A 288,358-nucleotide genomic window follows, 5' to 3' on the forward strand; every position below is an offset into this window, starting at 1 on the left:
CAGGACCATACCACGTGCAGCAAAATTTTTCCCGGATCCAGCAGCAGGAACGTCCGTCTGGTGCAGCGCCCGGGGCGACAATGATAGAAGGCTGCGGGAGCGGCTAACTCCAGGTAAGAGTATCCCCCGGGTCCGACGAGGTGGAGTGACATCAGCATCACCGCGTCACAAGGGGCAGAGCCACGTCCAAGGGGGCGTGTCTGGCGTCAGGAGGCCGCCAAATTCAAGATTTAAAGCAAAATTTTCTCCTGCTGCTGTCTCCTGGATTCTATATGCAGGATGTCAGCCAGGGAAGATACTGAGGCCTGTTTACTGGTAAATAAACCTCTATTGCGGGCTTTCTGTTTAAAGTTTTGCTGAATGTTGCTGGAATCCTGCCTATCTCTGTGTTTTATAGGACAGAGATACGCAGAAAAACCGAGATGCTAAAAAACGGGTTCGCAAAGGTCCTGTTTGTATGCGGCGGCTTGAGGATGGTCCTACAAAGCCGCTTTGCGTGGATTGTACGGCCAAGGTAGTCAGAGAGGAAGGCTTCTCCGCCATGGCGGACATTCGTGCGGTAATCCGTAAAGAAATAGAGGCATCTCTCTCCAGTCTTCCCCTTCCACCTCCAGCTAAAAGGGCAAGGCGGGTCCTTATGGAAGATTCAGATTTAGAGTAAGGGACTCCTGGAAGACTCCCCCTCAGAATCGGCGCCAGCGACGGAAGATGCTAAAAAGTATTTCTTCTCGTCGGCAGACATGGGCCAACTACTGAACGCAGTTAGGCGCACTACGCAAGTGGAGGAAGAAGCTCCACAACAGTTCTCGCTCCAGGACAGCCCATTCTGAGGTCTTCAACCACAGCCCAAACCGACGTTTCCACTGAACGACATCATGAAACAGCTGATCCTTTCAGAGTGGAGGCAAGCGAAATATAAATTCTCCCTTCCACTAGAGTTTAGGGACTGCCTGATATTTTCTGCAGTCAACGTCAACTTCTTCGAAACTACCCCCAAGGTAGGCATAGCGGTGGCCAAGGGTATCCAAGAAAGCGGCTCTACCCTTTGTAGACGTCTTGCAGTTGCGGGATCCGCTGGACTCCAACGTGGATTCCGCAATGAGGAAAGCATGGCAAGTTGCTGCCCTGGCTATGAAGGCAAATATCACAGCCATATCACCACAGACATTGCCAGTTGCTTGCCTTTACTCCAGCTGGCAACAGGATTCCTAGCAGATGCCTCCATGGAGTCCGTAAGGTTTGGAGCCCACTCGGCAGTACTCTCCAACACTGCTAGGAGAGCTGTTTGGGTCAAAGCCTGGACAGGGGACAGTACCTCAAAAAATTGGCTCTGCGGTTCAGGGGCCACAGAATTTTCAGGCCTTCCCTGGATTCGTTGTTGGAGAAGGCCTCGGACAAGAGCCATGGGCTCCCTACGGAGAGAACCTTCAAGCACCATTCCTCCTCCTACCCTCCATCATTTGTTCCCTCTAGGTCGTACACAGGGAGAGGGAAGACCGGATGCTGGTCCTACGCCAAGGGCGGAAAGGGTGAGACATCACCCCCGGGGTCACCTACGACAGAGACCCTACCGGTCGGGGGTAGACTGATTCGGTTTGCCTCTAGCTGGGAGGAAGTGACGTCCAGTCCTTGGGCCCTGCGCCTTATTAAAGAAGGTTACAGGATTAAATTTCCTCCTCCCCTCCACGTAGGTTCGTGGTCACCCCCTTCCAGTCAACCTCGCTCTCTCAGGCTCTTCAGCAAGGAGTGCAGGAATTGCTATCCCTAGGGGGGCTATTATTCAGGTTCCTGTGGAGGAGCGGTTTAGGGGTTGCTACTCCCCCCTGTTCCTTGTCAAGAAGCCCAACGGTTCTTATAGAACAATCATAAACTTAAAATTCCTGAACAAATTTATTTCTTACAGGAGATTTAAAATGGAGTCAGTAAGATCAGCGATTCCTTTAATCACGTCTGGTAGCGTCATGGCCACCATTGACCTAAAGGACGCCTATTACCACGTCCCCATTCATCCAGATTCACAGCAATTTCTACGGTTTGCTCTGGTCATTGACGGGTCGTTTTTACATTTCCAGTTTGTTTGCTTACCATTTGGGATCTCTTCGGCACCTCGGGTGTTTTCCAAGGTAGTGTTGGAAATGATAGCTTTCCTGAGGGCCAATAATGTAATAATTATCCTTTATTTGGACAACTTCCTGATGGTAGCAGGGTCGGTTCCAGAGCTCCAGGCTCATATTGATTTCACTCTTCACTTATTTAAATCACTGGGTTGGATTGTCAACTATGATAAATTTAGTCTCCTTCCGGAACACCAAAAGAAGTTTTTAGGGGTTATCTTGGATTCTCTCCTCCAGCGTTCATCCCTTCCTCCAGAGAGACGGAAGGTGGTGTTAGATGAATGTCGGACACTGTTTCTCTCCGTTAAAATTTCCATCAGGAAAGGTATGAGGGTCCTCGGCCTCATGACATCATGCATCGGAGTAGTCCCATGGGCCCAGCTTCACTGCAGGATCCTACAGGAGTTTATCCTCAGTAAGTGAGATAGATCACATTCTTCCCTAGATCGGTAAGTTTCCCTTTCTCCCAGGATCAAAAAATCCTTAGTGGTGGTTGTCATCAACCAACCTTGCTAGATCCACAGTCTGGTACCCTGCATCCCCAATCTTTATCTTCACCGATGCAAGTGTGACTGGCTGGGGGGCCCAATCGGGTTATTACATCCAGGGAGGCTCGAACCAGAAGGAGGCGGCTCAGTCTTCTAATTATAAAGAACTGTGTGCCATTTGGAAAGCGGTTCATGGCTTCGAGGCGGAAATCAGAGATAGACACATAAAAATCCTTTCAGACAATATGACAACTGTATCTCTCATTCGTCACCAGGGGTCTACCCGGAATCCACGACTCCGAGGCCTAGCGGTGAACCTCCTTGGCTGGACAGAACAACGGACACTCTCCGTCACAGCCTTCCACGTAAGGAGTCCAAAGAACCTTACAGCAGATCTTCTCAGCCGCAGACAGATAGATCCGGGGGAGTGGACACTTCACCCCCATGCATTCTGTCTAATCACAGAAGAGTGGGGGACACCACAGGTGGACTTATTCGCCTCTCAGGAGAACACCAAATGCCCCCGTTTCTTCTCCAGGGGAGCAGACAGGCAGTCACTGGGAGTAGACACTCTTTCTCAGACCTGGGACTGGGTTCTCGCCTATGCCTTCCCACCCATACCTCTAATCCCGCTGGTCTTGAGGAAGATCCGGGGGTCTCCAGGCTCTGCTATCCTAGTTGCTCCCTTCTGGCCCAAAGGATCCTGGTTTCCGCTCCTGGCCCCTCTCTCGACCCAGGACTCTCTCCATCTCCCTCAGAGAGACTACCTCCTGCAACAAGGTCCTCTGTTATGTCCAGAGGTCCGAAGGTTCAGACTGGTGGCCTGGAAACTAAACGGGTAAAATATCTGAACCAAGGTCGGCCAGGTAGAGTAGTATCTACCTTATGTGAGAGCCTTAAGAAATCTACTAGGAAGATTTATGTCAGGATTTGGGATACCTTTTCTAGGTGGCTGGGTCATAACATCCACAATCTCTGGCAGCCAAACATCAGCCAAATCTTAGATTTTCTGCAAGATGGCCTGGATATGGGACTAAGTCCTAATACCCTCAAGGTTCAGGTAGCCGCCTTGGGAGCCTTTTTTGACTCCCCCTTAAGTGACCATAGGCTGATCAAGAAATATCTCAAAGGGGCGGCTAGACTTCACCCCTTTGTTAGGAAAACATTGCCCCCCTGGGACTTTAATTTAGTTTTGCGGGCACTCTGTGAACATCCGTTTGAGCCCCAGGAGGATATGGCCTTTCGGCGTAAAGTACTACATGTGGTAGCCCCCCCCCTAAAAAAGCCCTTATGTTGTTGGCATTCTCCTGGTGTATGCTGTCAGGATGACGAGGGGAAGATAGTAATTAGGTTTACCTGTTAATTCCCTTTCTTGATGTCAACCTGACAGCATAGGGGCTTTTCCCTCCTCTTTTCTTCTGTCTTATGTTCACGTGAAGTAACGTACTGTAAATTATGATTTTCGCATTAAAGAAACATTTGTTGAGCAAGCCGGGTCACTGTAGTCTCTTGGTACACACTGGTGAGCTGGTGATGGGAGTTGCCTTTTGTATTTTCCGCTTTCTGTCCCAACAGGTGTCCAGCAGGCAACCTCCAGGTGTATGCTGTCAGGATGACATCAAGAAAGGGAATTAACAGGAAAACCTAATTCCTGTCTTCTGGGAAACTAAATTGCTGGATTTGATAAGAATTATTTTCAGCAAATTTCAAGTAATTTTAAGGGAACCTATCATGGTCTTTGAACCCCATAAACTACGTTGTGGGGCTCAAAGGTCAGGTAATTGGGTGTCCAGTGATTTTTTTTTAAGATCACCGGGTGCCCCGTTCCTGTGCTGCAACCCTACAAAGTTTGTGTGCCCGGGCAGCGTGACTCCTGCACGCACATCTCCCATTCATCTCTTTGGGAGATGTGCACACAGAAGAGCCACACTGTTGGACTTCGGAGGGACACACTGCAGTATAAAATAATACTCTCTGGACACCCCATTTCCTTACCTTTGAGCCCCACAATGTAGTTTATAGGGCTCAAAAATCATGACCGGTTCCCTTTCATATAAGAATTGAGATAGATCTGTTCAAGCTACAAAAATAAACCAATGTTATGGTAAGTGAAATGTTTACATTTGAATATTATTTTCTTTATTTAAAGTGGTTTTTCCCACAAAGAATATTTGAATGCAGACCATAATTATACGTATTCTTTGTATATAAATGTATTTAAAACATTTTTTTTCCATCCGTATATATTCCAAAACTAATTTTATAATAGCGCCACCTGCTGTTTCTACTGAATAGCTTTTCTGTGCATCTCAATAAATGTGCCACGGTGGTCTTGCTTTGTCTTACTCCTTTTTCTGCTCCACTGTGTATTCAGAGGGATCTGTGGCGTGGTGAGTCAACTGTTTCTAGAGCTCCAGCATCTTCTCTGCTTGTCAGAAGAGATGCTGAGCAAATGCTAAGTGAGTGAAACAGTGTTCGTGTGATTGCTGCGCATCTCTTTTGACAAGCAGAGATGAAAATGAAGCTTCAGAAGCAGCCTCTCCACATACCAGGGATCCCTCCACATACACAGTGGAAGAGAACAAGAAACAAAACTGCACAAGTGACTACTTAAAGGGGTTGTCCCGCGAAAGCAAGTGGGGTTCAGCACTTCTGTATGACCATATAAATGCACTTTGTAATGTACATCGTGCATTAAATATGAGCCATACAGAAGTTATTCACTTACCTGTTCCGTTGCTAGCGTCCCCGTCGCCATGGTGCCGTCTAATTTCAGCGTCTAATCGCCCGATTAGACGCGCTTGCGCAGTCCGGTCTTCTCCCTGGTGAATGGGGCCGCTCGTGCCGGAGAGCTGGTCCTCGTAGCTCCGCCCCGTCACGTGTGGCGATTCCAGCCAATCAGGAGGCTGGAATCGGCAATGGACCACACAGAGCCCACGGTGCACCATGGGAGAAGACCCGCGGTGCATCGTGGGTGAAGATCCCGGCGGCCATCTTAGTAAGGTAAGGAAGAAGTCGCCGCAGCGCGGGGATTCGGGTAAGTACTAAACTTTTTTTTTTTTAACACATGCATTGGGTTTGTCTCGCGCCGAACGGGGGGCCTATTGAAAGAAAAAAAAAAACGTTTTGGCGCGGGACAACCCCTTTAAGAACATTTTCTAAAGTAGACACAGAATATAAGTAGCAGGCATCACTATTCTAACATTATTATTTGAATATCTGGGGATATAACTATTTGTTTAATAAGTGTAAATACAAAAAACTGTTTAATTATTGGCTGCATTTAACTCTAAACAATAAATAGGTATACTAAGTGCTTATTAAATTCTAAGTACTTTGAAACATCTTTGAGACGACCATTCAAAGTTACACAAAAATTGTCTTTTGTGAGGGTGGTCCTCTTAAAGAAAAAAAGGTATGCAGAATGCTGGTTAAAGTGTTAGACGTGGTCAGTAAACATGCACAGTACACAAAGAAACAGACCAATTGATAACTATTCACTGGGGAATTTGCCTACTTCCCTCTGTGTCAGTCCAATACTGTCTGATACTGAAGTAAGTACAATAAGTCATACACTTATGGAGTTTTAGCACATTTGTCACCAAATTAGAGAGGTAATTTTTTAACTCTCCTAAACATATGAATTTTACACTAATGAACAGAGACCCTAAGGATTTTTACAATTAAGTATTGTAGCACTCTACCTTGTACTGTGCCTCTTCAGTTTAGAGACTTCCAAGCTATGTTAATGCCATAGACTTGGAATGAAACTAAGGCACATCCTCATGCTGGACCCTCACTATTGGAGCCGAATTTATAATATTGGGATTATGGATGTAGGTGCAAGTATTAAAAAAAAACGTTAATAAGCAACAAGTCAGTTCACTGCTTTACACACTGTTTAGTAATGTAATGTTCACTATTAGAGATGAGCGAACGTATTCGTCCGAGCTTGATATTCGTGCAAATATTAGGGTGTTCGGGATGTTCGTTATTCGTAACGAACACCATGCGGTGTTCCGGTTACTTTCACTTCCTTCCCTGAGACGTTAGCGCGCTTTTCTGGCCAATTGAAAGACAGGGAAGGCATTACAACTTCCCCCTGTGACGTTCAAGCCCTATACCACCCCCCTGCTGTGAGTGGCTGGGAAGATCAGATGTCACCCGAATATAAAAGTCGGCCCCTCCCGCGGCTCGCCTCAGATGCCTTGTGAGTTAGATGAGGGACAGTGCTGCTGGTACCGGAGCTGCTGTAGGGAGAGAAATAGCAGTTAGTGTAGGCTTCAAGAACCCCAAAGGTCCTTATTAGGGCCAGTAATACCTGTGTGTTGGCTGCTGTTAGCAGTGCCTTTTTTTTTTCTTTCTCAAAATCGCCTCTGCAGAGCGTTGCACCCGGCATTAGGGACAGAAGTGTTGGATAGGCAGGGAGAGTGTTAGGAGTGAGTGTAGCCTTCAAGAACCTCAACGGTCCTTTCTAGGGCCATATTTAACCGTGTGCAGTACTGTGCTGGCTGCTGTTAGCTGTGCTGCATATTTTTTTTTTCTCTCAAAATCGCCTCTGCAGAGCATTGCACCCTCCATTGATACTACAGGGAAAGAATTGTGTAGGCAGGGCCACAACACAGTTATTATTCATTGAATATACGCAGTGGGTCCTTTTGGTGTAAAAAAAGGGAAACGAAATCTATTTGTCCTGCCTCTGTCCGTCCTAAGGGCTGTGGACACGTGTGAGCTGCGTGTACAACGTTAAAAAATCAGACGCACCCAGCTACGGTTTACTGCTGGCTTCGCCATTTGCTTTCCTTAATTGGGAAAAAAATACCTGCTCTGCCAGAGTTAATAACTCTGCTACCCTCAAGTTCTGTGACACATTAGCAGGGACACAGCACAGTTATTAAACTTAGATTATTCATTCAATAGAGGCAGTGGGTCCTTTTGGTGTAAAAAAAGGGAAACGAAATCTATTTGTCCTGCCTCTGTCCGTCCTAAGGGCTGTGGACACGTGTGAGCTGCATGTACAACGTTAAAAAATCAGACGCACCCAGCTACGGTTTACTGCTGGCTTCGCCATTTGCTTTCCTTAATTGGGAAAAAAATACCTGCTCTGCCAGAGTTAATAACTCTGCTACCCTCAAGTTCTGTGACACATTAGCAGGGACACAGCACAGTTATTAAACTTAGATTATTCATTGAATATACGCAGTGGGTCCTTTTGGTGTAAAAAAAGGGAAACGAAATCTATTTGTCCTGCCTCTGTCCGTCCTAAGGGCTGTGGACACGTGTGAGCTGCGTGTACAACGTTAAAAAATCAGACGCACCCAGCTACGGTTTACTGCTGGCTTCGCCATTTGCTTTCCTTAATTGGGAAAAAAATACCTGCTCTGCCAGAGTTAATAACTCTGCTACCCTCAAGTTCTGTGACATTAGCAGGGACACAGCACAGTTATTAAACTTAGATTATTCATTCAATAGAGGCAGTGGGGCCTTTCGTTTTCAAAAAAGGGAAAAAATTATATTTGGCCTGCAGTCTTGCGCCAATTTATTTCCTGCCTGTGAAATCAAATCACTGGTAATACAGCATGCTGAGGGGTAGGGGTAGGCCTAGAGGACGTGGACGCGGCCGAGGACGCGGAGGGCCAAGTCAGGGTGTGGGCACAGGCCGAGCTCCTGATCCAGGTGTGTCGCAGCCGACTGCTGCGCGATTAGGAGAGAGGCACGTTTCTGGCGTCCCCACATTCATCGCCCAATTAATGGGTCCACGCGGGAGACGGTTATTAGAAAATGAGCAGTGTGAGCAGGTCCTGTCCTGGATGGCAGAAAGTGCTTCGAGCAACCTATCGTCCACCCGCAGTTCTGCGCCGTCCACTGCAGCAAATCAGAATCCTCTGTCTGCTGCTCCTCCTTCCTCCCAGCCTCCTCACTCCACTACAATGACACCTGCTCAGGAGCGGGAACACTCCCAGGAACTGTTCTCGGGCCCCTGCTTAGATTGGGCAGGAGTGGTTCCTCTCCCACCAGAGGAGTTTATCGTCACTGATGCCCAACCATTCGAAAGTTCCCGGGGTCCGGGGGAAGAGGCTGGGGACTTCCGCCAACTGTCTCAAGAACTTTCTGTGTGTGAGGAGGACGATGACGATGAGACACAGTTGTCTTGCAGTGAGGTAGTAGTAAGGGCAGTAAGTCCAAGGGAGCAGCGCACAGAGGATTCGGAGGAAGAGCAGCAGGGCGATGAGGTGACTGACCCCACCTGGTGTGCAACGCCTACACAGGACAGGTCTTCAGAGGGGGAGGCACGGGCAGCAGCAGGGCAGGTTGCAAGAGGCAGTGCGGTGGCCAGGGGTAGAGGCAGGGCCAGACCGAATAATCCACCAACTGTTTCCCAAAGCGCACCCTCGCGCCATGCCACCCTGCAGAGGCCGAGGTGCTCTAAGGTCTGGCAGTTTTTCACAGAAACGCCTGACGACCGACGAACAGTGGTGTGCAACCTTTGTCGCGCAAAGCTCAGCCGGGGAGCCAACACCAACAGCCTCACCACCACCACCATGCGCAGACATATGATGGCCAAGCACCCCACAAGGTGGGACGAAGGCCGTTCACCGCCTCCGGTTTGCACCCCTGCCTCTCCCCCTGTTCCCCAACCTGCCACTGAGATGCAACCCCCCTCTCAGGACATGGGCACTACCGCCTCATGGCCTGCACCCACACCCTCACCTCCGCTGTCCTCGGCCCCATCCACCAGTGTAGTTCAGCGCACCGTCCAGCCGTCGCTTGCGCAAGTACGCCGCCACGCACCCGCACGCTCAGACGTTAACCGTCCGCATAGCAAAATTCATCAGCCTTGAGATGCTGCCGTATAGGGTTGTGGAAACGGAGTCCTTCAAAAGTATCATGGAGGCGGCGGCCCCGCGCTACTCAGTTCCCAGTCGCCACTACTTTTCCCGATGTGCCGTCCCAGCCCTGCACGACCACGTCTCCCGAAACATTGCACGCGCCCTCACCAACGCGGTTACTGCCACGGTCCACTTAACAACGGACACGTGGACAAGCACAGGCGGGCAGGGCCACTACATCTCCCTGACGGCACATTGGGTGAATTTAGTGGAGGCTGGGACAGAGTCAGAGCCTGGGACCGCTCACGTCCTACCCACCCCCAGAATTGCGGGCCCCAGCTCGGTGGTGGTATCTGCGGAGGTGTATGCTTCCTCCACTAAAGCACCCTCCTCCTCCTCCTCCGCAACCTCTGTCTCGCAATCAAGATGTGTTAGCAGCAGCATGTCGCCAGCAGTCGGTGTCGCGCGGTGTGGCAGCACAGCGGTGGGCAAGCATCAGCAGGCCGTGCTGAAACTACTCAGCTTAGGAGATAAGAGGCACACGGCCCACGAACTGCTGCAGGGTCTGACACAGCAGACCGACCGCTGGCTTGCGCCGCTGAGCCTCCAACCGGGCATGGTCGTGTGTGACAACGGCCGTAACCTGGTGGCGGCTCTGCAGCTCAGCAGCCTCACGCACGTGCCATGCCAGGCCCACGTCTTTAATTTGGTGGTTCAGCGCTTTCTGAAAAGCTACCCACGCTTGTCAGACCTGCTCGTAAAGGCGCGCCGACTCTGCGCACATTTCCGCAAGTCCCACATGGACGCTGCCACCCTGCGCACCCTGCAACATTGCTTTAAGCTGCCAGTGCACCGACTGCTGTGCGACGTGCCCACACGGTGGAACTCTACGCTCCACATGTTGGCCAGGCTCTATGAACAGCGTAGAGCTATAGTCGAATTCCAACTCCAACATGGGCGGCGCAGTGGGAGTCAGCCTCCTCAATTCTTTTCAGAAGAGTGGGCCTGGTTGGCAGACATCTGCCATGTCCTTGGTAATTTTGAGGAGTCTACCCAGGTGGTGAGCGGCGATGCTGCAATCATTAGCGTCACCATTCCTCTGCTATGCATCTTGAGAAATTCCCTGCAAAGCATAAAGGCAGCTGCTTTGCGCTCTGAAACGGGGGCGGTGGAAGACAGTATGTCGCTGGATAGTCAGAGCACCCTCCTGTCTATTTCTCAGCGCGTACAGGAGGAGGAGGAGGAGCATGAGGAGGATGAGGAGGAGGGGGAAGAGACAGCTTGGCCCGCTGCTGACGGTACACCGGCTGATTGCCTGTCATCCTTTCAGCGTGTATGGCCTGAGGAGGAGGAGGAGGAGGAGGAGGATCCTGAAAGTGATCTTCCTAGTGAAGACAGCCATGTGTTGCGTACAGGTACCCTGGCACACATGGCTGACTTCATGTTAGGATGCCTTTCTCGTGACCCTCGCGTTGCACGCATTCTGGCCACAACGGATTACTGGGTGTACACACTGCTCGACCCACGCTATAAGGAGAACCTGCCCACTCTCATTCCCGAAGAGGAAAGGGGTTCGAGAGTGTTGCTATACCACAGGACCCTTGCGGACAAGCTGATGGTAAAATTCCCAGCCGACAGCGCTAGTGGCAGAAGGCGCAGTACCGAGGGCAAGGTAGCAGGGGAGGTGCGGAGATCGAGCAGCATGTACATCCCAGGCAGTGCAACAGTCTTTAAGGGCCTGGACAGCTTTATGGCTCCCCACCAAGACTGTGTCACCGCTCCCCAGTCAAGGCTGAGTCGGCGGGAGCACTGTAAAAGGATGGTGAGGGAGTACGTAGCCGATCGCACGACCGTCCTCCGTGACGCCTCTGCCACCTACAACTACTGGGTGTCGAAGCTGGACACGTGGCCTGAACTCGCGCTGTATGCCCTGGAGGTGCTTGCTTGTCCTGCGGCTAGCGTCTTGTCGGAGAGGGTGTTTAGTGCGGCTGGGGGAATCATCACAGATAAGCGTAGCCGCTTGTCAACCGACAGTGCCGACAGGCTAACACTCATCAAGATGAACAAAGCCTGGATTTCGCCAGACTTCTCTTCTCCACCAGCGGACAGCAAGGATACGTAAGCAATACGTAGGCTGCACCCGCGGATGGAAGCTACGTTCTCTCTCACCATCCAAAACGGGGACATTTCTGCTTCATCAATCTGTGTCTAATATTCCTCCTCCTCCTCCTGCTCCTCCTCCTGAAACCTCACGTAATCACGCTGAACGGGCAATTTTTCTTAGGGCCACAAGGCTCACTCAAATAATTTTTCTGAACAATTTTTAAAAGTTTCAATGCGCTGAAAAGCGTTGGAACTTTAACTTGAACCAATTTTTCGTTACACTGGGCTGCCTCCAGGCCTAGTTACCACTTAAGCCACATTAACCAAAGCGATTAATGGGTTTCACCTGCCCTCTTGGCTGGCCATGGCCAATTTTTTGGATGTACATTAGTACTGTTGATACAGCAATTTTTGTGGGCCCTCGCCTACAGTGTAATCAAATGAATTTTTAGCCCACCTGCATTACAGCTGACATTACCTCAGCTGTGTTGGGCAATGCAATGGGATATTTCTATGTACCGCCGGTGGCTTCCTGGCACCCACCCATGCTGTAGGTGCACACGGAGTTTTTACTACATCTGTACACTTGAAAAGAACCCCAGTCTGACTGGGGCATGCAGTGTGGGCCGAAGCCCACCTGCATTAAGCACGACATTACTACCTCAGCTGTGTTGGGCAATGCAATGGGATATTTTTGTGTACCGCCGGTGGGTTCCAGGGAGCCACCCATGCTGTAGGTGCACACGGAGTTTTTACTACATCTGTACACTTGAAAAGAACCCCAGTCTGACTGGGGCATGCAGTGTGGGCCGAAGCCCACCTGCATTAAGCACGACATTACTACCTCAGCTGTGTTGGGCAATGCAATGGGATATTTTTGTGTACCGCCGGTGGGTTCCAGGGAGCCACCCATGCTGTAGGTGCACACGGAGTTTTTACTACATCTGTACACTTGAAAAGAACCCCAGTCTGACTGGGGCATGCAGTGTGGGCCGAAGCCCACCTGCATTAAGCACGACATTACTACCTCAGCTGTGTTGGGCAATGCAATGGGATATTTTTGTGTACCGCCGGTGGGTTCCAGGGAGCCACCCATGCTGTGGGTCCACAGGGACTTCACAATAGGGAGTTGTACCTGCCTGTGTCTATGAATTAAAAACCGCGGTCTGACTGGGGCATGCAGACACCTTGACAGAATGAATAGTGTGTGGCACATAGGTTCCCCATTGCTATGCCCACGTGTGCAGCTCCTGATGGCGGTGGCACAGGATTCTATTTCTCATTGCTTCTGTACAGCATTGTGGGCTATCGCTCCGCCACTTTTAAAGAGGGTCGCTGCCTAGCCGTGCCAACCTCTGCAGTGTGTGCCTGCGGTCCCTCGTCATGGCAGACGCAATTCTAAATAGACATGAGCGTGGTGTGGCATGAGGGCAGCTGAAGGCTGCGCAGGGACACTTTGGTGTGCGCTGTGGGGGGGAGGGGGGGCGGTTGGGCAGCATGTAACCCAGGAGAAGTGTCAGTGGAGTGTCATGCAGGCAGTGATTGTGCTTTGTTGGAGGTAGTGTGGTGCTTAGCAAAGGTATGCCATGCTAATGAGGGCTTTTCAGAAGTAAAAGTTGTTGGGAGGGGGGGGGCCACTCTTGCCGGTATTGTGGCTTAATAGTGGGACCTGTGAACTTGAGATGCAGCCCAACATGTAGCCCCTCGCCTGCCCTATCCGTTGCTGTGTCGTTCCCATCACTTTCTTGAATTGCCCAGATTTTCACACATGAAAACCTTAGCGAGCATCGGCGAAATACAAAAATGCTCCGGTCGCCCATTGACTTCAATGGGGTTCGTTATTCGAAACGAACCCTCGAACATCGCGGGAAGTTCGTTTCGAATAACGAACACCCGAGCATTTTGGTGTTCGCTCATCTCTATTCACTATATCTTAAACTGAAGAAACGTGAAATGTCAGTAGATAATGTATGGCCAGGGCTCTACTTTTTTCTTGGAAAGGAACGGGCTGATATTTGCTCTTTTCTTTAGTAATAGTTGGCAATGGCAGTTCAGAAAGAACATTTAACTGCTTTAGATATGCTGGCTTTTTTAAGAACAAGGATATGGACACATTACTCTCATTTGTCTTTTTAGGAAACTTATTCAGTCTTACTCCATAAATAATTGATGTTGGACAAATACTCACACAAGCTTGGTGAACTCTAGGGTAGTTTTCATTATACATCTTTTCAGGATCTTTGGACCATAGTAAGAATTATCAGCCATATAGCTCTTTCTTTGATAAAGATTCTTAACTTTTTGATGTTTGCAAGTGAGAAACCAAGTCGCATTCTCTGATTTGTGGTTTTGAGTAAGTCGAATAAGTGAATGGTATTCAGATACAACTACCGTATAGCTTCCTACATCCATGAGATGTTTGTGGAGAGTCACCATAGAGATAAATCAGTGCTTCAGAGTCCAAGTGCTTAGACTTAATTGTCACATTTCCATTTTGCAGGGGCTATTGTTTTATCAACTTCTTAATGTGAAAGACTTAAGGATCCGTCTACACCAAGTGATTTATTGTTTGAATGAGCGAACAATATGAGAGTCTACAGGCAGAGACTACATTGATTCAGTCAAATGGGAAATCGTTCAGTCGTTCACATTCCTTGTATAAGTAAATAAAAGTGACTGAACAATCAGTATTTAAACCAAATGATAAGTGAACAAGCAAACGATAATTTTTATGCTTGCATATAATAAATGTTGAATTAAGCGCTGCGGAATAAGTTGGCGCGATACAAATAAAGATCATTATTATGAATGAAAAGCAGACAATTTATCATTCATTGTGCGAACATTGGCTGCATTTACACTGAACTATTTCATTTTTGATTGTTTGAACCATTTTTTTTTAACAATAATCGTTCCGTGTAAAAGGGCTGTAAGTGTTGCATTTCTGACATGCCTTAATTCGTTTCTGACATGGGTAGGGAGCATAGTTGGGAGCAATGGTAGCACTGTAACTCTTGGATCTGAATTTGTATTTACTGTGGTTTTTTAAACCATGCTTTTATGGAGCTGCGACATCTAGATGTTCTATAAATGTAATTTAAACTTTGCGTTTGAAAACAGTTCATGTTTTAAGGCTTGCTCTATTGTTTACAATTTTTTAGGTTGGAAGCTGGCACCACAGTAAGTAGCAGAAAAATAACTGTTAGGTAGCTGCAACTCTTTAAGAAATTATTCTGGGGAAGCGCTAGTCTACATTACTGTCAAAAACCAGGTGGAAAAGGAAAGGGCATAAAATATGGACAATGCATGCTGTATAAACTTTTACAAATATTCAATCAAAAATTTCTATGAAATATTGCTACATGAAAACCTTTGTTCTTGAGATATGTTGAATGTTTCATTTCCTATATGGTAATTACTGGTGACAAATGTTGTAGTGTTTCACCTGTATTTACCATGCAAACAAAAAATGTATTTAACATTGGTATTTTGGGGTAGGAAATGCACAGTTTTATAATAAAATGTTTGTACGTGGAGCACATTACTAGTTCTTGCCAACACTTTAAAATACACCTTCATACCTCACGTAAATTCAGTTCATTACCGATTTCCTTCCAAGATTATAGATTTCTCTTGTGTAAATGTGGAACTGCTTACACAGTTGATATATGGTCAATAAACTGTATGTATCTAAAGTCTAAGAATCTAACTTCCCAAGTGCCTTAAAATGAAATAGGGAGTGAAATATGCATCATATATTGCATCTGGTCTTTACAAATGATAATGACAAATATAGATTATAAAAGAAAATTGACTATTGAAGTGTTAAACAAATGTAGTAAAACATGAATAGCTGTAAAAATGTAACTATAACTAAAAGCTTCAAAATTCTAACTCTAAATTCCTGGTGACATTTTAAAAATTAAATACTTGTTGATTTGCTGGTTGTCTTGGCCAAATATATTGTGGAAAAAGAAAGTGAATTTACCAAGTATCCTACAATGGTATATTTTGGGAAATGGGGATCTTATATAAACAACTACAGCTAGCATCGGTCTGCTGTATTGTTTGCAGAAACAATGCAGGCCAAAGTACTGGAAAAAATAGTGCAAAAAATGCTGCATATTCCCTTAAAATCACTAGATGCTTACAGTATACAAACTATTTATCATTTCGTTTACAAATAAATATTAAAAGAATATATTGTTGATTGTAGTTATATATACTTCATGTTAACCCGTTTAGGACCAGCCTCTGTAAATTTACAGCGGCTGGTCCTGGGCTTAAAGCACCGCCGATAGTAAAATTATGGCGGTGCTTTAAGTCTTCTGCTCTGCAATCAATCAGAGGCAGGAACGGGTTATCAGCTGTTAGTGACAGCTGATAACCCGTAGCAGAAGGCAAGGGGGGGGGGGGGTTTAACCCTTTCTGCCTTCTGCTTCCCTGATACAGGAAAGTGAAAGTGGGGGTCAGAAACGCTACCTTTTCTCCTTAGGGCGAGCAACTATACTGTAAACTAAGTGAGGAGACTCAAATGGCCACGCACGCTCCTCTGGGTAATATGCAAATAAGGGAGATGGAATAAATCCTCCACAGTGCCACCTATTGAAAGGCAGCATTCCTTCAAGCCAAAGTCAGACTTTTTATACAAGCCTTGTTACAATGGCTGGGAATTAAAAGCAAAGCCAGACTCCATGTACATACAGCTGTTTCAGGGTTTTTGCCCTTCATCAGTGTACAGTAGGAGTCTGGCTTTGCTAGTGAGAGGCCTGGGACGTAGGTCAGAAACGCTATCTTTTCTCCTTAGGGAAAGTGAAAGTAAAATGCACTTTCACTATGGGAGCTGGAGGGGGGGGGGGGGGGGGGTGTTATGTGACCTCCCTGGATTCCCTGCTACTGCAGAGCTGGAGGGTCAAAATCGACCCTGGCAGCTCTGCAAGTGACTAATGTCACTACAGGGGTTGCTTTCCCCTGTAACTGGGGCTCCTATGGATGCCCCAGCTACAGTGGGAAAGTGTCAAATAAAGAAAACAAAATGTGAATGTCCCCCAAAGGTCTTACATGATGTCATGGGGGACATAGATAGATAGTAAAAAACACAATTTCATAAATAAGTAAAATTAAATTCCTGAATAAAACAATAATATATGCATGAGAAATAAAATAACCCAAAACTGACACCAACCAATAACATTGCTATAAGCACCCTGTAAACCAAAACCATACATATTATATATCAAAACGTCCGAAATAAATAGAGGAACCCATTTCCATACTTTATTTTAGTGTAAATAAAAAAATAATTTTTAAAAAAACTATAAATGTTTAAAAAATCATTTTTTGTTAGCTTTTTACCCCCAATAAAACTAAAAAACGGGGGGGGGGGGGGGGGGGGGAAGGCAGTGAAAAAGATATTAAAAAATAGTCCTATATGTCACGGAAAAAAATAACGCAGCAAAAATAACTTTGATAGCTAAAGGAAAAAAAATAGAGCAGTACAACTGCCACATGGGTAAAATCCCTAAAAAGTGTTTGGCCCTTAAGGTACAAAACAACCTGGTCCTTAAGAGGTTTAAGGGGTTGTCCGGCAACATATTGACATTTTAAAATTAAACGGCCACTGCACTGAAATTTTCTTTTCATTATGTACATGTGAACTAGTGTTACGTTGGTTAGTTTTTTTTTCTATCTGAAATTCCTGGCCACCTCTTCAGATGGTCATGTGATAGTATTCTTACCAGCTCAGATTTTATGTGTTCAGTTTCTAGTCAATTTCTCAGTCTGTGTGATGTATTTAAATGCACCCTATGTCAGGAATCGAACCGGGAACCTTCTGTACTCCAATTAGTAGCTCTCACTGCTGAGCTATCCAGCTTGCTGGACAAAATTCTCCTGCGGAACCTAGGCTTGTTCCATGATCCTGTGAATTCTAGTTCCTGCCTCCCTGTCCTGGCCCCATCATGCTTCAAATTGGGCTCACTGTAAAAGCCTGACCCTAACACTCGTCTAGTGCGTGATTATTCTGCTCCACAGCATTGATCAGCTCCACTTCTGCCTGCTCCTCTGCTATTGTGACAAGACCTCCTGATACCACCTTTTGGCTTTCCATCTGACTACGTTTCCCATAGCATCCCTCTGTACTGCAAACCAAGACTTCTCGTTAATGAGTGGCTATCCTGACTACTCTCTAGTGACCTGCATGGCTACTACACCCGTGGCTCCTATCCAGCACTGGTAAGATGCTACACCCTACCAGAGAAGCTGCCTAGAGGTGGATGAAGACACTTATCACAGTAACTGATGATGTGTCACATCCATGCAGGATTAAACAATGATGCCCACAAAACAAAGACGGACTAAAAAGACACCAGACTGTGAATTCTTTTCCTAACCAAACCAAGACTTGGTGAGTCTCTGTCTGAAAGCAGGGCGGTCGTTCTGACATGTGACACCCTCTTCTCTCCATTCAGGCCCAGCACTCATCACTTCCAGCTGCCTCCTGGGAGCGCTGCGACATCACCGACTCAGACCTCTCCACAATGGCTTTACGGAGCCCTGCTCTTCTCCTGCACCCTACACCGCACACCTTGGATCTAGGAGAGTTCTGCATGTTTGGTCAGCAAACACTGTCCCCTCACCACGGGTGCAGGTTGGACACATTGCTATGGACTCCAGCTGCGTCCGTGTCTGTGGCCCTTCCACCACCACTCAACTGGAGGTCTTGCAGCCTCCTAGACTGAGTCTATGTGGGTGGTTGCTCCTTCTATTTCTCCAACAAAGGACCCCCAGCTGATGCTACATGTCCTGATCTACCACAGTTGCAAGCTACCATCTCTTATCAAAATGCGCACTGCAAGACCTGAGGTGCCACAAAGAAGAACTTGACAACAGGGGCCACTGCAATAATGTGAGGGTTCATGGCCTTCCAGAGACTGGTGCAGAGGACTTAAAAGCCATCCAATAATCTTCAATGGAATACTAGGGGAAACCCCCACACAGTACATTCAGTTTCATAGAGCCCTCCATCCTAAGAGAACTTCCAACCAGCCTCGGAATGTAGCTTGTTGCATTCATGACTACAGTGGTAAAGAAGTGTTTATGACTGAAGCCAGGAAATTTTTCACCTTTTGACTATGAAGGAACCACAATACAGCTCTACCCTGGTCTATCCTGGCTCACCTTACAAAAGAGGCAACATCCACGTCCTTTATTGGGATACACTATGGGATAAAGCTATAAGCAGTCGCAGGGCTTTTCTCTTTACGCTTGGGGCTACAAAAACAACGATGACCTCATCTATTGCAGGGCTTCCTGGGTTAAACCCTCCTGGACACAGCACCAGCTTCGACAATTTAACTAACCTTGTATTTTACTGTACTGTGTTGTTGATTTGTATTACTTGCTATTTCTTGCTCACAATACATGAATACAATACATAGCTATGCTCACTGTATTTCACCCAGTTCATAATATGGCTACTTAAGGCTGCCTGTCCATGGGCGTAGTGATACCCCGTGCAGATCTCCGCCATGGGAGCCACCTCCGGGGATTAGCTGACGGTTCTCTGCACTGAGCCTATCTGACAAATAAGCTCACCGCAGGGAATCGCGGCAAATCGCAGCATTCTGCGATTTGAATCCCGCGAGTGGAATATCGCTATGATTCTCTGCTTGTGGACGCCGCGGCTGCTATGGAAAGCTTCAGATAGCATTCGCCAGCGATTTATCGCTGGCAGAATCACGCCCGTGGACATGCAGCCTAATATAGGTGGTGGGATCAAACCTGTAGGGCCTTTTCTTTTTGTAGTGCTGGAGCACCCCCCAATACCGATGGTTTATTTCATACCTCCGCCCTCCCCTTGTAAGAAGTAGAACATGCCACCCCCTTTCTAGATCATTCTGCCCTAGACATTCTTATAGTAAACATTCTTGCTATTTTCTTGGTACGCTGTTTTTTTTCTTTCCTCATCTGATTTCCTTTCACATTGTTTCTCTTAGGCAGTGCACCTTTCTATGACTATCTTCCTGTGAGCGGTCTGGTAGCCTCCAGTCATCCACACATCGATATATTAGCTGATACATCTTCCCTTGATTTCACTCACGTTTAAGTGTCTCTACGTAAATGTCAAGGGCCTTACTACAAAAAGATGCTTTACACTTAACTAGTCGACAGCCTCTTACACGGATATCATATATCTGCAAGGTATACTTTGCATTTGCTTTCAATTTCTACCCTACAATTTATATTGCTTCTCTATTTTACTCTCTCATTGTTGCCCTATTCTCATTACATCCTCTTTTCCTGATTCAGGTATATTATATTCCGAGGTATGTTACAAGGAGCTCCTATTTATATTTAATGTTTATGCCCCTATTTAAATTTGTTAAAGGGGTTTTACCAGAACAACAAGTTAACCCCTATCTAGCACTCCATTTATTTCAATGGGAGCAGCGGAAATACCCTAGTGCTAAGCATGAGGTATTAGTTGACATTTTGGCTAAAACAAGCAAGCTTACAACCTGTGTCAAAGGTCTTAATGTATTGTGAGTCCCTACGTTAACATTACAAAAAAATCACAAAAAAGAGATTGTCACAAAAGTTTGAGACACTTGAATGCAACTGTAACAGGCTGATCTATCTCATTCACTCAACCCTGCACTCAGCTTCCACTCAGGTTGCAAACTGGGCATAGATCACACTCCAAAACAGTCCATATGCCACAAAATACTCATTGCTATCATTCCTGGAATCCAGGGCCAGAAGTCTCCCACACTGCTCTCTAGCATTTAATGGGTTAATACTTCTGCTTCACAGAGGCAGTAAGGTCCCAATTACTTAATTAAGCTCACTTTTAGGACCCAAAAATATAAATTCATAAAAATTAACTTTTAATAAATATTGCTTAAAAACCTTATGGACACACAAACAACAAAAAAAAAAAAAAAAAGGCGGGAATATTGTCATCATGAACAAAACGCAATATTCAGATGTCTGTTTAACACTACTACAAGACAAAAATACATATGAGAGATTACCATCAGACCCGACGGTACTATATTCCAAACAGTTACTCTCAATTGTGGAGAAAGCGCTGATGAAGAAACTAATCAGCCCATCCGAATTTGAATATCTAATACCTAAACACCCGAGAGTGGCTACCTTTTATATACTACCTAAGGTCCACAAAGGGCTGTCACCGTTACGGGGTCGACCAATCGTCTCCGGGATAAACAACATCTCCCAAAATGCCAGCATATACATTGACAAAATATTAAGACCGTTCGTCTCGGCGCTCCCGTCGCATGTCGAGGATACGCTTGACATGCTACGTCAACTGGACGGCATTCACGTCGAGACACATGTTTTGTTGGCAACCCTTGACGTGGAAAGTCTTTACAGCTCAATCCCCCATGATCTTGGACTAAAAGCTGTAGCACACTTTTTGGATCAAAAAGGAGTCCACTTCACAGAACATAACATCTTTGTGAGGGAGCTACTTAGCTATGTGCTGACACATAACTACTTCCTATTTCGGGGACACTTCTTCCACCAGCTCAGGGGCACCGCGATGGGGACATCGTGTGCCCCATCGTATGCTAACTTGCTCCTGGGCTGGTGGGAGGAGAAATTCGTATTTTCAGAGGAAAATGTGTCTCAAACTGGTAACATTCTAACATGGGCTAGGTATATCGATGATATTTTCATTCTGTGGACAGGGAGTAAAATCGACTTTGAGATGTTTGTGGAAAAACTGAACAACAACAACCTGAATTTAAAATTTACTGCGGAATGCGATTCATCTACCATCACGTTCCTGGATCTGAGAATTTCCAAGGGTGAGGATGGCATGCTAATAACAACTAATTTTCGTAAGGAAACAGCCACCAATTCCTTACTAACCTGGCATAGCCATCATCCGTATCCGCTCAAACGTGGTATACCCAAAGGTCAGTTCCTGCGGATTCGCAGGAACTGTTCCTTGGAGAAGGACTATATGATGGAAGGAAACAAACTTGCCACACGTTTCAAAGAAAGGGGCTACCCTGAAATCTTAATAGACGAAGCATATGATCATGCAGCACAACAAACAAGATCTCAATTACTACAGCCCCGTCAAAGGGAACAATCAGACGTGCTCCGCATTATAGGCACCTACGATACAGGTGCCTCCAAAATCAGACAGATCCTCACGAGTTTCTGGGATATCCTAAGGGACGATGAGGATCTGCGAGAAGTCTTACCGACCATTCCATCAATCACGTTCAGAAGAGGACGTAATCTACGTGATAGGTTGGTGAGGAGTCACTTGAAATCCAACATCCCTAGCACAATGTGGCTGGGTAGACACAGATTCTTGGGAACATTTCCATGTTCAAACTGTGCTGCTTGTACGTTTATTAAAAAAAGCCCCAAATTCTGTTGTTCAGTAACCTCAGTTGAATACACGAATCGTGAATTTATAAATTGTCGTTCAACAAATGTAATATATCTGGCAACCTGCACATGCCCACGTGACTATGTGGGCAAGACGAATCGGCAATTCCGCCGCCGCATCCTAGATCATGTAGGGAATATCAGGCGCCACGAAAGCACACCAGTGGCATCCCACATGTGGGAAGTGCATGGTGGGGACATTACACAAATACGATTCCAGGGAATTGAAACGATCCGACCGGATGGTCGCAGAGGTGACTTAGACAAATTATTACTACAGAAAGAAACGAGCTGGATCTTCCGCATGCAGTCAGTCATCCCTCTTGGGCTAAATGAGAGTATATCCTTCAACAGCTTCGTCTGACATCTATCTGAAATCTATGCATATTGGGACATGTATTTCACTGTAATTATAGCCCCAGTTGTCATTTGCCTGAACTTATGCATTTATGCATGGTTGTTCCATCAGAAGTCTTGTAATCATTGCGCCAGTACAACTAGTGCGTTTACCATCAATTATTTTGCATCATAAAATCTTATGAACATCTAAACATGCATATAAGTCTTATATAAGCAGTTTTGGACGCTATACACCATCCCTTTAATAGGTTGACGAGTATGAACACAATAAATCCTTCTCAGGAATTATGTGCTTTACCTCTTTTTAACAGAGGTACACACCATCATGATAAAAATACAATTGCTTGGGAGCAATGAATGTGCACAATTATACACAAGTACATTACTATAATGGCATGTACATATGAGGCATCTTATATAAGTGGCCCTTTAGTGATATTGAAGCAATATTATCATGCGAATTGATATCTATTCCTTTTGAAAAGGGACTATACGATAAGAGTCAAATACGAGATCCATCTAGGTTAATCAACATAGCATAATGGAAGAAAGAAGTTGGAGGATTATGACTAAGGAAACAGCTGTGGGCTCATGCAATATGAATCTGAATTAGCTCATTGATCTCTACCTTCTCCAAGGCTTCCAACTGATTTAATACCATGGAATGCTTAAACGGAGCCTTAAATGATATTAAAGGGTTAAATCAGAGATGCTTGAGCGATTATGCGATCATGCGATGCAGATTTACATGGGCCTGCTTTGTTCCGCCCCTTGTGATAGATTAAAACTGTTCCTCTAGCATTGGATGCCGGGGGGGCGGGATGTAATGTGCTAATGAGGCGGCCGCATCACTAGATGATGTATGCGATCACATGACATGAGCTCTGACACTCAGCCAGCCCCCCTCCAAACCACGCCCCGTGATGATGTCACGACGTGATGCGTATGGTCAGGTGACCGGGAGCAGGTCACATGACCTATTGCTCCCAGGAAGCCACTGATCAAAACGAACCTTTTACTTCATCAAAGATGCTATGCCATTTAGCAATGTGCAGGGAGGACTCATGCTACATCTCCCAGGTAAAGAAAACGTCAATTACTAATGTTCATAAAGGAGGAAGAAGTATTTTTTAAAGCGATTGTGTTCCACTTGATTACCATGGTTACCAGGATGTGTATGGGCGTTGCATTAGTATACCTGCTGTGTGGATTGGCCGCTGTGGGGTACACACCCTTAATGGGTGTAGCTATGCAAGCCTTATTTAAGAAGCTAGGCTACAAGGATTCAGTATGCTGGCAGTCCACCACCAGGACTGTCATGCTGCCGCTTGTTCTATTTATTTTATGATTTCATTCTGCTTTATCTGATCCTGATAGGGGGGGAAACCTTACAACCCTTCACTAGGCTGAGAATTTGCCTGACTGCAGAAAAACCCTATTTAGTGGGAGCTATTCTATTGATAGCTTTTGAGTATATCAAAACTCACCTACTAAAAGGATCTAATAGACAGCGATGTATTACCTGGGGAACCTTTTTTTAGTGCGCAGACTATCTGGGTATTGACCAAGACATCACTCTAAGTGATAACTGGGCACTGTTCCTCTAGGAAATATTATTAGGTTATTAAGTACCGCATATCAGCTTAAGAGGTATTATTGCAGCGATCACTCCTCATAGTGGGGTGCTAATTCAATACAGTACCTTACCTATACTTACTCATTGCCTCTAATGGATTATAGTCCTAATCTATAAAAATTTTCTATACTCAGTTGATGACTGATAACCCTTTCTCCAGGGAATCATCCCAGGAGATACTTGAGCCCCCGAGGAGCCCACGCAGTGGGCGAAACGCGTAGGGCAATTACAAGGTCTATTTTGTACATAAAAACATCTGGGCAATTACAAGGTCTATTCTGTACATAAAAACATCTCATGTCTATTATACATTGGACTATATGAGTTGCATGTAGATTCCGGCTGATTACGACATCATGTTCAGGTTCGGAAAAAATGCATAGGTTTTTTGGAACATTAAAACCAAGAAACCCCCCCCAAAAAAGAGCTATCTTTTGGACGTAAAAGACATAATAAAGAAAACGTCCAAGATCGATACTGATCTTGAAGTGTTACTGTATGATACAATTTCACATTCCCTACCGGATAGTGGATTTTTTTTTTTTTTTTTGTTGTTGTTTGTGTGTCCATAAGGTTTTTAAGCAATATTTATTAAAAGTTAATTTTTATGAATTTATATTTTTGGGTCCTAAAAGTGAGCTTAATTAAGTAATTGGGACCTTACTGCCTCTGTGAAGTGGTTTTCTATAGTTATGGCAGGCTTTTTGTCGCGGAAGCTCGACACTGAGATTTGGACCAATGAGGCCAACAGTGTATTTTCGGAAGAGGGTTTTGACCCACGCACTAGCAGTACTGACATACATACCTGCTTCAAACAATTAACGAAACATTATCGCGAATACACGCGAGGATGGTGGGAGGTTCAGGGCTTGCAACGCTATGCAGAAAACAAAATAGTCCCTAGAGGACTACGCAGCTCGATATTACCACCCCCCAGACTCAGGAATAATGAATTTATGACTAAGTGGGAGAAAGAGGCGACGGAGTCCTCTTTACGATTTATCCAGTTATTAATCACTGAAGAAAAATCTATATTGACTAAGAGCCAGCAAGCTCTAGACGAATCTCTCGAACGGGCGAAAAAATTTGTAAATGATCCTGAGTATTCTCTGAAAGAAAGAGGTTTACAAAATAACATCGAAAAATTTACTCTGCAAATTAAGGAGAGAAAGCATAGTCAATTCAATCGTGACATGCTTGATTTCAAGGAGAACAGAGCCTACACACTGAATAGATCCAGATCGGATATGGAGATCAGTTCCTCCGATACGGACTATTCAGAAAATGAAAGCTTATCAAGAGACAGGATCAATATCTACTCTCGCCGGGGGAGAGGCAGATTCCAGTCTAAAGGTAGAGGAAGGAACCGCTATCCCACTAACACAAATGACACTGGTTTTTTAGGACCAACCATGCCACGCTATATGCTACGAGAAAGAAAAGGAAATTAACCCTTACCCAGGCAAATGACAAATTTAGACACGCCCAAAATAATGACACAACGCATGACAAACTGCAAGTTATTAATTTGTCAGATCGAGTATTATCCGCAGAGGAGGTGAGCGTTTTGGAGAGGGGGCTGTCCTTCGTCCCGACGAGCTCCTACAACCCGTTCGTCTGGGTGAAGGACATCTCCCTCTTCATGCGCAAACTTAGATGGAAAAAGTTTCATATACAGCAGGACAAAAAAAGAGCCTTAGAGTATGGCCTGTCCGCCACTGATATGCCGATCCTGCGCGATCTCCAACAATTGGAAAACGAAATGAACTCCATCCCAGGCCAGGGTCCATTTACCCAATTAAAATTAAAAAACGCATCAAATCCTTCAGCTCTGCATAGCCCGCTTTTGGACACATTTGAGCGAATTGTTATGAAAGAAATCAGAAATATAGATCAGAAAGAGTTCAGGAAAACCACAAACATGTCCCAGAAAGAAATGTCAGCCCTCAAGTCATTGGAAAATGACGAAAATATTGTCCTGAAACCGTCTGATAAAGGCGGGAATATTGTCATCATGAACAAAACGCAATATTCAGATGTCTGTTTAACACTACTACAAGACAAAAATACATATGAGAGATTACCATCAGACCCGACGGTACTATATTCCAAACAGTTACTCTCAATTGTGGAGAAAGCGCTGATGAAGAAACTAATCAGCCCATCCGAATTTGAATATCTAATACCTAAACACCCGAGAGTGGCTACCTTTTATATACTACCTAAGGTCCACAAAGGGCTGTCACCGTTACGGGGTCGACCAATCGTCTCCGGGATAAACAACATCTCCCAAAATGCCAGCATATACATTGACAAAATATTAAGACCGTTCGTCTCGGCGCTCCCGTCGCATGTCGAGGATACGCTTGACATGCTACGTCAACTGGACGGCATTCACGTCGAGACACATGTTTTGTTGGCAACCCTTGACGTGGAAAGTCTTTACAGCTCAATCCCCCATGATCTTGGACTAAAAGCTGTAGCACACTTTTTGGATCAAAAAGGAGTCCACTTCACAGAACATAACATCTTTGTGAGGGAGCTACTTAGCTATGTGCTGACACATAACTACTTCCTATTTCGGGGACACTTCTTCCACCAGCTCAGGGGCACCGCGATGGGGACATCGTGTGCCCCATCGTATGCTAACTTGCTCCTGGGCTGGTGGGAGGAGAAATTCGTATTTTCAGAGGAAAATGTGTCTCAAACTGGTAACATTCTAACATGGGCTAGGTATATCGATGATATTTTCATTCTGTGGACAGGGAGTAAAATCGACTTTGAGATGTTTGTGGAAAAACTGAACAACAACAACCTGAATTTAAAATTTACTGCGGAATGCGATTCATCTACCATCACGTTCCTGGATCTGAGAATTTCCAAGGGTGAGGATGGCATGCTAATAACAACTAATTTTCGTAAGGAAACAGCCACCAATTCCTTACTAACCTGGCATAGCCATCATCCGTATCCGCTCAAACGTGGTATACCCAAAGGTCAGTTCCTGCGGATTCGCAGGAACTGTTCCTTGGAGAAGGACTATATGATGGAAGGAAACAAACTTGCCACACGTTTCAAAGAAAGGGGCTACCCTGAAATCTTAATAGACGAAGCATATGATCATGCAGCACAACAAACAAGATCTCAATTACTACAGCCCCGTCAAAGGGAACAATCAGACGTGCTCCGCATTATAGGCACCTACGATACAGGTGCCTCCAAAATCAGACAGATCCTCACGAGTTTCTGGGATATCCTAAGGGACGATGAGGATCTGCGAGAAGTCTTACCGACCATTCCATCAATCACGTTCAGAAGAGGACGTAATCTACGTGATAGGTTGGTGAGGAGTCACTTGAAATCCAACATCCCTAGCACAATGTGGCTGGGTAGACACAGATTCTTGGGAACATTTCCATGTTCGAACTGTGCTGCTTGTACGTTTATTAAAAAAAGCCCCAAATTCTGTTGTTCAGTAACCTCAGTTGAATACACGAATCGTGAATTTATAAATTGTCGTTCAACAAATGTAATATATCTGGCAACCTGCACATGCCCACGTGACTATGTGGGCAAGACGAATCGGCAATTCCGCCGCCGCATACTAGATCATGTAGGGAATATCAGGCACCACGAAAGCACACCAGTGGCATCCCACATGTGGGAAGTGCATGGTGGGGACATTACACAAATACGATTCCAGGGAATTGAAACGATCCGACCGGATGGTCGCAGAGGTGACTTAGACAAATTATTACTACAGAAAGAAACGAGCTGGATCTTCCGCATGCAGTCAGTCATCCCTCTTGGGCTAAATGAGAGTATATCCTTCAACAGCTTCGTCTGACATCTATCTGAAATCTATGCATATTGGGACATGTATTTCACTGTAATTATAGCCCCAGTTGTCATTTGCCTGAACTTATGCATTTATGCATGGTTGTTCCATCAGAAGTCTTGTAATCATTGCGCCAGTACAACTAGTGCGTTTACCATCAATTATTTTGCATCATAAAATCTTATGAACATCTAAACATGCATATAAGTCTTATATAAGCAGTTTTGGACGCTATACACCATCCCTTTAATAGGTTGACGAGTATGAACACAATAAATCCTTCTCAGGAATTATGTGCTTTACCTCTTTTTAACAGAGGTACACACCATCATGATAAAAATACAATTGCTTGGGAGCAATGAATGTGCACAATTATACACAAGTACATTACTATAATGGCATGTACATATGAGGCATCTTATATAAGTGGCCCTTTAGTGATATTGAAGCAATATTATCATGCGAATTGATATCTATTCCTTTTGAAAAGGGACTATACGATAAGAGTCAGATACGAGATCCATCTAGGTTAATCAACATAGCATAATGGAAGAAAGAAGTTGGAGGATTATGACTAAGGAAACAGCTGTGGGCTCATGCAATATGAATCTGAATTAGCTCATTGATCTCTACCTTCTCCAAGGCTTCCAACTGATTTAATACCATGGAATGCTTAAACGGAGCCTTAAATGATATTAAAGGGTTAAATCAGAGATGCTTGAGCGATTATGCGATCATGCGATGCAGATTTACATGGGCCTGCTTTGTTCCGCCCCTTGTGATAGATTAAAACTGTTCCTCTAGCATTGGATGCCGGGGGGGCGGGATGTAATGTGCTAATGAGGCGGCCGCATCACTAGATGATGTATGCGATCACATGACATGAGCTCTGACACTCAGCCAGCCCCCCTCCAAACCACGCCCCGTGATGATGTCACGACGTGATGCGTATGGTCAGGTGACCGGGAGCAGGTCACATGACCTATTGCTCCCAGGAAGCCACTGATCAAAACGAACCTTTTACTTCATCAAAGATGCTGTGCCATTTAGCAATGTGCAGGGAGGACTCATGCTACATCTCCCAGGTAAAGAAAACGTCAATTACTAATGTTCATAAAGGAGGAAGAAGTATTTTTTAAAGCGATTGTGTTCCACTTGATTACCATGGTTACCAGGATGTGTATGGGCGTTGCATTAGTATACCTGCTGTGTGGATTGGCCGCTGTGGGGTACACACCCTTAATGGGTGTAGCTATGCAAGCCTTATTTAAGAAGCTAGGCTACAAGGATTCAGTATGCTGGCAGTCCACCACCAGGACTGTCATGCTGCCGCTTGTTCTATTTATTTTATGATTTCATTCTGCTTTATCTGATCCTGATAGGGGGGGAAACCTTACAACCCTTCACTAGGCTGAGAATTTGCCTGACTGCAGAAAAACCCTATTTAGTGGGAGCTATTCTATTGATAGCTTTTGAGTATATCAAAACTCACCTACTAAAAGGATCTAATAGACAGCGATGTATTACCTGGGGAACCTTTTTTTAGTGCGCAGACTATCTGGGTATTGACCAAGACATCACTCTAAGTGATAACTGGGCACTGTTCCTCTAGGAAATATTATTAGGTTATTAAGTACCGCATATCAGCTTAAGAGGTATTATTGCAGCGATCACTCCTCATAGTGGGGTGCTAATTCAATACAGTACCTTACCTATACTTACTCATTGCCTCTAATGGATTATAGTCCTAATCTATAAACAATTTTCTATACTCAGTTGATGACTGATAACCCTTTCTCCAGGGAATCATCCCAGGAGATACTTGAGCCCCTGAGGAGCCCACGCAGTGGGCGAAACGCGTAGGGCAATTACAAGGTCTATTTTGTACATAAAAACATCTGGGCAATTACAAGGTCTATTCTGTACATAAAAACATCTCATGTCTATTATACATTGGACTATATGAGTTGCATGTAGATTCCGGCTGATTACGACATCATGTTCAGGTTCGGAAAAAATGCATAGGTTTTTTGGAACATTAAAACCAAGAAACCCCCCCAAAAAAAGAGCTATCTTTTGGACGTAAAAGACATAATAAAGAAAACGTCCAAGATCGATACTGATCTTGAAGTGTTACTGTATGATACAATTTCACATTCCCTACCGGATAGTGGATTTTTTTTTTTTTTTTTGTTGTTTGTGTGTCCATAAGGTTTTTAAGCAATATTTATTAAAAGTTAATTTTTATGAATTTATATCTTTGGGTCCTAAAAGTGAGGTTAATACTTCTGAGCTAACCGTTCAAAGTAGCAAGGATTAAACCTTTCAACGTTTTTAGACATTCATAGAAAAAATGGGGTCTCATTTGGGGTCTGAATTAATTATAGGGGTCTAATTGGGGATCTACATTAATTATAAGGGTCTGGTTTGTCGTCTGGCTAGATTTTGGGGTCTGGTCTGGGACCTGATGCCTTCCCTGCCCATGCACATTTCTTATAGTTAAGTTTGCTTTCGGACTCAGCATCTTCTAGATACACCGCTACTATTATCTGTATCCACGTCCTTGGACACTTTTATTTTGGCAACATAGTATTTGGGGGCATTCAGCATCACTAAGTACAGTAATGGGGCAGAAGCAGCAGGCATACTATTTGGATCTGCAAATCTACATATTTACATGCACAAACACTTATCTTCCCTAAAAACACAGCTACTGAATTATATATATGCACTTATATTACTGATGTGCAGAATCTTCAAAATGATATTACAATAGGAATAGTTGGCTCCAACAAGTTTCTGTATATTATTACTCTTTATATTGTATCATGTAAGGAAACTCAGAAATGGTGTATTTTACAGTACACATTTGAAGATTACTTCATATTTTATTTTGCATGCTTCAAATATAGACACTAAAATGTATTGTTGAACATATTTGCATACAGCATCCCTCTTAGTGCGTTTTTTAAAGTCTTACAACGTGCATCAGTTCTGTATAATATTTTTAGCTCTATAGTTTTATTTATAGCCATTGTCTTATTTCATATTTTGATTTTTTAGATATTCTTTTTAGACATAATTTTAGACATATATATATATATATATATATATATATATATATATATATATATAATATAGTAATGGGGATCAGTATTTTGTGATACATTATTTTTATACTCTGACTTTTTTAAAATGTATACACCGGTCTCTTCTTTTTTCCGTACTTTTTATACTATATTCGGTCCATTAGTAATCCAATTGTCTGAAATGCATTACTTCCTGGTTTTAAATAAAGTACATTTCTGATTTACTGATTTTACTGTGTCTATTCCATCAATATTTGGAATCCACCAACAGGTAACTCCAGAGCCTACATCTCTCTCGCCCCTCCTATCCTATTTAATCATGCTACTATAAACTAGGCTGGCAGCACTTGACAATCAGCTGATTAGTCATATAGTTGGGATTGTTTGCCCTCCATCTCAACTTGAGCTCCGCAAACCGAAAGGTGTTCTGCTCTTCCTCTCTTTATTTTGACTGTTTTATATAATAGTATTATTCTGTCACTGTGTAATGGTAATATGTGATCATGGTGTGGCGGTATTATCTGGCTCTTATATAGTGTCATTATTTGTATGTTGGCCTTGGCATAGTGGGTTTTGCTCAGTGACAGTATGGCGGTAACATGAATGGTGATAACATTTGCACCTTGTATATATGGTATGCAAAATTAACGTGGGGTCTGGTCTGGGGTAGTAACATATCAGTGCTTAGCTGTTTGTCACACTATTCCTAAGCCTGTAAGGGTAAGGGCACATTTAGCGACATAGCAATTCCTTTGCTCGACTTGACACGGAAAGTATGTGCCTACCTGAACATGGGACGTTTTACATGGGGTTCACAAATGTACATAAGTGAGGTGGGAGCAGCCTTTTTTTTAGATATGCCCCTGTTATAAAGTGACCTTAAAAATAGCATGCTTTGATTGCAATAACCAGGTTCTGTCTTTAAATCTGAATTCTCCTTGTACAGTGACCAACCATGTCAACCTGTGGATAACCCTTATAAAATTTATGCTACGTCTTCATATTCTGAAGGGCTGCTTAATTTCATAATATACAGAGTAGGATTATTAAGGCAAAAATTAAATTAAGTATTGTATTGACATTGCAGTAAGTTCAGCAAACAATGCTGGGGAAGCATGAAAATTAAAGTTGCATACTGGCAGAAACCAGTGTTTGCATAGATGTTCTGATTTAGAGGTGTGATGCTTTTATGCAAATAAACCGGAAAATACAAGTTGTATAAAAGCTACCTGTAGAGCAAATCTGTGAGAGCCCATGATACTCATGTTGGACTTCGAGGTCTAAAAATGCATTTGAAAACATTTGTATCTTTAGGTCTCCTTGTTCTGCTTCTCCAGATTTGTTCCTGCTCAGGTGAGTTTAGCATGATTGTATTTGTTCTGTATTTCTTAGCAGATTCTACGAGTCTGAAAGAAACATACTATGCTATTTTAACAGTTTGCAATTTAAGCAAAATATATGATATCCGATCTTAAGCATTCCTTGATTGGATATCCTATATTGATTTATTTTCAAAATATAGTTACAAGTTATTACAATATTTTCTCTCTTATTATTTCATGTTATGTGTAAATTATGTTAGTTCTCCATCTAATGGCCTTTTCACACTAGCATTTTCCTTTCGGTTTGCTGATCCATCAGGGGAACAGCAAAATGGAAAATAAACCTTTCTGTTTTCAAGCCCATAGAAACGTATTGAAGCAGAAGGTCTTCAGTTTCAATCCGTTTTTGCATTCTCCGTCTCCATTCCATATTTTACACTGGATCAAAAGCGCAGACAGCTGCATTTTTTTCAGTTTTGGAAACAGAATACAAATGGATTGTTTTTATTGCTTTGTACTTAATAAGAGGTGGAGGGAACTTGAAGAAAATCAGTTTTTTTCTTTCTGCTGATGGTGGCTCTTCAATAAATGTGGCTCAGTGGTTAGCACTGTTGCCTTACAATGTTAGGGTCCTACATTCAAATGTCATCAAGGGCAACATCAACTTTAAAAACTCCATACAGCCATCACCCTTGATCAGATGTAAGCCACCACACTTGTTCTTTCATTGCCAGAAAAATAGAACAGCAAGAAGAATAAACACAAAGAGAATATACAATCTCCATGCAGATGTTGTCCATCAAACACCAGTGTTACAAGGTGTAGTGGCTTAGTTGTTAGCACTGCTGCTTTGCAGTGCTGTAGTGTGATGACTGACGTAAATACGCTCTGTATTTTGCACATACTTTTTACGTGCATAATACGGACTGTATAGCACTCATTGAATTCAATAGGTTCAGACATATCATATCCTATTTTGGTGCATATTATGCATTGAAAGAGGCCATTGAAATCAATTGGATTGCGAAAATTCACATGAAACGTGTACTCACTGCGTATTTGAAATGGGCTTTCTTGCTTTCTCTTGATTTGAATGATTAACCATTTCCCAACCAGGAATGTATCTTGCATCTTAAATCTCATATGCAGGAAGGCATTTCAGTAACCAAGGACCTATGAGATATGTCCTTGCTAATATTGCCTTAACTGCAGTACAGCTTCAGATTAAAGGGGTTGTCCCGCGGCAGCAAGTGTGGTTATACACTTCTGTATGGCCATATTAATGCACTTTGTAATATACATCGTGCATTAAATATGAGCCATACAGAAGTTATACACTTACCCCCTCCGGTGCTGGCGTCCTCGTCTCCATGGCGCCGACTAACGCTGCCTTCTCCTTCCATTAGACGCGCTTGCGCTGTGCGGTCTTCTGCTGTGTTCAATGGGGCCGCTCCTGCGTGCTCGCGCCGGAGAGCTGGTCTGCGCATGCGCAGAAGACCTCGGCGGCGTGAGCACGCCGGAGCGACCCCATTGAACAGAGCAGAAGACCGCACAGCGCAAGCGCGTCTAATGGAAGGAGAAGGCAGCGTTAGTCGGCGCCATGGAGACGAGGATGCCAGCACCGGAGGGGGTAAGTGTATAACTTCTGTATGGCTCATATTTAATGCACGATGTATATTACAAAGTGCATTAATATGGCCATACAGAAGTGTATAACCACACTTGCTGCCGCGGGACAACCCCTTTAAAGGTGTCAGCCAGCTCTCACTTCACCCAGCTAAGGGCTCATGGACCTAGGTGCAAAAGTTCACCTTAGGTACAGCACCATACTGTGACTAAATAATATAACTATACTCTGACTGGATAATAGCCCTACACCATGACTAAATAATATCACTATAGTGTAACTGGATAAGACCACCATACCTTTGCTGAATTTAAAACAAATTCAAAAATTATAAGCTTACTATAAAGGAACATTACCAATATACTGAAACTATAACACCCCCACCGTGCCACTTATATACTATGAACCCCATGTGACCCTCATATATGCTATAACCTCTTTATGTTCTCCATCCTATATACTATGACCCCCACTCTGTGTCCCCCAGTACTGGGTTCCCTGCGTCTGCCTGTGTGTAGAAATTAAAGTAACTTCTGTGTGAGTGATCGGGAACTGGAGTGGGAGCACAGGAAAGTTGCGATAACCATCATTGCAGTGCAGGGACCCTTTGGGGCTCCTAGGATCAGGCCTGTGTCATAATTGCGACCCCTATAGCTATGCCACTGTTCATAGTAATAATGATTATGACTACAAAGGACTGTCTACTACTTTTGTGATGGATGGAAAATATGTAACTGTCACCAGAAAGTATTGTTTCCTACCAGTTCCAGAAAAAAAATCAATCAGTATTTGCCTGCTTTGAGACAAATATAATTCTGTATTAGGCCATATTTACATGAGCGAGTGTGATATTGGCCTGAGAAACTTGGACTAATACGGCGCTTGTATTACTGTCATTTTCCCTGTGAGTGCGATGTATTCAGGAGGAAACACATTGCCAAACATGCGATTTTTACATGGGTGAAAATCAAATGCTCTTTCAATAGGTAAAATTATTACACTCACATGAAAATTAGATCTGCATGTGAGCACAATGCAATTTTTTTTCACATAGATAATGGGGGATATCGCTCAAAAGCTAGAACATACCTCGATTTGCCTATCTTGCAGCATCACTGCGAGAGAAAAATCACCCTTGTAAATAGACCCATTGCAAATAATGACTTCTATTTTAGGTCAGGCTCACACAGGTATATTCCGATTGCGGATTCTGCGATTGTCGTTCGCTCAGTGGATCTGCTGCAAAAGCCTGCCATTGTAAAGCATGTACCTTTTCGTTCACACTCACGGATACGAATTGCGTGTTCCATGAGCGGAAGAAAAATTACAGCATACTCTATTTTGCCGCATTCGCCTCCATTGAAGTCAATGTAGGCCGTTCAATCTGTAGCCAATGGGCTGCGGGTACCCGTGTCATTGCTTTCTGCTCCGGAATTTAATCTTGTGGTCTTGAAATAAAGACGTATGGATTTTAATAGGCGTGGAATTCAAACCCGATAGGGATAATATTGTGACACAGAAATGTCTGCTTAGACTATTTCCATCTCATGTGAAAGACAATAATTTTTTGCGCTGGGTAACCAATCCTGTAAATTACTAGCACATATGGTTCACCAGAATTCATCTTCCGCCCCCTATTCTGAAGATACAAACCTCTGATAATACTATACTTTCTGAACCCCTAGATATACTTAACAGATTTAGACAATATTATAGTGCTCTAAATCAATCGCAGATTATTTAAAGTGTAGAGGAATTAAGAGATTACTTGGCTACTAGAGATGAGCGAACGTACTCGGTAAGGGCGATTTCGCAATCGAGCACTGCGATTTTTGAGTACTTCACTACTCAGGTGAAAAGTACTCGAGTGCGCTGTGGGGCGGGGGGTTGCAGAGGGGAGTGGGGGGTAGCAGCGGGGAACAGGGGGGAGCCCTCTCTCTCTCTCCCTCTCCCCCCCACTCCCCGCTGCAACCCCCCGCTCACCCACAGCGCACCCGAGTACTTTTCACCCGAGTAGTGAAGTACTCGAAAATCGCGGTGCTTGATTGCGAAATCGCCCTTACCGAGTACGTTTGCTCATCTCTATTGGCTACCATTACCTTCCCACAGCTTTCTTAGCACCACATCTCTTTACTAAACTGCCCTATCACCTCAAATCAAAAAGCCTTGTGATCCATAGCCAAGGGAAAGGCACTGGGTCCAGATGGCCTACCAATTGAAGTTTATGTACAATATAGGGACATTGAATATAAAGTTTGTTATTCTTCAATAAACTTAGTTACAAAAAGTATGCAAACATACTATATTTTTACATCTGTCTGCCATTGTAAACAAAAAGTATATTTTAAAGTACCAGTATATTGTACTGTTAAAAAAAGTATCCAGGCAAGATACAGGCAGGTGTCTATCAGCAACTGAAAGGAGGGATAGGGCCAAGGGAGCATGAATACATGAATATCAGTGAGTATTTTGGGCTGCAAGCTTAGAAATGGGAATTTTAAAAAGCTGCAGCACATATTGACATAAGAAACAGATCACCGAGATTAGTGTAATACAGCATGGTGCCTTCAGCTGGCATAGCTTAAAGCACCTGACAGGTTCCCTTTAATATTTTAAAGTAATATTTGTCAACACTTGCATCAACTAAATTGCAATTACAATATATATTTGTATAAAAAAATATTTGTACAACAACCTTTATGTTATGCTTTATGTTATACAGGCAAAAAGAATGATTCAGGTAATTTCTTTAATTCACCATTTTTAACATAAAAATATTTTTGTATAGCATTATTAACTCCTGTAGATCTTCACATAGCATAATATTGGGATAACACATTGTAGCTATAGTAAAATACAGTTTGTACAGACAAGCAAAACATTGATTATAGGATACTGTACAATGAATAGGAGCCCTTCTCATACAAGCTTACAATCTATAAGGAATAGAAAATGTATATGGAGGTCGTAGAATGGAATAAGCCGTTTTAGACATGCCAGGTGAAGACTATATTGGAATACCAGTTGAGGGACTCCTTAGGGCAGGTTTTATGCTTGACAAAAGATGTAAGTTTTCAGTGAGCATTTGAAATTGTTAAAGTATGTCATAGTGAGAAAGAATTCATAAGACATGGGAGGTATGAGAAAAGCATGAAGAGGTGATCACTTCCTTTATTGTTACAAGGACTGTTAAAAGGTTTCACATTGAGTTGCAGGAATGCTGCCTTCTGACAAGTGGTGCTGTAGAGGAATTGTTCCATCTTTCCATTGGCATCCGTTTCCCAGAGGCATGCATGGCCTTATAAGTCTCCTCACACCTTCTAGGTGCGTTCCCTAAGGAGAAACTATACCCTTTCTGACCCATCTCATAGACTTGTCACCCAGCCAAGCTGAGCAACCTACTGCACACTGATGAGGGTCAAAAAATCCTGAAGCAATCTGTCTGTACACGGTTATATCTTTTTTTTCTGCTGGATAAGACACTGGCTTTGGCTGATATCCCAAATCATTTTTACAAGGCTTGTTAAAAGGTCTGACAAGGACTTGCAGGAATGCTGCCTTCCTATAGGTGGTGCTGCAGAGGCATAGTTTATATTACGCTATAACATAAAAATAGATACAATTGTTATTAAAAAGTAATGCATTTATTTTTCCTTCTTAGGCTCAGATGAAAAACGTGGTGAGTAGTTTATCATAAATAATCAGACTTCTAATAATTAAATGTCTTCTTTAAAGACAATGCCCACCTTCACAATATGCTTTAAATTGTCGCAATTTAATTGAAATTAAAAAATCAAGCAACTCAGCAAGTAGTCTTGAGTAAACATTTTTTCATCATCTTGTGTTCCCTGTTTCTATGTAGAAGCTATTTGTCTCCACAGCAAAAAACTACAGACAAACCCTGTGTAGTCCAACCCTGCAGTCATGTTGATAAGCTCACAAACATATGTTACGCTGCTTTTAGACAGAACTATTATCGTTCAAAAAATCAATGAGCAAAAGTGAACGATAGTTGTTCGGTCTAAACCTCAACCAACGACCAAACAACGAACAATAATCATGCACTTTTTCTTCGTCGTTCATTTTATGCTGGCATTAAATTCATCTTTGGCTCATTCATTTCTCGGTCAATTTAAACATCGCTCATTCAGTCCTTCTTATTCGCTCATACAGCGATTGTGAAAGACTGAACGATTCATAACAATTTCTATTTTAAACGAGCCAATGGTGTATCTGCCTGTATAAACAGAGTGCACGAGATTGACTGAGCTAACGATGACGTCATTGCTCATTCAAACTATAAATCGGCTCGTCTAAAAGGGCCTTTACCAAGAAGTTAAAGATTGATGAAAGATAGTATAACTGCAGAACTAGTCTATTATAAAGTGGTAATAGAAGTTAAGACTCTTTGCAGAGTTGCTTCACTTTATGTTTCAGATGCATTAGCACAATAAAGCATTGGGTGTGAAGGTGCAAATAGCCTTTAAAGTTAGTAGAGTTGGTTTACATTTGTGTCAGTTTATTCATAAGAGGTATCCAAGATTAGAAAAAACATGACTGTTTTGAACTGCAAATAGCACTACATCTGTCCACAGGTTGTGTGTGGTATTGCAGCTCAACCCCACACAACCAATGGACAGATGTAGCACTGTTCGTGGATCAAAGTAATCATGCTTTTCTAATCCCAGAAAACTCCTTTAATGATTTATTACCGTAGTTAAATTTAACTCACAATTGATGTGTTCAATGTGTTACATATGTCATCTACAGTATAATGTTTGGTTACATACTGTGGAAAATGTAGAAATGACCATGTAGTATGTCATCTTTATCTCTGTAGCCTTTAAATTAATTTAATGGTTTAGGCTGGGTTCACACACGCACTTTTGGTTTCCGTTGATCCAAACAACAAAGAAAAATGAAAAGTTAGATCTAGAATATGACAGTAACAGTTTTGCCCGGCACTTTGTGCTGAATCGGAAACAGAAGCTTCAAATGGAGCCTTTGTCATACATGTGAACATATCGTTAGTTACAGAATAAGGATTGTTTACCTTACCTGCTTCTGAACAGTACAGTTAATATAGTGATGGCCCTTAAAATTTTCAGATTACAAGATTCATGCTATATTCCCCCCCCCCTTATTTAGCTAACATTGTCATACTATGTAGTGCTGTTATACATAGAAAGTAAGAGTGTCCATACACATTTGATAGAGTTAAGCAGATCGTTATCCCACTCGACATCCCCATATATATCCATGCTTGGCTTGGCCAAGTGCGCATGTGTTCTGAATGTTGAGAGAGGAGTAAGATGCTGTCAGACACGTCTAGCAGTGCCTTATTTCCTGGAGCACAAAAGGACCAAGAAGTTGAAGTCCAACTGCCAGATCCTTATTTCTCCATTATCTGTCATCGCTGGAAAGTCAGGAGATCCATATACACATAAGAAGATTGGCTGGACCTGCTCAAATTGGCTGATGTACATCACATGTGTATGTCCACCTTAAAGGGGCTTTCCCACAGAAGTATTCTTTCTAGTTAAATACAGCCCATAATGATAAACATTGTTTGCATTTACACATACTGAAAAATGTTTCTATCTCCAGATATTCTAGAAATAATGTTAGAATAGTGCCACTTGCTGTTTCTATTCTCTTTCCACCTCCACAACTATTCCAAGGTGGTCACATCTGCTAAGTCTTTATACTCTGCTCCATTGGTATGTGGAAAGGTCTCTGGTATGGTGAGCTGCGGATTCTAAAGCTGCTGTGTCTTCTTTAATATCAGAAGAAATGTTGAGTAAGTAATAAGAAAAAAAACATTACTATATAGAAGCAAGACTGAGTAGTTATGATCACCTTTGTACATTAACTGAGGTGGATACAGATTAGAAACAGCAGATGATGCTATTAACCCTGGAATATCTGGGGATAGAAACATTTTTTTATATATTTTTTAATTGTTTTTCATTATATACTGCATTTAAGTGTAAACAATATTTTTGTGGGACACCCCTTTAAGGCCAATTTCAAGGGAAGTCAATTGATCTACCAGTATGTTGCTGGAGTGTCAGAGGAAACAGGAGAATCCAGCAGAAACCCTCTCAAAAGCGCCTGAGTATTATGCAGTATATATGTACTGGTCAATGTTATAACATAATGTTTCATTTCATCTCATGTTTCATCCTGTATTACTTTCGTATAGGAGAGAATAAGAAACTGGAAAAGCCAGGTATTATCAATTAATTTACTGGAAATCTATATTGTGAGCAGTATTGTACCTTACAAGTTGTGTGAGAAGACTTTGTTGCTGCTAACACAGACTGCTCTATATGATGTGCAGAATCGCATTGTATATAGTAGATGGAGTTCTATCTAGGTTTTCATTTCTTTATTGATATGTTTATTTCAGATTTATATTCATACTAAAAAGTTTATAAAGAAGCTTTTGGAAATTTTCAGAACTTCAGTGCTGGCTCTTGTGCTTTTACACCAGTAACCCTCGTAGTTTAAAGCATTGCAGGATATTACAATACAATAAAGTACATTATATTGTTAACACTTAGGGAAGCTGCTTCAAACTATTAGTGTGAAAAAGTCAATAAAAAAGTAGTTATTTTAGCTACACCAATCAGCTGGATATTCTATATGGCTTTTAATGTATCTGTGTGTCTGCAAGTCCACCATGGACTCTATAGACATTTTTCTTTGAATGAAAAAGCTGTATTATTTTCTAAGAAATACATCTTTATCATCCACCCTGTTCTGCCTTTTATTCTAAAGAGGTTCAGATGTATAGCCTGTACTGTATGTATATATTAGTACATAGTAGCACACAAAAAATAGTATATATAGTAATGTACTAAAGAAATGGAGAAACTGCAACTTCCACCCTCTACTTTTCCTGCTAGGAGTCAATAATTCTACAACCACATTGGAACCATTCACTCCGATTAAGAAAAATACACATTTAAATGTATTCACATTACCTTTGTTTACGTACATGTGAGTCCTTCACCGTTTTAGGGTCCTTTACGATATATTGTGGTAACCTAGATATTTTAAAGCTTGTATATGCATGCAGGTTTTAGGGAAACAAATTAAGTACAAACCACAGTGATAAGAAAAGGTGTACTCATACTTAAAGATTGAATGTTACCAAAAATATTGGTGTATTTGCATAATAGCTTATTAGTAGGGTGTATAACTGACTGATGATTATGAGTTCATTGTATTCATAAATAGTACTCTTCCCACTGTCTTCTGACAGCGATGGCCACTTGCTGTATTTATTCAATCCCTAAGAGAAGTTGGCAAGTGGATTTATGGGTGTATTCCCATCTTGTAAATTGATGGCATAGAGCTAGGATAAGCCATTAAGTTATGGTTGCTATGAATTTCTCCTCTGTGACCCCCACTGATCCTGAGACTGAACGGGCCACAGTGACTCAGGGTGAACCTGAGACGATCAGTGAAATGGTTTTCCTCCCTGCCAAAAAACCGAACTTCGCTGATGACAAAGAATATATATATCTAGTAGTGCATTGTACCTCTTGTAGCCTTAAGAAATGCAGTAATTTGTCGTGGCGTAGATTCCACTAGGTGATGAATATTGGTCCCTGCAGCCTGGACACTTTTTGTAGTTACTACAAATTAGATGGAGGTACTGACATGCTCTGAGCAGCTTCTATGAAGGGTCCACAGTAAACCTGCTCAATTGACTTTATGCTGCACTCTGAGGTTATGTGTCTAAATTCCATACAGGGAAGCTCCAATCATGAAAGTACCAGGATCTCTAATAATGTGGCTATTCAGTATGCACATGTATATAATGGATTTTAGAAACACTAGTCTGTGGTAGTGGAAGGGTAAATCGCCACATCTCAGGTGGCCACGGCCAGTGAAGGGTTAAATCATCATATGCCTGCTGTTTTATGGTGATGAAAGTATTAATGGACATAACTGAAAAGATGGGGTGATAAGTGTATAGTATTAAAAATTAACTTTCAATGGGTATTCATTAAAATGAATGGTATATAATATCCAACTAGACATACAATATATAAAATTGATTAAGTGGATCTGACAATGTGATTAGCTAAAAATGTTTAAAGCGACTGTCCAGGCCTGGACAAATAAAGATGGTCACACCAGCTTCTCTGACTACCTAAGGCACACTATACATTAGTATACATCATTAGTCTAAAACACGACACCTGCTTTGATTAACCAGTGTTGTCCATGTGAGCAGTACAAGCCAGTAGGAGCAGCACGTAGTGTCTTAGATTACCAATGTATACTAATTCACAGTGTGCATTAGGTTGTCAGAGAAACAGTTCGGCCATCTTTGTTTGTCCAGGTCCGAAGGGTCGCTTTAATAAACAAAAATCTGCAAGCATTCACCACCATATAGACAACAATCATTGCCATAAGCGAGTTGGTTCTTTTACAGTTGTGCATAAGCGTGCACATGAGGTTTATTTGTCCCCAGATGAGCTTGGCAGTAACACTAGGCAAAAAGTGTAGGTACTATTCTGTGGTATACCTCTGCTAGGGACATTCTATGGTCCTCTTGGTACAGTGATGCAAGGTGGTTAGCTCATGTTTCTTGCATTTAGCGAGAAACCAGTGTTCTGTAGGGTTCATTAGAGAGAGTCCAATTTGTCTCTCCTTCCCTTTAAAAATGGTACCCTCAGTGATCCCAAAAAAAAATTTAGTATAAACTACTTATCAGTCACCCTATCCTTTTTAGTTATGTTTTTTGTGATGTATTATTGAATGTACATTATTAGTGGCCCCATTTTTATATGTATATAATCAATGGGGCATATTGCTAATGGTGTAGGGCAGTGCAGGAATGTTGGGGTGAATCCCTGCTAATTCAGAACAGGTAAAAGGTTAATAGGTGGATCAATGGTGGCTTAGAGCAGTAAGGGGTTAATGGGTCATATGATTGGTGATCTATGCAGATCCATTGATGTTTGCAGCAGTAGGGTTTTAATGGGGAATATCCTTGGTGTTTTAGGTAAAGAAAAGCGTTAGTAGGTAAGAAATTTGATCCAGGGAAATGAAAGGATTATTGGTACGATTTCTGGTGGTCTAGGGTAAGCAAAGGGGTTAATAGTCACCTCTGTTTCCACTCTTGGGTAGGAGATGAGTTACTTGGGTTGTTCCTTTGCGGTGCTCTTTCCTGTATATTACTGAGCAGCAGCAGAGAGCTTCCTATGCAGAGGCAGAAAGGGACTGCAGGGGAGCTATAAGATATATCCTGTCATCTAAGGTAGAGGTCTCATCTGCCACTCATCTAACTCTAAGGTCAGTGGAAGAGTGACCAGACATCTCCTGCATCATGTTCCCCTCATCTGGCATCACTTACATTCCTTATTGCTGGGTTGTCTATTAAATGCAGGGCAGTGGCTCCTCTGCAAATTGCCACCTCCTGCAGCTGGGAAGGGGCACCACCTGAGGCAGAGTGCTTAACTGGGCTCATAGATTATACGCCTTGGTGCACTGGTGTACTCTTCACTCTTTTCCCCTTCACTGTGATGTTCCGACTTCTTGGTCTACAGAGAGGTGAAGCACAATCCTTTCAAGTGAATGGGGCTGTTGGCGGTTCCCTTCACAGTCAGGATGCAGGGGGTGTAGTTGCACAGAGAAAACTTAGAAGGGAACACAGTTCTAAACTAGACAGTGGCCTCTTCGTTTTCAGTATCTGTGGGGGTCCCAGAGATCAGACACCCATTGATCATGAAGTATTATATCTGATGAATAATGCTTTACTCCACTTTTTTGTTGCCTTTTATTTAACAAACGTGCCCAATTTATATTTATCTTTTACAAAATCTGATCAGATTATAGTATTTTCATTGTTTTATATACATTATATGTAACTTGTATTATGTTTATCTCTATTCTGTAGGAAAAAAAGTGAATTCAGGTAATAAGCTCAATGTGTAAAGTGTACCTGAGTTTTTAGCAATTTTTTTTAAATACACCAGGTTCTCCTTACCCACTCATCTGCTGCCAATTTGCATGTGGTTTCATGCTTATAAATTCTTATTTTAAGGTGATCTTCCCCACTTTTCTACTCTTTGCAATCCACTCTTAGGCAGGAGATGTGTAGCAAGCCTACCATTCTGCCAGTAGTTCATTGTCCTGTACTTCTTTTCCCTGACTTTCCATGCTGCTTTGCTCTGTCACTGGGCTAATCAGCAAAGAGGCCATATCTGAATTTCCATCCCTCAGCTTTCCTAGGACGATTCAGGCATCCAGAGATATTCTAGTAAACCCAATACAATGCGTGCAAACAAACACAAACATAGACACATGCTGCAACAGCAGGAGAGGCAGAGACTGTGAGGAGATTGCAGATACTTTGTCTGCATGTCTATCAGCCTGTGAGTGCACGTAAGCAGGCTGTGAAGATAGTATTGAACAACTGCTGCTTAGTGAATGGAGGCAGGCGGGGGAAAAGCACTCCCCCAGCCTCCCGCCTCCCTGCTATGCACACTGAGATCGATCCAATGATACTCGCTCCTCTGTAACAGCACATCAGTGAGTATACCCAGAGACATGCTATCGGGCATAGTTTGCCCAACACTCGTCCCGTGTAAATGGACCTTAAGTGTCAGCTAATAATGGACAAAGATTAGCCTGTGCTCATGAATGACAGAACCCATTTGTCTGGGGTCGTTCAGGTGAGCGGCTTTTGTTGTTTAAATTCTCCAGCCAGGAGTTGATTGAAGGTAGAATGAGAAGGTTTGAACCTAATACCCCATTTCCCACTTGTATTTTGCACAATAAATGTAAAGTGTGCTTTTTTAATCTAATACGGTGTTGTTTTCTCTTCACAGATTCAGATGAAGACGGTATGATTTATAGAAGATTACCTTTATTTTTTATATTATATCTGTAAATATGGGTCATGTTTTCATCTATTATGTGTTTGCCTTGAATACTTCTGTTTGCACTGAATAATGGTGATCAGTTACTTATGTTGCAGGTTACAGCATTAGTCATATGTATAAATGTGCTGCAAAAGAGGTGCCAGTTCTCGGCTTCATTTGTCCCTCTATAATATTGTATTTTACACGGATTCTCCTACTGAGATTATAATAATTTATACTCCTGAGAGCTTGGAACATCACCTTTGTCTACAGTATTTTCTTGTATTTTTTAATATCTTGAGCTTATAAATACCAATATATACATGTTTTTCTTCTCCTAACAGATTCAGATGAAAAAAAAGTTACGCGCTTTAATGATAAAATTATGATTCTGGCTGAGAATTATAGATGTCATAATTTCAATCACTTTTTTTCCTTGCATTTCACTATTATCAGTAATATATATATCAAGGTTAAAAGCCTAAATATAACAGCAGTTAATAATATATGTCGTCCTCATCTGCAGGGGGGGGGGGGATAGAAGAGCCAGGAGCAGGAATTGAGCTCCCGCCCCCTCTCTGCCTCGTCTCCACCCCTCTGCAGTATTTGCAATGGGGAGAAGCGTGACAGGGGCGGGGCTAATTTGCGGAGGAGAGGAGGCAGAGAATGGGCAGGAGCTCAGTTCCTGCTCCTGGCTCTTCCATCCTCCCCCCCTGCAGATGAGGACGACGTATATCGGCTCGACGTGAAAACCGAGCCGATATACGTTTGTGTGAATCCAGCCTAATCACCAGAAAAACAAAAATGTTATGGGTGCAGAATACGGCGATGATTTTTTTTTTTTTAAACAAGCCTTTTCATTAAGTAGTGCAACATAAAAAAAAATCAGACTGCACATGGATAAAAAAAAGCTTAGTGTGCCAGATGCCTTATTGTCATATGTGATTATTCTTCACAGTTTTCATAGTCAGACATATTCCGCCTGTGGTGGACTTACAGAAACTCTTTAAAAAGAAGGGGAGGTACGCAGCCCACCAGGGACGGTCTCGAACACTAAATTATAAGCACTCCATAAATCCAACTTAGTAAACCAGCTAGCCCCAGATTTACAAGCTGCTCTGGAAATGTGAAAACCTTCTTTTTATTCTTTCAGCTGGATTCTACAAAAGTAACATTGAAAATGCACGTTACTTTGTAGGTGATTTCATGGCCACAAAGCTAGTGAGGGGTTCCGTTTAAATATTTTTAGTGTAACAAGATCACGTGACTATTTCTAAAAGCCCTGTTCACTTTATTACATTCTGTAGCAGCAGATAAGGAATGCATCCTCATGGATTAACTGAAAAAATAAAATTCATATCAAAACACACACATGTATTTTGGTGCGGATTTACTCTCTGATGCGTGATTATACCCTTATTAGTAATTTAAGGATCTACCATATACTTGCTTAGGCTGCATTCCCAAGAACGTATATCGGCTCGGTTTTCACGCCGAGCCGATATACGTCGTCCTCATCTGCAGGGGGGAGGGGGAGGATGGAAGAGCCAGGAGCAGGAACTGAGCTCCCGCCCCCTCTCTGCCTCCTCTCCGCCCCTCTGCACTATTTGCAATGGGGAGAGGCGGGATGAGGGCGGGGCTAATTCTCGGAACTTAGCCCTGCCCCGCCCCCTTTCATTGCAAATAGTGCAGAGGGGTGGAGAGGAGGCAGAGAGGGGGCGGGAGCTCAGTTCCTGCTTCTGGCTCTTCCATCCTCCCCCCCCCTTGCAGATGAGGAGGACGTATATCGGCTCAGCGTGAAAACCCGAGCCAATATACGTTCGTGGGAATGCAGCCTTACACTGCAGTCCTGCTGCAAATAAGAAACTAACTTGAGTCAATATTTTCATCTTACCGGAAAGAATAAAAATGATAAATCAGGTATGCCGCTTTTAATGTCTGCAAGCCATCCCTAACTTGTATCTGGCTTCTAAGCTGGATATAAATTTAAGTTAGCTGTCACCCAAAAGCTTGTTTGTCTGAGGCCTCATGTCCGCGGGCGTGTTTGATTTGTGGAACCCATGCGGGAGATCCGCAAATCAAGCCATCCATAGGGAAGCATGGGCGTCTGCAAATTAATGAGGATCCTTAGATACAGCAGTCAATTATTTTCAATATAAGTGTCACCTGACAAGATTGGCTGTGTTCATGAATGACAGACCCCACTTGTATGGAGTTGTTCAGGTGAGCGGTTTTTTTTTTTAAATTCTCTAACCAGGAGCTGATTGAGGGTAGAATGAGAAGGTTTGAACCTAATAACTTCCCATCCCTGCTTGTATTTTGCACAATAAATGTAAATTGTTTTTTTTTTTTTTTCTCTAATACGGTGATGTTTTCTCTTCACAGATTCAGATGAAGACGGTATGTTTTATTGAAGATTAACTTTATTTTATTATATTACCCCAGTTCATTTAAGGCATGTTTTCATCTATTATGTGTTTGCCTTAAATACTTCTGTTTACACTTAATAATGGTGATTAGTTACTTATGTTCCAAGTTACAACATTAGAGCTTAAACAGACGAACATATGCACAAATACGATCACTGCTACGGAGCATATTTGCTTGTGAACGAGGTAAAAGCCTTTGTATGTGGCTGGTCAGACACTGCTCTATTGTGTGTGCAAAAAAAGAAGCAGAAATATAAGGCAGGACCTATCTTTTCTCGTGCGCAGGAATCACACGTGAGAAGCTCCCTCATGTGACCAAACCTGCTGACATCAATGGCTTTGTTTTGCGTCATGTTTTGCGGGCATGATTTACACACGCGCAAAAAGCTCCGCAAACGTGCTCGTCTGTTTATGCCCTTTATAGTCATATGTCTAAATGTGCTGACAAAAGAGGTGCCAGTTCTCAGGTTTCATTTGTCCCTCTATAGCACAGGTCAAATACAAGGCCGGCGGGCCGAATCCGGCCTGCTGCTGCATGTTATGTGGCCCGCGGCGTGCCCACAGCCGCTCACCACTGAAGCGACTACCAGGTGGGGTGCTGCGGCTCCCCACTGGTAATCAAGCTATTACCGCTCCTTCCGGAGCACACTGACGTTAGTGTGCTGCTGGGATTCTGCTCCCCTAAGTCCCCTGCTCTTCAGTTCCGCAGGAGAGGACTCAGAGAGGAAGCGTCCTGGGCGCACACACTGACGTCAGTGTGAGCAGAGGGGGAGGGGTGCTGACTGCAAGGAGGAGGTAAGTATATGCTTTGGGGGGGGTTAATATTGCTGTGAGGGGGGGGTATACATTGCTGTGGGGGGGTGGTAAATATTGCTCTTGGGGGTTATTATTGCTGTGGGGGGGTAATATTGCTGTGGCGGGGGGAGTTAATATTGCTGCTGTGGGTGGGGGTTAATATTGCTGCTGGGGAGGTTAATATTGCTGCTGTAGGGGGGTAATATTGATTGGGGGGGTTAATATTGCTGCTGGGGGGTTAATATTGCTGTGGGGGGTAATATTGATACTGGCGGTAGTTAATATTGCTGCTGGGGGGGTTAATATTGCTGCTGGGTGGGGGGGGGGTTAATATTGCTGATGGGGATGATAATATTACTGACGGGGATAATGTTGCTGAGGGGTTATTACTAGTGAGGTATATATTACTGTGGGGGTCACTATTCCTACTGGGGTCACTGTGGGGGTCGCTATTACTACTTGAGCCACTGTGGGGAACCCTATTACTACTGGGGCCACTGTGGGGCTCGCTATTACAACTGGGGCCACTGTAGGGGGTCGCTATTACTAATTGGCCCACTGTGGGGGTCAATATTTTTACTGGGGCCACTATGAGAGTCACTATTACTACAGCGACCAGTATAGGGGTCATTATTGGGGCTCGTTCACACGGGCGTAATCATATTTTGGTCGCACAAATACACTGCGTATTTGCGCAATCGAAAATCGCTTATGGCTGCATACTTGGGCACGCAAAAAAGAACGCAGATAGGCCCACTGAAATAGTGCGCAAATATGCAGTGAATACATTGGTTTACTGCGAATTCACTACGTATTTGTGCGGCCCATTCACTTCAATGGCCTATTGCGGTGCGTAGTATGCAACAAAATAGGCCATGCTGTGTGAAAATATACATCATGTGAATGAACTCATTGCAATCAATGGCTTCTATTCACTGCATATTGTACACAAATACACTTGTGTGAACAGGCCCTTACTACACTGTCTTACAATCGGCCCTTTGAAGGTCACCATAAGCCTGATGTGGCCCTCGGTGAAAATGAGTTTGACACCCCTGTTCTACAGTATTGTATTCCACATTGATTCTCATAATGAGAGTATAATAATTTATACGCCTGAGAGCTTGGAACATCACATTTGTCTACAGTATTTTCTTGTATTTTTTAATATCTTGAGCTTATAAATACCAATATATACAAGTTTTTCTTCTCCTAACAGATTCAGATGAAGAAAAAGGTACGCACTTTAATGATAAAATTATCATTCTGGCTGAGGATTATGGATGTCATCATTTCCATCCCTTGTTTTTTAAACGTTTTTTTCCGTGCACACTCAAAAGCATGTGCAGCTTATTGTACACATCATTACGGACGCGACAATACCAAATATGTGGGGTTTTAATTTTTTTTTAACCTTTTTTAATGCTAATATCAGAAAAAGCATTAAAAAAGGGTTTTTTTTAACCAGCATTTAAAGGGTTAATAGCAGCGATCGGAAGCGCAGCTGATTGTAGCTATTGCCCGCGGGTGTCATCTGTAATAAACAGCTGACGCCTGTACTGTATGAAAAGAGGTCGCCCTACAATCTCTCTTCATACATACACCGACATTGCATGACATAAATGTACGTCATATAGTGGAAAGGGGTTAATGGCTAACAAAAAGACATGATGTTGGAGTGAGCTTTTAAACTTCTCGGGGTCCTCCCTAAGGCAGGGTTATGTTTATGATAGCTTTCTATGAAACGGTCCGCATTGACATCTGTGACCGGGAACCACATCCTTTCCTCTGTATCCCGGCTAATGAACCAAATACTGTAGTGAGTTCCGTCATAGTGGGAGACTATAATGTGACTGATCTCAAATTGAAGATCTTCATCGATTTCGATGGGGGAAGAAAGGGACGAACCAAACCCAGGATCAATATCTTGTTTTAGTAGAGACTTGTGAAACATATTAGCTATCTTCAAGGAGTCCTGAAAGCTCCAAAAGAAACCACACTGATCTTCTCAATGATTTTAAACAGTCCAATAAATCGTTGGCCTAGTTTGAAGGACTGTTGTTTAAGTTTAATATTCTTGGTAGACAGACAGTTCTGTCAATCAATCCCCACTAAGTGCCTGCAATCAGCTTCCTGCATGTAATTACTTGTGGTCCTCTTGAGATTTCTCTGGACCTCCTCCCAAATCGTCTCAATGTTAAAGGAAAACTCCCCTTATTCTGGTACGTCCGAACGTACTTTAGTAAACAAACCAAAACAAGGGTGAAATCCACAGTTACAAAAAAATGGCGAAGTACCTGTAGATTTCAAAGACCCATTGTTCAGTGCCAGCTCGGCCAAAAACAAAAGTTCAAACCAATCCTCCTGATTATCTGAAAAATAGAACAAGTATTTCTCCATGAATAAAAATTCAGAACTTGACTTGTAGTAATGTTGCCATCCACTAGGTGGTGCTGCATCTCCTTCCATGTGCAGGTTGAAGGAGAGATAAGACTCATAAAATTGTGTTCAATGGACTGATTTACGGTGTATGTCGCCGCTCTGCTTGTTTTAAGTTTTGAGTGCAAAACAGTCCCAAATATCTGTGTGTGAATATTTATTTAGATCAAGATGAAAGTGTTCTCCTCCCCACTGCATCTGTATGTTATAATTATGTGCCATCTAAACTATTTTCATTCAATAGTCTGACAAAGGGGGTGAGATATCCCCGAAAGCTTGCTTGCTGTAACATCATGCATTTTTGTTAGCCCTTAAAAGGTATCATATCTTCAAGATTACTTGGTTTCTCTCACTGAGAACAATCACACATTGCTCTACTGGCTAACATAGTACCAAACCTTTTTTTTTTTCATTTTATCAAGGATTGAAACACAGCTGGTGCATTGGTGAAGCAAAAATGTATAACTAAGTTTTTAAAATGTCTCTCCAGGGTCTTAAAAGCCGTCTTCCGTTTATCTCCCTTCCTGACTGGAATCAAATTATAAGCATCCCATAAATCCAACTTAGTAAACCAGCTAGCCCCAGATAACTGACTAAAAAGGGATAAGTGCAAGGACATGGGTCTTGCTTCGTAATTTTGTTCAATTTCCTGAAATCTAAATAAGGCCGCAACCCCCCATCCAGGGATGGTCTGGCTCACCCCGGACCGCTCACTGGGGATTTACAAGCTGCTCGGGAAATGTGAAATTTTCGTTTTTATGCTTCCAGCAGATTTCTACAAAAGTAACATTGAAAATGCACGTTACTTTGTTGTTTTACCGCTGGAGGTGATTTCATGGCCACAAAACTAGTGAGGGGTTCCTCTTAAATATTTTTAGTGTAACAAGATCCCATGACTATTTCTAAAAGCCCTGTTCACTTTATTACATTTTTGTAGCAGCAGATAAGGAATGCATCCTCATGGATAAATTGAAAAAATAAAGAAATGAATTTAAAAAAATCACCAAAATTCATATCAAAATATGCACATGTATTTTGGTGCGGATTTACTCTCCGATGTGTGATTATACCTCCCATGCCCGCTGCTGGCGGCCCTGCCTACCTGTTAATTCTTCTATTCTTCTGTACTATGGATGTGCCGCCGGCACACATGCTCAGTAGAGATTTACCCGTGCCGTTGCTAGGCAATGACGTGGATCATGCTACCCTTGTGCAATGCTCATTGTGGAAGGAGCGTCGGGCGGACATCTTTTATTGATTTCAATGGAAGCCGTCTGTTCGTAGCCCGCTCTAAAATAGAGCATGCTGTGATTTTATTTTCGGCACATTGTGACCACAAATAAAATTCCCATGTGTGCGTAGAGAGAGGAATCTCCACACATCTATGGGCAAATTGAGCAGCGGATCACTTACACCGATGACAAGAGCGGGACCCGCAATTCAAATTGCCCCTTGTGCATGAGGCCTTAGTAATTTCAGTTCCTTACACTGCAGTCCGACTGCAAATACAAAACTAACTTAAATTATATTTTTTTTATTTTACAGGAAAGAATAAAAAGAATAAAAATGATCGTGGGGATAAATCAGGTATGCCGCTTGTAATGTCTGCAAGCCATCCCTAACTTGTATCTGGCTTCTAAGCTGGACATAAATTTGAGTTAGCTGTCACCCAAAAGCTTGTTTGTCTGACAGCGATCTCTCCCTACCCGCCATACACAAGTGCACCAGCTCTCCATTCATTTTCTGTCTGACTGCTGAGTACCCAAAATTAATGGATTTCTGACCGCGCATGCTCGGCCGGTGCTCTATTCAGTGTGACATCACGGAGGGGGAAAAAGCGACCCCCTGCAGTGACAGAAGAGTGGGACACAGGAGTCCCATTGAGACCCCCACAGAACAGCAAGTTATCCCTGTGGATAGGGCATAACTTGATATTCTGGTACAACCCCTTTAATGTAAGCTTTAGTTACGTACAGCAGTCAATTATTTTCAATCTAAGTGTCACCTGATAATGGACAAAGATTAGACTGCGTTTATGAATGACAGACCCCACTTGAATGGGATCATTCAGGTAAGCATTTTTTTTTTAAATTTCTCTAACCAGGAGCTGATTGAGGGTAGAATGAGAAGGTTTGAACCTAATAACTTCCCATCCCTGCTTGTATTTCGCACAATAAATGTCAAATGTTTTGTTTTTTTCTCTAATACGGTGATGTTTTCTCTTCACAGATTCAGATGAAGACGGTATGATTTATAGAAGATTACCTTTATTTTTTATATTATATCTGTAAATATGGGTCATGTTTTCATCTATTATGTGTTTGCCTTGAATACTTCTGTTTGCACTGAATAATGGTGATCGGTTACTTATGTTGCAGGTTGCAGCATTAGTCATATGTATAAATGTCGTTGGCCCCAGTTTCATTTGTCCCTCTATAGTCCCTCAGACGGAGATTATAATAATTTATACTCCTGAGAGCTTGGAACATCACATTTGTCTACAGTATTTTCTTGTATTATTCTAATATCTTGAGCTTAGAAACACCAATATATACGTTTTTCTTCTCCTAACAGATTCAGATAAAGGAAAAGGTACGCATTTTAATGATAAAATTATCATTCTGGCTGACATTCGTCCCTGTGTTTCCCGCTCCTGTGCTCCTGCACTGGAGCAAGCGCAGCTGGCTTGCACATGCGGCCAGCAGGGTGGCGGGGCAGTGCAGGAGATTTCTCTCCTCTCACTCCCCTGCCCCCCTCCATTGAGAAAACACAGCGGTTGTTCACTACTGAACAGCCACTGTTTACACTGAACAATGAGCAATGAAGCTAATCGCTCATCATTTATGCTAGTTATGTTATTCTATTTATGACTTGCATGAATATTAGGAGATGTGGTTGAAAAATCAATAAATGAATTAAAGTATGTCTGGAATATATCTGTCCTAAGAGAGAAATAAAAAGCAAATAATGTAATGACAGACTAGATGGACCTTCTGATTAGAGATGAGGGAACGTACTCGGATAAGCACTACTCGTCCGAGTAATGTGCTTTATCCGAGTACCTCCCCGCTCGTCCTGAAAGATTCGGGACACGCTGCGGAGTGGGGAGCTGCAGGGGAGAGCGGGGAGGAACGGAGGGGAGATCTTTCTCTCCTTCTCTCCCGCCCGCTCTGCCCCGCTCCCCGCTGAGACTCACCTGTCAGCAGCGGAGCGCCCCGAATCTTTCAGGACGAGCGGCGAGATACTCGGATAAAGCACATTACTCGGACGAGTAGTGCTTATCCGAGTACGTTCGCTCATCTCTACTTCTGATCCTTCTGCTATCAGTTTTCTCTATTTCTATTTTATCAATGCAGTTTTCTGCTAGTTTTCTTCCTGCAGGACTGCTTAGTGAGTCTTGTGACTCCCACTACCTGTTCAACTGTGCTGCATCATCACTAGTACCTGCTCAGCTCTTCTTGGGATATATTCAGCGGTACATGCTCAGCTCTGCTACAACATTGCCAAGTCTTGTTTGCACGTTTGTGCTTCCAATTTATGACATGATCGCTACTTAGTTTATGGTGAAGGTACTGATGCAACTTGCATAGGTGCATCACAATATCTATGCTAACATGGAATGGCTGGCATTCTATACCAATGGCATAGGCATCCTATGGCTACATTTTTTCTACATCGGTATGTATCATGATGTCCATTGCAAATGTTAACCATGACAGAAGTGTGAAAAAGCTTTAACCCCTTAAGGACATGGCCTATTTTGGGCTTAAGAACGCAATGATTTTTGGCAGATTTTCTTCTCCATTTATCAAAAGTCATAACTTTTTCATTTTTCCGTCGACGCGACCGTATAAGGGTTTTTTTTTTTGCGCGGCAAACTGTAGCTTTTATCAGTGCCACTTTTAGGTACATTTGACTATGTTATAAACCTTTTTTTTTTTTATGATAGCAGGGAGTGAAAACGCATCAATTCTGCCATAGATGTTTCTTTTCCAGCGTTAATCATGCAGCACAAATGACACAATACATTTTTTCTGCGGGCCGGTACGGTTACAATGATACCAAAATTCTTAAATTTTTTTAGGTTTTTCCCCTTTTCTGCAATAAAAACCCTTTTTTTCTAAATCGCTGCATTCAAAGTCCTGTAAGTTTTTTATTTTTTGATGTATGCAACTCTATAAGGGCTTATTTTTTGGAGATGAGCTGTAGTTTTTATTGGTACCATTTTGGGGTACATATGGCTTTTTTGATCACTTTTATTGCGCTTCTAGAGAGGCAAAAGGCTAAAAATTAGCGTTTTGCCTCAGTTTTTTAGCGTTTTTTAAACGCTTTTTTCCATGCACACTCAAAAGCATGTGTAGCTTATTGTACACATCATTACGGACACGACAATACCAAATATGTAGGGTTTAAGTTTTTTTTTAACCTTTTTTTATGCTAATATGAGAAAAAGCATGTAAAAAGGTTTTTTTTTACCGGCATTTAAAGGGTTAATAGCAGCGATCAGAAGCGCAGCTGATTGTAGCTATTGCCCGCGGATGTCATCTGTAATAAACAGCTGACGCCTGTGCTGTATGAGGAGAGGTCGCCCTACAATCTCTCTTTATACATACACCGACATTGCATGACATAAATGTACGTCATATAGTGGGAAGGGGTTAATGGCTAACAAAAAGACATGATGTTGGAGTGAGCTTTTAAACTTCTCGGGGTCCTCCCTCAGGCAGGGTTATGTTTATGATAGCTTTCTATGAGACGGTCCGCATTGACATCCGTGACCGCGAACCACATCCTTTCCTCTGTATCCCGGCTAATGAACCAAATACTGTAGTGAGTTCCGTCATAGTGGGAGACTATAATGTGACTGATCTCAAATTGAAGATCTCCATCGATTTCGATGGGGGAAGAAAGGGACGAACCAAACCCAGGATCAATATCTTGTTTTAGTAGAGACTTGTGAAACATATTAGCTATCTTCAAGGAGTCCTGAAAGCTCCAAAAGAAACCACACTGATCTTCTTAATGATTTTAAACAGTCCAATAAATCGTTGGCCTAGTTTGAAGGACTGTTGTTTAAAGGGGTGGTCTCGCGAAACCAAGTGGGGTTATACACTTCCGTATGGCCATATTAATGCACTTTGTAATGTACATTGTGCGTTAAATATGAGCCATACAGAAGTTATTCCACTTACCTGCTCCGTTGCTAGCGTCCTCGTCTCCATGGTTCCGTCTAAATTCGCCGGCAGCTTGCTTTTTTAGACGCGCTTGCGCAGTCCGGTCTTCTCCATTCAGCACGAGCCGCTTCAGTGTGCTCCCCGCTACAGCTCTTCTGCGCATGCGCAGACGAGCTGTCACTGCTCGGGAGCGCGCTGAAGCGGCCATTCTGCACCATCCTCTGTTAGAGGAAGGTGCAGAAACTGGAGCTGCCCAGCGGAGAAGACCAGCCCAGCAGCCCCGAGAAGCCTCCCAGGTAAGTGATGGGTCGGGGGGGGGCTGCCGCTGCGCCGGGCTGCGCCGGGGGGGGGCTGTCGCTGCGATGGGGGGGGGCTGTCGCTAGGCCGGGGGGGCTGCCGCTGCGCCGGGGGAGCTAGCGCTAGGCCGGGGGGGCTGCCGCTGCGCCGGGGGGGCTGTCGCTGCGATGGGGGAGGCTGTCGCTAGGCCGGGGGGGCTGTCGCTGCGCCGGGGGAACTAGCGCTGGGGAGCCGGGGGCTAGCGCCGGTTACCTGCTGTCTGGTCGGCGGCTGCGGGGCGTCTGGTCGGCGGCTGCGATGCGTCCGGTTGCCATGGAGACACAGCTGGCGGCGTCTCGGGAGCGCGCACGTCGGGCTGCAGCGAGCGACGGGGAAAGAGCCGGCGGCCATCTTGAGGAAACTTTTATAACTTGCTGAAACGCTGGAACGGTAAGTACGAACCAGCTAGAAATGTCATTTACAGGGGGGGCTTAGTAATGTGTGTTTAATGGGGGGGACTGGGCAAAAAAAAAAATTAACTGCTTCCTCGAGACATCTCCTTTAAGTTTAATATTCTTGGTAGACAGACAGTTCTGTCAATCAATCCCCACTAAGTGCCTGCAATCAGCTTCCTGCATGTAATTACTTGTGTTCCTCTTGAGATTTCTCTGGACCTCCTCCCAAATCGTCTCAATGTTAAAGGAAAACTCCCCTTATTCTGGTACGTCCGAACGTACATTAGTAAACAAACCAAAAGAAGGGGGAAATCCACAGTTACAAAAAAATGGCGAAGTACCTGTAGATTTCAAAGACCTATTGTTCAGTGCCAGCTCGGCCAAAAACAAAAGTTCAAACCAATCCTCCTGATTATCTGAAAAATAGAACAAGTATTTCTCCATGAATAAAAATTCAGAACTTGACTTGTAGTAATGTTGCCATCCACTAGGTGGTGCTGCATCTCCTTCCATGTGCAGGTTGAAGGAGAGATAAGACACATCATAAAATTGTGTTCAATGGACTGATTTACGGTGTATGTCGCCGCTCTGCTTGTTTTAAGTTTTGAGTGCAAAACAGTCCCAAATATCTGTGTGTGAATATTTATTTAGATCAAGATGAATGTGTTCTCCTCCCCACTGCATCTGTATGTTATAATTATCTGCCATCTAAACTATTTTCATTCAATAGTCTGACAAAGGGGGTGAGATATCCCCGAAAGCTTGCTTGCTGTAACATCATGCATTTTTGTTAGCCCTTAAAAGGTATCATATCTTCAAGATTACTTGGTTTCTCTCACTGAGAACAATCACACATTGCGCTACTGGCTAACACCGTACCAAACCTTTTTTTTTTCCATTTTATCAAGGCTTGAAACACAGCAGGTGCATTTGTGAAGCAAAAATGTATAACTAAGTTTTTAAAATGTCTCTCGAGGGTCTTAAAAGCCGTCTTCCGTTTATCTCCCTTCCTGACTGGAATCAAATTATAAGCACTCCATAAATCCAACTTAGTAAACCAGCTAGCCCCAGATAACTGACTAAAAAGGGATAAGTGCAAGGACATGGGTCTTGCTTCGTAATTTTGTTCAATTTCCTGAAATCTAAATAAGGCCGCAACCCCCCATCCAGGGATGGTCTGGCTCACCCCGGACCGCTCACTGGGGATTTACAAGCTGCTCGGGAAATGTGCAAATTTTCGTTTTTATGCTTCCAGCAGATTTCTACAAAAGTAACATTGAAAATGCACGTTACTTTGTTGTTTTACCGCTGGAGGTGATTTCATGGCCACAAAACTAGTGAGGGGTTCCTCTTAAATATTTTTAGTGTAACAAGATCCCATGACTATTTCTAAAAGCCCTGTTCACTTTATTACATTCTGTAGCAGCAGATAAGGAATGCATCCTCATGGATAAATTGGAATAATAAAGAAATGAATTTAAAAAATCCCCCAAATTCATATCAAAATATGCACATGTATTTTGGTGCGGATTTACTCTCCGATGTGTGATTATACCTCCCATGCCCGCTGCTAGCGGCCCTGCCTACCTGTTAATTCTTCTATTCTTCTGTACTATGGATGTGCCGCCGGCACACATGCTCAGTAGAGATTTACCCGTGCCGTTGCTAGGCAATGACGTGGATCATGCTACCCTTGTGCAATGCTCATTGTGGAAGGAGCGTCGGGCGGACACCTTTTATTGATTTCAATGGAAGCCGTCAGCATGTCCTATCTTTCTGCGAGATTGCCCACTGTGTTCAATGGGGCCTGCAGCAGCAGTGTCAGCCCCATTGAAAGCAATGAAAGAACTGTGACAGCCGATGCGGGTATTCCTCCATCCCTGCAGTTCACATGGAAACTCCTCACATCCACAGGGCTTTCACTGGGGATTTACATGCACTTCAGGAAATACGAAAACCTTTTATTTTTTCTTCTAGTGGGAGGTCTACCAAAGTAAAGGTGAAAATGTGCATTACTTTGTTGTTTTACCGCTGTAGGTGGTTTCATAGCCACAAAACTAATGACAGGTCCCCTTTAAATATTTTTAGCACAGCAAGATCCCATGACTATTTCTAAAAGTCCTGTTCACTTTATTACATTCTTGTAGCAGCAGATAAGGAATGCATCCTCATGGATAAATTGAAAAAATAAAGAATTAAAAATAAGTTACCAAAATATGCACATTTATTTTGGTGCAGATTTACTCCCCGATGTGTAAATATACCCTTATTAGTCATTTCAGTCATCCATCATCTACTCACATACACTGCAGTCCTACTGCAAATAAGAAACTAACTTGAGTCATATTTTTTATATTTTATAGGAAATAATAAAAATGATTGTGGGGATAAATCGGGTATGCTGCTTGTAATTTCTGCAAGCCATCACTAACTTGTATTTGGAAGAAACACTTTGGCTTTTAAGCTGGTCATAAATTTGAGATAGCTGTCGCCCAAAATCCTTTGTACAGGAGATTACTTGATATTCTTGTACAACCCCTTCACCTCTTTAATGTCATGTGTACGAGCCGCTTTAGTTACATGCAGCAGTCATTTATTTTTAATATAAGTGTCACCTAAAAACTGACAAAGATTAGACTGTGTTCATGAATGACAGACCCCGTTAAGGGACATCTCAGCAGTCCAGCCATTGTTCTTCTGCCGGCCCCATTGAAAACAGTGGGAGAAGTAAGCGCATGCCCAAATATAGGACGTGCCACGAATTGTTCCCCGCAGTGCGATGCAGGAAAAAAATGCTTGTGTATGACCCCATTCAAAAGAATGGGCTTCATATTCATGCACGATTTGTTCGTCTTGCAACGCAAAAATCTCTCACAAATTTCTCAACCGTGTGAAAATGGCCTTGGAGCAATGAAATATTTATCTCACACACTGAATGTTGTCAGAAAGCAAATACAGAATTGCGCTTCTTGGTGACTCCGTCTCCAATATAAATTGAATAAAAAGTGATCAAAATGTCACACGTACCCCAAAACAGTAGCAATCAAAACTACCAGTCGCCCCACAAAAAACGCGTCTTTACACAATCCAATTAATGGAGAAATTTATGGCAGATGATGACAGAAGCTTTTTTAAAAGGTATATTTCAAAGTAGTAGAACAAAAAAATATAAACTCGATATCTCCATAATCGTACTGACCCACAGAATAAAGTTAATATGTCATTTTTGCCACACTTTTACACAGTGTACATTGTAAGGATAAGAACCTCCTCCCCCAAAAATGGCACAATTGTGTTTTCAATGTCAAATTTTTTTTTAAATTACTTAGATATTTTTTCACATTTTTCAGTACATTGTATGGTACATTTTTGTAGAATGAGCTGTATTACACTCGGATGTGAGTAAAGTCTACTTCAGGAAATAAGGAAACCAAGGAAGTGGAAAGTTTAAGGGTAATTGGAAACTAAAAGTAGTACAACATTAATAAAAAATCCAGCTACACATGGATAAAAAAAACTTTATTGTGCTCACAGAAAGCCTTATTCTCATATGCTATGTTGTGGATTTATCCTGGTTTCCAATATAGGAAACCACAGTTTTCAGATTCATCAATATTCAGCCTGTGGTGGCCTTACAGGAGCTCATAGACAACAAAGGGAACCTTGTCACCAGTTTTGTGGCTGTAAAACCATCTACAAAGTAATGAACAATTCCAACCGTACTTTGAAAGCATACTATTGAAAATAAGGGGTGGTATGCAGCCTGGCCCATGGCGGGATGCTTACCGGGAATTTCCATGCAGCTCGGAAAAGTGAAAACTTTCTTCCTATGCTTGCAGCAGGATGTCTAAAAAAGTAACGTTGAAAATGTGCATTGCTTTTAGTTTTACCGCTGTAGGTGGTTTCATAGCCACAAAACTCTAAGGTTATGCACATGGGCAGGAGAAAAGGATGTCACCAATATACACTAAATAGGGTACTGCTAGGGAATAGTGATATGGATAAAGACCTGAGGGTACTAGTGGATTGTAGACTCAACTGGAGCAATCAATGCCAGACAGCTGCTGCAAAGGCAAATAAAGTTTTCGGGTACATTAAAAGAGGTATAGGGGTGAGGGATGAGAACATTATTCTTCCACTATATAAGGCACATGTCAGGCCCCACATGGCATACTGTGTACAGTTCTGGATACCAGTGCTCAGGAAAGACATTGCAGTCCTTGAGGGGTTTCAAAGACGGGCAACTAAATTAATAGATGGAATGGGAGCACTAGAATACTCAGAAAGGCTATCAAAATTGGGATTATTCACCCTAGAAAAAAGATGGTTATGGGGCGACCAAATAACTATGTATAAATACATAGGGGACACTACAAGGATCTCTCCCATGACCTGTTTATACCCAGGACTACGACGGTAACAAGAGGGCATCCTCTACGGTTAGAGGAAACTGAAGGGGGTTCTTTTCTGTAAGAGCAGTGAGACTGTGGGACTCTCTGCCTGAGGACGTGTTGATGACAAAATTGATAGAGGAGTTTAAAAAGGGACTGAACTTTTTTTTAGAGCGCTACGACATTGCAGGATATAGACATTAAAAATCCATAAGGGTTGTTAATCCAGGGATCTTCCGACTGCCGGACTTGGAGTTAGGTAGGAACTTTTCAAATGTTGATCCAGGGATTATTCTGACTGCCATTATGGAGTCGGGAGGGAATTTTCCTCCCCAAATGGGGTAAATTGGCTTCTGCCTCTGAGTTTTTTTGCCTTCAACAAGAGGGGGAGGGGGGTTGTGGAAACAGGCTGAACTATGTTACTATGTTAAAACTAGTGACAGATTCCTTTAAAATATTTTTAGTGTACCAAGATCCCATGACTATTTCAAAAAGTCCTCTTCACTTCATTACATTCTTGTAGCAGCAGATAAGAAGTGCATCTTCATGGATAAAATGAATTTTTTTTTTAAATGACCAAAATCCACATTAAAATACGCACATGTATTTTGGTGCCGATTTACTCTCCAATGTGCGATTATACCCTTATAAGTTATTTCAGTGATCTACCATCTACTCACATACACTGCAGTCTTACTGCAAATAAGAAACTAACTTGAGTCATACGTTTTTTATTTTACAGGAAAGAAGAAAAATGATCGTGGGGATAAATCAGGTATGCTGCTTGTAATTTTTACGAGCGATCCCTAACTTGTATCAGAAAGAAACACTTTGGCATTTAAGCTGGTCATAAATTTGAGTTAGCTGTCAAGCTTGATTGTCTGACAGTGATCTCTCTTTACCCGCCACATACATGTATGCTCAGCTCTCAATGGAGAAAGAACAGCAAGCCGCTACGAGGCTAATCTGGCAGAGGCTTATTTATTTAGAACAATAGGATTGGACATGTTGAAATCGGATCCTTCGCACTTCTGACATCTACCGTTTGGTGAAGGTCAGGAGGCCCCCATATACATTAGATGTTCAGCTGATCTGCTGAACTTTGTGGGTTAATACCACATTAAAGGGGTTGTATCAGAATATCAAGTTATCCCCTATCCTGTAAATTCTGAACGATGAGGGTATCACTGCTGAGGCCCTCGCTGATCTCAAAAACAAGGGTTCCTTGTCTTCTGTCCTCCTCACTGTCAGGTTACTGCATGCCACGCAATGATGAGGAAACTGAATGGAACGCTGATCACACAAGTGCACCAGCTCTCCATTCACTTTCTATCTGACTGCTGAGAACCCAAAATGAACGGAGCTTTGACTGTGCATGCTCGGCCGGTGCTCTATTCAGTGGGACGTCACTGTGGGGGTAAAAGAACTGACCCCCAAAGTGACAGAAGAGCAGGACACAGGAGTCCCATTCTTCAGATCGGTGGGGGTCTTAGCGGTAAAAACCCTACCAATCAGCAAGTTATTCCCTATGCTGTGGATAGTCAAAAACTTGATATTCTGATGGAACCCCTTTAATGTAATGTGTACGGGCAGATTTAGTTACGTACAGCAGTCAGTTATTTTTAATATAAGTGTCACCTGATAATGAACAAAGATTAGACAGCTTTAGCGCTGAGCCAATCAGAGGCAGGTCTCACTCACACCCATTCATGAATTCATGAATGGGTGTGAGTGAGTCCTGCCTCTGATTGGCTCAGGCTGAGCCAATCAGTGGGCAGGTCTGACTCACACCCTCTTCACACCCACTGCAGGCCGGCCACGCTGAACTCCGGCTGCCGGGACAAGGTAAGTATATATATATTTTTTTATTTTAACACATTTCTGGATGAATTGCAGGGAAGGGCTTATATATTTAAGCCCTTCCTGACAATTCATCCCACACTTGCCCGCAGCGCATTGCTTTCAAAGGAGCCGGCTGTATTGCCGGCTCCATTGAATGCAATGCGCTGGACAGCTCCGGCCCATTTCTAATGAAACGCGGCTAGGAGCAAATTTTCGGGCACCAGTCATGCGATTTGCGGATGCGCATCAGTCATGCGATCCGCAAATCGCGCGAAAAAACGCCCGTCTGACTAAGGCCTTATACTATAGTCCTACTGCAAATAAGTAACTTATGAGTCATCATTTTTTTTATTTTACAGGAGAGAATATAAAGAATAAAAATGATGGTGGGAATAAATCAGGTATGCGGCTTGTCATGTCTGCATTGCACTATTTCTTATACAAGCTGTTGGATAACTTACCAAATGTGAGGAATAAAAACTGTAGGAAGATTTGTCATAGCCAGCAAAAGGAAAAGGGAAACCAACCAGATTTCAGTTCTCATTTATCAGAACTTCTCCTTAACTGATCATTATATATAGCTTTTATAAAGAATGTTACTGATAAAGTACTATGACATATGGGTTGTCTCGAGCCATGGCATCAGTCAAGGGATGTACTGCTCTCTTGACTTATTATTATGATGTATAGAAAAAGCATACAGCAGTAGCTAGGCTTCTGTGACCTCTAAACTTTTGGTCCCAATAATACTTATACATACAGATACTGTACATGCGCACACTCACTAAAAGTTCACTGTTGTACAGGAAGTATATATAGTAGCAAGGCATCTACTTTAGGGCTCCTTCACACTAGTGAGGGCAGTATCAGGCCGTGATTCGCGGCCTGTTATCACACTTGCCACCATGTGAAAGGCCCATGGATGCGAGGTGTTTTCATGTGAAAACAGCCTCGTATCACTGCTGGAATGAAGGAGTCCCCTGCTGCTGCTGTCACAGCCAAGGCAGAGGATCACGGAGTTCTCCCATTGCTTTCAATGGGGCCAGTGCTGCTCCTGCTGGCCCAATTGAACAAAACGGTCAATATCGTAGAAAGATGTTTGAGCAACTCCTGTTTACTGTGAATGGAAGTGGGCAGTTGGTTCCATCCCGGCCCACTCCCCCTCCATTTACGTGAATGACTATTGCTCCTGTGTAAAGCACATGAGCGACAGTCAGGTGGTAGCCCATGATCCCATGGAATGGCTGTTGGGTGATTGTGCGCCTGTCAGTCATCCTGTGTAAAGGAGACTTAACCACTTGCCACCCAAAGCCTTTCTGGCCTTTGTAACCAAGCCCAATTTTTCATATCTGACATATTTCACTTTATGTGGTAATAACTTTGGAATTGCTAATAAGTGATTTTGAGACTGTTTTCTGACATACATTTTAGGGCTATTGCCCATGGACGGATTTATGCCACATTCCCCACAGCGTAAATCTGCGGTGGAATAAAGCAAGTTTTTCTGCAATCGCTAGCAGGGACTTTTTTGTTTATTCCCGTGGGATTCTCATGGCGTATCCCGCTCAGTCTGTGTGTATGAGCCCTTACTTTAGATCCATGGTAAGGTTTAGGTGGTATGTTTTATGGTATAGAGAAAAAAATCCAAAATGTAAAGAAAATTTGGAAAAATTTACATTTTTCAAAATTCTACATTTTCTGCTAGTGACATAGATAGTCACACTACACAAAATAGTTAATACATAACATTTCCCATATGTCTACATTATGTCGGCATCATTTAACTTTCCTTTTTATGAGATGAGCTGCCTGACATCTGAGATGGAGGGGGAAGCCACAGCCGTGCTATGTGATGATTGTTACTGGCTCTTACAGCCATCATATGCCTGAAGACTACACTGATTGGTTTCCAGGCAAAGCTCTATGATCTCAGCTGTCATTAGACTCTCAGCTCATAGAGATCCTGCACAGCACGGGAGTTGTAGGGGATTGTCTGCAAGGACGTTTTAAATTCTACTCTATGGGTGGTCCTGAAGTGGTTAAGAGAGAGGTCAGAGAGCTTTTTTGTTCGGAGAGAGGTAAGCCCTTCCCACAGTGGCTCTAAGTCTGAGGTAGCACAGGCAGTGCTAATCCCTGTGGGTGCTACAAGCCCAAGGTTTTGGTACAAACAGCTTTTGGGATGTCTGGCCTATACCTTGTTAGCAAATAGCAGTAGGCTGAATCTTAATTAAACATTCAACAGCCTGCAGCACTTACATTAGCATGTGAAAACAGTCTTGTATCACTGCGAAGGTTCCCTTCATCCCACTGCTTTCAATAGGGCGGCAGCAGCGCCAACCCCGTTGAATGTTGAATGATGTTCTATCATTGCTTTCAATGGGGCTGGCACTGCTGTCACCGGCCCAACTGAAATCAAGGTGAAACCCCTAGATTTGACTAAAGGAATCCCTTGCTGCTGTCACAGCTTCAGCAGAGGATCACAATGTTTTCCCATTGCTTCAATGGGGCCAGTGCTGCTGCCGCTGACCCCATTGGAAACAACAGGCAATATCGCAAAAAAAATGGACAAGCTGCAATTCTTTTTTCATGCAGCATCGCTGGAGTGAAAACATCGCAAATGAGAATGAAACAATTGAAATTCTTTGGTTTGATAATCATGTGTTTTCACTCCCTCTCGCAACGCAAGAAAATCACTCGATTTTCTCGCCAGAGTGAAGGAACCCTTATTAGGACAGAAACATCACAATTTCGATTGCCCCACAATAAAATCAAGAAGAAAAAGTATTTTTCTGTAGATGTGAACTACGTTTGCAGAAAACCACATACTTTGATGACAGCATAAGAGTATTTTTCAAGAGTAAAATAATGTTGGGGAAAAAAGATTCTACTCAGTGAACTCGGCTAACTACACTGTAATCACTATGTGTAAAGCTGGCATCTCCCTGTTATATGGTGACGACATTATTAGTCTGCAGGGAGGAGGGAGCACAGATGAGAGTCCTTTGCTCCTAGAGAAGCAGCAGAGATTATAATTAAAGGGAACTTGTCTTGAAGGTTTTGGCCTCATGCACATGGGTGGATTTTTGCTGCGGAATCCAGACCGGGCGTCCGCCTCCAGATTCTGCTGCAGTAACCCTCCATAGCATGCTATGGAAAAATGATTCTTCATACACACGAGCAGAAACCAATTGCAGTTTCTGCTTGCGGATGAAAAATCGTGGTACGTTCCATTTTACTGTGGTTCCTGCACGGACAGCTTCATTGAAGTCAATGGAAGCCGCCTGATCTCGCAGCCTGTCCGCAATTGACATTGTGGACAGGCTGCGGATACTACAGGAAGAGCAGGATATTTTAAAAAAATCTGTACTGTGAATGTGCTCCGGCACGATGGCTGGCACATCCGCACTCATCCACAGTACAGAAAAAAGAAGACACGGACAGGTATGCAGTGTCGCAGGCCCGCAGGCACAGGCAGGTTCCGTGCGGGATTCCCCATGCGAAATCCTTGCGTGCCGTGGACATGAGGCCTTAGACTACCATACTGCCAATTTCAAGGGAAGTCAATTGATCTACCAGTATGTTGCTGGAGTGTCTGAGGAAACAGGAGAATCCATCAGAAACCCTCTTAAAACATAAAAACTGATGTGATCTTTGGTTAGATTCAAACCCAAGATCACAGAGCTGCAAGGTAACAGTGCTAACCACTGAGCCACCATACTTTCCTACATATCAGATGGGATCTGTCATGGATGCCATAAAACAGCACCTGAGTATTATGCAGTGTATATATATATATATATATATATATATATATATATATATATATATATATATATATATATATATGTGTGTACTGGTCAATGTTTCATTTCATCTTATGTTTCATCCTGTATTACTTTTGTATAGGAGAGAATAACAAACCGAAAAAGCCAGGTATTATCAATTAATTTACTGGAAATCTATATTGTGAGCAGTATTGTACCTTCCAAGTTGTGTGAGAAGACTTTGTTGATGCTAACACAGACTGCTCTATATGATGTGCAGAATCGCATTGTATATAGTAGATGGAGTTCTATCTAGGTTTTCATTTCTTTATTGATATGTTTATTTCAGATTTATGTTCATACTAAAACGTTTATAAAGAAGCTTATGGAAATTTTCAGAACTTCGGTGCTGGCTCTTGTGCTTTTACACCAGTAACCCTCGTAGTTTAAAGCATTGCAGGATACTACAATACAATAAAGTACATGATATTGGTAATAGAGATGAGCGAGTATACTCGCTAAAGGCAATTGCTTGAGAGAGCATTGCCTTTAGCGAGTATCTCCCCCGCTCGAGACTGCAGGTTCGGGTGCCAGCACGGGGGAGCGGTGAGTAGCGGCTGTCAGCAGGAGGGAGCGTGGGGGAGAGAGGGAGAGAGAGAGATCTCCCCTCCATTCCGCCTCGCTCTCCCCCGCAGCTCCGTGCCCGCTGCCAGCACCCGAACCTGCAGTCTCGAGCGGGGGAGATACTCGCTAAAGGCAATGCTCGCTCGAGCAATTGCCTTTAGCGAGTATACTCGCTCATCTTTAATTGGTAACACTTAGGGAAGCTGCTTCAAACTATTAGTGTGAAAAAGTCAATACAAAAATTAGTTATTTTAGCTACACCAATCAGCTGGATATTCTATATGGCTTTTAATGTATCTGTGTGTCTGCAAGTCCACCATGGACTCTATAGACATATTTTTCTTTGAATGAAAAAGCTGTATTATTTTCTAAGAAATAAAGCTTTATGATCCACCCTGTTCTGTCTTTTATTCTAAAGATGTAAGGCTGGGGTCACACAGGGCGGATTTGCCGCGGTTTTGCTACGGATTGCCGTTGCATATCCGCACTGCGGCAAAACCACTGCGTTTGCAGTGCAATGCAGCACAAATGAGATTTGCCAAAAAGCTGTTCTCACAGGACGGATTTTTTCCGCACAGCCGCAGTGCGGAAATGCAACTGCGTCGCGGTTTTAAAAGATGCAGCATGTTCATTCTTTGGTCGTTTCCGCAGCACTTTTTTGTCCATAGACCTCTATGGACGCAGCCAAAACCGCACCAAATACACGACAAAAGTAAAAAAGCGCTGCGGAAAAAAACGCTTGTGGATTTTTCCGCACGAAAATCCTCAAGCCCAATTTAACCTTTAAAGCGGTTTTGCCGCAGAAGCAGTTCTTCTGCGTCAAAACCGCAACGGAAAAACCGCAGCAAAACCGCAACAAATCCGCCCTGTGTGACCCTAGCCAGTTAGGTTCAGATGTATAGCCTGTACTGTATGTATATATTAGTACATAGTAGCACACAAAAAAGTGTATATATAGTAATGTACTAAAGAAATGGAGAAACTGCAGCTTCCACCCTCTACTTTTCCTGCTAGGAGTCAATAATTCTACAACCACATTGGAACCATTCACTCCGATTAAGAAAAATACACATTTCAATGTATTCACATTACCTTTGTTTACGTACATGTGAGTCCTTCACCGTTTTAGGGTCCTTTACGATATATTGTGGTAACCTAGATATGTTAAAGCCTGTATATGCATGCAGGTTTCAGGGAAACAAATTAAGTACAAACCACACCATAAGAAAATGTGTACTTGCACTCAAAGATTGAATGTTACCAAAAATATTGGTGTATTTGCATAATAGCTTATTAGTAGGGTGTATAACTGGCTGATGATTATGAGTTCATTGTATTCATAAATAGTACTCTTCCCACTGTCTTCTGACAGCGATGGCAACTTGCTGTATTTATTCAATCCCTAAGAGAAGTTGGCAAGTGAATTTAGGGGTGTTATCCCCATCTTGTAAATTGATGGCATAGAGCTAGGATAAGCCATCAAGTTATGGTTACTGTGAATTTGTCCTCTGTGACTCCCACTGATCCTGAGAATGAAGGGGCCACCGTGAACCTGAGACGATCAGTGAAATAATAATAAAAACTTTATTTGTATAGCGCCAACTTATTTCACAGCGCTGTGTAGCAAGCCTACCATTCTGCCAGTAGTTCATTGTCCTGTACTTCCTTTCCCTGACTTTCCAAGCTGCTTTGCTCTGTCACTGGGCTAATCAGCAAAGAGGCCATATCTGAATTTCCATCCCTCAGCTTTCCTAGGACGATTCAGGCATCAAGAGATATTCTAGTAAACCCAATACAATGGGTGCAAACAAACACAAACATAGACACATGCTGCAACAGGAGGAGAGGCAGAGACTGTGAGGAGATTGCAGATACTTTGTCTGCATGTCTATCAGCCTGTGAGTGCACGTAAGCAGGCTGTGAATATAGTATTGAACAACTGCTGCTTAGTGAATGGAGGCAGGCGGGGGAAAAGCGCTCCCCCAGCCGCCCCGCTTCCCTGCTATGCGTGCTGAGATCGATCCAATGGTACTCGCTCCTGTGTAACAGCACATCAGTGAGTATACCCAGAGACGTGCTGTCGGCCATAGTTTGCCCAACACTCGTCCATTGTAAATGGGCCTTAAGTGTCAGCTGATAATGGCTTCATTTGTCCCTCTATAATATTGTATTTTACACTGATTCTCACACTGAGATTATAATAATTTATACTCCTGAGAGCTTGGAACATCACATTTGTCTACAGTATTTTCTTGTATTTTTTAATATCTTGAGCTTATAAATACCAATATATACATGTTTTTCTTCTCTTAACAGATTCAGATGAAGAAAAAGGTACGCACTTTAATGATAAAATTATGATTCTGGCTGAGAATTATAGATGTCATCATTTCAATCACTTTTTTTCTTTGCATTTCACTATTATCAGTAATATATATATATCAAGATTAAAATCCTAAACATAACAGCAGTTAAGAATAAGAGAGGTTATAACTAGAAATGAGCGAACCTACTCGTTTCGAGTAATTACTCGATCGAGCACCGCGATTTTCGAGTACTTCCGTACTCGGGTGAAAAGATTCGGGGGGCGCCGGGGGGCCGGGGGAGGCGTGGCGGAGTGGGGGGTAGCAGCGTGGAACAGGGGGGAGCCCTCTCCCCCCACTCCCCGCTGCAACCCCCCACTCACCCACAGCGCCCCCCGAATCTTTTCACCTGAGTACGGAAGTACTCGAAAATCGCGGCGCTCGGGCGAAAAAGGGGCGTGGCTGAGTACGCTCGCTCATCTCTAGTTATAACATTTGAACTGATTTATTCATAGTGACTCCAGTAGGTCATGGGGTATTGCAATACTCTTTATGTTAATTCATGCTTCCTTTCATACAGAAAACTTAAGGAAGTAATTTTATGGTTCCCATGGAGCAAAGAATAATTGCATCACAAGGGTCTGATGAGGGTCTTATGGCTCTTTTATATGGGACAATTGCTGTATAGAATCATGCAAATTCTTGTGCTGACACTGGAATGTGAACGTTAATCTTCCTGTGTAAATGCATACAGCAACTGACTGACTGACTAAATTAAAACTGTGCATTCTCTCAGTTTCTGCATGCAGATAGCTGAACGACAGTATCATTTAGTATAAACAGCAGTTCACTTTTGAACGACTGTCTGCTTACTATTAATGGAGGGGGTGGGGGAAGAATGCTCCCTGGCCTGCTCTGCCTCCATGCTGGCAGCACTGTGAGCAATGCCAATGATACTCGCTCTTGTGTAACAGCACAGGAGCGAGCATCACTGGGATGCACTGTCGGGCATCGATTGCCTCAAAGCTTGTCCTGTGTAAATGGAACACTACTTAGAACACATACAGATTAGAGATGAGCAGACGTACTCGTTAAGGGCGATTTCACAATCGAGCATCGCTATTTTCGAGTACCTGACTACTCGGGTGAAAAGATTCGGGGGGCGCCGGGGGTGAGCAGCGGGTTGCAGAGGGGAGTGGGGGGGAGAGAGAGCTCCCCCCTGTTCCCCATTGCTACCTCCCGCTCCACCACGCCGCCCCCGGCGCCCCCTGAATCTTTTTACCCGAGTAGTCAGGTACTCGAAAATAGCGATGCTCGATTGCAAAATCGCCCTTAACGAGTACGTTCGCTCATCTCTAATACAGATGCATTATTGTTTAGCTTGACTGTTAAGTCCCATTTATATGCAAAGATAATCTTTCAAACGACTGAATGATTTTGTAATCTATTTGCATAAAAGGTTAATGGCCATTAATATTTGCCGTCTTCATTTGCATGTAAAAGGGCCTCTAGGAGCTGTTTGCAGAGCCCAGCATGTGATTAATCACAGTCTCAGCTGTGCACACAGCTGCATTGTTCTCCTTGCAGCTGATGGCAGATTACAATGTTATCTGCCGTCTCCCGTAGAGATAACAGCATATGGGCTATTGAGACACTTTACCTCTCACTAGCTGAATGATGAATTTTATGTTCACCTTAAAATCATTGTTTTAACGAAAAGTGCATGATGCCTGCATTTACATGTAACAATGCTATCACAATCATCTGTATATTTGTATAAAATAAAATAGGAAAAAAATATTTGCACGGCAAATTCTGATCCCTAAATGTAACATACAAATACATAATCATAACATCATGTAGGACAGCGTACAGCAATAATAAGCAGTGGAAATGTGAAAAGATAGCAAATAACTCACCGTTAGCTCCAGTAGACATTGTCTGTCTGAATGTCCCTCCTCCTCCTTCTTACCCTTCTGCTCTCATAAATTTAAATGAGCAGGGTGATTCATCCTCCTCCACTTCCTGTTGTAACATAGTGCAGTCTTCAGCCTTCTCCCCCCTCCTGCCTCCATTCACAGTAAGCAGATAGTTCTTCAAGCATCAACAACTGCTGTTTGCAGTCATGCAGAAATTGAACAACTGAACAATTCTCGTTGCATGCATGAATTTATACAGGACTATTATCGTTCAGATTCTCGCTCGCCCACGAGAATCTGAACGATCCTGAATGACAATTGTTCCATGTACGTACTTATGTAATTTGCATAGGTGCATCACAATATCTATGCTCACACAGAATGGCTGACATGCTATGTAAATAGCATAGACATCCTATGGCTAGCACATCATGATGCATACATCTGTATGCATCATGATGTCCATTGCAAATGTTAACCATAACATAAGTGTGAAAAAAGCTTTAAAGCGATTGTCCGAGTTATGAAAGGGCAGACTAAGGGGTTCCCAGTAGCACATGGAGGTAGGTGCAGATAGAGCTAATGGTAAAATCTTCTGCTGTTTATAGACATGAACACTGTTAAATCTTTCTGTACACTCCTACATGATGAGGCTATGTCTCTGTGTATAAGAGACAGCTATAAAGCAAGATCTCTTGCTGTAGTTCTGTGTACAGTTTATAGAACACAGTACAGCAGTAGCTCCTCCCAGCAGTTCTGAGAAGATAGAGAATCAGACACACCCTGCAAAAGAAAAAATGCAGGCTATAAGTTATATAATGGCCAGAAACAGCATTTTCTCATGTGCACACAGCAGCTTATTCTGAAAAGTTATCTGAAAACAGGTATGCTTTCAGGATGTGTATTTTTTTGGACCTCTTCCTCTCCACTTTTTAAAAGGCATCACTTTATTTCTTTGTTTACATGGCCATATGAAAGCTCATTTATTACGGGGCAAGCTTTAATTTTATTGGTACCGTTATGGAGTACATATCATGTATTGTACAACTTTACAAAAAACTGGGGGGACAAGGTTAAATAAAAAAAAACAAAAACACCAATTCTGTCATTTTTTTTCTTTCACGGCGTCGATCATGCAGTATAAATGACATAACTTTCTTTTACATTGGCAACAATGGCAGAACTGGAGGCCCCTGTTTTGTAGCAATAGCAGCTGAGGCCTATCGCTCACATCGCAAAAGCCAGATGGGCTGACTGAGGATGCTCCCTCCTTTTGTTATCCCGTGTGATTTTTTTGGTCAGCATTGGTTGACAGACTTACTGCAATATATGGTACAAGTGAGCAAATTATTTCAAGTTCAAGTCCCATATAAGTATTAAAAAATGTGAAAAGATTTTTAATATACATTTTAGGAAAATATTTGAAAAATAAACATTTTAAAGATTCTTAAAAATTAAATTTTTTCCATTAAAAAGTCAAACTATTAAAATATCACACTATTTATCTTACACAATGGATTCCCTAGAAGGAATGCAACACCAGTATTGTGTTTTTTTGGGCATTCTGTCTCTTTAGAAAAAAAACTGAATAAAAAGTCATCAAAAAGTTGTATGTACTCCAAAATGGTACTAATAAAACTACATCTCACCACACACATAAACAAACCTTTTAATTAGGTAGTGCAACATAAAAAAATCAGACTGCACACGGATAAAGAAAAGCTTAGTGTGCCATAAGCCTTATTGTCATATGTGATTATTCTTCACAGTTTTCATAGTCAGACATATTCTGCCTGTGGTGGACTTATAGGAACTCTTTAAAAGAAGGGGAGGTACGCAGCCCACCAGGAATGATCTAGAACACTAAATTATAAGCATCCCATAAATCCAACTTAGTAAACCAGCTAGCCCCAGATAACTGACTAAAAAGGGATAAGTGCAAGGACATGGGTCTTGCTTCGTAATTTTGTTCAATTTCCTGAAATCTAAACGAGGCCGCAACCCCCCATCCGGGGATGGTCTGGCTCACCCCGGACCGCTCACTGGGGATTTACAAACTGCTCGGGAAATGTGAAAGCCTTCTTTTTATGCTTCCAGCAGAATTCTACGAAAGTAACATTGAAAATGCACATTACTTTGTTGTTTTACCGCTGGAGGTGATTTCATGGCCACAAAACTAGTGAGGGGTTCGTTTTAAATATTTTTAGTGTAACAAGATCACATGACTATTTCTAAAAGCGCTGTTCACTTTATTACATTCTGTAGCAGCAGATAAGGAATGCATCCTCATGGATAAATTGAAAAAATAAAGAAATTAATTTAAAAAATCATCAAAATTCATATCAAAATATGCACATGTATTTTGGTGCGGATTTACTCTCCGATGTGTGATTATACCTCCCATGCCCGCTGCTGGCGGCCCTGCCTACCTGTTAATTCTTCTATTCTTCTGTACTATGGATGTGCCGCCGGCACACATGCTCAGTAGAGATTTACCCGTGCCGTTGCTAGGCAATGACGTGGATCATGCGACCCTTGTGCAATGCTCATTGTGGAAGGAGCGCCGGGCGGACACCTTCCATTGATTTCAATGGAAGCCGTCTGTTCGTAGCCCGCTCTAAAATAGAGCATGCTGTGATTTTATTTTCGGCACATTGTGACCACAAATAAAATCCGCATGTGTGCGTAGAGAGAGGAATCTCCACACATCTATGGGCAAATTGAGCAGCGGATCACTTACACCGATGACAAGAGCGGGACCCGCAATTCAAATTGCCCCTTGTGCATGAGGCCTTAGTAATTTCAGTTCCTTAGACTGCAGTCTTACTGCAAATACAAAACTAACTTAAATTATATATTTTTTATTTTACAGGAAAGAATAAAAAGAATAAAAATGATCGTGGGGATAAATCAGGTATGCCGCTTGTAATGTCTGCAAGCCATCCCTAACTTGCAGCTGTCTTTTAAGCTGGAAATAAATTTGAGTTAGCTGTCACCCAAAAGCTTGTTTGTGTGACAGCGATCTCTCCCTACCCACCACATACATATATGCTCAGCTCTCAATTTTGCTACCAGGCTAATCTGGCAGAGGCTTATTTATTTAGAAAAAAAGGATTGGACATGTTGAAATTGGATCCTTCGCACTTCTGACATCTACCGTTTGGTGAAGGTCAGGAGGCCCCCATATACATTAGATGTTCAGCTGATCTGCTGAACTTTGTGGGTTAATACCACATTAAAGGGGTTGTATCAGAATATCAAGTTATCCCCTATTCTGTAAATTCTAAACGATGAGGGTATCACTGCTGAGGCCCCCGCTGATTTCAAAAACAAGGGTTCCGTGTCTTCTGTCCTCTTCACTGTCAGGTTACTGCATGCCACGCAATGATGAGGAAACTGATTGGAACGCTGATCACACAAGTGAACCAGCTCTGCATTCATTTTCTATCTGACTGCTGAGTACCCAAAATGAATGGAGCTCTGACTGTGCATGCTCGGCCGGTGCTCTATTCAGTGGGACGTCACTGTTGGGGGGGAAAGAACTCACCCCCACAGTAACAGAAGAGCAGGACACAGGAGTCCCATTCTTCAGATCAGTGGGAATTTTAGCGGTGAGATCCCCAACAATCAGCATGTTATTCCCTATGCTGTGGATAGTTGAAAACTTGATACTCTGATACAACCCCTTTAATGTAATGTGTACGGGCAGATTTAGTTACGTACAACAGTCAATTATTTTTAATATAAGGGTCACCTGATAATGGACAAAGATTAGACAGCTTTAGGCCTCCAGCACATGACAGGTTCGGATCCGGCATGCAGGATCGCACAACAGAATCCGACCCTGTGCTTGGCCGGATTGTTCTTTTCCTGTACTGCAAGAGCTCCAGCCGTAGCTTCGGCGCACATGTGCAATATAGGTAAAGCTGTGGCGTTGCTAGGTGATGATGCAGATCCCGCAACCCTTCTGCAGTACTCACTCCAGAAGGGCCGTGGAACAATGGCAATGGCAGCCGTCTGGAAAACCACACAGAATGGAGCATGCTGTGATTTTTCTGCCACAAGTGGAAATTTCTGCTTGTGTGCAGGAAGCAGCTGGTCTGCATGGGAGGCTATGGGTGGTATTTGCTGCGGAGTCCAGGGGCAGCCGCCGGGCCAAGGATTCCGCAAATCAAATCTGCCCCCCGTGTGCAGTAGCGCTTATAGTCATATGTATAAATATACTGACAAAAGAAGTGCCAGTTCTCAGCTTCATTTGTCCCTCTATAGTCCCTCAGACGGAGATTATAATAATTTATACTCCTGAGAGCTTGGAACATCACATTTGTCTACAGTATTTTCTTGTCTTTTTTTATATCTTGAGCTTAGGAATACCAATATATACATGTTTTTCTTCTCACAGATTCAAATCTAGGAAAAGGTATGTACTTTAATTATAATATAATCATTCTGGCTGAGAATTTTGGATGTCATCAGTTCCGTCACTTTTTTTCTTTCTGTTTCACTCTTATCAGTAATGTTTATCAAGGTCTAAATCCTAAACGTAACAGCTGTTAACAATAAAAGAGGTTATAACTAGAGATGAGCAAGCATACTTGCTAAGGGCAATTACTCGAGCGAGCATTGTCTTTAGCGAGTACCTGCCCGCTCGGAAGAAAAGATTCGGGTTGAGCGGTGAGTTGCGGGAGTGAGCAGGGGGTGGGGGGGGGGGGGGGGGGGGGGGAGAGAGGGAGAGAGAGATCTCCCCTCCGTTCCACCCCGCTCTCCCCCGCTGCTCCCTACCCCTGCCGGCACCCGAATCTTTTCTTCTGAGCGGGCAGGTACTCGCTAAAGACAATGCTCGCTCGAGTAATTGCCCTTAGCGAGTATGCTCGCTCATCTCTAGTTATAACATTTGTACCGATTTATTCAAAGTGACTCCAGTAGCTCATGGGACATTTCATTACAGTTTATGTTAATTCATGCTTCCTTTCATACAGAATCCTTATGAAAATAATTTTATGGTTCACATAAAGCAAAGAATAATTGTATCTGAAGGGTCTTTTTAAATGACTGCACGAGTGCTGATGTCATCAATAAGGTCATTAGTAGAGATGAGCAAACGTACTCGGTAAGGGCGATTTCGCAATCGAGCACCGCGATTTTCGAGTACTTCACTACTCGGGTGAAAAGTACTAGGGAGAGCTGTGGGGCGGGGGGTTGCAGAGGGGAGTGGGGGGTAGCAGCGCGGAACAGGTGGGAGCTCTCTCTCTCTCCCTCTCCCCCCCACTCCCCTCTGTAACCCCCTGCTCACCCACAGCGCCCCCGAGTACTTTTCACCCGAGTAGTGAAGTACTCGAAAATCGCGGTGCTCGATTGCGAAATCGCCCTTACCGAGTACGTTCGCTCATCTCTAGTCATCAGCGCTCGTGCTGACAATTTGCACAGAAAGATGTTCCGCTGGATCGCAGGCTTCTCGCTCAACGCTTTACCTCCTATGGGAAGCTCTGAGCGGGGAACATTTACACACGACGAGAAGCCAGTGAGCCAACAAGGTTTTTTAAGCTGACTGTTGAGTCAGTTTAACAAACTGTGAACGACAAGTGAGCAATTTTTTTCGCATTCACACTGAGCGATTATTGCTCAAATTTGTTTGTTTGGATAAATTTTGAGCGAGAATCGTTACATGTGAATGGGCCTTTACTTATAACATATACAGACACATTTTTCTTTATTTTGACTCTTAATGCCACATGCTTTCAGGGTGGTTTATTTACACTTTTAATTACTTAAGGTCCTTTTCCTCCAAAGATTGAGAGATTTAGCTATTTGCTTAAAGTGTTGATGGCTTTAATGGCCATTAACACTTTAATCATCTTCATTTGCATGTAAAAGAATCTTTAATCACCTTCTTTTTTCGAGTTGTTTGTTGAGCTACGCAAGTGTTTAAACCTTTAGTTTTTATTGGTACATTATGAGGTACATATCCTGTATTGTACAACTTTGCAAAAAGAATTAGGGGGGGCGAGGTAGAAGGTGAAAAACACCAATTCTGCCATTTATTCTCTTTCATTTGTCATCCAGTATAAATTAGATAACTTTCTTTTACATTGACAACTGTGGCAGAACTGGAGGCAACTGTTAGGCCTCAGTTTCCTTGGCTACCAATCATTCACATGGCAAAAGCTGGATGGTCTGATTGAGAGAGCTTCCTCCCTCTGTTAACCTCTTTGATTTTTTTGGTCAGCATTGGTCAACAGACATACTGCAATACATGGTACAAGTGATCAGATGATCAGAAGTTCAAGTTCCCTATGAGTATTAAAAAATATGAAAATAAGTTTAATAAACTTTTAAATATTTAGAAAAATATAAAAAGAAAAAAAAGTTTCATTTTTTCCTATAAAATGTAACCATGAAAAAACATAATTTGGTGTGGTTGCATCTGTAAAAGTCTGAACTCTTAAAATATCACGTATTTATCCTGCATCCATAGAAAAAATGCAACCCCATAATGTTTTATGGGCATCCTGTCTTTAACCCCTTAAGGACCAGGTTGTTTTGTACCTTAAGGACCAGACACTTTTTAGGGATTTTACCCATGTGGTGGTTTTACTGCTCCATTTTTTTTCCTTTAGCTACCAAAATTATTTTTGCTGCTTTTTTTTCCGTGACATATAGGGCGATTTTTTAAATATCTCTTTCACTGACTTTTTTTTTGTTTTTTTTATTGGGGGTAAAATGCTAAAAAACATTTTTAAGATTTATAGTTTTTAAAAAAATTATTTTTATATTTACACTAAAATAAAGTATGGGAATGGGTTCCTCTATTTGTTTCGGACGTTTTGATATATAGTATGTATGGTTTTGGTTTACAAGGCGCATACGGCGACGGTTTTTGTTGGCGTCTGCTTTGTGTTATTCTCTTTCTTTTTTATGTATTGTTGTTTTATTCTGTTGTTTTGTTTTACTGATGTATGTAATTGTGTTTTTTACTATCTGTGTCCCCCATGACATCATGTAAGACCTCTGGGGGACATTCACTTTTTTTTTTTAAACTTTATTTGACACTTTCCCACTATAGCTAGGGCGTCCATAGGAGCCCTTGTTATAGGGGAAAGCAACCCCTGTGGTGACATTAGTCACTTGCAAAGCTGCCAGGGTCTAAGTCTGACCCTCCAGGTCTGCAGTAGCAGGGAATCCCGGGAGGTCATATGACCCCCCAGGCTCCCGTAGTGAAAGAACATCTTACTTTCACTTTGTCCATACAGTGCTCATTGCACTGTGTATCGGGGAAGCAGAAGGCAGGAAGGGTTAAAAACCCCTCCTGCCTTCTGCTCCGGGTTATCAGCTGTCACTAACAGCTGATATATACATAGAAAAGCAGAAATTCCACCCATCTGATGCATCCACAGTCAAAGAGAGAAGTGTTTATCCATATACCCACATACATACACATATATACACTGCTCCATCAACCTCCTCAATATATAAATATATTCCTCACACAATGTAACCTTATTTATCAGCTGTCTCCATTTATAGACAAAATGTGATTGTTCTCAGCAAGACAAACCAAGTGATCTACAAGATCTACTGGCTAACACCGTACCAAACTGTTTTCATTTTAGAGACAAACATACTTGTCTGCTTCATGTCGCCCTAATACACATTACTGAGGATTGTGGGCTGCAGGATCAGTCAGGGCAATTATTACTGGGGATGGGGAGGGAAGACGGGAGGCCCAGAAATAGAAGCAGGAAAGCAGACAGTATCTGAAGGCAAGTTTAGGCTACTTTAGAGATACTATTAGATTACTGGTTTTTTTTTAGAAAAAACTTTAATTTTGGAATACCACCTTTAAACACGTGTTTATTATTTGCAACATATTGATTTTACTGTATTTATGTTGTTACAGATGACTACAGTGTTACAGGTAAACAATATAATGGTGATTTCGGCAACACATTTGGAGCAGGATATGGCGATGGAGGATATGGCGATCAATTTTCTACGTCGATAGGTACATTTATACAGTTCTTTCTTGTGTTATGCCTTTAGTGTATTGCCTTGCATAATTTAACTAAGGTATGGCAAATTAAAATTACGCTGTGTTTCAGAATAAATCATATGAGCATGCTCCAGTGCAGCATTGCCATCTCCGGACTTTCATTTTATTGCTTTCAAGAACATACAAATCTACACATACTATATATATATATATATATATATATATATATATATATGTATATACTAGCTGATATACCCGGCTTCGCCCGAGTTAATTTGGTACTGGTGTTTATCTGGTGTTCACACGGAAAATCTTATGAAGTCGTGGTTACTTTAGAGATACCGGAAAAACCTATGTTCACCATTTTGCATAGCTCTCTGCGTTACCCAGGAAACACCACGGGGAGGTAACCATGCAACGTTTCCTTTATATAAAATGACATCAGGAAGTGAGAGAATTAGATTCCATACGTGAAATTTGGACGCTAATTCTTTTGCACTTAGAATTGAATAATCGAGTTGGGACCCATTAACTTTTCCTATTTATGACATAATCAATGCCCGTGCCAAATTTCAAGTTTCTGTGACATCAGGAAGTGAGAGAATTAGAATCCGTATGTAAAATTTGGATGCTAATTCTTTTGCGCATAGACTTGATTAATCAAGTTGGGACCCATTAGCTTTTCCTATTTATGACATATTCAATGCCCTGCCAAATTTTAAGTTTCGATGACATTGGGAAGTGAGAGATTTAGATTATGTACGTTAAATTTCGACGCTAATTCTTTTGCGCTAGAATTGAATAATTGAGTTGTGACCCAATTACTTTTCCTATTTTGGAGATAATCTATGCTTGTGCCTAAATTCATGTTTCTATGACATTGGGAAGTTGAAGAACTTTTGGCGAGTCAGTGAGTCAGTGAGTGAGTGAGTCAGTGAGTGAGTCAGTGAGTGAGTCTGTCAGTCAGTGAGTCAGTCAGTCAGTCAGTCAGTCAGTGAGTCAGTCAGTCAGTGAGTCAGTGAGTCAGTGAGTCAGTCAGTCAGTGAGTCAGTCAGTGAGTCAGTCAGTCAGTGAGTCAGTCAGTCAGTGAATCAGTCAGTGAGTGAGTCAGTCAGTGAGTCAGTGAGTCAGTCAAAAGAAGACACGGACAGGTATGCAGTGTCACAGGCCCGCAGGCACAGGCAGGTTCCGTGCGGGATTCCCCATGCGAAATCCTTGCGTGCCGTGGACATAAGCCTTAGGCTACCATACTGCCAACAACCTCTTATTTTGGATAATGATCGTGTCAGGGATTAAACACAGGGGTGTCTTTTACTCCCAGTATGCGGCCGTTAAGATCATGGCAGTAAAACGGGTCAAGGCGAAACCATTGATTTCAATGGTTTTGTTTTCACTGGTGGCTTCGGGTGCCTGTCCACGGACGTGATTTCGCCAGCGGTAAACTGCTGGCAAGTCACGGCGTGTGAAGCGTTTACTAAATGCAAGGAAAGATAAACAAAGACCTATCTTGTGTACAATAGTGTAGAGTTTGAATAGTAAAAAAAAAACAAAAAGACTTTTACCTGGCTCATGCGCTAGTATGCTCTGTAGTGGTGAATGTATCAACGCATGCGCCCATCTGTTTAAGCCCTCACAGTGATGTTTGTTTACATTTTAATCAATTTTGCATAACATTTGAATTAAATTGCTTGTATCACATTTTTGTGTGTATTATGCCAGGCACACATGGGCGTATGTTTACCATATACTATGCGGGCTCTGTACGCCCATGTGATACGCGGTTAGTCACAGGCAATCAATTACATTGCCTTATGCAGTTCCGATCACATTAGCGTGCCAAAATTGCATAATACGCAAAGGCAAAAAAAGGAAAGCGGCATGTTTTATTTAGCTACATATATAGATAGAGCCCTTTGTTTCCTATTAAAGGGGTTGTCCCGCGAAACAAAGTGGGGTATACACTTCTGTATGGCCATATTAATGCACTTTGTAATGTACATTGTGCATTAATTATGAGCCATACAGAAGTTATTCACTTACCTGTTCCGTTGCTAGCGTCTCCGTCTCCATGGTGCCGTCTAATCTTCAGCGTCTAATCGCCGAATTAGACGCACTTGCGCAGTCCGGTCTTCTCCCTTCTGAATGGGGCCGCTCGTGCCAGAGAGCGGCTCCTCGTAGCTCCGCCCCGTCACGTGTGCCGATTCCAGCCAATCAGGAGGCTGGAATCGGCAATGGACCGCACAGAAGACCTGCGGTCCACCGAGGGTGAAGATCCCGGCAGCCATCTTCACAAGGTAAGTAAGAAGTCACCGGAGCGCGGGGATTCGGGTAAGTACTATCCGTTTTGTTTTTTTTATCCCTGCATCGGGTTTGTCTCGCGCCGAACGGGGGGGCTATTGAAAAAAAACAAAACCCGTTTCGGCGCGGGACAACCCCTTTAAGGGGAAATTTTTACAATTAAAGGAGCACTTGGGACACAATTACAACTAAGGGGACACTTATTAATTGGATGGTAGTGCTACTACTAATGGGGCATTGACACTATAAAGATGGCACGTAAGAGGGCTCTATCACTTCTATTATACGGCTGTGAAAATCGCGTGATATTTGTGCAATACGAGACACACAAATCTCACATGAATATGAAACCCATTCTTTTGAATTGAGTCGTATACGTGAGCTATTTTTCTCATATCGCATCGCAGTGCGGGAAAAATCGAGGCATGTCCTATCTTTGGGTGTTCCCTTGGAAGTCCTTGCTCATTGTTTTCAATTGGGGCCGGAAAACACATTGCATGGCGTGTGAGGTGCTCACGAGTGCAATGCAAGGTTTCCCATTGAAAAAAAATGGGAAACACTTACTGATCCACACGCTGGAGGAGCACAACAGTACCAGAGTGATGGGTGGCGTTTTCGATACAAAAACGCGGAGACATCGCATGTGCACGAGCGTGATATCGCACTAGGTTATGTGAGACCAGCCTTAGAGTAATGACTTCCTCTGTGATTTGATTGACTATAGCAAAATGACTTATATTAATAAAATACTGATTTGCTCTCCACGTTTGCCTTCTCACAAGATTCACTTTTGACAAGTTCTTCAAATTCTCTGCAAAAATAGTGTTTGTGCTGTTCAAAAGATTTTTTCTTAGGTTATATTATTACTCCTCAGGGGTTCAAAATGGATCATGTAAAGGTACACACTATCCTAGATTTGGTTCAACCAGAAAATGTTGTTGGTTGTCATGAGTTTAGATGATATGAAACCACCTACAGCAGTAAAACAACAAAGTAATGCACATTTACATCATTACTGTGTTAGTCATTCTGGTGTAGGCATACTATTTCTGCTTTACGATTTCCGCTCTGCATGTAAATGCCCAGTAAGTAGTCGTCTGGGCCGGCAGGACCATCTTCTATGACCTGTGTACCTCCTCTAATGACACCCCTCTCTCAACGTGGTTATACATGTGTCGGGAGCTCTGGGACCGACATACACGCAGATGAATCTACTGAATCTGCCCGCAATAAGGAGAGATTTTGAGAAATGTGGAGAACATCTCAGCTCACAGCAGCAAATAGGGATAGCGTAAGGGGAGCTACACAGCACACTAGAGACAGTCCAGCCTGCCCATCGGACTGCTCAACAGGCATTTACATGCAGCATGTGAAATGTTAAAGCTTTAGTTTTTGAAGGTATTTTTTAATTTTATTGCAACTTATCAACATGGAACGTTTGTTACCTCTAAAATGCTTTTGCGTGTGGGAAGTCATGTTGTTCTGGATTTTAATAGTCTCCAATAAAGATGCATTTTGTTCCGATTACTATGGAGCTGGAAAAACCTTCCATTTCTATATGCATTGTGCCTATGTATTTTTTTTTAAATTATTAATTGATGCTACAGCATTATCACAATAAACCAAACTTTGAAGATGCAGTCAGAACGGAACTCCAAATTGTGAGGGTGGTGTCGTGCTGGCCTCTCCCTCTCTGCATCATGTATTGTGACAGCTCTCCCCGTATGCACAGAAGGGGAGAGAGCTGTGCCTCTACATATTGCGTGCAGGGAGCGACTTGCACGGTGCCGTTTATATGACTCGGAGCTCCGAGTCTTCAAATTATGTTTATGCTGAAATGCCGCAGTGTTTCAGAATAAAACATGTAGAAGCAATGTACATACCTGTCATTGGTTCATACTGCCTATGGTTTGAGTAGCATGAACCTAGTGACAGCTGAGCGCTGCCTCTAATTGGTCACAGCGCTCAGCCAGTCAGAGTCAGTACTTTCTGGAGGAGGGGATTTTTCAATCCACGGCCACCAGAACACAGAGAAGACTGCCGGGAACGGAGAGAAGAGCCGGACATCGCTTTTAGGTGAGTTATGATTTTTCTTTTTTTACAGCTAGGGATAATTTTCGGGGTAGGGCTTAAAATTAACCCCCCCCCCCAAAAAAAAATCATCACTGCAGGGGTCGAAAGCAATGGGAAAGCATCGCAGACCTCTGCTACAGCTGTGGACTGCGGGAGTGAAGGAAATCCCTGCCATAGCTGTCACAGCTGTGGCAAGGGAGTGCGATGTACTCCCTATGTTTTCAATGGGGCCGGCGCTGCTGCTGCCTTCTCCATTGCCAACAAGGTAAAATCTGGATGTGATAGTTTCCAGGGGTTACATATTTTTCTGTCCAACGGTCACATGCGAAAATGCTGTCGTATTTTTTTTATAGCTGCAATTTTTTTTTTAATGCATGTAAAAATCGGACATTTAACCGCTTCCATTTGAAAGCATTGGTTCTATCAGCTAAATTTTTTTTAAAGTGCCTATAGATGCCCGAAAAAAAATTGCTTGTTTAACTGAGCCCTTAAAATGTGCCAGATTTGTCACAGTGACTCTGCTGAATGATAAATCAGTTGAATTTTAACTGTCTAGTATAAGTTTAGACCACCTATTAGTTGGCTTAGTGTAAGCCAAAAAGTACAACAAAATTAGGGTGCTATTTGGTACAATTTTTGGTGCAATTTAGGTCACGCTGCCTTTTTACGAAAGAACACCCCTTTGTTGGACACAGTAAAAAAAAGTGTCTGAAAGAGTCGAAAATATACACTGTAATAATTATATGTGCTGCAAAGTATGTGTGACAGTGTTCTGGTGCAATTTGCTTCAGAAAACTGTTGAATTATTAATAGTAAATAAGCCCCATTCTGTTTTTGCATCATTTTCTTGCTGCTTTAAAAGAAAAAAAAATACCACATCCAGATATTAGCTGTAAATCAAAAGGGAAATATGAAAGGTGGTAACTAAGGATGAGCGAGTATACTCGCTAAGGCACTACTCGCTCGAGTAATGTGCCTTAGCCGAGTATCTCCCCGCTCGTCCTTGAAGATTCGGGTGCCGCCGCGGAGCGGGGAGCTGCGGGGCGAGAGCGGGGAGGAACGGAGGGGAGATCTCTCTCTCCCTCTCTCCCGCCCGCTCTCCCCTGCTCCCCGCCGCGACTCACCTGTCAGCCGCGGCGGTCCCCGAATCTTTATGGACGAGCAGGGAGATACTCGTCTAAGGCACATTACTCGAGCGAGTAGTGCCTTAGCGAGTATACTCGCTCATCCTTAGTGGTAACCTATTATGTGTGATAGAGCCTTTTAGAAGGTTTTTTCTAGCTATCTTTATTGATGAGCTATCCTCAGGATAGGTCATCAGTATATGATCAGCTGTTCAGTTGCCAGCTGTAACTGGCAAAACAAAGGGTACAGAACAGAATCAGAAGCTCCGGAAAGCCTTTTAGGTAAGTATTCCTTTTTTTTTACGGAATGCAGTTAGGGCTTAGTTTTGAGGTAGGACTTAACCTTCTTGCGATAAAGTCTCGTGAGCAGCAGCGATGCACGATTTTCCATGAGGAACCACATCGCCGTTGCTACAAAATCGCGGGTACAAAGCTGCAATATCACTGCAATTTTGTAGCAGCGATATCACTGTAGCCCGTCTGAAAGAGGCCTAAACGTATTAAAAGAATGGCGGCCACCTGTCTATGCTTTACTGATGTGTTTCTGGCTTATAGCTGCACCCTTAGTCGTATACTGATCCCGCTGCTGTGCTGCTACTAATACAGGGATTCTTTAACTTAGGCCAATCCATGGTGATATCAGAAGCACTAACAACTGCAACTACTACCGTGCAGCGCCAATATTGTCTCAATTGCTGCAACAAAATATTACTGTGCAGTGTCCATAATACCCCCTGGTAGGATCTAATGTCACAGTATAACACAAGATACCTCCCCAGCAGCGCCAAGAAAATACCACACTGCAGCACAAACTACCACCCTACAAACACCCAATAAATAACACATAAATTAAATGTTGGGCAGGATAAGGCTCTGTTCACATGGCTCCATTTCTTAGGACCCATGCTCCAGTGCAGTACTGCCATTTCCAGGCTTTTTTTTTCATTTTATTTCGTTTAGGAACATGTAAATATACAAAGAAAAGCAGAAATTCCACCCATCTGATGCATCCACAGTCAAAGAGAGAAGTGTTTATCCATATACCCACATACATACACATATATACACTGCTCCATCAACCTCCTCAATATATAAATATATTCCTCACACAATGTAACCTTATTTATCAGCTGTCTCCATTTATAGACAAAATGTGATTGTTCTCAGCAAGACAAACCAAGTGATCTACAAGATCTACTGGCTAACACCGTACCAAACTGTTTTCATTTTAGAGACAAACATACTTGTCTGCTTCATGTCGCCCTAATACACATTACTGAGGGTTGTGGGCTGCAGGATCAGTCAGGGCAATTATTACTGGGGATGGGGAGGGAAGACGGGAGGCCCAGAAATAGAAGCAGGAAAGCAGACAGTATCTGAAGGCAAGTTTAGGCTACTTTAGAGATACTATTAGACTACTGTTTTTTTTAAGAAAAAACTTTAATTTAGAAATACCACCTTTAAACACGTGTTTATTATTTGCAACATATTGATTTTACTGTATTTATGTTGTTACAGATGACTACAGTGTTATAGGTAAACAATATAATGGTGATTTCGGCAACACATTTGGAGTAGGATATGGCAATGGAGGATATGGCGATGAAGGATATGGCGATCAATTTTCTACATCGATAGGTACATTTATACAGTTCTTTCTTGTGTTATGCTTTTAGTGTATTGCCTTGCATAATTTAACTAAGGTATGGTAAATTAAAATTACGCTGTGTTTCAGAATAAATCATATGAGCATGCTCCAGTGCAGTATTGCCATCTCCGGACTTTCATTTTATTGCTTTCAAGAACATACAAATCTACACATACTATATATATATATGTATATATATATATATATATATATATATATATATATTGGCTGATATACCCGGCTTTGCCCGAGTTAATTTGATACTGGTGTTTATCTGGTGTTCACACGGAAAATCTTATGAAGTCGTGGTTACTTTAGCGATACCGGAAAAACATATGTTCACCATTTTGCATAGTTCTCTGCGTTACCCAGGAAACACCACGTGGAGGTAACCATGCGACGTTTCCTTTATATAAAATGACATCAGGAAGTGAGAGAATTACATTCCATACGTAAAATTTGGACGCTAATTCTTTTGCACTTAGAATTGAATAATCGAGTTAGGACCCATTAACTTTTCCTATTTATGACATAATCAATGCCCGTGCCAAATTTCAAGTTTCTATGACATCGGGAAGTGAGAGAATTAGAGTCAGTGAGTCAGTCAGTGAATCAGTGAGTCAGTCAGTGAGTCAGTCAGTCAAAAGAAGACACGGACAGGTATGCAGTTTCACAGGCCCGCAGGCACAGGCAGGTTCCGTGCGGGATTCCCCATGCGAAATCCTTGCGTGCCGTGGACATAAGCCTTAGGCTACCATACTGCCAACAACCTCTTATTTTGGATAATGATCGTGTCAGGGATTAAACACAGGGGTGTCTTTTAGTCCCAGTATGCGGCCGTGAAGATCATGGCAGTAAAACGGGTCAAGGCGAAACCATTGATTTAAATGGTTTTGTTTTCACTGGTGGCTCCGGGTGCCTGTCCACGGACGTGATTTCGCCAGCGGTAAACTGCTGGCAAGTCACGGCGTGTGAAGCGTTTACTAAATGCAAGGAAAGATAAACAAAGACCTATCTTGTGTACAATAGTGTAGAGTTTGAATAGTAAAAAAAAACAAAAAGACTTTTACCTGGCTCATGCGCTAGTATGCTCTGTAGTGGTGAATGTATCAACGCATGCGCCCATCTGTTTAAGCCCTCACAGTGATGTTTGTTTACATTTTAATCAATTTTGCATAACATTTGAATTAAATTGCTTGTATCACTTTTTTGTGTGTATTATGCCAGGCACACATGGGCGTATGTTTACCATATACTATGCGGGCTCTGTTCGCCCATGTGATAAGTGGTAAGTCACAGGCAATCAATTACATTGCCTTATACAGTTCCGATCACATTAGCGTGCAAAATTGCATAATACGCAAAGGCAAAAAAAGGAAAGCGGCATGTTTTATTTTGCTACATATATAGATAGAGCCCTTTGTTTCCTATTAAGGGGACATTTTTTACAATTAAAGGAGCACTTGGGACACAATTACAACTAAGGGGACACTTATTAATTGGATGGTAGTGCTACTACTAATGGGACATTGACACTATAAAGATGGCACGTAAGAGGGTTCTATCACTTCTATTACACGGCTGTAAAAATCGCGTGATATTTGTGCAATACGAGACACACAAATCTCACATGAACATGAAACCCATTCTTTTGAATTGAGTCATGTACATGAGCTATTTCTCTCATATCGCATCGCAGTGCATGAAAAATCGTTGCATGTCCTATCTTTGGGTGTTCCCTTAGAACTCCTTACTCATTGTTTTCAATTGGGGCCGGAAAACACATTGCATGGCGTGTGAGGTGCTCACGAGTGCAATGCAAGGTTTCCCATTGAAAAAAAATGGGAAACACTTACTGATCCACACGCTGGAGGAGCACAACAGTACCAGAGTGATGGGTGGCGTTTTCGATACAAAAACGCGGAGACATCGCATGTGCACGAGCGTGATATCGCACTAGGTTATGTGAGACCAGCCTTAGAGTAATGACTTCCTCTGTGATTTGATTGACTATAGTAAAATGACTTATATTAATAAAATACTGATTTGCTCTCCACGTTTGCCTTCTCACAAGATTCACTTTCAACAAGTTCTTCAAATTCTCTGCAAAAATAGTGTTTGTGCTGTTCAAAAGATTTTTTCTTAGGTTATATTATTACTCCTCAGGGGTTCAAAATGGATCATGTAAAGGTACACGCTATCCTAGATTTGGTTCAACCAGAAAATCTTGTTGGTTGTCATGAGTTTAGATGATATGAAACCACCTACAGCAGTAAAACAACAAAGTAATGCACATTTACATCATTACTGTGTTAGTCATTCTGGTGTAGGCATACTATTTCTGCTTTACGATTTCCGCTCTGCATGTAAATGCCCAGTAAGTAGTCGTCTGGGCCGGCAGGACCATCTTCTATGACCTGTGTACCTCCTCTAATGACACCCCTGTCTCAACATGGTTATACATGTGTCGGGAGCTCTGGGACCGACATACACGCAGATGAATCTACTGAATCTGCCCGCAATAAGGAGAGATTTTGAGAAATGTGGAGAACATCTCAGCTCACAGCAGCAAATAGGGATAGCGTAAGGGGAGCTACACAGCACACTAGAGACAGTCCAGCCTGCCCATCGGACTGCTCAACAGGCATTTACATGCAGCACGTGAAATGTTAAAGCTTTAGTTTTTGAAGGTATTTTTTAATTTTATTGCAACTTATCAACATGGAACGTTTGTTACCTCTAAAATGCTTTTGCGTGTGGGAAGTCATGTTGTTCTGGATTTTAATAGTCTCCAATAAAGATGCATTTTGTTCCAATTACTATGGAGGTGGAAAAACCTTCCATTTCTATATGCATTGTGCCTATGTATTTTTTTTAAATTATTCCTTGATGCTACAGCATTATCACAATAAACCAAACTTTGAAGATGCAGTCAGAACGGAACTCCAAATTGTGAGGGTGGCGTCGTGCTGGCCTCTCCCTCTCTGCATCATGTATTGTGACAGCTCTCCCCGTATGCACAGAAGGGGAGAGAGCTGTGCCTCTACATATTGCGTGCAGGGAGCGACTTGCACGGTGCCGTTTATATGACTCGGAGCTCCGAGTCTTCAAATTATGTTTATGCTGAAATGCCGCAGTGTTTCAGAATAAAACATGTAGAAGCAATGTACATACCTGTCATTGGTTCATACTGCCTATGGTTTGAGTAGCATGAACCTAGTGACAGCTGAGCGCTGCCTCTAATTGGTCACAGCGCTCAGCCAATCAGAGGCAGTACTTTCTGGAGGAGGGGATTTTTCAATCCACGGCCACCAGAATACAGAGAAGACTGCCAGGAACGGAGAGAAGAGCCGGACATCGCTTCTAGGTGAGTTATGATTTTTCTTTTTTTACAGCTAGGGAAGATTTTCGGGGTAGGGTTTATAATTAACCCCCCCACCCAAAAAAAATCATCACTGCAGGGGTCGACCCGAAAGCAATGGGAAAGCATCGCAGACCTCTGCTACAGCTGTGGACTGCGGGAGTGAAGGAAGTCCCTGCCATAACTGTCACAGTTGTGGCAAGGGAGTGCGATTTTTTATTTATTTATTTATTTTTTTAACGCATGTAAAAATCGGACATTTGACTGCTTCCATTGGAAAGCATTGGTTCTATCAAATGCAATTTTTTTAGCGCGCCTATACATCCGCTAAAAAAAATTGCTTGTTTAACTGAGCCCTTAAAATGTGCCAGATTTGTCACAGTGACTCTGCTGAATGATAAATCAGTTGAATTTAAACTGTCTAGTATAAGTTTAGACCACCTATTAGTTGGCTTAGTGTAAGCCAAAAAGTACAACAAAATTATGGTGCTATTTGGTACAATTTTTGGTGCAATTTAGGTCACGCTGCCTTTTTATGAAAGAACACCCCTTTGTTGGACACAGTAAAAAAAGTGTCTGAAAGAGTCGAAAATATACACTGTAGTAATTATATGTGCTGCAAAGTATGTGTGACAGTGTTCTGGTGCAATTTGCTTCAGAAAACTGTTGAATTATTAATAGTAAATAAGCCCCATTCTGTTTTTGCATCATTTTCTTGCTGCTTTAAAAGAAAAAAAAATACCACATCCAGATATTAGCTGTAAATCAAAAGGGAAATAAGAAAGGTGGTAACTAAGGATGAGCGAGTATACTCGCTAAAGCACTACTCGCTCGAGTAATGTGCCTTAGCCGAGTATCTCCCCGCTCGTCCTTGAAGATTCGGGTGCCGCCGCGGGGCGGGGAGCTGCGGGGCGAGAGCGGGGAGGAACGGAGGGGAGATCTCTCTCTCCCTCTCTCCCGCCCGCTCTCCCCTGCTCCCCGCCGCGACTCACCTGTCAGCCGCGGCGGTCCCCGAATCTTTATGGACGAGCAGGGAGATACTCGTCTAAGGCACATTACTCGAGCGAGTAGTGCCTGAGCGAGTATACTCGCTCATCCTTAGTGGTAACCTATTATGTGTGATAGAGCCTTTTAGAAGGTTTTTTCGAGCTATCTTTATTGATGAGCTATCCTCAGGATAGGTCATCAGTATATGATCAGCTGTTCGGTTGCCAGCTGTAACTGGCAAAACAAAGGGTACAGAACAGAATCAGAAGCTCCGGAAAGCCTTTTAGGTAAGTATTCCTTTTTTTTTACGGAATGCAGTTAGGGCTTAGTTTTGAGGTAGGACTTAACCTTCTTGCGATAAAGTCTCGTGAGCAGCAGCGATGCACGATTTTCCATGAGGAACCACATCGCTGTTGCTACAAAATCGCGGGTACAAAGCTGCAATATCACTGCAATTTTGTAGCAGCGATATCACTGTAGCCCGTCTGAAAGAGGCCTAAACGTATTAAAAGAATGGCGGCCACCTGTCTATGCTTTACTGATGTGTTTCTGGCTTATAGCTGCACCCTTAGTCGTATACTGATCCCGCTGCTGTGCTGCTACTAATACAGGGATTCTTTAACTTAGGCCAATCCATGGTGATATCAGAAGCACTAACAACTGCAACTACTACCGTGCAGCGCCAATATTGTCTCAATAGCTGCAACAAAATATTACTGTGCAGTGTCCATAATACCCCCTGGTAGGATCTAATGTCACAGTATAACACAAGATACCTCCCCAGCAGCGCCAAGAAAATACCAGACTGCAGCACAAACTACCACCCTACAAACACCCAATAAATAACACATAAATTAAATGTTGGGCAGGATAAGGCTCTGTTCACATGGCTCCATTTCTTAGGACCCATGCTCCAGTGCAGTACTGACATTTCCAGGCTTTTTTTTTTCATTTTATTTCGTTTAGGAACATGTAAATATACAAAGAAAAGCAGAAATTCCACCCATCTGATGCATCCACAGTCAAAGAGAGAAGTGTTTATCCATATACCCACATACATACACATATATACACTGCTCCATCAACCTCCTCAATATATAAATATATTCCTCACACAATGTAACCTTATTTATCAGCTGTCTCCATTTATAGACAAAATGTGATTATTCTCAGCAAGAGAAACCAAGTGATCTACAAGATCTACTGGCTAACACCGTACCAAACTGTTTTCATTTTAGAGACAAACATACTTGTCTGCTTCATGTCGCCCTAATACACATTACTGAGGGTTGTGGGCTGCAGGATCAGTCAGGGCAATTATTACTGGGGATGGGGAGGGAAGACTGGAGAAATAGAAGCAGGAAAGCAGACAGTATCTGAAGGCAAGTTTAGGCTACATTAGAGATACTATTAGGGTAGTGGTTTCTTTTAGAAAAAACTTTAATTTAGGAATACCACCTTTAAACACGTGTTTATTATTTGCAACATATTGATTTTACTGTATTTATGTTGTTACAGATGACTACAGTGTTATAGGTAAACAATATAATGGTGATTTCAGCAACACATTTGGAGGAGGATATGGCGATGGAGGATATGGCGATGGAGGATATGGCGATGGAGGATATGGCGATGGAGGAGGATATGGCGATGGAGGAGGATATGGCGATCAATTTTCTACGTCGATAGGTACATTTATACAGTTCTTTCTTGTTGTATGCTTTTAGTGTATTGCCTTGCATAATTTAACTAAGGTATGGCAAATTAAAATTACGTTGTGCTTCAGAATAAATCATACGAGCATGCTCCCGTGCAGCATTGCCATCTCCGGACTTTCATTTTATTGCTTTCAAGAACATACAAATCTACACATACTATATATATATATATATATATATATATATACTAGCTGATATACCCAGCTTCGCCCGAGTTAATTTGGTACTGGTGTTTATCTGGTGTTCACACGGAAAATCTTATAAAGTCGTGGTTACTTTAGAGATGCCGGAAAAACATATGTTCACCAATTTGCATAGTTCTCTGCGTTACCCAGGAAACACCACGGGGAGGTAACCATGCAACGTTTCCTTTATATAAAATGACATCAGGAAGTGAGAGAATTACATTCCATACGTAAAATTTGGACGCTAATTCTTTTGCACTTAGAATTGAATAATCGAGTTGGGACCCATTAACTTTTCCTATTTATGACATAATCAATGCCCATGCCAAATTTCAAGTTTCTATGACATCGGGAAGTGAGAGAATTAGATTCCGTACGTAAAATTTGGACGCTAATTCTTTTGCGCTTAGAATTGAACAATCGAGGTGGGACCCATTAACATTTCCTATTTATGACATAATCAATGCCCGTTCCAAATTTCATGTTTCTATGCCACCAAGAAGTGAGAGAATTAAATTCCGTACGTAAAATTTGGACGCTAATTCTTTTGCACTAGAATTGAATAATCGAGTTGGGACCCATTAACTTTTCCTATTTATGACATTCAATGCTTATGGCAAATTTATGTTTCTATGACATTGGGAAGTGAGAGCTTTAGATTATGTACGTAAAATTTCGACGCTAATTCTTTTGCACTAGAATTAAAAATTCTAGTTGGGACCCATTAACTTTTCCTATTTAGGACATAATCAATGCTCGTGCCAAATTTCCCGTTTCTATGACCCCGGAAAGTGAGAAAAATACATTCCGCACATAAAATTTGAACGCTAATTCTTTTGCGCATAGAATTGAATAATGGAGTTGGGACCCATTAGCTTTTCTTATTTATGGCATAATCAATGCTCGTGCCAAATTTCCCGTTTCTATGACACCGAAAAGTGAAAAAAATACATTCCTTACGTAAAATTTGGACGCTAATTCTTTTGCACATAGAATTGAATAATCGAGTTGGGACCCATAAGCTTTTCCTATTTAGGACATAATCAATGCTCCTGCCAAATTTCGAGTTTCTATGACACCGGGAAGTGAGAGAATTAGATTCCGTATGTAAAATTTGGACGCTAATTCTTTTGCGCATAGAATTGAATAATCGAGTTGGGACCCATTAGCTTTTCCTATTTATGACATATTCAATACCCGTGCCAAATTTTAAGTTTTTATGACATTGGAAAGTGAGAGATTTAGATTATGTATGTTAAATTTCGACGCTAATTCTTTTGCGCTAGAATTGAATAATCGAGTTGGGACCCAATTACTTTTCCTATTTTGGAGATAGTCTATGCTTGTGCCAAAATTCATGTTTCTACGACATTGGGAAGTTGGAGAACTTTTGGCGAGTGAGTGAGTCAGTGAGTGAGTCAATGAGTGAGTCAATGAGTGAGTCAGTGAGTGAGTCAGTGAGTGAGTGAGTGAGTGAGTGAGTCAGTGAGTGAGTCAGTGAGTGAGTCAGTGAGTGAGTGAGTCAGTGAGTGAGTCAGTGAGTGAGTGAGTCAGTGGGTCGGTCAGTGAGTCGGTCGGTGAGTCGGTCGGTCAGTCAGTGAATGAGTGAGTCGGTCAGTGAGTGAGTCGGTCAGTGAGTCAGTCAGTCAGGGCTTTCGTCTTTATATATATATATATATATATATATAGTTAGATATAATGTGTAGAAATTCCACCCCTCTGATGCATCCACGGCCACAAAGAGAGAAGTGTTACTCCATACACCCACATAAATACACTGCTTCCAAGAACAGAATGACTTGTAGTGAAGCAGGGGCACAGAGTACCACTGTTACTATTACTTTGGGGGCAGGGACTCGAAAGACCAGTATTACTTTGGAGAGAAACAAAGGGACTGTAATCACTTTGTGAGGGCATAGAGAGATCAGTATTACTTTGGGGAGGACACAGTGGGACAATTACTATTTTGGTGGGACACAGAGGGACCACCATTTCTTGGGGGCGGGGGCATAGAGGGGCCACCATTACTTGGAGAGCAGTGTTATCTTGCCAGGGGCACAGTGGGGACATATTACTTTGTTGCACAAATGAAGTATTATTACCTCGTGAGGGTACAAATAGGGGCACTATTGCTGTATCTAAGCCTGTTATGTTATAATACGAGTAGTTGCCTAATATATACCAATTCTGATGTATACATATTTTAGGACTGTGGCTGTGGTTGTGAACTGAAGTTGCATCAGGGGATCAGGGGGGTTCAAGCTGAACATTTGTACCTGGGCCTCTGAGCCTTTAAGTATGCCCCTGGTAACAAGCACAAAGGATCTTGTATCATTACCAGAACTAGTAACTGTATGTTTCTTTTACAGCCGTCTGTGATATGTGGGGATCAGGAAGTTTTAGAACATTTAATGGTGTGCTAGGTTTTGGCCTCACCCAGAGCACTCTGGATGTTTCCCATCACTGTGCTGATGAAGCTCAAGAATTCAGTGTCGAATGCAAGCGCAGTAATTCAGGCTTCGATCTAATAAGGATGAGAGTAAACAACATGGAAATTGAAATGGTCAATAATGACATTAAAAAAAACGGACAAGGGTGAGTAGACATAATTTTACAGAACTGACAAATTTTGAAACAGTCACTTATCTTTAAAAAAAATAAATCTTCAAACTATCCGACAAATTGTTAACTAGGATGCTAATATATTCCTATAGAATGGTAAACATGGCTATTTTGCCCTCTACAATTAAATAACTAATTTACATGAGCGTCTTTTTAACCTATGTGTTTTTTATATGCTATATATCTTTAGAACTTTTGCGAAAGTTATTAGACAATTTATATATTTTTGCTCCATTTATTCAAAGCTTACATAATTGACCAGAATATGGAATATACAAAAAAACATACCTAGTACCTACGCAATGATTACAATTTAGGCTAAATTTACATGCCGTAGACTTGTAGCACTGGATTCCTGGGTTCAATTTTGACCACAGACATCTGCATGAAGATCACATACTCAAAAAACAATTGGCTCCCTAAAGTTGACCCTAGTGTGTGTCTGAGATAGGGCTCAAAATCTAATTTGCCTTAGGCTGCTATGAGAGCAGTACTGCTGTATTAGGGCCTCGGGGTTTGTCATAAAATTTGGCTTATTTGATGCAAAGCATGGGTTTCAAGAAAAAGTTCGTAATTTAAGCTACCAAGTAAACAGGTAGATAGTAAAATAGATTGGAGTTAAAGAACTCCAATGGGTGAGTGAGTGCTGCCTCTGATTGGCTCAGCGCAGGGACCAATCAGGGGCAGCTCTCACTCCCACCCATTCATGAATTCATGAATAGGTGTGAGTGAGAGCCGCCTCTGATTGGTCAGGCTGTGACCAATCAGAGGCAGTTCATTCAGCAGGCGGGGATTTTAAATCCCCGGCTGCTGAATACTACAGAGAGCAGTTCAGGAGAACTGCCGCCGGCCGCGGCTAAACTCCGTCTGCCGGGACAAGGAGAGTATATATATATATTTATTTTTTTAACACATTTCTGGATGAATTACAGGGAAGGGCTTATATATTTAAGCCCTTCCCGACAATTCATCGTGAGATCGCCCGCAGCGCATTGCTTTCAATGGAGCCGGCTGTATTGCCGGCTCCATTGAATTCAATGCACTGGAGAGCTCCGGCTCCGGCTAGGAGCAGTTTTTTCTGGCGATTTTTTGGCCCAGTCATGCGATTTGCGGATGCGCATCCGTCATGCGATCCGCAAATCGTGGGAAAAAACACCCGTGTGACTAAGGCCTAAAAGTGATTTAAAAAAGTATGTACCCCAAAATGGTACCAATAAAATCTACAGCTCGTTTTGCAAAAAATAAGCCCTAAGAGAGCTCCGTCCATGGAAAAATAAAAAAGTTATAGGACTTTGAATGCAGTGAGTTTAGAAAAAATTATAATTTCCAAAAAAAGGGTTTTTATTGTGGAAAAGTGGAAAAACCTAAAAAAAATATAAAAATTTTAGTATCCTTGTAACTGTATCAACCCGCAGAAAAAAATGTAGTGTCATTTATAAAAAATCTATGGCAGAATTGATGCGTTTTCTCTCCCTACGATCTTAAAAAAAATAATAAAAGTTTTACAATGTAGTCTATGTAACCAAAAATGGTACCAGTAAAAACTCCAGTTCGCCATGTAAAAAACAAGCTCTTATACGGCCGCGTCGACAGAAAAATAAAAAAGTTATGGCTTTTGAAAAATGGAGATGAAAAAATGCCAAAAATTGTTTGGTCCTCAACGCAAAAATAGGCCATGTCCTTAAGGGGTTAATGATACAGCATAAATGACATGATACATTTTTTCTGCAGGTAAGTACGATTAAAACAATACCAAAAATATTATAATTTTTTCAGATTTTTCCACTTTTGCACAATAAGAACTTTTTTTAAACTATTACTTTTACATTGTTGCATTCAAAGGCTCATAACTTTTTTAGAGCTCTGTAAGGGCTTGATTTTGTACCCTTTTGGGGTGCATACAGCTTTTTCGATCACTTTTATTGCATTTTTTAAGAAAAACTAAGGCAAAATGCTTATTTTGTTCATTTTGCCTGGTTTTTTTTTGGCTTTTGGTGTGCTGAATAAGCAGTGTTCAATTTTTATTGTACGAATCCGCGGTAAAGCAGGAGTTTAAAAAAAATAAAGGACTGCGCGGTACACCGGCTAGCATGCCCGCATACCTCGCAGTGCAGAAGAAAAGAAGATCTGGCCAGGATGGAGAAGACTTGCACTGCATCCGGATAGGTGAGAAAATGTCCATGGCTGTGGGCACTGATGGAATCTGCTGCACTTGAAATCCTAGCGTGCCCGTAGACATGAGGCCTAGGGCCCAATGTCCAAAGACAGATTTAATTTGCGGAACCCGCACAGGTGATTCGCAGATCAAGCCGCCCATAGGGATGCATTAACATCCGCAAAGCAACTAAAAGCATGTGAATGTAATTTTTTCCCAGCGTGCAGATTGCACGTGCGTGAAGAAGTCGCAGCATGCTCTATTTTCCTGTGGATCACGCAGGGACTGCTTCCATTGAAGTAAATAGAAGCCGTCTGATGCGCGGCATACCCACAGCTGTCACTGTGGACATGCTGCCAATCCGTGGGGCAGCACATTGCAATCTCATTTTAGGGGTGGATATTTGGGAGACAGAAAGAACTCCTTCCCTCTCTTGGGCCATTCAATGACGCTGACAGATTCCCTTTGTCAAATAGATTTTTAAATGAGTAGTTTTATGTCCTATTTTGTATTATATTGTTTTATTTTTTCTTTTAATACAGTGTTACTGTACCTCATATCAGTAAATTGTGCAGCATCTCCAATCATGGCATGTATACAGTATTCTACTTTCCTGGGGTTGGAGTAAGTTTGACTGCACATCCAGAACTAGGATTTCAAGTAAGTATTTTCATACTCAATTTAACATAAATATAAATAAACCAACTGATATGTGTACTTTGTGAATTTCTCTACCAGGATCTATTATTTAATTGCTTCAGGCCTTGGGTCTCTTGGGCCTTGAGGATTAGACAACGTGTAGCAGCTTTTAGTAAGCATTAGACTCTGTGTACACTGTGTTCTCAGATTTTTCATAAGTATTAACTAAGGGCTCATTCACACGAACATAAATATGCAGTGTATCATGCAGGGAATAGAGTACATTGATTTCAATAGGTTCATTCAAAGCTGTGTGAAAACAGTTGCGTGAATAAAACGCAGCATGTCCAATCTTGGTGCGTATTACACACCATAATAGCCCATTGAAATCAATGGGCGAGCAAAAATACACAGGAGTAAATGCTGCGTATTTTGGTGCGCAAAAAGACTGCCGATAGGCTCCCTTCTTTTGCAAATGTACATTGTGGCTTTATATATTAATGTATAAAAGAACAAGCTGATAGCAGCAAGTGCAATGCAAGACAGAACTTCACCAATGGTGTGAACACATTAGTGGAGATGCTGCAGGAGGAAAACAAGGGTCTGCATACTCATGCAACGTTTTGGGGGACCGTAAGGGATCCAAAATGTTCAAACACTCAATTCCTTCCACTTCTCATATGGGTCCCCACTTGGTTTAGAACATACTGCATGGACTTTCAGCATCCTGAGGCTTTATTCACATAAGCGCCTTTACAGCGCGTTTATACGCCTGACTGACTTACGCAACCATCTGCGACATTGGTTTCCAATGCAGTCGTTCACATGGGCGGATATACAGTGTGTAAAAACGTTTAATCGAAAAAAAACACACGCGACCGAAATACGCACCAATGCATATATACAGTGGCCAAAAAAAAAATTCTGGTTCTATCTTTTGACCAATATACGGTATGCCTCCCATAGACTCCTTTGAAAGCTGGTTTAATAAAAAAGGCAGGCATTTTAGCCACATCCAATGCAGGGAAAAGCTTACAGGTGCCTCTATTGAAGCTATTGAAGTAATTCCGAGGATTATGCAGAGCGAGGGTTTTCCGGGGTGCTATGATTTTTATCTGCAAAAGTTATTCGCTGTGCATTAATTCAAAGATTGAGGCTTGCGATGGATGCCATACAGTGACTTCTACCACCCATATGATCCCATTGTAAAAAAAAAAAAAGGCAAATAGATACTGCACAGTATCTCCTTTGTCTTGCGGTGGCCCTCTGTATAGAAAAGCAAAGCACAAAATGTCCCTTTATTAACTCCTTAAGGACCAGGTTGTTTTGTACCTTAAGGACCAGACACTTCTTAGGGATTTTACCCATGTGGCGGTTTTACTGCTCCATTTTTTTTCCTTTAGCTACCAAAATTATTTTTGCTGCGTTTTTTTTCCGTGACATATAGGACTATTCTTTTAATATCTTTTTCACTGACTTTTTTCCCCGTTTTTTAGTTTTATTGGGGGTAAAATGCTAAAAAAAATGATTTTTTTAAACATTTATAGTTTTAAAAAAAATTATTTTTATATTTACACTAAAATAAAGTATGGAAATGAGTTCCTCTATTTATTTCGGACGTTTTGATATATAGTATGTATGGTTTTGGTTTACAGGGCGCATATGGCGACGGTTTTTGTTGACATCTGCTTTGTGTTATTCTCTTTCTTTTGTATGTATTGTTGTTTTATTCTGTTATTTTGTTTTACTTATTTATATAATTGTGTTTTTTTACTATCTATGTCCCCCATTACGTCATATAAGACCTCTGGGGGACGTTCACTTTCTTTTTACTTTATTTGACACTTTCCCACTATAGCTAGGGCGTCCATAGGAGCCCTAGTTATAGGGGAAAGCAACCCCTGTGGTGACATTAGTCACCTGCAGAGCTGCCAGGGTCTAAGTCTGACCCTCCAGCTCTGCATAGCAGGGAATTCCAGGAGGTCACATGACCCCCCGAGGCTCCCGTAGTGAAAGTACTTCTTACTTTCACTTTGCCCATACAGTGCTCATTGAGCACTGTATATCGGGAAGCAGAAGGCAGGAAGGGTTAAAAACCCCTCCTGCCTTCTGCTCCGGGTTATCAGCTGTCACTAACAGCTGATAACCCGTTCCTGCCTCTGACTGATTGCAGAGGCAGGAGACTTAGAGCACCGCCATATTTTTACTATCGGCGGGGCTCTAAGACCAGGACCAGCCGCCGTATATATACCGTGGCTGGTCCTAAATGGGTTAATAGATGAAACATTGGTTGTCAGCATACCATAGCTGCAAGTTTTTAGTAAGGAAATTCACCGAGCAATCTTTCGGCTCCAAAAGTTAAGACCCTTTTACACACAACGATTATCGTTCAAAATTCGCTCAAAAGCCATCTTTTGAGCGATAATCGTTGCTTGTAAATGATAACATTCTTTCAGGTGCTGTCCTGCTGGAGAACAATAGTGATGTATTTAGAGAACAGACAACCCGCTGTTCTCTAAATACACGCAAATGAAGCTAGTTTGCTGCTAATGAGCTCATTAGCCTATTAGTACCTATGCAACATGATCGCTCAAAACTGTCAATTTCTGACTAATTTTGAGCGATCATCTGTGTGCGTAAATAAAGCTTTGGTGCAACAGAATTTAGACTTGGACAGCTCAGAGACCCATAGTAGTCAGTGTGCCAAAACACACACAGGTGTGAAAAAAACATGCCGTGCACTTTTCTGATCCATTTTGTAGACATTGACTTGCCCACTGAAGTTAACGGCAATCCAAAAAAAGGAACACATTTAAATGCTATCTGCGTGCTGTCCATATTTCATGAATTCGCTGCTAAAAAAATGCATAAACAAAGAAATGGACCTGCTTTAGTTTTCTTTTCAATGCAAATCGGATGACGTACTGAAATAAAAAGCACACATGGCATACGGAACGGCACATGTATAAAGAAAAGGTCTTTTTTGCAGACAAAACAGGAATTATTTTTAATATGCTTGTATACCTTTGGATATATTATCCCATCATTAAAGTGCCTTAATACAATACATATAGTAAAATTCTAATACTGTATATCAATATAGTGTCCATTGAATCCTATTAGGGATAATTCTAACGGTGTTGGGTGAATTATGGCTCCACCTGATTCTAGAATCCCAGATATGGTATTGTGCATGTCCATGATCACCCGGACAAATGTATATGCTCAAACTGGTGTTGGCAGAAAGCTGTATAATCTTACGGCGTTGTTCTTTCTATTGTGCATATTCCGATGGAGCTTGCCCATTTTTTGCCTCCTCCATCATTTGTTGTTGGTCATAGTAGCCATCAATCAAATCTAATGTTGAGGCACTAGTTTACCAGACATTGGTGTTTTTCCTGTTTTGTTGCATTACAACCTGCAATTAAAACTGAAAGAAACAATATTAAAGGGGTTGTCCCGCGAAACAAAGTTGGGGTATACACTTCTGTATGGCCATATTAATGCACTTTGTAATGTACATTGTGCATTAATTATGAGCCATACAGAAGTTATTCACTTACCTGCTCCGTTGCTGGCGTCCCCGTCTCCATGGTGCCATCTAATTTTCAGCGTCTAATCGCCCGATTAGACGCGCTTGCGCAGTCCGGTCTTCTCCCTTCTGAATGGGGCCGCTCGTGCCGGAGAGCTGCTCCTCGTAGCTCCGCCCCGTCACGTGTGCCGATTCCAGCCAATCAGGAGGCTGGAATCGGCAATGGACCGCACAGAAGACCTGCGGTCCACCGAGGGTGAAGATCCCGGCGGCCATCTTCGCAAGGTAAGTAAGAAGTCACCGGAGCGCAGGGATTCGGGTAAGTACTATCCGTTTGTTTTTTTTAACCCCTGCATCGGGTTTGTCTCGCGCCGAACGGGGGGCTATTGAAAAAAAAAATAACCCATTTCGGCGCGGGACAACCCCTTTAAGACAAAATAAACAGAAAACTTTATACATTCCATGTAGGTGTTTTATGTGTTAACCCCTGAAAGTTAAAGGAGTATTTCAGACATTTTTTTAATGATGAGCTATTAGGACAGGTCAGTAATCATTGTAGAGGATTTTGACATGGATTTTTATGTAGATTTGCCGTATATATCAACTATTCAACTGGAAGTGTGAAATTAGCTGCAAATCCCCATCAAATTCTGCATTAAAATCAAAATACTTTCTTCAAAAGGACAAAACACGAGCACAGGAGCTAGGCTTAGAAGTGGGAGACCTACTAGCAATTAATACTCTGGAATCACTAGAAAATTAGGTATTGATCCCTTCACAGATTTAAAACCATCGAATAAATCTTCACCTCCAGCGATCTATTGTCCAGAACTGGACATGTCTGAGAGACTAGTCTTAAGAGATATAAAAACATTGCGGCCGAAGACATATCGGTTTCCCAACATGACAAAACAGGAATTTCTAGCACTCAATAATCTAAAGAATACTGAAACCTTGATTATCAAAACCTCAGATAGGGTGGCAACGTGGTTCTAATGGACATAGAACAGTACATCCAGATGTGTACCCTTATCTTGGATGATAAAGATACCTATGCAAAACTAAAAAATGATCCCACGCAAAAATTTCTGATTGAGCTCAAAAATTTATTGCTTCAAGGAAAAGAAAGTCAATATATCAGTGAATCTGAATACTGCTTCATGCTAAATGACACCCCATGAACGTCAACATTCTATGCGCTTCCCAAAGTGCATAAGGGCCATAACCCTCTAAAAGGGAGGCCAATTATATCAGGAATTAACAATCTAACCCAGAATCCTAGCCAATATGTTGACAAGATTTTGAGAACTTTCGTATCCTCTTTGCCCTCTTTTGCAAGGGATACCATGGACTTACTTCGACAGATTCAGAACATCTCTGTTGAACCTGGTACCCTAAGTGCCACCTTGGATGTGGAAGCCCTATATAGTTCCATCCTACACCAGGGTGGTATTAATGCGGCACTGCATTTTCTTTCACAAAGAGGTTCTTATATGTCCAGACACAATGATTTTGTCCTCTCATTGTTAGAGTTTATTCTTACTCACAGCTTCTTTATTTTTGACTCAAAGTACTTCCACTAGCTCAGGGGTACTGCGATGGGGACTCCATGTGCCCCATCGTATGCCAATTTATACCTGGGCAGTGGGAGGAAAAGGTTGTTTTTTCAGAGGACAATAACCAATGGTCACAATGCATCTTATTTTGGGCACGATATATTGATGACATTCTGCTTCTCTGGACGGGGAACATGATCCAGTTTCAGCAATTCGTAAACTCTCTGAACCATAATGTTTTGTCACAGTAGGGTTCTGTTATATCTCTAAAACATAACTTTTAATCATCAATAAATAAAAAGGAATTTGTATCACAAAGTCCTAAATTCTAGACACACAAATACATAAATAAAAGCTGCACCCCTGTATTTTAGGAAGGGGAAAACAGTGCATAAATCACCTAGGAGACCGATATTTTGTACCAACGGTATCGGAATTTCTATCCCTGTACCCAGTGGTATACGTCCTAGAGCTAGAGTAGAAACTAGGTCGGCTCACTAAAGATGATGTTCCTGGCTTGCTTAGATAGCTACAGCTATTCAATAAATGAGAGACATAGAAAAACACATCTGCTTTTAGAGCAGGTGCGTTATTCCTCCCATAGAGAAATGCTGTCTTGGCTGTCAAAAATGCCGTAAGTGTGAGAGCATTCACGCTTTTTCGTCTAATTTTAAAGAAATCAGATATATAGCTGACATCTAGGTGCTAAAGCTCAACACAGTTTTTTGTGAGCTGCAGTCAACCGAAAAAAGTGCAGTACACCAAACTGCCAAATAAATTATTTTGTGGGTTCAACGCGTTTCCGCTACGGATGGCGTAGCCTCATCAGGAACCACCAAAAAGTTTTTTGCGAACAAAATCAGTCAGCTTCTAGCTAATCGGTTATTCCCAAAATCGGGAAAATATAACCTCAAAGAAGAGGGAGATAGACGATCCTATCACTAGGCAAATCAAATGAATAAACCCAGTTTCCCCCAAAATAAAGTTGCAGGAACAAAAACAACAAAGTAGCAGCACCAGCCTCTTACTCCACTTAGAATTTTGTAAAAGTTTTTCAGTACATTATATGGTAGTTTAAATAGCACGATTGAAAAATACAACTCGTCCCGCAAAAAACAAGCCCTCATGCAGAGACGTCGATGAATAAATAAAGGAGTTATGATTTTTTAAACGGGGAGGAAAAGAAAAGGAGAAAAAAGGGGCCATGTCATTAAGAGGTTAAATAATGTACTAACTTCCTTCTCTGGGTCATTATGACGCAGGGATACCACACGTGTAATTTTGTAATTTATTTTTTACAAAGTAAAGGGCGACAAGTGTTTTTATATTAATTTTTTTTAAACAATTTTTTACCTTTTTTAACCTTTTAAAAAATTTTTTTTGTCCCTTTAGGGGACTTCCACAGAGACCCATCAGGACCCCCTTATCACATTCTGGGGGTCCGATGGTGACAACCATTTACATGCTGCAGTCGCATAGACTGCAGCATTTAAAGGGTTAGCAAAGCAGAGATTGGAGGTTTTCTCCATTCTCTGCTGTATAGAGCTGGTGCCTGGCTATCCTCTGACAGCCAAGCACCAGCTCTCCCTGCCACAGAGACTATCGTCTGGCTTCTGACAAACCAATGGTCTCTATGGCAACCTGCAAACAAAGCAGTACAGGACTTTGAAAATAGAAGCTGGAGATTGCCAGCAGATCGGCAATATCTTCCTGCTTCTGTTTTTCAAAGTCCTCCACTGCTCTGTGTGGGTCTATGCAGGCAGAGCACACTGCCACAGCTTATGGCAGTGTGCTCTGCAGCTCCCATAGTGAAACATAGCCCGTAAATCTTTCGGGCTATATCACTATCGGCAGTAGAGCTCATCCCGGAAAATTTCCGGGCGTGCCACTCAAGGGGTTAAGTATATCATGCACTGAAACATTCCTACACTTAGCTGAGAAATGTGTTCTTGTAGGTTGTCTAGATGTGGATTTGCCTAGGAATTCCTGTGGATTACAACCTTTAACTGTAAAGGACGAAATCCACAGCAAATCTCAACCAATATGCTTATTTTTTGACTGATTTATTTGTGGGGTAAATTAAACCCTGTGTGAAGACAGTCTGATGACAGATGATTGTCAGTGCTACTGTTTTAATGTATGAAAAAAGTATGAAAATTCAGTTGGGCTGAGAGTAACAAATATTTTGTTTTGAATCTTTAGCTACTACTTGAGAAGAAATTTAAAACTTGTGGACTTTGTGGAGATGCTCAAGCTACTTCAGGTAAAACTATCTATTTACTATGCCTACCATCCAGTTGTCTGCCTGTCTTTCTACAATGTTGTATTTAAGGGCTCGTTGACATCAACACTTTTTTACTTTCTTTCTGAATGCATCCAGTTTTTGAAGAATAGAATATCTAATAAAATGAATACCATAATTTCCACTTTTGTAATGCATCCGGTGGTGCCTCTTCCTTTTCAATGAATGTGACTCAGCAGTTAACACTGTTGCCTTGCAGTGTCGGGGTTCTAGGTTCAGATCTGATCAAGGGCAAAACTCTATACAGTTGTGGAATGGAGACTGAAAATACAGAAACCTCTTGAAACTGAAGTCTTCCATTTCAATACATTTCTATGGGATGTAAAACTCAATTTTTTTTTTAATGTTTTGCTCTTCCCACAACGGAACAGCAAAATAGAGATTAAAAACGCTAGTTTGAAAAGGCCCTTATTTCAATTTAAGCCCTGAAGAACCAGAATGTTTTGGTCCTAAAGGACCAGACACTTTTTAAAGTTTAAATGTTTTTATTTAATCTTTTACATCTTTTTTCAGTATTTTTGTTTTATGACAGGTAAAAATCTTTAAAAAGCTATTTTTTTTACATTAGTAGTTTGTTTTTAAAATTAGTATATTTATGCTAAAATAAAGTACAGGAATGGGTTCTTCATTTTGTTTTTGATATATTATTTGTGTATTCTTGGATTGCAGGGAGGATATGGCAACTGTTTAGGTTGGTGTCGGTGGAGGGTTGCTTTTTTTAGATATATGTTTGTTCTGTCATTTTTTTTTAAATTAATTTTTGTAACTATTTTTTTAACATGTATATCCCCCTGTCATCATATTAGACTTCTGAGAGACTTCAGTGTCATTTTATTCTATTTCACACATTTCCAATGTAATTGGGGTATCCGCAGGAGCCTCATTTACAGAGAAAAAAATGCCCCTGTTTATTCTTTACATAGCGCTTATTGAGTGTTATGTAGCCCACAAAACAGTAGGCAGAAGCAGTTAAAAACTGCTTCTGCCTTCTTCTCTTGGTCCTTAGTTGTCAATGACATCTGAGGAGCTGACCTACTCCAGCTAGATTGCAGTAGATTTAATCCTGCACCGTATTTTTACTATGGTGCAGGATTAAAGCCCAGTATATTTATGGCACGTTGTCCTTAACGGGTTAAAATATGGAAATCAAATGGAACGGATGCAGGTTGAGTTGAACTAAAGTATTTCAGTTCTTATTGAAAGCAATGGGAACCTAAGTGCAACTGTTGTTTTCCATTTTGCTGCTCCTCAGATGGACCAATTCAACAGACAACTAAGTGCAGATGTAAGGAAGCCCTAACTCTACATTTATCTTAAAACTAGATGTGAAAATATTCTTTCTTGAGATAAATAGCAGTCTTTGGAAACAATTGCTGCTGCTGGATTCTGCTCTAAAACCTGCAAGTCTACATACAGATTTTGAAGTGGAATTGGTGGCAGAATTAAGGCTATTTTCACATGGCAGAAATCTGCTTGATTTATGCTCGTAAAAAATGTGTCAAAATCTTCAGCCTTCTGCTTCAGTTTTTGGTGCAAAACTGCATGCGAGTTTTGCCATTTCAATAGGTAAAATCCATGTGCAGATTTGCTTAAAAAAGGCTTTAACGAGCACAATCGAAAACGATTACACAAGATGACATATTTTCGGACATATCCTGGCCCATACTGACGGAGGAACAATGCACATTACTAAACTCACCAATTTCCCAAATAGAAATTAAAGACGGTATTAAAGGGTTAGGGAATAATAAAGCTCCGGGACCAGATAGATATACGGAGGAATTCTTCAAAATATTAAAAGACCAGACTTCTCCATTATTTGAAAATCTATTCAATGGCTATATGCGAGATAGCCCTATTCCCCCTCACATGAATATAGCATATATTAAGTTGCTACCCAAACCAGGAAAAGACCCAACTGATGCAAAATCTTACAGACCGCTTTCCCTAATTAACACTGATTTAAAACTAATTGCCAAAATTATGGCAGATCACCTAGCCACTATCTTGCCCCACTTGATTTCTCCAATGCAGATGGGGTTTATAAAAGGATGCTCTGCCACTACAAATAGAAGAAAGATTTCAACAATTCTCAACGACATCAAGCTACACTCTACGGCCCACAGCTCTCCGGCCCTCCTCACAATAGATTCTGAAAAGGCATTCGACAATGTCTCATGGTCATGACTAAGGGAATCAATGGACAGGATGGGTTTCGAGGGCTCCTTCCGTTTCTATTCATGGGATCTCAACTCCTCCCCTAAGGCACAAATTAATACTCCAGGCTTTCTCTCTCCAAAATTTCCTCTACAGTAAGGCACTAGGCAAGGATGTCCATTATCCCTACTGTTGTTCAACCTGGTGATCGAACAGTTAGCTCGATTGCTAGAAAAAAACACAGAGATCAAAGGCATAAAGGTCAGAGCTAAAACAGTTAAAACCATGTTATTTGCGGATATTTTACTAGTGCTCGCCCAAACAAAATCCAATCTGCCACGGGTCTTTGCCTTACTGGAGGCTTTCAGGAATCTATCAGGCTTCAAGGTAAACAACACCAAATGCGAACTACTGGACATATTCCCCCCATGGCAAAATTACGGATAAAGACCTTGAAGCTGCTCTATTGGCATTGCCAAAAACTGTATTAAATATTTAGGCATAAATATTGGCAAGAGACAGGAATCCCTGTATGCATTGAACTACCTCCCAACAATACTTAAAAAAACAAAGGAACTAGACAACTGGAGTAATCTCCCACTCTTTCTCTGGCAGATGTCATTTAATAAAAATGATTAGCTTTCCAAGACTACTATACCCACTGCAATCAATACCGCTTCTACTCCAGAAACGAGATTTGGGGAAATTGCACACGGCATTCGTAGCTTTTGAGTGGTCATGTAAGAGACCACGCGTTGCTTTGAAAAAAACTAATGCTCCCCAGGAGTCGAGGAGGCCTTAACTTTCCAGACATTCAATTATACAATGTCGCCAGCCTCATGAGACACTCCTGGAATTGGCTTGCGGGGCCCCAATGATTACTCAAATACCGCCCTTGAAGCAGGATTGTTTCACCCATGGAGCCTAAAAACCCTCATGCTTACAAGCTATACAAACCTCCCTGTCGAATACAAACACTCTATCATGGCAAAAGATACCATAGCAGCCTATAAAATAACTCGCAAGATGTTCCTATTGCCGTTTAAAATTTTCAAACACATAGAATTATGGAATCATCCAGAATTTAGGGAGGGGAGGGAAAATAAAATGTTTGAAATGTGGCAGCAAAGAGATCACCCAGAGATCCCCAGGTATAAGACCTTTGACCTTTAGAGAACTGAGAGGGGAATACAATTTAGCCCCATCCCATTTTCTGCCATTCTGCTCAAGTGCAGAATTTTCTACGGGAAAGATTAGTTGATGTATCAAAAGAAACAATACTTAACCCAACTGACATCTTGATTAAAAATCTCACACATAAACATTCAATCTCAAAATTGTACACCAGACTTAGAGAGGGGTGGATGGGAGACAATGGCTCTGGACTATTCAAAAAATGGGCATGAGATTTACAAGACCCAGAACTACCTGAGGGAATAATCAAGAGTTGAAACTCTGTGAGACAAGCGATATCGACCGAACAGTGGCGAGAAACATATTTCGAGCTAATTCATGGGACAGTATATGGGTTCGACAAACTTCAGAGCTCCAACGGCCCAGCTAGATTGCAAGCTTGCCCCAGATGCTCCCTAACAAATTCTGACTTTCTGCACAGTATTTGACGGTGCCCAAAAATTAAGGAAAAATTAATTCTGGGACGGGGTCCGTAATCTGATACAAGATATGGGGGGTGGGGGTGGCAGGTCCTATAACTGACTCCACAAATTTTCACATTTCACCAAATACCAGATCAAACAAAAAAAGCTAAAATGATCCATACCATTCTGTTAATTAGAAAGAGATGTCTCTTGAGCAGTTGGCTGTTAGCCAAACCTTCGGGAATAAATGATATTATCCAACAACTAAAATACCTTATAAGAATGGAAAAAATAGAGATAGAATGGCGCGTGGAAACCCAAACCCCAAAATTCCTTAAAATGAAAAGAGTTTATAGAAAAATTTCTTGATCCTAGCGGAATTAGGGAGTGCATGCACCAGTTCAATAATACAACATGGTACTACGGACAAAACTATATGAACCGGTTGGGAATTCTAAAAATCATGTGATAGAATATGGAGTAGGGAGGTTCGCTGGAGGATACACTGCGGGTCAGTTTAGCAAGTTACTAGTTAGGTTTTAATTCTGTTATATAACATGTTACTGGGATGTTAGGACTTTAGGGGAGATGGGGTAAAGTGGGAAAATAAAAAATGAGGATACATGTGTGGGACTGACAGTATGCTGTACACAGCATAATAAGTGATGAATAAGTGATGGTTACTGCCGAGAGTGGATGCACTTCGGTATTAGAAATGTGCACTGTATGATCAGAACCTTGTGTAACCAATAAAGCCTACTTGTGTGTATTCCTTGAATTGTCAATAAAAAAGAGTTTAAAAAAGGCTTTAAGCTGTGGATTTTGGCGTGTTATTTTTAAGGTGGAATTTTCCTCAGAAAATTCTGCCAAGATTCCGCTGTGTGAACCTACCCAAAGTCATTTTCAAGTGCACATCAAAATCTACATTGACATAGATTTTCATTGGTGTTGCAGTGTCCCGTAGGGTGACCCCAGACACATGGCATGCGCTGAGGAGCTGGAAGGGCAAGATGCTGGCTTGTCACGGCAGCACTTACCATGCTCCCTCCCGGAGGGACGCATGAAGCCAGGGCCAGGGCAGCGTTGGACCTCTTCCGGACACCCCTGGCATGGGGATGCCCAATAAACCTTAGGACAGGTAAAAGGGTTGTCACGGGTGACGCCACCCTTCAGACACCCACCGGAATGAACATCGGCGAGGAAATAAACGAGCCACAGACAGTAGTATAGTACCTCAGGTCCCTGGGAATGGTCAGGGATTGGAATAACATTACTGGGTGATAACTCCAAATGGTACAAGACAAAAATCAGCAGTATTCCGAGTGCAGGAAAAATGATACACACACACACACACACACACATATATATATATATATATATATATATATATATATAGTGACAGTGCAGTAGCAACAGTGGCCTGTAGGGGGCCTTTGAGCGCAGTCACTGTGTTGGGTTTAGTTAACCTGCACCTGCAAGGGTGCGGCTACACAGATTAAATTTCCCCTCTCTCACAAAGTCAGTGTGCTTGAAGCCTGTGGAGCTTAGGTCCACTGAGGCCTGTGGGGCCTGAGGTCTATGTAGACCTTGTACTGGTCTGTGAGGGACCTAGAAGCACAGAGCAGACAAGGGGTAGTTAGCCCCTCTCTCATTGCCTGTCGTGGCGAAGTCACCTTCCTGGAAGGTCCGCTGAAGGAAGCGGTACGTGTTGCTGTGTGCACCATGACGGACAACAGTGTGAAGTTGCATATGACGTGCTGGACTGTATGTAGACTGAATACGCTGCTATACTAAAATAAACACTGGAGGAACCAGCATTTGGACTTTACCCTGTTTCTTCATGTCATCGCGGTCCTGCTACCCCTGGGCAGGGGAAAGTAAGCAAGAAAGCAGGAGATCCCGGGCAAGTTACCCCAACTTGCCACTAATATATATATCTATATCATACACATATACATAATATACATATACACAGACTTGACGATTAGTACCTCCACCCAGCAATCCTAGACTTCAGGACGCTTCGGTGTGAACAGGAAGAAGAAAAAGTACCTCTGCACTGGTGTTTTACTCATTCATTGCTCGCTCTCTCTTAGGGGCTCACTCCATCTCCATCACAAAGACAAGCACTCCGGGAAACCTTTCCTACGCTTCAAAGCTTCACTAAATGAGGGCTGAAGTTGCCCCCATGTAGCTGGACCTCCTCACTCTGACTCCAGAAGCCTTGGACCCCTTTCCCGCTCTCCAGCACTCACATTTATACCTTTTATCATACCATAGGACAGAATTGTTATTTTTGCAGACCGACAGCTCACACCTTGCAGACATTTAACCCATCACACGCTGCAGATGTGCAATACACATAACAGAATGACAAGACCGTTTTGCACAGTCCATCCACATAAGACATACATGTATGACATTATGGAGGGGGCCAGGAAAGCATGCACTGGGCCACTACAGTTTCATTCTCATTTGTGATGTTTTCACTCTTGCGATGCTGTGTAAAAAGAAAATCGCAGCATGCTTTATTTATTTCCGATATCACAGCGCCGGCCCCACTGAAAACAATAGAAGAACATCACAATCTCCTGCCATGGCTGTGACTGCCACACCAAGGGATTCTTTCAGCCCAGAAGTGATTCGAGGCTATATCCATGTGAAAACGCCTTGCATCCAGGGGTTTTCAGAAGGCTTGCGAGGGCAATATCAGGCCATAAATCATGGCCCGATATCGCCCTCGCCAGTGTGAAGCCGACCTTAGGTGTGCTTTTACAAATACAATTGGAGATACAGCTGTTGGAAGTTTAATTGGGAATACTAAATTTACAGTTGTCATTTCAGTCGGTGTGTGCAGCAGAGATGGAGGGGTAGACCAGAGGTAGTAGACATCTGTGATTCTCCTGTATATCTCCCTTTCACAGGGGAGGGGTGACATGATTTATTTTTTTTCTATAGCACCCCCCATATATCATAGGCTGAGCTAGATGGACATTTTTTTTTCAGTCTATCATACTATATTACTATGCTTTGGACCTGATAGGCGGTGCCAGGTTCTTTGTTTTTTTTGTGTGTTTTTTTAAAATAAAAACTGTTTTATGTTTTGCAAAAGTGATAAAACACAATAAAACCTGTAAAAATGTGGTAAAAGTGACAAATAAAATAAAGTCAACATAGTATTAATATCATGCTGTCAGCACTATAAAAATAAATTATAAAAACAGTGGTGAAATAACAGTTTTTCCACTATTGTGCTACAAAGAAAATTGCTGAAAGTTATTCAGTACATTATATGTAACTGAAATTGGGCTCCTATAAAAACTAGAACTCATCCTGCAAAATACAAGGTATCATACAACTACATTGACAAAAATATTAAAAAGTTATGACCGCTGGAACACAAAAAGGGAAACCATTTACTGGATTTTAAGGTTAAAATTTAGTTCTGCACCAAATATATTTACATGAGACTTAAATTCAAAATCTACAATAAAAAGGGACATTCTCGGGAGGGTTTTTCCATTTTTAACGTGACTGTTGGGAATTAAATAAAAGGAGTAAACAAATTATGCTCAATGGGTGTCATATGCTAGCCTTGACATCTGTATTGCCCAGCAAGCATTTGGATCTCTCAATGCCAAACTCAGATTGAACAGTGCTGCATGCCAAGTCAAGCCCTCTAATGCAGAGGCTATTGGCTACTAAACACATATATTTATTGATCTGATGTGCTCAGATTGTAGTGTGTTATTGCACCTGATGTGTCCTAAGGGGTGACAATAAAAATTCTGGTATTGAAATAAAATTTTACAATGTTGGCCATTTTTTCTTTTTTTGTCATCATTGGATGTTGTCGTCAGACCAGATACTATATGGTGTTTTGTGCCTGGGTTCTTTACTGGTGTTATTTGCATTTTCATCTCTTGAATTTGATGCTTCTCTTTGTTCTGTTTTATACCTGTACATTCTTTAATTTTAATTCTAGTATCAATACCTAAGGACTGGTTGACCTATGTTGAAAACTGTATAATTGAGAAGGAAGGAGACGTTGTGGTCCCTAATATTCCACCTCTTGAGAATTTCATCATTGTAAGTATGAACATCCATGTGGATGAAAAATATTATTCAATCCAATGCCAATTTTTTATTAATTAGCAAATGTTATTAATCTGCAATATATGTATGCATGACACATTGCATGAAAGTAAATGTACAGTTAAAGGGGTATTTGCATTTCATAAAATGATGGCGGCAGTACTGATTCAGTCTGTCTTTTCCTGCACAGTGACACTGCAGCGACATGGCCGTATAGGAAGAAAACTGTGAAGAGAGCACAGCACTAAATCAACTCTGCCGCATTCGATTCAACTCTGCATCTGCTACACTCTCAGTATTGTTGGGGTCCCAGAAGTCAGACCCCAACCAATAAAGTGCTATCACTTCATGGTTGGTGGGAGACTGAACTAAGGGTCTCTCGCTAATCCTGAAAATGAGTGGATGCAGAACTAGTTTAGCCCTATACAGTGGTGTTTCCAGCTGCCCAGCAATTCTGGTAACTGCAGCCTGCCCTGTCCATTTGAATGGAGGCATGTTGCAATTTCCCTGCACATAGGGTGGCTGAGGCCTGCTGTGCAAATAAAAAACAGGATTCTGGGGGTCAAAGATCTGACCTCCACCAATTGTAAAGTGATGGCAGATTTTAGTGATATGCCATCACTTTATGAGATGATACCTTTGTGATATAGGTGCAGTCAACCCAGGTATGCTAGCAGCAGGGGAGTCCAAAGTATCGCATATTGTAGTCCGCCAGGGGAACTTAAAAGTAAAGTGAAAAAAAGAGCAATAAGGTTTTTTTAATTGTTAAAAAACAAAAAAAAGGAATAAATGTTTAAATCACCCCCCTTTTGCCATATCTATAATTAAAAAGTCTAAATAATAAAATAAAAACACATATTTGGTATTGCCGCGTCCATAAAAGTCCGATCTATCAAAGTAGCGCATTATTTACCCCGCACGGTGAAAGTCGTCCGAAACAAAAAATAAAGACTGCAGGTAAGGCACTTTTTCAGTCGCCCTGTCTCTCAGAAAAAACGCAATAAAAAGCGATCAAAAAGAAGTACGTATTCTGAATTAGTAATGCAACGGAATTAGGAACTGAACGGAAACTACAGGACATTCCGCAAAAAATGAGCAATCGCTGAACTACGTTGATGGAATAATAGAAAAGCTATTGCGCGCACAATATGACCGCCGAAAATAATTGAAAAAATTAAATGTCTTTGAAAAATAGTGTAGTATAGTAAAAAAAAACTATACAAGTTTGGTATCGTAGCAATCGTACTGACCCATAGAATAAAGATCATGTCGTTTTTGTTGCAGTTTGTGCGCCGTAGAAACAAGACACACTGAAAGATGGTGGAATGTTGTTTTTGTTTTTTTTATTTTACTCCACTTACAATTTTTTTAAAAGTTTTTCAGTACATTATATGGTATATTAAATAGCACCATTGAAAAATACAACTCGCAAAAATCAAGCCCTTATACAGCGACGTCGATGAATAAATAAAGGAGTTATGATTTTTTTAAGGGGGGGGGGGGGGGTAAAGAAAATGGAAAAAAAAAGGGCCGCGTCATGAAGGGGTTAAAAGCAAAGCCAGACTCTATGTACAGACAGCTGCTTCAGGGTATTTGCCTTTCATCAGTGTCATCCTTAAGAAGCATAACAAAAAAGGACTATACTCTAACAATACTCTGACATCTTTTAAGCAACTGCAAAGCCACTGAACTATCGGAGGATTCTGTCCAATTTTCAACAACTTATCTTTGAACCCTGTATGCGGAACTGTATGAAAAGGTTTACTGCAATAGCCACAACACGACCTTCATCCATCACTTTTGCGACATAGTCAAAGCAATCAATGAGATTAGTGTTACATGATCTTCCATTAGTAAAGCTGTGATGCTTGGGGTCCAGTAGGTTGTTAGTTTTAAGTGGTCTGATATCTTCTTTTTCAGAAGAATTTCCATTCATTTAACTACTACAGATATCCAACTAACTGACATGTATCCCCCAGCTGCTTCTTTACTACCCTTCTTATGGATTGGTACAACATTGGCTATTCTTAATCATTAGGAAGATCATCTGTTGGAAAACTGCTGCACCTATAACTGACTTGCTTAACCAATCACAGATTAGAGTTCCGTAAGAACTCTGAGGTAGATGCCACATGGACCCATCACCTTATTCAGCATTTCAATGCACAACTCCAGTTACAAAATTGGACTACAAATACAGTGGATCAGAGCCTTTCCATCTAGAAGCAATATCATGCCCAATCGTAAAGAAATATTTACAAATAGGGGCACTATTTAAAAACATAACCTTTAATAGTAGAAATAAAAGTATGGCAAAAGAATCCTATTAAGGGCTCCCTCACATGGGCGTATTTTGTCCTGATATTGTTCACGAAAAATACACAGTACGCAGCAAATACACGTTAACCCTTACCAATCCACTGTCTGACGTCTAAAGACATTCTGATTGAGGGCTGTGCAGCTCTGATGTTGGAAGACTTCAGGCAGAGTATTCTGACTGTATATTACTGGCTACTCTGTTGTTGGGGGCCTGTCCTGCGTGTCCCATACCGCATTACTGGCTCTAGCCAGCAGATGGTGCTATTGTATAACGGCAGAAAGAGAAAGCCCCCTAGAAAACCCGGAATGCAAAATTGGATTGAACTACCGTAGCAGGGGGCAACCCCACTCTCAAACATCACCCGAGTTGAGTGATCTCTAAAGTGAAAAGAGAAATAGGGTATCAGGGCAAAAGAAAATAATATACATAATCAAAAAATGGCCTAAAAACCAACATAACATAATGGACATAAAACTGATATCCAGAAGTGAGCAGCTAATATAAACTACTGTCAGTGTATCCAAAATACAATGGCTATAAGGATGATATATCCTCTAGAAAAAACAGGATTCCAATGCTTTTTCCACACAAATAATGTGGAAGAACCTATGTCTAAATAATATTACGCCAATACATTCAAATGTCTTTCTTCTAAATAGTGCACAAAAGAAGGGAACCAATTAAGCCCCTACCATAAACTAGTCCATACTAGACCATTTATGGCAAACTTGTATGCAAAGAATAATAGATCATTTCATCAGATCTTGATAGAAAAAGACACAATTCAAAATGTCCACTAATTTATGTTACATGATGCTATACAAGAATGATAGAAAACCAAAAAGGATGTGAAACTGTAACCACATATGTAGACATGTCCCATACTTCCAAGAGGTAGTAAAACATACATTGTGTATAGTTTAACTGATGACCACGCAGATATATAAAGGGGTCAAATGGAGAACATCATCCAATACTTGTCCCACTCTGATGAAGCATGGTCAAGCGCATTGCTTCAATGATGAAAGCTTTCCCCAAATGTAAGGCTTATTCTGAATATAGATAGACTTTAGTCTGCTAGCTAAACCCTCCCATCCATCATAGTGCTGTTCACCAGACAAACAATGGGCCAAAATCATGCATCCTGAATCACTTTAGGTTACATGATCCATCTTGTTATCATTCTGAAAAACAGCTTCTGAAAATATTGAACAAAAGTAGGTATTTAAATGGTCAGTAACAGCCTTATCTACACTAATCTAGTTAGTATCCCCAAAGGATTGGCTGAGATCAAAGTCAAATTTCAAAAGTCATAAATTATAAAATACTGTATGAAGTCCATCCATTATCTTTCCTCTTGATTTGCTGTTTTTCATTCTGAGGAATCTACTATGCAATGTTTACATCCTGCACCACTTCCTGTTCACAGAGTTCTTGTGTGCTACATACTACTATTCCCAAAATCTGTCTAGTATACATCGGTCTAGTATAGTATTCTCCTTCCATACCTCCTGACTGCTAAAACTGATCCATTACATATATGATAATTTTGCTCCCCACTCTTACTCCACTCCAGTTTGTTAGTTATGGCAGCTGTAGTGCATTCTGATGATAAACTCTCAATGTGAAATCAGACGAAGCCATCTTGGGTATTTCTTGATGTCACATCACAGCAGAAAAATATCAATTCATAAACTATATATGGCACTCCCTTCCCATATCTACCCTCTGCTACCATGATATTGATCAGTGTAAAGCCCCATTTACATGCAAAGATGAGCGCTCAAAATTAGTTGAAAAGATAGTTTGATTGACAGCTTGAGCGATCATTTTGCATAAGCTGCTAATGGGCAGTAATCCCAATTAGTAGCTTATTAGCTGTATGCAGATAACAGCAGGTGGTCTGTTATCTGCATACCACCCCATTGTTCTGCCTTGGGACTGCAGATGAAAACAATGTTATTAGCGCTCCAGTGGAGAACTCAGCGTGCGGCCCCTGCTATCACGAATGATGGATTTCATGCTCACATGTAATCCATCGTTTGGCCGAAAAGCAAACTATGGGAGCATTTACACTGCATAATTATTGCTCAAAATACATAATTTGAACGAATTTTGAGCAATAATCGTTGCGTGTAAATCAGCTTTAACTCTTTTTAAGACTTCTTTGAGATGTGTAGCTAAATTGCTTTCATCTGATCCTAATGCTATGACTATGAAAACAATAAGTTTTTCCAGGAAAAGATAAGGAGGTGCCCTGTGATAGATTTCCATTGCAGGTGGAGAGAAGGTAAGTTTCAAACAGCATAGCAATGGCTAGTTGAGCACTTGCGTTTGGCACTATTTGAAGTAAAAATAGCTGTAACTTGAATTTCTATTAACGTTAAATGGTTGAGAGTCAAGCAATCGCCTATAGCATTATGGGCCATAAAGCAACTTATATTTTAGGAAATGTTATAGATAGAGATGAGCGAGTATACTTGCTAAGGCACATTACTCCCCGCTCATCTCTAAAGATTCGGGGGCTGGCGGGGGGCGGGGAGGAATGGACGGGAGATCTCTCTCTCCCTCTCTCCCCCCCCCCCCCCCCGCTACCCACCTCTCCCTGTCGCAACTCACCTGTCACCCGCGCTGGCCCATGAATCTTTAGAGACGAGCGGGGAGATACTCGGCTAAGACACTACTCGCTCGAGTAATGTGCCCTTAGCGAGTATACTCGCTCAGCTCTAGTTATAGACACTTGCCTGACTGGCAAGCACTCAATGTTTTGGAAATGCAAAGTTGTGTTACCAATACTTTTAACATGAATTTGCATTTCCCAAACAGTTGAGCAGTTGCCAGTTAGCAATTACCTATAGCATTATCTAAAATATATGCAGGCATAACAAAAATTAGTATCTAAAAAGGCAACTGATAAACATTTTTGAAAAGCTACTAAGTGCAATGGCTGCTTATACTTTAAATAATATTATAGACAAATGCTTGAATGCCTGTTAGAGACAAACTTCAAATGTCAATCTAGGGGGCAGATGAAAGAGAAGACAGACAGACAATCACCCAAATGTCAGTTATGGTGGTGGATGAGGGAGGAGAGAAAGAGACAAACGGCATTTGAGAGACTAATTTTGGTGGTTGATGGCAGAATAAAAATAGACAATCTCTCAATTACCAATTTCAAGGCAGATGGGAGAGAGCGAGTAGGAAAGAGACAGACAGCTTCACAAATGCCAATTTCGAGGGCGGATGGGAAAGAAGCAAAAAACAGACAATCACTCAAATTCCAATTTTGATGCTTAATTGGAAGGGAGAGAAAGAAAATTGCCAATATGCCAATTTTGGGAGAGAGAGGACACACACACAGATTGGAACTGTTTATTTACTTTAAGCAGAATTAAAGCATCTACAAGATATTTTCTAGATTTCGTAAGACTCTGCTTGCAGTGCTATTAGCAATGTCAGCAAGTGTTCACTGAGCCAAAAGGAGATGACTGAGCATGCTCAATTCGGATTGAGGAACTGCACATGCTCGGGACTGCTGCCAGCTTCTATTCCTGTCCAGCCATCCATGTTATGTATAGTAAACTAGTAAACTCCCAGGACTGACAGGGTGCATGGACAAGTGCGAAAGTTAAAACATTCTTAAACATGGATATGACATCGACTGAAGGAGGAAAATTGCATTACTGTGGGTCACATGGCAGAGGGCTCAAGAGGAATGGCTGGACATTGTTAATTCAAATATATTATTAAAACCTTAATGACCCTACATTAATTGGAATTTGAAAAGTTAAGGCAATCCTGGAATTCCTTTAATTTTTGCAGTTCCAAAATATTTCTCCTTTTTGTCACTAATATACTTGAAAAAGGGGTTTTATTCCCCTATTTAATTGATGTGGCCATTCCTTCCTCCTTTTGTGCTTTAGCAGCATTAAAGGGGTTGTCCCGAGGCAGCAAGTGGGTCTATACACTTCTGCATGGCCATAATAATGCACTTTGTAATGTACATTGTGCATTAATTATGAGCCATACAGAAGTTATAAAAAGTTTTATACTTACCTGCTCCGTTGCTGGTGTCCTCGTCTCCATGGTGCCGACTAATTTTCGCCCTCCGATGGCCAAATTAGCCGCGCTTGCGCAGTCCGGGTCTTCTCCTCTTCTCTATGGGGCTCCGTGTAGCTCCGTGTAGCTCCGCCCCGTCACGTGCCGATTCCAGCCAATCAGGAGGCTGGAATCGGCAATGGACCGCACAGAAGCCCTGCGGTCCATGAAGACAGAGGATCCTGGCGGCCATCTTCAGCAGGTGAGTATGAAGACGCCGGACCGCCGGGATTCAGGTAAGCGCTGTGCGGGTGGTTTTTTTAACCCCTGCATCGGGGTTGTCTCGCGCCGAACGGGGGGGGGGGGGGGGGGGTTAAAAAAAAAAAAACCCGTTTCGGCGCGGGACATCTCCTTTAATAATTTATTTTGTATATTATTATTTTATGTTTTAATATACAATTTTTAAAATATATAATTATTATATTATATCTTATATATAGTTCTTTGTCAGTTATGCTTCCATAAGGGTTTTTTCTAATTTGATGATTATTTAAATTGTCACCGGTAGCATTCTGCACAGTATTAACAATCCCCTAAAGTATTTATTCTACCTTTATTTGGCTTACATTTCTCTCCTTTTCTATGTATATCGCTCCTGCAGCTTTATTATGGACCTGAATGAGCAGTTGCTTTACGTCTTGTTCTACCCAATAGGTTCAATATACCCATAAGCACCCAGTATTACTTCTAGTCTTTCTAATATGCACATATAACCAGTTTGCCCCATTCCACACTGCGCATGTGCCAGCGCTGTTCTGGACCATAAGTTGATAATTCTTGCTCGGATTGATGACCTTAATTCTAAAGTTCTTTTAGATATACCTATTTAGCTGCCTCTATCAAATACCTGCTCCTGCTAGTAAGTGCAGTAGGGACCAATCAACGTCTTTGAGATGGTAGTGTGAAAGAAGTCTTACTCTAAACTTGCTGTTTTATTTTTCAGTATTGTAGTGAAATCCTAAAAAGCTACTTTTCTATGGAGCCTAAAGATGAAACTAAATTTACTGAAATCTGTGCCTATGAATGCAGTACATGTGGAGATACAGACAAGAGATCATGTGCATGTTCAACATTTGCGAAAGTAGCTTTCCTATCTGCGAATAATGGATGCTCAGACTCTTGGAGTGCTTGGAGAAAAGACAAAGATGTAGTATGTGGTATGCATTTGCAACATTTTATACAATAGTAGGAATTTTTAAACGTTTTACAATAGGCATAGATATGTGTGTGTGTTTTTGCAAGGGGTCCAGATATTTCTAGTCATGTCCCTAGTGTTTTATTGCACAAAATTAGAGGGTACTAAAACCAGGACGTTTTTCTTCAGTAATAATTATTTTTATAATGAAAGTATTACTGTTATGCTGGAAAATTCTGCAATTTCAAGCAAGAGGTAGCCAGTTGAAAAGATGCAAATTAAGGGAGTTTTCTGGGCAAAGTGTATTGATAGGTCATCAATAGTTGATCAGCTAGTGTCTGCTGCTTGGGACCCTGGCCGATCAGCTATTTGGTGCCCACTGACAGCACCACAACACAGTGTACGGTACAAAGCGGAAGCAGATAACTCTGAGTACTGAGCTGTCATTAATTTTAATGGGAGCTGCATCTGTGATTACCAGTGCCATCCACTACAAAGAGGTTGGCGCTATCTGCTTCCACTTTGTACGCTGTGTTGCGCCGTCCACAGTGAACAACTGATCTTCCGGGGCCCTGAGCACCTGACCCCGCCAATCAACTATTGAGGATATGTCAGCAATAAAAATTGTCCAGAAAACACATTTTACTATCCCAATTACAAAGAAAAATAAATAAGTGACATAATGTATAGAAAATATGTATGTACTAATGTATTCCTGCATGTACTATAGAGTAAAGAATAGTAATACTAACTATAACATATATCAAATCTATGATTGACTTATCACTTTTACAATCTACTCTTTTTATTCTACTAGGAACACCAGCGTGTCAGAACACACAAGTCTTTGATGAATGTGCCCCTATTTCTCAGACGACATGTTCAAATCCAACTGGAAGTCAAGCTATAGAGGTTGTAGCTGGCTGTACTTGTCCTCCTGGTGAGATGAGGATAATATTTAATTCTTTTATAAAATTCAGATACAAACTAGCTGCTAGACAGAAGATCGAGATTAACAGGTCCTAGAGCGCCAAACTGGTTCACACGCCATAGAGAGAGGTAAGATAAGCAAACTTTTTATTCCACAGCAGGGACTCATACAATGTCTTCCAGCCGTTTTTTCAGCATCCTTTTCACCACTGGATATACCAATGTATTGCACAAAACTTTGTAGTTGAAAATACCCATGGTAGAGGATAAAAGGTCACTCCTATTGGACTCCAGCAGGTAATACATTAACCTCAATTGTTACACAAAAATTAATATACAACATGCATGAAATATATACATATATTCCTTAAAACATAGGTTGTTAATCTGGTATCCGTAGTGGAAACAATCCATAGGTCCATACAGGAAAAGCACAAGTATTTAAAGGAAGCTTCAAAAGCTGCCCTGCATGATAATAAAACAACTCAGAGTAAATGAATAAGTTGAAATAAATTCACCTGTTTGTATTCCATTTCTAAAATAATAATTTAGTGCACCAACATAGTTGTAATAATGGTTATCTGCCAGTAGGTGTCACTCCACTCTTGTATACAATTTTCAAAACAATGCATACTAAAAACCCCCAGAGTGGTTAAATGAGATAGTTGATACTATTCGGTAGTATTTTTTTAAAATCGATTTTGATTGAAACATGCTAACCAACTTCTGACCAAAAGTGTAATATCCATTTCATAACTATATGTATTTGTGTGCATTGCATTAGGCAATAGATATTTTAAAAAGGTGACACTGAATGGCAGATATCTTTAATTACAATTGTATTAGTGCAATGATTTCTAATTATAGATATTTTAATACTCATCGTTTTAGAAATGGCAGAGAAGATTGGCAGATACCTCTTATTAGAATTATAGTGGTGCAATGATTTATATTACGTATCTGTTTTATGGCGGGTTAAACAGCAAGAATAAATGGATTCACATAAAAACAGCCAAATAGCAATCAAGTTTTCATAAAGTGATAAAAGTAAATATAATTGCAAAATGTAAAAAAAACCCCAAGATATTAATCCCGTAATCAAGTACGGTAAATATACCTCCTGGGCTTTAATCCCCCCCCTCCGAAAGCAAAAATACAGTGCAGAATTGAACCCTCACTGAACTCTGTGCACTAAGAAGTGAAAGTAGAAGGATGGTTTCACACTGGCGATATGAACCCAATTCATCGTAGCATGTTCTATCCTCCTGCTATATCGCCCATTGTTTTCAATAAGGCCTGTAGCAGCAGCACAGGCCCTGTTAAAAGTAATGGGAGAACTCTGCGATCCTTGGTGACAGCAGTGTCGGGATACTTTATCCCCCGCCGGGAAATCCTTTCAGCAGCAATGGGAGTGAAGGGATTCCCCATGGAGATGAAGGAATTCCCTGGCGCTGCTGTCACAGAAAATCGCAGCGTTCACCCATTGCTTTCAATGGGGCAAGCGCTGCTGCCCCACTGAAAGCAATGGCATGAAGGGATTTCCCGCTGTGATGCAAGGCTGTCTTCACATGAAAACGCCTTACATCCATGGGGCTTTCACATGGTAAAAAGTGCCCTATCGGGCTATGATTCACTGCCTAATATTGACCTTTGCCTGTGTGAAACGTTCGCAAAAATTGCACGCACGATCATACGCAGGGAAAATTGAACAATATGCATTTGAAACGCTATGTGAATGAGCCCTCATACCTATTCTGTCAAGTGTTGCAAGGCAAAGTTTTCCTCCTATCTGTGAGAAGGGCATTGCACAGCTCAAAATTTTAGGAATGTTTTTAAGTGTTAGCCTGTGCTAGTTGTAAGATGGGGGCTTTCTAAGCTACGAGTACTTTATATGGATACCCCTAAATATCTGTTATGAATTAAAAGGTATAGAGTCAAAAATACTCCTACCATATACAATATTATTTTAGGAATGGTGTACAAGCAGATGCTTTTCATATTAATTTTATTTAATAAGTCATTTACTATGATTTGTTAATTGCCGCTGCAATGGACTGTTTAGTAGAGCTGGTGGTATGCAGCTTGATTCATGTTCAGTCCACCAAACTAAGTACTAGGGTTGCAGGCCAATCAGGAGATCTGTTTTTCTGGTCTGTCAGATCTCTAAGAGCTCTATTTCAATCTCTTGAGTGTACAATTATGTGGTTCTGTTTAGTGATAGTTAATATTGTTACTTGATACTTACCTGTTTTTTTTTATCTGACCTTGCTTTTGGATCCTCAGAAGATCTGTCTGTATTTCTGTTCCTGTTTGATTTCTCATTAGCTTGCCATTCTGGGGCTTATTGTACCACAGCTGGATATTGACCATGGCTTGTTTCATTATCATAGAGGACAGCATTTCAAGCTTTCTTTTAAATATTTGTGCATTTCCTGTACAGACCTGTAGATTGTTAGTATTATTGATACCAGATTAGCCTCATATGTTTTAAGAGGTTTTTAGACTTCTGAGCGTATATTTCAAACTATATATATTAACCATTTTATATCAATTTTTATGATTTTTGTGTAACAATGGAGGTTAACCTATTACCTGCTGAAGCCATTAGGCCTGATCTTTAACCCACTAACATGGCCGGGAGTTTTCAAATATAAAGGTATTTGCAATACATTAGTATAATCAGTGGTGACTATAGATGAGCGAGTATTGCCTTTAGCGAGTATCTTGCCCACTCGAGACTGAAGGTTCGGGTGCCGGCAGCGGGCACGGAGCTGCGGGGGAGAGCGGGGCAGAACGGAGGGGAGAACTCTCTTTCCCTCTCTCCCCCCCGCTCCCTCCTGCTGACAGCCGCTACTCACCGCTCCCCCCGCGCCGGCACCCGAACCTGCAGTCTCAAGCGGGGGAGATACTCGCTAAAGGCAATGCTCGCTCGAGCAATTGCCTTTAGCGAGTATATTCGCTAATCTCTAGTGGTGACTTATCTGAGTAAGAGCCCGATTTGGCCTGAGAATATGTTTTTACACTGTGGAATAAAAAGTTTGCTACACTTACCTCTCTCCCTGGTGTGTGCTGGTTTGAAATATAAGTTCTATTCCGAAAATAAGTTCTAGCTACACTAAATAAAAAAAAGGAATATATTACCCAGCAGGCACGGTCTGGGTCCATCCCACCGCTCTCTCCGGAGGTCCGCGCTGTGCCCGCAGTCTTAGGGCTTAGTCACACGGGGTTTTTTCCCGCGATTTGCGGATCGCATTACGGATGCGCATCCGCAAATCGCGTGACCAGGGCCGAAAAATCGCCCGAAAATACTGCTCCTAGCCGCATTTCAATAGAAACGGGCTGGAGCTGTCCAGCGCATTGAATTCAATGGAGCCGGCAATACAGCCGGCTCCATTGAAAGCAATGTGCTGCGGGCGATCGCGGGATGAATTGTCGGGACGGGCTTAAATATATAAGCCCTTCCCTGCAATTCATCCAGAAATGTGTAAATAAAAAAATATATATATACTCACCTTGTCCCGGCAGATGGAGTTCAGCCGCGGCCGGCGGCAGTTCTCCTGAACTGCTCTCTCTAGTATTCAGCATCCCGCGATTGCCGGCAGCCCATTGCTTTCAATGGAGCCGGCTGTATTGCCGGCTCCATTGAATTCAATGGGCAAACATCGTTCTTCTCTGCCACAGCTGTTACAGCTGTGGCAGAGAAGAATGATTTGCCTACTATATGTTCTCAATGGGGTCGGCGCTGCTGCCGCCAGCCCCATTGAGCGCATATAGAGAAGAGAACAGGAATCGCAGATAGGTGCGATCTGCGATTTCTGTTCTATAATTTATCGGACGAGCGCATAAAAAGCGCTGATGTGTCCGATACCATTGCAAAGCAATGGTTTTATAAAATCGGCCGACGCATGCGCATGCGCAAATCGCTGCAAAAAACGCCCGTGTGACTAAGGCCTAAGCCTCTCATATATCATCACTTTCTGGTGACAGGATTTATAAATCCCACCACAGGAAGCGATGTCTGTGATTGGCTGAGCAAGGTGCTCAAGAACCAATCAATGCAGCACTCTATGAACCAATCATAAGCATTGCATTGGTTTATCCAGCACTGCATTGATTGCCTGAGCCGCAACACTTGAAGAACCAATCAACAGCCATTGCATTGTGGAGACAGGATTCATGAATTGACTGAGTCGTGGCTAGCAGAGGATTGTGGCGTTCTCCCATTGCTTTCAATGTGGCTGGCACTGCTGCCACCGGCCCCATTGAAAACAATGGGTCATCTCGCAGAAAGATTGGACTTGCTGTGTTATGTTTCCCACATAGCATCATGGTGCAATGCAGGAAAACATCATTAATGTGTATGAACCTATTCAAAAGAATGTGTTTCATATTTGTGCATCTCGCAACGCACATATCTCGCATGATTTTCACCCCAGTTAGAAGGCGGCCTAATGTCTTCATTAGTGAAATGGTTGCCTAAATAAGTCAAGTAAATTTTTACACATTGCTATTTGGTGTTGATGACTTATATTCTTCCAGAAGGAGTGGGTGAATATTTTTAAAAGTTACTATTTATTGCATTTAATTAAAGTACTTGGTGACTGAATGCAAATAATAATAATTCTTGCCACTGGTTACAAAATATTGACATAATGTGATTAAATAGTCTTACTGCTTCTCATATTCAGAAACATTTGTCAACATCTATACTTTTCATACACCTGAACAAGCAAAAGGACCAAGGTACCAAAACTATGCCTAATAGTTCCTAACTGCACCCTACCTAAATAAATTGGGGTTATCATGCAGATAAGGACGGCTATGCGTTAAACTTATTATATGGACCCTTTTATTATACCTATTACCTGGTCCCTTATTTCCATAATATCCCTACCTGTTTAGTCTGCTAGAAGCTGGAACTCATCAGGGGTCTATTTATACAGATAAACAGGGACCTCATAAAACATGTTCATAAACTAATACTTAGAGTATGGATATTAACATACAATGTTGTATGGCAATATAAATACCCTGTAACTAGTTTACAATGGTTTGCTGCAATAATGCAAAAACAGGCTGTGGCTGGGAGTGGCAGTTTATTTCTCACCTGACATTTTTGAGTAAATTAAATTAGCATTGAAACCTATATGCTTTGTCTTTGCTCAGGTCTTATATTAAATTTAGTTTGATCTAAAATAAGTGTGAAAAATACACAGAATGAATTCAATGGGATAGCACTGCGACCTCTGTCACAGCTGTTAACAGCTGTGGCAGGGGAATTCTTCATCCCCGCAAGGAGTCTTCTTGTCACAGAACACTGTTCAAAAGATTGCAATCTTCTCAGTATGTTGTCAATGTGGTCGACCACAAGGTGAAACCCCTGGATGTGACAGCATCCAGGGGTTTCACATCCAAAGAATCCTGATGCCACAGTTGTGTTTTGCAATTTACTGTCCTATTTTTTACTGGTGCGAATTTTGTTGCGCAGGTAAAAATCAGACATGTAACTGCTGCCATTGAAAAGCATTCTAACAGATGTGAATTGCAAACGCAAAAAACATGCGCAGCAAAAAATGCGTGTCTGACTGAGTCCTAAGCAATGTTTTTTCTTCTGCATAGGGTATTTACTCAACCAATTATAAAAATTCTTTACATGCTCTTACTCTTTTTCTACTTATATGATATTAATATATTACCTATTATGTATCTTATTATTTATCATATTGTGTTCATTTTTATCTGTTAGGTTTGGTGCATAATGACCTTGTCTCTGAACCTTATGGTCAATGTGTTAGTGTCAGTGATTGCCCCTGCTCATATGATGGGATACTGTATGAACCAGGAGCTTCAAGGGAAAGCAGATGCAAATCTATATGGTAAATATGTAAAGTATATTGTTTGTGTCACTATGGAACATCAATTCTTTTAGATGCTTGAGTTTTGAAATATTTTGTATATGTAATGTACAACCTAAATTTAAAAAAGTTTGGACGCTGTGTAAAATGTAAATAAATGTAAAGAAAAAAAGAATGCAATGACTTATAAATCTTATATGAACATATTTTATTCACAATAGAACATTAGAACACATATCAGAGGGTGAAAGTATGAAATTTTTCATTTCATTTAAAAACGTAACTCCTTTAGAAATTGATGGCAACACATCTCAAAAACATTGGGTCAGGGCCATGTCTACCATTGGTGAAAGGTCTGAACTGCTGGCAGGCTAGTTAAGCACCTGGATTCTTCTTCTGTGAAGCCATGCTGATGTGATGGATGCAGTATGTGCTTTAGAATTGTATTGCTGAAATATGCAAGACCTTCCCTGAAAGAGGTGTTTTCCATACCTGGAAGAGACGTTGTCTGGATGGGAGCATATGTTGCTCTAAAACCTCTATATACTGCTTAGCATTGATAGTACCTTTCAAGATGTATAAGCTGTGCATGCCATAGGCACTAATACAACCCCATACCTTCAGAGATGTAGGCTTTTGAACTGTGTGCTAATAACAAGCTGGATGGCCCGCTCCTCTTGACTCCGCAGGACTGTGTTGTAGTTCTCTGCATGGTGGCTCACAGGACAGGAAAATAACTGTAAAAAAGCAACAGTGCCTATCCAGTGCTGCTGTCTCATTCCCAGGATCATAAGGAACATGAAGATGGATTCATGTGATCATTAAAGGGGTTGTCCCGCGCCGAAACGGGTTTTTTTTTTTTTCAACCCCCCCCCCCGTTCGGCGCGAGACAACCCCGATGCAGGGACGTAAAAAAAAACCACTCAGCGCTTACCTTAATCCCCGCGCTCCGGTGACTTCTATACTTACCGGTGAAGATGGCCGCCGGGATCCTCTTCCTCCGTGGACCGCAGCTCTTCTGTGCGGTCCATTGCCGATTCCAGCCTCCTGATTGGCTGGAATCGGCACGTGACGGGGCGGAGCTACACGGACTCGGCATTCTGCACGAGTGGCCCCATTGAAGACAGGAGAAGACCCGGACTGCGCAAGCGCGGCTAATTTGGCCATCGGAGGCCGAAAATTAGTCGGCACCATGGAGACGAGGACGCCAGCAACGGAGCAGGTAAGTATAAAACTTTTGATAACTTCTGTATGGCTCATAATTAATGCACAATGTACATTACAAAGTGCATTAATATGGCCATACAGAAGTGTATAGACCCACTTGCTGCCGCGGGACAACCCCTTTAAGTGATAGTAGAACCTTGTGACATGTACTGTAATTGCTTAGCATTATGAGAAAGCCCTATAAAATCCCATAAAACTATTGCTCAGTCAGAATTATACTTGGGGACATTGCCTTGTAACTTCACGTTATGTAATTAAATCATATTGTATTTCTTTAATAGTCAGTGTATTGGTGGACAATGGAAATGTACAGAAGAAAAATGTCATGGAACCTGCAGGATTGAAGAGGGTATACATATCACAACCTTGGATGGCCAGGAATACTATTTGCATGGAAACAAGTGTAACTATATCATATTATATGTAGGTATATCAGTCATATCAGATTTTATGATGGGTTGACATTAATATGCATGGTTTTGCTCCAGTCTGTGGTACATTTATTTTCTTAAAGAAATAGGGGGACATCTTAGAAGGCTGTATACCATTTTTCAGGCATAGAAAAGTCCCGATCTTGCACAAGAGCCACTTGCACAAAAGATGCATGCCTTTTCAACCCTATGTGGTGGCCCGCCACTTTTTTCCCCCAAAGTGGGCGTGTCTTGTTGGGAGGGGTATGACCAACTCAGACTGACAGGTATATATACAATCTATGCCAGAAAGTGGTGTAAATTATGCCAGAAATATATGCCTGGTTGGGGGTGCGCTAAATGCATGAAGAGGAGTGTGCCTCCCCATGTACTAAGTGCACCCTGTGCTAGGGAAAATTGTACTAAGCCCGGCATCAAAAATGCCAGGCTTAGTAAATTTCCCCCATAGTTCTATGAAGTGTTCATAAAACTGCTTATATATGTAACTCATTATAAATTGTCTTTATACTATGGTCTTTCTTTGATGTAAAGCATATCTATCATCATACCATGCTACCCTGTAAAAGATGGGGCTGGGGAAGTACTACATGACTATGGGTCTGCTGTATAATATAACAGCTACCATTAGCCAAATGGCATAATATTTTTTAATTCTATTTGGAGTAAAAGTAGTGCTTATCTCTGCCTGCAATATGTGGCTCTTAAAAAAGGCAGTACAGTTTGATATTGGGTCCATTTTTTTAATGTCATGGGAGAAAAAACACTACATACAAGGCACAGGTATTTACAATTGATACAGTGGCCTGTCCAATACAAACAATGAAAGGTAGATGGCAGTTACAAGGACATCCCTGCCTCTTAGTTGGCGTGCACACTGACTATGGGGGATAGGTCAAGAGCCCTGGCAGACATGAGCACTGCTCATGCTTTAAAGTTGGTGTGGTTCACAGTGGTTTCTCCATTCCCTTCTTTCTTCCCCTCCCTTCAACTGTTTACCACGTGATGGAGTCCGCACTCTTGGCCAGAAAATCTTAGAGGAATTCCCAGGAATTCCCTGCCCATGAACATATTTAGGCCTAATGTACACAGGTGGGTCAGATTCCGCATGCGGAATCCCACAGCAGAATCTGGCCATGTGCCCGGCCGGCATCCGTACTTACCTTCTTTTCTTCTGTACTGCGGATGGTCCACACAGTGAGGCGTCAAACATGTGCAGTACAGATTTTTTTTTAAATTTGTTTCTTTTTCAGTGTCACCCAGTGATGACGCAGAATCTGCAACCTTTTTGCAGTGCCATTGCGGAAGGGCCGAAGATTGGACGGCTTTCATTTACTTCAATGGAAGCTGACCATGCGGAATCCGTGCTCAAATAGAACATGCTGTGATTTTTTTCCTCCATGAGCAGAAAATTGCAATTGATTTCTGCTCGTGGATATGGAAAAGCAATTTTCCATAGCATGTTTATGGGCTGTACTTGCTGCAGAATCCGGAGGGGGACGCCTGCTTTGAGTTCCGCAATGCAAATACACCTATGTGCATTAGGCCTTAAGCAGAGGCCCAAGATTTCCTTCCACTCTTCCCACCTAGTCCTGGAAGCTGTCCCACCCTCCCTCTCTGTTGAGCTTGTATGGATTTTTGACATGATGTGCTGTTATGATGTCTTATCATACACTTAATGTACAATATATATATTATTAGTTTTATATATATTACAAATGCATATAGAATTAATAATAATGGCAAAGTTAAGAAAGTTAACATATATCTGATAAGCATTGTATGTTGCTTATGTTGTTTGATACTAAGTCATAGCTGGCATTCAGCATTTTTAGGGTGATGTCAGAAGACGCTGGGAAGTCAGACTTATGTGCCAGGAATCTGGTGGGGTATGATGCTTCCCACCTATTTGATAAATATTACATTATGGTTGAACTGGTTCTTATACTATGGATTTAGTTAGAGTTGTGGCTGACCACCACCCACTTTAGCTTCAATCCTTTTCTGACATTTTAATTTGGTTACCAAGAGGCCTGGGTCCGGGTAGGTTCAGTGTGAAAATTGCCCGCGTGTAAATGGTATGGTTGTGTTTGCCTGCAGACAAAAGCCAATTCATTGTGCTAATCATCAGTGGTTCCAGAGATGATCCATCAAAGCACAGGTCAATCTTAGTCCCAAAGAACTCCTATAAGCTCAATAATTTAAAAAGGGGGAAGATAAACAACATTTGCTACAACACTGGTGCATAATCCATTTTTGTCTTAAGTCTTATATCTTTCGTAGATGCTTTTCTCAATTCACAAATTATCTTGGTTCAATAAAAATAGACAAGAGAATGAAGATAATTATATGTTCAGATATCGCAGATACCTGTATATTGAGGATTTTAGCATTGTCGTAAAACATATACAGTACAATAGTAGAGAATAGGCCTTTACAAATCCTCTTTCAGATATAGTGTATTTCTATGGTGCAGATTTGACAACATGTTCCCTAAATTCTAATTTGTGACATGCCTATTATGTCATATTCTTGCTAATTTTCACATTGGCTATCTCCTTGCGCAAGGATGAAATCCACGCAAATCAACAAAATCTGCATGTTAGCAGCAAAATCCACAGCAAACAAACATCTGTGGTATCTAAAAAATATACCCTAAAATACAGAACTAGTTTATTGAAATTTGCTTTCTGTTAAGTGATCCTAACTAAAGCTAGACGTCCAATCCTTTATCCTTTCTTATTATCATTTATTCATTTCAAAATATTCTGCAAATTGGCATTTAATATACACATACATAATCCTACTCCCTTGTTTTACTGGTTTGATTTAGAATCTACTGGAATATCATACAGTAAGCTAAATGTCATGTTTTCCGAAGGCAGGTTATAAAAATTCTGATCAGTGATAATCAATTTACATTAGTTAAAGGGGTTGTCCCGCGCCGAAACGGGGTTTTTTTTTTCAATAGGCCCCCCGTTCGGCGCGAGACAAACCCGATGCATGTGTTAAAAAAAAAAAAGGATAGTACTTACCCGAATCCCCGCGCTGCGGCGACTTCTTCCTTACCTTGCTAAGATGGCCGCCGGGATCTTCACCCACAGTGGACCGCAGGTCTTCTCCCATGGTGCACCGTGGGCTCTGTGCGTTCCATTGCCGATTCCAGCCTCCTGATTGGCTGGAATCGGCACACGTGACGGGGCGGAGCTACGAGGACCAGCTCTCCGGCACGAGCGGCCCCATTCACCAGGGAGAAGACCGGACTGCGCAAGCGCGTCTAATCGGGCAATTAGACGCTGAAATTAGACGGCACCATGGCGACGGGGACGCTAGCAACGGAACAGGTAAGTGAATAACTTCTGTATGGCTCATATTTAATGCACGATGTACAATACAAAGTGCATTAATATGGCCATACAGAAGTGTATAACCCCACTTGCTTTCGCGGGACAACCCCTTTAATGTTAAATTTATGTAATTACTTTCCACATGTTATAAACATAATCCTTTTTGTATTAAACAGGGTGATGAGTTTTCAATACTTGGTACGATAGAACAGGCTGTAGAGGGTCAATCAACAAGTTCCATATCTCAAATTACTCTTGTTCTTAATAAGGTATGTTGAATGTAAATGACCACTTTCTGAATAAGCAGGAATTGTGATCTAGTGTGTACTAATTTTAGTAAATACAGTTCTGCAACATATAATGCTAAATACTAAATGCTATGTGATATACTATTTAATTGACAATTGGATCAGGAAGAAGCATGATACATATGCTCCTATGTATGCCTTTTTCTCTGAATTCTTACCTTTGTAATCACTGAGGCAGAGGATCCCAATTAACTTAAATATGCATCACTGTAAGGAACCTTCAGAGATAATTAAAAGTTAACTTTTATTCAATATCAATTTTAAAATAATACCCCAACATACAAACACACACTAATGCTGTGCTCAAAAATAATGCATGACCAAGCAACCTTAGTTTTTTGATGCTCAGTGATAGTGCAATAGTTTAGGACATGAAGCCCGATATGACCGCTGAGCTCGCTGGGAAAAGACCTACCTAGCTTGTTTTGTAATACGGGCAGAGACTTCATTAATCTCCATGGCCCTATGTTCGCAGTTTGGAGCCATTGCATTAGATAGACCTGTTTAGTACAGGTGGGAGGATCCGTCGTAGTTTGATATCATAGGTTACCGATATAATATCATCAATACCTCAATAATAACAGCTCAATACGGCCCCCTACACTAGAGTCCAACAAAGGACAACTATTTTATCATAGAAAGTACTATACACAATTGGTAGTCCTCTATGAAATTATTTTGTTTTGTCTGTTTAGTGTGTGTTTGTATGGTGGGGTATTATTTTAAAATTGATATTTAATAAAAGTTAAATTTTAATTCTTACCTTTGGGTCTAAGCATGTTAAAGGGATATTTCCATCTATTAAAGTGATATGCCATTCAACTTCTAGAACTACCAGAATGATTTTATGGTTCAAACGCTTTTTATTTGATCGTACAATCAATCAATAAGAACAACATCTTACACAGTCACAGCAAAAAAAATAGAAAAATAATTTTTGTTCATATAACTTTCACTATATGAGTATCAAATCTTCCTTATATAGAACTATATCCAACATCAACAAAATAGTTTGAGGAGGTCCTCGAGAGGAGAGCCTCCCTGTGCAGGTATAAAATATCAGGACATAGAGTAGCGAAAGCCATCAAGTATTCAAGGTAGAGATAGAGAAAATTGAAAAGGAAAAAAAAGAAGAGAAGAAAAAAAAGGAAAAGAAAGGCTTCTCTGTGTTCGGCAGGTCGGGCCGCCCGCCCTAATTATATAATCTTTTGCTAGTTTCTTACTGGTTTACCAGAATGATTTTAAACGATTTTAAGAATGAAGGGGTCTAAGAGCCGCTTTACTTCTTTTTTACTGTGTTTACCCTACATGGTGGTATCCTGGCCGCCTACTGTGCAGGAGACTGCAGTCAGGTGGGCAAAAGCACCTCTGTGCAAAGAAGGATTACACAAAAATACCCCTTTGATTTTTAATCTGAAGTCAAACCTACATTTTGCTGCCATTATATAAGACAACAGAATTCGTGCAGAAAAAAGTTTTATCTAATTTATAGTATATATGTACTTACATGCACGTCATTGCCCACATGGGTCACCCAGTTGGAAGCATTTAGGTAGTATATGATAAAGAAACTCGAATAAAGATGCTTGCTTGTGAAAGGTTTTTTGTAGTAACGAAAACGTTACAAGAGGTGAAATGAAAAAGTCATTCACACTGGAAGTGCTATCTCCTCCATCTTTATTGGAGTTTCTGGATCTTGAACTGTGGATTGGGTTCCTGTGGAGGCTTGCACATTTATGTATGCAGACTTTGTGCTACTGTATTTGTTTGTAACTTTCTTCTGTTTAGTTAAATCAATACGATCAGATAGTAATTGTATGTTGTGTCTCCTAGTAAGTGCCTCATACAATCCATGTACTGTGTGATTCTGAATGCATAACTTTAACAATACTTGCTGTTTTATTCATATTATCATTCCGTTTACTTCATGCATTCTGAAACTAAACTGTGATAAAACCTTTGTCCAGGCTTGGACCAATGAATAAGGGCAAAACCACATGGGCTACATTATGCTACGGAGCATAATTGCCATGAATGTTAGTTTTATTTTCTTCTCAGACTTTTCAAATTCCAAGCTAGTGCATGTGAGTTTGAAAGAACAGCCGGAAGATAGGTCCTGCCCTATCTTTCCCGTACGTAGTTAATTTCTATAAGTGGTGATATGTAGAAGCTGCAGATGGCAAATAGTACAAAATTGGTAATTAAACCACATTGCATTAATGATTGACAGCCCAAAATACATGCTTTTTAAGTAAAATACATTGCCCCATAAATTTGTCCATAGCTTTTAAACGGATTGAAGAAATAGGCACTTGTAGTAATAAGTAGAGATGAGCGAACGTACTCGGATAAGCACTACTCGTCCGAGTAATGTGCTTTATCCGAGTATCTCTCCGCTCGTCCTGAAAGATTCGGGGCGCTCCGCTGCTGACAGGTGAGTCGCAGCGGGGAGCGGGGCAGAGCGGGCGGGAGAGAAGGAGAGAGAGATCTCCCCTCCGTTCCTCCCCGCTCTCCCCTGCAGCTCCCCGCTCCGCAGCGCGTCCCGAATCTTTTAGGACGAGCGGAGAGGTACTCGGATAAAGCACATTACTCGGACGAGTAGTGCTTATCCGAGTACGTTCGCTCATCTCTAGTAATAAGCTTTTCAAACGGGCTTTATAACCTGATTAAATAGGATTCATGATTATATACTTATGCTCAAAACTGCTAGCGTAGTTAGCAATTGTGGTTATATTTACATTCAGGTTTCTGCATTAATTTATTTTTTATAGTTAGCATTTCTACTACCAATTAAATATTCTCAATTAAAATTCTCTTTTTAACAGAGGGGAAATTCGGAAAGTACATTTGTGATATTAAAAGATGGAATGATAAAAAATGCTGACATTGAAGACCAAAATCACTACAGATCAGGTAGTTGAGCTCATGATACAGAAATATGTCTTCTTTGTGAATTGAATGCAAATAATGTTGTTTTTTTCCCTCTCAGAACTGCTAATCATCGATCGAATTGATAATAATAATCTTCTCATTAAGTACTTCAATGGCTTAGTAATTTATATAACATCGGGTCCACTTCAGATGTATGTATCCGTTCCAGAAACTGGCTTTGACAAAACAAAAGGTAAAAAAAAATGTTAAACTTAAAGAACAACACTGACCCAGAGTGGGCCATCAGTGAAATGCATAAACGAGAAAAAGTCGCCCATCGGTGATCTAAAGGCATTATACTTCATATATAGGGGCTAGAGAGGATATTCAAAGGAAAAATACATTATCTGTGAAGAGTAAAAGGACTGCACGCTTTCCATTGGTGTAAGGTCACCAGAAAAGCAAAATATGTAAAAAATTTATCAATGCACCTACAATAATATGGTATCCACATGTCACATACCAATAGATATTAGCATTCAGTCATTCTGGTATGGCCTAGTTAGTTTTATTCTCTACAAGTCATACATAATAATAGCCTGGAACACAACTGATAACTAGTCAATTGAAAGCATTATCTACTAAATAACCAGTGGACATCTACTAAATAACCAGTTTTAGGCATGTATGTGCAACATTTATTGTCTGCAGGAAAAGTACCTTTTTGATATTCTGAGGATTAGGATTAGAGATGAGCGAACGTACTCGTCCGAGCTTGATACTCGTTCGAGTATTAGCGTGTTCGAGATGCTCGTTACTCGTGACGAGTACCACGCGATGTTCAAGTTACTTTCACTTTCATCTCTGAGACGTTAGCGCGCTTTTCTGGCCAATTGAAAGACAGGGAAGGCATTACAACTTCCCCCTGCGACGTTCAAGCCCTATACCACCCCCCTGCAGTGAGTGGCTGGCGAGATCAGGTGTCACCCGAGTATAAAAATCGGCCCCTCCCGCGGCTCGCCACAGATTTGTTCTGACATAGAGGAGGGAAAGTGCTGTTGGTGCCGGAGATGCTATAGGGAGAGTGTTAGGAGTATTTTAGGCTTCAAGAACCCCAACGGTCCTTCTTAGGGCCACATCTAACCGTGTGCAGTGCTGTGGAGGCTGCTTTTTGCAGTGTTGCACTTTTTTTTTTTTTTTGTATATCGGCCGTGCAGAGCATTGCGCCCTGCAGTAATTATTCATACTCCAGGGCCAGTAGTGGTGGTTAGGCAGGGACAGAAGACATATATTGTGAGGCAGGGACAGAAGACATATATTGTGAGGCAGGGACAGAAGACATATATTGTGAGGCAGGGACAGAAGACATATATTGTGAGGCAGGGACAGAAGACATATATTTATTGAATATAGGCAGTGGGCCTTTGCAAAAACATTTGGGGAAAAAAATCTGTTTGGGCTGCCTGTGACTGTCCTCAGTGTACTGGGTCTGTGCTGGGTGTAGTTGTCCTCCTAATTCATACGCAGCCAGCTAAGTGTTATAGCAGGCTTGCGCAAAATTATTTCCTGGCTCTGTGTTGGCTGTTACATCACATTCCAGTCCACAGTGCAACAGTCTGCAGTTATTTTACATACTCCAGGGCCAGTAGTGGTGACGCAGGGACAGAAGACATATACAGTGTATATAGGCAGTGGGCCTTTCCAAAAACATTTGGGGAAAAAAATCTGTTTGGGCTGCCTGTGACTGTCCTCAGTGTACTGGGTCTGTGCTGGGTGTAGTTGTCCTCCTAATTCATACGCAGCCAGCTAAGTGTTACAGCAGGCTTGCACAAAATTATTTCCTGGCTCTGTGTTGGCTGTTACATCACATTCCAGTCCACAGTGCAACAGTCTGCAGTTATTTTACATACTCCAGGGCCAGTAGTGGTGACGCAGGGACAGAAGACATATACAGTGTATATAGGCAGTGGGCCTTTCCAAAAACATTTGGGGAAAAAAATCTATTTGGGCTGCCTGTGACTGTCCTCAGTGTTCTGGGTCTGTGCTGGGTGTAGTTGTCCTCCTAATTCATACGCAGCCAGCTAAGTGTTACAGCAGGCTTGCGCAAAATTATTTCCTGGCGTTCCGTAAGCGAAGTCAGCCTCCAACCACAGGCCAATAAGCGGCACATTTAATTACAGCGTTCTGTTTCTGCATTACTGGTAATACAGCATGCTGAGGGGTAGGGGTAGGCCTAGAGGACGTGGACGCGAGCGAGGACGCGGAGGCCCAAGTCAGGGTGTGGGCACAGGCCGAGCTCCTGATCCAGGTGTATTGCAGCCGACTGCTGCGGGATTAGGAGAGAGGCACGTTTCTGGCATCCCCACATTCATCTCACAATTAATGGGTCCACGCGGTAGACCTTTATTAGAAAATGACCAGTGTGAGCAGGTCCTGTCGTGGATGGCAGAAAGTGCATCCAGCAATCTATCGTCCACCCAGAGTTCTGCGCCGTCCACTGCTGCAACTCTGAATCCTCTGGCTGCTGCTCCTCCTTCCTCCCAGCCTCCTCACTTCATTACAATGACACATTCTGAGGAGCGGGCAGACTCCCAGGAACTGTTCTCGGGCCCCTGCTCAGATTGGGCAGCAATGGTTCCTCTCCCACCAGAGGAGTTTATCGTGACTGATGCCCAACCTTTGGAAAGTTCCCGGGGTCCGGGGGATGAGGCTGGGGACTTCCGGCAACTCTCTCAAGACCTTTCAGTGGGTGAGGAGGACGATGACGATGAGACACAGTTGTCTATCAGTGAGGTAGTAGTAAGGGCAGTAAGTCCGAGGGAGGAGCGCACAGAGGATTCGGAGGAAGAGCAGCAGGACAATGAGGTGACTGACCCCACCTGGTTTGCTACGCCTACTGAGGACAGGTCTTCAGAGGGGGAGGCAAGGGCAGCAGCAGGGCAGGTTGCAAGAGGCAGTGCGGTGTCCAGGGGTAGAGGCAGGGCCAGACCGAATAATCCACCAACTGTTTCCCAAAGCGCCCCCTCGTGCCATGCCACCCTGCAGAGGCCGAGGTGCTCAAAGATCTGGCAGTTTTTCACTGAGAGTGCAGACGACCGACGAACAGTGGTGTGCAACCTTTGTCGCGCCAAGATCAGCCGGGGAGCCACCACCACCAGCCTCACCACCACCAGCATGCGCAGACATATGATGGCCAAGCACCCCACAAGGTGGGACGAAGGCCGTTCACCGCCTCCGGTTTGCACCGCTGCCTCTCCCCCTGTGCCCCAACCTGCCACTGAGATCCAACCCCCCTCTCAGGACACAGGCACTACCGTCTCCTGGCCTGCACCCACACCCTCACCTCTGCTGTCCTCGGCCCCATCCACCAATGTCTGTCAGCGCACCGTCCAGCCGTCGCTAGTGCAAGTGTTGGAGCGCAAGCGCAAGTACGCCGCCACGCACCCGCTTGCTCAAGCGTTAAACGTGCACAAAGCCAAATTTATCAGCCTGGAGATGCTGCCGTATAGGGTTGTGGAAACGGAGTCTTTCAAAAGTATGATGGTGGCGGCGGCCCCGCGCTACTCAGTTCCCAGTCGCCACTACTTTTCCTGATGTGCTGTCCCAGCCCTGCACGACCACGTCTCCCGCAACATTGTACGCGCCCTCACCAATGCAGTTACTGGCAAGGTCCACTTAACAACGGACACGTGGACAAGCACAGGCGGGCAGGGCCACTATATCTCCCTGATGGCACATTGGGTGAATTTAGTGGAGGCTGGGACAGAGTCAGAGCCTGGGACCGCTCACGTCCTACCCACCCCCAGAATTGCGGGCCCCAGCTCGGTGGTGGTATCTGCGGCGGTGTATACTTCCTCCACTAAACCACCCTCCTCCTCCTCCTCCTACGCAACCTCTGTCTCGCAATCAAGATGTGTCAGCAGCAGCACGTCGCCAGCAGTCGGTGTTGCGCGGCATGGCAGCACAGCGGTGGGCAAGCGTCAGCAGGCTGTGCTGAAACTACTCAACTTAGGAGATAAGAGGCACATGGCCCACGAACTGCTGCAGGGTCTGACAGAGCAGACCGACCGCTGGCTTGCGCCGCTGAGCCTCCAACCGGGCATGGTCGTGTGTGACAACGGCCGTAACCTGGTGGCGGCTCTGCAGCTCGGCAGCCTCACGCACGTGCCATGCCTGGCCCACGTCTTTAATTTGGTGGTTCAGCGCTTTCTGAAAAGCTACCCACGCTTGTCAGACCTGCTCGGAAAGGTGCGCCGGCTCTGCGCACATTTCCGCAAGTCCCACACGGACGCTGCCACCCTGCGCACCCTGCAACATCGGTTTAATCTGCCAGTGCACCGACTGCTGTGCGACGTGCCCACACGGTGGAACTCTATGCTCCACATGTTGGCCAGGCTCTATGAGCAGCGTAGAGCTATAGTGGAATACCAACTCCAACATGGGCAGCGCAGTGGGAATCAGCCTCCTCAATTCTTTACAGAAGAGTGGGCCTGGTTGGCAGACATCTGCCAGGTCCTTGGAAACTTTGAGGAGTCTACCCAGATGGTGAGCGGCGATGCTGCAATCATTAGCGTCACCATTCCTCTGCTATGCCTCTTGAGAAGTTCCCTGCAAAGCATAAAGGCAGACGCTTTGCGCTCGGAAACAGAGGCGGGGAAAGACAGTATGTCACTGGATAGTCAGAGCACCCTCCTGTCTATATTTCAGTGCATTGAGGAGGAGGAGGAGCATGAGGAGGATGAGGAGGAGGAGGGGGAAGAGACAGCTTGGCCCACTGCTGAGGGTACCCATGCTGCTTGCCTGTCATCCTTTCAGCGTGTATGGCCTGAGGAGGAGGAGGAGGATCCTGAAAGTGATCTTCCTAGTGAGGACAGCCATGTGTTGCGTACAGGTACCCTGGCACACATGGCTGACTTCATGTTAAGATGCCTTTCTCGTGACTCTCGCGTTACACGCATTCTGGCCACTACGGATTACTGGGTGTACACACTGCTCGACCCACGGTATAAGGAGAACCTTTCCACTCTCATACCCGAAGAGGAAAGGGGTTCGAGAGTGATGCTATACCACAGGACCCTGGCGGACAAACTGATGGTAAAATTCCCATCCGACAGCGCTAGTGGCCGAAGGCGCAGTTTCGAGGGCCAGGTAGCAGGGGAGGCGCAGAGATCAGGCAGCATGTACAGCACAGGCAGGGGAACACTCTCTAAGGCCTTTGACAGCTTTCTGGCTCCCCAGCAAGACTGTGTCACCACTCCCCAATCAAGGCTGAGTCGGCGGGAGCACTGTAAAAGTATGGTGAGGGAGTACGTAGCCGATCGCACGACCGTCCTCCGTGACGCCTCTGCCCCCTTCAACTACTGGGTGTCGAAGCTGGACACGTGGCCTGAACTCGCGCTGTATGCCCTGGAGGTGCTTGCTTGTCCTGCGGCTAGCGTCTTGTCAGACAGGGTGTTTAGTGCGGCTGGGGGAATCATCACAGATAAGCGTACCTGCCTGTCAACCGACAGTGCCGACAGGCTTACACTCATCAAGATGAACAAAGCCTGGATTTCCCCAGACTTCTCTTCTCCACCAGCGGACAGCAGCGATACCTAAACAATACGTAGGCTGCACCCGCGGATGGAAGCATCGTTCTCTCTCACCATCAAAAACGTGGACCTTTTAGCTTCATCAATCTGTGTATAATATTCATCCTCCTCCTCCTGCTCCTCCTCCTGAAACCTGACGTAATCACGCCGAACGGGCAATTTTTCTTAGGCCCACAAGGCTCAGTCATATAATTTTTGAAAAACAATTTTTATACGTTTCAATGCTCATTAAAGCGTTGAAACTTTCACCTGAACCAATTTTTATTTTAATTGGGCTGCCTCCAGGCCTAGTTACAAATTAAGCCACATTAACCAAAGCGATTAATGGGTTTCACCTGCCCTCTAACCCAGGAGAAGTGGCAGCGGAGTGTCATGCAGGCAGTGATTGTGCTTTGTTGGAGGTAGTGTGGTGCTTAGCTAAGGTATGCATTGCTAATGAGGGCTTTTCAGAAGTAAAAGTTGTTGGGAGGGGGGGCCCACTCTAGCCGGTATTGTGGCTTAATAGTGGGACCTGGGAACTTGAGATGCAGCCCAACATGTAGCCCCTCGCCTGCCCTATCCGTTGCTGTGTCGTTCCCATCACTTTCTTGAATTCCCCCGATTTTCACAAATGAAAACCTTAGCGACCATTGGCGATATACAAAAATGCTCGGGTCGCCCATTGACTTCAATGGGGTTCGTTACTCGAAACGAACCCTCGAGCATTGTGATAATTTCGTCCCGAGTAACGAGCACCCGAGCATTTTGGTGCTCGCTCATCTCTAATTAGGATTCATGCAACACATATGGAGCTCCAATCTTTATACAGATATGTTATGAAATTAATCAATAAAAACATTTGGACTTACAAATGAAGTGGCAAATAGTGGTCATTGGTGTTACATGATGCAGGCACTTTTATGCTTTTCCTTACCCTTTCTATTAGTTTTCACTCTCAGAATTGAGATGAGGGGTACCTAACTGCACAGGACTCCATTGAGGAAGTAGGAACAATTTGTAAATAAAAACAAACAAACATGAAAACACTGCTTTTTTCCCAAAGCCTTTCAGGCAATGTGATAATGACATATGACACAAATATACATACTGTACGTATAGGGATGTTACTCACACAGATGTCACATGCACAGAAATAGCGTATCCTTTGTATTTAGAGATCTTAACATGCATGTTACTGTGGGAATCAGAATAATAGTAGTCAAATGATCATCCATCTGACAGATATCATAATGTACTTCAATGAGCAAAGGGGAGTATACTCAAACATTTTCTTGGAGCACCATGATCAGGCTCCATTCAGAGCGCAATTATGTCATACTCTTGCGAGCGTGATTACATCACGCTTGTCTGCAGTAGGCTTAAAGGGGTGGTCTCGCGAAACCAAGTGGGGTTATACACTTCCGTATGGCCATATTAATGCACTTTGTAATGTACATTGTGCATTAAATATGAGCCATACAGAAGTTATTCCACTTACCTGCTCCGTTGCTAGCGTCCTCGTCTCCATGGTTCCGTCTAAATTCGCTGGCAGCTTGCTTTTTTAGACGCGCTTGCGCAGTCCGGTCTTCTCTATTCAGCACGAGCCGCTTCAGTGTGCTCCCCGCTACAGCTCTTCTGCGCATGCGCAGACGAGCTGTCACTGCTCGGGAGCGCGCTGCAGCGGCCATTCTGCACCTTCCTCTGTTAGAGGAAGGTGCAGAAACTGGAGCTGCCCAGCGGAGAAGCCCAGCCCAGCCCAGCAGCCCCGAGAAGCGTCCCAGGTAAGTGATGGGTCGGGGGGGAACTAGCGCTGCGCCGGGGGAACTAGCGCTGCGCCGGGGGGGCTGTCGCTGCGCCGGGGGGGCTGCCGCTGTGCCGGGGGGGCTGCCGCTGTGATGGGGGAACTAGCGCTAGGCCGGGGGGGCTGCCGCTGCGATGGGGGGGCTGTCGCTAGGCCGGGGGGGGCTGCCGCTGTGATGGGGGAACTAGCGCTAGGCCGGGGGGGCTGTTGCTAGGCCGGGGGGGCTGTCACTAGGCCGGGGGGGCTGTCACTAGGCCGGGGGGGCTGCCGCTAGGCCGGGGGGGCTGTCGCTAGGCCGGGGGGGGCTGCCGCTAGGCCGGGGGGGGCTGCCGCTAGGCCGGGGGAACTAGCGCTGGGCTCCGGAACCTAGCGCTGGGCTCCGGGGCCTTCACCTGGGCTGAGGGTCTAGCGCTGGGGAGCCGGGGGCTAGCGCCGGTTACCTGCTGCCTGGCGGTGGGCGTCTGGTCGGCGGCTGCGGGGCGTCCGGTTGCCATGGAGACACAGCTGTCGGCGTCTCGGGAGCGCGCACGTCGGGCTGCAGCGAGCGACGGGGAAAGAGCCGGCGGCCATCTTGAGAAAACTTTTATAAGTTGCTGAAACGCTGGAACGGTAAGTACAAACCAGCTAGAAATGTCATTTACAGGGGGGCTTAGTAATGTGTACTTAATGGGGGGGACTGGGCAAAAAAAAAATTTAACTGCTTCCTCGAGACATCTCCTTTAAGAAAACCGCTCCCAGTAAAGCAGAAAGTAGCAACTGGAAGCGGGACAAAGTGGGCCTGCTGGGCTGCTGCTAATAAAGCAAGCACAGAGCACCAGTCAGCTCTGCAATTTTCTGTTCTATGTGTGCTGGATCCTATAGGTAGTACTGAACCCCAACAAGTACAAAATCTGAGTACATGAGTAATTGGGACAGTGCACAACTCATTAGGTCTAACACCCTCTGACCTCCTGATGGCACTGCTTCCTCTACTTCTGCTCAGCTCTGCAGCTGTTCGCGCCAAGTCCGCAGCAAAATAGAGCATTCTGCAATTTTTTCTCCACTCATAGAAATCGCTATTCATTTCTACGAGTGTGCAAAAAGGGATTTTCCTTCAATGCATGTCATTTGCTTCAGATCCTCCATGCGGTTACCGGACGCAGATTCCGCAATGCAAATTCGCCTGTGTGACACTGGCTTAAAGAGCTCCATTATAGTGTTCTGAAAACAGACATTGCACTTACAATTATGGAAAACTATAACACCGTCACAGTCTTTGAAAGAATTGCTAAAAGGTTAGAAAAAATTAATAGTACAAAGCTAGTGCCCAAGGGCAGTCTACAGACACAGACCTTGTTTAAATCTATGCAATATTTAGCATCACTGGATACTATACCACTATTGACACGTGACCGCTGTCAGCCATTTACCTTGTTAGTGGTGAATACCGTCAAGGGCCGCAGTTCCCCTGCCCGGTATTCATTAAGCATCACTACTAGCAGCGCTGATCCCGGCGCACACCGTGATGTCAGTGTGCAGCCGGGATCCTCCTCCCCCCTCCCCTGATGCCTCCTACCACTTAGTTCCGCGAGAGCAGGGGAAGGAGGCATCTGGCAGCACACTGATGTCACAGTGTGCACCGGAGATGATCACTGCTAGCGGCGCAGAGGACAGAGGTGGAGGGAGTAAGTATATGGGTCTCGGGGGGGGGGGGGGGGGCACTGTCACTGCTGGGGGCTGCTGTGGGAGCCACTGTCACTGCTGGGGGGTCACCATTACTGAGATAAGTGAGGGGGAGGCTGCGAGAGGCGAGGGCCTGTGCTATGGGTGTTTTGGGTTTATTAAATAGTTATATATTACAATTATACATTTTTCTTATTTAAGCTATAAATATCGCAAATTAATGTTTTTTTTCTCGAAGTGACACACCACTCGAGTTATGCTCTTTTTTTGGCAAATTTTGACACACCGAGCTCAAAAGGCTGCCCATCACTGCTCTAGGGCATGAGAGAGTACAGTCACTGCTGCTACATTTAGTGAAATTAGCACCGTAACTACACCCTCAGCTGCCATGCATGCTGCTTACACCAGTGTGCCATGCCATGTGTAATAAGTTGGGAGGAAGTCTTTTGCCAGTGGAGATGGATGACACCATGGAAGAATGAGTTGAGTTACCTAATAGAGGGCATATGGTATTGTGTTATCGCTGCAGCAGCTCAGGTACATGCATTCCTGCCACAGCACATGCATGTTTTCAATCCCATCATCACTTTCACGGCCCAGAATTTTAAATAAGTTTAAAGTTTAGCTGTAAGAAGCAGAAAAGGAGGAATAACGCAGGTCTAGTGGGTCAAGGGCCTCACTTTTCACTATTGTTGTTATTTGTGGAAGGAAGCTGAACTTCATAAAACATCTTTCAGGCTGATGCGTTCAACTTGTACTTGTGCTCATTACAGAGATCACCTGCACTGTATGCAATAGTGTTTGTCTGTGAGACAAGTCTGTGATAGGGTCACAGGTACAGGTCAATTCATACCAGTTCCTAGGGTTCAGCCACTGTTTGATTCTTGCTTCAAAATTCCAATTTCACATTTTGCATAATGTCCTTAATTGGAGCATTCCATATTTGCTTCAAGTATAAATGTTATACTTAGTACTTTGTACGCTACCTAAATACATAAAAGAAACTTAAGAGCATGTAATAGCTATTTTAATAGTATTTTTCATAATTTAATATTTTTTTATTTAATTTCTCTTTTCCTTTTGAAGGGCTTTGTGGTTCTTACAATAATATAGCAGATGATGACTACATGACAAGTCAAAACATAATAGAGCAGTCATCAGAAGCCTTTTACCAGTCATGGACAACTTCACCTTGCCCAAAACAAACACCACCAACATGTCTCAGCATAGATAAAGGTAAACAGAACATATTGCATAAAAATTTGCATATGTCATTTACAGTATAATTTTCCATTTTCTTTTTGTTTTCATTTTATTAAGTATTTAATAGTTATTCTTTATTAAATGTGTAGAATTAAGAAATGAAAGTCACATAAGCTGTCATGTGGCATCAAAGTCAACTAACTAAGCATGGTTAACAAATGCTCGATGTTTTTATTAGAAAACCTGTATCCAAACTTTCCATACAATTATCTTTTTGTCTAGAATCGTTAGCTGAAGAGTATTGTTATCATCTTAAAAATCCCAATGGACCATTTGCTACATGTCATTCACATGTGGATTACAGACTTCACTATGAGGTATAGGATCTTTTGATACGTGTTTTGCTGTTCATTTACTGCATTATGTATGTCAATATTTTTCTTTAGGATAAAAAAAACAAATTGGAAATAATAATGATTTAGCTGCATTGATCTATAACTTAAAGGGGTGGTCTCGCGAAACCAAGTGGGGTTATACACTTCCGTATGGCCATATTAATGCACTTTGTAATGTACATTGTGCATTAAATATGAGCCATACAGAAGTTATTCCACTTACCTGCTCCGTTGCTAGCGTCCTCGTCTCCATGGTTCCGTCTAAATTCGCTGGCAGCTTGCTTTTTTAGACGCGCTTGCGCAGTCCGGTCTTCTCCATTCAGCACGAGCCGCTTCAGTGTGCTCCCCGCTACAGCTCTTCTGCGCATGCGCAGACGAGCTGTCACTGCTCGGGAGCGCGCTGAAGCGGCCATTCTGCACCATCCTCTGTTAGAGGAAGGTGCAGAAACTGGAGCTGCCCAGCGGAGAAGACCAGCCCAGCCCAGCAGCCCCGAGAAGCCTCCCAGGTAAGTGATGGGGGGGGGGGCTGCCGCTGCGCCGGGGGAGCTGCCGCTGCGCCGGGGGAGCTAGCGCTAGGCCGGGGGGGGCTGTCGCTGCGATGGGGGGGGGGCTGTCGCTAGGCCGGGGGGGGCTGTCGCTAGGCCGGGGGGGCTGTCGCTACGCCGGGGGAGCTAGCGCTAGGCCGGGGGGGCTGTCGCTAGGCCGGGGGGGGCTGTCGCTAGGCCGGGGGAGCTAGCGCTAGGCCGGGGGGGCTGTCGCTGCGCCGGGGGAGCTAGCGCTAGGCCGGGGGGGGCTGTCGCTGCGATGGGGGGGGCTGTCGCTGCGCCGGGGGAGCTAGCGCTAGGCCGGGGGGGCTGTCGCTGCGCCGGGGGAGCTAGCGCTAGGCCGGGGGGGCTGTCGCTGCGATGGGGGGGGCTGTCGCTGCGCCGGGGGAGCTAGCGCTGGGGAGCCGGGGGCTAGCGCCGGTTACCTGCTGTCTGGTCGGCGGCTGCGGGGCGTCTGGTCGGCGGCTGCGATGCGTCCGGTTGCCATGGAGACACAGCTGGCGGCGTCTCGGGAGCGCGCACGTCGGGCTGCAGCGAGCGACTGGGAAAGAGCCGGCGGCCATCTTGAGGAAACTTTTATAACTTGCTGAAACGCTGGAACGGTAAGTACGAACCAGCTAGAAATGTCATTTACAGGGGGGCTTAGTAATGTGTGTTTAATGGGGGGGACTGGGCAAAAAAAAAAATTAACTGCTTCCTCGAGACATCTCCTTTAAATAATTTTATTCTGCATAATGCTATTAGCTCTGGACAATCCCTCTGCTGTAACCTGGCTCCTCGCAATAGAAATTGATATTGAGAATGCCAGAGAATCTATAAACTATATCCTCCTTTTCCTGCTTTCTAAAACTCAGCTTGGAGAAAATTTAAATTCATCATCTTTCCCCTTTTTAAGGCCCTTTTAGACACAACGAGAATCGCTCAAAAATCGCTCACAGCTGTCTTTTGAGCGATTCTCGTTCTGTCTAAATGCAGGGACATCGTGCAGTTTTCGTGCATGAGTCGTTGATCACTGAATTCTAGCTCGCTAGAATTGAGCGATCAGCTGTTATCAGTGGAGCAGGCTGCGCTGATAAGATTCTTAACAATCAGCCGGCTTCGCTGAGAAGATTCTTGATATAACAATCTGATATAACAATCAGCCCGGCTGCGCTGATATGATAAGATTCTTTGTGCCTGTTGAAGAATACAGTTGTTTGTTTATGCAAAACAGCTGTATTCTTCTATTAGCGGCCGCGGCTGTGTCCCGCTCCGCTTGCATATTTTGTAGTAGCTACTTAGCAACTATAAAGTATGCAAAGATGGTCTCTCAAAACTGTCACTCAAACTATCGTTTGAGCGACCTTCTAGTGATCATCTATCAGTGTAAATGGGGCTTTACTCAACCCTCCCACCAGACCTACCAATCACAGTTAATGGCTCTATACTTTCCCCAGTCCCACAAATCCTATGCCTCAAAATAATCTTTGACTGTACCCTGTTCTTCAAAGCATGCATGCAAACCACCTCCTGTCACCTCAAAGTCAAAAACATTTCACAGATACGATCTTTTCTTGAGTCAAAAATAATGACAGTGGATGTTCTCATCATCTCCCGTCTAGACAACACTGGCACTTTTGTTCATGCTCAAGCTTGCTGCCTGGATAATACACCTCTCTCCCCCTTACTCTCCTGCCTCTCCCTTCTACCAATTCCTCATTCGCTACCGATTGTCCAGAGAATTCAATACAAAATATTAGTAATGACATACAAGGCTTTTCACAATCTGTCCCTTCCATACATTTATGACCGAATCTTCCAACACCTATCCACACATGTAATCTCTGGTCCTCAAAAGAGATCCCCTTTGCTTTCCTCTTGCCTGCTCTGCTGTTCACTAAACTATTTCTAAGATTTCTCCCATGCATCCCACATACTCTGGAACTTGCTACCCCAAATGATCAGACTCTTCCCTAACTTTGAAACTTTCAAAAGCAACTTGGAAACACATCTCTTCAGAAAAGCCTTCAACCTACTCCTACTACACTACCATATGAGCAGTTTCTACCCTCCCCTTTTGGATTCTAAAATCTTGCAGGCAAGATTATCTATCCATCTGTATCAGCCTGTCACTTATTTAGTTTGTTTATTGGTTTTGACAGCGCAGGAATCAGGCAGCGGGTGAGTATACACAAATATAAGAAGTATATAAAAGAAATGATGTTATCACCCACCCTCAATGCAATAATATACTATAAGAAGTCTGACAGCACTTGTACAATGCACAGGTGTTTCTCTGGTCAGGAAGCACATGGCAAACCCATGTAATACAGCAGTCCAAATCAGGATCAAGGTGTTGATTCAGGATCAAGGGGCCATAAGCAATCCTCAATCCCTCAGAAGGATTCACAGGTTCACTGCCTTTAAAGTGACAAACTCTGGTGGATCCCAGATCCTCTAAACACACCACCTCCACTTCTCTGGTGCAGTGTCAGTCCCATGCGCTACGTGTCTTACATTAATGCACAATCTCACTGATTTTCATTGACCCAATCACACTAGCATTTTTTTTATTGCTTATAATATGTGTGTAAAAAAAGAACGCAGCATGTTCTATTTTACCTCATATTACGCGTGTACAGCCCTATTGTTTTATATGTGTGTGTGTATAAAACGCTGTACATACGCAATACATTGCATATGTTCAGAGTTTAATATGCAGTGCCGCTAAGAAGCAGAGCAGAGATTTAAAAAAAAAAAAAAAAAAGAGAAACTAGTCATACTGCACATGACGCTGTTATGTGCAGTGCCCAATCGCATACACCCAGCATTTTACTCATATGACTGTGTGAATAAGTCCTTTACTCCAATACCACGCTACTGCAACCACACACGACCAAAGAGCTTGCCAGCCCACGATGCTTGCTTGTATATAGTGTAATGATCACAAAAAAGTATGTTAACAATATATTTTCATAATGCATTAGCACAGCATGGATGTCCAGATAGTTAAACTAGTGCATCAAACACCTTGAATGCACAGCAACAAGGATTCAGTCTGAGTGCACTATTGTAAAAAGTATGCTAATCAATGCTCTAGTCAAATTATGCTGGAGTACCAACTGAGAAACCCATTTAAATAACAATGTAAATACTCTATGATAAAAACTAGTTTTTGTAAAGAATTTACCGTAAAATCTTTCTCGTCATGTTCTTTGGGGGACACAGCTTTTACCTTGGGTATATTTTACCTGTTACCATGTGGCAGTTGCTGGTCCTCCCAGAGCAGCGGTGTGCGGGGTTCCGCGGCCGGAGCGCATTCCCCCGCTTGTTGTCCGGCTGCCAGGGGCGCGGGTGCCCGGTCGGCGTGGGCGGCATGGTGCTGGTGGCGCGTGGCAGAATGTGAGTACAGCTGCCATGCACAAGCTCCCTTTTATTTTGTTCCTTTGGGAGTTGGCTGTCTCCCTCTCTCCACCTTTTGTTTAAAGGTCGGGCAGAGACTTGCACTCACTGCCAGTTATTGGCTTCCCTCAGTGTGCTAGCTAGTCTGCCTCTGTGGGTCTCCTGCCTCTGTCATCTGGTCTGCTATACTTTGCTATTGTCCACCAGGTTTTTTTATCTGCCTCAATCCTGCTTAGTATTGTTCATGTTGGTTATTTACATATGCCTTTTCTGTCATTATTCTACCCTTTCCATCCAGGTACGCCAGCGTCCCTTTTCGGTCCCTAGTGAGAGTAGGGACTGCCGCCCAGTTGTCCACCTGGGGTTAGCCAGGAGTGGAGGCAAGCAGGCAGGGACAGGGGTTGTGGGTGAGATCTAGGGCACCCGGGCTGGTAGTATACAGTACCTGCTGATTGGAGGTGGACACTAAGCAGACAAACAAGTTGGCTTCTCCCCGCTTGCTATATACCTTCTGCAGGTACTCAGCTAATCAATTTTGTATGCAAGCAGTAGGAGCGCCCCAATGGGGCTTGTTACGAAGTGGTAGTGCTTAAAATAACTTTGCAGGGCACCAGTGCGACCCACAACAAACCAAAAAAAAGAATCCCTATCGGGTGGGTGCTGTGTCCCCCAATGAACATGAGAAGAAAGAGATTTTATGATGTTCTTTACAAAATCTAGTTTTCTCGTCTGTATCATTTGGGGGGACACAGCTTTGACCTTGGGACGTTCCAAAGCAGTACCCAAGGGGTGGGAAAATATATATAACCCACATGTGTAAAGAAGTGTAATCAGCTCTTTAACCACGACTAGAATATTCTTGATTAGGAACTTACTGATGTCCCCCCGGACGTGAGTCTTGCTTGTTCCCTAGTGGAACCCTCTGGAGCCAGGAGGGCGAGTGCTAAGAATTTAAATCAGGATTAGTGTATACTGTTTTACAGTCTTGTGCAGGCAATCCTCCAGGAGGAAATAGCACAGGAGGATCACAGCACGCTAGTAACTCTGACTGACTAAATGCTATGCCTCCTTACCCACGCTGTTACCTTCGCAGGAAGGCAACATGGAGAAATTCTGTAGGAGCGAAGTCTTAGGCCACTCAGACTATAGAGTACTCCTAACAGCAGCAGCTCAGACATCCCTAATAGGGGAGAATACGAGGTCAGTTCTGCCGCCAAAATTCAGGAGCAGCTGCGGACTCTGCCTAAACAGGATCATTCATGCATCACCGTTGCCATGAGTGACCCACGTCCGCATGGACACAACTGAATGAGCTAGCAGCACAGTCCTCCTAGAAAGAAACAGATGTTGGTTTGGTTCCGAGACTGCCTTGAGAAGGATAGCAATTCAGCATGTCAGAGCTGACTGGAGGGGAGCTAGTAGATGAATCAACAGCTCCCAGACACCCTGTTGGAGGGCGAACCCCCCTAGCCTACCACTATACTTAGATAAAACAAGATAAGATATTCTTTGACAGACTGGATGTCCATCCCATATAGCTGCACGAGCACACATAGTATGCGGCTCTGGGCAGCCCAAGCCCACGTCTCATCCTGTAAACAGCACTAAAGCTAGCCGTTAGGCAAGGCTCAACCCAGTCTCTAGGAGATCTGAGAGACGATTAGTCCAGAGACTCCCTGTGCGAGTACTCCTACATGGAGGGTACCACAGGTCTCAGTAAGGGCCAGAGCCATGCTGGCAATTAGTTTGAACACTGTCGTTCGTAACATAAGATATTCTCTGGCTGGATGTAATTTCGTATTGCAGCAAGAGCGCACATAATATGTGGCTCTGACTGGCTCCTGTCAGAGAGGCCAAGGCTGCCTGCTGGGAACTGCAGGAGGGGCAACAGGGGAGCTCGACCCGGTCCGGAGCGAGTATGAGGAGCGATGAGTCCAGAGACTCCATGTGTGTGTATTCTTTCCAAATGCAAGGTATTAGAGGTCTCAGCAATGCCAGAGCCATGCTGGCAATTAGGTCGAACACCGTTCATAAAATAAGATCTCTAGCTGGGTGTAAATCTCATACTGCACATAGTAGCAGATAATCCCTGTGCAAGTACTCTTCCCAGTATAGGAGGTACCACAGTTCTCAGTGGGCCCAGAATCATGCTGAGGTTGACCGGCAGAAATGTCAGGCTGTCCGCCGTCCTGAGAAGGGTTTACATTGAAGAGTAATACTGTTCCATCGACCTGCAGGAGGAGGTGGAGCCATGGCGCCTAGGAATGGGGCACATAGTCATTGGGCGGAGCACGAGCTGTGCAAGGAGGGAACAGCAGGCCTCCCATCTTGCAGCCACAGCCCCTGCCATACAGGACCCTCCGCGCACAAAAAAACAGCTTCTGCCTCGGCACAGCGGTCTGGCTGGTCAAGCGGTCCGGCAAGCAGACAACAGCAAATGAACATACATGCCCATGGCAGCACAAACCAAGCCATGTGACCCCATGCAAAACACACATAGCTGCACAGAAATACCGTGCAGCAGCTACACAGAAAATGCCACGCAGCGGCTGATTATACCTTAAAGCTGCACAGCGACTATACAGTTAATGTCGTATAGCGGCTATACCTAAAAGGCGCACAACGGCTGTACAGTTAATGTTGTATAGCGGCTATACCTAAAAGGCGCACAGCGGCTATACAGTTAATGTCGTATAGCGGCTATACCTAAAAGGCGCACAGCAGCTATACAGTGAATGTCATATAGCGGCTATACCTAAAAGGCGCACAGCGGCTATATAGTGAATGTCGTATAGTGGCTATACCTAAAAGGCGCACAGCGGCTATACAGTGAATGTCGTATAGTGGCTATACCTAAAAGGCGCACAGCAGCTATACAGTGAATGTTGTATAGCGGCTATACCTAAAAGGCGCACAGCGGCTATACAGTGAATGTCGTATAGCGGCTATACCTAAAAGGCGCACAGCGACTATACAGTGAATGTCGTATAGCGACTATACCTAAAAGGCGCACAGCGGCTATACAGTGAATGTTGTATAGCGGCTATACTTAAAAGACGCACAGCGGCTATACAGTAAATGTCGTATAGCTGCTATACCTAAAAGGCACACAGTGGCTATACAGTGAATCTCATATAGCGGCTATACCTAAAAGGCGCACAGCGGCTATACAGTTAATGTCGTATAGCGGCTATACCTAAAAGTCGCACAGCGGCTATACAGTTAATGCTGTATAGCGGCTATACCTAAAAGGCGCACAGCGGCTACACAGTTAATGCCAGACACATGGGAGAATGGCCCTGCTCACAGCAGGACATACCTGAACAGAGATACAGAACTATGACACAGTTCACACAGAACAGGACCTGCACAGAAATGCTGGAGAATGACCATGCTTACAGCCAGGTATACCCGGACAATAACACAGGACTGCTCAAGAGGAAAACCAGCAAACACTGACAGGGAGCTGGTATATATGAGCACAGCCTTTGGGAATTGGCTGACTGAAGCACTACCCCCAGCCAGCACTATCAACCACACCTGTAAAGTTGAGCCACTAAGAAACAGATCCCATAAGCAAGCTCTAACATGGCCCCAAGGCAGCCAAGTGTAGGCATAACATAAACCAGATGGCGCAACACACCACATAGCGCCAAATACCCCATGCAACAAATGCACAGCCTATCAGGCAGCGTGACACAGTAGAGGACCCTGTACAGAGGCAGGGCAGCAAGGAAATCTATTTTCTTAACTGCTTCTTTTTACTCACCTATCTTCTTTCTTCCTTCCTTATCTCCAGCAGGGTTCCCCAATCAGCTCCCCATACCCTGCAGGGAGGGGAGAGGTAGTTCCCCCAGGGGACCTATGGCTGGTGGGCAGAGAACTGGACCCCAGCTGTGCCACCTTTTTTTTTCCAGGTAGGGAAGAAAACGGACAGTAATGTCTGGCCATTCATGCACCTGCATAGGGGTAGATCGGAGAGTAATACTACTCTGTCGACCTGCAATCGCTTTTTGGAGCACAAACACTTGCTGTCTGCCCTCCTTGTGGGGAACAGGTAGCAATCTGCCTGCCCTGTCCCCACATCCCTGTAGTTCTGAAGACCTTTTTTGAAGAGGTCTGCCTCCTACAGACACTAACCTAAAAACTGATTAGTCGAGTACGTGCAGAGGAAATATAGCAAGCGTCTGCTTAGTGTCCGCCTCCAATCAGCAGGTACTATACACGCAAGGTCAAAGCTGTGTCTCCCAATGATACAGACAAGAAATCACAATTAGATCAAAGAAAAATTATGGTAAGGCTTGGAGGTGGGGTTGGGGAAGGCAATTCTAAGTTTTGCAATAGGGCTCCGTGAGTGCTATGTATGCCACTGATCTGTACATAGTACTCATTGGGCCCCATAGCAAAACTTGGAATTGCCTCCCACAACCCCCCAGAAAATAAATCAGCATTGTGGGTTTAGATACAGCAGCTCAGCTGTAGTATACCTCTAAATAATGCAGTTATCAAATGATGGTCAGATACCAGTGCTACACAGTGACAGTGAATATAGTGCGGTAAGCTCTAGTGATGTTTTCTTTGATTGGAGTTGTCCATTTTCCTTTTCTTTTTTTATTTGGGTCCAGACAGCCATCATTTGTCTCTATACACTCTTCCCAACCAGTCACTACCCTAGTACCCTTCTCAAAAGCCCCCATATTATTAGTGCCCCTTTTGGCGCCTTTCAAAGTAATAGTACTCCCACTGTGGTCCCACAAAAGTAATGAGGTTGAGAAGAAAAGTCAGAGGATGCATCCTTGTTTTGTGCTATTTTTGATCTTGAACCATTCTGTATCCCCATATCTGGTTCTCACTCTGGCTTCTTGATTGCTGTAGAGGGAAATGATCAATGTGATCAGGTGCACTGGGTCTCCTACCTCCCTCAGTGCTCCCCAAAGCTTATCTTGCTCAACACAGTAGAAAGCCTTGGTTTAATCAACACAGAGCTTATTCTGATACTCTCTTGCCTTTTACAGCATCCACCTTAGGTTTGTGATGTGGTCACAGGTCCCTCTGCCCTTGCACAATCTAGCTTGAACATCAGTAAGTTCCTAGTCAAGAATATTTTCCAAGCTCTTCTGGAAGATTTTCAGAAGCACCTTGCTGATGTGGGGAATCAGAGTGATTGTTCTGTAGTTTTCACATTCCTTGACATCACCCTTTTTTGGCAGTGGGGTGAAAAATGATCTTCTCCAAGTCTTTGCCCATGTGCAGGTCGTCCATATTGTCGGGCATAGTGTTTTAAATGCAGCTGTTGGGACTGGTTTGAGCCGCCTCTGGCACGTGTGCCATAGGTTCGTCACCACTGCCCTAGGTGGTCACTGTTGGCCCAGTGTATAGTTTTTCTGCATATTATTTCCATCTCTGATTGATGTCCTGCTGGTCAATGATTTCATTCCCATCATGGTCCTTGATGGCTGCTTGGCGGATGGAGAAAGGCTTCTTCACCTGTTTCACAGCAGCAAATAATTTCCTGGCGTGACCCTTTTTTTGTAGGCTAATTCAAAGCTCATACATCGGATGTTCTGAAAGTTGTTCTTGTGTTTTCTGGTTTCTCTTTAGAATTGAGTCACCTTGCCTACTCTTAGCGTCTCTCCTTTTATCAGCAATCTGGAGGGTGGTTGCAATTAGCCAGATCACACTGCGAACTGGCTTCTTGTGTGGCATGTGTTCTTGAGTGATTTCAGTGATGTTTTCCCTTATCTCTGCCCACAGTTCTTTCTTTGCATTTCTCTTTTGATAATGTCCAGTTTTCCAATGCTCATCCATCTCATGTTCCATGTTCCAATGGTATACTGTTTTTTGCAGCTCAGGTGACCTTTTTCACCATGGACTACATCGGCAATTGAGCTTCCTTGTGGGTTTTCCCTTTTGCATCATCCCCATTGTCCTGACTACTTTGGGTTCTCCTTCGCTCTTCCCCGATAGTTTGATACTCTTCAGCCCATGGAGCCCACTGTTGAGCACCTAATTTGAAGCATGTTGATTCTGATCCATACAGTTTCATGGTGAAGCTTTTACGGGGTAGGTCACAAGGTCTTTCCCCAAAGCATAGCACTTAGCTACACAACTGCCACTGATACTAGGTCATGTCTTGCCACCCTTCTAGTATTTTAACCCGACTATGGGAAGGGAGTTGATACAAATAGTTATTGACAGTAATCTATATATAAAGGTGAAAGCCATCACTGACTGACTGACTTACTCGCCACTAATTCTCTAACTTCCCGATGTCGTACAAACATGCAATTTGGCAGGAGTACTCTTTAGGTCCTAAATAGGAAAAGTAAAGGGGTCATAACTCAAAAATTCAATGCTAAGTGCAAAAGCATCGGCGCCCCTGTGTAATGTAGCAAATCTTATTCTTTAACTTCCCAACGTCGTACAAACATGAAATTTGGAAAGATCATTCTTTAGGTCCTAAATAGGAAAAGTAAAAGGGTCACAACTTGAAAATTCAATGCTAAGTGCAAAAGCATTGGCGCCCCTGTGTAATGCAGCAAATCTAATTCTCTAACTTCCCAATGTCATGCTAACATGAAATTTGGGATGATTATTCTTTAGGTCCTAAATAGGAAAAGTAACGGGGTCACAACTTGATTATTCAATGCTAAGTGCAAAAGTATTGGCACCCCTGTGTAATGTACCAAATCTAATTCTCGAACTTCCCAATGTCATACAAACATGAAATTTGGCAGCAGCAATCTTTAGGTCCTAAATAGGAAAAGTAAGTGGGTCACAACTCGAAAATTCACTGCTAAGTACAAAAGTACTAGCACCCCTGTATAATGAACCAAATCCAATTCTCTAACTTCCCAGTGTTGTACAAACATGAAATTTTGCAGGAGCATTCTTTAGGTCCTAAATGAGGAGAGTGGGAGGGTTGGCACATTCTGCAGTGGGACATTGGTACATGCAGTCTGAGGAAAATCTAGCACTCCTTTATGTGAAATACATGTTTTATTTATTGGTTACTCTAAAGTAACCTTGACTTCTTAAAATTTCAGTGCAAACAACACGTAAACACCTGTATCAAATTAACGCAGGCAAGGCCAAGTATATCAGTTAGTTATAAATGTATATATCAGGTTACATAGGACAAATTTTTTATTCTATAGAGTTAAAAAAAAAAAGATCCATTGTTAGGAAACCAATGTAAATTTTATAAGAACTTATAATCAAATGCATGGGTAAACTACTAAAATTCTACAAAACCAGTGATATATTCTTGAGGAAGATCACTATTTGGCCCCTATTCTGACAAAGAGACCAAGAGTTGTCTACTGGAGTGCCCCCACCATGAAGAATCTACTTGCCCAAGTAAAACAACACAAACAAAATAAAAGCTTAGTTCCAATCGAAAAAGGATGTTTTATGTGTGCTCATAGTCGCTGTCTCTGCTGTAACATGATATGGCACAAAAGGTGGTGGTTTTTGTCTAAGAAAATTCGAGAGGAGTTTAAGATTACATTTTATTGGAATTGCCAGAACAGTTATGTAGTTCATCTTATGGAGTGATATTCAATATGTTGGTCAGACTATACAGGTCCTTCATTGACAAACACTCAAAGAGCTAACACATAGGGGATATTTATGAAATACAGCATGTCTAAGCACGGTTGTGTATTTTATCCCGTAAATGAGCAATCTATGAAAGTTATGACTATTGATCACATACCCAGTTGGCACCCCAACTGGACCCTTAAAAGTAAAAAAAAGTGTAATGGATAAACAAAATGCAAACTCTGCAGCCAGATGATTTGAATGAAATTGAAACTACAGTTTAGGTGAAACACAGCCTATAAAAAAGAGAAAACACAGTTTCTTAAAGCAGGAATAACATCAGGTGACGTCAAATAATACAATACAAAGGTCAGAGGTGGCGCTCCAATGGTATGTATAATAGAAAAGGTTGGTTGAATTAAGAACTCACCGCAACTGAACCGGTCCTCTATTTGGCACCGGTCAGTCTATATATCCACGGCAACTTCTTATATCAATATCTAACTGATAGCAGATCAATGGTCTCAAAACATCCCAGAAGGAGAGCAGCAAAAGATAACTCCAAACATGGACATTGAGGGAGGAAAGAAATGTGCAATCAGAAAGTAAAAATACTTCAGCGCTCCGTTGATCTTTGTAAATGAATATCAAGATCTTACTTGTTTAGGGGTGCCCGACCTCCTGGCACCCCTCATATCCAGGAGAGTATTAAAACTCGATGTGGAGGAGTGTTCTTTTATATATCAAATTTAATTGTTAAAATAAATTACAATGTGACGCGTTTCGGCTTGTGCTAAGCCTTCCTCAAGCATAAGTAACAATACACAACCTACCTCTATTTATAGTAGACATACAAATGGAAGCAAGCAATCTCCTTTCATCATGCCCCTTGTGGGCGTTATCTTCCGGTCATTAGCATAAATAAAAAACATGTTTTACTTTACCCGTGGAGAATTGGCATCCTCTCATATGGGAGTGCACCGATAGAACGTCACTGTATGCGACGCATCCGCTTAGCACAAGCCGAAACGCGTCGCATTGTAATTTATTTTAACAATTAAATTTGATATATAAAAGAATACTCCTCCACATCGAGTTTTGATACTCTCCTGGATATGAGGGGTGCCAGGAGGTCAGGCACCTCTAAACAAGTAAGATCTTGATATTCATTTACAAAGATCAACGGAGCGCTGAAGTATTTTTACTTTATGATTGCACATCAGGTGACGTCGAGTTAGTTGGAAATTACTATATTCTTCAGACTATAAGATGCACCTCCGGTTTAGACAATAAGGCTGGGGTCACATCGGGCGGATTCACTGCAGAAATCTCGCAGTTTTGCTGCAGCAAAAAAACGTGAGATTTCCGCGGGATAAGCGCAGCTTCAAAACTCGCGGCACTTAGCCGTGGCTTTCGGAGTGGCTTCGCTGCATGCTTTTCTACTGTGGCCGGCTCTCTCATAGAGAGGAGCGAGGCTGCAAAAAGAAAAAAAAAAAGAATTGACATGCTGCATCCCGGGATTCCGCGCTGCAGCATTGGCTAATGCTGGCTTTGCCGCGATTAATTGGCCGCCCCGTGTAGATGAGATTTTTGACAAATGTTATCCATTTGGCTAATCCCAGGATTAGCGGCCATATGCAGATTTGCCGCAGCGAAATTCCGCTGAAAATCCGCCCTGTGTGAATCCAGCCTAAAAAATAGGAAGAAAATATTTTACACATTATAACTTCCCAGATAGTCCAACAAAGTGATGGGTTCAATGTTATAAGGTGGGATTAGGGTAAAGTTTCCATTTTTTGAATTCTAGGGTAGGTGAGGGGATTTTATAGCCAACAGTGTGTTCCTGTTAAACTGGATTTGCACGGCTATATGCAAGTTGCATCAGACAGCACACTGACATCGGTCTGTGTGGTGTTCAATCTACACACGGATTGGGTATTACATGCCATATTCTCATATGTGATGAGTAAGGATTTGGCGCTCACTGGAAGGATACAGAAAAGTGTAGTAGGTGAGGGGTCTTGATTGCCAGGTGAAGACGAATATTCCTAGGTGCTGTAAACAATCTCATAGGAGAGAGCGGCTAGAGGGAAACTCCAATCATGGCATGAAGGAGGAAGATATAAATGAAATAAAAGAAAAAAACCTCAGCGCTCGCACCGTGGAATAGGTGGAAATAGAATATACTGAAGAGACTAAAGTTATATCACTTACTTCAAGGAGGCGCCTTTAGGGTAGGCGCCTCCTAATCCAAATAGGCGTATCAAATATGGTACCGATCAACAATGATGAACAGGTTCCACGATTTTAATAAAATAAAATAAAATAAAAATATAATACACAACGCGTTTCGGCCGCACGGCCGAAACGCGTTGTGTATTATATTTTTATTTTATTTTATTTTATTAAAATCGTGGAACCTGTTCATCATTGTTGATCGGTACCATATTTGATACGCCTATTTGGATTAGGAGGCGCCTACCCTAAAGGCGCCTCCTTGAAGTAAGTGATATAACTTTAGTCTCTTCAGTATATTCTATTTCCACCTATTCCACGGTGCGAGCGCTGAGGTTTTTTTCTTTTATTTCATTTATATTCTCATATGTGATACAGACGAAAAAAAGAAAATGGCAATTTTTTTTTTCACGCAGCACTTTTGTCTTTAGTGGCGAAACTATAATGGGTCTGTGTGCTGTCCATGAAATGTACGGACAGCTCCCAGACTGAAAATACTGCCATTTGAATAAGCCCTTAACTTCATAATGATGCATCAGGTTTTTTTTTTTAAATTTATGGTCAGACAACTTATACCTGTCATGTATTTTCCATAAATGTTCGTAAATGTACGCCCTAGGGTGTGAAGGGGTTAAGGTGTCTTCACCTTTTGGATATTTAAACACATTGCAATGGCAGATGTAGACAGGTGATTACATATTGCTGTCCAGATAAATATTTCGATAACATTTCCATTTGTCCTGCTTTATCATAATTGCTCTACTGTGGGGTTTTTTTTTTATACGTATTAGTTTTAACTCCCTCTATTAGTGTTATTTCTCCTGAGAGAAATATTTCCGTAATGTGCCTGTAAAGAAATAGAAAAATCTGCATGTATACATATGGGTTAAGACTCCTACAGATAGACGTATTTGTATTCTTAAAATTTGCATGTGCAATACATAGATAATAGAACCCAATGATTTCAATGGGTTCATCCTCACTTTCCTTTTTTTCACATGCGTTTCACATGCACATAATAAAATGTAGCATAGAAATCTATGGGAGGTGCGCAAATACTTATATATGTTCGTAAATACGCTATATTCTGCGCAATTCCACGAAAAAAAAAGAACACATCTGCACCTAAATAGGCCAAATGGCCTTTTAAATTGAATATTATGATAAGTCTTCAACCCGCACTACACCTCAGAAAGAAGTCCTCTATTTGATTAAGATTGTTTTAAAAAAATATGTTTTCTAACTTAATTGTATCTGCAATCTAATAGCTATTCATTGAAAATTGATTGTGGATTAATTTTATTATAGTTATTTCAATAAAATGTTATACATTAGCTTTTCTAATGTAATTTTACCCATTGTATTGTTGGTGTGTGTGTGTGTATATATATATATATATATATATATATATATATATATATATATATATATATATATATATATGTGTGTGTGTGTGTATATGTATATAAAATACACACACCGTATTACCCCCAAAATAAGACAGGGTCTTATATTAATTCGCTTTAGGGCTGATTTTCAAGGGATGTTTTATTTTTCCATTAACAACAATCTATATTTATCAGTGAACAAAAAAATCAACATTTATTCAAATATAGTCATGTCATCCCATTCTGGATATATTAGAGCCACAATGCTTTAATATAATGAGCTTGGGAGTGGAGTGATGCCAGCAGGACTATCCGATCTGTGTGTGAGAGCTCAGCTCTTGTCAACCCTTATTGTTTTGGGTCTCGTGGGGTCTTTTGAGTGCGATTCTTAGGGGGTGTCTGCTTTTCTTGGTAAAGGGTCTATCTGTCCTGCTGCATTCTATTGCCAACTGATTTTATTTTTTTTTACATGTATAGCTGCTTGGACACTAGTGCTTATTTTTGGAGTGGGTCTTACATTTCGAGCATCCCCAAAAATCCTGAAAAATCATGATAGGGCTTATTTTTGGAGTAGTCCTTATCTTCAGGAAAAAGCTATATATAATTATGTGTGTGTATATTTTTTCCCCCAGTTTTTAAAATACTTTAATGAGGTACACTACCGTTTGAAAAGTTTGGGGTCACATTGAAATATCCTTATTTTTGAAGGAAAAGCACTGTACTTTTCAATGAAGATAACTTTAAACTAGTCCTAACTTTAAACAAATGCACTCTATACATTGCTAATGTGGTAAATGACTATTCTAGCTGCAAATGCCTGGTTTTTTGTGCAAAATCTACAAAGGTGAATAGAGGCCCATTTCCAGCAACTATCACTCCAGTGTTCTAATGGTATAATGTGTTTGCTCATTGGCTCAGAAGGCTAATTGCTGATTAGAAAACCCTTGTGCAATCATGTTCACACATCTGAAAACAGTCTAGCTCGTTACAGAAGCTACAAAACGGACCTTCCTGTGAGCAGATTGAGTTTCTGGAGCATCACATTTGTGGGGTCAATTAAACGCTCAAAATGGCCAGAAAAAGAGAACTGTCATCTGAAACTCGACAGTCTATTCTTGTTCTTAGAAATGAAGGCCATTCCATGCGAGAAATTGCTAAGAAATTGAAGATTTCCTACAACGGTGTGTACTACTCCCTTCAGAGGACAGCACAAACAGGCTCTAACCAGAGTAGAAAAAGAAGTGGGACAGTTCCAGCATTGACTCCCTGCATGATCACGCAGGAGAAGTGCACTAGGGGCGGAGCCTGGCCGCGGACTGTGATGGAAGCCTGAACACAGCGCTCCCTCACTAAGGCACGGAACCCGGCTCCAAACAGCTGCAATCTGACGAAAAATGGGGAAAATTACCAGAGAAAGAGGAGGAGAACAGCAGGGGACACCTCGACCTGCCCGGAGCCAGACCGATATGCAGAGGTTCCTGAAAGACCGGAGCTCCCGCTCCCCGCACGGAGCGGGCAAGATGGTGCCGGCAGCAGCTGCAGCATCGTCCTCAGCAAGGGAGAGAGAAAGCTCCTCAGAGGGTGAAGAGGATGAACCCCTTTCCAAAGGATTTATGAAGGACTTACTGATGAAAACAATTAAACCAGTGATGGCTGAACTGACAGAAATCAAGGAAGAGGTGAGGAGCACGGGGAGGAGGGTGGAGGAATTAGAGAGGTCAGCCGCCATTATCACCACACATTCCAGTGAGCTTGCCACAGTAGTCAGAGAGCAACACATACATATCAACAGACTACTACTCACACAAGAAGATATGGAGAATAGGAGCAGGCGTAAGAATATTCGCATAAAGGGCCTGCCAGAGTCTTGGGCGCAGGACACTCTAGAAAAAATCGCCAGAGAGATCTTTGTGGACCTGATTGGGGGGGACAGAGCTACCTCTATAACTATAGAGAGGATCCACAGGGCACTAAGGCCACAACCTGCAGCTAGCGACCCCCCCAGAGATATCATATGCAGACTCCTGGCCTTTCCTGATACAGTGGCAATTTTGAACGCAGCTAGGAATGCCAGAAACCTAACTTATGAAGGCGATCAGATCCAATTATTTCAAGATCTCTCGCCCTCGACCCTAGCGAAAAGAAGAATGTTAAAACCTTTGCTAGAGGCTCTTAAAGGAGATGTCCCGAGGCAGCAAGTGGGTCTATACACTTCTGTATGGCCATAATAATGCACTTTGTAATGTACATTGTGCATTAATTATGAGCCATACAGAAGTTATAAGAAGTTTTATACTTACCTGCTCCGTTGCTAGCGTCCTCGTCTCCATGGAGCCGACTAATTTTTGGCCTCTGATGGCCAAATTAGCCGCGCTTGCGCAGTCCGGGTCTTCAGCTTTCTTCTATGGAGCCGCTCGTGCCAGAGAGCGGCTCTGTGTAGCTCCGCCCCGTCACGTGCCGATTCCAGCCAATCAGGAGGCTGGAATCGGCAGTGGACCGCACAGAAGAGCTGCGGTCCACGAAGGTAGAAGATCCCGGCGGCCATCTTCAGCGGTAAGTATTGAAGTCACCGGACCGCCGGGATTCAGGTAAGCGCTGTGCGGGTGGTTTTTTTAACCCCTGCATCGGGGTTGTCTCGCGCCGAACGGGGGGGGGGGTTAAAAAAAAAAAAACCCGTTTCGGCGCGGGACATCTCCTTTAAAGCAAAAAATATTCGCTATGCGTGGCTCTTTCCATTCGGTTTGGGCGTCACCCATAAAGGGAGAAGAATAAATATTCGTACCCCGGAGGACCTCCAGAACAACTGGAAACACTTGGATATGGAACCTATTGAACTCCCTAACTGGCTCCCGCTGCCGGAGTTCCCAGGTCTCCCACCTCTCCCCGCTCCAGATCACTGGCACACAGTCAATTACACCAAATCTCCTAGGAGCAAACAAAAAAAGAAAAGCAGAGAAGAAAATACCTCTGGAGACACCTGAACGTTAGAACATAATGAGGATACCCCTTCTACAAGGACATAGTCCTTTCCGGATACACCCCCTCTTTCCACTCTCGTTTCAGGAAAATATTAAGATGTCCTAGAGATGGATCATCTACACCCCCACTTAGATAAGGAGACCGATCGTGCCTTTCCGACCAGGCTACCTATTTTTTTCCTTTTTTCTTGTTTACTTTTTCTTTTGTATTTTTCCTTTTTTACAATTTTATCTAAAGCTACAGTTTAAAGTTTTATTGAATTATCATCCCGACCGCCTCGTCTAGACGACTAGACCCCTTTGAGAGTTAAAAACTAGTCGTCCCTCCGAAAGGAGGACTGTTTCTTTTTCTTTTTTTTTTATTAGTGGACTCAGCTCGCAACAACCAAGTTAACTAACCACGTGGTCCACTAATTGTTTGTCTTTAAGTGTTAAATTTGTTCCCTCCCCCCCTCTTTTTCCTTCCTTCTTTCCCTCTCTTTACCCCCCCCCTTTCTTCCACGCGGACTTCTAGATCTTACTCCTAGACGGACAGAGGCACCCAAGTAAACCCGAAGTCCCACTGATTCATCCGCCGCTGAACCGTCCAGGACTCGATAGAATCTACATCTGCCCGAACAACTACTCAAACGAGATCCCAAGACCAGCACCAGAGAAGACAACATGGAGACGGTAAGGTTCACGTCATTCAATGTCCGGGGTCTCAACACTCCACAGAAAAGACATAACATTTCACAGCTAATTAAAAAATATAAAACCAAGGTACTCTTAGTGCAAGAAACGCACTACAAATCTAGCAAGTGCCCTAACTTACCAGGGCGACAATTCAGACAGAGCTTCCATAACTCCCACCCGACCTCCGCCTCCAAGGGGGTATCTATTTTCCTTCACAGATCCTTGACATTTAATTTAAAAGCCGAATACTCGGACGAACTAGGTAGAGTGCTGTTTATCAAAGGCTCCGTAGATAAGGTTAAGGTAACAATAGCTAATCTATACGCACCAAACTCCAACCAAGTCAATTGGCTGATAGACCAATTAAATATACTAAGAGAATTCGCAGAGGGTTTCATAATTCTAGGAGGAGATCTAAACACAGTACTGAACCCCTTACTGGATTCCTCAACGGGTAGATCCTGGGTCCCCCAAAAACAAATCCAAAAGCTAAACAAAACACTGGCGGACATGGGATTAGTGGACACATGGCGGTCCTTCAACCCTTCTCTAAAAGATTATTCCTTCTTTTCCCAAATACATGCCTCGTATCATAGGCTCGACTATGTCCTGTAATCCCAGAGCCTACTAACAAAAGTCGAAGGGGCACATATGGAAGCAATTACGCTATCCGATCACGCGCCTACCCACGCGGATATTAAGAGTGGGGAGGAAGGGCCTGGGGAGTGGAGCTGGAAGCTAAACATCTCTCTTCTGGATTCAGAGGCAGAAAGGACACTTTTATCTAAACAACTGGAGGAATATTTCATACTAAACGATACAGAAGGGGTGAAATATCCAGTTGTATGGGAAGCACACAAAGCTTATATACGAGGTCTCTTCATAGCGTTAGGGTCCAGAATCAAAAAGAAGCACCAAGCAGAAATAGATTCCCTCCTATCAAAAATTGCAAAACTAGAACAAATAACAAAGCTTTCGCAAGCTTCTGATAAACAGAAGGATCTGATAGAGCTTAGACGGGAACTCAAAAACCACCTGGAGACCAGATATAACAAGAAACTTCTCTATTTTAAACATGTAACATATGCACACGGCAACAGAGGTAGCAAGCTTCTCACATCCCAAATTAAGAAAATAAAGTCTAGAAACGCCATCGCCACAATTAAAGACCAAGTGGGAAAACCAACATCATCCTCCCATGAAATAGCGGAAAATTTCCAGCGTTATTACTCAAACTTATATAACCTAAAAGCACAAAATCCCAATAAAAGCCATGCGGAGTTAGAAAAAAGTATCGACAAATTTTTAGATTCAGTCCGCCTACCAAAACTGGAGGAGAATGCCTCCAAATCCCTCCTAGCTCCCATCTCCACGCAAGAAGTGGAAGAGATAGTAATGCAATGCCCCACAGGGAAAAGTCCTGGGCCGGACGGTCTACCAGGTACTTATTACAAAACTTTTAGGAAGACATTAATCCCAAAACTTAAAAATCTTTTTGACGCACTTCTGTCCGGTGATGCGCTTACCAAACAAGCACAGGAAGCACACTTAACGCTTATCTACAAAGATAACAAGGACCCTGAGCTCTGTAGCAGCTACAGACCGATATCCTTGATCAACGTGGATGTTAAACTGTGGGCGAAGTTGCTAGCAAAAGGTTAGAGAATTTGATTCCCTCCCTGATAAATAACGAACAAACAGGTTTCGTTAAAGGCAGAGAGGGTAGAAACAACTGTATTAGACTCCTCCACGCAACAAAATACGCACAAGCTCAGAAAATCCCCTTAGTACTGATCAGCACCGACGCCGAGAAGGCATTTGATAGGGTGAGCTGGACTTATATGAAAAAAGTACTCTCCCATTTTAATCTCCCCCCCTTATTCATCTCAGCAATCTTTTCGTTATATCAGGACCCATACGCCAGAATAAAGATAAATAACCTATTATCTCCCCCATTTAATATTAGAAATGGCACCCGACAGGGATGCCCCCTCTCCCCGACCCTTTTTATTTTATCGATGGAACCTCTCCTACAAGGGGTGAGACTAAATCCCAATATAAAAGGTCTCAAAACAAGTTCCAAGGAAATGCATACAGCAGCCTTCGCAGATGACGTGATGTTTGTCATTTCTGACCCAGAAAAAAGCATCCCACACTTACTAACTCTACTAGAAGACTATGGGAAAATCTCCAACTTTAAAATTAATTTTTCAAAATCCACCATACTCAACATTACTCTACCCCCAAGTAAATTTAAAACACTAAGTACGGGCTCACCCTTCAAATGGTCCAATTCATCAGTAGACTATCTCGGGATCACCATTACTAAAGAAGCTGAGGACCTATACAAACACAATTACACCCCATTGCTAACACAAGTCAAGCACCTTCTCCACACTTACGACATGCCGTTCATTTCATGGTTCGGCCGTAAAAACGTGTTAAATTCTTATGTTCTTCCCACAATTCTGTATAAACTCAGAATGCTTCCGGTGGCACTCCCCAGGGCCTTTTTCAAAACAGTACGCTCAGCCTTTTCGGGATACGTATGGAGGCAGAGAAAGCCTCGTTTAGCATACAGTCTGATGATAAGGAGGAGAGAGGAGGGAGGGATAGGGCTGCCATGTGTCCATGACTATTACCTGGCCGCACAACTGAATTACTGGTGGGAATTGACCTCCACCTCTGGAGATACCCTACTACATTCTCTAGCAACAGAAACACACGGTAACACACTATTAGAAGACCTGTGGTTCCCAAAAAAAGGTATGTTCAGATCCAAAAAATTCAACCCCCTGTTAAGGGGCCCCATGGAAGTTTGGGACAAGCTGAGACCAAGATTGGCTCCCACGCCTTCCCCGACAACCCCGCTTAACCTCCTCAATAAAATATTGGGAAAACCAACGGACGAGATGACAAGACACATATGGAGAGACCTGGCCTCATTAAAAGTAAAAGACCTACAAGCTCAAGCACATAAAAAACCTGATGATATCATAGCGAGCTTACTACCCCAGAATCAGCTCTCCTTTCTACAAAGAGCTCACCTAACCTTTATGATTGAGGATTTTAAGAAAAAATTTAGATCCACTCGTCCAGCCACTTTATTTGAAAATCTCCTTGACAGGGATATTTTCAACAAAAAAGCGATAACGATACTCAGAAAAAAAATTATATCACCCCCTTCAACCTACAAACCCAACTTCCTCAAATCTTGGGAGAAAGAGCTAAATGTTTCCCTGTCTCCAACAGATACAAAACTAATCCTCCAAACAGCATTTGGCGTATCCCCGTGCATTCTGTTACAGGAGAGTCATTATAAGCTCTTAGTCCGCTGGTATAAGACACCACAGTGGCTGTGCGCCTACAAACTTACCCCACACGATAGGTGCTGGCGATGCGACATAGGTGTAGGATCCTTCAGGCATATCTGGTGGGAGTGCCCTAGCATTTCCACATATTGGGAGGAAATAGGAAAAGCTTTACAACAAATTAAGCCGAATCTATTATTAACAGCAGAGACATTATTTTTGTGGAAACCGTCAAATGCATTCCACCCGCTGAAAGACAGGCTGATAGCCTTTTTGTTGGACGCCGCTAAGGCGCTGATACCAGTGCTGTGGATGCAAAAGACACCCCCGACCCTCTCTCAGTGGAGAATGAAAGTAGATGCCATCTACAATATGGAGGAACTATATAGCTGGAGCAAAGGCTCTCATGAAAGCTTTGACAGGATCTGGTCCCCTTGGAGGCGGATGCGGTTTTGATTTTGAGTGGGATTCTGAGTGAGATAGACTGATTACTATATCCAAACATACTTAAGGAGGAGACAGATGGATCGGGCCAGAGGGTTCCCTAAGATCCTAACCTACTTACCCTCCATAGAGAAGAGACGACCCGGGCATTGGTAGCTGATGTGGAACTTGCCGTTACACCCGAGTAGAAGCCAAAAAGAATCTAAGTCCCCCCCCCCCCCTATTCCTCCCCCTTTATTCCGGCCTTCTTTCCCCCCCCCCCACCCCTTTACCCCCTAGAAGTTTACTCTCTGCACATTCTGAATTTGGACTTATATGATTAATCTCCAAAAGTGTGGAGAGTATCTTGCATTTTTGTATTGATGTTATAAAACTGTTAAATACCAATAAAAATCTGATTTAAAAAAAAAAAAAAAAAAGAAAAAGAAGTGGGAGGCCGCGTTGCACAACTAAGCAAGAAGATAAGCACATTAGAGTCTCTAGTTTGAGAAACAGACGCCTCACAGGTACCCAACTGGCATCTTCATTAAATAGTACCCGCAAAACACCAGTGTCAACATCTACAGTGAAGAGGCGGCTGCGGGATTTTGGGCTTCAGGGCAGAGTGGCAAAGAAAAAGCCATATCTGAGACTGGCCAATAAAAGAAAAAGATTAAGATGGGCAAAAGAACACAGACATTGGACAGAGGAAGACTGGAAAAAAGTGTTGTGGACGGATGAATCCAAGTTTGAGGTGTTTGGATCACAAAGAAGAACGTTTGTGAGATGCAGAACAAATGAAAAGATGCTGGAAGAATGCCTGACGCCATCTGTTAAGCATGGTGGAGGTAATGTGATGGTCTGGGGTTGCTTTGGTGCTGGTAAGGTGGGAGATTTGTACAGGGTAAAAGGGATTCTGAATAAGGAAGGCTATCACTCCATTTTGCAACGCCATGCCATACCCAGTGGACAGCGCTTGATTGGAACCAATTTCATCCTACAACAGGACAATGACCCTAAACACACCTCCAAATAGTGCAAGAACTATTTACAGCAGAAGCAGGCAACTGGTATTCTATCGGTAATGGAGTGGCCAGCGCAGTCACCAGATCTGAACCCCATTGAGCTGTTGTGGGAGCAGCTTGACCGTATGGTACGCCAGAAGTGCCCATCCAACCAATCCAACTTGTGGGAGATGCTTCTAGAAGCGTGGGGTGCAATTTCACAAGCTTACCTCAACAAATTAACAGCTAGAATGTCAAAGGTGTGCAATGCTGTAATTGCTGCAAAAGGAGGATTCTTTGACGAAAGCAAAGTTTGATGTAAAAACAATGTTATTTCAAATACAAATCATTATTTCTAACCTTGTCAATGTCTTGACTCTATTTTCTATTCATTTCACAACGCATGGTGGTGAATAAGTGTGACTTTTCATGGAAAACACAAAATTGTTTGGGTGACCCCAAACTTTTGAACGGTAGTGTATATGAACTGCTCAGGTAATGCAAAAGTTGATCTGTAAAAGAGCTTGACAACTCAAGTACCAACCTATGTGAACTTTAAAGTGTGGTAATGTGACGCCTTTTTTCTCATTTAAGTGCCGTCCATATCTGTGTGAAAGCTGAACCTGACGAAGCCTCCAGTTTGCATGCAAAAGTTTCCTCCTTGTTTTTCTTGTCAATGAAAATAGTCAGTGTGTTTATAACAATAGCATACTGGTCTTCTTTCAAAGAGTAGCACCATCAAATTATTGTATTCTTGCTCTCATCCATTGTGATTTAAATTTATATTTTCATTCTTTTATACTTTAGGCATGCATGAAGGTAACTTGCACAAGTGAAGATCCTAAAAAGAGCTCATGCACATGTTTGGGAAATTATGCTTTAGCTTGTGCTGAAAGTGGTATTGCTATATCTGATTGGAGAAATGAAAATTGTGGTGAGTTGTATTTTTTAGGTAAAGCAAAATAAAAATTGCTGTGTGCTATAGGTGTAAACACATTTATTCTGCTAGGGTGATATAATGACAAAATCTTATTATTTTGAAAATCAATAAGCATGACTATTTTGTGGATCTAATGGTGAAATCAGTCTATAACATTGACTTTAGTTGGAATATCACCTCACACATTTTGTAGTAATGCATCATCAAAGGCCTCCACTGTAGTTTCCTTTAAGATGTGTGGCAGTGCAGTTGTGCAGTCTAAGGGTGCGTTCCCACGAGCATGTTTTTGTGCATACTTAGGTGCGTACATGCGTCCGCACCTAGGTACGAGCAAAAACACTCGTGAACACAGCTGCATGCTTGTTGTCAATGGAGCCGCGGCTGCTGCTGGTGTTAAGGACCGTGCCCGGTCACATAACCTTTCAGGTCAAGAGGTCCAAGTTAATCCCATATCAGGGTGCACCCCGGAAAACCAAGAACTAAACACTGAGACAGTTATCAGTTTCCTCAGATACGTAGAGAAGAACCACGGCAGGCAACAAGTAGTTCTCTCTGTAAGGAGGCGATACGTACTGAGCGTTTATTCTCCTTTTATAGCTTTCTATACAGGAAAGGAATGTCTTGTTAGTCACAGCATACATCTCATTGGGTTAAGCACAGATTATGAATTATGCATTGTTCGGCAACCGCATAGCGTGGGTGAGAGTCTATGAAATGTCCTTCAAGTCTCTGTTTATCCGGCGTGATGTGGTTCCTCCCTTGTGATCTGGACAGTCATTATTGTTGGTACAGTTAGTTCCTTGTCCAAATCTCAAGGCGTGGGTGAGCTTCTTCTTCTGAGAACAGCTGCACATCAGGCATCTGGATAGATATGGTTCTCGGAAAAACAGAAAAAAAAACATGAGACACTGCACCGCACCATCCTGCCTTAAGCTTGTTTCTGCTTTGAATTATTGTTCTAATACACACAAGCCTATTCACATCTTATAATGCTCCATTTTGTATCTAGCGTCCATTTTGAGGCAGATTCTTTATTTTAATGCACACATACTTCATCACCGGCAGTTCCATTGAAAACAATGCTTTACCAGCCCCCTGCATTCTTTTTCAGGGAAGGGCTTTACATATAAGCCCTTCCCTGAAATAAAAACATTTTAGTGCAAAACAAAAAAAAATATTAAAAAAACTTCCCTCTCCGCCGCTGCCGTGACCTCGGCGGGCATAAAGAACACATCTGCCACATGTGGCAGATGTTTCCTTCACCCCCACTGGTTAAAAGAATTCTCTGCTGTTGCAAAGGAAATTCTTCAATTCTCAACCGCAGCTGTCACACATGGCAGCTGCGGTAGAGAATCCTGCTGCCGGCATCCTGTCAATGGCTTTAAAAAAAGTGTATTAAAAAAAAAAAAACAATACTCACCTCCCTTTAGCTGCCGGGGCTCAGCCGCGACTTCTGGCACTGTCCCCGGCTCTGTAGTTCTAAACTATCAGTAGCCGGGGATTTAAAATACCTGCCTGCTGGTAGCTCCGATTGTGATTGGCTGAGCACTTCAGCCAATCACAATCAGAGCTACCAGCAGGTGGGGATTTTAAATCCCTGGCTGCTGATAGTTTAAAACAGGAGTGCAGAGACGGGGACAGTGACGGAAGTCACCGCTGAGCCCTGCCAGCTGTCAATGATTTTTCAGGGAAGGGCTTATGAAGCCCTTCCCTGAAAAGCCTTCTAAAATAGTGAAAAAAAGAAAATACTCACCTGCCGGGGCTACATCGCGGCTTCTGCAGCTGTCCCCAGCTCTGTAGTTCCGAACTATCAGCAGCCGGGGATTTAAAATCCCCACCCGCTGAGCCTCGGCAGCTGTCAGTGGCTTTGCAGGGAAGGGCTTCATAAGCCCTTCCCTGAAAAGCCAATTAAAAGTAGTGTAAAAAAAAAAATTACTTACCTGTCAGCCGCTGCTGTGTCCCCCGCGGGGATGAAGAATACATCTGCATGCGGCAGATGTTTCCTTCATCCCCGCTAGTTAAAAGAATTACATTTAACTGAACTGTACAGATGCTGTGGGGCTCTCCTCCGTCACGGCTGGATCTTCTTTCTTCTGCCCGATAGATGCACTTGGCACTCCAGTGGCGTGCCACACGCATGCGCCATGCTCACTTTTTCCTTTTTAATCTCCTGTGGATCCTCGGCACAGCGACAAGCTGCAGGTGTGCCGCTGCGGGGATGGCTTCTATTAACTTCAATGGAAGTGTCCCTGTGGGATCCACAGAAAAATGGAGCATACTACTATTTCTTCCTGCGCGTGCGACCTGCATGCCTGGAAAAAAAAAATCACATCCACATGTATTAAGTTGCCCTACAGATGCGAATGCATCCCTATGGGCTTCTAGAGATGCGAATCTTACGCTCGGGGGGCTTGTGCGGATTTTATAATTAAAATCTGCCCATGGACATTGGGCCTTACTCAGTAATCGGTACTCGTGAGTTATAAGTCACTACTTTTTAAATTAATTTTAAAAATGTTTCACCAATACATATGCGTAAAGAACACTATTAGGCCTCATGTCCACGGCTAAATTGTAATTTAAAATTCGCTGCGTTTTTCCCGCAGCATGATCCGCGCCCATAGGGATGCATTGAACACCCGCAGGTAGTTTAATACCTGTGGATGTCATTTTCCCCTGAGGCGCGGATTGCGTGTGCAGGAAAATACCCGCGGCATGCTCCATTTTTAGTGCGGGTCTCCCGTGGGGACGGCTCCCGCAGGCTTCTATTGAAGCCTATGGAAGCCGTCCGGATCTGCGGCACACCCACACTTGAATTTCTGCTCTCCGGCGCGTGAGCGCGGGAGAGCAGGAGTTTAAAAAAATGGCGTGCCAAGCATACCCGCCGGGCCGAAGAAAGAAGATCTGGCCGCGTCCGGACAGGTAAGTTTAATCTTCTTTTTAGCCTTATGTCCGCGGGAAAGGAGGGACCCGCTGCGGGATTCTGCATGGAGAATCTGCTACGGGCCTGATTTTCCCCGTGGACATGAGGCCTTAAACTCTTTTTATTTCTCTAAAACATATTGATAATATTATTTAGGTGGTATAAACACTGCAATAGCTTGCAATATAGGGTTGAATAGTATATATTAAAAAATTGATGACAGATAACCCACAAGTGCCCAATAATTTAATAACATTCTTTGTATCTTAACAGAAAAGAACTGCAATAATAATCAAATACTTAAGTACAGTCATGTGTCCTGCTTCCAAACATGCTCCTCAATATCTTTCACTGAAGAATGTACTAAGGAAGGGCTATTGGCTGAAGTCTGTGGATGCCCAGAAGGGCTGTATCTAAACAATGACAATACTTGTGTCAAAAAAGAAGATTGTGCATGCTACCATGCTAATGAAATCATACCAGCTGGCAAAGAAATGCAAATAGATGGTTATCCATGGTAAGAAAGGAGGAAGTACAATTTTTATGCTTGTTTGCTTTTTGCATTAATTGAAAAGCTCTGTCAGATACTGATTATGTATTTATTAAGTGACACTTCTACAATGTAAGAAATACTGTAAATAATTACAACTACTGGCCTTCAAAACGATTCCCTAGACAATCAAGAAAAACAATATATCTGTGAATGTAGCTTCTGGATCTAGAAAACTAGAATGTCCTATTTATCCCTTCCGGTCTTAGGGCTCAGTTACATGAGCGTTTTGTGTTGCGCATGTTTTTTGCATTTCCGATTCACATCTATTAGAACCAATGCTTTTGAATGGCAGCGGTCACATATCCAATTTTAACCTGCACAAAAAATGTGCAGCGGTAAAAAATAGGACAGTGAATTTCAAAATGCAACTAACTGCGGCATCAGGATTCTTTGAATGTGAAACCCCTGAATGCTGTCACATTCAGGGGTATCACCTTGTGGTCAATTGGGCCAATGGCAGCAATGGCGGCCCCATTGACAACATACAGAAAAGCTCGTGATCCTCTGCCACAGCTGTGACAGCTGTGGCCGAGGATTTCTTCATCTCCGCGGGGAGTCTCCTCAACACTGAACACTGTGACAGCCCAATAAGCTTTTCCCTAAAAATCATCCCTAGAATGTGTAAAAAAATTTAAAAAATACATACTCGCCTCTCCGCCGCTGATAGGGCTCAGGTGCGTCTAGCCGCTTGGTCCTCCTGAACTGCTCTGAAATCCCCGCCTGCTGAAAGGGCTGTGTCTGATTGGCCGAGTGCTCAGCCAATCACAGGCAGTGCTCAGCCATACAGTGAATGACAGTTGAGCGCTGCCTGTGATTGGTCCCTGCGCTCATCCAATCAGAGGCAGCGTTCAGCCATTTAGCGGTCAAGGCGCAGAGGTGAGTATAATTTTTTTTTTTGCACATTCTAGGGATGAATTTAAGGGAAGGGCTTATATTTAAAGCCTTTCCCCTGAAAATCACTGCAGGAGTTACTGGCAGCCCATTGCTTTCAATGGGGCTGCAGAAGCTCCAGCCCAATTGAAGGCAATGGGAGAAATTCCCGCTCCTGTGCATTCTTTATCCCCACAGGGAGTCCTCTTGTCACTGAATACTGAGACAGTGCTGTTACAGTGTTCAGGGGAGTCCCTGCGGAGATAAAGAAATCCTTGGCCACAGCTGTGGCAGAGGATTGCATTCTTCTCTGTATGTTGCTAATCGGCTGCCGCCGGCCCATTAGCCTCAAGGTGAAACCCCTGAATGTGACAGCATCCAAGAGTTTCACATCCAAGGTATCCCCTGCTGCAGCTGTCACAGCCACAGCAGGGGAAAGCGATGGCATCGCACTTCAAGTGCGAATTTTGAATTCACCCAGTTTTTTTAAACTGTTGCGCCCACTTTGGTGAATTTTTGCCGCATGTGTTTTGCATGCATTTCACGCAAGTAAATGCACAGCAGAAAACGCTCGTCTGACTGAGCCCTTATGCAGTACATTTATGTCCTGAAAACTATGTATTTTCTGAAAACTGATACATGTATGACATAGTAGTAGCACAGACACAACTGTCACAGCCATGATCCTGCTCTAACAGCTGGGATCGGAGATAACTCCGATTAACTCTGTTAGGGTCATTTAGCCCTAAAGCTGACCGGAGCTTATCTGAGTGGTTAGATGCAGGAAGGGATTTTCTAAGAAGGGATGGTAACAGTAAAGATATTTGTCACAGGGGCAGAGAGTCCACAAGAATTTAGAATAAAGCCCTTCATGGTTGGGACTAAAATTAAAACTTCCAATTTTTATTAGAAAAAGCTTAAAAACACATAACGTGGGGGCACATACAAATAACAAAGTAGTCCCTAATAAATAGGGCACTAAAAAGACAGACAGTGATATCTGGAGGTATCAAGTAGACGCCTAATTCCAGGTAAATAAAGGCTATGAATACTCAGCCCTCGATAGTAGGATAACTATTATAGTGCATAAATGTACTACTGAGCTGTTTGTATGTATCGACAAACATAAACTGTCCAGAATTTAATCCATGGATGTAACTACTATACTTTTTCTGGGCAGTGAGGAAATGACGTGCTCGTATTGGTTATGAAAACCCAGGAAGTATCAGTATTTGCTGTCAATATTGTCCAAGCAACGTGATTACTTCACAAATCTTAATATAACAAATGTACAATAATAGAGTTTTTCTCTGAAGATATAATCAGATTGTACGTCAGTAGATTGAGACGATGGCCTGGAAGATCTTATATACTTAGTTGTATAGGATATTTCTATTCATACTACACACTTCATTGGTTTGTTATTTCTGAGATATTCATACTCCACTAATCATTTGTTTGTTACCCGACGCGTTTCTCCGCTAATGCGTAGCGGTTCATCAGGAGTATATAGGGTTTGCAACGTATTTGTTAAACAATAGATATGATCATACTTCATAAGGTTAGGCCAGATGTAGTGAACATTATGAGTAGAGCAGTTAAGTAGACCTTTGTTGACACTTGAGTGCCTTAGCAGTTAGTTCAGAGTAGAAGAGAATATTCTTTACTGAATGACTGTTGAGATATATTTTGTCACAGTAAAACAGTGCAAGAATTATATAGCACTGATTACCGCAGATAGTGCAACAGACTGTGAGCTCTTATCAGGAGCAGAAAATGCATAGGTGATAATGCATTACTTAGCACTTTTAAAGCGACCCCTCTGAACTACAGTACATGCCTAAATGAAATAGCACTATTCTAAACTGCCGAGCACTACTCTCTAGTATAGATGAATTCACTAGTGTATTACTATCTGATAGAGATATCCCAATGGATCAAGTAGCTAAACTAAGATATAGTCAGAGAAGCATAGCCTCCGGCCTGGATGGTAGGACGGGGCTGAATCTGAAACTGCTCTATTATAGTATGAGAATTTAATGAGCAATAAAGTACATGTACCTTGACAAGTGGAGCTTTATATAAGCCCTATACTGTCTAAGCACGTTTTTCTTATGTTAATCTATACTATGACTATTGCCTCATTACAGCAATTATGTCATTGAAAATAGCTCAGCACATTTGCTAACATCTATTACTGAGCATCTATTTAGTGTACTAATGCCGCAACTATATGAACTTTCAGGTTACAATGGCAACCATTATCGGTGTTATAACACAATAGAGCGGTTACCATCAGCTCTTTGCTTATTTCTTCCTACCATTGGCCTATAAAGTTCACCAGTTTGTCTACCATTAATAGCTAAACTTTTTCATCTGGCGTGGACATACACATAATGTTCACTACATCTGGCCTAACCTTATGAATTATGATCATATCTATTGTTTAACAAATACGTTACAAACCCTATATACTCCTGATGAACCGCTACGCATTAGCAGAGAAACGTGCCGAGTAACAAACAAATGATTAGTGGAGTATGAATACCTCATTAATAACAAACAAATGAAGTGTGTAGTATGAATAGAAATATCCAATACAACTAAGTATATAAGATCTTCCAGGCCATCGTCTCAATCTACTGTTGTACAATTTGATTATAACTTCAGAGAAAAACTCTATTATTGTGCATTTGTGATATTAAGATCTGTGAAGTAATCACGTTGCTTGGACACTATTGACATCAAACACTGATACTTCCTGGGTTTTTATAACCAATACGAGCACGTCATTTCCTCACTGCCCAGAAAAAGTATAGTAGTTACATCCATGGATTAAATTCTGGACCGTTTATGTTTGTCGATACATACAAACAGCTTAGTAGTACATTTATGCACTATAATAGTTATCCTACTATCGAGGGCTGAGTATTCATAGCCTTATATTTATCTGGAATTAGGCGTCTACTTGATACCTCCAGATATCACTGTCTGTCTTTTTAGTGCCCTATTTATTAGGGACTACTTTGTTATTTGTATGTGCCCCCACGTTATGTGTTTTTAAGCTTTTTCTAATAAAAATTGGAAGTTTTAACTTTAGTCCCAACTGTGAAGGTCTTAACAGTAAAGATAGGTTGTCATGGCAACTAGCTGGCCTAATAAAGGCTGCCATCTTAGTACACCTATTCGGCCCTAATAGGATACCTGTCTGCATCACGCTGACAGACATAATACACTGCAATACATATGTATGTGGCTGAAATAACTGAACAAAAAAAATACAATTATAGGATTACTTTTGTTATCAAAAAAAGTGATCAAAAAAAGTGACCAAAAGGGATAAAAAGTGATCAAAAAGATGTACAATAAAATCCACAGCCTGCCCTGCAAAAACGAGCTTTCATACAGCTCAGTCAATAAAAAATTGAAAAAGTTATGGGTCTCAAAATGTGGAGACAGGAAACAATTTTTGTTTAAAAAATCTTTATTTTTGTGATTTAAACATGTGATAACACATGAAGAAATATATAAATTAAGTGTTGCCATAATTGTACTGATCCACAGAATTTCATGCCATTGTTACTGCATTGTAAAAGCTGTAAAAACTAACCCTCCCAAAAATCATCTTTTAAAAATTGCACCCCATTTAACTTTTTTATGTTTTCAATGTATTATATGGTACGCTAAATGATACTGTTAAAAAATATAACTATCAACAAAAACAAGCACCCGTGTTGTTCTTTGGAAGGCATGGATGAAAAAACAAAAATATTTTAAAATAAAAAATCTCTGATATACTGTTTGTTATAAACAAAACGGATACTGATTAGATTATATCAACTTTCATTTAGTAAATGCCTCGAAGGAAAATTTACCTGCTTTCCTGGAGATGGAGTAACAGGTATACTATTTTTATCAAATAATACATGACATTTAATATAACCTATATAAAAAGAAAGACATTTTTCCTATCCAATTAAGGATAGCTCAAGTCTGTCTATCTATCTGTCCATTTATCTATCTAATTAAGTATTTCAAGAACATGTCTTCATTTTTATTTCCAGAGATCTGCCCAGGAGGTGCTGAATTTGTGGATTGCAGCCTTTCAAACAATCAAATACGTGTTAACTTAGATTGCAGTAGAAAGAATATGCCAATTATCAGGGTAAGTTGTAAAAGAATAGACTCAAAGTAAGAATAAGGTCCGTCTTTGCTGTAATTGTAAGACCAGGTTTCATACATGAGGTTCTCGGTGTTTCATCCTCTAACTCATCTTACAGATTTGCAGATCTATCAATGAACTTTCTTGTTGTCAACACTGAATGTGGTCATCTGGCACAAATTGTTCTCCATGATCTTCACCTATGCCTCCTTGCTAGTGTCAAGTAATAGTAACCGTTCCACGCCAGTGAACAAACCAATGTCACGTAGAAATAGCAGCTTCAATATCCTTATAAGGCCTCCTTCACACGGGTAATGTGCTTTTACGCTGGCCACATTGTGGCTGAAAATGTGCAGACAGGAGAAAGCCAAAAGTTGCGTTTTCCCGCCCATGGCTGGCTGCGGCATTATGCGCTGCAGCTTGAAATTCCTTTAGGCGGCATAAATCCCCAGAATTACTTCAAATGCCTAAATAGAGGGACCTGTCATGTTTTAGCATTGTTGGACACTGCTAAACTCCCTCCCCCTCCCTTTTTCATCAACTCCCATAAGGCCTCCCTTGCACAGGGCATTTTCAGCAGCGTTTTCAGCCCTGTGCTAAACGCTGTACAAGACTCCCATTCATTTCAATGGGGCTTCTCACACAGGGCTGAAAATGCTGCGTTTTGAACGCGCTGCATGTTCTATCTTTGGGCATTTTCAGCTGAGTCTCCCATTGAAATGAATGGGCAGCGGTTTCAGATGTGCTGAAAAGGCAGCTGAAAAGGCAGCGTTTTGCAAACGCCCTGTGTGAGGGTGGCCTAAGGCCTCCCTCACACAGGGCATTTTCAGCAGCGTTTTCAGCCCTGTGCTAAACGCTGTACAAGGCTTTTATTCATTTCAATAGGGCTGCCCACACAGGGCTGAAAACGCTGCTTTGAAAAACACTGCGTTTTGAAAGCGCTGCATGTTCTATTCTTGGGCGTTTTCAGCTGAGTCTCCCATTGAAATGAATGGGCAGCCTCTTCTTCTGGGCTAAAAAAGGCAGCTGAAAAGGCAGCGTTTTGCAAACGCCCTGTGTGAGGGAGGCCTAAGAGTCTATGGGAGCTGCCAGCGTATATTGGCCAAAAGATAGGACAAGACCTATGTTTTCTGGCCGCGTATTAAATCAGCCGCCGATGTCCTATTTTCGCCAGCCGGACATTTTTACATGGCTAAAAAGCAGCCATCTGAATGAGTACATTGGTATCCAATACTGCAGATGATCAGTTTTTTTTAATGCAGCTAAATTAGCCACGTAAAAATGTCCGTGTGAATAAGGCCTAAGAGTTAAACCTACACGGACACCCTTTTTTGTCACAGCAGTGAAATTACAATTCCCCTACAACAGAATCGGTCATAATGCAGATAGCAGTGACTGATGTTGCAGCCTCCTCTCAGGAATAGCTTCAGCTAACAGAGTGAGCAACAATGACAAGACACAGCACCCGTATATCAGTTAAATAATCTATCTATTTTCCTATGCTATTCTGCCCTGCACAAGCAGGAAGCTAAGAATGAGAAGCCACTTATTACAGATATTATATTTACTTACTATTCAGTTTATAAATAATTATTTCTTAGGCTGGGTTCACACAGGGCGGATTTACCGCGGAATTCCCCTGCGGAATTTCATTGCGGCAAATCCACATGGGTCCGCTAATCCCAGCATTAGCCAGCCATGTGGACGAGATTTGTCAAAAATCTCGTCCACACGGTCCGAAAATCCATCGCAGTAAAGCCGGAATGAGCTAGAATTATCCGGCGCAGCCGCGTGGATTTCCGGGACGCAGCATGTCAATTCTATTTTTTTTTTCTGTTGCAGCCTCGCTACTTTCTATAGGAGAACCGGCTGCAATAAAAAAGCATGCAGCGAAGCTGCTCCAAAACCCGCAGCTAAGTGCCGCAGGTTTTGAAGCTGCGCTTATTCCACGGATATCTCACGTTTTTTTCGCAGCGGCAAAACTATGAGATTTCCGCTGGGAAAGAGTCCTGTGGGAACCCAGCATAACAGATTAAGGGCTCGTTCACACGAGCGTGTTTTGGTGCGTACTTAGGTGCGTACATACGTCCGCACCTAGGTACGAGCAAAAGCACGCGTGAACACAGCTGCATGCTTGTTGTCAATGGAGCCACGGCTGCTGTCGGCGGCTCCATTGAAAACAATGCTCTGCCGGTCCCCTGCATTCTTTTCCAGAGAAGGGCTTTACATATAAGCCCTTCCCTGAAAAAGAAGCATTTTAGTGCAAAACAAAAAAAGAATGAAAAAAAACTTACCTCTCTGCCGCTCCTGTGACCCCCGCGGGCATGAAGAACACATCTGCCGCATGCTGTGACCCCCGCTAGTTAAAAGAATTCCCTGCTGCTACATCTTCCACATCTGTGGCAGATGCAGCAAAAGGAACTCTTCAATTCTCAACCGCAGCTGTCACACATGATAGCTGCGGTAGAGAATCCTGCTGCCGGCATCCTGTCAATGGCTTTTCAGGGAAGGGCTTCATTGCTTCAGCCAATCACAATCAGAGCTACCAGCAGGAGGGGATTTTAAATCCCCAGCTGCTGATAGCTCAGCAGCGCTACAGAGCCGGGGACAGCGGCAGAAGTCCCCCCTGAGCCCCGGCAGCCATTAGTGGCTTTGCAGGGAAGGGCTTCATAAGCCCTTCCCTGAAAAGCCTTTTAAAATAGTAAAAAAAAATTTAAAAAATAGGTACTCACCTCCCTTCAGCTGCCGAGGCACAGCCGCATCTTTTCCTGCTGTCCCCTGCACTGTGTTGCTGAACTGCTGATCTATCAGCAGCCGCAGATTTAAAATCCCCGCCTGCTGAAAGAGCTGAATGTAATTAGCTGAGGTGCTCAGCCAATCACAGGCAGCTCTCACCTGTCATTCATTCGGGAAGAGCTGCCTGTGATTGGCTGAGCACCTCAGCCAATCACATTCAGTTCTTTCAGCCAGCGGGGATTTTAAATCCCCGGCTGCTGATAGATCAGCAGTTCAGCACCACAGTGCAGGGGACAGCAGGAGAAGACGCGGCTGTGCCCCGGCAGCTGAAGGGAGGTGAGTATCTATTTTTTTTGTTTTTTAAATCGCTTTTAATTGATTTCCATGGAAGGGCTTATATGTAAAGCCCTTCCCTGAAAAACAATTCAGGTGTGCCAGCAGACCATTGTCTTCAATGGAGCCGCCGCCAGCAGCAGCGGCTCCATTGAAGTGAATGGCTGCATTTTTTTTTTTCACCAAAATTTTTCCTTTTCAGTTAAGAGCCTATATGTTAAGCTCTTCCCTGAAAAAGAATTCAGGTGTGCCAGCAGACTGTTGTCTTCAATGGAGCCGCCGCCAGCAGCAGCGACTCCATTGAAGTGAATGGCTGCATTTTTTTTTTTCACCAAAATTTTTCCTTTTCAGTTAAGAGCCTATATGTAAAGATCTTCCCTGAAAAACAATTTGGTGGTGCCAGCAGACCGTTGTCTTCAATGGAGCCGCCAGCAGCAGCAGCGGCTCCATTGAAGAGAATGGCTGCATTTTATATTTTCTTTTACACTAAAATCTTTCTTTTTCAGGGAAGGGCTTATATGTAAAGTCCTTCCCTGAAAAGGAATGCAGGGAGCCAGCAGGTCATTGTTTTCAATGGAGCCGCCGGCAGCAGCATGTATATGGTGCACGCATGTCCTATCTTTGCAGGCACGCACCTGCAAAGTACGGACATGTGCACACACCATATGGAATGCAGTGTTGTAAATACAAGCGTGTTTTGTGTGTGCGTACCAAAACACGCTCGTCTGAACGCACCCTAATTCTGTGAAGGCAGACTGAACTTTTTTTATTGCCCACTTTTTCCTGATGATTATAATCTATATAAACTCATGAGACATTCATTGTATATATTAGGTTTTAAAATATAAAATTACATTTAGTTAGCAAATTACTTATTTATTTTTTTAATATGTCACCAATAAATGAGAATTTGGATTGTTTCTTTTTAATGGTTGATAATAAGGAAAAAAAACTGTTTAGTATTTTTTATTTACCTATAATAATAGTTACAATATAAAATATCATGTTTCATTTACAGGATGGATCTTGTTTACCTGGATGTTACTGTCCTGAGGGCATGTTTAGAGACTCACAAGGAAATTGCACATCACAATGTCCATGTGTTCATGCAGGTGTTGAATATACAAGTGGAAGCTCTGTGAAGATTTCCTGTAATGATTGGTAATAATTTTGAACTTATCACTGAGGCAGAAATTGTCTATAAATCATTAACTAGAAGCCCTTCACAGTTATAGACAAGCTAAAATCAATATTTATGAATCCTCATGAAAATCAAGGGCTGACAAGCCCAGACTACAAAAACACACAAACTATATATTTTTTCTCTCGCAACTGAACACTATCTTATTGATTTGTTGAAAAATACTTGTTTGTCAGTAGTTTATTGAGATTACTGAGAATCAGCATTAATAGATCGGAATGGACATTAACCCTTTCCAATCCACTGTCTGACCTCTGAAGACATGATTTAAGGCTGTACAGCTCCAATGTTGGAAGACATCCGTTGGGGTTCTCTTACTGTATATTGCCAGCCTCTCTGCTGTCGAAGCCTATCCAACGTGTCACCTCATGCAGTACTGGATTTAGCCAGCATATAGCGCCATTGTATACCGGCAGAAAAAGAGTGGGCCCCATAGGAAAATAGTGATAGTCACTCCCTTTGATGACGTGGCAGCCCTCCATCATACCTTGCACATGCTCATTATAACATGGGACTGGCTATTACAAGATTAACATCAAGCCGGCAGACGCATCTACTGCATGTGTATCGCACTTTTTCGCAAGTGATACACTACTTGCTATCGGCATCTACATCTATTTTTCTTCAAATGGCGAGGTGATCTGATGGAGTACTGTATATAAATTTGCTATGTATGTACGGGGGACAAGGCAATGGAAGGAGACTGATGTGATAGGTGGGTGGTTCCCTACGCTTTTACAACACACCCACTGTCCTCTCTTTGGTGTTTCATTTGAGGAGGGCGGGGTATGGCTGCTATTTAATCCTGGCTGCCCTGACACAGCTTCATAACCTCCGCTCTACCACCAAGGCCTATCTCTTGCTCCATTCATTTTTTATTTTTTCATCTTTTATGCTCTATATGTAGAACTGATGCTTTTAGTATTTGTCTGATAGCTCAAAATCCTTGATATTAGACCTTGCAGGGATTAAGGGTCTACTCTTTATTTTAGAGGTCCCTATCTTTAATCTGCAATTGCAAGGTTCTGATATGCACATAGCAAATCTTGTTGGATTTTGTGCTATCGCTTAAATAGAGGCTACTTGCTGCACCCATTCTGGTAGTTTCCTGGTTTATGCTCATGCTCATTATAACTGGGATACTCCCTGAACATTGAGTGTTCATTAGATAGTTAGGGCTAGTTTCCAGCCCGATTTGAACTACAGCCATTTAGTATCCACTACGCAGTGCAGTTGTTATCATACATAAGAGCACGTCTGTATGAATGTACTATATAGTTGGCGTGATCACATTTAGGTTCCTGATGAAGGGTCCCCATGTGACACAGAAACGCGTCGAACCAGAACCAACAAAAAATATATAAACCATCATCTTGATGAACCAACTATTATCTATGAACTATCATAACTATAATGTCAATGAGTACAACTACTACATTTTACATAAACAAGAATTGTGAGCTTTTTGTTATTTTTCTCTGCTACTCGGTATCTGATACACTATCAAATTAGCATTTGATGACATATATTTACTTTGTATATGCCTCCCGGTTGACTGGGCTAGGAATGCACATATGTGCTTGTTAAGGGAATCACTGAGACAGATAGATCCTCGCAATTAAGGATGATCAATCACTGTAGAGGACCCTTTGGGTACACTATTTGGAATAAATCTAAAATGTAACTTTTAATAATAATTCTCTAAAAACAATACTTTTTGAAGACCACAATACTAACACCTACATACAAACAATAAACATGAATGATATGTGACGATCCACATAAGGCCTCTTTGTTGAGGTGTCCTTTACGATATGATTAATAAATGTTAACGGTGTGTCTAAGCCGCTCATATACAGTTTTTTAGAGTCTCATCTATTCATATTTCTTACTCATTAGGTCTTATTCTCGTGGCCAAACATGACGTATTGGGCCCCTTTATATTTCACGGGCCTATTTATCCATCCCTCAACCCTCTCTTATGAAATTAGAGGAGAGGGTTTTGTAGACCTATATACGCTTGATGACCATTGTCAAAACCCCTCAGGGTCAAGTGCTGGGTTTGTTGATGCAGTAGCCCTGTTGGGGACAAACGAATCTAAGAAAGAGGCTTACTGCTTGACAAAAGCATGTGTTAGGGCCCTATTGCTTTTGTCATGATAATTTTATATAGGTTTAGACAGATGCACTTTAAGTGGATTAGATCACATTCATTCCAAACATCTAGGGCTATACGTTTTTTCTATTGCCTAGTATACATGATGTTGCATCTTTATTGGGAGACCGCACTGTGTTTTAAACTAATGGCAATTTTCGGTCATTCAGAATGAAATTGCATTTCACAAGATCTTATAGCGGTTTGATTTATTGATCTCAAATTATAGCCTTAACTCGACGCGTTTCCTCAGCTAACTGTGCCAAGGTGCTGATTCATCAGGAGTGTGATTAGTTCCAAGATGTTACTGCTGTCCTGGCGCTTTCAAAGTCATAATTCTCAGAGACAGCTTGTTTTATTATGGAACTAAAGACCCAATGTTTCCCCTTTCATTTTCTTTTTAAACTGCCTATGATCCAGCTCTGATAATGGCTGTCATAGATTGCTATGCACAGCTCGTGCTGCCTATGACCCAGCTCTGATAATGGCTATCATAGATTACTACTCAGGATGCACAGATCGTGCTCACTCTGTTGGCTCCAAGGTCTGTCAGTAGGCTCATTGGAGCCAACAGAGTGAGCATGATCTGTGCACTTGTGGGACAAACTGGAGCGAAGGGTACGACATCGCCACCCACGCCAATCTTCACAACAATTTCTTCTCACAGCCTCGCATGAGGAATAGCAACCTATTCCTGCCCAGACTTACAGAGAACTTGTGGAAAGTAGGCCTCGACATGTTGCCACTGCAATACAAGCAAAAGGAGGGCCAACACGTTACTAAACAGAATAATAAAGCACTTTTCCTGAAAAACATGCAGTGCCCAAAAACTTTTGTCCATATAGTGTATATTATACACAAAAATATATGAATTTTTACGTTCATGGTAATCACATGTTCAGGAACTAGGATAATAATTTCTCTTATATTACATAGTGTCTGCAATAAAGGAACATGGGACTGTACTTCAAATGACTGCCAAAAATCTTGCACTGTTTACGGTGATGGTCAAATACAAACCTTGGATAACGTGTGGTATAGTTTTGATGGACTATGTGAAAGCACTCTTATACAAGTAAGTATAAATTATGATTTTAGCTTCTCATAACCCCAGAATGATGTCAGTCATAAGCACTGAAAATAAATTCATATACAAGCATACTGTTGCAGTTTGTCGGTCGTGACAACGTCATGGCATGGTGGGCTCAACACAAGCAAAGACCTGTTGCCTTGTTAAGCAGGTCAAGGTTTAATGCACCATGTGCAGAGTTCTGCTGGTGCTGTCTGCCTTTGCTGCATAAATGCATGCTGGATTAGCCATGCCTGGGAGTAAGGTGGAGGTGTGGTTTTCTATTCATTCTGCCAGTTTTCAGGTGCAGACTGGCTATACAGTCTCACCCCTCCTGGTGATCAGTGCTGCTTATTCCATTCCATGGTGGAGATCTTGCAGTTTGGAGTTCTGCTGTGCTGGGTGTTTTCTTGACTTGCAGATAAATTGCTGCAGGTTCCTTTTTAGCTGTATTGTTGCTTTTCATTTCTGTTTTTGCTTTGCGAGTCAGTTTATCTCTCCAGGGACAATCAGGGCCCAGAAAGAAGACCGTGGGGCCGCCTTTTATTGAGGCAATGACTCCACTTTAGGCAGGGACCCGTTACCTCCCTGCTAGGTTAGGGCCAGGCTTCCTTCCCTCTCCCTGGTGTGGTGCTACTGTCCCGCATATCGTTGTATGCGGTTATTTCACTTGTAGTGCGCACTATTCTTCAGTGCATACGTCTTTCTACTAATGTAGTTGTGAACATCACCCTGCATCTGTGCTGAGTGTGGTGCTTTTCAGCCGCACGGACGTGACACATATATAAAAATGGTTTTCAGTTTCTATTTTAGTCTAATTTCTTGACTTTTCCTGATGACCTTAAAGGAATACTTTGGAAAATCAACTATAATAAATGATCGGTTCTTGCAACTAGCTGATTGTGGGATGGTTGCTCAATATTAGATCATGTGTCAGGTGTGTCTGTGTAATGCACAGAGTTGGAAGGAATATCATCACGCCTTAAGGGGCGCACCTAAAAGGTAATTGAGGAGACCTAAAAGACCATCCATGCTCCTCTGGGAAATATATGCAAATAAGGAAGATGGAACAATACCTCTGCAGCTCCACTTATTGGATGGCAGCATTCCTGCAAATCAATGTCAATTCTTTATACAGGTCTTTGTAACATTGATTAGGAATGGAAAACCAAGCCAGAATCAATACACAGACAGCAGTTTTGTTGAGGTTTTTGCCCCTCATCAGCATGAAGTACGAATCTGGCTTGGCTAGTAAGAGGTCTATGATGTGAGTTGGGAGGGATATCATCAGCTCTTAAGGAGAGCATCTAGAAGCTGAGTAAGGAGACTTATTAGGCCATGCATGGTCCTCTGGGAAATATATGCAAATAAGGAAGATGGAAGAATACCTCTGCAGCGCCACCTATTGGATGGCAGCAGACACCAGCAGTTCTTCAGAGTAAGCACTGCATTTTTAAGTGCATCCTTGCTCAGCAAAATATAGCTACGATTTTTTAGATCATTTTTTTACTTAAGCTGATTGAAATTAAATTAATAAAAATACTAACAGAAATAATACAATTGTCGAAGAGAAACATTTAATGAGTTTATTTACGTGGAAAATTGAAAACATGGCGGGAGCTTGTCTTTAAGGTCATCGAGGGTCATGAAGACCTAGCGGTTAACAACACTAGAAATTTATGAGGGAGTGCTGTTCAATTGTAAAAAAAATAATTATGAGTGTAAGAAGTGCATAGCAATATTCTGTAATTACTCTAAACCAGGTCATTAAATCAGGATTTTATTTTTACAGGATAATGAGGGTGCAGTCCAAATCTCGGCACTAAGTGTCCCTTGTTGTGAAAATGGAGTCACCTGTTCTAGAAGAATCTCCATACGCATGAAAGTATGTGTTCTAAAAAATGTGACATATTCTGTAAATAATAAATTGCCTGTAGTAGAATCTTTACTTTAGTTTTGTCTGTATTTTATCACATTGTGGCATTACATCACATCCAATAATCAGTTTGCTGCATGACTTACCCATCATCCAGTGAATCTACACAATGGTCACTGGTAAAGCAATATCTACTGTACAATAGACTCCAATAGACACTTGCACAAAACAGATCATACTACTGCAGATCCATTGAATTTCTTAGGCCGGCTTCACACTGGTGATAGGCTATTTTGCGTTGTGAAAGTGTTTGTGAAAATGCATAAAAATAAAACCAATAATTTTCAATGGTTTCATTCTCATTTGCGATGCCTTTACTACACACTCGCAGTGCTAAGAAAATGCAGCACTGTCGCTTATTGTTTTAAATAGGACCGGCGCCAGCAGCGCCTGCCCCATTGAAAACTTAGGCAGTCCATTGCGCTCCCCTGCCAAAACTATCACTGTTGTGACAGCTGTGGCAGAGGTCCACGATGCTATCCATTGCTTTCAATGGGGCTAGCACTGCTGTAGCCCCATTGAAAGCAATGGGTTGCAGGCAAGCACCGCAGCAATGATTTTCGGGGAAGGGCTTGAAATATAAACCCTTCCCTGAAAATCCTCTCTAGCTGTAAAGAAAAGTAAAAAAAAAATTGAACTCATGGTAACCAATCAGGGGCAGCACCCACCCGTCATTAATTGACCGGTGAGCGCTGCCTGTGTTTGGTCACAGCGCTTAGCCAATCACAGACAGCCCGCAGCAATGAATAAGTTACGTCTTTTTTGTTTTGATTTTCTTTACAGCTAGAGGGGATTTTTTTAGGGAAGGGCTTATATTTGCAACAGCGCTGGCCCCATTAAAAGCAATGGATAGCATTGCGGACCTCTGCCACAGCTGTGACAGCTATGGCAGAGCATTCCTTCATCCCTGTGGTCCCTGCGGAGATAGAGAAATCTCCTGCCATAGCTGTGACAGTTGTAGCAGGGGAGCGCAATGTACTACCTATGTTTTCAATGGGGTCAGCTCCATTGAAAACAATGGGCGATGGCGCTGCTTTTTCTTAGCGCCGCGGGTGTGCAGTGAAGGCATCGCAAATGAGAATGAAACCATTGAAAATCATTGGTTTCATTTTCATGCGTTTTCACTCACTTTGCAACGCAAAATAGCCTATCACTAGTGTGAAGCCGGCTTTATAGAGCCCTTTAAAATGCAAGCTGTGATACTAGTGTGAACAGAGCTCTTTTAGTAACTGTTTATTAAAAAGATAATATATCATTGTCTTAGTAATTTGTCTAATTTCTTTGATTCCATTTTGATATTGCTATTTTATGAAACTCCTTTTTCTTTTCTATTTAGAACACTTCACTGACAATACAAGATGGAACGGTTAGAAGTGAGCATTCACTATCAGACTGTTCAGGAACTGAGAGTTATTCTGTGACTACAATTGGCACGTACATTCTTGTCACACTGAAAAATAATGTTACAGTATTGTCGGATAGAAATACATTACTTACAGTGACGATTCCTACTGAATGGAGTGTAAGTCTTCAAAATGACTTTTTCTTCCAGGCTATTTCTACTTAACAAATGTTATTGAATTCTTTCACAGTTGCATTTTTTTCTCTTGAAACTGATAGAAGTACGCGTATTTAGTATAATAATTCAGGATTTTGCCACAGATTTCACCTATTGTTTGAAGATTTGATTGTTCATCGCATTATTTTGCTAGATACTAAGTTTAAATGAATTGGTCAGGGCTTCTAAAACAAGAAAAGAGAATTGAAAGAGAAATTCTAATTTATATTTAATTCGAGTTCCTAAAACTATAACAAAACAAATAATTACTCAGTCTGTCTCAATTAAGTCAGGTGTATAGTTCACAACAAGATTGTCGCTAAGTTAGCAGTAAAGGGGAAAGCAGTAAGGGGGAAAGGCTTTTTAAATCGGACGACTGTCATGTAAAAACATGCTGGACAGCTGTCCCAGTGATCATTGTTCCTGCGCTTACAACAGGAGCCAGGATCTCTCAGTGAAAGGAGGCACCCGCCCGCCTACATTCGCAGTAAACAGTCATTTACAGATGCCCGACTGCTTGTTTACACAGGCTGATTAGTCATTTGATTCTTATGCTTACACAATCCAAATGACAAACAAATATCATTCGTCATTTAGATTATGCAGGCATGTACAATGAAGGATAACCATTCAGATTCCTGAGATCCAGAGAGAATCTGAATGATAATCGTTCAGTGGAAAAGGGCCCTTAGCAGCAGGATCATTTTTGCATACTTCAAATATTGTTAATGAATCCTTGTTAAGATGTCTTCTATACATTTGTATCTCTGTAAATAAACATATCACTATAGATCAGCTGTGACACTTACAAATTTTACTAGACTACCTTATTTGGATTAGCCACATAATGAAGCACAGTTGTTTTCCTACCTAAATATTTGCTTATTATGCAGAATAAAGTTACTGGCATTTGTGGAAATGGCAATGGTGACAGGAAGGACGATTTGACAGCAAGAAATGGAATGATTGTTACAAGTGCAATGGAAATGGGAAATAGCTGGAAGAATAACCCATCTTGTCCAGACACAGAGGCTAATTTATTCCCATGTGATGCTAATCCCTACTGCAAAATGAGTGCAGTGATCAAATGCAAAAGAATGATAATGGATGAATTCAAACATTGCCACTCAAAAGTAAGAATTTTATGTAATTTTTGCTTTTTATTAATTACCTTCCTTAGAAGGCATATTCAGTACAAAAAAACCCTTTCTAGTACTTTTTATTTAAATAAAAGTTATGGGTTATTGCAAAATAGCATTAAATATTCAAATTACATTGATTATTACTGGAATGTTCTATTTTGTCAAGTCTTAATTTTTAATAAGTGATGAAATTTTTCAAACAGTATGTCATTTTCACTTAGGTTGATCCAGCATTATATTATGAAGCGTGTGTCAATGAAGCATGTATATGTGTGATGGATGGAAAATATTCTGGCTTTTGTACAGCTGTTGCCAATTATCATCTTGCCTGTCTTGAAGCTGGAGTATGTACTGACTGGCGTACGCCCGAACTTTGTCGTAAGTACTTAATCCAATTTATTTTTTCAAATTCATTAAATCTACTTACGATATTGAATTTTCCATATCATATATACTATATTATCAGAGATGGACATATTCCATGTGCAGCTTGTACAAACACCCAGGGTTCTGTAGCACTAGGAACTACAATCTGTATCTGTAAAACAAAAAAGCATTTAACGCAAATCTATCTATATACATATATAAAAATATGTGTGTGTGTATATATATACAGTATATATATATATATATATATATAAGAAATAGGATGTATGTATTGTGTGTATGTGCCACCATAACTCATGAACGCCTGGAGTAATTTCAACCAAACCTGGTACATATATAACTCATCCCATGGGAACAAATTTAGGGGGGATAAGACAGCCTCACTATGCCGGGGAAGGGGGATAGTGATGGCAGAATTGCACTTCAGCAGATGGTTTTTATTTCACGGTCTTTTCTAACACAGACTGCCTCCTCCTCATCATACACTAATCTATTACACAGATGACCTGCTCCTCCTCAAATATTAATATATTACACTGAGCCCCTCCTCCGCAGATAATATCTCACACAGACAACCACCTCCTCTGCTCCAACTACCACACAGCTTCCCACCAGCAGTAAGTCACTATGTACCACACAGAAATGAGCCCAGCACCCACTCTTATTAAATCTGTCCAAAAAGAAATCTGTGTTGCCCATAGTTGCTCAATCACAGCGCAGCTTTCATCTTACCCCAGCAGTATAAGAAGTGAAAGCTGAGCTGTGAGGAGTTGCTATTAGCAACAAAAATTACAGGGGAGGTCGGTGAGTTTTTGATTTTTAATTACGCTAGTATTACACAGACCTCCTGCTCCTTAGATAATAATATCTTACACAGACAACTTCCTCCTCCTCAAATACTAAGATTATACAGACGTCCTCCTCGTATACCAATATATTACACAGATGACCTCCTCCTTAAGCAGTAAGATATTACACCTCCTCCTCATGCAGTAAGGTATTACACAGACTACCTCCTCCTCATATACTAATAATTTACACAGATGACATCTTCCTCCTCATATACTAATATATTAAATCAGTACACTATATATATATATATATACACACACACACACACTTAAATTCCTTTCGTGTCTAAAAATAAAATACACGGGCAACGCTGGGTAATCAGCTAGTATATTATAAGAATGATGCAGTTACGGAGTGTTTAAATAAAGTCAAATGGTAATGTCCTAATAATTTTTCTTTAGTAAACTAACACTACACGCATGCTATGCAAGATCATAAAACTATACAATGCTCAAATAATACTGATATGCACTGCCAAAAATATCACTATAGAGTGGCAAAAAATATAAAAGCATACACAACTAAATGTAGATTTTAGTTATATAAACATTTACATATGTAGTATAGCATTTCTGGCGCCAGGTTTAAAGCTGTGGGCATAGCAACTGTGCAGGTGCAGAAAGTAGTCAGGGGAGAGCCAGGAGTTGGCAACAGGTGGTCTCAGGTTTGCAGTACAAATAGAGGAGGCAAGTATCGTTGTCAGGAAGGCAAGACAGAGGTCGGTATCAGTATGTCTTGGTTCACAGTACAGATGGAGGAGGCAGATATATATATATACAAAAGTATTGAGACACACATAGAAGATGAAGATTTCTATTTTTCATTCACATTTTTTAATATAGTGTTGGGTCGCCTTTGGCCTCAATGACTGTAGAAACCTTCCCAGGCGTGGCTTTTCACCAAATTCCAATAAATGTGTGGAGGGATTTGTTTTGAATCCTTGAGGAGAGCTTCAGATAGTGATGCAGGGGATGATGGGTGTGTTGGGTGTGCATGGATACTGCATTCTAGTTCGTCCCAAAGATGCTCGATGGGTTTTTGAGATCTGGACTTTGGTTTGGCCATTGAATTTTGCATATGTCCTGCTCCTCAAACCAATTCTCAGCACTGCATGCTGTATGACATGGTTCTCAGTCATGTTGATAGAGACATGGAGCTGTAGCAAAGTATTAGCAAAAAATAGGTAATACCACATAGTCCATACTGTCTCTTTACTTATTGGTGTTGAGGATGGACTTAACTATAGCCAATGGCCCTGTCCTTCCTAGCAGAAACCACTTCAAACCATAATGGAACCGCCTCCAAATTTCACTGATGGGACAATGTAGTCACATAGGAAATGCTCTCCAGGCAACTACCACACTCAAGCACGGTCATTTTATCGGAAGATGGTGAACTGTAATTCAGCTGTCACCAATACTTTCATCCACTCATTTACAGTCCAAGAACAACACTCTAATCACCATCTCAAGTGTCTCTGTGCATTTACTGCTGTGATGTTGGGCTTGTGTGCAGCCACCTGTCCATGGTAATCCTTTGCATGCAGTTCCCTACAGATGGTTCTGGTGCTAATAGATGTTTAATGTTCTGTGAGAGCTCCTAAGTGATTGTTTTGGCAGACGATGTGTATGATGCCTTCACAGCTTTTACAAGGCTTTGCTGTCCATGTTCTGTCAGTTTACAAGGTCTCCTTGACTGTGGCTGCACTGCACACACACTGGATATTTTCCATTTCTGAATAACATTTCCAGCAGTGGACATTGAAAGGTTTAAATGCGCTGTGATGTCCAGTACTGGATTGGTTGCAGCAGGTGACATCCCACCACCACACCCCATTGGAAGTTTTTCAACTCTACACCTCATGACATTCTGATGGTTTCTGTATTGGGATATGCCTGTGTGATAAGCTCCTTTATAGCTATTGCTCACACATCTGATTTACATATCCCTTTCACTTGTCAGTACAGGATTGGAAGGTGTCCCAAAATTTCTGTCAACATAGTGTATATAGATGCACAGAGATTTATATGTTTCTGTGCAATACATACTTAAAAAGACATATATAAATACATGCAAAATATTCACACCATGTTTATGTATTTGCTGAAGAACTTTGAGATGTTTGGCTGTGAATAAAGAGAGCCAGACGTGCAACTAAGAGCTCAAGAGCGCTGTTGCAAAGTCTTTAGTAGTTCATCCAATTATCATATGTTATTTTTAGCACTTGTATCTGCCTCTAGCAAAAGTGCCATTCCGCGACTATACCTGTACATCTATAGTTTTGCTCCTGAATTAGGTGTTCAGGAACTTTTAAAGGACAGATCCTCTTGCTTGCAATGCACAGTATAGCGTGACAGGAAAGTTTCCAGTTTCAATGAACAAACCACTGCAGTTCCTGTTCATCATACACATAGCTCATATTCCTAGTAGACTGTCAGGTTGTTAGAATTCAACAGATTCTCTTCTTTCCTAGGGGAAGTATGTTGTGGCGAAAACTGCAATTAGTAGTTTTCACTGGAGTCACATTTTTCCCAGAATTGACGAAACTGCCTTAGGGCTAATGTCCACAGATGGATTTCTGCTGTGTTTCACGCGGCGGAAATCTGTGGCGTTATTCCGCAGCTATTGGGTTCTATTCAACCTAATAGCTTTCTGCATTTCAATGTTCACGCTGCGGAATTTCATTGCAGAATTCCGCAGCTTGAAAGAAAGAGCGGCATGCTCTAATTGCCGTGGGAAAATGCACGACCAGCTTCCGTTGTTGTCATCGGAATCCGTCCTTCACACGATACTTCCGCTGTGAGAACAGCGGAAGTATCGTGTGATTACGCGTCATCGCCGGCAACGTCATCACCCACTGCCGGTGCATGCGCTCTGGCTCACCAGACAGCGGATCCGGAATGCTGAGTATGGGGTCCTTCGGTGACTCCATGTCATCCTCCACTGCGATATTCCGCTGGCAGAGTCTGACACAGCCTTCAAAGTATGTAATGAATGTTGCTTGCTGTGGATTCACATTTCTGCACCATGTTCTAATTGATAAGAAGATTGTAATGCAGCATCTGATCTTCAAAATTCTTTTCACTTGATCCAAAGGTTAATTTTTTTGGTAATTTTTATGTCCTTACAGCGGTTTACTGTGAATATTATAATAACAAAGGAGAAAATATTTGGCATTATAAGCCTTGTGGTTCAACCAATGTGAAAACATGTAGTAATCAAGATATTTTTGATGAGTTCTCACCATTTTTAGAAGGTAAGACTAATCAACGCATTGTATGATGAAGCAAAGCACCTTAAACAATGTTTTATATTGCTTTAAATTGTTGAATATTGTTGCTTATCACATACCAGAGTTGTGACATGTCAGTAGTTTGACCACCATACTGTGTTTAATGAAATGAATATGTACTATAAATACTAGTAAATTTACTACGAATATGTTATGATGAAACATTGTTTTAAATGGCGACACCCGTGAATTTTTTTTTCATTCATGTAGCTAGTCCCCCCAGGATATATAAGTGAGCTAGTGTTACCTTGGTTAGCTATTCCTCTCTGTCTGAAACCCCTGACTGCCTTCTGCTCAGATGGTCATGTAATCTCTGTTTTGATTAGTTCAGATCTACTTGGGTTTGTGTTTAGCTTCTAGTCAGTTTCTCAGTATGTGTCATCGTATTACATGAATCAAACCAAATAAACTGTTTAAACAGGGACACAGACACTTCAATCAAAGTTACTGATGATGATCAAACAGCTCCTGTACAGTTATAGATGAGATCACAGTTCATCCTTCTGACTGTATATGTATGGCTTGTAGCATCTTTAGGTGAATACAGAAGGTACTTATAATTAAACTGTCCACGCAGTGGGCAGAAATGGTATAGCCTCTAGTTAATGCTGCACTGATGCATCATGGGATTGATGTGAAAGTAACATCAAGATGGTGCCTTATGAGCATCAGATAAGAGGCTGCATGTCACAGAAGTGACTGCAATACACAGAGGAGACCTCCAAAGTGTGACAGGCAATTAAATGACAGGGTAGGGATAGAAAAATGAGTTCTTGCTGGAGTGGCCCTTTAAGTGCAAAACCTTTTTTCATTTGAGTATGTAATTATTAAATGTGATAAACACATTTTCACTTTGTTTTTTTTTCTGTGAAAGGATATCATTATAGGGGAATTGGTCATAACAAAGCAAAGTTTAAGGTAGCAATATGCAGTCCTAAGCTCTCGCTCACGACCTGAAGGTTGTGAGTTCAAACCCCGCATGTTTCAGGTAGCAGACTCAAGGGTAACTCAACCTTCCATCCTTCCGAGGTCGGTAAAATGACTAGCCAGCTTGCTGGGGAGTAATTTATTAATAAATAAATTACCTGAAAGTGCTGCGGAATAAGTTGGCGCTATACAAATAACAAGTCTCTTTCTCCTTTCTTGTTTTCTGGTTCGTAAAATATGAATGCAACAGATACTATAAATGGGAATCAATAAGACCGGTTTTCTATTTGACTCTATTGTAGGTTGCTACCCAAGCTGTCCTGCCAATGCCCCTTACATGGATCAAAATTTTATGCAATGTGTTCCTCAGTCAAAGTGCAGTTGTTCTTATAATGGTCAAATAATTGCAGCAAATTCCAAGTTTTACGACCAGTGTGGCAAAAAATGGTAACTATATGTCGTGCTATTTTTGCTTTTTAAACATGCATAGACCCTAATAGCGATGTAATTTCCTAATTGGCATGGGTAAAAAAAAAGGTGAAGTAAAACAGTGTAAAAACATAAAGTTTTGTGTAAAGTAAGGGGTCAATATCTTTTAATTGATAGGTTGTGTAACAAACTGTCCTCCGGGGGAGGGACGGCAGCGACACACTGGACTCCAAGTAGTGGGCAAAACTCACTTCAGACTTTATTTCATGCAACACACTCCAAGCCAAAACGAAACATAACAGTCCATATACCGTAAAAGGTGCACCATGCAGGGTGCTCAGGTACATTTCTCTTCAGGCTGTTTATATGGAACAGCAACACAAAAGGTCCGTGCGATACACTTTCCATGCACTTCTGCACCATGCAGGGTGCTCAGGTCCACCAGGTAGGTGGTATTCCTACTTCAAGCTGTCAGACTAAGAGCCTGGGAGGGAGATATACTCCATCCACAACTTCACCCTTTAACTGCCTACAGTTGGCATTGACTGTCAGGTTTAAGCATTTTTAATAATTATGTTTTTCATATGCAATTGTTACCTAACAGTCAGAGCCTCTGTCGTATATCCAGTAGAACATCGTGGACAAATCACTACACCATGCTATGCAATTTTGTAAATTAAAATGTCAACCACCATGATGGAAATAGGACATACTACATTATAGTCAACTGGGTCCATCGGGCTGAGTTACTGTTGTCTTTTGCTGGCTCCAGAACTTGTTTCATTTTTGTATAGCGCAAATATGAACAGAGTGTTTTAGGGGTGTATACAATAAACTTTAAAAATAAAAAATGAATAGAGCCTACTTTTAGTGCTAATATATGGAAGACAGACTAGGTTCTTACTCAGCCAATACCTTGGTGACAACTTTAAACAGTGGATATAGAAGTATTATGATTTGATATTTTTCAGGCACCAAATGAAGGCAGAAAAAAAACTATGCAAATTACACATAAATGTTCATATTCTGACATTTTCCAGACTGTAATAAAAGAGAACCATTTTGGGGGGAGGAGCACAGATATGAGATTGCCAATAATCTCATAAGTGCATTAGAAAATGGCAGCTACACGAATAGTGATAATACTGCCTCCATTGGTACTGGAATTCACGTGATCATCTGAAAAACTGACAAATGACAGAGCTGCTAGGTCTCTCCAGTCCCAGCACAACACTGATTGTTGTGACAAATATATTCAAGAATTGTGCATCTCGCAAAAAACAAATGTCACACAATATTCTCGGTCGCGTGAAAGTGTTCCAAATGGGAGCATGGTGCTGTGTTTTTTTCTGTACCTACAAATGTGCACAATTTGCGCACACAAGCTACAGTGAAAAATGCACTTAAGTGCACAAATATGCAATACTTATTCCCCAAATACGCATACGGTTATGTTAATCAAGCCTTAGGGTGCCTACCCACTAGCAATATTTTTTCTTGCGATGCGAGAGCGATGATTATGAAACCAATGATTTTAAATGGTTTCATACTCGTTTGCAATTTTTATTCTTAAGTCTCACAACGCAGAGAAAATATCTGCAATATCACTTATTGTTTTCAATCGGGCCGGCGGCAGCAGCATCAGCCCCATTGAGAACATAGGGAGTACATTGCAGACTTCTGCCACAGCTACGGTCCCATTGAAAGCAGTGGATTGCAGGCAACCCCCGCAGCGATGATTTTCAGGGAGGGGCTTGAAATATAAGCCTTTCCCTGAAAATCAGCCCTTGCTGTAAAAAAAGTGAAAAAGTAAATTATACTTCACTAGAAGAGCTGTCTAGCTCTTCTCTCTGACACACCAATCTTTTGTGTTTTGGAGACGGGATTGAAAAAAAAGAAACTATTGGTCTCATTGGTTGAACGCTCAGCTGTAATTGAATAACAGCGGAATGCTGCCTGTGATTGGGCACAGTGCTCAGCCAATCAGAGGCAGCGCTCAGCCATTCATCAATGAGACCAGCACTTTCTGGGGGTGGTCCCCACGGGGATGAAGAAATCCCCTGTCATAGCTGTCACAGCTGTGGCAGAAGTCCGCAATGTACTCCCTATGTTTTCAATGGGGCTGCCGCCTGCCCCACTGAAAAGGATGAGTGATATCACAGCATTTTCTCTGTACTGCGAGGCACTTGATCTCGCATTGCTAGAAAAAATAGGCACCTTACTGAGTATAGAAGACAGACTGTAGTTCTGCCAAGGAGAATGAGGAGAATGTACAGTAACAAGGCTGCTCAGAGTTCAAGGAAGCAAGGCAGGCTGGGACACACTAGTCTGCAACATATTCAGAGACTTGGGAGTGAAAGGGAAAACAACACTATAAGGCCTTAGTCACACGGGCGTAAATACGCGCAGAAAAACCCACGGGCGTTTTTACGCGCGTATATACGCGCGTAAAAACACACCTACAAAAGATAGAACATATTGGTGGCAATGGACATGGTCACGCGTTTTTTTTACGCGCGTATATACGCGCGTATTTACGCCCGTGTGACTAAGGCCTAAATCCTGCAGACAGCTCAGGTTGTCTACTAGAGTTATCTATTCTGCAGTGGTGGAGACTGAGCAGCCAGCATTTACATTATCAGCTTAACTTCCTCCTTCACAAGACACAGGCAACAGCAATGATACACCATTCACTTCTTGAAGTGTTTGACAGATGAGCTTATGTGCAAATACGCTCACCGCAACCGAGCGCATGTGCACATACACAAGATTTGAAGATAACAATAATCAGGCTGATACGTGCGTGTCCGCACATAATACTGTGATTATTGAGCTTGCAAGGCCAGTTTACGTGCACACATGATACTCCCTTTCTGTGTAATAGATGGCTATTTAAAGCCTAATAAGGGCCAGCTGTCTTCTTTTCCCAGCATAAAATGCAAGGTCACACCCTTCCTCTTCATATTTTTATTTAGGCCTTAGTCAGACGGGCGATTTTTCGCGCGATTTGCGGATCGCATGACGGATGCGCATCCGCAAATCGCGTGACCGTTGCGCGCAAGTCGCCCGGAAATCGCCCGAAAATCTGCTCCTAGCCGCATTTCATTAGAAACGGGCCGGAGCTGTCCAGCGCATTGCATTCAATGGAGACGGCAATACAGCTGCAGACAGCTCAGGTTGTCTACTAGAGTTATCTATTCTGCAGTGGTGGAGACTGAGCAGCCAGCATTTACATTATCAGCTTAACTTCCTCCTTCACAAGACACAGGCAACAGCAATGATACACCATTCACTTCTTGAAGTGTTTGACAGATGAGCTTATGTGCAAATACGCTCACCGCAACCGAGCGCATGTGCACATACACAAGATTTGAAGATAACAATAATCAGGCTGATACGTGCGTGTCCGCACATAATACTGTGATTATTGAGCTTGCAAGGCCAGTTTACGTGCACACATGATACTCCCTTTCTGTGTAATAGATGGCTATTTAAAGCCTAATAAGGGCCAGCTGTCTTCTTTTCCCAGCATAAAATGCAAGGTCACACCCTTCCTCTTCATATTTTTATTTAGGCCTTAGTCAGACGGGCGATTTTTCGCGCGATTTGCGGATCGCATGACGGATGCGCATCCGCAAATCGCGTGACCGTTGCGCGCAAGTCGCCCGGAAATCGCCCGAAAATCTGCTCCTAGCCGCATTTCATTAGAAACGGGCCGGAGCTGTCCAGCGCATTGCATTCAATGGAGACGGCAATACAGCCGTCTCCATTGAAAGCAATGCGCTGCGGGCGAGCCCGGGATGAATTGTCGGTAAGAGCTTAAATATATAAGCCCTTCCCTGCAATCCATCCTAAAATGTGTTAAAATAAAAAAAAATTGTATACTCACCTTCTGCCGGCAGCCGGAGCTCCGCGTGGCCGTCCTGCAGTGGGTGTGAAGGGGGTGTGAGTCAGACCTGCCCCCTGATTGGCTCAGCGCTGAGCCAATCAGAGGCATGCCTCACTCACACCCATTCATGAATTCATGAATGGATGTGAGTCAGACCTGCCCCTGATTGGCTCAGCACTGAGAGGCAGCAGTCACTCACCCATTCATGAATTCATGAATGGGTGTGTGAGTGTTTTCAGCCTCTGATTGGTCAGGGCTGTGACCAATCAGAGGCAGATCATTCAGCAGGCGGGGATTTTAAAGCCCCGCCGGCTGAATAGTGCCAAGAAGCAGTTCAGGAGAACTGACAGCGGCCGCGGCTGGACTCCGGCTGCAGCGGAAAGGTGAGTATACAATTTTTTTTTATTTTAACACATTTTAGGATGAATTGCAGGGAAGGGCTTATATATTTAACCCCTTCTCGACAATTCACCCCGCGCATGCCGGCAGCCCATTGCTTTCAATGGAGTGGCTGTATTGCCGCTCCATTGAATTCAATGGGCAAACATCGTTCTTCTCTGCCACAGCTGTTACAGCTGTGGCAGAGAAGAATGATTTGTCTTCTATATGTTCTCAATGGGCTCGGCGCTGCTGCCGCCGGCCCCATTGAGCGCATATACAGAAGAGAACAGGAATCGCAGATCGCAGATAGGTGCGATCTGCGATTTTTTTGTTCTATAATTTATCGGACGAGCGCATAAAAAGCGCTCATGTGTCCGATACCATTGCAAAGCAATGGTTTTATAAAATCGCCAGACGCATGCGCATGCGCAAATCGCGGCTAAAAACGCCCGTCTGACTAAGGCCTTACCTGCCATAGACTTTTATGGCAGCTTTCTGCGTAAAATGCAGAAAGATAGTTTATGTCCTATCTTTTCTCACACGTAGGTATTGTGCGCGAAAAGAAACGCTTATGAGAACTGACTCATTGAAATCAATAAGTTCTATTCATCACGTTTTGCGGGTGTGATTTTCATGCGCAGAAAAACGTGCGCAAACATGTTCATCTGTTTAAGCCCTTAGGGCTCCCACCCACTTGCGGGGGCGATAGTGCGTTCATAAAATCGCTGCGATATCGCAGTGAACAATTTGCGATTTTTTTGCGATTGCGCTGCGATTTTTCTCCCACTAAACTCGCATCGCAAAGCTCTATGTATTGTAACTGTCCTGTGATTTTTTTTTTATTGCAGCGTTTTTGACACTTTAAACTCAATTATAGAGAAAAGAATCGCAACGCATTCGCGCATGCGATTCTGCGATGTGCGATTTTTAGCCAACCATTGACTTGCATGGGTGAGGGAAAAATCGGACATCGCACAAATATAGGGCAGTCGCAATCGATAAAAAATCGCACTCGCGCTGCGCAAAAAAAATCACAAAAGCGCATAGCCACATTACAACTTATTTGCTTCAAACTAGAAATTTTTAGCGCTCTATCGCAGCGCTAAAAAATCACAAAACGCTAACGCAAGTGGGTGGGAGCCCTTAGTCTGAGCCTGCCATTGACATTGGGAAGGAGTGCAGAGACTGGCTAAATAAAGTTCTGTTCCCTCCATCCTTTCCTGTCCTAAAGATGTCTTGTTTGCACTGCAAACTATGAGCAAAACAAAATCACACAGAGCTGTTGCCCCCATATAGACTGAAGACTGGCACCCTGTGCACAGGTTGCATATATCTGAGGTTGCTCATGGCCTCCACCTGTAACTTAAGTATGAATTAATGACTAATATCTTTTGAGTTATTACATTGGGTTCTTTTTATGTTTTATGTGTTTTTTTTACATTTAAAAACACATTGCATAGCTGTATATGCAATTTTTCACACATGGGAAAAAATTGCATGTTGTTTTAATGATTAAAATGTAAAAAAATGCATTGCATTTGAATGCAGATTGCAAGGCATGCAAGTGTGATCAGATTATTCACTTACCCACAGGAAATAATTGGTGATTCTTGAAAAGAATTTCCAAAATGTTTACATTTAGTTATTTTCTATTAGTTATACTAGCATTCTATTTAGTTCAGCTGTACAATGCAATACTTAAGCAACTTATAATGAATACTTTTGCATTATGTTATCATAGACATATATCTATTTGTAAACTTTATGTGGAATATACAATATTCTTTTAACATTTTGGAAATATAAAAATGTAATGTTCAAAACAATTATTAGCTGGAAAAAATAGATAGCAAATATTAACAAATATTAATTACTTTGTTTTTACTGTTAGGACTGCTATTCTGAAAAAAGCATGCTGTGCATTTTGAACACCACATTATGTAGAGAACGTAAATTGACTCAAAACAAGAGTTGAGCGAAAGTACTCTGTCGAGCTTGATGCTCGTTCAAGTATTAGTGTACTTGATGGTGCTTGTTACTCAAACGAGCATCAAGCCGTGTTCGACCCCGCCCCAGTTTTTGGCTCCTCCCCACTGTGACGTGCCTGTTTTGGCCCCTCCCCGCCGCGACGCAGTGTGCGTCAATGGCAAATTTTTTTTGTCTGGCAGGCGGGGAAGGGGGATGGGGGGGGGAGAGAGAGAGAGACCGAGACCCCGAGACCACAAGAAGGAAAAAAAAAAAAAGGTCGGGACCCGGCGAACCACATACAAAAATGCTCTAGTCTCCCATTGTAGCCAATGCGGTTTGTTACTCGAGTAGAGCTCTTGAATTTTATGAAAAGCTCAACTCGAATAACGTGGAATCGAGCATTTGGGTGCTCGTTCATCTCTACTCAAAACATTAGCAACTCATGATAAACATTAAAGGGGTTCTGTCAATAAAGTAAAGTTTATACTCACCTGCATCCTGCCCTGCATCCCTATAGAGCAGTGGTCCCCAACCTTTTTGGCACCAGGGACCGGCTTCAAGCAAGACCATTTTTACAAGGCCCGGCAGGTTTGGGCGGGACATGGGCGGGGCTTTGGTTATATGGGCCGGGGTTATGAAGGGGGTTGGAGTTTAGTGCATACTTATTTAATTATGACATTTAGAATGTCCTGGCAGTACACACATAGGGCAGTATAATATACCCCCCCCCCCGCCTGGCAGCACACACATAGGGCAGTATATAATCTATCCCCCCCCAGCACACACATAGGGCATCATATAATTTATCTCCCCCCCAGCACACACATAGGGCAGCTCATATAATTTATCCCCCCCAAGCACAAACATAGGGCAGCATATAATTTATTCCCCCCCCAAGCACACACATAGGGCAGCATATAATTTATCTCCCCCCAAGCACACACATAGGGCAGCATATAATGTATCCCCCCCCCAAGGACACACATAGGGCAGCATATAATTTATCACCCTCCCCCCTCCAAGCACACACACAGGTCAGCATATAATTTATATCCCCCCCCAAGCACACTCATAGGGCAGCATATAATTTATCTGCCCCCCCCTAAGCACACACATAGGGCAGCATATAATTGATCTGCCCCCCAAGCACACACATAGGGTAGCATATAATTTATCTCCCCCCAAGCACACATATAGGGCAGCATATAATTTATCTCCCCCCAAGCACACACATAGGGCAGCATATAATTTATCTCCCCCCAAGCACACACATAGGGCAGCATATAATTTATCTGCCCCCCCCCCCAAGCACACACATAGGGCAGCATATAATTTATCTCTCCCCCCAAGCACACACATAGGGCAGCATATAATTTACCTCCCCCCCAAGCACACACATAGGGCATCATATAATTTCTCTCCCCCCCCAAGCACACACATAGGGCAGCATATAATTTATCTCCCCCCCCAAGCACACACATAGGGCAGCATGTAATTCATAGCCCCCCCAGTAATAGGTAGCCCCCCCAGTAACAAGCAGCCCCCCCAGTAACAAGCAGCCCCCCCAGTAATAAGCAGCCTCCCCCAGTAATAAGCAGCCCCCCAGTAGTAAGCAGCCACCCCCAGTAATAAGCAGCCCCCCCAGTAGTAAGCAGCCACCCCCAGAAATAAACAGGCAGCCCCCACCCCTCAGTAATAGGCAGTCCCCCCTAGTAGTAAGCAGCCCCCCCCAGAAATAAACAGCCCCCCTAGTAATAAGGACCCTCCCCCCAACCCATATACTTACCTCCTCCCTGCTGTCAGCGTCGCTCTCTCTCTGCTTGCCCTGACGTCAGTGTGCAGCTCGGCACGCTTCCTCCCCGAGTCCTCTTCTGCGGAACTAATGAGCAGGGGACTTGGGGAGGAGGATCCTGGCTGCACACTGAAGTTAGTGTGCGCCGGGATCAGCGCGATTACCAGCGGGGAGCTGCGGCGCCCCCGCTGGTAATCTCTTAAGTGGTGAGCGGCGTCGGCACGCCGCGGGCTACATAACACGAGGCAGCGGGCCTTGTGTTTAAAAGGAAAATTCCCAGCGGTGCCGCGGACCGGCGCTAGACACCTAACGGCCCGGCCTCGGTCCGCGGACCGGTGGTTGGGGACCCCTGCTATAGAGTCTAACTTGTGAAAAGAAGAGTTAAAAAAACAAAGCAAATTTACCAAATCCTGTTGTACTTCTTCCCTCCGTTGTTTACCTGCCACGTGAAGGGTCGGCTTCTGCGAGATCTTGTTGGCCGCGTCTAACCTCCGACATCCTTGGAGAGCTGACAGCGAGTGTGCAAGTGTATCGGGAAGGGGGACGCATGCACACTCACCGTCGACTCTCCGAGAACGTTGGAGGTTAGATGCGGCCAAGCCACTGACTCGGGCGGCAGGACTTACTGTCCAGCAGTGGTCGAAGCGGGAGCGGAAGCTGGAATTTTGACAGCCTCTGCCCTGTGATCGGATGGCTGCCGGAGGGACAGAAGAAGAGCAGCATCTTCCCGGTGAATGGCCCGTGATTGGGCTAATAGTTAAAATTGAATACAACAATATACTGTATAGTCAAAAGTACTTAAAATGTTGTTTTGAAATTTCCTTTCTCCTTTTTTTCAGTTCCTGTTTTAATGGAAATGTAATTTGCACAGGTGAGAAGTATTTTATTTTGTACAACCTATAGAAAAATAAAGTTAATAAGATCCAATTTGATCCATATCTGCTTATCACTTTCCTTTATTACATAATACTTTTGTGCCTGTATGCATAGAAGGGATTGTGGAACTGATGCACTGGACACATAATACAAAAACTACATCAGTTCTGCAATTTGCACTTAGAAACATAGTCTAAAAAAACTGTGCAAACTAAAAAAAACCCTAAGCTTTAAACAAAAGCATATATTGAATTAACCCTTTCCAATCCAATTTTTTTGCCACGCTCATTTTTCCCAGCTCCAATTTATTTTGTGCGGGAAAGAGGTTGGTGGATTACTTGGAACAACAACATAGAAAACCACACAAATAAATTACCTAATGATTTTATTAGCACTTTTAGATAAATTAAAAGGTTTTTATTTATTTTGACTTATAATTTTTTAGCGCGTTATACTTTTTGAAACAAATTGCAGGATGAAGTTCAGGCTTCCTAGTACATGTTTCACAGTAAGGCCGCCTGCAGACGGCCGGGACCCGACCCGAGCGTCTGCAGAGAGCAGCGCGGGCACTCACCTCTCCCGCGGCCCCGGCTCTCTCATGTGCCAGCTGCTGGGCAGCCGGCGCATGCACAGAGCGGGGCCGGTGGCCGGTGAGTGACGTTTCTATGCGGGGCTCTGCGAGCCCCACTCAGAAATAGAGCATGCCGCGATTTGTTTGCCGCACGGCCAAATCGCGGCCGTCTGCCTAGGATCGCGTTTTTGTTAACGCAATCCTATGGCAGCTTCCAGGGGAGGAAATTCCGCGGGAAATCCCGCCACGGAATTTTCGCTCGTGTGCAGGTGCCCTAAAAGGTGGTTTATCTCCTTCCCACTTTTTCAATTCTTTTGCTCACTATTATGTAAATAAGCGAGCTGGAAACAGCACTAAACAGCGCTAGATTCTTCATTTACTGAAAGCCAGATGTTCCTTCTCCTCTGCCCTGCTGCCCTGTATTCTCTGACAATACAGGAGAGGAGAAAGAACATGAGTGCAGTCAGTAAATGAAGAGCCCAGCGCTTATCAGTGCTGATAGTGAATGCCCGAATGTGCTTCCCTCCCCCTCTCTGCTGCCGGAGAACACCCGACACACTTTTATGTGAATAAGTGAGCTGGAAACAGCACTGGACAGCGCTCCATTCTGCATTTACTAAATGCCCCCGTTTCCAGCTCACTTACTGACATAAAAGTGTGTCGGGTGTTCTCCGGCAGCAGAGAGGGGGAGGGAAGCACATTCAGGCATTTGCTATCAGCACTGATAAGCTCTGGGCTCTTCATTTACTGACTGCACTCATGTTCTTTCTCCCCTCCTGTATTGTCGGAGAATACAGGGCAGAGGAGAAGGAACATCTGGCTTTCAGTAAATAAAGAATCCAGCGCTGTTCAGTGCTGTTTGCAGCTCACTTATTCACATAAGTGTGTCGGGTGGCCTCTGTCAGCAGAGCGTGGGAGGAAACAGCATGTCGGGTCTGTCCCGACATCGGAGCTATAGAGGAAAATAATGATGTCGGGGCAGCCCCGACAGTGGATTGGAAAGGGTTAAGAAGTTACAGTTAGCCCAACTCCACATCTCTTGGGTTGGAGTATGACTTGTTAGGTAAACTGTTAGGTAGTTTAAGACTTGAATTGCGGAATCTGTGCAGGACACCCTCGTTCAAGCCACCCATACGAAATTCTGTGTTCTTAGATTCACCTAATCTACTGTAAATTACTGTGCATTTGTGATTCCAAATACACAGCACATATCGGAAACAAATCTGTCATATCTAAACATGGGCTTATACTTTCTCCCACTCTCCTCACACTGCATAGAGTGAGAATGCCTGCTTGACTTAGTGCTGGACTGCCATGATCACAGGACTTTATCAGTTAGTAAGTTCCCTCTGAAGATTTAATGACTGCTTGTAATTCACTTTTTGAGTAAAGGCCCTTTTACACGGGACGCGTGCCGGGCAAACGATGCCTGACACTCGTCCCCGTGTATACTCACTCCTGTGCTGTTACACAGGAGCAAGTATCACTGGATCACTTACAGCGCGGCCAGCGGGGAGGCGGGTGGCTGGTGGAGAGTTCTTTCCACATTCTTCCCCCCGCCCATCTCTATTCACTGTAAGCAGTGGCTGTTCAGTACTGAACAGCTGCTGTTTACACCAAATAATGATCATTCTGCTTTAAGCATGCTTAAGACTAAACACCTGGACGATTCTCTTCCAGTCATTCAGTTTCTGCATGCTTTTACACGACATGATTATCATTCAAAACCACGGTGTTTTGAATGACCAGAACGATAATCTTCCCGTGTAAAAGGGCATTTAGAGGATTCAATTGGCTGCAGTAATACTCTTATTTTTTATATTAAAGTAAAGGGAGTATGTAGCCTGCAAGTGAATAAAGCTAATGAATAGCAATAAATGTTTTAAATCTAAATCATAAACTTGAATTTACAAACTAAGCTGCATATCCTCTAGAGGTTTTGAAACGGATCACTTTAAAGTTTGCAACAAATTGCCTGAATGGTGTGTCTGCCCAAATAGCCTGTATTTTTTTACATTAAATTCATTAGCATGTAGGTTTTTTTGTAATTATTATCAAATACCCTGGTATCATTTCAGAAGAACCATCATCACCAGCACCAACAGAGTACACAGGTACCATTTGAACTCCTTTTTAAACTGATTATTTTGAAGATTTTTAAATTATTTTAATATCCAGCTGCATCAGCAAGTATTTGTCTATGAAGGTACAACATGCGGAACACTTGTTAATGCAGTTATGCGCTAGTCTTCTTTTGTGCGAATATTGGATAGAAAGGTGCTCAGCCTAATGGTGGATTCAGACAAGCATGTTTATGTGCATACAAACCATGCGTATATTAGAACCATTGGTTCCCTATGGTGTGTTCACATGTCTGTGTTTTACAGGCGTGCAAATGCATGTACCTGAAAAACATAGGACAGGCGTGCACCATTGGTCCCTGGTGCATGTCAATATTCCCCAGCAGGGAGTCCCCTTGTCAATGAACACTGTGATAGCACTGTCACAGAGTTCAGTGACAAGGGGACTCCCCGCATGGAGTAAAGAATCCCTTGCCACAGCTATGGCACAGGATTTTTTCATCTCTGCTGGGGGTAAAGAATCCCCTGCCACAGATGGGACAGCTGTGGCAGAGGATTGCGATGTTCTCCAATTGCTTTCAGTGGGATCAGTGCTTCTGCAGTCCCATTGAAAGCAATGGGCTGCTGGCAAGCCCTGCTGGGATTTTCAGGGAAGGGTTTTAAATATAAGCCCTTCCCTGAAAATTATCCATAGAATGTGTTGTTAATAAAAAAAATATATACTCGCCTCTCCTTAGCTGCCGGGGCTCAGGTGTGTCCAGCCTGTCTTCTCCCTGCACTGCTCTGAAGCTCTTTCAGCAGGTGGGAATTTTATCTTATTATTGCTTTAGGTACAGGTTGTTCTCCAGGTGATTGGGATTGTCAACAAACTACACCACTCTCGGGCTGTAGTGGTGGCATCCCATACCCATTAACATTGCCACTGTAGCTCAAAATTGTCCATGTGGTAACATATAAATTAAACAGGAAGTCAATGGTAACAATAAAGTAAACCAAAATAAGAGGAAAACAGTAATTAGTAGCATGGGGACATGGCATTTGTTTTGAAGTTGATCATGGTCGCTTTTTGTATGTGGAGCTACTTGGAGTCTTTTACCCCTTCACCATCTTTTTACAGTGCTCCCTCCGACTCAGTCTTGACTGGGGAGTGGTGACACAGTCTTGCTGGGGAGCCATAAAACTGGCAAAAGCCTTGGAGAGTGTTCCCCTGCATGCGCTGGATAAGCTGCCTGATCCCCGCACCTCCCCTGCTAGTTGGCCCTTTGAACTGTGTCTTCTACCGCTAGCGCTGTCAGATGGGAACTTTAGCATCATTTTTTCTACCAGGGCCCTGTGGTATTGCATCACTCTCGTACCCCTTTCCTCTTCGGGAATGAGATTGGAAAGGTTCTCCTTATACTGTGGATCGAGAAGAGTGTACACCCAGTTATCTGTGTTGGCAAGAATTCGTCTAACGCGTGGGTCACGGGAAAGTCAGCCATGTGTGCCAGAGTCCCAGTACGCAACACATTGCTGTCCTTACTACGAGAATGCTCCTCCTCTTCAGCCCATACATGCTGAACAGATGACAGGGAAGCAGCATGGGTACCCTCTGCAGTGTGGCCAGCAGTCTCTTCCCACTCCTCCTCACCCTCCCCCTCCTCCAAAACCCACTGAGATATAGACATGAGGGTGGTCTGGCTATCAAGCGACATACTGTCATCCCCCATCTCCTCTTCTAACCGCAAATGATTGGTATTTATGCTTAGTAGCGAAGTTCTCAGCAGGCAAAGCAGCGGGATGGTAACACTAATGATGGCCGAATCGCCACTCACCATTTGGGTAGACTCCTCAAAGTTTCCGAGGACCTGGCAGATATCGGCTATCCATGCCTACTCCTCTGTAAAGAACTGCGGAGGCTGACTACCACTCCACCGCCCATGTTGCAGCTGGTATTCCACAATTGCTTTACGCTGCTCGTACAGCCTGGCCAACATGTGCATTGTAGAATTCCAGCACGTGGACACGTCCCTCAGCAGTTGATGCTCTGGCAGCTGAAACCGACGTTGCAGGGTCCTGAGGGTGGCAGCGTCTGTGGTGGACTTGCGGAAGTGTGCACATACATAGCACTCCTTGCCGAGCAGGTCAGACAAGAAACCGCTGAACCAACAGATTGAAGACCTGCACCAGGCATGGCACGTGTGTGAGGCTGCCAAGCTGCAGAGCCACCACCAGGTTATGGCCGTTGTCACACATGACCATACCTGGTTGGAGGCTCTGGGGTGAAACCCAGAGGTCAGTCTGCTCTGTCAACCCTGTAACAGCTCAGGGGCCGTGTGCCTCTTCTCACCTAAGCTGATTAGTTTCAGCATGGCTTGCTGACGCTTACCCACAGCTGAGCTGCCGCGCTGCGCGCTACTGACTGCTGGCGACGTGCTCACACTTAATAATTGAGAGGTGGAGGTGGCAGAGGAGGAGGGGGGGGGGGGGGATTGGAGAAGGTGGCATAATACGCCACAGATACCAGCACAGAGGTAGGACCTGCTATTCTTGGTGTGGGTAGCATGTGAGTGGTCCCAGGCTCTGACTCTGTCCCAGCCTCCACCAAGTTTACCCAATGTGCCGTCAGGGAGATATAGTGGCCCTGCCCACCAGTACTTGCCCACATGTGTGTTATTAAGTAGACCTTCCCAGTAACTGTGTTGTTGAGGGCACGGGTAGTGTTGAGGGAGACGTGCTGGTGTAGAGCGGGGACGGCACATCGGGAAAAATAGTGGCGACTGGGGACCGAGTAGCATGGGACCGCCGCCCTTATCATGTTTTTGAAAGCCTCTTTTTCCACAAGCCTGTATGGCAGTATCTCCAGGCTGATTAATTTGGCAATGTGCACGTTTAAAGCTTGTGCATGGGGGTGGGTGGCGGCATATTTGCGCCTTCGCTTGAACGATTGTGTTAGCGACAGCTGAATGCTGTGCTGGGAGACATTGCTAGAGGCCGTGGAGGACCGTCGAGGTGAGGATGTGGGTGCAGGCCGGGAGACGCTCATGCCTGCATCCTGGGAGGGGGATTGGATCTGTGTGGCATGTTGTGGCACAGGGGAAGAGGCAGTGGTGTGACCCGGGGGCAGTGAATGGCCTTCGTCCCACCTTGTGTGGTGCTTGGCTATCATATGCCTGCGCATGCTGGTGAGGCTGGTAGTGGTGGCTCCCCGGCTGATCTTGGTGCAGCACAGGTTGCACACCACTGTTCATCGGTCGTCTACACTCTCACTGAAAAGCATCCATACCTTTGAACATCTAGCCCTCTGCACGGAAGTTTGCTGTGAGGGGGTTCTGTGGGAAACAGTTGGGGATTCTTCGCTCTGGCCCTGCCTCTCCCCCTGGCCACCCCACTGCTTCTTCCAACCTGTCCTGCTGTTGCACTTGCCTTCCCCTCTGAAGCCTTGTCTTCAGTAGCAAGCCTGGTGGGGTCAGTCACCTCATCGTCCAGCAGCTCTTTCTCCGAATCCTCTGTGCGCTCCTCACTCGGACTTACTGCCCTTACTACTACCTCACTAACAGACAACTGTCTCTCCGTATAGATGTAGCCAGGCCAGCACTCAAGATCTGTTTCTTTTTAAATAAAAGTCATCTTTATTCCTCAATACAATGAAAGCGACGTTTCGATCCTCAGATCTTTGTCAAGCCTGAGGATCGAAACGTTGCTTTCATTGTATTGAGGAATAAAGATGACTTTTATTTAAAAAGAAACAACTCTTGAGTGCTGGCCTGGCTACATCTATACGGATTACTGCTTTTCTGATCCTAGGGTCTGGATCACCAACTGGGATCGTGCACCATAGGCTGCTATAAGCCTGGATGTAAATCAACTGGTAGTGCTGCTTCTCCTACCTAATTCAGACAACTGTGTCTCATCATCCTCATCCACAAAAAGCTCTTGAGACAGTTGCCAGAAGTCCCCAGCCTCATCACCTGGACTCCGGGAACTTTCCAAAGGTTAGGCATCGGTCACGACAAACTCCTTAGGTGAGAGAGGAACTGTTTTTTCCCACTCTGGGCAGGTACCTGAGAACAGTTCCTGGGAGTCTGCTTGCTCAGAATATGTCATTTTTCTGGAGTGATGAGGCTGGGAGGAAGGAGGAGCAGCCAGAGGATTCAGAGGTGCAGGCCAAGTAAACCAAAACAAGAGGAAAATCGTAATGAGCAGCATGGGGACATGGCATTTGTTTTGAAGTTGATCATGGTCCCTTTTTGTATGTGGAGTTACTTGGAGTCTTTTACCGCCTTTTATGGAAGCATAGATGGCACATTTAAATCTAAAAGATATACTTACAGGAACTCATATCTTATCATTGCTTTAAATACAGGTTGTTCAGATGAATGGGGTTGTGAAGAAACTACACCAGGTAAATTGGACCAATACTTTAATTGTTTCCTCTTTGTGGTCCTATAACATTACCAGATAAGTTTAATTGCCTTACAAATGAAAAACACCCAGGAAATTCAAGTCACGGAGCTTTGAAATGTCATATACAAAAACGATCAAGATAAAATATTCTATTCTGTGTTTCACCAGAAAAGGATTGTTTTTCAAATCTCTCCTTGGGCCCCCAGTAGAGTTAAATTCTTTAGTCTTAAGCTTTGATTATAATAGGGAAATGTAGCAGAGCAGAGTGAAATTGTCCTTCTATAGACTGACGTGTTGGAGAGGCATTATTGCTGATCAGGTCAACAGAAATCTTGTCTGGCCTAACTATTACTTGAAATACAATTCTGCCCATGTGGCACCAGGAATCTCATATAGTCACTAAGGCGTGGCATTAAAATCACGGCAATATTGCTGGTAGCTTATACTGGAGTAAAAGCCATGTGACTGAGTTCTATCTTTCACAGACTTTTTTTTACGGTAATAGCATTTGCAGATTTATCCTACCCTGTTAATTTATGTGGCTTGTGAGGTTGAAGATGGCCTGTCTTATGCCATTTCCACAGGGTTTCAGTTTGCTTTTGTATAAACAGCTGATCCAAACTAATTGGCTTTGGAAAGTGTCTGGTTGAATTCACAACATATTTCTGGTTATAATATCCACCTCCTTGATCTCCCGGTACACCTAAGGTAGCACATCAATAGAACAGAAGAAAAGTTGTGGCCCAAAACTATGAAAAAAGGACTCTTTGTTGTCAGTTCCTATGAGCTTTCGTTTAACAATATCTTTTGATTCCTGCAAGCTGATGCAATTTTGTAGAATTTGTACTTTAAAAATGAATGGAATCTGTCGATTTAGTTCAGTTATTTTCTGTTTACAAGAAGAAAAGCACAATTGCTCTTCTACTTAAACCAGGAAGTACATAGCAAATAGAACATACTAGTGAAATGTATATGTTTTTTTAATAAATGCTTTCTGCATTTCTCTGGTTGTTTTTTTCCCTAGAAGTGTCCATACTATTATCTTTTCTAAATGTACATATCTAATCATTTTAAATCTGCATCTGTCAAATTCCATAAAATATGGTTTCCATTTTTATCATTATTCTAGGATATGAAGTGCCCACCGCAAAACCAGGTAACATGTGAAAAACATAAGATTTTTAAGATCATTATAAATAGAACATACTTTTTTGCAACTGTTTTTATAATATCTTGTTACAAGAATCAGCACTAGAAGCGGTTTTAAAAGCCTATCTAGCGTATGTTCATAGGTTATAGGTTTATTGTTTGCAAATGTTGGACTTCTTTTCTGTGGCCCACCGTTTAGCAGTCTTCAAAAAAATTATTCTCTACTGTTGAGGTCTTGCATCTACTACCTTTCTATAGCTTAAATTACTATCTATAATTGCTTGTTCATTTTATGTTTTAGCACTTAAAGCGTAAATTTGCATGTTATGTTAATATTACTTTTTGCAGAGTTTAGCAAGATATTATATTCTTTAAATTTTAATGTTTATATAGAATTTTTAGATTTGAATCCTGTAAAAAAAATTAAGCCATAAAGTGTTTTTTCAGACTTGTAATAAAATAACCCTTGTGGCTGCAAATGACTTCAAATAAGAAAAGGCACCGTATTTATAAAATGCCCACTCTATTTTTTCCTGGCCTCCTGCCTGCTCGTTTACCTTTGCACCTTGATGGTGTAAACTTTTCATTATATGACCCTATAGTCACTCTCGGGCTGTAGTGGTGACAACCCATACCCATTAACCCCTTGAGTGGCACGCCCGTAAAATTTCCGGGACGAGCTCCACTGCTCATAGCAACATAGCCCAGAGGATTTCCGGGCTATGTATCACTATGGGAGCTGCAGAGCACAATGCCACAAGCTGTGACAGTGTGCTCTGCCTGCACAGACCCAGAGAGAACAAAGCAAGGGCTTTGAAAAACCAGCAGAAGATATTGCAGATATGTCGGCAATCTGCTGCACTGGTTTGTTTACAGGTTGCCATAGAGACCATCGGCTTGTCAGAAGCAAGCCGATGGTCTCTGTGGCAGGGAGAGCTGGTTGTTAGCTGTCAGAGGACAGCTAGGTACTAGCTCTTACAGCAGAGATAAGAGAAAACCTCAGATCTCTGCTGTGTTAACCCCTTACATGCTGCAGTCTATGTGACTGCAGCATGTAAAGGGCTGTCACTGCAGCATGTAAAGGGCTGTCACCATCGGACCCCCGGAATGTGATCAGGGGTCCTGATGGGTCCCTGTAGAAGCCCCCTAAAGGGACAAAAAAAAACAATTAAAATTAAAAAAAAAAAAAGTTAAAAAATTATAAAAAAATAATAAAAACACTTGTCTCCCTTTACTTTGTAAAAAAATCAAAAATACAATCACACATGTGGTATCCATGCATCGTAATGACCCAGAGAAGGAAGTTAATGCATTATTTAACCCCTTAATGACATGGCCCCTTTTTTTCTTTTTTCCCCATTTCTTTTTTTGCTCCCCCCCCTGTTTAAAAAATCACAACTTGTCCCGCAAAAAACAAGCCCTCATATGGCCATGTCAATGGAAAAATGAAAAAGTTATGGCTCTTGAGACGCAACTGCAAAATTAGTTGAAATTCAATGATTGGACCATTTTAAAAAACCTGCCCTGGTGGGCACGACAGGGTGGTAGGAAACCCGCCACTCAAGGGGTTAACATGGCCACTGTAGCTCAAGATTGCCCCTGTGGTAACATGTAAATTAAACAGGAAGTCAATGATAGCAATAAAGTAAACCAAAACAAGAGAAAAATCGTAATGAGCAGCATGGGGACATGGCATTTGTTTTGAAGTTGATCATGGTCCCTTTTTGTATGTGGAGTTACTTGCAGTCTTTTACCGCCTTTTATGGAAGCATAGATGGCACATTTGAATAAAATCTAAAAGATATACTTACAGGAACTCATATCTTATTATTGCTTTAAATACAGGTTGTTCAGATGAATGGGGTTGTGAAGAAACTACACCAGGTAAATTGGACCAATACTTTAATTGTTTCCTCTTTGTGGTCCTATAACATTACCAGATAAGTTTAATTGCCTTACAAATGAAAAACAGCCAGGAAATTCAAGTCACGGAGCTTTGAAATGTCATATACACAAAAACGATCAAGATAAAATATTCTATTCTGTGTTTCACCAGAAAAGGATTGTTTTTCAAATCTCTCCTTGGGCCCCCAGTAGAGTTAAATTCTTTAGTCTTAAGCTTTGATTATAATAGGGAAATGTAGCAGAGCAGAGTGAAATTGTCCTTTTATAGACTGACGTGTTGGAGAGGCATTATTGCTGATCAGGTCAACAGAAATCTTGTCTGGCCTAACTATTACTTGAAATACAATTCTGCCCATGTGGCACCAGGAATCTCATATAATCACTAAGGCGTGGCATTAAAATCACGGCAATATTGCTGGTAGCTTATACTGGAGTAAAAGCCATGTGACTGAGTTCTATCTTTCACAGACTTTTTTTTACGGTAATAGCATTTGCAGATTTATCCTACCCTGTTAATTTATGTGGCTTGTGAGGTTGAAGATGGCCTGTCTTATGCCATTTCCACAGGGTTTCAGTTTGCTTTTGTATAAACAGCTGATCCAAACTAATTGGCTTTGGAAAGTGTCTGGTTGAATTCACAACATATTTCTGGTTATAATGTCCACCTCCTTGATCTCCCGGTACACCTAAGGTAGCACATCAATAGAACAGAAGAAAAGTTGTGGCCCAAAACTATGAAAAAAGGACTCTTTTTTGTCAGTTCCTATGAGCTTTCTTTTAACAATATCTTTTGATTCCTGCAAGCTGATGCAATTTTGTAGAATTTGTACTTTAAAAATGAATGGAATCTGTCGATTTAGTTCAGTTATTTTCTGTTTACAAGAAGAAAAGCACAATTGCTCTTCTACTTAAACCAGGAAGTACATAGCAAATAGAACATTCTAGTGAAATGTATACGTTTTTTTAAAAAAGCGCTTTCTGCATTTCTCTGGTTGTTTTTTTCCCTAGAAGTGTCCATACTATTATCTTTTCTAAATGTACATATCTAATCATTTTAAATCTGCATCTGTCAAATTCCATAAAATATGGTTTCCATTTTTATCATTATTCTAGGATATGAAGTACCCACCGCAAAACCAGGTAAAATGTGAAAAACATAAGATTTTTAAGATCATTATAAATAGAACATACTTTTTTCCAACTGTTTTTATAATATCTTGTTACAAGAATCAGCACTAGAAGCGGTTTTAAAAGCCTATTTAGGGTATGTTCATAGGTTATAGGTTTATTGTTTGCAAATGCTGGACTTCTTTTCTGTGGCCCACCGTGTATCATTCTTTAAAAAAAATTATTCTCTACTGTTGAGGTCTTGCATTTACTACCTTTCTATAGCTTAAATTACTATCTATAATTGCTTGTTCATTTTATGTTTTAGCACTTAAAGCGTAAATTTGCATGTTATGGTAATATTACTTTTTGCAGAGTTTAGCAAGATATTATATTCTTTAGATTTTTATGTTTATATAGAATTTTTAGATTTGAATCCTGTAAAAATATTAAGCCATAGTGTTTTTTCAGACTTGTAATAAAATAACCCTTGTGGCTGCAAATGACTTCAAATAAGAAAAGGCACCGTATTTATAAAATGCCCACTCTATTTTTTCCTGGCCTCCTGCCTGCTCTTGTTTACCTTTGCACCTTGAGGCCTTAGTCAGACGGGTGTTTTTAGCCGCGATTTGCGCATGCGTCCGGCGATTTTATAAAACTATTGCTTTGCAATGGTATCGGACACATGAGCGCTTTTTATGCGCTCGTTCGATAAATTATAGAACAGAAAATCGCAAATCGCACCTATCTGCGATCTGCGATTCCTGTTCTCTTCTGTATATGTACTCAATGGGGCCGGCGGCAGCAGCGCCGACCCCATTGAGAACATATAGAAGACAAATCATTCTTCTCTGCCACAGCTGTAACAGCTGTGGCAGAGAAGAACGATGTTTGCCCATTGAATTCAATGGAGCGGCAATACAGCCGCTCCATTGAAAGCAATGAGCTGCCGGCGTGCGCGGGGTGAATTGTCGGGAAGGGGTTAAATATAAAAGCCCTTCCCTGCAATTCATCCTAAAATGTGTTAAAATAAAAAAAAATTGTATACTCACCTTTCCGCTGCAGCCGGAGTCCAGCCGCGGCCGCTGTCAGTTCTCCTGAACTGCTTCTCGGCACTATTCAGCCGGCGGGGCTTTAAAATCCCCGCCTGCTGAATGATCTGCCTCTGATTGGTCACAGCCCTGACCAATCAGAGGCCGGTTTCACTCACACACCCATTCATGAATTCATGAATGGGTGAGTGACTGCTGCCTCTCAGCGCTGAGCCAATCAGGGGCAGGTCTGACTCACATCCATTCATGAATTCATGAATGGGTGTGAGTGAGGCATGCCTCTGATTGGCTCAGCGCTGAGCCAATCAGGGGGCAGGTCTGACTCACACCCCCTTCACACCCACTGCAGGACGGCCGCGCGGCGCTCCGGCTGCCGGGAGAAAGTGAGTATACAATTTTTTTTTATTTTAACACATTTTAGGATGAATTGCAGGGAAGGGCTTATATATTTAAGCCCTTACCGACAATTCATCCCAGACTCGGCCGCAGCGCATTGCTTTAAATGGAGGCGGCTCTATTGCCGTCTCCATTGAATGCAATGCGCTGGACAGCTCCGGCCCGTTTCTAATGAAACGCGGCTAGGAGCAGATTTTCGGGTGATTTCCGGGCGACTTGCGCGCAACGGTCACGCGATTTGCGGATGCGCATCCGTCATGCGATCCGCAAATCGCGCCAAAAAACGCCCGTGTGACTAAGGCCTGATGGTGTAAGTTTTTCATCATATGACCCTATAGTCACTCTCGGGCTGTAGTGGTGACAACCCATACCCATTAACATGGCCACTGTAGCTCAAGATTGCCCCTGTGGTAACATGTAAATTAAACAGGAAGTCAATGATAGCAATAAAGTAAACCAAAACAAGAGAAAAATCGTAATGAGCAGCATGGGGACATGGCATTTGTTTTGAAGTTGATCATAGTCCCTTTTTGTATGTGGAGTTACTTGGAGTCTTTTACCGCCTTTTATGGAAGCATAGATGGCACATTTGAATAAAATCTAAAAGATATACTTACAGGAACTCATATCTTATTATTGCTTTAAATACAGGTTGTTCAGATGAATGGGGTTGTGAAGAAACTACACCAGGTAAATTGGACCAATACTTTAATTGTTTCCTCTTTGTGGTCCTATAACATTACCAGATAAGTTTAATTGCCTTACAAATGAAAAACAGCCAGGAAATTCAAGTCACGGAGCTTTGAAATGTCATATACACAAAAACGATCAAGATAAAATATTCTATTCTGTGTTTCACCAGAAACGGATTGTTTTTCAAATCTCTCTTTGGGCACCCAGTAGAGTTAAATTCTTTAGTCCTAAGCTATGATTATAATAGGGAAATGTAGCCGAGCAGAATGAAATTATCCTTCTATAGATTGACGTGTTGGAGAGGCATTATTGCTAATCAGGTCAACAGAAATCTTGTCTTGCCTAACTATTACTTGAAATACAATTCTGCCCATGTGGCACCAGGAATCTCATATAGTCGCTAAGGCGTGGCATTAAAATCACGGCAATATTGCTGGTAGCTTATACTGGAGTAAAAGCCATGTGACTGAGTTCTGTCTTTCACAGACTTTTTTTTACGGTAATAGCATTTGCAGATTTATCCTACCCTGTTAATTTATGTGGCTTGTGAGGTTGAAGATGGCCTGTCTTATGCCATTTCCACAGGGTTTCAGTTTGCTTTTGTATAAACAGCTGATCCAAACTAATTGGCTTTGGAAAGTGTCTGGTTGAATTCACAACATATTTCTGGTTATAATGTCCACCTCCTTGATCTCCCGGTACACCTAAGGTAGCACATCAATAGAACAGAAGAAAAGTTGTGGCCCAAAACTATGAAAAAAGGACTCTTTGTTGTCAGTTCCTATGAGCTTTCTTTTAACAATATCTTTTGATTCCTGCAAGCTGATGCAATTTTGTAGAATTTGTACTTTAAAAATGAATGGAATCTGTCGATTTAGTTCAGTTATTTTCTGTTTACAAGAAGAAAAGCACAATTGCTCTTCTACTTAAACCAGGAAGTACATAGCAAATAGAACATTCTAGTGAAATGTATACGTTTTTTTAAAAAAGCGCTTTCTGCATTTCTCTGGTTGTTTTTTTCCCTAGAAGTGTCCATACTATTATCTTTTCTAAATGTACATATCTAATCATTTTAAATCTGCATCTGTCAAATTCCATAAAATATGGTTTCCATTTTTATCATTATTCTAGGATATGAAGTACCCACCGCAAAACCAGGTAAAATATGAAAAACATAAGATTTTTAAGATCATTATAAATAGAACATACTTTTTTGCAACTGTTTTTATAATATCTTGTTACAAGAATCAGCACTAGAAGCGGTTTTAAAAGCCTATTTAGGGTATGTTCATAGGTTATAGGTTTATTGTTTGCAAATGCTGGACTTCTTTTCTGTGGCCCACCGTGTAGCAGTCTTCAAAAAAATTATTCTCTACTGTTGAGGTCTTGCATCTACTACCTTTCTATAGCTTAAATTACTATCTATAATTGCTTGTTCATTTTATGTTTTAGCACTTAAAGCGTAAATTTGCATGTTATGTTAATATTACTTTTTGCAGAGTTTAGCAAGATATTATATTCTTTAGATTTTTATGTTTATATAGAATTTTTAGATTTGAATCCTGTAAAAAAATTAAGCCATAAAGTGTTTTTTCAGACTTGTAATAAAATAACCCTTGTGGCTGCAAATGACTTCAAATAAGAAAAGGCACCGTATTTATAAAATGCCCACTCTATTTTTTCCTGGCCTCCTGCCTGCTCTTGTTTACCTTTGCACCTTGATGGTGTAACTTTTTCATCATATGACCCTATAGTCACTCTCGGGCTGTAGTGGTGACAACCCATACCCATTCACATGGCCACTGTAGCTCAAGATTGCCCCTGTGGTAACATGTAAATTAAACAGAAAGTCAATGATAGCAATAAAGTAAACCAAAACAAGAGAAAAATCGTAATGAGCAGCATGGGGACATGGCATTTGTTTTGAAGTTGATCATGGTCCCTTTTTGTATGTGGAGTTACTTGGAGTCTTTTACCGCCTTTTATGGAAGCATAGATGGCACATTTGAATAAAATCTAAAAGATATACTTACAGGAACTCATATCTTATCATTGCTTTAAATATAGGTTGTTCAGATGAATGGGGTTGTGAAGAAACTACACCAGGTAAATTGGACCAATACTTTAATTGTTTCCTCTTTGTGGTCCTGTAACATTACCAGATAAGTTTAATTGCCTTACAAATGAAAAACAGCCAGGAAATTCAAGTCACGGAGCTTTGAAATGTCATATACACAAAAACAATCAAGATAAAATATTCTATTCTGTGTTTCACCAGAAAAGGATTGTTTTTCAAATCTGTCTTTGGGCCCCCAGTAGAGTTAAATTCTTTAGTCCTAAGCTATGATTATAATAGGGAAATGTAGCCGAGCAGAATGAAATTATCCTTCTATAGATTGACGTGTTGGAGAGGCATTATTGCTAATCAGGTCAACAGAAATCTTGTCTTGCCTAACTATTACTTGAAATACAATTCTGCCCATGTGGCACCAGGATCTCATATAGTCGCTAAGGCGTGGCATTAAAATCACGGCAATATTGCTGGTAGCTTATACTGGAGTAAAAGCCATGTGACTGAGTTCTGTCTTTCACAGACTTTTTTTTACGGTAATAGCATTTGCAGATTTATCCTACCCTGTTAATTTATGTGGCTTGTGAGGTTGAAGATGGCCTGTCTTATGCCATTTCCACAGGGTTTCAGTTTGCTTTTGTATAAACAGCTGATCCAAACTAATTGGCTTTGGAAAGTGTCTGGTTGAATTCACAACATATTTCTGGTTATAATGTCCACCTCCTTGATCTCCCGGTACACCTAAGGTAGCACATCAATAGAACAGAAGAAAAGTTGTGGCCCAAAACTATGAAAAAAGGACTCTTTGTTGTCAGTTCCTATGAGCTTTCTTTTAACAATATCTTTTGATTCCTGCAAGCTGATGCAATTTTGTAGAATTTGTAGTTTAAAAATGAATGGAATCTGTCGATGTAGTTCAGTTATTTTCTGTTTACAAGAAGAAAAGCACAATTGCTCTTCTACTTAAACCAGGAAGTACATAGCAAATAGAACATTCTAGTGAAATGTATACGTTTTTTTAAAAAAGCGCTTTCTGCATTTCTCTGGTTGTTTTTTTCCCTAGAAGTGTCCATACTATTATCTTTTCTAAATGTACATATCTAATCATTTTAAATCTGCATCTGTCAAATTCCATAAAATATGGTTTCCATTTTTATCATTATTCTAGGATATGAAGTACCCACCGCAAAACCAGGTAAAATGTGAAAAAAATAAGATATTTAAGATCATTATAAATAGAACATACTTTTTTGCAACTGTTTTTATAATATCTTGTTACAAGAATCAGCACTAGAAGCGGTTTTAAAAGCCTATTTAGGGTATGTTCATAGGTTATAGGTTTATTGTTTGCAAATGCTGGACTTCTTTTCTGTGGCCCACCGTGTAGCAGTCTTCAAAAAAATTATTCTCTACTGTTGAGGTCTTGCATCTACTACCTTTCTATAGCTTAAATTACTGTCTATAAATGCTTGTTCATTTTATGTTTTAGCACTTAAAGCGTAAATTTGCATGTTATGGGAATTTTACTATTTGCACAAGTTTAGCAAGATATTATATTCTTTAGATTTTTATGTTTATGTAGAATTTTTAGATTTGAATCATGTAAAAAAAAAATTAAGCCATAAAGTGTTTTTTCAGACTTGTAATAAAATAACCCTTGTGGCTGCAAATGACTTCAAACAAGAAAAGGCACCGTATTTATAAAATGCCCACTCTATTTTTTCCTGGCCTCCTGCCTGCTCTTGTTTACCTTTGCACCTTGATGGTGTAACTTTTTCATCATATGACCCTATAGTCACTCTCGGGCTGTAGTGGTGACAACCCATACCCATTCACATGGCCACTGTAGCTCAAGATTGCCCCTGTGGTAACATGTAAATTAAACAGGAAGTCAATGATAGCAATAAAGTAAACCAAAAACAAGAGGAAAATCGTAATGAGCAGCATGGGGACATGGCATTTGTTTTGAAGTTGATCATGGTCCCTTTTTGTATGTGGAGTTACTTGGAGTCTTTTACCGCCTTTTATGGAAGCATAGATGGCACATTTGAATAAAATCTAAAAGATATACTTACAGGAACTCATATCTAATCATTGCTTTAAATACAGGTTGTTCAGATGAATGGGGTTGTGAAGAAACTACACCAGGTAAATTGGACCAATACTTTAATTGTTTCCTCTTTGTGGTCCTATAACATTACCAGATAAGTTTAATTGCCTTACAAATGAAAAACAGCCAGGAAATTCAAGTCACGGAGCTTTGAAATGTCATATACACAAAAACAATCAAGATAAAATATTCTATTCTGTGTTTCACCAGAAACTGATTGTTTTTCAAATCTCTCTTTGGGCCCCCAGTAGAGTTAAATTCTTTAGTCCTAAGCTTTGATTATAATAGGGAAATGTAGCCGAGCAGAATTAAATTATCCTTCTATAGACTAACGTGTTGGAGAGGCATTATTGCTAATCAGGTCAACAGAAATCTTGTCTTGCCTAACTATTACTTGAAATACAATTCTGCCCATGTGGCACCAGGAATCTCATATAATCACTAAGGCGTGGCATTAAAATCACGGCAATATTGCTGGTAGCTTATACTGGAGTAAAAGCCATGTGACTGAGTTCTATCTTTCACAGACTTTTTTTTACGGTAATAGCATTTGCAGATTTATCCTACCCTGTTAATTTATGTGGCTTGTGAGGTTGAAGATGGCCTGTCTTATGCCATTTCCACAGGGTTTCAGTTTGCTTTTGTATAAACAGCTGATCCAAACTAATTGGCTTTGGAAAGTGTCTGGTTGAATTCACAACATATTTCTGGTTATAATGTCCACCTCCTTGATCTCCCGGTACACCTAAGGTAGCACATCAATAGAACAGAAGAAAAGTTGTGGCCCAAAACTATGAAAAAAGGACTCTTTGTTGTCAGTTCCTATGAGCTTTCTTTTAACAATATCTTTTGATTCCTGCAAACTGATGCAATTTTGTAGAATTTATACTTTAAAAATGAATGGAATCTGTCGATTTAGTTCAGTTATTTTCTGTTTACAAGAAGAAAAGCACAATTGCTCTTCTACTTAAACCAGGAAGTACATAGCAAATAGAACATTCTAGTGAAATGTATACGTTTTTAAAAAAAAACGCTTTCTGCATTTCTCTGGTTGTTTTTTTCCCTAGAAGTGTCCATAGTATTATCTTTTCTAAATGTACATATCTAATCATTTTAAATCTGCATCTGTCAAATTCCATAAAATATGGTTTCCATTTTTATCATTATTCTAGGATATGAAGTACCCACCGCAAAACAAGGTAAAATGTGAAAAACATAAGATTTTTAAGATCATTATAAATAGAACATGCTTTTTTGCACCTGTGTTTATAATATCTTGTTACAAGAATCAGCACTAGAAGCGGTTTTAAAAGCCTATTTAGGGTATGTTCATAGGTTATAGGTTTATTGTTTGCAAATGCTGGACTTCTTTTCTGTGGCCCACCGTTTAGCAGTCTTCAAAAAAATTATTCTCTACTGTTGAGGTCTTGCATCTACTACCTTTCTATAGCTTAAAGGGGTTGTCACGCGAAACAAAGTGGGTCTATACACTTCTGTATGGCCATATTAATGCACTTTGTAATGTACATTGTGCATTAATTATGAGACATACAGAAGTTATCAAAAGTTATTCACTTACCTGTTCCGTTGGTGGCGTCCTCGTCTCCATGGTGCCCGTCTAATTTTCAGCGTCTAATGGTCAAATTAGACGCACTTGCGCAGTCCGGGTCTTCTTCTTTTCTCAATGGGGCTCCGTGTAGCTCCGCCCCGTCACGTGCCGATTCCAGCCAATCAGGAGGCTGGAATCGGCAATGGACCGCACAGAAGCCCTGCGGTCCACCGAGGGAGAAGATCCCGGCGGCCATCTTCAGCAGGTAAGTAAGAAGTCACCGGAGCGCGGGGATTCAGGTAAGCGCTGTGCGGTGTTCTTTTTTAACCCCTGCATCGGGGTTGTCTCGCGCCGAACGGGGGGGGGGGGGTTTGAAAAAAAAAAAAACCGTTTCGGCGCGGGACAACCCCTTTAAATTACTATCTATAATTGCTTGTTCATTTTATGTTTTAGCACTTAAAGCGTAAATTTGCATGTTATGTTAATATTACTTTTTGCAGAAGTTTAGCAAGATATTATATTCTTTAGATTTTTACGTTTATATAGAATTTTTAGATTTGAATCCTGTAAAAAAAATTAAGCCATAAAGTGTTTTTTCAGACTTGTAATAAAATAACCCTTGTGGCTGCAAATGACTTCAAATAAGAAAAGGCACCGTATTTATAAAATGCCCACTCTATTTTCTCCTGGCCTCCTGCCTGCTCTTGTTTACCTTTGCACCTTGATGGTGTAAATTTTTCATCATATGACCCTATAGTCACTCTCGGGCTGTAGTGGTGACAACCCATGCCCATTAACATGGCCACTGTAGCTCAAGATTGCCCCTGTGGTAACATGTAAATTAAACAGGAAGTCAATGATAGCAATAAAGTAAACCAAAACAAGAGAAAAATCGTAATGAGCAGCATGGGGACATGGCATTTGTTTTGAAGTTGATCATGGTCCCTTTTTGTATGTGGAGTTACTTGGAGTCTTTTACCGCCTTTTATGGAAGCATAGATGGCACATTTGAATAAAATCTAAAAGATATACTTACAGGAACTCATATCTTATCATTGCTTTAAATACAGGTTGTTCAGATGAATGGGGTTGTGAAGAAACTACACCAGGTAAATTGGACCAATACTTTAATTGTTTCCTCTTTGTGGTCCTATAACATTACCAGATAAGTTTAATTGCCTTACAAATGAAAAACAGCCAGGAAATTCAAGTCACGGAGCTTTGAAATGTCATATACACAAAAACAATCAAGATAAAATATTCTATTCTGTGTTTCACCAGAAACTGATTGTTTTTCAAATCTCTCTTTGGGCCCCCAGTAGAGTTAAATTCTTTAGTCCTAAGCTTTGATTATAATAGGGAAATGTAGCCGAGCAGAATGAAATTATCCTTCTATAGACTAACGTGTTGGAGAGGCATTATTGCTAATCAGGTCAACAGAAATCTTGTCTTGCCTAACTATTACTTGAAATACAATTCTGCCCATGTGGCACCAGGAATCTCATATAATCACTAAGGCGTGGCATTAAAATCACGGCAATATTGCTGGTAGCTTATACTGGAGTAAAAGCCATGTGACTGAGTTCTATCTTTCACAGACTTTTTTTTACGGTAATAGCATTTGCAGATTTATCCTACCCTGTTAATTTATGTGGCTTGTGAGGTTGAAGATGGCCTGTCTTATGCCATTTCCACAGAGTTTCAGTTTGCTTTTTTATAAACAGCTGATCAAAACTTATTGGCTTTGGAAAGTGTCTGGTTGAATTCACAACATATTTCTGGTTATAATGTCCACCTCCTTGATCTCCCGGTACACCTAAGGTAGCACATCAATAGAACAGAAGAAAAGTTGTGGCCCAAAACTATGAAAAAAGGACTCTTTTTTGTCAGTTCCTATGAGCTTTCTTTTAACAATATCTTTTGATTCCTGCAAGCTGATGCAATTTTGTAGAATTTGTACTTTAAAAATGAATGGAATCTGTCGATTTAGTTCAGTTATTTTCTGTTTACAAGAAGAAAAGCACAATTGCTCTTCTACTTAAACCAGGAAGTACATAGCAAATAGAACATACTAGTGAAATGTATACGTTTTTTAAAAAAGCGCTTTCTGCATTTCTCTGGTTGTTTTTTTCCCCAGAAGTGTCCATACTATTATCTTTTCTAAATGTACATATCTAATCATTTTAAATCTGCATCTGTCAAATTCCATAAAATATGGTTTCCATTTTTATCATTATTCTAGGATATGAAGTACCCACCGCAAAACCAGGTAAAATGTGAAAAACATAAGATTTTTAAGATCATTATAAATAGAACATACTTTTTTGCAACTGTTTTTATAATATCTTGTTACAAGAATCAGCACTAGAAGCGGTTTTAAAAGCCTATTTAGGGTATGTTCATAGGTTATAGCTTTATTGTTTGCAAATGCTGGACTTCTTTTCTGTGGCCCACCGTGTAGCAGTCTTCAAAAAAATTATTCTCTACTGTTGAGGTCTTGCATGTACTACCTTTCTATAGCTTAAATTACTATCTATAATTGCTTGTTCATTTTATGTTTTAGCACTTAAAGCGTAAATTTGCATGTTATGTTAATATTACTTTTTGCAGAAGTTTAGCAAGATATTATATTCTTTAGATTTTTACGTTTATAGAGAATTTTTAAATTTGAATCCTGTAAAAAAAATTAAGCCATAAAGTGTTTTTTCAGACTTGTAATAAAATAACCCTTGTGGCTGCAAATGACTTCAAATAAGAAAAGGCACCGTATTTATAAAATGCCCACTCTATTTTCTCCTGGCCTCCTGCCTGCTCTTGTTTACCTTTGCACCTTGATGGTGTAAATTTTTCATCATATGACCCTATAGTCACTCTCGGGCTGTAGTGGTGACAACCCATGCCCATTAACATGGCCACTGTAGCTCAAGATTGCCCCTGTGGTAACATGTAAATTAAACAGGAAGTCAATGATAGCAATAAAGTAAACCAAAACAAGAGAAAAATCGTAATGAGCAGCATGGGGACATGGCATTTGTTTTGAAGTTGATCATGGTCCCTTTTTGTATGTGGAGTTACTTGGAGTCTTTTACCGCCTTTTATGGAAGCATAGATGGCACATTTGAATAAAATCTAAAAGATATACTTACAGGAACTCATATCTTATCATTGCTTTAAATACAGGTTGTTCAGATGAATGGGGTTGTGAAGAAACTACACCAGGTAAATTGGACCAATACTTTAATTGTTTCCTCTTTGTGGTCCTATAACATTACCAGATAAGTTTAATTGCCTTACAAATGAAAAACAGCCAGGACATTCAAGTCACGGAGCTTTGAAATGTCATATACACAAAAACAATCAAGATAAAATATTCTATTCTGTGTTTCACCAGAAACTGATTGTTTTTCAAATCTCTCTTTGGGCCCCCAGTAGAGTTAAATTCTTTAGTCCTAAGCTTTGATTATAATAGGGAAATGTAGCCGAGCAGAATGAAATTATCCTTCTATAGACTAACGTGTTGGAGAGGCATTATTGCTAATCAGGTCAACAGAAATCTTGTCTTGCCTAACTATTACTTGAAATACAATTCTGCCCATGTGGCACCAGGAATCTCATATAATCACTAAGGCGTGGCATTAAAATCACGGCAATATTGCTGGTAGCTTATACTGGAGTAAAAGCCATGTGACTGAGTTCTATCTTTCACAGACTTTTTTTTACGGTAATAGCATTTGCAGATTTATCCTACCCTGTTAATTTATGTGGCTTGTGAGGTTGAAGATGGCCTGTCTTATGCCATTTCCACAGGGTTTCAGTTTGCTTTCTTATAAACAGCTGATCAAAACTTATTGGCTTTGGAAAGTGTCTGGTTGAATTCACTACATATTTCTGGTTATAATGTCCACCTCCTTGATCTCCCGGTACACCTAAGGTAGCACATCAATAGAACAGAAGAAAAGTTGTGGCCCAAAACTATGAAAAAAGGACTCTTTTTTGTCAGTTCCTATGAGCTTTCTTTTAACAATATCTTTTGATTCCTGCAAGCTGATGCAATTTTGTAGAATTTGTACTTTAAAAATGAATGGAATCTGTCGATTTAGTTCAGTTATTTTCTGTTTACAAGAAGAAAAGCACAATTGCTCTTCTACTTAAACCAGGAAGTACATAGCAAATAGAACATTCTAGTGAAATGTATACGTTTTTAAAAAAAAGCGCTTTCTGCATTTCTCTGGTTGTTTTTTTCCCTAGAAGTGTCCATACTATTATCTTTTCTAAATGTACATATCTAATCATTTTAAATCTGCATCTGTCAAATTCCATAAAATATGGTTTCCATTTTTATCATTATTCTAGGATATGAAGTACCCACCGCAAAACCAGGTAAAATGTGAAAAACATAAGATTTTTAAGATCATTATAAATAGAACATACTTTTTTGCAACTGTTTTTATAATATCTTGTTACAAGAATCAGCACTAGAAGCGGTTTTAAAAGCCTATTTAGGGTATGTTCATAGGTTATAGCTTTATTGTTTGCAAATGCTGGACTTCTTTTCTGTGGCCCACCGTGTAGCAGTCTTCAAAAAAATTATTCTCTACTGTTGAGGTCTTGCATGTACTACCTTTCTATAGCTTAAATTACTATCTATAATTGCTTGTTCATTTTATGTTTTAGCACTTAAAGCGTAAATTTGCATGTTATGTTAATATTACTTTTTGCAGAAGTTTAGCAAGATATTATATTCTTTAGATTTTTACGTTTATAGAGAATTTTTAAATTTGAATCCTGTAAAAAAAATTAAGCCATAAAGTGTTTTTTCAGACTTGTAATAAAATAACCCTTGTGGCTGCAAATGACTTCAAATAAGAAAAGGCACCGTATTTATAAAATGCCCACTCTATTTTCTCCTGGCCTCCTGCCTGCTCTTGTTTACCTTTGCACCTTGATGGTGTAAATTTTTCATCATATGACCCTATAGTCACTCTCGGGCTGTAGTGGTGACAACCCATGCCCATTAACATGGCCACTGTAGCTCAAGATTGCCCCTGTGGTAACATGTAAATTAAACAGGAAGTCAATGATAGCAATAAAGTAAACCAAAACAAGAGAAAAATCGTAATGAGCAGCATGGGGACATGGCATTTGTTTTGAAGTTGATCATGGTCCCTTTTTGTATGTGGAGTTACTTGGAGTCTTTTACCGCCTTTTATGGAAGCATAGATGGCACATTTGAATAAAATCTAAAAGATATACTTACAGGAACTCATATCTTATCATTGCTTTAAATACAGGTTGTTCAGATGAATGGGGTTGTGAAGAAACTACACCAGGTAAATTGGACCAATACTTTAATTGTTTCCTCTTTGTGGTCCTATAACATTACCAGATAAGTTTAATTGCCTTACAAATGAAAAACAGCCAGGACATTCAAGTCACGGAGCTTTGAAATGTCATATACACAAAAACAATCAAGATAAAATATTCTATTCTGTGTTTCACCAGAAACTGATTGTTTTTCAAATCTCTCTTTGGGCCCCCAGTAGAGTTAAATTCTTTAGTCCTAAGCTTTGATTATAATAGGGAAATGTAGCCGAGCAGAATGAAATTATCCTTCTATAGACTAACGTGTTGGAGAGGCATTATTGCTAATCAGGTCAACAGAAATCTTGTCTTGCCTAACTATTACTTGAAATACAATTCCGCCCATGTGGCACCAGGAATCTCATATAATCACTAAGGCGTGGCATTAAAATCACGGCAATATTGCTGGTAGCTTATACTGGAGTAAAAGCCATGTGACTGAGTTCTATCTTTCACAGACTTTTTTTTACGGTAATAGCATTTGCAGATTTATCCTACCCTGTTAATTTATGTGGCTTGTGAGGTTGAAGATGGCCTGTCTTATGCCATTTCCACAGGGTTTCAGTTTGCTTTTGTATAAACAGCTGATCCAAACTAATTGGCTTTGGAAAGTGTCTGGTTGAATTCACAACATATTTCTGGTTATAATGTCCACCTCCTTGATCTCCCGGTACACCTAAGGTAGCACATCAATAGAACAGAAGAAAAGTTGTGGCCCAAAACTATGAAAAAAGGACTCTTTTTTGTCAGTTCCTATGAGCTTTCTTTTAACAATATCTTTTGATTCCTGCAAGCTGATGCAATTTTGTAGAATTTGTACTTTAAAAATGAATGGAATCTGTCGATTTAGTTCAGTTATTTTCTGTTTACAAGAAGAAAAGCACAATTGCTCTTCTACTTAAACCAGGAAGTACATAGCAAATAGAACATTCTAGTGAAATGTATACGTTTTAAAAAAAAAGCGCTTTCTGCATTTCTCTGGTTGTTTTTTTCCCTAGAAGTGTCCATACTATTATCTTTTCTAAATGTACATATCTAATCATTTTAAATCTGCATCTGTCAAATTCCATAAAATATGGTTTCCATTTTTATCATTATTCTAGGATATGAAGTACCCACCGCAAAACCAGGTAAAATGTGAAAAACATAAGATTTTTAAGATCATTATAAATAGAACATACTTTTTTGCAACTGTTTTTATAATATCTTGTTACAAGAATCAGCACTAGAAGCGGTTTTAAAAGCCTATTTAGGGTATGTTCATAGGTTATAGCTTTATTGTTTGCAAATGCTGGACTTCTTTTCTGTGGCCCACCGTGTAGCAGTCTTCAAAAAAATTATTCTCTACTGTTGAGGTCTTGCATTTACTACCTTTCTATAGCTTAAATTACTATCTATAATTGCTTGTTCATTTTATGTTTTAGCACTTAAAGCGTAAATTTGCATGTTATGTTAATATTACTTTTTGCAGAAGTTTAGCAAGATATTATATTCTTTAGATTTTTACGTTTATAGAGAATTTTTAAATTTGAATCCTGTAAAAAAAATTAAGCCATAAAGTGTTTTTTCAGACTTGTAATAAAATAACCCTTGTGGCTGCAAATGACTTCAAATAAGAAAAGGCACCGTATTTATAAAATGCCCACTCTATTTTCTCCTGGCCTCCTGCCTGCTCTTGTTTACCTTTGCACCTTGATGGTGTAAATTTTTCATCATATGACCCTATAGTCACTCTCGGGCTGTAGTGGTGACAACCCATGCCCATTAACATGGCCACTGTAGCTCAAGATTGCCCCTGTGGTAACATGTAAATTAAACAGGAAGTCAATGATAGCAATAAAGTAAACCAAAACAAGAGAAAAATCGTAATGAGCAGCATGGGGACATGGCATTTGTTTTGAAGTTGATCATGGTCCCTTTTTGTATGTGGAGTTACTTGGAGTCTTTTACCGCCTTTTATGGAAGCATAGATGGCACATTTGAATAAAATCTAAAAGATATACTTACAGGAACTCATATCTTATCATTGCTTTAAATACAGGTTGTTCAGATGAATGGGGTTGTGAAGAAACTACACCAGGTAAATTGGACCAATACTTTAATTGTTTCCTCTTTGTGGTCCTATAACATTACCAGATAAGTTTAATTGCCTTACAAATGAAAAACAGCCAGGACATTCAAGTCACGGAGCTTTGAAATGTCATATACACAAAAACAATCAAGATAAAATATTCTATTCTGTGTTTCACCAGAAACTGATTGTTTTTCAAATCTCTCTTTGGGCCCCCAGTAGAGTTAAATTCTTTAGTCCTAAGCTTTGATTATAATAGGGAAATGTAGCCGAGCAGAATGAAATTATCCTTCTATAGACTAACGTGTTGGAGAGGCATTATTGCTAATCAGGTCAACAGAAATCTTGTCTTGCCTAACTATTACTTGAAATACAATTCTGCCCATGTGGCACCAGGAATCTCATATAATCACTAAGGCGTGGCATTAAAATCACGGCAATATTGCTGGTAGCTTATACTGGAGTAAAAGCCATGTGACTGAGTTCTATCTTTCACAGACTTTTTTTTACGGTAATAGCATTTGCAGATTTATCCTACCCTGTTAATTTATGTGGCTTGTGAGGTTGAAGATGGCCTGTCTTATGCCATTTCCACAGGGTTTCAGTTTGCTTTCTTATAAACAGCTGATCAAAACTTATTGGCTTTGGAAAGTGTCTGGTTGAATTCACAACATATTTCTGGTTATAATGTCCACCTCCTTGATCTCCCGGTACACCTAAGGTAGCACATCAATAGAACAGAAGAAAAGTTGTGGCCCAAAACTATGAAAAAAGGACTCTTTTTTGTCAGTTCCTATGAGCTTTCTTTTAACAATATCTTTTGATTCCTGCAAGCTGATGCAATTTTGTAGAATTTGTACTTTAAAAATGAATGGAATCTGTCGATTTAGTTCAGTTATTTTCTGTTTACAAGAAGAAAAGCACAATTGCTCTTCTACTTAAACCAGGAAGTACATAGCAAATAGAACATTCTAGTGAAATGTATACGTTTTTTTTAAAAAGCGCTTTCTGCATTTCTCTGGTTGTTTTTTTCCCTAGAAGTGTCCATACTATTATCTTTTCTAAATGTACATATCTAATCATTTTAAATCTGCATCTGTCAAATTCCATAAAATATGGTTTCCATTTTTATCATTATTCTAGGATATGAAGTACCCACCGCAAAACCAGGTAAAATATGAAAAACATAAGATTTTTAAGATCATTATAAATAGAACATACTTTTTTGCAACTGTTTTTATAATATCTTGTTACAAGAATCAGCACTAGAAGCGGTTTTAAAAGCCTATTTAGGGTATGTTCATAGGTTATAGGTTTATTGTTTGCAAATGCTGGACTTCTTTTCTGTGGCCCACCGTGTAGCAGTCTTCAAAAAAATTATTCTCTACTGTTGAGGTCTTGCATGTACTACCTTTCTATAGCTTAAATTACTATCTATAATTGCTTGTTCATTTTATGTTTTAGCACTTAAAGCGTAAATTTGCATGTTATGTTAATATTACTTTTTGCAGAGTTTAGCAAGATATTATATTCTTTAGATTTTTATGTTTATATAGAATTTTTAGATTTGAATCCTGTAAAAAAATTAAGCCATAAAGTGTTTTTTCAGACTTGTAATAAAATAACCCTTGTGGCTGCAAATGACTTCAAATAAGAAAAGGCACCATATTTATAAAATGCCCACTCTATTTTTTCCTGGCCTCCTGCCTGCTCTTGTTTACCTTTGCACCTTGATGGTGTAAATTTTTCATCATATGACCCTATAGTCACTCTCGGGCTGTAGTGGTGACAACCCATACCCATTCACATGGCCACTGTAGCTCAAGATTGCCCCTGTGGTAACATGTAAATTAAACAGAAAGTCAATGATAGCAATAAAGTAAACCAAAACAAGAGAAAAATCGTAATGAGCAGCATGGGGACATGGCATTTGTTTTGAAGTTGATCATGGTCCCTTTTTGTATGTGGAGTTACTTGGAGTCTTTTACCGCCTTTTATGGAAGCATAGATGGCACATTTGAATAAAATCTAAAAGATATACTTACAGGAACTCATATCTTATCATTGCTTTAAATACAGGTTGTTCAGATGAATGGGGTTGTGAAGAAACTACACCAGGTAAATTGGACCAATACTTTAATTGTTTCCTCTTTGTGGTCCTATAACATTACCAGATAAGTTTAATTGCCTTACAAATGAAAAACAGCCAGGAAATTCAAGTCACGGAGCTTTGAAATGTCATATACACAAAAACGATCAAGATAAAATATTCTATTCTGTGTTTCACCAGAAACGGATTGTTTTTCAAATCTCTCTTTGGGCACCCAGTAGAGTTAAATTCTTTAGTCCTAAGCTATGATTATAATAGGGAAATGTAGCCGAGCAGAATGAAATTATCCTTCTATAGATTGACGTGTTGGAGAGGCATTATTGCTAATCAGGTCAACAGAAATCTTGTCTTGCCTAACTATTACTTGAAATACAATTCCGCCCATGTGGCACCAGGAATCTCATATAGTCACTAAGGCGTGGCATTAAAATCACGGCAATATTGCTGGTAGCTTATACTGGAGTAAAAGCCATGTGACTGAGTTCTGTCTTTCACAGACTTTTTTTTACGGTAATAGCATTTGCAGATTTTTCCTACCCTGTTAATTTATGTGGCTTGTGAGGTTGAAGATGGCCTGTCTTATGCCATTTCCACAGGGTTTCAGTTTGCTTTTGTATAAACAGCTGATCCAAACTAATTGGCTTTGGAAAGTGTCTGGTTAAATTCACAACATATTTCTGGTTATAATGTCCACCTCCTTGATCTCCCGGTACACCTAAGGTAGCACATCAATAGAACAGTAGAAAAGTTGTGGCCCAAAACTATGAAAAAAGAACTCTTTGTTGTCAGTTCCTATGAGCTTTCTTTTAACAATATCTTTTGATTCCTGCAAGCTGATGCAATTTTGTAGAATTTGTAGTTTAAAAATGAATGGAATCTGTCGATTTAGTTCAGTTATTTTCTGTTTACAAGAAGAAAAGCACAATTGCTCTTCTACTTAAACCAGGAAGTACATAGCAAATAGAACATTCTAGTGAAATGTATACGTTTTAAAAAAAAAGCGCTTTCTGCATTTCTCTGGTTGTTTTTTTCCCTAGAAGTGTCCATACTATTATCTTTTCTAAATGTACATATCTAATCATTTTAAATCTGCATCTGTCAAATTCCATAAAATATGGTTTCCATTTTTATCATTATTCTAGGATATGAAGTACCCACCGCAAAACCAGGTAAAATGTGAAAAACATAAGATTTTTAAGATCATTATAAATAGAACATACTTTTTTGCAACTGTTTTTATAATATCTTGTTACAAGAATCAGCACTAGAAGCGGTTTTAAAAGCCTATTTAGGGTATGTTCATAGGTTATAGCTTTATTGTTTGCAAATGCTGGACTTCTTTTCGGTGGCCCACCGTGTAGCAGTCTTCAAAAAAATTATTCTCTACTGTTGAGGTCTTGCATTTACTACCTTTCTATAGCTTAAATTACTATCTATAATTGCTTGTTCATTTTATGTTTTAGCACTTAAAGCGTAAATTTGCATGTTATGTTAATATTACTTTTTGCAGAAGTTTAGCAAGATATTATATTCTTTAGATTTTTACGTTTATAGAGAATTTTTAAATTTGAATCCTGTAAAAAAAATTAAGCCATAAAGTGTTTTTTCAGACTTGTAATAAAATAACCCTTGTGGCTGCAAATGACTTCAAATAAGAAAAGGCACCGTATTTATAAAATGCCCACTCTATTTTCTCCTGGCCTCCTGCCTGCTCTTGTTTACCTTTGCACCTTGATGGTGTAAATTTTTCATCATATGACACTATAGTCACTCTCGGGCTGTAGTGGTGACAACCCATGCCCATTAACATGGCCACTGTAGCTCAAGATTGCCCCTGTGGTAACATGTAAATTAAACAGGAAGTCAATGATAGCAATAAAGTAAACCAAAACAAGAGAAAAATCGTAATGAGCAGCATGGGGACATGGCATTTGTTTTGAAGTTGATCATGGTCCCTTTTTGTATGTGGAGTTACTTGGAGTCTTTTACCGCCTTTTATGGAAGCATAGATGGCACATTTGAATAAAATCTAAAAGATATACTTACAGGAACTCATATCTTATCATTGCTTTAAATACAGGTTGTTCAGATGAATGGGGTTGTGAAGAAACTACACCAGGTAAATTGGACCAATACTTTAATTGTTTCCTCTTTGTGGTCCTATAACATTACCAGATAAGTTTAATTGCCTTACAAATGAAAAACAGCCAGGACATTCCAGTCACGGAGCTTTGAAATGTCATATACACAAAAACAATCAAGATAAAATATTCTATTCTGTGTTTCACCAGAAACTGATTGTTTTTCAAATCTCTCTTTGGGCCCCCAGTAGAGTTAAATTCTTTAGTCCTAAGCTTTGATTATAATAGGGAAATGTAGCCGAGCAGAATGAAATTATCCTTCTATAGACTAACGTTTTGGAGAGGCATTATTGCTAATCAGGTCAACAGAAATCTTGTCTTGCCTAACTATTACTTGAAATACAATTCTGCCCATGTGGCACCAGGAATCTCATATAATCACTAAGGCGTGGCATTAAAATCACGGCAATATTGCTGGTAGCTTATACTGGAGTAAAAGCCATGTGACTGAGTTCTATCTTTCACAGACTTTTTTTTACGGTAATAGCATTTGCAGATTTATCCTACCCTGTTAATTTATGTGGCTTGTGAGGTTGAAGATGGCCTGTCTTATGCCATTTCCACAGAGTTTCAGTTTGCTTTTTTATAAACAGCTGATCAAAACTTATTGGCTTTGGAAAGTGTCTGGTTGAATTCACAACATATTTCTGGTTATAGTGTCCACCTCCTTGATCTCCCGGTACACCTAAGGTAGCACATCAATAGAACAGAAGAAAAGTTGTGGCCCAAAACTATGAAAAAAGGACTCTTTTTTGTCAGTTCCTATGAGCTTTCTTTTAAGAATATCTTTTGATTCCTGCAAGCTGATGCAATTTTGTAGAATTTGTAGTTTAAAAATGAATGGAATCTGTCGATTTAGTTCAGTTATTTTCTGTTTACAAGAAGAAAAGCACAATTGCTCTTCTACTTAAACCAGGAAGTACATAGCAAATAGAACATTCTAGTAAAATGTATACGTTTTTTTAATAAATGCTTTCTGTATTTCTCTGGTTGTTTTTTTTCCCTAGAAGTGTCCATACTATTATCTTTTCTAAATGTATATAACTAATCATTTTAAATCTGCATCTGTCAAATTCCATAAAATATGGTTTCCATTTTTATCATTATTCTAGGATATGAAGTACCCACCGCAAAACCAGGTAAAATGTGAAAAACATAAGATTTTTAAGATCATTATAAATAGAACATACTTTTTTGCAACTGTTTTTATAATATCTTGTTACAAGAATCAGCACTAGAAGCGGTTTTAAAAGCCTATTTAGGGTATGTTCATAGGTTATAGCTTTATTGTTTGCAAATGCTGGACTTCTTTTCGGTGGCCCACCGTGTAGCAGTCTTCAAAAAAATTATTCTCTACTGTTGAGGTCTTGCATTTACTACCTTTCTATAGCTTAAATTACTATCTATAATTGCTTGTTCATTTTATGTTTTAGCACTTAAAGCGTAAATTTGCATGTTATGTTAATATTACTTTTTGCAGAAGTTTAGCAAGATATTATATTCTTTAGATTTTTACGTTTATAGAGAATTTTTAAATTTGAATCCTGTAAAAAAAATTAAGCCATAAAGTGTTTTTTCAGACTTGTAATAAAATAACCCTTGTGGCTGCAAATGACTTCAAATAAGAAAAGGCACCGTATTTATAAAATGCCCACTCTATTTTCTCCTGGCCTCCTGCCTGCTCTTGTTTACCTTTGCACCTTGATGGTGTAAATTTTTCATCATATGACACTATAGTCACTCTCGGGCTGTAGTGGTGACAACCCATGCCCATTAACATGGCCACTGTAGCTCAAGATTGCCCCTGTGGTAACATGTAAATTAAACAGGAAGTCAATGATAGCAATAAAGTAAACCAAAACAAGAGAAAAATCGTAATGAGCAGCATGGGGACATGGCATTTGTTTTGAAGTTGATCATGGTCCCTTTTTGTATGTGGAGTTACTTGGAGTCTTTTACCGCCTTTTATGGAAGCATAGATGGCACATTTGAATAAAATCTAAAAGATATACTTACAGGAACTCATATCTTATCATTGCTTTAAATACAGGTTGTTCAGATGAATGGGGTTGTGAAGAAACTACACCAGGTAAATTGGACCAATACTTTAATTGTTTCCTCTTTGTGGTCCTATAACATTACCAGATAAGTTTAATTGCCTTACAAATGAAAAACAGCCAGGACATTCCAGTCACGGAGCTTTGAAATGTCATATACACAAAAACAATCAAGATAAAATATTCTATTCTGTGTTTCACCAGAAACTGATTGTTTTTCAAATCTCTCTTTGGGCCCCCAGTAGAGTTAAATTCTTTAGTCCTAAGCTTTGATTATAATAGGGAAATGTAGCCGAGCAGAATGAAATTATCCTTCTATAGACTAACGTTTTGGAGAGGCATTATTGCTAATCAGGTCAACAGAAATCTTGTCTTGCCTAACTATTACTTGAAATACAATTCTGCCCATGTGGCACCAGGAATCTCATATAATCACTAAGGCGTGGCATTAAAATCACGGCAATATTGCTGGTAGCTTATACTGGAGTAAAAGCCATGTGACTGAGTTCTATCTTTCACAGACTTTTTTTTACGGTAATAGCATTTGCAGATTTATCCTACCCTGTTAATTTATGTGGCTTGTGAGGTTGAAGATGGCCTGTCTTATGCCATTTCCACAGAGTTTCAGTTTGCTTTTTTATAAACAGCTGATCAAAACTTATTGGCTTTGGAAAGTGTCTGGTTGAATTCACAACATATTTCTGGTTATAGTGTCCACCTCCTTGATCTCCCGGTACACCTAAGGTAGCACATCAATAGAACAGAAGAAAAGTTGTGGCCCAAAACTATGAAAAAAGGACTCTTTTTTGTCAGTTCCTATGAGCTTTCTTTTAAGAATATCTTTTGATTCCTGCAAGCTGATGCAATTTTGTAGAATTTGTACTTTAAAAATGAATGGAATCTGTCGATTTAGTTCAGTTATTTTCTGTTTACAAGAAGAAAAGCACAATTGCTCTTCTACTTAAACCAGGAAGTACATAGCAAATAGAACATTCTAGTAAAATGTATACGTTTTTTTAATAAATGCTTTCTGTATTTCTCTGGTTGTTTTTTTCCCTAGAAGTGTCCATACTATTATCTTTTCTAAATGTATATAACTAATCATTTTAAATCTGCATCTGTCAAATTCCATAAAATATGGTTTCCATTTTTATCATTATTCTAGGATATGAAGTACCCACCGCAAAACCAGGTAAAATGTGAAAAACATAAGATTTTTAAGATCATTATAAATAGAACATACTTTTTTGCAACTGTTTTTATAATATCTTGTTACAAGAATCAGCACTAGAAGCAGTTTTAAAAGCCTATTTAGGGTATGTTCATAGGTTATAGCTTTATTGTTTGCAAATGCTGGACTTCTTTTCGGTGGCCCACCGTGTAGCAGTCTTCAAAAAAATTATTCTCTACTGTTGAGGTCTTGCATTTACTACCTTTCTATAGCTTAAATTACTATCTATAATTGCTTGTTCATTTTATGTTTTAGCACTTAAAGCGTAAATTTGCATGTTATGTTAATATTACTTTTTGCAGAAGTTTAGCAAGATATTATATTCTTTAGATTTTTACGTTTATAGAGAATTTTTAAATTTGAATCCTGTAAAAAAAATTAAGCCATAAAGTGTTTTTTCAGACTTGTAATAAAATAACCCTTGTGGCTGCAAATGACTTCAAATAAGAAAAGGCACCGTATTTATAAAATGCCCACTCTATTTTCTCCTGGCCTCCTGCCTGCTCTTGTTTACCTTTGCACCTTGATGGTGTAAATTTTTCATCATATGACACTATAGTCACTCTCGGGCTGTAGTGGTGACAACCCATGCCCATTAACATGGCCACTGTAGCTCAAGATTGCCCCTGTGGTAACATGTAAATTAAACAGGAAGTCAATGATAGCAATAAAGTAAACCAAAACAAGAGAAAAATCGTAATGAGCAGCATGGGGACATGGCATTTGTTTTGAAGTTGATCATGGTCCCTTTTTGTATGTGGAGTTACTTGGAGTCTTTTACCGCCTTTTATGGAAGCATAGATGGCACATTTGAATAAAATCTAAAAGATATACTTACAGGAACTCATATCTTATCATTGCTTTAAATACAGGTTGTTCAGATGAATGGGGTTGTGAAGAAACTACACCAGGTAAATTGGACCAATACTTTAATTGTTTCCTCTTTGTGGTCCTATAACATTACCAGATAAGTTTAATTGCCTTACAAATGAAAAACAGCCAGGACATTCCAGTCACGGAGCTTTGAAATGTCATATACACAAAAACAATCAAGATAAAATATTCTATTCTGTGTTTCACCAGAAACTGATTGTTTTTCAAATCTCTCTTTGGGCCCCCAGTAGAGTTAAATTCTTTAGTCCTAAGCTTTGATTATAATAGGGAAATGTAGCCGAGCAGAATGAAATTATCCTTCTATAGACTAACGTTTTGGAGAGGCATTATTGCTAATCAGGTCAACAGAAATCTTGTCTTGCCTAACTATTACTTGAAATACAATTCTGCCCATGTGGCACCAGGAATCTCATATAATCACTAAGGCGTGGCATTAAAATCACGGCAATATTGCTGGTAGCTTATACTGGAGTAAAAGCCATGTGACTGAGTTCTATCTTTCACAGACTTTTTTTTACGGTAATAGCATTTGCAGATTTATCCTACCCTGTTAATTTATGTGGCTTGTGAGGTTGAAGATGGCCTGTCTTATGCCATTTCCACAGAGTTTCAGTTTGCTTTTTTATAAACAGCTGATCAAAACTTATTGGCTTTGGAAAGTGTCTGGTTGAATTCACAACATATTTCTGGTTATAGTGTCCACCTCCTTGATCTCCCGGTACACCTAAGGTAGCACATCAATAGAACAGAAGAAAAGTTGTGGCCCAAAACTATGAAAAAAGGACTCTTTTTTGTCAGTTCCTATGAGCTTTCTTTTAAGAATATCTTTTGATTCCTGCAAGCTGATGCAATTTTGTAGAATTTGTACTTTAAAAATGAATGGAATCTGTCGATTTAGTTCAGTTATTTTCTGTTTACAAGAAGAAAAGCACAATTGCTCTTCTACTTAAACCAGGAAGTACATAGCAAATAGAACATTCTAGTAAAATGTATACGTTTTTTTAATAAATGCTTTCTGTATTTCTCTGGTTGTTTTTTTCCCTAGAAGTGTCCATACTATTATCTTTTCTAAATGTATATAACTAATCATTTTAAATCTGCATCTGTCAAATTCCATAAAATATGGTTTCCATTTTTATCATTATTCTAGGATATGAAGTACCCACCGCAAAACCAGGTAAAATGTGAAAAACATAAGATTTTTAAGATCATTATAAATAGAACATACTTTTTTGCAACTGTTTTTATAATATCTTGTTACAAGAATCAGCACTAGAAGCGGTTTTAAAAGCCTATTTAGGGTATGTTCATAGGTTATAGCTTTATTGTTTGCAAATGCTGGACTTCTTTTCGGTGGCCCACCGTGTAGCAGTCTTCAAAAAAATTATTCTCTACTGTTGAGGTCTTGCATTTACTACCTTTCTATAGCTTAAATTACTATCTATAATTGCTTGTTCATTTTATGTTTTAGCACTTAAAGCGTAAATTTGCATGTTATGTTAATATTACTTTTTGCAGAAGTTTAGCAAGATATTATATTCTTTAGATTTTTACGTTTATAGAGAATTTTTAAATTTGAATCCTGTAAAAAAAATTAAGCCATAAAGTGTTTTTTCAGACTTGTAATAAAATAACCCTTGTGGCTGCAAATGACTTCAAATAAGAAAAGGCACCGTATTTATAAAATGCCCACTCTATTTTCTCCTGGCCTCCTGCCTGCTCTTGTTTACCTTTGCACCTTGATGGTGTAAATTTTTCATCATATGACACTATAGTCACTCTCGGGCTGTAGTGGTGACAACCCATGCCCATTAACATGGCCACTGTAGCTCAAGATTGCCCCTGTGGTAACATGTAAATTAAACAGGAAGTCAATGATAGCAATAAAGTAAACCAAAACAAGAGAAAAATCGTAATGAGCAGCATGGGGACATGGCATTTGTTTTGAAGTTGATCATGGTCCCTTTTTGTATGTGGAGTTACTTGGAGTCTTTTACCGCCTTTTATGGAAGCATAGATGGCACATTTGAATAAAATCTAAAAGATATACTTACAGGAACTCATATCTTATCATTGCTTTAAATACAGGTTGTTCAGATGAATGGGGTTGTGAAGAAACTACACCAGGTAAATTGGACCAATACTTTAATTGTTTCCTCTTTGTGGTCCTATAACATTACCAGATAAGTTTAATTGCCTTACAAATGAAAAACAGCCAGGACATTCCAGTCACGGAGCTTTGAAATGTCATATACACAAAAACAATCAAGATAAAATATTCTATTCTGTGTTTCACCAGAAACTGATTGTTTTTCAAATCTCTCTTTGGGCCCCCAGTAGAGTTAAATTCTTTAGTCCTAAGCTTTGATTATAATAGGGAAATGTAGCCGAGCAGAATGAAATTATCCTTCTATAGACTAACGTTTTGGAGAGGCATTATTGCTAATCAGGTCAACAGAAATCTTGTCTTGCCTAACTATTACTTGAAATACAATTCTGCCCATGTGGCACCAGGAATCTCATATAATCACTAAGGCGTGGCATTAAAATCACGGCAATATTGCTGGTAGCTTATACTGGAGTAAAAGCCATGTGACTGAGTTCTATCTTTCACAGACTTTTTTTTACGGTAATAGCATTTGCAGATTTATCCTACCCTGTTAATTTATGTGGCTTGTGAGGTTGAAGATGGCCTGTCTTATGCCATTTCCACAGAGTTTCAGTTTGCTTTTTTATAAACAGCTGATCAAAACTTATTGGCTTTGGAAAGTGTCTGGTTGAATTCACAACATATTTCTGGTTATAGTGTCCACCTCCTTGATCTCCCGGTACACCTAAGGTAGCACATCAATAGAACAGAAGAAAAGTTGTGGCCCAAAACTATGAAAAAAGGACTCTTTTTTGTCAGTTCCTATGAGCTTTCTTTTAAGAATATCTTTTGATTCCTGCAAGCTGATGCAATTTTGTAGAATTTGTACTTTAAAAATGAATGGAATCTGTCGATTTAGTTCAGTTATTTTCTGTTTACAAGAAGAAAAGCACAATTGCTCTTCTACTTAAACCAGGAAGTACATAGCAAATAGAACATTCTAGTAAAATGTATACGTTTTTTTAATAAATGCTTTCTGTATTTCTCTGGTTGTTTTTTTCCCTAGAAGTGTCCATACTATTATCTTTTCTAAATGTATATAACTAATCATTTTAAATCTGCATCTGTCAAATTCCATAAAATATGGTTTCCATTTTTATCATTATTCTAGGATATGAAGTACCCACCGCAAAACCAGGTAAAATGTGAAAAACATAAGATTTTTAAGATCATTATAAATAGAACATACTTTTTTGCAACTGTTTTTATAATATCTTGTTACAAGAATCAGCACTAGAAGCGGTTTTAAAAGCCTATTTAGGGTATGTTCATAGGTTATAGCTTTATTGTTTGCAAATGCTGGACTTCTTTTCGGTGGCCCACCGTGTAGCAGTCTTCAAAAAAATTATTCTCTACTGTTGAGGTCTTGCATTTACTACCTTTCTATAGCTTAAATTACTATCTATAATTGCTTGTTCATTTTATGTTTTAGCACTTAAAGCGTAAATTTGCATGTTATGTTAATATTACTTTTTGCAGAAGTTTAGCAAGATATTATATTCTTTAGATTTTTACGTTTATAGAGAATTTTTAAATTTGAATCCTGTAAAAAAAATTAAGCCATAAAGTGTTTTTTCAGACTTGTAATAAAATAACCCTTGTGGCTGCAAATGACTTCAAATAAGAAAAGGCACCGTATTTATAAAATGCCCACTCTATTTTCTCCTGGCCTCCTGCCTGCTCTTGTTTACCTTTGCACCTTGATGGTGTAAATTTTTCATCATATGACACTATAGTCACTCTCGGGCTGTAGTGGTGACAACCCATGCCCATTAACATGGCCACTGTAGCTCAAGATTGCCCCTGTGGTAACATGTAAATTAAACAGGAAGTCAATGATAGCAATAAAGTAAACCAAAACAAGAGAAAAATCGTAATGAGCAGCATGGGGACATGGCATTTGTTTTGAAGTTGATCATGGTCCCTTTTTGTATGTGGAGTTACTTGGAGTCTTTTACCGCCTTTTATGGAAGCATAGATGGCACATTTGAATAAAATCTAAAAGATATACTTACAGGAACTCATATCTTATCATTGCTTTAAATACAGGTTGTTCAGATGAATGGGGTTGTGAAGAAACTACACCAGGTAAATTGGACCAATACTTTAATTGTTTCCTCTTTGTGGTCCTATAACATTACCAGATAAGTTTAATTGCCTTACAAATGAAAAACAGCCAGGACATTCCAGTCACGGAGCTTTGAAATGTCATATACACAAAAACAATCAAGATAAAATATTCTATTCTGTGTTTCACCAGAAACTGATTGTTTTTCAAATCTCTCTTTGGGCCCCCAGTAGAGTTAAATTCTTTAGTCCTAAGCTTTGATTATAATAGGGAAATGTAGCCGAGCAGAATGAAATTATCCTTCTATAGACTAACGTTTTGGAGAGGCATTATTGCTAATCAGGTCAACAGAAATCTTGTCTTGCCTAACTATTACTTGAAATACAATTCTGCCCATGTGGCACCAGGAATCTCATATAATCACTAAGGCGTGGCATTAAAATCACGGCAATATTGCTGGTAGCTTATACTGGAGTAAAAGCCATGTGACTGAGTTCTATCTTTCACAGACTTTTTTTTACGGTAATAGCATTTGCAGATTTATCCTACCCTGTTAATTTATGTGGCTTGTGAGGTTGAAGATGGCCTGTCTTATGCCATTTCCACAGAGTTTCAGTTTGCTTTTTTATAAACAGCTGATCAAAACTTATTGGCTTTGGAAAGTGTCTGGTTGAATTCACAACATATTTCTGGTTATAGTGTCCACCTCCTTGATCTCCCGGTACACCTAAGGTAGCACATCAATAGAACAGAAGAAAAGTTGTGGCCCAAAACTATGAAAAAAGGACTCTTTTTTGTCAGTTCCTATGAGCTTTCTTTTAAGAATATCTTTTGATTCCTGCAAGCTGATGCAATTTTGTAGAATTTGTACTTTAAAAATGAATGGAATCTGTCGATTTAGTTCAGTTATTTTCTGTTTACAAGAAGAAAAGCACAATTGCTCTTCTACTTAAACCAGGAAGTACATAGCAAATAGAACATTCTAGTAAAATGTATACGTTTTTTTAATAAATGCTTTCTGTATTTCTCTGGTTGTTTTTTTCCCTAGAAGTGTCCATACTATTATCTTTTCTAAATGTATATAACTAATCATTTTAAATCTGCATCTGTCAAATTCCATAAAATATGGTTTCCATTTTTATCATTATTCTAGGATATGAAGTACCCACCGCAAAACCAGGTAAAATGTGAAAAACATAAGATTTTTAAGATCATTATAAATAGAACATACTTTTTTGCAACTGTTTTTATAATATCTTGTTACAAGAATCAGCACTAGAAGCGGTTTTAAAAGCTTATTTAGGGTATGTTCATAGGCTATAGGTTTATTGTTTGCAAATGCTGGACTTCTTTTCTGTGGCCCACCGTGTAGCAGTCTTCAAAAAAATTATTCTCTACTGTTGAGGTCTTGCATCTACTACCTTTCTATAGCTTAAATTACTATCTATAATTGCTTGTTCATTTTATGTTTTAGCACTTAAAGCGTAAATTTGCATGTTATGTTAATATTACTTTTTGCAGAAGTTTAGCAAGATATTATATTCTTTAGATTTTTACGTTTATAGAGAATTTTTAGATTTGAATCCTGTAAAAAAAATTAAGCCATAAAGTGTTTTTTCAGACTTGTAATAAAATAACCCTTGTGGCTGCAAATGACTTCAAATAAGAAAAGGCACCGTATTTATAAAATGCCCACTCTATTTTCTCCTGGCCTCCTGCCTGCTCTTGTTTACCTTTGCACCTTGATGGTGTAAATTTTTCATCATATGACCCTATAGTCACTCTCGGGCTGTAGTGGTGACAACCCATGCCCATTAACATGGCCACTGTAGCTCAAGATTGCCCCTGTGGTAACATGTAAATTAAACAGGAAGTCAATGATAGCAATAAAGTAAACCAAAACAAGAGAAAAATCGTAATGAGCAGCATGGGGACATGGCATTTGTTTTGAAGTTGATCATGGTCCCTTTTTGTATGTGGAGTTACTTGGAGTCTTTTACCGCCTTTTATGGAAGCATAGATGGCACATTTGAATAAAATCTAAAAGATATACTTACAGGAACTCATATCTTATCATTGCTTTAAATACAGGTTGTTCAGATGAATGGGGTTGTGAAGAAACTACACCAGGTAAATTGGACCAATACTTTAATTGTTTCCTCTTTGTGGTCCTATAACATTACCAGATAAGTTTAATTGCCTTACAAATGAAAAACAGCCAGGAAATTCAAGTCACGGAGCTTTGAAATGTCATATACACAAAAACAATCAAGATAAAATATTCTATTCTGTGTTTCACCAGAAACTGATTGTTTTTCAAATCTCTCTTTGGGCCCCCAGTAGAGTTAAATTCTTTAGTCCGAAGCTTTGATTATAATAGGGAAATGTAGCCGAGCAGAATGAAATTATCCTTCTATAGACTAACGTGTTGGAGAGGCATTATTGCTAATCAGGTCAACAGAAATCTTGTCTTGCCTAACTATTACTTGAAATACAATTCTGCCCATGTGGCACCAGGAATCTCATATAATCACTAAGGCGTGGCATTAAAATCACGGCAATATTGCTGGTAGCTTATACTGGAGTAAAAGCCATGTGACTGAGTTCTATCTTTCACAGACTTTTTTTTACGGTAATAGCATTTGCAGATTTATCCTACCCTGTTAATTTATGTGGCTTGTGAGGTTGAAGATGGCCTGTCTTATGCCATTTCCACAGGGTTTCAGTTTGCTTTCTTATAAACAGCTGATCAAAACTTATTGGCTTTGGAAAGTGTCTGGTTGAATTCACAACATATTTCTGGTTATAATGTCCACCTCCTTGATCTCCCGGTACACCTAAGGTAGCACATCAATAGAACAGAAGAAAAGTTGTGGCCCAAAACTATGAAAAAAGGACTCTTTTTTGTCAGTTCCTATGAGCTTTCTTTTAACAATATCTTTTGATTCCTGCAAGCTGATGCAATTTTGTAGAATTTGTACTTTAAAAATGAATGGAATCTGTCGATTTAGTTCAGTTATTTTCTGTTTACAAGAAGAAAAGCACAATTGCTCTTCTACTTAAACCAGGAAGTACATAGCAAATAGAACATTCTAGTAAAATGTATACGTTTTTTTAATAAATGCTTTCTGTATTTCTCTGGTTGTTTTTTTCCCTAGAAGTGTCCATACTATTATCTTTTCTAAATGTATATAACTAATCTTTTTAAATCTGCATCTGTCAAATTCCATAAAATATGGTTTCCATTTTTATCATTATTCTAGGATATGAAGTACCCACCGCAAAACCAGGTAAAATGTGAAAAACATAAGATTTTTAAGATCATTATAAATAGAACATACTTTTTTGCAACTGTTTTTATAATATCTTGTTACAAGAATCAGCACTAGAAGCGGTTTTAAAAGCTTATTTAGGGTATGTTCATAGGCTATAGGTTTATTGTTTGCAAATGCTGGACTTCTTTTCTGTGGCCCACCGTGTAGCAGTCTTCAAAAAAATTATTCTCTACTGTTGAGGTCTTGCATCTACTACCTTTCTATAGCTTAAATTACTATCTATAATTGCTTGTTCATTTTATGTTTTAGCACTTAAAGCGTAAATTTGCATGTTATGGTAATTTTACTTTTTGCAGAAGTTTAGCAAGATATTATATTCTTTAGATTTTTACGTTTATATAGAATTTTTAGATTTGAATCCTGTAAAAAAAATTAAGCCATAAAGTGTTTTTTCAGACTTGTAATAAAATAACCCTTGTGGCTGCAAATGACTTCAAATAAGAAAAGGCACCGTATTTATAAAATGCCCACTCTATTTTTTCCTGGCCTCCTGCCTGCTCTTGTTTACCTTTGCACCTCGATGGAGTAAATTTTTCATCATATGACCCTATAGTCACTCTCGGGCTGTAGTGGTGACAACCCATACCCATTAACATGGCCACTGTAGCTCAAGATTGCCCCTGTGGTAACATGTAAATTAAACAGGAAGTCAATGATAGCAATAAAGTAATCCAAAACAAGAGAAAAATCGTAATGAGCAGCATGGGGACATGGCATTTGTTTTGAAGTTGATCATGGTCCCTTTTTGTATGTGGAGTTACTTGGAGTCTTTTACCGCCTTTTATGGAAGCATAGATGGCACATTTGAATAAAATCTAAAAGATATACTTACAGGAACTCATATCTTATTATTGCTTTAAATACAGGTTGTTCAGATGAATGGGGTTGTGAAGAAACTACACCAGGTAAATTGGACCAATACTTTAATTGTTTCCTCTTTTTGGTCCTATAACATTACCAGATAAGTTTAATTGCCTTACAAATGAAAAACAGCCAGGAAATTCAAGTCACGGAGCTTTGAAATGTCATATACACAAAAACAATCAAGATAAAATATTCTATTCTGTGTTTCACCAGAAACTGATTGTTTTTCAAATCTCTCTTTGGGCCCCCAGTAGAGTTAAATTCTTTAGTCCGAAGCTTTGATTATAATAGGGAAATGTAGCCGAGCAGAATGAAATTATCCTTCTATAGACTAACGTTTTGGAGAGGCATTATTGCTAATCAGGTCAACAGAAATCTTGTCTTGCCTAACTATTACTTGAAATACAATTCTGCCCATGTGGCACCAGGAATCTCATAAAATCACTAAGGCGTGGCATTAAAATCACGGCAATATTGCTGGTAGCTTATACTGGAGTAAAAGCCATGTGACTGAGTTCTATCTTTCACAGACTTTTTTTTACGGTAATAGCATTTGCAGATTTATCCTACCCTGTTAATTTATGTGGCTTGTGAGGTTGAAGATGGCCTGTCTTATGCCATTTCCACAGAGTTTCAGTTTGCTTTCTTATAAACAGCTGATCAAAACTTATTGGCTTTGGAAAGTGTCTGGTTGAATTCACAACATATTTCTGGTTATAATGTCCACCTCCTTGATCTCCCGGTACACCTAAGGTAGCACATCAATAGAACAGAAGAAAAGTTGTGGCCCAAAACTATGAAAAAAGGACTCTTTTTTGTCAGTTCCTATGAGCTTTCTTTTAAGAATATCTTTTGATTCCTGCAAGCTGATGCAATTTTGTAGAATTTGTACTTTAAAAATGAATGGAATCTGTCGATTTAGTTCAGTTATTTTCTGTTTACAAGAAGAAAAGCACAATTGCTCTTCTACTTAAACCAGGAAGTACATAGCAAATAGAACATTCTAGTAAAATGTATACGTTTTTTTAATAAATGCTTTCTGCATTTCTCTGGTTGTTTTTTTCCCTAGAAGTGTCCATACTATTATCTTTTCTAAATGTATATAACTAATCATTTTAAATCTGCATCTGTCAAATTCCATAAAATATGGTTTCCATTTTTATCATTATTCTAGGATATGAAGTACCCACCGCAAAACCAGGTAAAATGTGAAAAACATAAGATTTTTAAGATCATTATAAATAGAACATGCTTTTTTGCACCTGTGTTTATAATATCTTGTTACAAGAATCAGCACTAGAAGCGGTTTTAAAAGCCTATTTAGGGTATGTTCATAGGTTATAGGTTTATTGTTTGCAAATGCTGGACTTCTTTTCTGTGGCCCACCGTTTAGCAGTCTTCAAAAAAATTATTCTCTACTGTTGAGGTCTTGCATCTACTACCTTTCTATAGCTTAAAGGGGTTGTCACGCGAAACAAAGTGGGTCTATACACTTCTGTATGGCCATATTAATGCACTTTGTAATGTACATTGTGCATTAATTATGAGACATACAGAAGTTATCAAAAGTTATTCACTTACCTGTTCCGTTGCTGGCGTCCTCGTCTCCATGGTGCCCGTCTAATTTTCAGCGTCTAATGGTCAAATTAGACGCACTTGCGCAGTCCGGGTCTTCTTCTTTTCTCAATGGGGCTCCGTGTAGCTCCGCCCCGTCACGTGCCGATTCCAGCCAATCAGGAGGCTGGAATCGGCAATGGACCGCACAGAAGCCCTGCGGTCCACCGAGGGAGAAGATCCCGGCGGCCATCTTCAGCAGGTAAGTAAGAAGTCACCGGAGCGCGGGGATTCAGGTAAGCGCTGTGCGGTGTTCTTTTTTAACCCCTGCATCGGGGTTGTCTCGCGCCGAACGGGGGGGGGGGGGGGGGGTTTGAAAAAAAAAAAAACCGTTTCGGCGCGGGACAACCCCTTTAAATTACTATCTATAATTGCTTGTTCATTTTATGTTTTAGCACTTAAAGCGTAAATTTGCATGTTATGTTAATATTACTTTTTGCAGAAGTTTAGCAAGATATTATATTCTTTAGATTTTTACGTTTATATAGAATTTTTAGATTTGAATCCTGTAAAAAAAATTAAGCCATAAAGTGTTTTTTCAGACTTGTAATAAAATAACCCTTGTGGCTGCAAATGACTTCAAATAAGAAAAGGCACCGTATTTATAAAATGCCCACTCTATTTTCTCCTGGCCTCCTGCCTGCTCTTGTTTACCTTTGCACCTTGATGGTGTAAATTTTTCATCATATGACCCTATAGTCACTCTCGGGCTGTAGTGGTGACAACCCATGCCCATTAACATGGCCACTGTAGCTCAAGATTGCCCCTGTGGTAACATGTAAATTAAACAGGAAGTCAATGATAGCAATAAAGTAAACCAAAACAAGAGAAAAATCGTAATGAGCAGCATGGGGACATGGCATTTGTTTTGAAGTTGATCATGGTCCCTTTTTGTATGTGGAGTTACTTGGAGTCTTTTACCGCCTTTTATGGAAGCATAGATGGCACATTTGAATAAAATCTAAAAGATATACTTACAGGAACTCATATCTTATCATTGCTTTAAATACAGGTTGTTCAGATGAATGGGGTTGTGAAGAAACTACACCAGGTAAATTGGACCAATACTTTAATTGTTTCCTCTTTGTGGTCCTATAACATTACCAGATAAGTTTAATTGCCTTACAAATGAAAAACAGCCAGGAAATTCAAGTCACGGAGCTTTGAAATGTCATATACACAAAAACAATCAAGATAAAATATTCTATTCTGTGTTTCACCAGAAACTGATTGTTTTTCAAATCTCTCTTTGGGCCCCCAGTAGAGTTAAATTCTTTAGTCCGAAGCTTTGATTATAATAGGGAAATGTAGCCGAGCAGAATGAAATTATCCTTCTATAGATAGACGTGTTGGAGAGGCATTATTGCTAATCAGGTCAACAGAAATCTTGTCTTGCCTAACTATTACTTGAAATACAATTCTGCCCATGTGGCACCAGGAATCTCATATAATCACTAAGGCGTGGCATTAAAATCACGGCAATATTGCTGGTAGCTTATACTGGAGTAAAAGCCATGTGACTGAGTTCTATCTTTCACAGACTTTTTTTTACGGTAATAGCATTTGCAGATTTATCCTACCCTGTTAATTTATGTGGCTTGTGAGGTTGAAGATGGCCTGTCTTATGCCATTTCCACAGGGTTTCAGTTTGCTTTCTTATAAACAGCTGATCAAAACTTATTGGCTTTGGAAAGTGTCTGGTTGAATTCACAACATATTTCTGGTTATAATGTCCACCTCCTTGATCTCCCGGTACACCTAAGGTAGCACATCAATAGAACAGAAGAAAAGTTGTGGCCCAAAACTATGAAAAAAGGACTCTTTTTTGTCAGTTCCTATGAGCTTTCTTTTAACAATATCTTTTGATTCCTGCAAGCTGATGCAATTTTGTAGAATTTGTACTTTAAAAATGAATGGAATCTGTCGATTTAGTTCAGTTATTTTCTGTTTACAAGAAGAAAAGCACAATTGCTCTTCTACTTAAACCAGGAAGTACATAGCAAATAGAACATTCTAGTAAAATGTATACGTTTTTTTAATAAATGCTTTCTGTATTTCTCTGGTTGTTTTTTTCCCTAGAAGTGTCCATACTATTATCTTTTCTAAATGTATATAACTAATCATTTTAAATCTGCATCTGTCAAATTCCATAAAATATGGTTTCCATTTTTATCATTATTCTAGGATATGAAGTACCCACCGCAAAACCAGGTAAAATGTGAAAAACATAAGATTTTTAAGATCATTATAAATAGAACATACTTTTTTGCAACTGTTTTTATAATATCTTGTTACAAGAATCAGCACTAGAAGCGGTTTTAAAAGCTTATTTAGGGTATGTTCATAGGCTATAGGTTTATTGTTTGCAAATGCTGGACTTCTTTTCTGTGGCCCACCGTGTAGCAGTCTTCAAAAAAATTATTCTCTACTGTTGAGGTCTTGCATCTACTACCTTTCTATAGCTTAAATTACTATCTATAATTGCTTGTTCATTTTATGTTTTAGCACTTAAAGCGTAAATTTGCATGTTATGGTAATTTTACTTTTTGCAGAAGTTTAGCAAGATATTATATTCTTTAGATTTTTACGTTTATATAGAATTTTTAGATTTGAATCCTGTAAAAAAAATTAAGCCATAAAGTGTTTTTTCAGACTTGTAATAAAATAACCCTTGTGGCTGCAAATGACTTCAAATAAGAAAAGGCACCGTATTTATAAAATGCCCACTCTATTTTTTCCTGGCCTCCTGCCTGCTCTTGTTTACCTTTGCACCTCGATGGAGTAAATTTTTCATCATATGACCCTATAGTCACTCTCGGGCTGTAGTGGTGACAACCCATACCCATTAACATGGCCACTGTAGCTCAAGATTGCCCCTGTGGTAACATGTAAATTAAACAGGAAGTCAATGATAGCAATAAAGTAATCCAAAACAAGAGAAAAATCGTAATGAGCAGCATGGGGACATGGCATTTGTTTTGAAGTTGATCATGGTCCCTTTTTGTATGTGGAGTTACTTGGAGTCTTTTACCGCCTTTTATGGAAGCATAGATGGCACATTTGAATAAAATCTAAAAGATATACTTACAGGAACTCATATCTTATTATTGCTTTAAATACAGGTTGTTCAGATGAATGGGGTTGTGAAGAAACTACACCAGGTAAATTGGACCAATACTTTAATTGTTTCCTCTTTTTGGTCCTATAACATTACCAGATAAGTTTAATTGCCTTACAAATGAAAAACAGCCAGGAAATTCAAGTCACGGAGCTTTGAAATGTCATATACACAAAAACAATCAAGATAAAATATTCTATTCTGTGTTTCACCAGAAACTGATTGTTTTTCAAATCTCTCTTTGGGCCCCCAGTAGAGTTAAATTCTTTAGTCCGAAGCTTTGATTATAATAGGGAAATGTAGCCGAGCAGAATGAAATTATCCTTCTATAGACTAACGTTTTGGAGAGGCATTATTGCTAATCAGGTCAACAGAAATCTTGTCTTGCCTAACTATTACTTGAAATACAATTCTGCCCATGTGGCACCAGGAATCTCATATAATCACTAAGGCGTGGCATTAAAATCACGGCAATATTGCTGGTAGCTTATACTGGAGTAAAAGCCATGTGACTGAGTTCTATCTTTCACAGACTTTTTTTTACGGTAATAGCATTTGCAGATTTATCCTACCCTGTTAATTTATGTGGCTTGTGAGGTTGAAGATGGCCTGTCTTATGCCATTTCCACAGAGTTTCAGTTTGCTTTCTTATAAACAGCTGATCAAAACTTATTGGCTTTGGAAAGTGTCTGGTTGAATTCACAACATATTTCTGGTTATAATGTCCACCTCCTTGATCTCCCGGTACACCTAAGGTAGCACATCAATAGAACAGAAGAAAAGTTGTGGCCCAAAACTATGAAAAAAGGACTCTTTTTTGTCAGTTCCTATGAGCTTTCTTTTAAGAATATCTTTTGATTCCTGCAAGCTGATGCAATTTTGTAGAATTTGTACTTTAAAAATGAATGGAATCTGTCGATTTAGTTCAGTTATTTTCTGTTTACAAGAAGAAAAGCACAATTGCTCTTCTACTTAAACCAGGAAGTACATAGCAAATAGAACATTCTAGTAAAATGTATACGTTTTTTTAATAAATGCTTTCTGCATTTCTCTGGTTGTTTTTTTCCCTAGAAGTGTCCATACTATTATCTTTTCTAAATGTATATAACTAATCATTTTAAATCTGCATCTGTCAAATTCCATAAAATATGGTTTCCATTTTTATCATTATTCTAGGATATGAAGTACCCACCGCAAAACCAGGTAAAATGTGAAAAACATAAGATTTTTAAGATCATTATAAATAGAACATACTTTTTTGCATCTGTTTTTATAATATCTTGTTACAAGAATCAGCACTAGAAGCGGTTTTAAAAGCTTATTTAGGGTATGTTCATAGGTTATAGGTTTAATGTTTGCAAATGCTGGACTTCTTTTCTGTGGCCCACCGTTTAGCAGTCTTCAAAAAAATTATTCTCTACTGTTGAGGTCTTGCATCTACTACCTTTCTATAGCTTAAATTACTATCTATAATTGCTTGTTCATTTTATGTTTTAGCACTTAAAGCGTAAATTTGCATGTTATGTTAATATTACTTTTTGCAGAGTTTAGCAAGATATTATATTCTTTAGATTTTTATGTTTATATAGAATTTTTAGATTTGAATCCTGTAAAAAAATTAAGCCATAAAGTGTTTTTTCAGACTTGTAATAAAATAACCCTTGTGGCTGCAAATGACTTCAAATAAGAAAAGGCACCATATTTATAAAATGCCCACTCTATTTTTTCCTGGCCTCCTGCCTGCTCTTGTTTACCTTTGCACCTTGATGGTGTAACTTTTTCATCATATGACCCTATAGTCACTCTCGGGCTGTAGTGGTGACAACCCATACCCATTCACATGGCCACTGTAGCTCAAGATTGCCCCTGTGGTAACATGTAAATTAAACAGAAAGTCAATGATAGCAATAAAGTAAACCAAAACAAGAGAAAAATCGTAATGAGCAGCATGGGGACATGGCATTTGTTTTGAAGTTGATCATGGTCCCTTTTTGTATGTGGAGTTACTTGGAGTCTTTTACCGCCTTTTATGGAAGCATAGATGGCACATTTGAATAAAATCTAAAAGATATACTTACAGGAACTCATATCTTATTATTGCTTTAAATACAGGTTGTTCAGATGAATGGGGTTGTGAAGAAACTACACCAGGTAAATTGGACCAATACTTTAATTGTTTCCTCTTTTTGGTCCTATAACATTACCAGATAAGTTTAATTGCCTTACAAATGAAAAACAGCCAGGAAATTCAAGTCACGGAGCTTTGAAATGTCATATACACAAAAACAATCAAGATAAAATATTCTATTCTGTGTTTCACCAGAAACTGATTGTTTTTCAAATCTCTCTTTGGGCCCCCAGTAGAGTTAAATTCTTTAGTCCGAAGCTTTGATTATAATAGGGAAATGTAGCCGAGCAGAATGAAATTATCCTTCTATAGATAGACGTGTTGGAGAGGCATTATTGCTAATCAGGTCAACAGAAATCTTGTCTTGCCTAACTATTACTTGAAATACAATTCTGCCCATGTGGCACCAGGAATCTCATATAATCACTAAGGCGTGGCATTAAAATCACGGCAATATTGCTGGTAGCTTATACTGGAGTAAAAGCCATGTGACTGAGTTCTATCTTTCACAGACTTTTTTTTACGGTAATAGCATTTGCAGATTTATCCTACCCTGTTAATTTATGTGGCTTGTGAGGTTGAAGATGGCCTGTCTTATGCCATTTCCACAGAGTTTCAGTTTGCTTTCTTATAAACAGCTGATCAAAACTTATTGGCTTTGGAAAGTGTCTGGTTGAATTCACAACATATTTCTGGTTATAATGTCCACCTCCTTGATCTCCCGGTACACCTAAGGTAGCACATCAATAGAACAGAAGAAAAGTTGTGGCCCAAAACTATGAAAAAAGGACTCTTTTTTGTCAGTTCCTATGAGCTTTCTTTTAAGAATATCTTTTGATTCCTGCAAGCTGATGCAATTTTGTAGAATTTGTACTTTAAAAATGAATGGAATCTGTCGATTTAGTTCAGTTATTTTCTGTTTACAAGAAGAAAAGCACAATTGCTCTTCTACTTAAACCAGGAAGTACATAGCAAATAGAACATTCTAGTAAAATGTATACGTTTTTTTAATAAATGCTTTCTGCATTTCTCTGGTTGTTTTTTTCCCTAGAAGTGTCCATACTATTATCTTTTCTAAATGTATATAACTAATCATTTTAAATCTGCATCTGTCAAATTCCATAAAATATGGTTTCCATTTTTATCATTATTCTAGGATATGAAGTACCCACCGCAAAACCAGGTAAAATGTGAAAAACATAAGATTTTTAAGATCATTATAAATAGAACATACTTTTTTGCAACTGTTTTTATAATATCTTGTTACAAGAATCAGCACTAGAAGCGGTTTTAAAAGCCTATTTAGGGTATGTTCATAGGCTATAGGTTTATTGTTTGCAAATGCTGGACTTCTTTTCTGTGGCCCACCGTGTAGCAGTCTTCAAAAAAATTATTCTCTACTGTTGAGGTCTTGCATCTACTACCTTTCTATAGCTTAAATTACTATCTATAATTGCTTGTTCATTTTATGTTTTAGCACTTAAAGCGTAAATTTGCATGTTATGGTAATTTTACTTTTTGCAGAAGTTTAGCAAGATATTATATTCTTTAGATTTTTACGTTTATATAGAATTTTTAGATTTGAATCCTGTAAAAAAAATTAAGCCATAAAGTGTTTTTTCAGACTTGTAATAAAATAACCCTTGTGGCTGCAAATGACTTCAAATAAGAAAAGGCACCGTATTTATAAAATGCCCACTCTATTTTTTCCTGGCCTCCTGCCTGCTCTTGTTTACCTTTGCACCTCAATGGAGTAAATTTTTCATCATATGACCCTATAGTCACTCTCGGGCTGTAGTGGTGACAACCCATACCCATTAACATGGCCACTGTAGCTCAAGATTGCCCCTGTGGTAACATGTAAATTAAACAGGAAGTCAATGATAGCAATAAAGTAATCCAAAACAAGAGAAAAATCGTAATGAGCAGCATGGGGACATGGCATTTGTTTTGAAGTTGATCATGGTCCCTTTTTGTATGTGGAGTTACTTGGAGTCTTTTACCGCCTTTTATGGAAGCATAGATGGCACATTTGAATAAAATCTAAAAGATATACTTACAGGAACTCATATCTTATTATTGCTTTAAATACAGGTTGTTCAGATGAATGGGGTTGTGAAGAAACTACACCAGGTAAATTGGACCAATACTTTAATTGTTTCCTCTTTGTGGTCCTATAACATTACCAGATAAGTTTAATTGCCTTACAAATGAAAAACAGCCAGGAAATTCAAGTCACGGAGCTTTGAAATGTCATATACCCAAAAACAATCAAGATAAAATATTCTATTCTGTGTTTCACCAGAAACTGATTGTTTTTCAAATCTCTCTTTGGGCCCCCAGTAGAGTTAAATTCTTTAGTCCGAAGCTTTGATTATAATAGGGAAATGTAGCCGAGCAGAATGAAATTATCCTTCTATAGACTAACGTGTTGGAGAGGCATTATTGCTAATCAGGTCAACAGAAATCTTGTCTTGCCTAACTATTACTTGAAATACAATTCTGCCCATGTGGCACCAGGAATCTCATATAATCACTAAGGCGTGGCATTAAAATCACGGCAATATTGCTGGTAGCTTATACTGGAGTAAAAGCCATGTGACTGAGTTCTATCTTTCACAGACTTTTTTTTACGGTAATAGCATTTGCAGATTTATCCTACCCTGTTAATTTATGTGGCTTGTGAGGTTGAAGATGGCCTGTCTTATGCCATTTCCACAGGGTTTCAGTTTGCTTTCTTATAAACAGCTGATCAAAACTTATTGGCTTTGGAAAGTGTCTGGTTGAATTCACAACATATTTCTGGTTATAATGTCCACCTCCTTGATCTCCCGGTACACCTAAGGTAGCACATCAATAGAACAGAAGAAAAGTTGTGGCCCAAAACTATGAAAAAAGGACTCTTTTTTGTCAGTTCCTATGAGCTTTCTTTTAACAATATCTTTTGATTCCTGCAAGCTGATGCAATTTTGTAGAATTTGTACTTTAAAAATGAATGGAATCTGTCGATTTAGTTCAGTTATTTTCTGTTTACAAGAAGAAAAGCACAATTGCTCTTCTACTTAAACCAGGAAGTACATAGCAAATAGAACATTCTAGTAAAATGTATACGTTTTTTTAATAAATGCTTTCTGTATTTCTCTGGTTGTTTTTTTCCCTAGAAGTGTCCATACTATTATCTTTTCTAAATGTATATAACTAATCATTTTAAATCTGCATCTGTCAAATTCCATAAAATATGGTTTCCATTTTTATCATTATTCTAGGATATGAAGTACCCACCGCAAAACCAGGTAAAATGTGAAAAACATAAGATTTTTAAGATCATTATAAATAGAACATACTTTTTTGCAACTGTTTTTATAATATCTTGTTACAAGAATCAGCACTAGAAGCGGTTTTAAAAGCTTATTTAGGGTATGTTCATAGGCTATAGGTTTATTGTTTGCAAATGCTGGACTTCTTTTCTGTGGCCCACCGTGTAGCAGTCTTCAAAAAAATTATTCTCTACTGTTGAGGTCTTGCATCTACTACCTTTCTATAGCTTAAATTACTATCTATAATTGCTTGTTCATTTTATGTTTTAGCACTTAAAGCGTAAATTTGCATGTTATGGTAATTTTACTTTTTGCAGAAGTTTAGCAAGATATTATATTCTTTAGATTTTTACGTTTATATAGAATTTTTAGATTTGAATCCTGTAAAAAAAATTAAGCCATAAAGTGTTTTTTCAGACTTGTAATAAAATAACCCTTGTGGCTGCAAATGACTTCAAATAAGAAAAGGCACCGTATTTATAAAATGCCCACTCTATTTTTTCCTGGCCTCCTGCCTGCTCTTGTTTACCTTTGCACCTCGATGGAGTAAATTTTTCATCATATGACCCTATAGTCACTCTCGGGCTGTAGTGGTGACAACCCATACCCATTAACATGGCCACTGTAGCTCAAGATTGCCCCTGTGGTAACATGTAAATTAAACAGGAAGTCAATGATAGCAATAAAGTAATCCAAAACAAGAGAAAAATCGTAATGAGCAGCATGGGGACATGGCATTTGTTTTGAAGTTGATCATGGTCCCTTTTTGTATGTGGAGTTACTTGGAGTCTTTTACCGCCTTTTATGGAAGCATAGATGGCACATTTGAATAAAATCTAAAAGATATACTTACAGGAACTCATATCTTATTATTGCTTTAAATACAGGTTGTTCAGATGAATGGGGTTGTGAAGAAACTACACCAGGTAAATTGGACCAATACTTTAATTGTTTCCTCTTTTTGGTCCTATAACATTACCAGATAAGTTTAATTGCCTTACAAATGAAAAACAGCCAGGAAATTCAAGTCACGGAGCTTTGAAATGTCATATACACAAAAACAATCAAGATAAAATATTCTATTCTGTGTTTCACCAGAAACTGATTGTTTTTCAAATCTCTCTTTGGGCCCCCAGTAGAGTTAAATTCTTTAGTCCGAAGCTTTGATTATAATAGGGAAATGTAGCCGAGCAGAATGAAATTATCCTTCTATAGACTAACGTTTTGGAGAGGCATTATTGCTAATCAGGTCAACAGAAATCTTGTCTTGCCTAACTATTACTTGAAATACAATTCTGCCCATGTGGCACCAGGAATCTCATATAATCACTAAGGCGTGGCATTAAAATCACGGCAATATTGCTGGTAGCTTATACTGGAGTAAAAGCCATGTGACTGAGTTCTGTCTTTCACAGACTTTTTTTTACGGTAATAGCATTTGCAGATTTATCCTACCCTGTTAATTTATGTGGCTTGTGAGGTTGAAGATGGCCTGTCTTATGCCATTTCCACAGAGTTTCAGTTTGCTTTCTTATAAACAGCTGATCAAAACTTATTGGCTTTGGAAAGTGTCTGGTTGAATTCACAACATATTTCTGGTTATAATGTCCACCTCCTTGATCTCCCGGTACACCTAAGGTAGCACATCAATAGAACAGAAGAAAAGTTGTGGCCCAAAACTATGAAAAAAGGACTCTTTTTTGTCAGTTCCTATGAGCTTTCTTTTAAGAATATCTTTTGATTCCTGCAAGCTGATGCAATTTTGTAGAATTTGTACTTTAAAAATGAATGGAATCTGTCGATTTAGTTCAGTTATTTTCTGTTTACAAGAAGAAAAGCACAATTGCTCTTCTACTTAAACCAGGAAGTACATAGCAAATAGAACATTCTAGTAAAATGTATACGTTTTTTTAATAAATGCTTTCTGCATTTCTCTGGTTGTTTTTTTCCCTAGAAGTGTCCATACTATTATCTTTTCTAAATGTATATAACTAATCATTTTAAATCTGCATCTGTCAAATTCCATAAAATATGGTTTCCATTTTTATCATTATTCTAGGATATGAAGTACCCACCGCAAAACCAGGTAAAATGTGAAAAACATAAGATTTTTAAGATCATTATAAATAGAACATACTTTTTTGCATCTGTTTTTATAATATCTTGTTACAAGAATCAGCACTAGAAGTGGTTTTAAAAGCTTATTTAGGGTATGTTCATAGGTTATAGGTTTAATGTTTGCAAATGCTGGACTTCTTTTCTGTGGCCCACCGTTTAGCAGTCTTCAAAAAAATTATTCTCTACTGTTGAGGTCTTGCATCTACTACCTTTCTATAGCTTAAATTACTATCTATAATTGCTTGTTCATTTTATGTTTTAGCACTTAAAGCGTAAATTTGCATGTTATGTTAATATTACTTTTTGCAGAGTTTAGCAAGATATTATATTCTTTAGATTTTTATGTTTATATAGAATTTTTAGATTTGAATCCTGTAAAAAAATTAAGCCATAAAGTGTTTTTTCAGACTTGTAATAAAATAACCCTTGTGGCTGCAAATGACTTCAAATAAGAAAAGGCACCATATTTATAAAATGCCCACTCTATTTTTTCCTGGCCTCCTGCCTGCTCTTGTTTACCTTTGCACCTTGATGGTGTAACTTTTTCATCATATGACCCTATAGTCACTCTCGGGCTGTAGTGGTGACAACCCATACCCATTCACATGGCCACTGTAGCTCAAGATTGCCCCTGTGGTAACATGTAAATTAAACAGAAAGTCAATGATAGCAATAAAGTAAACCAAAACAAGAGAAAAATCGTAATGAGCAGCATGGGGACATGGCATTTGTTTTGAAGTTGATCATGGTCCCTTTTTGTATGTGGAGTTACTTGGAGTCTTTTACCGCCTTTTATGGAAGCATAGATGGCACATTTGAATAAAATCTAAAAGATATACTTACAGGAACTCATATCTTATCATTGCTTTAAATACAGGTTGTTCAGATGAATGGGGTTGTGAAGAAACTACACCAGGTAAATTGGACCAATACTTTAATTGTTTCCTCTTTGTGGTCCTGTAACATTACCAGATAAGTTTAATTGCCTTACAAATGAAAAACAGCCAGGAAATTCAAGTCACGGAGCTTTGAAATGTCATATACACAAAAACAATCAAGATAAAATATTCTATTCTGTGTTTCACCAGAAAAGGATTGTTTTTCAAATCTGTCTTTGGGCCCCCAGTAGAGTTAAATTCTTTAGTCCTAAGCTATGATTATAATAGGGAAATGTAGCCGAGCAGAATGAAATTATCCTTCTATAGATTGACGTGTTGGAGAGGCATTATTGCTAATCAGGTCAACAGAAATCTTGTCTTGCCTAACTATTACTTGAAATACAATTCTGCCCATGTGGCACCAGGAATCTCATATAGTCGCTAAGGCGTGGCATTAAAATCACGGCAATATTGCTGGTAGCTTATACTGGAGTAAAAGCCATGTGACTGAGTTCTGTCTTTCACAGACTTTTTTTTACGGTAATAGCATTTGCAGATTTATCCTACCCTGTTAATTTATGTGGCTTGTGAGGTTGAAGATGGCCTGTCTTATGCCATTTCCACAGGGTTTCAGTTTGCTTTTGTATAAACAGCTGATCCAAACTAATTGGCTTTGGAAAGTGTCTGGTTGAATTCACAACATATTTCTGGTTATAATGTCCACCTCCTTGATCTCCCGGTACACCTAAGGTAGCACATCAATAGAACAGAAGAAAAGTTGTGGCCCAAAACTATGAAAAAAGGACTCTTTGTTGTCAGTTCCTATGAGCTTTCTTTTAACAATATCTTTTGATTCCTGCAAGCTGATGCAATTTTGTAGAATTTGTAGTTTAAAAATGAATGGAATCTGTCGATGTAGTTCAGTTATTTTCTGTTTACAAGAAGAAAAGCACAATTGCTCTTCTACTTAAACCAGGAAGTACATAGCAAATAGAACATTCTAGTGAAATGTATACGTTTTTTTTAAAAAGCGCTTTCTGCATTTCTCTGGTTGTTTTTTTCCCTAGAAGTGTCCATACTATTATCTTTTCTAAATGTACATATCTAATCATTTTAAATCTGCATCTGTCAAATTCCATAAAATATGGTTTCCATTTTTATCATTATTCTAGGATATGAAGTACCCACCGCAAAACCAGGTAAAATATGAAAAACATAAGATTTTTAAGATCATTATAAATAGAACATACTTTTTTGCAACTGTTTTTATAATATCTTGTTACAAGAATCAGCACTAGAAGCGGTTTTAAAAGCCTATTTAGGGTATGTTCATAGGTTATAGGTTTATTGTTTGCAAATGCTGGACTTCTTTTCTGTGGCCCACCGTGTAGCAGTCTTCAAAAAAATTATTCTCTACTGTTGAGGTCTTGCATCTACTACCTTTCTATAGCTTAAATTACTATCTATAATTGCTTGTTCATTTTATGTTTTAGCACTTAAAGCGTAAATTTGCATGTTATGTTAATATTACTTTTTGCAGAGTTTAGCAAGATATTATATTCTTTAGATTTTTATGTTTATATAGAATTTTTAGATTTGAATCCTGTAAAAAAATTAAGCCATAAAGTGTTTTTTCAGACTTGTAATAAAATAACCCTTGTGGCTGCAAATGACTTCAAATAAGAAAAGGCACCATATTTATAAAATGCCCACTCTATTTTTTCCTGGCCTCCTGCCTGCTCTTGTTTACCTTTGCACCTTGATGGTGTAACTTTTTCATCATATGACCCTATAGTCACTCTCGGGCTGTAGTGGTGACAACCCATACCCATTCACATGGCCACTGTAGCTCAAGATTGCCCCTGTGGTAACATGTAAATTAAACAGAAAGTCAATGATAGCAATAAAGTAAACCAAAACAAGAGAAAAATCGTAATGAGCAGCATGGGGACATGGCATTTGTTTTGAAGTTGATCATGGTCCCTTTTTGTATGTGGAGTTACTTGGAGTCTTTTACCGCCTTTTATGGAAGCATAGATGGCACATTTGAATAAAATCTAAAAGATATACTTACAGGAACTCATATCTTATTATTGCTTTAAATACAGGTTGTTCAGATGAATGGGGTTGTGAAGAAACTACACCAGGTAAATTGGACCAATACTTTAATTGTTTCCTCTTTTTGGTCCTATAACATTACCAGATAAGTTTAATTGCCTTACAAATGAAAAACAGCCAGGAAATTCAAGTCACGGAGCTTTGAAATGTCATATACACAAAAACAATCAAGATAAAATATTCTATTCTGTGTTTCACCAGAAACTGATTGTTTTTCAAATCTCTCTTTGGGCCCCCAGTAGAGTTAAATTCTTTAGTCCGAAGCTTTGATTATAATAGGGAAATGTAGCCGAGCAGAATGAAATTATCCTTCTATAGATAGACGTGTTGGAGAGGCATTATTGCTAATCAGGTCAACAGAAATCTTGTCTTGCCTAACTATTACTTGAAATACAATTCTGCCCATGTGGCACCAGGAATCTCATATAATCACTAAGGCGTGGCATTAAAATCACGGCAATATTGCTGGTAGCTTATACTGGAGTAAAAAGCCATGTGACTGAGTTCTATCTTTCACAGACTTTTTTTTACGGTAATAGCATTTGCAGATTTATCCTACCCTGTTAATTTATGTGGCTTGTGAGGTTGAAGATGGCCTGTCTTATGCCATTTCCACAGGGTTTCAGTTTGCTTTTTTATAAACAGCTGATCAAAACTTATTGGCTTTGGAAAGTGTCTGGTTGAATTCACAACATATTTCTGGTTATAGTGTCCACCTCCTTGATCTCCCGGTACACCTAAGGTAGCACATCAATAGAACAGAAGAAAAGTTGTGGCCCAAAACTATGAAAAAAGGACTCTTTTTTGTCAGTTCCTATGAGCTTTCTTTTAACAATATCTTTTGATTCCTGCAAGCTGATGCAATTTTGTAGAATTTGTACTTTAAAAATGAATGGAATCTGTCGATTTAGTTCAGTTATTTTCTGTTTACAAGAAGAAAAGCACAATTGCTCTTCTACTTAAACCAGGAAGTACATAGCAAATAGAACATTCTAGTAAAATGTATACGTTTTTTTAATAAATGCTTTCTGCATTTCTCTGGTTGTTTTTTTCCCTAGAAGTGTCCATACTATTATCTTTTCTAAATGTATATAACTAATCATTTTAAATCTGCATCTGTCAAATTCCATAAAATATGGTTTCCATTTTTATCATTATTCTAGGATATGAAGTACCCACCGCAAAACCAGGTAAAATGTGAAAAACATAAGATTTTTAAGATCATTATAAATAGAACATACTTTTTTGCAACTGTTTTTATAATATCTTGTTACAAGAATCAGCACTAGAAGCGGTTTTAAAAGCCTATTTAGGGTATGTTCATAGGCTATAGGTTTATTGTTTGCAAATGCTGGACTTCTTTTCTGTGGCCCACCGTGTAGCAGTCTTCAAAAAAATTATTCTCTACTGTTGAGGTCTTGCATCTACTACCTTTCTATAGCTTAAATTACTATCTATAATTGCTTGTTCATTTTATGTTTTAGCACTTAAAGCGTAAATTTGCATGTTATGGTAATTTTACTTTTTGCAGAAGTTTAGCAAGATATTATATTCTTTAGATTTTTACGTTTATATAGAATTTTTAGATTTGAATCCTGTAAAAAAAATTAAGCCATAAAGTGTTTTTTCAGACTTGTAATAAAATAACCCTTGTGGCTGCAAATGACTTCAAATAAGAAAAGGCACCGTATTTATAAAATGCCCACTCTATTTTTTCCTGGCCTCCTGCCTGCTCTTGTTTACCTTTGCACCTCAATGGAGTAAATTTTTCATCATATGACCCTATAGTCACTCTCGGGCTGTAGTGGTGACAACCCATACCCATTAACATGGCCACTGTAGCTCAAGATTGCCCCTGTGGTAACATGTAAATTAAACAGGAAGTCAATGATAGCAATAAAGTAATCCAAAACAAGAGAAAAATCGTAATGAGCAGCATGGGGACATGGCATTTGTTTTGAAGTTGATCATGGTCCCTTTTTGTATGTGGAGTTACTTGGAGTCTTTTACCGCCTTTTATGGAAGCATAGATGGCACATTTGAATAAAATCTAAAAGATATACTTACAGGAACTCATATCTTATTATTGCTTTAAATACAGGTTGTTCAGATGAATGGGGTTGTGAAGAAACTACACCAGGTAAATTGGACCAATACTTTAATTGTTTCCTCTTTGTGGTCCTATAACATTACCAGATAAGTTTAATTGCCTTACAAATGAAAAACAGCCAGGAAATTCAAGTCACGGAGCTTTGAAATGTCATATACACAAAAACAATCAAGATAAAATATTCTATTCTGTGTTTCACCAGAAACTGATTGTTTTTCAAATCTCTCTTTGGGCCCCCAGTAGAGTTAAATTCTTTAGTCCGAAGCTTTGATTATAATAGGGAAATGTAGCCGAGCAGAATGAAATTATCCTTCTATAGATAGACGTGTTGGAGAGGCATTATTGCTAATCAGGTCAACAGAAATCTTGTCTTGCCTAACTATTACTTGAAATACAATTCTGCCCATGTGGCACCAGGAATCTCATATAATCACTAAGGCGTGGCATTAAAATCACGGCAATATTGCTGGTAGCTTATACTGGAGTAAAAAGCCATGTGACTGAGTTCTATCTTTCACAGACTTTTTTTTACGGTAATAGCATTTGCAGATTTATCCTACCCTGTTAATTTATGTGGCTTGTGAGGTTGAAGATGGCCTGTCTTATGCCATTTCCACAGGGTTTCAGTTTGCTTTTTTATAAACAGCTGATCAAAACTTATTGGCTTTGGAAAGTGTCTGGTTGAATTCACAACATATTTCTGGTTATAGTGTCCACCTCCTTGATCTCCCGGTACACCTAAGGTAGCACATCAATAGAACAGAAGAAAAGTTGTGGCCCAAAACTATGAAAAAAGGACTCTTTTTTGTCAGTTCCTATGAGCTTTCTTTTAACAATATCTTTTGATTCCTGCAAGCTGATGCAATTTTGTAGAATTTGTACTTTAAAAATGAATGGAATCTGTCGATTTAGTTCAGTTATTTTCTGTTTACAAGAAGAAAAGCACAATTGCTCTTCTACTTAAACCAGGAAGTACATAGCAAATAGAACATTCTAGTGAAATGTATACGTTTTTTTAAAAAAGCGCTTTCTGCATTTCTCTGGTTGTTTTTTCCCCCCTAAAGGGTCCATACTATTATCTTTTCTAAATGTACATATCTAATCATTTTAAATCTGCATCTGTCAAATTCCATAAAATATGGTTTCCATTTTTATCATTATTCTAGGATATGAAGTACCCACCGCAAAACCAGGTAAAATGTGAAAAACATAAGATTTTTAAGATCATTATAAATAGAACATACTTTTTTGCATCTGTTTTTATAATATCTTGTTACAAGAATCAGCACTAGAAGCGGTTTTAAAAGCTTATTTAGGGTATGTTCATAGGTTATAGGTTTAATGTTTGCAAATGCTGGACTTCTTTTCTGTGGCCCACCGTTTAGCAGTCTTCAAAAAAATTATTCTCTACTGTTGAGGTCTTGCATCTACTACCTTTCTATAGCTTAAATTACTATCTATAATTGCTTGTTCATTTTATGTTTTAGCACTTAAAGCGTAAATTTGCATGTTATGTTAATATTACTTTTTGCAGAGTTTAGCAAGATATTATATTCTTTAGATTTTTATGTTTATATAGAATTTTTAGATTTGAATCCTGTAAAAAAATTAAGCCATAAAGTGTTTTTTCAGACTTGTAATAAAATAACCCTTGTGGCTGCAAATGACTTCAAATAAGAAAAGGCACCATATTTATAAAATGCCCACACTATTTTTTCCTGGCCTCCTGCCTGCTCTTGTTTACCTTTGCACCTTGATGGTGTAACTTTTTCATCATATGACCCTATAGTCACTCTCGGGCTGTAGTGGTGACAACCCATACCCATTCACATGGCCACTGTAGCTCAAGATTGCCCCTGTGGTAACATGTAAATTAAACAGAAAGTCAATGATAGCAATAAAGTAAACCAAAACAAGAGAAAAATCGTAATGAGCAGCATGGGGACATGGCATTTGTTTTGAAGTTGATCATGGTCCCTTTTTGTATGTGGAGTTACTTGGAGTCTTTTACCGCCTTTTATGGAAGCATAGATGGCACATTTGAATAAAATCTAAAAGATATACTTACAGGAACTCATATCTTATCATTGCTTTAAATACAGGTTGTTCAGATGAATGGGGTTGTGAAGAAACTACACCAGGTAAATTGGACCAATACTTTAATTGTTTCCTCTTTGTGGTCCTGTAACATTACCAGATAAGTTTAATTGCCTTACAAATGAAAAACAGCCAGGAAATTCAAGTCACGGAGCTTTGAAATGTCATATACACAAAAACAATCAAGATAAAATATTCTATTCTGTGTTTCACCAGAAAAGGATTGTTTTTCAAATCTGTCTTTGGGCCCCCAGTAGAGTTAAATTCTTTAGTCCTAAGCTATGATTATAATAGGGAAATGTAGCCGAGCAGAATGAAATTATCCTTCTATAGATTGACGTGTTGGAGAGGCATTATTGCTAATCAGGTCAACAGAAATCTTGTCTTGCCTAACTATTACTTGAAATACAATTCTGCCCATGTGGCACCAGGAATCTCATATAGTCGCTAAGGCGTGGCATTAAAATCACGGCAATATTGCTGGTAGCTTATACTGGAGTAAAAGCCATGTGACTGAGTTCTGTCTTTCACAGACTTTTTTTTACGGTAATAGCATTTGCAGATTTATCCTACCCTGTTAATTTATGTGGCTTGTGAGGTTGAAGATGGCCTGTCTTATGCCATTTCCACAGGGTTTCAGTTTGCTTTTGTATAAACAGCTGATCCAAACTAATTGGCTTTGGAAAGTGTCTGGTTGAATTCACAACATATTTCTGGTTATAATGTCCACCTCCTTGATCTCCCGGTACACCTAAGGTAGCACATCAATAGAACAGAAGAAAAGTTGTGGCCCAAAACTATGAAAAAAGGACTCTTTGTTGTCAGTTCCTATGAGCTTTCTTTTAACAATATCTTTTGATTCCTGCAAGCTGATGCAATTTTGTAGAATTTGTAGTTTAAAAATGAATGGAATCTGTCGATGTAGTTCAGTTATTTTCTGTTTACAAGAAGAAAAGCACAATTGCTCTTCTACTTAAACCAGGAAGTACATAGCAAATAGAACATTCTAGTGAAATGTATACGTTTTTTTTAAAAAGCGCTTTCTGCATTTCTCTGGTTGTTTTTTTCCCTAGAAGTGTCCATACTATTATCTTTTCTAAATGTACACATCTAATCATTTTAAATCTGCATCTGTCAAATTCCATAAAATATGGTTTCCATTTTTATCATTATTCTAGGATATGAAGTACCCACCGCAAAACCAGGTAAAATATGAAAAACATAAGATTTTTAAGATCATTATAAATAGAACATACTTTTTTGCAACTGTTTTTATAATATCTTGTTACAAGAATCAGCACTAGAAGCGGTTTTAAAAGCCTATTTAGGGTATGTTCATAGGTTATAGGTTTATTGTTTGCAAATGCTGGACTTCTTTTCTGTGGCACACCGTGTAGCAGTCTTCAAAAAAATTATTCTCTACTGTTGAGGTCTTGCATCTACTACCTTTCTATAGCTTAAATTACTATCTATAATTGCTTGTTCATTTTATGTTTTAGCACTTAAAGCGTAAATTTGCATGTTATGTTAATATTACTTTTTGCAGAGTTTAGCAAGATATTATATTCTTTAGATTTTTATGTTTATATAGAATTTTTAGATTTGAATCCTGTAAAAAAATTAAGCCATAAAGTGTTTTTTCAGACTTGTAATAAAATAACCCTTGTGGCTGCAAATGACTTCAAATAAGAAAAGGCACCATATTTATAAAATGCCCACTCTATTTTTTCCTGGCCTCCTGCCTGCTCTTGTTTACCTTTGCACCTTGATGGTGTAACTTTTTCATCATATGACCCTATAGTCACTCTCGGGCTGTAGTGGTGACAACCCATACCCATTCACATGGCCACTGTAGCTCAAGATTGCCCCTGTGGTAACATGTAAATTAAACAGAAAGTCAATGATAGCAATAAAGTAAACCAAAACAAGAGAAAAATCGTAATGAGCAGCATGGGGACATGGCATTTGTTTTGAAGTTGATCATGGTCCCTTTTTGTATGTGGAGTTACTTGGAGTCTTTTACCGCCTTTTATGGAAGCATAGATGGCACATTTGAATAAAATCTAAAAGATATACTTACAGGAACTCATATCTTATTATTGCTTTAAATACAGGTTGTTCAGATGAATGGGGTTGTGAAGAAACTACACCAGGTAAATTGGACCAATACTTTAATTGTTTCCTCTTTTTGGTCCTATAACATTACCAGATAAGTTTAATTGCCTTACAAATGAAAAACAGCCAGGAAATTCAAGTCACGGAGCTTTGAAATGTCATATACACAAAAACAATCAAGATAAAATATTCTATTCTGTGTTTCACCAGAAACTGATTGTTTTTCAAATCTCTCTTTGGGCCCCCAGTAGAGTTAAATTCTTTAGTCCGAAGCTTTGATTATAATAGGGAAATGTAGCCGAGCAGAATGAAATTATCCTTCTATAGATAGACGTGTTGGAGAGGCATTATTGCTAATCAGGTCAACAGAAATCTTGTCTTGCCTAACTATTACTTGAAATACAATTCTGCCCATGTGGCACCAGGAATCTCATATAATCACTAAGGCGTGGCATTAAAATCACGGCAATATTGCTGGTAGCTTATACTGGAGTAAAAGCCATGTGACTGAGTTCTATCTTTCACAGACTTTTTTTTACGGTAATAGCATTTGCAGATTTATCCTACCCTGTTAATTTATGTGGCTTGTGAGGTTGAAGATGGCCTGTCTTATGCCATTTCCACAGAGTTTCAGTTTGCTTTCTTATAAACAGCTGATCAAAACTTATTGGCTTTGGAAAGTGTCTGGTTGAATTCACAACATATTTCTGGTTATAATGTCCACCTCCTTGATCTCCCGGTACACCTAAGGTAGCACATCAATAGAACAGAAGAAAAGTTGTGGCCCAAAACTATGAAAAAAGGACTCTTTTTTGTCAGTTCCTATGAGCTTTCTTTTAAGAATATCTTTTGATTCCTGCAAGCTGATGCAATTTTGTAGAATTTGTACTTTAAAAATGAATGGAATCTGTCGATTTAGTTCAGTTATTTTCTGTTTACAAGAAGAAAAGCACAATTGCTCTTCTACTTAAACCAGGAAGTACATAGCAAATAGAACATTCTAGTAAAATGTATACGTTTTTTTAATAAATGCTTTCTGCATTTCTCTGGTTGTTTTTTTCCCTAGAAGTGTCCATACTATTATCTTTTCTAAATGTATATAACTAATCATTTTAAATCTGCATCTGTCAAATTCCATAAAATATGGTTTCCATTTTTATCATTATTCTAGGATATGAAGTACCCACCGCAAAACCAGGTAAAATGTGAAAAACATAAGATTTTTAAGATCATTATAAATAGAACATACTTTTTTGCAACTGTTTTTATAATATCTTGTTACAAGAATCAGCACTAGAAGCGGTTTTAAAAGCCTATTTAGGGTATGTTCATAGGCTATAGGTTTATTGTTTGCAAATGCTGGACTTCTTTTCTGTGGCCCACCGTGTAGCAGTCTTCAAAAAAATTATTCTCTACTGTTGAGGTCTTGCATCTACTACCTTTCTATAGCTTAAATTACTATCTATAATTGCTTGTTCATTTTATGTTTTAGCACTTAAAGCGTAAATTTGCATGTTATGGTAATTTTACTTTTTGCAGAAGTTTAGCAAGATATTATATTCTTTAGATTTTTACGTTTATATAGAATTTTTAGATTTGAATCCTGTAAAAAAAATTAAGCCATAAAGTGTTTTTTCAGACTTGTAATAAAATAACCCTTGTGGCTGCAAATGACTTCAAATAAGAAAAGGCACCGTATTTATAAAATGCCCACTCTATTTTTTCCTGGCCTCCTGCCTGCTCTTGTTTACCTTTGCACCTCAATGGAGTAAATTTTTCATCATATGACCCTATAGTCACTCTCGGGCTGTAGTGGTGACAACCCATACCCATTAACATGGCCACTGTAGCTCAAGATTGCCCCTGTGGTAACATGTAAATTAAACAGGAAGTCAATGATAGCAATAAAGTAATCCAAAACAAGAGAAAAATCGTAATGAGCAGCATGGGGACATGGCATTTGTTTTGAAGTTGATCATGGTCCCTTTTTGTATGTGGAGTTACTTGGAGTCTTTTACCGCCTTTTATGGAAGCATAGATGGCACATTTGAATAAAATCTAAAAGATATACTTACAGGAACTCATATCTTATTATTGCTTTAAATACAGGTTGTTCAGATGAATGGGGTTGTGAAGAAACTACACCAGGTAAATTGGACCAATACTTTAATTGTTTCCTCTTTGTGGTCCTATAACATTACCAGATAAGTTTAATTGCCTTACAAATGAAAAACAGCCAGGAAATTCAAGTCACGGAGCTTTGAAATGTCATATACACAAAAACAATCAAGATAAAATATTCTATTCTGTGTTTCACCAGAAACTGATTGTTTTTCAAATCTCTCTTTGGGCCCCCAGTAGAGTTAAATTCTTTAGTCCGAAGCTTTGATTATAATAGGGAAATGTAGCCGAGCAGAATGAAATTATCCTTCTATAGATAGACGTGTTGGAGAGGCATTATTGCTAATCAGGTCAACAGAAATCTTGTCTTGCCTAACTATTACTTGAAATACAATTCTGCCCATGTGGCACCAGGAATCTCATATAATCACTAAGGCGTGGCATTAAAATCACGGCAATATTGCTGGTAGCTTATACTGGAGTAAAAAGCCATGTGACTGAGTTCTATCTTTCACAGACTTTTTTTTACGGTAATAGCATTTGCAGATTTATCCTACCCTGTTAATTTATGTGGCTTGTGAGGTTGAAGATGGCCTGTCTTATGCCATTTCCACAGGGTTTCAGTTTGCTTTTTTATAAACAGCTGATCAAAACTTATTGGCTTTGGAAAGTGTCTGGTTGAATTCACAACATATTTCTGGTTATAGTGTCCACCTCCTTGATCTCCCGGTACACCTAAGGTAGCACATCAATAGAACAGAAGAAAAGTTGTGGCCCAAAACTATGAAAAAAGGACTCTTTTTTGTCAGTTCCTATGAGCTTTCTTTTAACAATATCTTTTGATTCCTGCAAGCTGATGCAATTTTGTAGAATTTGTACTTTAAAAATGAATGGAATCTGTCGATTTAGTTCAGTTATTTTCTGTTTACAAGAAGAAAAGCACAATTGCTCTTCTACTTAAACCAGGAAGTACATAGCAAATAGAACATTCTAGTGAAATGTATACGTTTTTTTAAAAAAGCGCTTTCTGCATTTCTCTGGTTGTTTTTTTCCCTAGAAGTGTCCATACTATTATCTTTTCTAAATGTACATATCTAATCATTTTAAATCTGCATCTGTCAAATTCCATAAAATATGGTTTCCATTTTTATCATTATTCTAGGATATGAAGTACCCACCGCAAAACCAGGTAAAATGTGAAAAACATAAGATTTTTAAGATCATTATAAATAGAACATACTTTTTTGCATCTGTTTTTATAATATCTTGTTACAAGAATCAGCACTAGAAGCGGTTTTAAAAGCTTATTTAGGGTATGTTCATAGGTTATAGGTTTAATGTTTGCAAATGCTGGACTTCTTTTCTGTGGCCCACCGTTTAGCAGTCTTCAAAAAAATTATTCTCTACTGTTGAGGTCTTGCATCTACTACCTTTCTATAGCTTAAATTACTATCTATAATTGCTTGTTCATTTTATGTTTTAGCACTTAAAGCGTAAATTTGCATGTTATGTTAATATTACTTTTTGCAGAGTTTAGCAAGATATTATATTCTTTAGATTTTTATGTTTATATAGAATTTTTAGATTTGAATCCTGTAAAAAAATTAAGCCATAAAGTGTTTTTTCAGACTTGTAATAAAATAACCCTTGTGGCTGCAAATGACTTCAAATAAGAAAAGGCACCATATTTATAAAATGCCCACACTATTTTTTCCTGGCCTCCTGCCTGCTCTTGTTTACCTTTGCACCTTGATGGTGTAACTTTTTCATCATATGACCCTATAGTCACTCTCGGGCTGTAGTGGTGACAACCCATACCCATTCACATGGCCACTGTAGCTCAAGATTGCCCCTGTGGTAACATGTAAATTAAACAGAAAGTCAATGATAGCAATAAAGTAAACCAAAACAAGAGAAAAATCGTAATGAGCAGCATGGGGACATGGCATTTGTTTTGAAGTTGATCATGGTCCCTTTTTGTATGTGGAGTTACTTGGAGTCTTTTACCACCTTTTATGGAAGCATAGATGGCACATTTGAATAAAATCTAAAAGATATACTTACAGGAACTCATATCTTATCATTGCTTTAAATACAGGTTGTTCAGATGAATGGGGTTGTGAAGAAACTACACCAGGTAAATTGGACCAATACTTTAATTGTTTCCTCTTTGTGGTCCTGTAACATTACCAGATAAGTTTAATTGCCTTACAAATGAAAAACAGCCAGGAAATTCAAGTCACGGAGCTTTGAAATGTCATATACACAAAAACAATCAAGATAAAATATTCTATTCTGTGTTTCACCAGAAAAGGATTGTTTTTCAAATCTGTCTTTGGGCCCCCAGTAGAGTTAAATTCTTTAGTCCTAAGCTATGATTATAATAGGGAAATGTAGCCGAGCAGAATGAAATTATCCTTCTATAGATTGACGTGTTGGAGAGGCATTATTGCTAATCAGGTCAACAGAAATCTTGTCTTGCCTAACTATTACTTGAAATACAATTCTGCCCATGTGGCACCAGGAATCTCATATAGTCGCTAAGGCGTGGCATTAAAATCACGGCAATATTGCTGGTAGCTTATACTGGAGTAAAAGCCATGTGACTGAGTTCTGTCTTTCACAGACTTTTTTTTACGGTAATAGCATTTGCAGATTTATCCTACCCTGTTAATTTATGTGGCTTGTGAGGTTGAAGATGGCCTGTCTTATGCCATTTCCACAGGGTTTCAGTTTGCTTTTGTATAAACAGCTGATCCAAACTAATTGGCTTTGGAAAGTGTCTGGTTGAATTCACAACATATTTCTGGTTATAATGTCCACCTCCTTGATCTCCCGGTACACCTAAGGTAGCACATCAATAGAACAGAAGAAAAGTTGTGGCCCAAAACTATGAAAAAAGGACTCTTTGTTGTCAGTTCCTATGAGCTTTCTTTTAACAATATCTTTTGATTCCTGCAAGCTGATGCAATTTTGTAGAATTTGTAGTTTAAAAATGAATGGAATCTGTCGATGTAGTTCAGTTATTTTCTGTTTACAAGAAGAAAAGCACAATTGCTCTTCTACTTAAACCAGGAAGTACATAGCAAATAGAACATTCTAGTGAAATGTATACGTTTTTTTTAAAAAGCGCTTTCTGCATTTCTCTGGTTGTTTTTTTCCCTAGAAGTGTCCATACTATTATCTTTTCTAAATGTACATATCTAATCATTTTAAATCTGCATCTGTCAAATTCCATAAAATATGGTTTCCATTTTTATCATTATTCTAGGATATGAAGTACCCACCGCAAAACCAGGTAAAATATGAAAAACATAAGATTTTAAAGATCATTATAAATAGAACATACTTTTTTGCAACTGTTTTTATAATATCTTGTTACAAGAATCAGCACTAGAAGCGGTTTTAAAAGCCTATTTAGGGTATGTTCATAGGTTATAGGTTTATTGTTTGCAAATGCTGGACTTCTTTTCTGTGGCACACCGTGTAGCAGTCTTCAAAAAAATTATTCTCTACTGTTGAGGTCTTGCATCTACTACCTTTCTATAGCTTAAATTACTATCTATAATTGCTTGTTCATTTTATGTTTTAGCACTTAAAGCGTAAATTTGCATGTTATGTTAATATTACTTTTTGCAGAGTTTAGCAAGATATTATATTCTTTAGATTTTTATGTTTATATAGAATTTTTAGATTTGAATCCTGTAAAAAAATTAAGCCATAAAGTGTTTTTTCAGACTTGTAATAAAATAACCCTTGTGGCTGCAAATGACTTCAAATAAGAAAAGGCACCGTATTTATAAAATGCCCACTCTATTTTTTCCTGGCCTCCTGCCTGCTCTTGTTTACCTTTGCACCTCAATGGAGTAAATTTTTCATCATATGACCCTATAGTCACTCTCGGGCTGTAGTGGTGACAACCCATACCCATTAACATGGCCACTGTAGCTCAAGATTGCCCCTGTGGTAACATGTAAATTAAACAGGAAGTCAATGATAGCAATAAAGTAATCCAAAACAAGAGAAAAATCGTAATGAGCAGCATGGGGACATGGCATTTGTTTTGAAGTTGATCATGGTCCCTTTTTGTATGTGGAGTTACTTGGAGTCTTTTACCGCCTTTTATGGAAGCATAGATGGCACATTTGAATAAAATCTAAAAGATATACTTACAGGAACTCATATCTTATTATTGCTTTAAATACAGGTTGTTCAGATGAATGGGGTTGTGAAGAAACTACACCAGGTAAATTGGACCAATACTTTAATTGTTTCCTCTTTGTGGTCCTATAACATTACCAGATAAGTTTAATTGCCTTACAAATGAAAAACAGCCAGGAAATTCAAGTCACGGAGCTTTGAAATGTCATATACACAAAAACAATCAAGATAAAATATTCTATTCTGTGTTTCACCAGAAACTGATTGTTTTTCAAATCTCTCTTTGGGCCCCCAGTAGAGTTAAATTCTTTAGTCCGAAGCTTTGATTATAATAGGGAAATGTAGCCGAGCAGAATGAAATTATCCTTCTATAGATAGACGTGTTGGAGAGGCATTATTGCTAATCAGGTCAACAGAAATCTTGTCTTGCCTAACTATTACTTGAAATACAATTCTGCCCATGTGGCACCAGGAATCTCATATAATCACTAAGGCGTGGCATTAAAATCACGGCAATATTGCTGGTAGCTTATACTGGAGTAAAAAGCCATGTGACTGAGTTCTATCTTTCACAGACTTTTTTTTACGGTAATAGCATTTGCAGATTTATCCTACCCTGTTAATTTATGTGGCTTGTGAGGTTGAAGATGGCCTGTCTTATGCCATTTCCACAGGGTTTCAGTTTGCTTTTTTATAAACAGCTGATCAAAACTTATTGGCTTTGGAAAGTGTCTGGTTGAATTCACAACATATTTCTGGTTATAGTGTCCACCTCCTTGATCTCCCGGTACACCTAAGGTAGCACATCAATAGAACAGAAGAAAAGTTGTGGCCCAAAACTATGAAAAAAGGACTCTTTTTTGTCAGTTCCTATGAGCTTTCTTTTAACAATATCTTTTGATTCCTGCAAGCTGATGCAATTTTGTAGAATTTGTACTTTAAAAATGAATGGAATCTGTCGATTTAGTTCAGTTATTTTCTGTTTACAAGAAGAAAAGCACAATTGCTCTTCTACTTAAACCAGGAAGTACATAGCAAATAGAACATTCTAGTGAAATGTATACGTTTTTTTAAAAAAGCGCTTTCTGCATTTCTCTGGTTCTTTTTTTCCCTAGAAGTGTCCATACTATTATCTTTTCTAAATGTACATATCTAATCATTTTAAATCTGCATCTGTCAAATTCCATAAAATATGGTTTCCATTTTTATCATTATTCTAGGATATGAAGTACCCACCGCAAAACCAGGTAAAATGTGAAAAACATAAGATTTTTAAGATCATTATAAATAGAACATACTTTTTTGCATCTGTTTTTATAATATCTTGTTACAAGAATCAGCACTAGAAGCGGTTTTAAAAGCTTATTTAGGGTATGTTCATAGGTTATAGGTTTAATGTTTGCAAATGCTGGACTTCTTTTCTGTGGCCCACCGTTTAGCAGTCTTCAAAAAAATTATTCTCTACTGTTGAGGTCTTGCATCTACTACCTTTCTATAGCTTAAATTACTATCTATAATTGCTTGTTCATTTTATGTTTTAGCACTTAAAGCGTAAATTTGCATGTTATGTTAATATTACTTTTTGCAGAGTTTAGCAAGATATTATATTCTTTAGATTTTTATGTTTATATAGAATTTTTAGATTTGAATCCTGTAAAAAAATTAAGCCATAAAGTGTTTTTTCAGACTTGTAATAAAATAACCCTTGTGGCTGCAAATGACTTCAAATAAGAAAAGGCACCATATTTATAAAATGCCCACACTATTTTTTCCTGGCCTCCTGCCTGCTCTTGTTTACCTTTGCACCTTGATGGTGTAACTTTTTCATCATATGACCCTATAGTCACTCTCGGGCTGTAGTGGTGACAACCCATACCCATTCACATGGCCACTGTAGCTCAAGATTGCCCCTGTGGTAACATGTAAATTAAACAGAAAGTCAATGATAGCAATAAAGTAAACCAAAACAAGAGAAAAATCGTAATGAGCAGCATGGGGACATGGCATTTGTTTTGAAGTTGATCATGGTCCCTTTTTGTATGTGGAGTTACTTGGAGTCTTTTACCGCCTTTTATGGAAGCATAGATGGCACATTTGAATAAAATCTAAAAGATATACTTACAGGAACTCATATCTTATCATTGCTTTAAATACAGGTTGTTCAGATGAATGGGGTTGTGAAGAAACTACACCAGGTAAATTGGACCAATACTTTAATTGTTTCCTCTTTGTGGTCCTGTAACATTACCAGATAAGTTTAATTGCCTTACAAATGAAAAACACCCAGGAAATTCAAGTCACGGAGCTTTGAAATGTCATATACACAAAAACAATCAAGATAAAATATTCTATTCTGTGTTTCACCAGAAAAGGATTGTTTTTCAAATCTGTCTTTGGGCCCCCAGTAGAGTTAAATTCTTTAGTCCTAAGCTTTGATTATAATAGGGAAATGTAGCCGAGCAGAATGAAATTATCCTTCTATAGATTGACGTGTTGGAGAGGCATTATTGCTAATCAGGTCAACAGAAATCTTGTCTTGCCTAACTATTACTTGAAATACAATTCTGCCCATGTGGCACCAGGAATCTCATATAGTCGCTAAGGCGTGGCATTAAAATCACGGCAATATTGCTGGTAGCTTATACTGGAGTAAAAGCCATGTGACTGAGTTCTGTCTTTCACAGACTTTTTTTTACGGTAATAGCATTTGCAGATTTATCCTACCCTGTTAATTTATGTGGCTTGTGAGGTTGAAGATGGCCTGTCTTATGCCATTTCCACAGGGTTTCAGTTTGCTTTTGTATAAACAGCTGATCCAAACTAATTGGCTTTGGAAAGTGTCTGGTTGAATTCACAACATATTTCTGGTTATAATGTCCACCTCCTTGATCTCCCGGTACACCTAAGGTAGCACATCAATAGAACAGAAGAAAAGTTGTGGCCCAAAACTATGAAAAAAGGACTCTTTGTTGTCAGTTCCTATGAGCTTTCTTTTAACAATATCTTTTGATTCCTGCAAGCTGATGCAATTTTGTAGAATTTGTACTTTAAAAATGAATGGAATCTGTCGATGTAGTTCAGTTATTTTCTGTTTACAAGAAGAAAAGCACAATTGCTCTTCTACTTAAACCAGGAAGTACATAGCAAATAGAACATTCTAGTGAAATGTATACGTTTTTTTTAAAAAGCGCTTTCTGCATTTCTCTGGTTGTTTTTTTCCCTAGAAGTGTCCATACTATTATCTTTTCTAAATGTACATATCTAATCATTTTAAATCTGCATCTGTCAAAATCCATAAAATATGGTTTCCATTTTTATCATTATTCTAGGATATGAAGTACCCACCGCAAAACCAGGTAAAATATGAAAAACATAAGATTTTTAAGATCATTATAAATAGAACATACTTTTTTGCAACTGTTTTTATAATATCTTGTTACAAGAATCAGCACTAGAAGCGGTTTTAAAAGCCTATTTAGGGTATGTTCATAGGTTATAGCTTTATTGTTTGCAAATGCTGGACTTCTTTTCTGTGGCCCACCGTGTAGCAGTCTTCAAAAAAATTATTCTCTACTGTTGAGGTCTTGCATCTACTACCTTTCTATAGCTTAAATTACTATCTATAATTGCTTGTTCATTTTATGTTTTAGCACTTAAAGCGTAAATTTGCATGTTATGGTAATTTTACTTTTTGCAGAAGTTTAGCAAGATATTATATTCTTTAGATTTTTACGTTTATATAGAATTTTTAGATTTGAATCCTGTAAAAAAAATTAAGCCATAAAGTGTTTTTTCAGACTTGTAATAAAATAACCCTTGTGGCTGCAAATGACTTCAAATAAGAAAAGGCACCGTATTTATAAAATGCCCACTCTATTTTTCCTGGCCTCCTGCCTGCTCTTGTTTACCTTTGCACCTCGATGGAGTAAATTTTTCATCATATGACCCTATAGTCACTCTCGGGCTGTAGTGGTGACAACCCATACCCATTAACATGGCCACTGTAGCTCAAGATTGCCCCTATGGTAACATGTAAATTAAACAGGAAGTCAATGATAGCAATAAAGTAATCCAAAACAAGAGAAAAATCGTAATGAGCAGCATGGGGACATGGCATTTGTTTTGAAGTTGATCATGGTCCCTTTTTGTATGTGGAGTTACTTGGAGTCTTTTACCGCCTTTTATGGAAGCATAGATGGCACATTTGAATAAAATCTAAAAGATATACTTACAGGAACTCATATCTTATTATTGCTTTAAATACAGGTTGTTCAGATGAATGGGGTTGTGAAGAAACTACACCAGGTAAATTGGACCAATACTTTAATTGTTTCCTCTTTGTGGTCCTATAACATTACCAGATAAGTTTAATTGCCTTACAAATGAAAAACAGCCAGGAAATTCAAGTCACGGAGCTTTGAAATGTCATATACACAAAAACAATCAAGATAAAATATTCTATTCTGTGTTTCACCAGAAACTGATTGTTTTTCAAATCTCTCTTTGGGCCCCCAGTAGAGTTAAATTCTTTAGTCCGAAGCTTTGATTATAATAGGGAAATGTAGCCGAGCAGAATGAAATTATCCTTCTATAGATAGACGTGTTGGAGAGGCATTATTGCTAATCAGGTCAACAGAAATCTTGTCTTGCCTAACTATTACTTGAAATACAATTCTGCCCATGTGGCACCAGGAATCTCATATAATCACTAAGGCGTGGCATTAAAATCACGGCAATATTGCTGGTAGCTTATACTGGAGTAAAAAGCCATGTGACTGAGTTCTATCTTTCACAGACTTTTTTTTACGGTAATAGCATTTGCAGATTTATCCTACCCTGTTAATTTATGTGGCTTGTGAGGTTGAAGATGGCCTGTCTTATGCCATTTCCACAGGGTTTCAGTTTGCTTTTTTATAAACAGCTGATCAAAACTTATTGGCTTTGGAAAGTGTCTGGTTGAATTCACAACATATTTCTGGTTATAGTGTCCACCTCCTTGATCTCCCGGTACACCTAAGGTAGCACATCAATAGAACAGAAGAAAAGTTGTGGCCCAAAACTATGAAAAAAGGACTCTTTTTTGTCAGTTCCTATGAGCTTTCTTTTAACAATATCTTTTGATTCCTGCAAGCTGATGCAATTTTGTAGAATTTGTACTTTAAAAATGAATGGAATCTGTCGATTTAGTTCAGTTATTTTCTGTTTACAAGAAGAAAAGCACAATTGCTCTTCTACTTAAACCAGGAAGTACATAGCAAATAGAACATTCTAGTGAAATGTATACGTTTTTTTAAAAAAGCGCTTTCTGCATTTCTCTGGTTGTTTTTTTCCCTAGAAGTGTCCATACTATTATCTTTTCTAAATGTACATATCTAATCATTTTAAATCTGCATCTGTCAAATTCCATAAAATATGGTTTCCATTTTTATCATTATTCTAGGATATGAAGTACCCACCGCAAAACCAGGTAAAATGTGAAAAACATAAGATTTTTAAGATCATTATAAATAGAACATACTTTTTTGCATCTGTTTTTATAATATCTTGTTACAAGAATCAGCACTAGAAGCGGTTTTAAAAGCTTATTTAGGGTATGTTCATAGGTTATAGGTTTAATGTTTGCAAATGCTGGACTTCTTTTCTGTGGCCCACCGTTTAGCAGTCTTCAAAAAAATTATTCTCTACTGTTGAGGTCTTGCATCTACTACCTTTCTATAGCTTAAATTACTATCTATAATTGCTTGTTCATTTTATGTTTTAGCACTTAAAGCGTAAATTTGCATGTTATGTTAATATTACTTTTTGCAGAGTTTAGCAAGATATTATATTCTTTAGATTTTTATGTTTATATAGAATTTTTAGATTTGAATCCTGTAAAAAAATTAAGCCATAAAGTGTTTTTTCAGACTTGTAATAAAATAACCCTTGTGGCTGCAAATGACTTCAAATAAGAAAAGGCACCATATTTATAAAATGCCCACTCTATTTTTTCCTGGCCTCCTGCCTGCTCTTGTTTACCTTTGCACCTTGATGGTGTAACTTTTTCATCATATGACCCTATAGTCACTCTCGGGCTGTAGTGGTGACAACCCATACCCATTCACATGGCCACTGTAGCTCAAGATTGCCCCTGTGGTAACATGTAAATTAAACAGAAAGTCAATGATAGCAATAAAGTAAACCAAAACAAGAGAAAAATCGTAATGAGCAGCATGGGGACATGGCATTTGTTTTGAAGTTGATCATGGTCCCTTTTTGTATGTGGAGTTACTTGGAGTCTTTTACCGCCTTTTATGGAAGCATAGATGGCACATTTGAATAAAATCTAAAAGATATACTTACAGGAACTCATATCTTATCATTGCTTTAAATACAGGTTGTTCAGATGAATGGGGTTGTGAAGAAACTACACCAGGTAAATTGGACCAATACTTTAATTGTTTCCTCTTTGTGGTCCTGTAACATTACCAGATAAGTTTAATTGCCTTACAAATGAAAAACAGCCAGGAAATTCAAGTCACGGAGCTTTGAAATGTCATATACACAAAAACAATCAAGATAAAATATTCTATTCTGTGTTTCACCAGAAAAGGATTGTTTTTCAAATCTGTCTTTGGGCCCCCAGTAGAGTTAAATTCTTTAGTCCTAAGCTATGATTATAATAGGGAAATGTAGCCGAGCAGAATGAAATTATCCTTCTATAGATTGACGTGTTGGAGAGGCATTATTGCTAATCAGGTCAACAGAAATCTTGTCTTGCCTAACTATTACTTGAAATACAATTCTGCCCATGTGGCACCAGGAATCTCATATAGTCGCTAAGGCGTGGCATTAAAATCACGGCAATATTGCTGGTAGCTTATACTGGAGTAAAAGCCATGTGACTGAGTTCTGTCTTTCACAGACTTTTTTTTACGGTAATAGCATTTGCAGATTTATCCTACCCTGTTAATTTATGTGGCTTGTGAGGTTGAAGATGGCCTGTCTTATGCCATTTCCACAGGGTTTCAGTTTGCTTTTGTATAAACAGCTGATCCAAACTAATTGGCTTTGGAAAGTGTCTGGTTGAATTCACAACATATTTCTGGTTATAATGTCCACCTCCTTGATCTCCCGGTACACCTAAGGTAGCACATCAATAGAACAGAAGAAAAGTTGTGGCCCAAAACTATGAAAAAAGGACTCTTTGTTGTCAGTTCCTATGAGCTTTCTTTTAACAATATCTTTTGATTCCTGCAAGCTGATGCAATTTTGTAGAATTTGTAGTTTAAAAATGAATGGAATCTGTCGATGTAGTTCAGTTATTTTCTGTTTACAAGAAGAAAAGCACAATTGCTCTTCTACTTAAACCAGGAAGTACATAGCAAATAGAACATTCTAGTGAAATGTATACGTTTTTTTTAAAAAGCGCTTTCTGCATTTCTCTGGTTGTTTTTTTCCCTAGAAGTGTCCATACTATTATCTTTTCTAAATGTACATATCTAATCATTTTAAATCTGCATCTGTCAAATTCCATAAAATATGGTTTCCATTTTTATCATTATTCTAGGATATGAAGTACCCACCGCAAAACCAGGTAAAATATGAAAAACATAAGATTTTTAAGATCATTATAAATAGAACATACTTTTTTGCAACTGTTTTTATAATATCTTGTTACAAGAATCAGCACTAGAAGCGGTTTTAAAAGCCTATTTAGGGTATGTTCATAGGTTATAGGTTTATTGTTTGCAAATGCTGGACTTCTTTTCTGTGGCCCACCGTGTAGCAGTCTTCAAAAAAATTATTCTCTACTGTTGAGGTCTTGCATCTACTACCTTTCTATAGCTTAAATTACTATCTATAATTGCTTGTTCATTTTATGTTTTAGCACTTAAAGCGTAAATTTGCATGTTATGTTAATATTACTTTTTGCAGAGTTTAGCAAGATATTATATTCTTTAGATTTTTATGTTTATATAGAATTTTTAGATTTGAATCCTGTAAAAAAATTAAGCCATAAAGTGTTTTTTCAGACTTGTAATAAAATAACCCTTGTGGCTGCAAATGACTTCAAATAAGAAAAGGCACCATATTTATAAAATGCCCACTCTATTTTTTCCTGGCCTCCTGCCTGCTCTTGTTTACCTTTGCACCTTGATGGTGTAACTTTTTCATCATATGACCCTATAGTCACTCTCGGGCTGTAGTGGTGACAACCCATACCCATTCACATGGCCACTGTAGCTCAAGATTGCCCCTGTGGTAACATGTAAATTAAACAGAAAGTCAATGATAGCAATAAAGTAAACCAAAACAAGAGAAAAATCGTAATGAGCAGCATGGGGACATGGCATTTGTTTTGAAGTTGATCATGGTCCCTTTTTGTATGTGGAGTTACTTGGAGTCTTTTACCGCCTTTTATGGAAGCATAGATGGCACATTTGAATAAAATCTAAAAGATATACTTACAGGAACTCATATCTTATTATTGCTTTAAATACAGGTTGTTCAGATGAATGGGGTTGTGAAGAAACTACACCAGGTAAATTGGACCAATACTTTAATTGTTTCCTCTTTTTGGTCCTATAACATTACCAGATAAGTTTAATTGCCTTACAAATGAAAAACAGCCAGGAAATTCAAGTCACGGAGCTTTGAAATGTCATATACACAAAAACAATCAAGATAAAATATTCTATTCTGTGTTTCACCAGAAACTGATTGTTTTTCAAATCTCTCTTTGGGCCCCCAGTAGAGTTAAATTCTTTAGTCCGAAGCTTTGATTATAATAGGGAAATGTAGCCGAGCAGAATGAAATTATCCTTCTATAGATAGACGTGTTGGAGAGGCATTATTGCTAATCAGGTCAACAGAAATCTTGTCTTGCCTAACTATTACTTGAAATACAATTCTGCCCATGTGGCACCAGGAATCTCATATAATCACTAAGGCGTGGCATTAAAATCACGGCAATATTGCTGGTAGCTTATACTGGAGTAAAAGCCATGTGACTGAGTTCTATCTTTCACAGACTTTTTTTTACGGTAATAGCATTTGCAGATTTATCCTACCCTGTTAATTTATGTGGCTTGTGAGGTTGAAGATGGCCTGTCTTATGCCATTTCCACAGAGTTTCAGTTTGCTTTCTTATAAACAGCTGATCAAAACTTATTGGCTTTGGAAAGTGTCTGGTTGAATTCACAACATATTTCTGGTTATAATGTCCACCTCCTTGATCTCCCGGTACACCTAAGGTAGCACATCAATAGAACAGAAGAAAAGTTGTGGCCCAAAACTATGAAAAAAGGACTCTTTTTTGTCAGTTCCTATGAGCTTTCTTTTAAGAATATCTTTTGATTCCTGCAAGCTGATGCAATTTTGTAGAATTTGTACTTTAAAAATGAATGGAATCTGTCGATTTAGTTCAGTTATTTTCTGTTTACAAGAAGAAAAGCACAATTGCTCTTCTACTTAAACCAGGAAGTACATAGCAAATAGAACATTCTAGTAAAATGTATACGTTTTTTTAATAAATGCTTTCTGCATTTCTCTGGTTGTTTTTTTCCCTAGAAGTGTCCATACTATTATCTTTTCTAAATGTATATAACTAATCATTTTAAATCTGCATCTGTCAAATTCCATAAAATATGGTTTCCATTTTTATCATTATTCTAGGATATGAAGTACCCACCGCAAAACCAGGTAAAATGTGAAAAACATAAGATTTTTAAGATCATTATAAATAGAACATACTTTTTTGCAACTGTTTTTATAATATCTTGTTACAAGAATCAGCACTAGAAGCGGTTTTAAAAGCCTATTTAGGGTATGTTCATAGGCTATAGGTTTATTGTTTGCAAATGCTGGACTTCTTTTCTGTGGCCCACCGTGTAGCAGTCTTCAAAAAAATTATTCTCTACTGTTGAGGTCTTGCATCTACTACCTTTCTATAGCTTAAATTACTATCTATAATTGCTTGTTCATTTTATGTTTTAGCACTTAAAGCGTAAATTTGCATGTTATGGTAATTTTACTTTTTGCAGAAGTTTAGCAAGATATTATATTCTTTAGATTTTTACGTTTATATAGAATTTTTAGATTTGAATCCTGTAAAAAAAATTAAGCCATAAAGTGTTTTTTCAGACTTGTAATAAAATAACCCTTGTGGCTGCAAATGACTTCAAATAAGAAAAGGCACCGTATTTATAAAATGCCCACTCTATTTTTTCCTGGCCTCCTGCCTGCTCTTGTTTACCTTTGCACCTCAATGGAGTAAATTTTTCATCATATGACCCTATAGTCACTCTCGGGCTGTAGTGGTGACAACCCATACCCATTAACATGGCCACTGTAGCTCAAGATTGCCCCTGTGGTAACATGTAAATTAAACAGGAAGTCAATGATAGCAATAAAGTAATCCAAAACAAGAGAAAAATCGTAATGAGCAGCATGGGGACATGGCATTTGTTTTGAAGTTGATCATGGTCCCTTTTTGTATGTGGAGTTACTTGGAGTCTTTTACCGCCTTTTATGGAAGCATAGATGGCACATTTGAATAAAATCTAAAAGATATACTTACAGGAACTCATATCTTATTATTGCTTTAAATACAGGTTGTTCAGATGAATGGGGTTGTGAAGAAACTACACCAGGTAAATTGGACCAATACTTTAATTGTTTCCTCTTTGTGGTCCTATAACATTACCAGATAAGTTTAATTGCCTTACAAATGAAAAACAGCCAGGAAATTCAAGTCACGGAGCTTTGAAATGTCATATACACAAAAACAATCAAGATAAAATATTCTATTCTGTGTTTCACCAGAAACTGATTGTTTTTCAAATCTCTCTTTGGGCCCCCAGTAGAGTTAAATTCTTTAGTCCGAAGCTTTGATTATAATAGGGAAATGTAGCCGAGCAGAATGAAATTATCCTTCTATAGATAGACGT

At 40.6% G+C, this 288,358-nt stretch overlaps 1 protein-coding gene across 1 annotated transcript; it reads left to right on the forward strand.

Moving 5' to 3' along the window:
- The first annotated feature begins 32,144 nt into the window (after positions 1–32,144).
- MUC19 (mucin 19, oligomeric) lies at positions 32,145–208,877 on the forward strand. Its single transcript, XM_066589311.1, has 48 exons — positions 32,145–32,245; positions 36,564–36,581; positions 37,503–37,520; positions 40,047–40,073; positions 43,761–43,778; positions 44,695–44,709; positions 45,072–45,087; positions 47,111–47,127; positions 49,171–49,188; positions 51,936–51,977; positions 52,620–52,634; positions 52,965–52,982; positions 61,429–61,461; positions 62,888–62,929; positions 66,435–66,461; positions 69,233–69,250; positions 74,011–74,052; positions 75,541–75,558; positions 79,036–79,053; positions 86,142–86,261; positions 92,138–92,308; positions 94,892–95,117; positions 97,842–97,959; positions 105,229–105,289; positions 113,069–113,172; positions 120,540–120,753; positions 121,549–121,671; positions 127,408–127,537; positions 129,025–129,166; positions 132,695–132,787; positions 135,652–135,739; positions 135,816–135,950; positions 145,817–145,966; positions 146,216–146,310; positions 170,618–170,744; positions 173,947–174,190; positions 178,948–178,997; positions 179,161–179,261; positions 183,346–183,488; positions 186,620–186,758; positions 188,545–188,637; positions 190,025–190,210; positions 191,140–191,379; positions 191,610–191,766; positions 195,758–195,883; positions 197,149–197,293; positions 206,145–206,176; positions 208,831–208,877. Exons 1-48 carry the CDS (start codon positions 32,179–32,181, stop codon positions 208,875–208,877), a joined length of 4,287 nt encoding a protein of 1,428 aa, XP_066445408.1. The 5' UTR covers positions 32,145–32,178.
- The last annotated feature ends 79,481 nt before the right edge of the window (positions 208,878–288,358 follow it).

Source organism: Eleutherodactylus coqui, chromosome 2 (assembly GCF_035609145.1).
Source record: "Eleutherodactylus coqui strain aEleCoq1 chromosome 2, aEleCoq1.hap1, whole genome shotgun sequence".
Taxonomy (NCBI): domain Eukaryota; kingdom Metazoa; phylum Chordata; class Amphibia; order Anura; family Eleutherodactylidae; genus Eleutherodactylus; species Eleutherodactylus coqui.

What these genes read in the sequence shown, in the direction of transcription:
- MUC19 (XM_066589311.1), top strand. Translation starts at nt 32,179, where the DNA reads ATGCATTTGAAAACATTTGTATCTTTAGGTCTCCTTGTTCTGCTTCTC. An exon ending in TGGCTGTACTTGTCCTCCTG is followed by an intron (nt 121,672 to 127,407) that starts GTGAGATGAGGA and finishes TTTATCTGTTAG; the next exon opens with GTTTGGTGCATAATGACCTT. An exon ending in GTAACTATATCATATTATAT is followed by an intron (nt 129,167 to 132,694) that starts GTAGGTATATCA and finishes TGTATTAAACAG; the next exon opens with GGTGATGAGTTTTCAATACT.